Source organism: Panthera uncia, assembly GCF_023721935.1.
Source record: "Panthera uncia isolate 11264 chromosome A3 unlocalized genomic scaffold, Puncia_PCG_1.0 HiC_scaffold_12, whole genome shotgun sequence".
NCBI lineage: Eukaryota > Metazoa > Chordata > Mammalia > Carnivora > Felidae > Panthera > Panthera uncia.
In genome coordinates this window covers 9,818,677-10,026,532 of record NW_026057579.1, presented here as the reverse complement: position 1 = coordinate 10,026,532, position 207,856 = coordinate 9,818,677, and the positions used below count along the sequence as shown (strand labels likewise).

Genomic DNA, 207,856 nt, shown 5'->3' with positions numbered 1-207,856 from the left:
ATAAATTTAAATATTATATTTAAATATTTATAATAAATATAAATAAAAATTTTATATATAGATTGATAGTCTTGAAAGGCATATAACTGAAGTTTCCTAATGGCAAAGGAAGGGCTTGTGCAAGGAAGAGAGATTGGACTGCGCGTCTCCAAAAGGCATCTCCAGCACTAAGGGGAGATAGGGTAGCAGAGAGTTCTGCCTCTCAACCAGCAAGTTCCAGAGACAGATAGTTGCCCTAGGAGGCAACAGGCTTGCTGCCACTGAAAGTTTTGAGCCAGAAGCAAGATGGCAAGATGTTGGGGGCACAAAGAGGGATCCAAATATCAGGTGAGAATTGCTCTCGGTGACTTTTAACTTTTCGTCATTTGGTTCGTCCCCAATAACCCAGTTATTGGGGGGTAGCTAAGGGTCAAGTAGCAATTTTACATAGAAGTAGTATTTGTAAGAAGGAAATGCTTAAGTTTTTAAATCTTGCCCTTATATTTAATTTTCTGACTCCTGATTACTTTTTTTTTTTTTTTTTTTTTTTTTTTTTTTTTTTTTTTAGCAGCAAGTAACATTTTAAAACAGTATAGCTTGTTCCCACTCTGACTCCAAAGTCTGGTTTTTATCTCAGGCCCACTGCCATGTTGGAGGACTTGACGTGCCTTTTGCGTTCTGTAATGTCTTCATCTGAACAACAGGCCTGGAAAGGTCGATCCCCAGGCGCTGATGCCAAATGTTGACTGGATAGAAGTTGATGAATGTACAGAGGAACTGAGTGATTCCAATCTGTTTTCTTTTTCTATGTATGCAATTCCCCGTCTGCATTCCAACCTTGGTAGAGAAGTCCTGGTCGGCTGCCCCAGTTTATCTGCTGGGTGCAGAGATCAGGTGGCAGGCATTGAGCTCAGAGTGGGGGCCGTGTTGACTTGCTTCTTTCCAAACTGCTCTAAGGGCTACACAGGTACACACGCCCACAAAATGTGTTTTGGAAAGTTACTTTGCAAAACTGAATCTAACGGAAGGAACTGCACACGTTTCTAAGCTAAAAGTCAAGATGCTTTTGCTTGCATTCAACTTGACCTTCTTTTGTCCGAATCCAAACCCTACATTGCTCCATATGTCACAGGTTTCCTGAGTGACCCAGGCACCATTAGTAGCTGGCACTTTTTTTTTAAATGGGAAAAGCAACTTCTGTCCGTCTGCAAAACACCATAATGGATAGGTCTGCAGATTACATGCTTCAGTTTCTGAATCTGTCGTCGACTTAGTGTGCAAAGAGTGGTGTGTGTGTGTGTGTGTGTGTGTGCGTGTGCGTGATATGGTGAGAATAGAGAATGGGGGACATAAGAAGCTGCAAAAATAAAAAAAAATCTTAGTGCTTTGTTGACCTTCTAGCAACCACCACCCCAAATAACAAAAATTACGTGGCGTATTTATAGGCATTTTTTTTTCTTCCTTTATTCTTGGAAAGCATTCCTTCTGGGTTGCTTTGTTTCAGCCCTGAACAGCTATGCTGCCCCAGAACAGAGGGAATCTTCATGAGCAGGTGTTGCAATCAAATACAATTTACAACAAAAGACACTCTGGCAGATATTCACCATATAGATAATGCTTGCCTGCACAGTGATTAGCTAGAAATGCTAAGCAGCGATTCTCATAAATGACTGTAATTAGTAATCTTTTAACACAGCTAAACCGACTCACGCTGTCTCTTCTTACAAGGTCTCTAGAATCTATAAATAAAATATACGAAGTGTTCTTTCGATATTATGGGCAGCCTGATTCTCCCTCATAGAGCCCCCTTCCTTTTTTCTTTTTCTCCCTCTCCCCATTCCCTTTCTCTCTCCTTCCTCCACCCATCCTTGTCCTGCAGGCAATCCATCCCCGACACTACTTTCACTATCATTTTCTCTCTTTCTCATTAAAAGAGGAAAATTCTGCATCTCACTCTCCCCGCCCCCCCCCCCCCCCAACCATCACGGACATTCCGTATGTCTGTGTCCTTGTAAGAGAAAAAAAAAAAAAACCCGTTTTTTCCTTCCGTGTAGGGAAAAACCCAGTTCTTCCCTTCTAGTGTTTCCTCCCTTTGTGTCTCCTTGACTTAAACACATGAGAGCACTACATTTCTGGTCACCAAGCGTGTGAAGGTTTCTCCCCACACCAAGCAATTTGTGACATCAGCTGGATGTCCTACAATGCAACTCGATTCTGACAGTCTCTACCTAGAAATGTATTTCTAACCACATCAGGCTAGACTGGCATGCTTTTGCTTTAGGAGTGAGGGGAGGGGGAGCGGGCCAGAAGAGGGGCCAGGAGCATCCATCACCAAAAGAAAGAGTGGTAACAACCGGACTATTTAATCTTTACGATTGCCAACACTTTCAATATAGTACGTGATACTCAACCAACACATATTAATGGAAGGCCACCTCTGCGGAGTCACTGTGCTGGACTCCTGGGGTACAGGGGGAACGGGCAAAGTCCCCGACCTAGTGAAGCTTCTATTCTAGTAGAGGAGATAGGCAATAGACACATAAACATACGGTAGCAAGCCAGCTAATGCAGTAGACATTTATCATCCTTTTGTTGGTGCCTAGAATCTGAAACTCCATCTCATACCTGGGAGTCTGTACTTATGGGGATGCAGAGCCCATGGCCCACTACATAGAAATAGAAATCACCAGACAGTTTGATCAGTCTCCCTTGCAGAACGGGCCAAGACCTATGGTCAAGTCTTGGCCGATCAGACATACGAGCACATACTTTGGGACAGGAACCGGTGATTCAAGGACACAGGACCTGCAGAAGATCCTCCCTGCTGGTGGTGGCATGTGCAGGGGGGATGAAGATTGCAGTGGGTACAGCAGAGCCAGCATCCGGGACAGTAGCACCGGTGACGCACCCTCTGGCAGAAGGGCAGCAGAATTCTTACCCACTGGCATGATTTATGCATTGCTCTTGGCTAGGAACCGCTGAGCCTCCCCAACCATTCCTCCAGCTTCTGTCTCTTCTCAAATCCCTCTTCTACTTAAACTAGCCAGGGTTTCTCACGCTTTCGCCTAAGGATAGGTTACTCCTAGCACAGGTAGTCAGAAGTACAATGACAAAAAGACAGATGAGGGAATGGAGAGTGATGGGAAGCTATTTTACTTAAGTGGCCCAATGAGGCCGTCTCTGCACTTCTGAGAACACAGCCATGCAAAGAACTGGGGACAGAGAACTCCAGAGAGAGAACACCGGTGCAAATGTGAGGCAGGAACAAGCTTGTGAGTCTGGGGAATGCCAAGAAGTTCCGCGTGGCTGGAGCAGAGATACAGGCTGAAGTCAGAGGATACGCGGGGACCAGAGCCAGCGAAGCGGGCTAGACATTTGCACGGAGTTTGAATTTTATTCCGTGTGTGAGAGAAGCCCTGATAGTTTCGAGCAGGTACTTAAAAAAAAAATCAGTCTGGGGGCACCTGGGTGGCTCAGTCGGTTAAGCGGCCGACTTCGGCTCAGGTCATGATCTTGCAGTCCGTGAGTTCGAGCCCCGCGTCGGGCTCTGTGCTGACAGCTCAGAGCCTGGAGCCTGTTTCAGATTCTGTGTCTCCCTCTTTCTCTGACCCTCCCCCATTCATGCTTTGTCTCTCTCTGTCTCAAAAATAAATAAACATTAAAAAAAAATCAGTCTGCCTGCTGTATAGAGAATTGCCTATAGCAGGGCAAGAGTGGGGAGCAGAGAGACAGAGACTGCCGAGGTGGTCCAGGGGGGAGGTACTGTGGCTTCTTCTCCATCAAGCCTAGCGTGTCTCAGGGTGGTGGGAAGAGGTCAAACAAGGGATGCATTTTGAAGGTAGAGCCTCCAGGCCCATGGATTAGATGCAGACTGGGAAGGAAAGAGAGAAGTCAAGGATGACTGCAAGGTTTTGGGACTGAGCCACTAACTGAGGTGGGGAAGGTTAAGACCAAGGCCAGCGGGAGCACCGGAAGGGTGGGAACAAGAGTTCAGCTTTATGGTCTCTTTAATTTTGAGGGACCCAGTTTATTTCACCAGTCCCCTATTGTTCATCATTTGGGTTGTTGCCAGAATTTTCCCCTTATCAAAATTCTGTTGTAGCAAAGGTTTTTATGATGAGTATGATTATATTCCTAGAAGTGAAATTTCTGGTCAAAGCATGCCTTAATGCTTTTGATACATATTATCATGTTGCCCTCAGGAAAATCACAGCCAGTTAAATGCCACCAGCAACATAGAAGTATGCCAGTTTCTTCACATCTTATCAAAGCTAACAATATTGTAGAAAAAGGTTATAATCTGACAAGGCATGAATACAATTTTACAGTTTTAATTTGTACTTCTTTGGCTGCTAATGAGGCCAAACACTTTTAAAAGACTTACTATTTCTTCTTTTTGTGAATCACTTTCCCTTTGCAATTTTTAATTGGGATTCTATCTTCTTGTTCTTTATTTATAAGAACTATTTATATATTAGGGATAGGAAAATTTTGATTTGTCATTTACTGGGAAGTTGTTTTCCTGATTTGTCACTTGCTTTTAAATGTAGTTTATGTTTGGGGCATCCGGGTGGCTTAGTCAATTAAGCGTCTAACTTTGGCTTGGGTCATGATCTTGCCGTTTGCGGGTTCAAGCCCCACTTTGGGCTCTGTGCTGACGGTTCAGAGCCTGGAGCCTGCTTCAGATTCTGTGTCTTTCTCTCTTCCCGCCCCCCCCCCCCCTTCTTTCCCTCTCCCTCTTTCTTTCTCAAAACTAAATAAACATTAGGGGCACCTGGGTGGCTCAGTCGGTTAAGCATCCAACTTCAGCTCAGGTCATGATCTCGTGGTTCATGAGTTCGAGCCCCACTTTGGGCTCTGTGCTGACAGCTCAGAGCCTGGAGACTGCTTTGGATTCTGTGTCTCCCTCTTTCTCTGACCCTCCCAGTTCACACTCTGTCTCTGTCTGTCTCAAAAATAAATAAGCATTAAAAAATTAAAAAAAAAACATGAAAAAAATTACATGTAGTTTACATTAAATTTTCCAAAATGGACATGTTACGCCTCTTTGAGAAGTTGGTTCTGAGATATTTTATATATTTTTTAAAAACTTCTGCCATATACAGCACCTTTTTCATTATATTTTGAATTTGTTAGAGCTAGTATAAAAGGTATTAATATATGCACATTTATTTTCTAACTGACTGTTACCTGATTGATCTCTCTTTTATATTATTTTCTTTTAGATTCTCTTTGGTTTGCAGTGTTGACAGTCATGTCATCTGCAAATAATAATTTTCATCCTCCTTTCTTCTATCCTCTCCCCTCATTTTATTTAATTGACTAGAAGCTCCTGATCATTGTTTATTTTTGTTTTTAACGTTTATTTATTTTTGAGACAGAGAGAGACAGAGCATGAACGAGGGAGGGTCAGAGAGAGGGAGACACAGAATCCGGAACAGGCTCCAGGCTCTGAGCTGTCAGCACAGAGCCTGACGCGGGGCTCGAACTCACGGACCGCGAGACCATGACCTGAGCCGAAGTCGGCCGCTTAACCGACTGAACCACCCAGGCGTCCCTCCTGATCATTGTTTAAATAGCATCAAGATGGCTACCTCTTTCCATTCTTCCTGACCTTTAACATGAAGGCCCCTATTTTTTCATTATTGCACACGGTATCAACTATTGGGTCTACATGGATGTTCTGTCGCTCGTTAAAAATAGTCTTCTGAAAAAGAGAGAGAGAGCGTTCAGCTTTAGATCTGGTTAGTGTGAAACACCCATTAGACCCCCCAGTGGGGGGGTAGAGTCCGCAGCTAGCTATAAAAATCTGGAGTCAGGGACAAAGCAAGAGCTAGAACTAAGCATGACAGATTCCTCAGGGCACAGAGGGAATTTATGGCCATGAAACTCAGTGTGTTCATCCCAAAGTGAACGTGGCTAGGGGAGAGAGGCCTCAGGACAGAGGTCTGGGGCACCCACAGTGCAGAGATTACAAAGCGGAAGCGGATTCGGCAAGGAGACTTCGAGAAAACAGGAGGAAAACCCAGATTGCTGTTATCCTGGAAGTCAAGAAAAGAAAAAGATTCACAAGGACCCTAGGGGATTCCGGGGGATGCTTGTAACCAACAGGTAAAGGGAGCTCAGAGAGCCTGGGCCACTGAGTGTTGAGGTTCGTTTCAGAGGCCCTGACTCCAGAATGTGCTTCAATCTGCACAGGGCAGACAGCAGTGTGGCCCACACACCATGCCCGCCCCCTTTCTCTCTGAAAAGAGCCCTTTGTAACTTCTTTAAGAAGGAAACACCTCCATCAGGGGAGGAACATTATTTGCTTCCTGTTAGAACAGACTCTTACTTAGGATCAGTTTCCATGCCAGCCCCATGCCCGCAGGGAGCAATGATGGAAAGAGGAGGAAGGGGCCCTCTGGGGGGTGAGTGGTTTAGCAGGAAAGGTTCTGGAGAGCTTAGAGCATGGGGGCTGGATGTCTACAAATCCGGCCTTTTTCAACCAAAAACTCTCCCCTGTCTTCCACCAGTCTGTCCTCTTGAAATGCCTAAGAAGTGGCATAAAGGTGGTCAGTCTGGGCGCTTAGTGGTTGGGTCAGTTTGACCCTTAGATGCCTGCCAGCCTTTCCCAGGGTAGGTTAAAGTCAATCACTCTTTCACTCATTCAGCGGTCCTTCACCAAGCACCTACTTTCTGCTGGGCCCTGTGCCAGGCACGAGGACACAGCAGGACAAGAGACAGACTTGTGTCACATCCCCCAGAACGTAGAGTCTAGGGGGAGGAGATGAACTACCATGGAAACAGCTCTCTAATCACAAATGTGGGAAGGCTATAAGGGAATATTTCCTCCAGGGTGGGGAATACGATGGAGGCCAGGCAAGGAGTCCTGCCTGAGGAAGTGACCGAATCTGTTAAAGCAAGAAAAAGGGCAGAGTACAGGAATCTGACCCCCCTCCGCACCCCCCGGATTTTAGAATCCAGCCAGACACTGTTTGGCCTTGGCCTGGATGCTTTATGTCCCCAAAGCCCAGATTAAATAGTGGAGCATGGAGACGGGTCACTTATTTCTGGCAGGAATTGAGAAGCTGGAACTAGCAGCCTAAGGTCCCTGGTGTAGAAGGTACTCCCCTCTAGGGGACAGCAGCTTGAGGCCCAGGAACCAGTGCCATGAGACGCCCAGGATTCCTAAAGCAGAGATGACAATATATCTACCCTCACCCACAAATATTTGTGAATCTTTTGTTAAAAGAAGAACAGAGGGTACTATGGTAATTTTATTTTTAATGTTTTGAGGAACCTCCATGCTGTTTTCCATAACGGCTGCACTAATTTACGTTCCTGCCAGCTGTGCACAAGGGTTCCCTTTTCTCCACATCCTTGACAACCCTTGTTATCTTTTCTCTTTTTGATAATAGCTACCTTGACAGGTGTGAGAGGATATCTCCTTGTGGTTTTTATTTGCATGTCTCTGATGATTAAAGATGCTGAGAAGCTATTAGCTATTTGAATTTCTTCTTTTGAGACACGTCTATTTTTTTTTACATGTCAAAAATATTTCAATAAGCTATTAAAAAAGAAAAAAAAAAGGACGTCGTGCCTCTTGTAAAAATCAAGGGAGAAATTCCACGTAGGCTCCTGCAGACCTATGACTGTCACTGCAGTGGAAATGCGCTTAGGTAGCCCGCTTCACCTGCACCCCACAAACGCGTGCCCCACAGACACACACACAGCACCTCCACACGCGGGTACACACGCTCCTACAGAGGAAAAGACAGTTGAAAGTGAGAAGGAGAGCGCAGGCTACCTCAATAAACTGATATCCTTTGGAGTCAAGGGTTCTTTTATTTAATTCTCTGGATAGCTGAATATTAACCTAAACGTTCCTTTTATGGTTGAAAACACCTTGGTCCCGGGTCTTCCATGAATCTAGTACACCAAAGGCCATTACATTGTTCATGGACAGATGAGCAAATTGAACACTCGAGTCTTTTATTCTGAATTTCAGTGTGCCTTAGAGGAGGTTGAGTTGAATGTGTGGAAAGGATAAAAGAAGGCTCCTCTGGATATGGGACATGATCGCTCTCAAGGCATTTATACTACGTTACTGCCTTTGATCTATGCAACCATCCTGTGAATTAGGCAACAAACATTTCAGCTTTAAAGAGGAGGAAACTTATGTTCCAAGATGTTAACTTACCCAAAAGTCATATAATTAAGTTGTTTTGTTTTGTTTTTCATCTTGACCACTGTATTCTTCTGTACTGTCTTCAACACTCTGGAAGATATATATACGTAACTTAGAATATATATTTATAAATAAAACATATAATATACATTATATTTTGTATATTTTATATATTAGTATATATGTATATTATATATATTTTTAATTGCATTCTTAGTTGTCTTAATATTCATCTCTTCCTAAAATTATGGTGCAGAAAATAAAATCTGACAAGTAACTCCAAATTTATTGTTTGTCGGGATAATTACATTTTACTATATTTTGTTTTAATCCTGTTAATGAAATTTTGCAAGGAGCCCAGAAGATCTTCCCTAGAGTCCTAAATTAAACACACATGGATCACATATGCATCCAGCTCAATTACACGGCAGTTCCAAATTCTTAATTTCAACCTTTCATTTGAATGAAAGTCTTTACTTTCTTTTCACTGTTTTTTTGTTTGTTTTTTATTTTGTTGTAATGGCCAAGGAAAGGAGTAGGGGGTGGGGTGTTTGGCCGCATCTTGTCTCTTTCGACGATCGTCAGCGCCATCTACTGTCAAGAAATAAAATCGCGAAGCATTGTAATAACTTGTCAATGAAATAAGGGGTTATGTAGTGCAGGAAAGAAATTTTGCATCCCCGGGGACTTAACTAATAAATTCGTGCACACATATTTTTTACTTTAGATCATGAATTCCTTAAGCAACTTGCAGAAAGAACCAGATGAAATAAAAATAGAATTATCTTTGTTGAGGACTAACTTTGGAAGAGGAAAATACGGGCTCCCAGCTAAACCACTTAGTAGATACCTTTACCCTCAGATTTTCACCTGTAAAATATGAATAATTATAAGATCCTTCTGCTGATTAAATGATAGATGTAAATTTTACCCCAAAGCTAGCAGAACAAGGTAGCTTTGTTCTATGACATTTACTGAGCACCTGTTAAGTATCAGATTGTGCTAGGAATTTTCTTCATAGCAATTCTGTGAGATGGCCAGCTTCTGAGATAGGAGAGACCACACACAAGATTATACACAGCTAAGTGAGAACCAGGTTTAAACCCAATTTTTCAACTGATTCCAAAGTTGTTCTCATTCCTGAAAACTCACAAAACATGGCTTTGCATTCCCTTCTGATATCTTTCTGTGGACGTTCATTTTGGGGGCAGTCAGGTATTGATACGGACCCCATCCTTTGTGGTCTGGTGCATATATCTCTTTGCATAGAAGAGCCAAGTTTGCCTAACCATGCTATGCATATGTATATTTAAGAAAGTAATTTCAGGAAGAAGTTTAGAGAGTTTGGCATGTAACCTTGACCGTAACCAAGAATGAAAAGGACGATAAGCGTTTAGGCCCACGTGTCCTCATAGCATTTTACACAGACCTCTCTTTTACTATTATCTCACTGTGTTCTCAAAGTTTTTTACAAATGGATGAGTGAAAAATGGCTACATACTATTTCTCCCAGGACAAAGACATGGTATCTCTATAAGGTCTTTGAGGACAAAGACCTTAAATTCTACCCTGCCAGCAATGGTGGTCATCATTCATTTAAGATTTATTGGCTTGATTGCCAAGTAGTATTCCATTGTATATATAAACCACATATTCTTTGTCCATTCATCACTCGATGGACATTTGGGCTCCAAATTGTCCTTAGACACAAACCACTGTAAAATGCCATCCTTCCCCCTTTTTGATAACTAAATTTAGAGAGAATTTCTTTTAATTCGGATGTCTTCTATATGGAATATGAAAGGATTTTACTAAGATCCAAAACCCCCCCCCCAACAATTGGAAACTGATAAAATGCTTATATGAATCACAAAATTGTATTGCTAAAGTTGCTATAACCTAAGGGTGTTCGGCCACCCAGCTGTCAAAGAACAAACCTGTCATCTGGAAGGGCTCTGAGTACTGAGTGAAATGACGTATACAGAGCATCTGGTCCAGTGCTTACCAGCTTCATTCTTTCACCTACAAGCACATTTCTCAACACTTGAGCAAAGAGCTGATGAAGTGAGAGACTGCGCCATGATGATATCTGGGGTAAAGCATTTCAGACGGAGAGGACAGGAAAGATAAAAGGACAGGAGAGATAAGGGCTCCCTAAGATGCAAATATGCCTGGCTCAGCAAATGCCAGAAGGTGTTCCTTTACACCTTTGCTCCTACAGCTCAGCAGAGGTTTTCCTGATGTGGCTCCCACGATCACATTGATTTAAGGTATGTAAGTATTGGCCGTGACTGTGTAGAGACACCATTGACAAAGTCCTGGCCCTTGCAGTGTGCCTCAAAGGTTATAAAGAAAAGGAGCCAAGGTGAAGTTCTCTGTGGCAAGACCATTCCCGCTTTATGACTATTTCATTTACCATGTTGTAAAGGATGACTGGGTTTCCAGGCTAGACCACAGGACCCTACTTAACATCTAAAGTAGGTGGAATGTGGGGCATTTGTAATAGAACACACTGTAAAACAACTCTGTCGGCAATGTATAACACAATGGTCTAAGTTCCATTTCAGCCCTGACATTCTGTAATTCTATGATCTATATAAAAGGAACAAAGGGAAAACTCATTACCTGTACTAGGGGTGGAATGAGTCTTTGTGGGTTGACCTGGAGACCCAACAAACACTTAAAACATCCTCTCTACAGAAAAATGAGTTCTGGGTTTCAAATGCTAGGCTTATAGACATGCCAAACAGACCATTCGTGAACCGGAGACTTCCCAGGGTGGGTGAGAGCGTCCCCAGTGGCAATGGGCAAGAAAAGATGAAAGAACAAAGCCCAGAGCTCCTGAAGCTGGAATCTTACGGGGGAAACACTTATGACAGAGAACCCAAATATAGAGCCCTCGGAGAGCCTCAAGCTTCAGCATTACACAGCTGGTAGTGTCACAACACAAGGCCAGCAAACCACGATCTGTAGAGAAGACTGCAAAATGTCTGTGGCCAACTGATGGGGCTCTGTAAAGAACTCCAGAAATGTCAACATGCTTTTCTCTCTACATTTTTTGGACTACATGTCTTTTTCCCTTGGCAGCCTGAAATATCACCTGTCTCTAGGATTAAGATTGTTACAGCAGGAGCACAAACTGGATAAAAAAAAAAAAAAAAGTTTGATATTTTGGATCATAGCTTTAGTTATTCAAAACAGGATTTTGTAGTAAAACACCATGAGTAAAACTCAAGCTTAATTCAGAGAGAGAGAAAGTTGTTCCAACATTCTGTTATTTCCTTCTTTGACATATGAAAACCCCCATTGACCATAAAAGTCCATATAGGAAATAAAAAAGGGGAGAGGATGGGGCACCTGGGTGACTCAGTCGGTTGAGCGTCTGACTTCGGCTCAGGTCATGATCTCACAGCTCGTGAGTTCGAGCCCCGCAGCTGGCTCTGTGCTAACAGCTCAGAGCCTGGAGCCTGCTTCCGATTCTGTGTCTCCCTCTCTCTCTCTGCCCCTAACCCACTCGCATTCTGTCTCTCTCAAAAATAAATAAACGTTCAAAAATTTTTTTAAAAAAGAGGGGAGAGGAAAGTGTTGGTCTCTAGACCCAGGCACCGGTTAGGAAGGAGAAAGAAGCTGACTGCTTAGGTTAGACAAGCTTCTGCATACTGATTTGGTACCAAGAAGCTTACACCAGTGAATGTGAATCAACTCACTGCTTTATTCAGCAAGAAAATCTTATTAACCATCCTTTAAAAGTTGGCTGAACTATGAAATGTACTTACTGATACAGTAAAAAAAGTGGAATGACATCCTGGCTGATAAGTCCAACTCAAATCATTCTCTTTATTATGTGTTAATATGGATGCTGATCCATAAAAAAACAATAGTTTATTGATGAGGCATGATGGCTATGGAGGGGCAAAGCTCTAGCGACTCAGGGATGTTTGAACTGTGAGATGAGCTCAAAGTGTTTCTGCAAGGTAAGAAACCACTTTAGTCCCAGCTTCTGTAGATGTGAACGAGACAGCCAGACTTGCCTATGCGTTTGACGTCTTTGGTGTTTTTAACAATCATGACGCTGCCATGCAAGGAAGGAAGGCACCATGGTCTTCAATGTGAGATAAGATCAATAGGCAAACACACAAGTTAGGAGCTTGGAGTCACGGTTTCTACATATGGTGGCAACAATAATTATACGTGAGGCAGATGATGATCTTATTATGGAACACTGGAGAAAAGTTAACACACTTTATGTGTTTGGTAGAACATCTTGAGTCTTTCCACCAAAGAAGATCCACACATAGGAAAACCATGGATATAGAATCCATTTCCGTCATCAAAGATCATGTAAATATCTCACTGTTATGAAGAAAGAACGTTTGTAATTAAATTTTGCTAATGTTTAATATTTAAAACATTTGCTAATGTTTAATATTTAATGTTTAACATTTGCTTAATGTTTAATATTTAAAATGTTGGTACAAGGTATATGTAATTCGTAAATAAATATACATACACCAGAGGCTCTTTGGTCCTCTGAAGGTCCTGTAAAATCTAGTCCATTCTACACAGTAGCTGCTTAATAAAGTTATGGTGATGTAAATTACTGATGAAGGAACCAGAGGAAGCGTTAGGAAATCAAACCAAAGGTGCCAGTAACAAGAGTTTAATAGATTAAATAAAGGGTTGTGCCAGCATTGCGGCTGGTTTCTGGTTGCCATGGAAACCAGGCACCCTTCAGTCCTCCTATTTTGAAGGCCAGATTACTGAGGACAATTGGCCGGAGAGAATGGGGCAAAGAGGCCATTGCTGGAAAAGTGACCTGGCCCAATTACTCAACTTCCTCATTGGTGAAGCCAGAGGGACAGACCGGATGACGTCTCAATCCTTGGGCTGGTATTTGGCCTGTGTGTTCCTACAAGAACATTCCAGGTCTTAATGTGTTGAAACACTTTCCTACTGGTGGCTATGAGGCTGCTAGCACACTTCCCTTAAGGGCTCCCCTATGACCTCCCTACCCTCACTATGCAAACCCTTCTGTCCTTTCTTGTTCCCCCTGGATCTCCACCCCCCCCCCCCCCCCCCCCCCCCCCCCCCAAACCCCCCCCCCTCCCTTTTTCCCCCCCCGGGTCCCCCCCCCCCCCCCTCCCCCAGATCTGGCAACAAAGGGCTAACGCCTTGGCTCAACAGCGGACTTCCAGACCCAACCCAGCGCTGTCGCCTTGGTAAGTCACTGTCACGCCCTTCCTGGTCAGGCCCCTGCCGTATCTCACAATCCAGCCTCCTCGAGTATACAATGGAATATGGGGGTGGCCCTCCTCGGAGGGTTTGGCTGGACGGGGAGGTGAAGATGTGACCAGGATTGAGTTACCCAGCTCAGCTGCCCAGACTGTGTCTCAGTCTCTGCACTGGTGTCCTGCTCAGACAAGGCCCGGGAAAGCAGGAAACGAAAAATCCACAGGGATGGGCTTGGCGTATCCAGCCATGGAGAGGTGAGCAAATCAGTGCCGGACTGTCCATGGCTCAGTGGGACGCTTCTTCGTGAGGGCTAAATTTAAGCTGCTTGTTTAGACGTTTTCAGTCTCCAAGCTGTGGCCGATGCATCACGCACTCAAGACTACTACTGAAGGTAAAGAAAAAGTTTGTACAAACACTTGAGCTGCGGGAAGGGATTTGAAGCTCAGGTCCTCAGAAACGTACCTGAAGACTCCGAGAATTAACTGATTCCTTCCTCCGACATCCTATTTGGTGCTTCTGTTGGTGGCTAAACTCCGGCTTGATTTCTCAATATTGTAAAACGTTTTGTGGGCTGCACAGGACTCTAACATGCATGATTGTATCTGCTTCTCACAACAACCCCATGCTGGGCAGTAATTATTATTACTCATTTTACAAACAAGCAAACCAAAGAATCTCAGAGAGGTTCGATAACCTGCCCGCGCTGTTTCTGAAGTCAGGCCCTCAGGCTTTAAATCCAATGTTTCCCATTACGTCATGTTGTTTCTTAAAGTCCTGTGAATAAAAACAGGGCCCTCTTTTGTTTGACTTAGCAGGAAGCAGCCCAGTGAAGCTTAGTGGTGTATGTTCATTTCTGAAGCAAGTTGGTGGCAGCTAGATTAGGTAGAGTTTGAAAAGAAGTACAAGACAGGGTCCCAGGAACTTGCTGCCCTGTCAGTAAAACAATACACATACCCCTGGGAGTCATCATGAAAAATACAAGAACCCACTCTTTTTCGGTCGTAAGAACTTAACTGATTTCTCTACTGATAAGTACAGTTCATTGCCACGTTGCCTCTTCAGCAAGTGAAATAAACAGAAAACTTAGCCGTAGAAAGTTGACTTCTTGGATGCGTACCCATAACCAAGGAGGTAGAATAGGATGACAGATTCAATGAATGAGGAAGATTTCCCCAGGATTTGGAAAGAATGCAGAAGAAAGAAGAACAGTCTGCTCTGATTGTAGCATTGGGAGAGGGGAAAACTTCAGGCAGTGCATGTTTTCTGAACCTGCTAATGGAAGGAGTTCTAGAGAGAAGCCTGTAGACATTCTGTCACTTGTCCTCGCCTGTCTGAGTTTTTTGTGTGGATTTTCTTCTGTGGAGGAAGAGACTGAGTAGCTCTTCATGTACTTTCATGGTTTTATGATTGTTTTGCCTGCCATATATGTAAGGAGATGAAGACATTTTTGTTCTTCCAGCAGCTGGTAGGTGAATTCCTTTTCACAGGAGTCCCATTCTTATTGGGGAAATACTCAATAGGCCCACTCAGAGGAGATTCATCTGGGGAGTGGGGAGGAGGGTGGGGACTGGTGACAAGGCCATGTGGGAAGGGCAGACAGTGCAAGGAGATGGAATTGTCTGCTTTCTATGGAGGGAGGGAGGTGGTGTTAGGAAGAGGAAGAGGAAGAAGAGAAGAAGGGAAGACATGGGAGATGTCAGAATGTGGGGTGTGGCATCAGATGACCCCTCTGACTCCTCTCTTACACCATCAACTTCTAGAGATGATTGAGTAGAATGGCCAGGTACATAAGTTTCCAAGGCTCTGAGTTGCCAGGTTGAGGGAGAGACAAAACAGAAAAACATTTGTGAATGTAGGAGCTCAGCCCAAGTTCCATTAGAAAGTTTCCTAAATCTCCAATGGGCAAGGTGGTCTTAGATGAATTCTAGGTTCCATACTTAATCCCTTTAAGGCGTTTTGTACAATATGGAAACCAGGGCAAGTTGCGTGCTTTGCCAGTTTTCAAATTTGGGGTGAGCTTGTACCAGGTACCTTTTTGGTCCTCCTCAACTCAAGGCACCATAATTCTTTTTTTGTTCTAAATTGTAGTTTCTGGAAATCTGGTCTTTGAAGGCCCTCCAGGTGGTCTGCGGTTGCCCAAATGCAATGAGTAGGTTTTGTTCGAAGAGTGTTTTTTGCTAGAGATTTGAATTCTCCATAAAAAGGGTACAAAAATAGATATTTGACAATTGTAACCACAAAGATGGTCACACGCTAGGCAGACACTTCAAATGGTGTGGTTGTGGTGGGGTGTGTGTGTGTGTCTCTGTGTGTTCCATGGTTGCAAGCAGAAGCTTTGAGGTAGGTGGTCCAAGGGATTCTTTCAATGTGGTTCATAGTCTGAAATCTCACTTGGGATGAAGTGAAGCCAAGCATTTACAGGACACTAGGAAATCAAACCGCTTTGTTTGAGAATCTTGAAAATAGGTATTTGAAACTGATGCTTCAACTGAGAAAATATCCTGACCCCAAACCTTCGCAATTCCATTTCTGACCATAATGGGAGGATATCTTAGCCACATAACTCTCTATCTAATTTTATTTCTAGTAGTGTAAGTAGCTACCCAGCTTTGAAGTTTAGTGCTGAGTCATATTTTAGGGGATGGTTTGGGAAGAGATTGGCTAGGAAATCCATTCTCAGAAAAGGTCTTTTGAAAACCTTCATTAATCTTTATCATGATACCTATTTTCTAACTTCACTTAAAAAAATAATACCTGTCCATGACTTCAAAACCATGGCAAGAGTGCAGACCATTCAGATAGCAAGAACTTGTGGCAACAGAGTTTTATTTAAACTCCCCAAATCATAAAAAACAGACATAGCTACAAGGGTGATTAAAAGGAAAACACTAAGGACACCTTCTACATAACTAGGTGAAAAAGAATTCTCATAGCTTCAGAGTATGGGAGGGTGTGCCAAAACGTGAGACTGAAGCAAAGCCTGAGAGAGAGAAGAAAGTCTAAAAAGATCTCAACAAGCCAGAGGATCCATAGATTATCAGCCAAACTCACCCCTGACAAAAATGAGCCATACTCTGTGTGAGAACCTAGGTGAGCAAGTTGAAAATGATCTGATAAAAAAGGCTCCAGTTGGTGCGAAGATGGCTGGGCTGTGTCACTGTGGTGGTCCGAATCACAAACCCCCAAACATGGTCACGTTCTAATCCCTGGAACCCGTGAATGTGTCTCCTTACATGGCAAGAGGGATTGGGGCACCTGGGTGGCCCGGACGGTTAAGCGTCCGATGTCAGCTCAGGTCATGATGTCAGGGCTCATGAGTTCAAGCCCCATGTTGGACTGTGCTGAGCTCAGAGCCTGGAACCTGCTTCAGATTCTGTGTCTCCCTCTCTCTCTGCCCCTCCCCCACTTATGCTCTGTCTCTCTCTCAAAAATAAATAAACATTGACAAAAAAATTTTTGATAACCAAAAAGAGGGATTTAGCAGATGTAATTAAGTTAAAGATATTGAGATGGGGAGCTTATCCTAGACTATCCAGGTGGGCACAATATAATCACAAGGGTCCTTATAGGAGGAAGTCAGGGGGATCACAATCAGAAAGGAGATGTGGCAACAGAAGCAGAGGCTGGAGTGACACGTTTTGAAGATGGAGGAAGGGGCCACAAGCCAAGAGTGTAGGTAGCTTCTGGAGGCTGGAGAAGGCAAGGAAGTGGACTCCCCCACGGAGTCTCCAGAGGGAGTGGGGCACCACCAATGCCTTGATTTTAAGTAAGTGGAACATGTTTTGGACTTCTGACCTCAAGAATTGCAAGCTCAGTTTACATCGTGTTAGCCACTGAGGTTCTGGTGATTTGTTACAGCGGTAATAGGAAACAAATACCCTGGAAACCATGTCTCCCAGAATCCCCTTTCCTGTATGTCCTGGTTAGAGTTGGCCAAAAGACAAACTTGGACAAGATTTGGGAAGTGAGGATGAGTGAAGCAGGAACTGTTTCTCTCAGACAGTCTTCATGATTAGGTACCCTGCAGAGGCCATCCAGGTTGGCCTCATTCTCCTTGGCTACATGTCTAGCTCTTCCAGACTATAGGCCATGCTGAGCCATGACAACCCTGGGCCTCCCATCAGATGCTTGGCCGTGAACCCACAGAGGCCACAGCTACACCAAGGCGAGAGCTTCCTATAGACCCTCTTATGAGTTCCCCTTCATAGCCCCACATCAGAGCTAGACATGTGGCTTTTCAGATGCCATCGCATTCTCCAACTTATCCTATAAGACCAGAGCTTTGAGAGGACTAGTTAGATAATGTTGGTGTTTCTCGAAGTAATTATACCATTTACTCTGCAGTGAGTGGATTTTTCTATTGTCCCGTAACCTCGACAACACTTAATATTGGCTGATTCATCTTGACCAATCCACAAGCTATGTGCTGATATCTCTTTGTGGCTTCACTTCACAGTTCTCTGATAACTAATGACATTGGACATAATATTTTTTTAAATTTTTTTTAATGTTTATTTATTTTTGAGAGAGACAGAGACAGAATGCGAGTGGGTTAGGGGCAGAGAGAGGGGGAGACACAGAATCCAAAGCAGGCTCCAGGCTCCAAGCTGTCAGCACAGAGCCTGACGCGGGGCTTGAACTCACGAGCTGTGAGATCATGACCTGAGCCGAAGTCAGACGCTCAACTGACTGAGCCACCTAGCGGCCCCTGGACATAATATTTTTAATGGCCTTCTACATTTCCTTGTTTCTGAAGCATGTGTGACTTTTGCCCATTTTTCTTCTAGGTTGTCTCCCTTTTCCTTATGGATTCATGATTGTTCGTATACTCTGAATATTAGTCCTTTATCAATATTCTATTGCAAACATCTTATCCCAGGACATGGCTTGCCTTTTCACTACCTTTAAATATTGATGTGATCAAATGTATCAGTCTCTTTTATGGATAGTGCTTATTATGCATACACTAAAACTCAGCAATTCTTCTTCTAGATGTATGCTCCAGAAAAACTCTTGAGAAATTCTCCAGGCACAGGAATATTCACAGAAACGTGGAGGGAGAAACCCAGAAGCTCTGTAAATGTCCATTGAGAAAGGAGATGAGGGGTGCCTGGCTGACTCAGTCAGTAGAGTATATGACCCTTGATCTTAGAGTGGTAAGTTCAAGCCCCACATTATGGGTAAAATTTACTTTAAAAGAGAGAGAGAGAGAGGGAGAGAGAGAGGAGATAAATCCATGTAGGCATGTACATGGTAGTGAACTACAAACACATGTGTCCATATGGATTTTTCTCAAAAGCCTACTGTTCATTGAAAAAAATAATTCCTTTTGTTAAAAATTCAAAATCAGCCCAAGTTAAATAATCTATTATTTAGGGATAAACAAAAAAACAAAACAAAACAAAACAAAACAGAACGAAAACCAGAGGTGGTAAGCTCTAAAGACAAGGAAGGAGGTGATCTGTACAAACCTCAGGATTATGGTCACCTCCTGAGTGAAGGAAAAGTTGTGAGGTGAGAGACACACGGGGGCTTCGAAGGTGCAGACGACATTCTACTTTTCAACCTACCAGGTGTCGGCAAAGCTCTTCCCTTTATTACTATACTTTGAAATGAGCATATGTTTTAGATATACATTGTTGCGTGATTTCTTTTCTCAATAAAACATTTTAGCACATCATTCTCCTAACAATTGCTTTCGTCGTCCTGGGTTAAGGGAGCTCAAGATAATAGAAGATTCAGAGTACTTTAGGATACTGTGGATCTGTTGCCCAGTTAAGACTACAGACCGCTGGCCCCCACCCAGGCTACTGAGTCAGAACGTCCAGGGTGAGGCCAAGGAATCAAGTCAGTTGATTCCCAGGTTTGGGGGCACCTAGTCCCCCACAGTACGGCCACCTAAGGGTGTCAGTGGCTCCCTACCGCCCTCTCGTGGCCAAATTTTCCCATCCAAACTGAGCACAGTAGCCAGCCAAGATGAGCAAGTGCAGACGGACTGTCTTGGGATCCGTGGTCTTGTCCAGGTTTGGTGGCAGCTCTGAGAACTTCTACCATTGAACTTCTACCAGGACACAGTAGAGAGGACCCACTAGGCTTGTCTAGCATTTCTGTTTGAAGTCTTAGGCGCTCTAGCCTGGCTTACTCGCCTGAAACTTTATCTGTGCTCTTCCTGACAGAGATGATCTCATGGAGCCAAAGACCTCTCTCACCTGCTCCAGACCCTCCTGCTGCTTGGTCCTCCCTCCCACAGAGATGCCCTGACTCTGTATCCTGCCCCCACCCCCCCTCCTCCCCCCGCGGACTGGCCATCTGCACACAAGTGCCCTACATTACCTGGTCTCCTTTTCTGCCTGAACAAACAGCTGTCTGACTAGACCCCTGGTCCTGGCCTCTCTACAAGAGCCTATCCTGTCCTTTGGCTTCCAGAAGATGAGAGCTATTAAGAGGCCAAGAATCAGGGCACCCGGGTGGCTCAGTTGGTCAGGTGTCTCACTTTAGCTCAGGTCATGATCTCACAGTTTGTGAATTTGAGCCCGTGGGTTGGGCTCTGTGCTGACAGCTCGGAGCCAGGAACCTGCTTCAGATTCTGTGTCTCCCTCTCTCTGCTCCTCTCTCTCTCTCTCTCTCTCAAAAATAAGTAAAGCTTAAAAAAAATTTTTTTAAGAGACTAAGAATCAAAAGCCACAGAGAAATGCAGGCCGGATGCACGCTCTTAGGCTCCATGAACACACTGCTTCTCCACCCCAATCCACCACCCTCCTCCTTTCTCTCTCTCTCTTTTTTAAATGTTTATTTATTTTTGAGAGAGAGAGACAGACTGTGAGTGGGGGACGGGCAGAGAGAGAAGGAGACACAGAATCCGAAGCAGGCTCCAGGCTCCGAGCTCCGAGCTGTCAGCACAGAGCCCAACGTGGGGCTCGAACCCAGGAGCTATGAAATCAGGACCTGAGCCAAAGCTGGACGTTTAACCAACTGAGCCACCCAGGCGCCCCTCCTTTTTCTCTTTCTCTTCCTTAATCAGTCAGTTTCTGATTCCTGACATGGAGCTTGGAATGGGCAGGTTACGTCAGAAAAACCAGAATTGGTATATCTCAAAGAAGAGTCTGGACCAGACCCCAGGGGCAGAGCCCAAGTGTGGAGAGTCCCCACTTACTTTGCCCCATCTCTGTCCCCCTATTGGACCCTGCTAGAGTCCTAAAGTTATTATACATGCTCATTGATCCCTCTCAAGTGAATAAGCTCTTACTTCATCCCCAGGAGCCAATAACCTGCCCAATGGAAGGTGGTGTGATGTAATGATTAAAAATGAGTTTGGAGGGGCGCCTGGGTGGCTCAGTTGGACTTTGGCTTGGACTTTGGCTCAGGTCATGAACTCGCAGTTGATGAGTTTGAGCCCCGCGTGGAGCTCTGTGCTGACAGCTTGGAGCCTGGAGCCTGCTTCCGATTCTGTCTCTCCCTCTCTCTCTGTCCCTCCAGTGCTCATGCTCTCTCTGTCTCAAAAATAAAGACAAACATAAAAAAAAAAATTTTTTTGTAAATAAAAAAAAATGAATTTGAAGTAAGAGCTGGATTGGAATCTCTGCCCTCTTATATGCCGAGTAGTCTTGGGACGTTACTTTACATCTCTAAACCTCAATTTCCTCCCCTGCAAAGTGAGGATAACAATGTTTAACTCGAAGTCTGTTGTGATTATTGAATGAGACAGAGCATGGAGAAATGCTTATCACATTTCATACACGTGGAAGTACATAACGATGGGGTTTTTGGAGATGAGAGTGGGGTTCGCAGAGTCCAGAGCCGACAAGCAAGAAAGAATTCTTGGAGAAGCCTTTGGTGCAAAAAGGTGATTTTATTGAAGCACGGGGACAGAGGACCCGTGGGCCGGAAGAGCTGCCCGGGACTGTGAGGAGAGACTGGTTGTGTACTATGGGGTTGGGGGAGGTGAAGTCCAGGGGAAGTTTCCAGTGAGATTTTCATATGCTAAAGTCTTCTTTAGAGAGTGGAGGGCCAGCTATTGTCAAGCTAAGGTGGTGTTTCCCTCTAGCAAAGCATTAGCATTCAGACAGTAAAGAGTTCCTGGACAAACGTTTTACTCTGCCAGCCTCAAGTATTCGTCAAAGGGCTGCATGTTGTAAGGAAATTTAGTTCTCTCTGCCATTTCCTTCTGCCTTTGTTTCCCATATCACTATGGAGGGGTGATGGAGACTTAGGTCCTGCAAGACTATGATCTCTATCACGCCATTTAAGTTAGGAAGAAGTTTTCCATGGATGTAAATCTACCAAGAATCTTTTCTGGTTACTCTGTCAGTTAACCATTTGTTTTTCCCCTATCCTTTGTTCTTGGGCAGCCAGGAGTGTCCGAGGAATATCACACATATCCCACTTGGTTTGCGGGGGGGGGGGGGGGGGGGGAGGCGGGGGGGGGGGGGTTGGGGGGGGGGGGGGGGGGGGGGAGGGAGTGTTTGTGGCCTGTCAGCTTGCCTTATGCTCCCTCATGATTTAATACATATTGCTTATTACTTATTATCAAGTCCAGACCTTTTAGGGTTCCAAGGGCTGTATCTTAGAGGCGGAGTCGTTTGGAGCCCGATGGAAGCATCCATTGCCCAAAGGCTCCATTTGGAACAGCCAGCTACTCAGAGACTCTCTAGAAAATGCTCCAGTGTGACTCCATCCTGCCTGTTTCCTCCAAACCCTATCAGGGCACTGGCCCAGAAGCTGGCATTGCACCCTCTAGCCCAGGGATCACCTACCCTTCCCGTCTGTCAGGTGGGCGAGAGCCCTGCTCCATTAGAAGAGGGAGGACCCTTTCTGTCTGCTCTCTCCTCGGCTTGCTTTTCCCCTTCTTTCCCTCCCTTCCTTTCCCCTCCCCTCCCCTTCCCCCTGGCCTACATTCTCACCAGATACTGTTTTCCCAATACCTGTTGGCTGTCACTCAGAGTCTGGACACCCAAGCTCCCAGTTCCAGAGAACATGGCTTCCTAATCAGGTATCACATTGTTACTACACGCTTCAGATCTAACAGTTGAATCCCTCAAAGCAACTCTTCAGAGCACCCCCAGGAAAACAAAACAAACACAAACACAAACAAAAAATCAACACACATGCGATGCCTGGATAACCTCAGCTGTGAGGTGTTCTGTGCCCAGGGGCAGCCTACCTCTGCTCCTACCCTGCAGCCTGCCTTGCTTACTCAGTGCTTTCTTCCTCCTGCCTTCCCTAGTCAAATCTCTGGTGTGAGGAACACAAAGAACTCCTGAAAGGGCGGGCCTACACCGGCCGACTCCATCTTGTTTAGTGTCCTTCACCTTGACCACACCTCCTCCCCTTGAGTAACCCCCCCCCCCCACCTGCCTAACAAGACTCGGACCCTTCCCCAGGACCCTTCCCCCGCCAATCGTCTGAGGTCATAGCCATTACCTCACCAACTGCCCCTAGGCCCCAATAAAACCTTTGTCCTTTTGAAACTCGTTCTCTTTCCCTGGTATCTCACCGCTGTGTCGGTGCAGGTAGGGGATTGAGCTCGAGCTAGCTCGAATAAAGGCTCTTTGCTTTTGCATCGGACTCGGCTCCCTAGTGGTCTTTGGGGATCACGAATTCTGGGCATAACACTCCTTGGGCTGCTTCTCCTTGAAGGTGAAGCCTGAGAGATGGCCCATTGCTAGGGAGGCCAGCATGGACCAGAAGCACTGCCTGGCTCACTGGGGGTGTTTCCTCAAGGCATGTTTTCTAGGACACGGAGCCTGGTGTGTCCTTGAGAGCACCGTGAGCACACTCGCCCTGCTTCGAACCGTAAAATAAACTCTTTATTCCTGACTAGACATGGAAGACGCTGGAACCCCGACGGCAACCGTGAAACCCGAGTTATGGATCCAGTCCCGCGCTCGTTGGCTACGTGACCCTGCTAAGTTATTTTCCCCTCTCTGGCTTCCTCATCTGTCAGATAAGGGGGCTGGGCTGGGTGGCCTCAGAAGCCTCTTCCAGCTCTGATGGGTCCCCATCAGGTTCACCAGGGCACGAGAAAGTCACACCTCTTCATTTGGCGGCACTGCCCCTCCGAGAAGCTCCAGTCATTCAGACGGACAAGTCTGTCTGCTTTGGTCCTCAGTACAACTTCCAGGCTAGGTCCTTGACTCATCCGTGACAAAGATCCTTTCAGGTGGCTTGCCTGAAGTCACAAGGCAAATGGACTTCAGAGGTCAACACAGCATCCCAGCTCTCCCTCCCAGCTTTATTCAGCCAAAACAGCCCAAGACGAAACAACCCTGGTGACCACCGCCCCCAGAACGATTCTTGATAGATTTACATCCATGCAAAACTTCTTCCTAACTTAAATGTTAACCTTTAACATGTATGTACTTAAACACACAGACCGTCATCATTCAAAACTCTTCCTGTAACTCGTATGAAAGAATATTTAGAAATTATGAAACTATATCCGTCAGCTTTTTCTTTCCATGTTTTGTTTTTAATTTTTTTTCCTTAAGTCTATCCATTTATTTTGAGAGAGAGAGTGCACAAGCGGGGTAGGAGCAGAGAGAGAGGGAGAGAGAGAATCGCATCCCATGAACTGTGAGATCATGACCTGAGCCGAAATCAAGAGTCAGAAGCACAACCGACAGAGTCACACAGGAGCCCCCTCTGTGTTTTAGTTCCAGTACACAGGTCCCAGGGCACCCAGAGCCTGGTGGTGCTGATTCAATGTGGGGGTACATAGTATTCGGCAGCTCTTCATTTCACAATGCTGAGTGCTTTTTTTAAATTTATTTTGGGGACACCTGGGTGGCTCAGTCGGTTGAGCGGCCGGCTTCGGCTCAGGTCATGATCTCGCGGCCCATGAGTTCGAGCCCCGCGTCGGGCTCTGTGCTGACAGCTCAGAGCTTGGAGCCTGTTTCAGATTCTGTGTCTCCCTCTCTCTGACCCTCCCCCGTTCATGCTCTGTCTCTCCCTGTCTCAAAAATAAATAAACATTTAAAAAAAATTTAAATTTATTTTGAGAGAGGGAGAGAGAGAGAGGGCAAGGGGGAGAGGGGCAGAGAGTAAGGGAAAGAGACAGAATCCCAACCAGGCTCCACATGGTCATTGCAAAGCCCAACGTGGGGCTTGAACCCACGAACAGTGAGATCATGACCTGAGCCAAACCAAGGCTCTGACGGTTAACCAACTGAGCCACCCAGGCCCCCCAAAACTGAATGCTTTAGGTGCACAGCTCACCGGCACAGAAACCCACACTGACTCAGCTCTGAGTATTGAATCCCCACAGACTAATCGGGCTCCCAGGAGGAAAACCACTGAAAGGAAACATTTTTTTCCCAAGGCAACATTATCTTATCTCTGACTTTGTTCCCTTATCTAAGAAGAGAGGATCAAATTCTTCCTGCTTTTCCCAGACCCGTGCTTGTGGTGTTGGAAGCAAGGCTGATTTCTAATTTTCCTCTGTGATAAATCTCCACATGCACACAACTGTATAAAAGGAAAGTGAGGATTTGGAAAATCTCGAGGTCGGGAGTCTTTCGTTAGATTGCTGTGCTTAATTGTGTCACCATTTTTTTTTTTTTTTTTTAAATTAACGGGCCAGTTTGCCTCAGAAAGTTCTGTTACCCCACCCAGGTAAGAAAGCCGGGCAAGAGTTTCTAAAACCCCTAAGGATGGAGGGGGCAGGGGGCATGCAGAGTGCTGGGAGGGCCAGAGAGCAGAAAAAGCTTGCAGTTGTGATGCAAAAGAAAACAAAACGCTAGACCTTGAAATCAAAGGCCTCCATGGACCCCAGCTCCTGAAGCCAGAGTATGAGCCCAAGGACAGAGTGGAGGGAGGGTTTGGGGGGTGGAGGCAGAAACAAGTTCCCTGGCATGAGAAGTGAATGGGAACAGAGCATGGCCACACTAGTGAGGTGCCAGGATGATACATGAGCCTCCCTAAGAGCTTAGCTCACCCTCAGGGAGAAGGAGAGAGGGTGAATTGGAGTGGAAGATTCCCAGATTTAAAATCTAGAAGCAACCGAGTTCCCCTGAATCGGTGATATTAATCTCTGCTGTTGCATTGCTAGCCAGGATTAAAAGATCCAGCATGGAGTTCAGGTACAGATTAATAAAGAAAGTGACATTTCTGCATATTTGAATCTTCTGACTGAAAGGCTTATCTACTCTACTAGCGATATTTTGTTTTACTGAAGATACCTTGGTGGGATCTCTGTAAGGATCCACTAACTCCCTGACTCCCACACTGTGAATGTAAAAGCCAGAATCCTTTTTTTTTTTTTTTTAAGTGTCATTAGACACGGGGCGCCTCCACAAATCTTTCATGGCCAATTGGAAATTTGTTTGTATGTGTACAAAAGGAAAAGCAGTGAAAGCTGTTTTTGCATGAATACAAATGTGATCTCTACAAAACAAAACTCTTTCTTGACCTCCCGTATTTTTGGACCTCTGTTCACTGTGTTTCTGGCAACCATAATATGTCGGAACACATTCTCCTTTTTCACACAGACATTGCTCCTTCAAGTGCAAAAAAACGTGTTAGTGGGAGAGCAAGCTCATAACCAACACCCTGTTCTCTCAAGTGAGTTAATGGGCTGGAATTACTCTCAGGAGATAGGAAATATCTGGGCCTGAGCTATTCTAATATGAAGCCAGGTTTAGAAATCTGACTCACTTGTATTGAAACACCTAGGCAGAAACACTATATCTGCTCATGAAACAATTTTGTTTGCTCGCCCACAAGTTGCTCTGCCCAATAGCCAGTCTCCTTCCTATTCTTCCTGTTTGACAAAGTCTGCCTCCTACAACAGAGGTGCAAAGGACAGTTGTTTGTTGTTCTGAAACAGCTCCCTTATGGTGATGGCGTGGGTATGATCAGTTACAACCACTGAGACATAAGGAACACCCGGGGAAATTGTCCTTAGTCATAAAAAAAAAAAAAAAAAAAAGAGAGATGGCCTCCTTCTTCCCTCCCGCTCTTTGAAGCAATGGTGAAAGGGCCTGATTCCTGGAGCTGGGGCAGCCATTTTCCAACCATGAGGACGCAGGCCTAAGGCAAAAGTCAACACGCAGTGGGTTGCAGCTCGGAAATATGGTAAGTGTCTGGCTCCTAATGATACTGTTGAGATGCTGAATCAATCTGATCTCCAGACTTTTTGAGATATGAGATGATAAAAACCTTAAGTGTTTAAGACATGTCAAGTTGGTTTTCTGTTACTTGCAGGCAAGCAATACATTAAAAGTCATAGGAAAGAGAACTAATTTCCATACACTGTGAAAATGGAATAAAAATATTTTAGGTTGTGTTCTAATTGTCCTGGATTTAAAGGGAGGGAGTCCCCTTCCCTTTCACCTCCATTTTATTCTCCAGAGCTAAATGCTTCATTCTCTCTGGAGGTCCACCCTACTCCCAGCCCCTCTGTCCTCTCAGGACCACCCCTCTCAGAGCTTTTCCTCCTAGTCTGGATCTGTTCCCCATAGGGGTTTCTCTGGCACTCCATGGTGCTTTTTCAATGGCTCTTGCATAGTACCATGACAGACCAAATAGATGATTTCCTTATCATCCTGGGTATTCAGATATTGCAAACATACATGAGCACAGAGTGGAGAGCTTCTGTATGATTTTTCGTGACTGCGTGCATCTAGATTTTCATTCTTTACAGTTTTCTTCTTCCCACCACAACTCTTAAAGAAACCCCCTGTGTATTCCCTTCAACGATCTGATTGATGATCTCAGGAAGTGAGTCTAATAAGTGCCTAAGCCATAGTGTACAAGATAAATGAAAAGTACCAAGAGTTGGAATCTTGAGAATGGATCCTCGTGGGCCTTTCTTACCCTTCCTTATCTTTGCACTTGTTCACCTGTTCGTCCCTGTGCACAGGAAAAATTGCAAGAAGGACCCCTGAAGAGGTACGCAGATTCCCAAACCTGAATTTCATTTGGTTTGTTTTTTCAACACGGTCTTTGAACCTCTGTTTTTGCACAAAACACCAAAAATGAATAAAGAACAGACTTAACAGTGGTTCCTCCAGTATAATGCTGCCTTACCTCATTTTTACTTTAGAAATACTGTTACAGTGCAAAGTTTCTTCAAAGGGTGGCCCATGCGACATCAAGTCAGAATAATATTTTGCTTAATTGTTTTTTAATGTCTTATTTATTCTTAAGAGAGACAGAGAGCAGGAACAGATGAGCAGCAGAGCAAGAGAGGGACACAGAATCCGAAGCAGGCTCCAGGCTCTGAGCCGTCAGCACAGATCCCGACACGGGGCTTGAACTCATAGGGTGCGAGACCATGACCTGAGCCGAAGTTGGATGCTCAACCGACTGAGCCACTCAGGGGCCCCCAGAATAATATTTTGAAATGCAAGTTCCTGGGCCCCATCTCAAAGCTAAGAATCTGAAGTCTTGGTGGTCAGAGAGTCTACAAAATAAGCAAGCAGTCTAGTTGATATGAATATGCACATAAATGTCCTAATCATTCACTTTGCTATTTTAGTTACAAACGCTACCTACAAGATTTAATGGGCCTTGCAAAGCAGAAACCAGTGACACTAAACCTTTCTGAAGTATACATATTTAGAAAGAATTCAAACACAGGATAGTATAATCCTGATGAGAAAAAGTGGTTTGATAACCAGAGCTAGCTTCAGGCAAAATTTAGGTCTTTGAGGTAAAGTCAAATATTCCATTTAATTTTGGATAGTTGAGTTGTCCTTTCTCCGTTTCCCCACAAATTCCATATTCCATGACCAATGGTCCTTTCTCCTCCATAACGTACCTTACCTGGCATTAACCGTTTACGAAAAAACATTTTTTAAAGCAATCACGTAGGCTGGCTACGTAGGTGCAAACTTGCCAAACTTCAGGTTGAGAATTCAGGTTAAAGAATATAGATGCTGAGGTATTTGAATTTATCCATCAGTCTTTTTATTCATTCAAGATGTATATTAGTAAATGTCAAGTACTGAGGGTAGAAAAATGAATCAGACCTGGGCCCATGTTTTAAGAAAAATAATCTAACCTTAGAAATTCAGAACTCACATCACATTCTTTCAATGTTGCAGCATTGCTTAACAAGCTTGCCCAGGGGGTATTTAATTCTTTAGAAGAATGCACGAGTGTTTGGGCTATTCACTGTTAAGTAAGGGCTGAGATTCCATGAAGTTACATGTCAATTTATAGGTCTACAGGTTAACTAGAGGGTGGAGGCCACGGATGCTGTTAAACATCCCACAACAGGGAATTCTCCCTACAACGAACAATTCTCTAGTCCCCAAAGTCGGTAGGACTGAGGTTGAAAAACCCTGTTCCAAAGAGATCAAAAGCCACTAATTTGGGAAATCAGGAGACTCTGTCGCCTTAGTGAGAGTAGTGTTAGTGGTTTCCTGTATTGGGCTGGTAAATGGTTGGGGGATCAAGAAGCGAAGTCTGTGAATGGAAAGTTTTCTCTCACAGCTTTTGGTAGTTCCCCATGTGAGATAAGGTATAAACACCAAAGGCAAAGCAGGGTTAAGAAGCTTTTTGCGGAAGGATAGTTGGTGGTAGCAAAGTATTTAAAAATATTTGGATCAACTGAAATTTTCATTTTTCCTTTAGATATTTGATGCTGTTGAAGCTCTAACCTGAGCCAGAGTGGCAATTACATCATCTTTTTTTTTTTTAATGTTTACTTATTTTTGAGAGAGACAGACACAGAATGCGAGTGGGTTGGGGCAGAGAGAGAGGGAGGCACAGAATGCGAAGCAGGCCCCAGGCTCTGAGCTGTCAGCACAGAGCCTGACACCAGGCTCGAACTCACGAGCTGTGAGATCATGACCTGAACCGAAGTCGGACGCTCAACCGACTGAGCCACCCAGGCACCCTGGCAATTATATCATCTTGTTGAAAGATCTTTACCGCTTTTACCCCTTAAAAGGAGGAGAAAATACTACTACTTACTTTTGGTCGTGCCTTCACAATCACAAGTATTTAGCAAACCATAATGATAGAAGTGCCTTTATGTCGAAAGTTGGGTTCTCACAATTAAATATACTTTTTTAAACTACTGTCACTCTGGAAAGTTGCATTGCATTTTTCTATGTGAATATCTCAATGATTAAAATTAGTTTAAGAGTCTTTCATTTATTAAATACAGACACCCCTTGAGTTATACTTCCTGTACCATGAGTGGACTACCCTGTGGCTGAATGGATAGTTCTTTTCTTGCTAGAAAACTCAGCAGATCCTGTGGTTGGAGGTAGGAAGAATTTTTTTTTTTTTTTAATTAGCAGGTAAGCAGATGCAATAGTTACAATATGGGGTCTCTCTTTTCATCGGACAGTTATTAGCTGCTGCAGCTGGCCGGGACAAGTCCCTTTTTTCTTTTTTTTTCCTAAGTGGAAACAGTGAAGGCCATAGCTACAGATTGGTGATAGCCTGACATCAGCAGTTCTGAGTGAGAATTCAACTGAAACCATATAGTATGTTATTGTGTAGATTACAAAGGATTTTATGGGGTTACTTAGAAAACAAAGCACAATTATGGCATGATTTTTTGTAAGATATGTTCTAAGTTCCAAACAAACCACAATTATTTTGGATCATAATGCCTATAGGTTAGTCACCTGCTTTATGAAGCAAGTTTTCTTCTAAAATCATTACGGGAATGAATTCCAATCTTCATCTGTTTTTAGATTCACTTTTCTGAATGAGAGTCTACTCGTCTTAATTATAATGATGGGACTACAATCTTTATAAAATGGAAAAAGTTTTAACAATGGTTGGTTAATTAATGAGTCTCTCTTGTGGCATAGAATGAATTCTTCCTACAGATTTATTTGCATACCAAGAGGCTGTGTCTACTGAATAATTTTTTGAAAGAGATCTGCGTCTAAGGAGAAAATGACTTCTGTTTGTATAGTCTGAGGAGAGTAGGTCTGGGAAACTGCTAACCTAAATTTTCCCCAGCAGAACCTCCTGCAAAATTTGCCTATCACCCAGGTTCAAAATGAAATCTTTTGTTCTCCTTATGTATAATTAAAACTATCCAGTTATTTTAACTACTTTGTACATACATGTATTGCAACAGTGTTTTGCCTAACTGATGAACATTTGACTTTGTTTTGAATCTGCCACAAAGAAACTGACCTTGCCCTGTGAAGCTGACATATAAATCAGAAAATGTCCCTGAACATTTTCTCTCAAGATGAAGAAAAAAGGCAGAGGGGAGGGGCAAAATTACTCTGTACTCTGAATACGTTGAGTTCCATTTTCAAGTGGATCCAAGGCTGTGCTTTGAACTTTGAACAGGCCGACAAAAAAAAAAAAAAAAAAAAAAAAAAAAAAAAAAAATTCAGTGTAAGAATGTGACTTAAAAAGCCTTCTGCAATTTCTGAAGAAATTTCATTCCTCTCTTCAAGTGTGCCGGAAAAACTGATCATCGTCGAACAAGGTTAGTATCAATCAGGCAAAGTATATGCCTTTCTGCAGATGACTTTCTTCACTGAACAAAAACTTAATTTTTTTAGCCAGAAAGAAAGTTTTTAAAATGAACTCCATATTTCAATGAGGTAACCATATTTAATAAATTGTTTCAACATTGAATTGCTAACTAGTATTACATAAATATTGTTGCTAATTTTTCTTTCATACATACTTTTCTAAAATACCTGTTAAGATTTATTCAGCACAGGAATATTGGGTCAACTATTTTATTGTATTTAAGTGATGAATACGTAGTTTATTACACTAATTACTTAGGCTTGTGGAAACAGTTAATAAAATTATTCTTATGCCTTTTTCAAAAAAAAACATTTTTCCCTTGGAAGGTCCAATTTAGTCATAGGAATCTCATCACTTGGGGGGAATAACTTTCTTGTGTTTCTTGTGTCAGGGGTCCCCCAAAAGGAAAAATGCCCCCAAAACACCTTGCTTGCATTAGACACAGCATTATTTTTCCTCTTTTCCCCAAGTCTATTCCTAGCCTAACCTGAACACTATAGACCCACCATAATTCTGTATGCATCCTGTGGCTTAGAGATAATGGTAAACCCCTAGAGAGAAGCTCCCCATAGGATAAAGTCCTCTGATCTGGAGATTCAGTCCCTCTTGTAAGAGGCAGTGAGGGTTGAATCCCAAATAACTGGGGTGGGAGATTCTGACAGGACAGTATCACGTAAGAAATGCTGTAACGTGCTTAGGAAAGCTGTTTTGTTGAGCCTCCTTGGTCAAGTGGTCCATCAGGCATGGAGGCCTGCAGTCCAGGCTGGGCTCACAGGGTGTGGTCAAGAGGAAAGGCTCTCAGACAAAGCTAGGTTTGATTATTGCTGCTAAAGTTTATTTATTTATTTAGAGACAGAGAGACAGAGAGAGAGAGAGAGAGAGAGAGAGAGAGAGAGAAGGCAAGGGGCAGAGAGAGGGAAAGAGACAGAATCCAAGCAGGCTCCATGCTGACAGCACAGAGCCTGATGCAGGGCTCCAACTCTGGAACCATGAGACCACGACCGGAGCTGAAGTCGGGCACTTAACGGACTGAGCCACCCAAGGGCCCCTGATTATTGCCTCTAAAAGTGACTGTGTGGCCGGGGCCAAGTGTCTTCACCTCTCCAAGCCTTGGTTACCTCGCCTGCAATGTTGTTTATCTCACTGCATTGCTGGGAAAATGGAATAAGATAATTCGTATGATGAAGGAAGCAGGAAGTGTAACACGTGATCACCAGTATTTTTGCTGTGGCTGTTGGCTCTGCCTCCAGTTTCCAGGTCTGACTTGGGAAACTTGGAGCTTCAGTTATCCTCCACCGCGGCTCTTTGAACGTGTAGTTTTTATTTGGCAGTTTGTTTTCATTATACAAACCACAGAACGTGAAACTGGGTAAAATCTCGAATGTTAGGCATCTGAGAAGACACTGGTTTTCACATAAAGGCAACTCAGGATGGTGGGGGTACGAAGAGGATGGGGATTTTCTCCATTAAAATGGAACGTGAGCTAAAGTCAGGAAAACGTGGTTGCGGACACGATTACTAAGTAGTGTAAGACGTCTGAGCTACCCTGTATTGCAGATCAAAGTTCAAGGTTGTGCCCCGAAGGGGGAACTAAGAAGGGTATGGGGAAGGGGGCGGCGCCGGAAGGGGGCCAGCGGGGGCCAGCGGGTTCGGGGAGCTGCAGAGATGGGATGGAACGCGCTGAGCCAGGCACGGGTGGCCCGGAGCCAGGGCAGGTGGCCCCGGGGGAGACGGGCCTGGAGGGGAGGCGACATCCCGGCAACAATGTGCGGTGCGGGCCAAGGCGCCCGGGGAGCGCACTCTCCTTCTGGGAAAGGTGCTCTCGGCGCCCGCCCGGCTAAGTCAAACCCCACGCGGGAAGAGGCGGGAGCCGTAGGGCTAGCGGCCGCGGGCTCCTCCCCCGGCGCCTCCGCTATCTGGGTCAGGACGCGGCGGCCGCGGGGCCGGACTAGGGGACCCGCGGGCTCTGGACTGCTGTTCGCCCGCCGCTCCTCTCCGCTCCCGTCCGCTCGGCCGCAGGTCCCCGGCCCCGGTTCTCCGACGGCGGAGAGGCCCGTGCGGCGAACTCAGGTGCGTGCCGAGGTGGGCAGCGGGCGGCTCGGCGGGCGGGGGCCGGACGCGGCCGGGGTGCGGAGGGCTGAGGCGGCACTTCCGGCGTCGGCCGCGGCACTTCCGGGTACTGCGCGAGTGCTCCGCGCCACCGGTTCCCTGCGAGGCGTCCTCCCGCTGGCCGGCGCCGCGGTGCGTCAGACTAGGCTTGGGGCGGCTTCCTCCCCGGCGCGGCCCCGCCGAGCCGGCGTTTGGAAGCTTCAGCCCTGGAGCTCGCCGGTGTTTCCACGCAGGCCGCCCGTCGTGGGTGCGTGGAAAGCTGGCGGTGTGCTGCCGCGGCCCCGGCGGGTCCCTGCAGACCCGGGGAGTTTCAGCCGGAGACTCTGGGTCGCCTTTAGCCTTCGCCCCTGGGTCTGACCTTTCAGCCTCTGGCAAACATTTGTGTTGTGTTGTGTTTTGCTGAGACTCCGATTCTTTGTTTTACACGAAAAGAAGGCCAGATTTTCAGTGCCACAAACATTTGCAAATAAGCCAAACGTCAGCGACCCCTAAATTTAAAAGAAATTACAGGAAAAACAGTGAAAACCTAGATAAAATAGGAGTATTAGAATTCATTTAGAAAGTATCAGGTTATCCAGGTCGCTGTGGGGAATCTGATTGCCAAGTCAAGGTCTCGGAGACAATCCCTTGGGAAATAAACCTCAGGCCTGCGTGTAACCCATGATGTTCCTGTATCCTTGCAAAATTTTTCATACATCTCATGTACCAGAATTAACATATTTTATGTACTTCCCCCTGAGATTCCGCTGATGAGTTAAACGAAGATATGTGCTGGATATTGCTGAAAACATTCTAAGTAACTGGGTAAAGCATAATTTACATATCTAAAAATTTTACATGTCTAAAATTTCTTCAGTGTTAACATTTTGATGATTTATTACTTCAGTAAGATTCTTGGTTCTCATCTGCAGATAATTATGTATTGCCCATTAATTTTAGATGCCAATAATTTTTATTAAAATAATGCCTATCATTTTCCACCATTATTACTAGCACCTTACAAATCGAAATTCGTAACAGGAATAATGATAAGCATTTGATTATCTAGTCAATAGATTTTTTTCAATGTGTTTTTATACTAAAGTGTGAGTGTGTGCTAATTTGATAATTAAACATAAAAGTTGCGTAAATAACATAACCTTTGAAATTATACTGCAGGCAAGCAAGTATTCTGATTTATTACTTTGCTAGTTACTGTTTTTAACGTGTGGCATTTTTCAAATTCGTGGCTTGGAAGCACATTTATTTTATGCTGATAAAAAACTCCAACATATCGTGCGCTGTTAGGCTCTAATTGTGGTTATTTAAAAGCAATACCTGCTCCATTGATTCTAGTTTCCCCTCCCCCCAGTTGATTTTAATAGTTCTGAAGTCATATTTCCACTCTGAACATCTCTGCCCAGCCAGCATTCTCCTTCATGTCCTTACTGATGCTTTCGGAATCTTCCTCATGCCCCAGTACATCCAGGAATTCCCCGGGTGACAGTTTTCCTGTCCTAGTTGGATGGGCCCCAGGTAAATGACTTGACAGCTGTATGCCTCAGTTTGCTCATCTGCAAAATAGAGGTAATAGTAGGACCTGCCTCAAAGAGGTAATTTGGAATTGGTGTAATCCCTAAAGAAAAGCTCAAACAAAATTGATACTCTTTGCCATCTCCTTAAACTGGTACAATCTCAGGGAAAAGATCGCCTTCCTGGGTAGATTTTGACTTCCGTTTATTTACTTATTAAATGAAAAAAATTTTCAAAGTAGGCTACGTTTTTTCACGTAAAAGTCAAGGAAGGCCGGGCAGGAATGAGCCAAGAAACAATCGGAATAGGAAGATTTCTTTTAATAGACTTCAAGATCAGCATATGAACATTCTGCATTAATCTTTTTATTGACAAAAAGCCAAGATGTCCAAGCTCTACACATGGTCATTAGAGAACGATGCAAATGGAAGCCATGAGCATGTAGGGCCTTTTCTTGTATCTGTTGCCTTTTTGCAATAGTCTTTCAAAATAATTTAGTTTGGTGATACATTATTTTGTGGAAATAAAAGAGTACGGCTAATAATAATTACCTACAACTTCAGCTGAAGTTACAATTGATCCCAATCTATTGCTGGCATGTCTCCTGGATGGGGTAGGTGTGGGCAAATGGTTAGACTTACTGTTCAGTTTCTACCAACTAGGTAAAAATGCTTTTTGCTTAAAAAAATCAATTCTAGGCAAACTACGCTGAGGTCAGGCAGGCCAGGTTAAGCATACGGGCTTTCTACTGGAATCCTTGGCTTTAAGAGAAGGGATTCTTAATTCCCTTGGGTATAATATTCACCAACATCTGAGGTAATTTCTGGAAAGTTATTATTTAAAATTTTTTTAACGTTTTATTTTTTTAAGAGACACAGAGGGACAGAGTGTGAGCAGGGGAGGGGCAGAGAGAGAGGGAGACACAGAATCCAAAGCAGGCTCCAGGCTCTGAGCCGTGAGCACAGAACCCGATGCGGGGCTTGAACCTACAAAAGCAAGATCGTGACCTGAGCCGAAGTCGGATGCTCAACCAACTGAGCCTTCCAGGTGCCCCATAGAAAATTTTTTTAAAATCATTACTCCTTCTCTTTTACACTTAGACCTGTAATGAAATAGAACATCCAGATAGGATACTCCGTGTGTTCATGTGTATCACCTAATGTATTATTTAGGAATCTAAAGAGACATTCTTTTAGGCAGACTTCTTGGAAATATTCTTATTCGCTCTCCCATAGGGCATCATTTGAAACACCACATTTAGTTGGTCATTTAGAGTCTAAGAAACAATGCCTTGGGCCACCCCGGTGGCTCAGTCCGTTGAGCATCCGACTTCAGCTCAGGTCACCATCTCACAGCTTGTGAGTTTGAGCCTCAGGTCGGGCTCTGTGCTGACAGCTCGGAGCCTGGAGCCTGCTTCAGATTGTGTCTCCCTCTCTCTCTGCCCCTACCCCTCTCATGCTCTGTCTCTCTCTCTCTCTCTCTCTCAAAGATAAACGTTAAAAAAATAAAAAAAGAAATTAAAAAAACCTCAAAACAATACATTGCTTAAGTATGTGAGATCATGGGATATAGACCATAGGAATTCATATGTTTCCAGTGTGCCTTCCCCTGTTTTCACTCTCGGCTGTTTATTTTGTTTCCTATTTCACTTAGAACAATGAAGCCACCACAAAGGACTTTCATAAGCTCCCACTGTCACATCCACCCACCTTCAATCTGTTCACATAATCTGCCTTTTCTTTCATTACTATGAATGAATGGTTTGTGTTTCCATCAAAGGTCAATGTTTGTACTTGGGCACTGCAGTCCCTCCAACCCTCTGCCTTCTCAAGTTCACTGCTGCTGTGATTCTCTGATCTTTCTTCTACTTCATCATTTTATCTTCCTTTTAGAAAAAAATTGGATTTCGTCCATTCCCAAACAGAAATACTGTTATTTCTCCATCTTTTTTTGGCACCATTTTTCCTGTAGAGTCATGACATGATTTCTTCTCTCTTTCCTGGCTTTCTGTTTGCCCATTTGTTTTTTTCCCCCCTTCCCTGGCTTCTTTTGGACTAATTGAATATCTTTAGTATTGCATGTTTATCTCCACTCTTGACTTACTATTTATACCTTTGTAGAGGTTTTTTGTTTTTTTTTTTACTGTTATTGTTTGTTTGTTTACTGTTTGCCCTTGGATTTACAAATGTACATCTTTTAACTTATTATTATGACACTGCATTATAATCCAAGACCCTTGCAACAGTATATCCTACTTGTCCCTTCCCATACTTTGGGCTACAGTTGTCCTAATTTTTTACTTCTATGTAATAGTTTACTATTATTTTTGCTGTAATAAGCCAATATTTTATAAAGAAATATATATATATTTTTTTACCTTCTAGTGTTTTTATTTATTTTTGAGAGAGAAAGAGAGAAAGAGAGAGCATGCGCACACACGGGGGAGGGGCAGAGAGGGGGAAGCAGAGGATTCAGGCGGGCTGTGCACTGACAACAGAGAACCTGATGTGTCACTTGAACCCACGAATGCTTAACTGACTGAGCCACCCAGGCACCCTTATAAAGAAATCTTAAAGTGAGAAAAATGACTTTTGTATTTACCCACGTATTTGCCACTGCTGGTGTAATTCACTGCTGGTGAATTACATCTCTTGTATAGATCAAGTTTCTGTCTGTTATCATTTTCCTCCTGCCTGAAGAAACTTTGTTAGGATTTCTTGCAGTGCTTGTCTCATGGCATGGATTCTCTCAACTTTTGCCCAAAACAGTCTTTGTTTTACCCTCGTTTTTGGAAAATATTTCACTGGATATGAAAATGTAAGTTGACCATTTCTTTCAGTACTTTCAAGATGTCACTTCATTGGTTTTTTTGCTTGAATAGTTTCTAAGGCTATGTCTCTGAGACAATATCTGCTGTAATCTTATCCCTTTTTCCCTGTACACAATATGTCATTTTTTTCCCCACTGAGTACTTTTGTAAAAAATTTTTTAAATGTTTATTTATTTTTGAGAGAGAGAGAAACAGAGTGCAAGTGAGGGAGGGACAGAGAGACAGGGAGGCCCAAAATCTGAAGCAGACTCCAGGCTCTGAGCTGTCAGCACAGAGCCCCATGCGGGGCTTGAACTCTTGAGTTGTGAGATCATGACCTAAGTAGAAGTCAGACGCTTAACCAACTGAGCCACCCAGGCACCCCTCCCACTGACTACTTCTAAGATTTCTTCTTTATCACTGGTCTCAGTGTTTTAATAACATTGTGCCTGGGTTTACTTTTGCTTACTTAATTCTGCTTGGATTATGTTTACCTTTGTGGATCTCTGGGTTTATAGATTTTGTTTAATTTAGAAAATTTTTGGCTATTTTTCCTTCAAATATTTTTTTATGCCCCTTTTTCCTCCCTGTAACTTTATATGTGTGTTAGACTACTTGATATTGCCCATAGGCTGTGCTTGTTTTTGTTTTTGTTTGTTTCTTATCTTAGGCATATATTTTATATATAAAATATATGCTTTCTGGAAATTGTTCTTTTGACTAGTCTGATGGGGTTTCACTCTGTGCATATGCAGACTGGTATTCATTTAAAGACTTAAGAGACCCCTATGCATATTTCTAGAGCTCTTTGTCTACATACTCCCCTTCATCTTCAGGACTGTGTGACACAAATTCTAGGTGCTTCGGTTTCTCTGAACTCTGATCTCTGTTCAACTCAGTAAACTACCAGCCTTTGTTTGGATTTCCCCTTCTGTGCCATAGTCCAGAAGTTGCCTCCAATTAATAATAACCTGGGAGATCATAGGACTTAACTTCATTTGTTTCCTCTTTCTTGGGAATCAAAGTGATTAATCTCCTGGAGAAAGTGTCAAGAAAAACAAACCAAAAATTTCGTGAATTTAAATACCTGTAATGGACAGTTTACCATTATTTGTAACATTTTCCCCAAGTTGCTACCAACATTTAATATAGATGTTTACCTGTTTACACAATAGTGGAAATTGATGGGAAAATAATTTTGAGAACTTCAAAGTCCATAAAAAGCCTCAGTGTATTTTGCTCTAATCACAGAAGTTTATCACAGTACTAATATATTTACTGCCATTTTAAAGTCTGGGAAGAAAAGGGAGCTTTATATTTTTTTGCCTTTAATGGTCTTCTGATTTTAAAACCAGAGATGAGCAATAAAACTAGGGAAGATGGGGTACACCAAAGAAATATTATGATGCATTTAGTCAAAGTAGCTGAGTTTATGTGGAATTAGGCAAGCTAAGGCTTGAGCCTTACATGCAAACAGTGAAAGTTCAGATGGAGAAAAGACTCTAAGAAATGACATTCTTGTTACTTTAAAAAATAGGAAATTTAAAGAAAATAACAACATTAAGACTTCAGACAGAAATAGACATGTAAGGAGCAGAGGAATTCCGGGTAAAAAGAAGACCAGAGATAACGCCTGTACATGTTAGCATTTTTGCTCTCCATGTTGAATAAAACAGAGATGAGGTGCGTTACAAACTTGCCAGAGCTTTCTATGTTTTATATTCTAAATCCTTGGGCTTTTAAAATGTTGTTTATTATTCTAAGTATACATGTGAACTGGGTGCTAAGAAAAAGCTCCTTGGACTTCCTTACAGATAAGACCCAGAAATCAGCACACTTGTTTTATAAGGGGTTCAAACACAGTTAAGCACAGTTTGAATTGTTAAGTCATTTTTTTTTTCAGAAATGTATAATGATGCTTTTCTTTTATCATTATCATACTCTTTAAAAATACATGATACAGTACGTTTCAAATCAGTCATGTAGAATACAGATTCTGAATTAGAATTGCTACTTTAGACTGCACTTCAGTGATATCCTTAAAGCAAATATTTCTATTGGGCCACTACAGTTTAGAGGTAAACATATTCCCATTTATGATTTATTGTGTGTGTGTGTGTATGTGTGTGTGTTGTTTATCATGTAGACTTGGCTTTTGTTGATTGAGAAAGCCTTCATATTTTTGTCTTGGGCAAAGACAGAAACAGCATTCATTTACCTTTATGCTTTCAATTTTAGAAACAAAACCCAAGAAATGCCTCATTCCACAAATAAAGAACTGATATTTGGCATCATGGCGGGAACTACTGGAATCAGCTTGCTTCTCTTATGGTACCACAAGGCTCGTAAATCAAGGACAGCACTGAATTTACCCAAATTTCTTTCTCTGGGTAGTAAGTTTGATGCGATGACTTTTCAAGATGAAACGTATAATGGCCGTGGAACAGTCGCAATCTTTCAAGGAAGGCAGCTTCAGATACTGGAGAAGTTAAATGAATTACTGACAAATATGGAAGAACTCAAAGAGGAAATCAGAGTCCTTAAAGAAATCGTTCCAAAGCTGGAGGAATGTATACAAGGTGAACTTGGAGGGAAAATAACTGTTCATAGGATAAGTCCTCAACACAGAGCTAGAAAAAGAAGGCTTGCCACCGTTCAAAGTCCCACAACAGGTAATAGTTCAGAGGAAGCAGAAAGTGAAGGAGGGTAAGTTTCTTGACGATGTTTCCCATGTTGAATTGATGATTTCATTATTGCTATTATTTAGGTACTTTCATTATGCACGTCCAGTTATATATCCTGCTATCAATAAGATATAAAAAGGAATGAGTATTTTGGCTTACATCATACTTAAAACTACACTCAATCGTGGTCTGTATTTAAGATAGTTTAGACTCCTTTGACGAGAGGAATGTAAGTAACTTACTAGGACGAGGTGACATCATGTGAGTAATGAAAAAGCCAGTAATTATTTGTAAAATGTGTAACCTGTTTTTGTATGTGGCCATGGTATGACCCCTTATATAAGAACTTTCTGTGATGATGGAAATGGTCTAAATCGATATTGCCGTTATGGTAGCCACTAGCCACATATATCTGTTAAGCACCTGATATGTAGCTAGTGCAACTGAGAAACTGAATTTTTAATCCTGTTTCATTGTAATTAATTTAAATGTAAATAGCCACAGGACTAGTGGCTTACCGAATTGGGTAGTGCAGACCTAGAAAGATTTGAAAGTGTTAGCGTGATTCATTGTCATTTTCGCTGTCCTCAGTGGTCATCCTTTGAGTTCTAAAGCCAAGAACATAAATAATATTCTTTTAGAAGAAAAACAAATGATTTATGGGTAAAGAAATCGTGCCTAACTAGTGTTTGTGAGGGAGTAAAATAGGCAGATAAATAAGTAATCGCTGGAAATTCTTTAGGGCAGGGACACTCTGTTTCCTTTGCCATGTTCTTAACACCTTATTCTTGTACATAGCAGAGTAGATGCCAATAAATATTTCTTGAACGAGTGAGTATTCTGCTAAATCACCATGGAATTGAGAGAAGGGATCTGGCGAGAAGGGACAACCAGGAGGGATAAAAGTGTGATTTCATAGATAAAGAAATGTAAATGGTTGATCAGGTCTTTGACATCATGCCAGGACTGGAATTACTTAGCATTTTTATACATAAACCGGACACATAACTACATGAAAATATCTTTCAGATACTGGAAGATACATGATAGATCCAGATAACAAGAAGGCCTTAGACACTTGTGTTCCTGAGCAGCAACAAATCGTGGACTGATTTTGAAAATTGGCAATGGAGTGTTTAAAAGGAACCGAAAATAGTTCTAAATCATCCAGAACTGTAACTTCCAAAAGACATCAGTTAATCGTTAAGGGTATAGAGAATAGCAGCTCAGTAGTCTCATGAAGACAGAAATCCCACTACAACATTAGACATCGATGAGAGTTTTTGAAGAGCAGCAGCGGTTATCCAACCTTTATCTACATACTCTGTAGCATTTCCTCCTGAGGAGTCCCTTTGGCAATCACATCTCAGGAAGGATATAATGGAACTAAGGACCAGCCAGAGAAGATCCGCTAGACTGGGAGGGGGGATGGCAGTCCTGGTGAAGGAGTGGAGATCAAGAGGCCGAGTGGCTCTTAATCTAAAAAGACCGTGGTAGAGCGCAGTCTTGTTCAAGAAATTCTAAAATTCTAGAAAGAGAGGCAACCTTTGATAAAGTTTGAGATAAGTTTGGAACAAATGAAAAGAAGGTCATTGTGGGACTTGAGTAACTTCAAGTAGCAGTGTAGGCATAAATTGTTTATGTGAGTTCAAAAGGATTTGTGAAATTTCTGAATAACAGTCACAGACAGCTGATAAGAAAAACTTTAAGACTGATGTCAAGATTGAGCTTGGGTGCCTTTGTTAGCAACAGAGCACTAGAATAGAGATAAGGACCAGGACTAGATTACAGTGAATGGCTCTTGATAAAGTAGAGGAAAACTCATTCCTATTTAGCAGTGCTTCAATAAAATAAAGAAAACAACCAAACACTTAATTTGGATTTTTTTTTTTGAGAGAGAGGAATAAGATAAAGATTTTTAACACATCTTTCTAGAGTCAAACGTTTTAAGTGAATAAAGTACTTTTTAAAAACGCCTGGGTGACTAAGTTGGTTGAGCGTCCGACTTCGGCTCAGGTCATGATCTCACAGTTTGTGAGTTCGAGCCCCGTGTCGGGCTCTGTGCTGACAGCTCAGAGCCTGGAGCTTGCTTCATGTTCTGTGTCTACCTCTCTCCGTGCCCCTTCCTCACTCATGTTGTCTGTCTGTCTCTCAAAAATAAATAAACATTAAACATTTTTTAAAATAAGATAAAATAAAAACAAAGTCCTATAAAGTATACTTGTGTAAAGTTTAGATTGCCTGTCCTTATAAACCTTGCATGGGACAGAAATGACTGGTCATGGTCAGATTCTGCCCTAGTCCCATCACCACATTTAAGTTGGGGTGTGTCCTTGACAGCAAAATTAAAACATCAAATGACAATTGCATGTTCCATATGTAAAGTTTATCTTTTGCTAAAGGTTCCCAGAGATTTTGACTTCTTTTAGTGAAAGAGATGCCGGTCACAATTTGCTGACACTGTTTTACACAAGGAAAGGAAAAAAACCTAATTGTATGCTTCGGGGGCGTCAACAACTTGAGTGGGTAGGTCAGTAGAACGTGTTTTCTGCAAATATTATTAGCGTTTTCTGCATGATGTCTTAGTTCACAGCATCATCACAGACTTAGGGATTTATGCCTTTTTTGGATTTAGCTGATTTCATCTACTTTGTTGTAGATCCGATCATGCCTGAGGCTCAAATTCTCATAACGGGGCCGTCGGAGGGCCCGTCAGGGTTCTTCTTTTTCCTTCTTAGCACCAGCACGAACATCTTGGAAAGCATCTGTGCTTCTCGGTAATATTATGTCTCGCTGATTTTGTTTCTGTCCCTGCTCCAAGGCTTGGAGTCAGTCACTGCCTTGGCAGCATCGGTTCCTTTCAGTGACAAGTAGCACTAGAAAGCAGCATCTGGGTGTAAAGACACGCACTGTTTGTAGGCAGGATGATACCGGAGCTTGTTTGGGCCCATTTCGGGTCAGGGTGAAGAAAAGTCATTGTCAATATTTTTCAGGTCGCAAGTTCATGTTGGTGTTTTTCAGCGTAAACTGAAGTCCTGCCTTATTTCTGAAACCTTTTTAGCTCATCTTTTTCAGGCTGCTCAGTGTTCTTTTCTCGGTCAACCATTATCTATATTGCTCTGTTGAACCATGAGTTTAAAAAGCTCTTGATTTGTTTGTAATGGTTATTTATTTTTGAGAGGCAGAGCACGAGCAGGGGAGGGGCAGAGAGAGAGGCAGACACAGAATCCGAAGCAGGCTCCAGGCTCCGAGCTGTCAGCACAGAGCCCGACGTGGGGCTTGAACTCACGGACCGGGAGATCATGACCTGAGCCGAAACAGGACACCCGCGCGCTCCTAAAAGGTTATTTAAATCACAGTGTTATGTAAAGCTTTAGAAACCTCTCTTACAACAGTTCCATCTTTTAACAGTTTGGATTAAAGTAATATCCCATATTAAACTCATAATTCTTCATTTCAACTGGGCTTTACAAAGAATACATGTGTTTCAAAATGAGACAATTCTGTTAGGTAAATCAGGGTTGTATAGTGACCCTATGGGCCTTCTTTCTTTTTTTCTTGTCTTAGGCATTTTCCATCATGTGATAGCTTCAACAGACACAATTCTGATTATTTGAAAAGAAAAACCCCACAAATCTACCCCCAAAAGAACACCGGGCCATGATACAAGCCGTAATACCTAGTACTTCTGCAAATACAGGGGATGGTGATGCGCCCCAGAAACAGACTTTTGAGATTTTATTGAAAACTCATTACATTTTCATTTCATGAGTCAAAATACAATGTTTGCTTTTAGTTCATTTACATTTTTTATTCTTACTACTTTTTACTTTTGCTAAGTCCGTTTTAAGGTTGGACTTCCATTTCTCTAGGCCTTGAGAGAAAGACAAATTCAGATACTCATGATGGGGTGCTTCTGTATTCTTTTTTTTTTTTTTTTTAATTTTTTGTTAACATTTATTCATTTTTGAGAGAGAGAGACAGAGCATGAGCAGGGGAGGGGCAGAGAGAGAGGGAGACACAGAATCGGAAGCAGGCTCCAGGCTCTGAGCTGTCAGCACAGAGCCCAACGCGGGGCTCGAACTCATGGACTGTGAGATCATGACCTGAGCCGAAGTCGGACGCCCAACCGACTGAGCCACCCAGGCGCCCTGGGTGCTTCTGTATTCTTTCATGTTGTAGAAGTACACATTTGCACACAAAAATTGGTTTTTGTATCGGATTTTTGAAAATAAAAAACTACACGTAATTGAAATCCTTTTTGCAGTCCTTTCTCTCAGAGGTAACTATTGTCTTATAGTTAGTGCAGATTCTTCCTTTGAAAGTCTGAATGTTTCCCCTAGGTGTGCATGTTTGCGTTAACAATGAATAAATGGTGTTTGGGTCTTAAGATTTACATAAATGGCATTATATGGTATAGAGCATTTTGTTACTCACTTTTGCATCAAATGTTTTTATTTGAGATTTTTTCCATGCTGATGTATGTAAATTTATCTCATTCTTTTCGGTTGCTATGTTGCATTTCATCGTAGGTATATGCCTTAATTTCTCTCTCCCTGGATAGATGTTTATTTAGGTCACCATTTTTTTGTTCCCTTAACCAATGCTTTATTGAACACCTTCATATTCCCTTAGGTACATGTAGAATGATTTGAAAGTATATACTTAGAATTGGATGCTGAATTGTAAACCAAATATATTGTTATTCTGTATAACTAAACTATTCTTTAGAGTGTGCCAGTTTGTGAGAACTCTTATTTTCCCATACAAATTCTTATAGTTAGGCTTTTTAATTTTAGGCAACCCGATGGTTGTAGTAACTAATCATTATTTCAGTTTGCATTTCCCTGAACACTAATAAGATTGAGCATCTTTTCATAGTTTATTTGTATTTTGGTCTTCTCATCTGTGAATCTCTTTCATTCTTTTTTTTATTAAAAAAATTTTTTTATGTTTATTTTTGAGAGAGAGAGAGAGACAGAGCATGAGCGGGGGAGGGGCAGAGAGAGAGGGAGACACAGAATCCGAAGCAGGCTCCAGGCTCTGAGCTGTTAGCACAGAGCCCAACGTGGGGCTCGAACCCACAAGCCGTGAGATCATGACCTGAGCTGAAGTCGGACGCTTAACCGACTCAGCCACCCAGGCGCCCCTGTGAATTTCTTTTAAAAATGAGGGGCGCCTAGGCGGCTCAGTCCATTAAGTGTCTGACTCTTGATTTCGGCTCAGGTAGTGATCTCACAGTTTGTGAGTTCGAGCCCTGCCTTCAGCTCTGTGCTGACAGTGCAGAGCCTGCTTGGGATTCTCTTTCTCTCCGTCTCTCTCTCTCTCTGCCCCTCCCCCACTTGTATTTCCTCTCTCTCTCTCTCTTCCCTTCTCTCAAAATAAATAAACTTTATAAAAAATAAAAATGAAACAACAAAGGAAGGTAAAACTTGGCGTTCCTTTTATTCATTCAATGAGAGTGTCTACTCTGTGCTAGGCACTGGGTTCACACTCAAGATCCATTAGGAAATAAAACAAAGCCTCACAAGTCAAACAGAATTAACAAAAAAAAATGTAAGAGAATGTTAAAGAGAGACACTGTATTCCAGTTTTAGCCGGAGCCCCAAAGGCCAACAACAGCAACAAGGGCCAAGTCTTCCCTTGCATCGTAGAGCCAGTTGTTAGACCCTCTGGGCAGGACTTGGCAATAGATGGAAGTCACTGCCAGCTTGGGCATTCACCCGCCTGAGGCCTGTGAAAGGAAGCAGCCGAGGGGCTGCGAGAAGCATGTCTTCGGGGAAAGATGCTCCTGTTCCAGGCATCCCTCCAGAATGTGTACGAAGCTGATGCTCTAGGAACGGCTGACATTGCTCGGGCAGAATGTGTCACATGGGAAGAGCGAAGAGGTGGAGTACAGAGCCTTTTGGAACCAGTACCGACCGGAACGGGCAGAAGTGGGTGAGCCTGCCAAAGAAGGACTGAAGACTGATCCAGGAAGTGGGAGCAGACCTTTGGTGTTCCATCTAAAAAGTCATTGCCACACCCAAATTTATCTAGGTTTTTTTTTCTCCCGTGGTATCTTCTGGGAGTTTCACAGTTTTGCATTTTATACTGAGGTCTGTGTTCCGTCTTGAGCTAATTTTTGGGAAGGGTGTAAGGTCTGCCTGACCACTGTATATCGAGGCCAAATCTCAGGATTGTGGTGAGAAACCCTGAGGAATGAGGTCACGTTTCCCTCCAGGGCCAACTGCGTGTTTCTTAGCAGATTTGCTCACTGTCTGTGGTGAAAGTGGTGGATTCCCTAAACTGAGCGATCCTTTCTTTGTCACGCAAATCAGTGACGCAAATGCCCCTGTGGGACCTGGGGTCTGGGAGAACCAGCACGTGGATGCCGGTGATCATACTGCTTGATTTGCTGTGCGCCAAAGAAAGTCCTGTCTCTCTGACCCAAGAACCACATATGAAACATTAATGGTAATGAACGTATTAGCTCATATGGAGGGTAAAATCAGATTACCAAACTGACAGTTGTATGATGAAAATTAGAGAGGCCTAGGCCTTTTGAAAAATATTTTGTCCAAAGGTTTCCCAAAGAAGACTGTGAGGAAGGGAACAGAAACAAGAGGTAGTAACAGGGTATTTAAGATATTGAGGAGTAGAAATGTTTTTGAGGCAGTTTTTTATGTCATCTGTGACTTCACACACACACCTGTTATACAGCTAATGCTCCAGGTTGGTTTGGAAAAGGAGAGGACAGTATTTCTTTTCTGAAAACTGTGTTAACCTTGTCTTGAAATGAGTATAAGCTGTTTCCCGGGGTCAGAAACAGTCGCACACAGATCTCCGTAATCTGCGCATGTGGCCCACACTTTTCAGATGGCAGCCTTTGCTGCCAATGTAGATAAGGTTTGTTGCATTTTGGGGGGAATGATGTTTGTTATTTATGTTTCTGTTTTCCTTCTCAATACATCTTTTGACCAAAGTCTGTAATGGTCACTTTTCCATATCACCGGAGGGTGTAAAGCCTTTAGGAGTGTTCGTGTGAAAGTAGAAAGAATTAGTAGGCCAAGGGCAGCTAGTGAGAGAGACAGTCCTGGGCAAAGGATTGTGCAGATATTATATACATTGCTGCCTTTATCCTACTGTTTTCTCGTCCTTGATTTGTTGGCTGACTCCTTGAACACGATGGAATTAGAGAATACATTCCCCAGTCACATGAATTGCAGCTTTTCAGAAAGGCGAGCCACAGAACAATTTTATCCTGACCTGATGTCATTAGATTCTAGAGTCTGCTGTCATCACATTCTGTGTTATTGCCATGTTAATTCCACGTGGAGCTTAAACATTCAGTCTTCTGACCTGTTCCACCTACACAGGGCATTTTATGGCTTAAGGATGATGGCTTAGAAAGGAAGGGAGAGATTTACTTTGGATTAAATTCAACATGGGAAAATGCTTAAGGTAAGCCTTTATAAAGAAAAAGAAAACCCACTGTTACATATGTTTCATGTGCTAAAGAACACTGAAGCATTCATAAACCAAGCTTTATCGCTTCCTTTGGTTTCCCATAGTAACTGAATCTCTGGAATATGTGGATATTTATCTACAGTATTCTCTCTAGAGAGGTCCCACTTCATCCATCATGGTTAATATTTTAAAATGTAGTAGTCAACAGGGCATAAATTTATTCTACTTAACTCCTTTAAATATAGTAGTTCAAGAGTCTCAAACAGATATTATGATTTGAAACAGGAAGACCTACCCTTTCCTTCAGGGGAGACTTTTGTTCTCCAGCCCTCTTGTATATTTCCCCTGATCTTTCTTTTTGCCTGTTTCCCTGAGTCTTTCAACTTATCTTCCCCCAATTTAGTAGATTGGGCAGGTATTGTGTTGGTAGAGATAATCTTTTAGACTAGGGCATTCCGTGGGGGTACATCTGGGTGACCATGAATTCAGACGCCATTATTTTCTCATTCCCCATTGTTTCCATATTGATAAAGTGGATATTATTCTTCAGGAGCCTTGGCAGGTTTTCACCTCTGCTCCCTACTTTTTTGCCTCATTTGACACTTTTCTCACTCTAGCCACTGCAAAGACGACCAGAGCTTGCTACCAAATTATCCTGCAGATCAAGTTACTTCAGACCACCGGCACCTTGGATTCTCTTCCATTACTCATCGAACTATATCTCTTGATCCTAAAAGAACCCGTCTATCTGCAGTATGTAAAGTCAGTTCACGCAGAGGAAGTAAAAATTTATCTTCTTCATCAAGTGCATCTACTCACTCATCTTTCTCTGGAAGAAAATATTCTTTATTTGTGAAATTTCAGAAAAGCGGTATTTTCCCCGACTGTCAACAAAGTAGAGCCAATTTTGATTCTCAAGAAAAAAGCAGCTTCAGTGATGTAAAATTCTCCTCAAACCATTTTGGCCTTAGATCCCAAAGACTTTTCTCTGCCCCTAGACTTAGTATAATTTCCTGTTACGAGAGCACTAGTTTTTTTGATCTTCAATCAAGATGTCATAAAATCTTTAATCCAGATGAAGTTGAAACCGTTTCTAAAAGCTCAACTATGACTAGTGCTGAAAAATATATAAGCTCTTGTTCTCCCAAATATAACATTAGGTGTTCTATGAATTTTGAAGCAAAAGCTAACTCTTCAACCCATCAGAACACTGTTGATGGAAGCATCTACCAACACAGCACGGCCACCTTACTTTCTCTTCCCACTATTTTCTATTCCTGTCAACAAGGCAAGATTGCTACTGATACCGAAGGAAGAGGCCAATCAAGGAAAGTTTCCTTTCATCCTGGTTCTCAAAGTCACTGTATCTTTCATTTTCCACCTAGGATTCAATAGCATCCCTCTCAAAGAGTAACTTCCCCTGTTTCTCTGTCATGTTGGATTTTCTTCACTTTGTAAAAATGCCACCAGCTTTATCCCACCTCAGAATGACATTGCTTCAGATTCCGTGGAAGATGAAAACATTGCTATTTCATCTCAAGATGAAGACACATCTTCATCTATTACAGTTCCTAAAATAAGGTCGCCTCAGACTTTGCCTTTTCTTCGAAGGGTAGCTCAAAGCAGAAATTTTACCACCAGGCATGCTCCATAGTCCATGGTATTCGTTGCTCAAGTTCTCACAGAAATCTGTCTTCCTAAATTTCACTGCATTTTTGGGGGAAAAAAGACCTTCATGTTGCATTCTAAATTTAACTGTAACTGCTGTCATTTTTTTGAAAGATAGTTTATTGACATTATTGGAGTTTGGAAGTCAAAGGTTATTAATCTGTTTCTGGCTTTTAACAAATTGCTTACAAATTGACTAGTCTCAAATTTCTGGGTGATGATTGTAATTATTTCTGTGATCTGAAAATAATATCAAACATTGATATATAGATCTTCTAAATGTATGACATTCTTTGAGAGTTTTAACATTTTCTTTTATCCTACTCTAATCATGAGGGACAGTATTCCTACCATGTCATCTCTAGAGCTATATTCCGTAATTCGCAAATTTTCATTTATATTAGCCTTGTTAGCTGCATTTCTCATGCCAGACATCCCCCTGACAGATGATATTTTTACTAATATAAGGATCAAATTATAAATAAACATATTATAATGGAAACATGTAGAATATTTCAATATTGAAACCAGTTATTTTGACTAAATACTTTTCATATACATTTGTGTGTGCATGTCTGGGACTTCAGAGAACTCGATATCAGAGGTAATAGATTCATAGATTAGTCGGTTTTTTTTTTTTTAATTTTTTTTTTTAATGTTTATTTATTTTTGACCGAGAAAGAGAGACAGAGCATGAGCGGGAGAGGGGCAGAGAGAGAGACACAGAATCCGAAGCAGGCTCCAGGCTCTGAGCTGTCAGCACAGAGCCAGACGCGGGGCTCGAACTCACAGACCGCGAGATCATGACCTGAGCCGAAGTCGGCCGCCCAACAGACTGAGCCACCCAGGCGCCCCAGTCGTTATTTTTAAAAGTGAATATTTTTCAGACTTTTTCCAAAATTTTTATTAAAAAATTTTTTTAAATAAAATTTTTATTTTAAAAAATGTCTCCCGAAATTTTATTTTTGAGTAAATATTTTTCAATTTTTTCACACTGTATTAAAGTTTATAAATGTTTATCAGAATAAGTAATGAATGGAAAACGCATATAGGCCATTAAAAATACTTAAGTTAGAATATAGCTGGTCTTTGTAGAGGAAAGGAATTGGCATTATTTTCAATTGTATGTCATGATAAAATGCCCCCTAAACCTATATCATTGGGCTAAGATGTTACTTTTACTTTTGCGTTTTTCTCCTCCTTTTAGCGTGTATCTTAAAAAAGTTTTTTTTCTACTTCAGTTTTTTATTTGTGGTGAAATACACATCACATAAAATTTACTGTCTTAACCATTTTTAAGTTTCGTGGCATTAAATACATTCATATGGTTATGCAACCATTATCACCATTTATCTCCAGAATTTTTTTCATCTTCCTAACGGAAATTCTGGACCCAATAAACAATCATCTCCCACTCTCCCATCCCGCAACCACCCTTCTACTTTCTGTCTCTGTGAATTTGTGGTATTACTTTGAATGTATATACCACATTTTACTTATCTCTTGATCTGTTGATGGACACTTTTGTTGTTGCTTCTACCTTTTGGCTGTGATGAATAATGCCGCTATGAGCGTGGGTGTACAAAGATCTCTTCAAGGCTCTGCTTTCAGTTCTTTTGATTATATATCCAGAAATGGAATTACTGGGATTGTATGGTAATTCTGTTTTTAATTTTTTGACGTACTACCGTATTTTTTCCATAGCACAGAGGCACCATTTTATGGTCCTCCAAGAGCTCACAAGGATTTCAGTTTCTCACATCCACACCAACACTTGTTCTTTTCTAGTTTTTGACAGTAACCATCCTAGCAAGGTGGCATCCTATTGTGGTTTGCATTTCCCTAATGCGTAGTGACATTGAGCATTCTTTCATGTGCCTTTCATGGCCTTTTGTATATCTTCTTTGGAAAAATATTCCTTCGAACCCTTTGCCCATTTTTTAATTGGGTTCTTTGCTTTTTGTTGTTGAGTTGTAGGAGTTCTTTATATATCCTGGATATTAATCCTTTATCAGATATATGATTTACAAATACTTTCTCCCATTATGTGGGTTGCCTTTCACTCTGTTGATTATGTCCTTTGATGGACAGAATTTAATTTTAATTTTGATGTCTAATTTATTTTAATTTTGATGTCCAGTTTATCTATTTTGCTTCTGTTGTCTGTGCTTTTGTTGCCATATGCAAGAAATCATTACCAAATACAATGTCATGAAGTTTTCCCCTATGTTTTCTTCTAAGAGTTTCATAGTTTGGATTTTACATTTACTAAATGATCCATTTTGAGTTAATTTTTAATTTTTGCATATAGAGGGTCTAATGTCATTCTTTTGCATGTGAATATCCAGCTTTCCCAGCACCATTTGCTGAAGAGACTTCCCTTTCTCCATTGAATAGTCTTGCCACCCCTGTCAAAAATCATTTGACCATATATGTAAGAGTTTATTTCTGGGCTTTCTGTTCTATTGATGTATATGTCTAACTTTATGTCAGCCCACATTATTTTGATTACTGTAGCTTTGTAATAAGTTTTAAAATCAGGAAGTATGATATCTCCACCTTTATTCTTTTTCAAGGTTGTTTTGGCTATTCGCAGTCCCTTGAGATTCCATATGATTTGTAGGATGGATTTTTCAACCTTTACAAAAAACATTGTTGGAATTTTGGGAGGGATTGCACTGAATCTATAAATTGTTTGGGTAGTATTGACATCTTAACAATATTAAGTCTCCAAATCCATGGCATGAGATTTCCAATTGAGTCGTCTTTAACTTTTTTCAGCAATGTTTTATAGTTTTAAGTGTACAAATCTCTCATTCCTTTGTTAAGTTCACTCCTAGGTATTTTATTCTTTTTGATGTTATTACAGAGTCATTTTCTTTATTTCCTTTTCAGATTGCTTCTTGTTAATGTATAGAAACAACTGGTGTTTGCAAATTGATTTACATTCTGAAACTTGGCTGAGTTTGCTTATTAATTGTGTGTGTGTGTGTGTGTGTGTGTGTGTGCATGTGTGAAATCTTTAGGATTTTCTACATATAAGATCATGTCATCTGCTAAGAGATCATTTTGTTTCTTCCTTTCTGATGTAGGTATCTTATTTCTTTTTCTTGCCTAATTGATCTGGCTAGGACTCCTAGTACTGTACTGAATAGAAGTGGCAAAAGCAGTCACTCTTGTCTTGTTTCTGTGGTTAGAGGAAAAGCTTTCAGTCTTTCACCATTGAGTATAATATTAGCTATGGGCGTTTCATAAATGGCCTATAATATGTTGAGGTAGTTTCCTTCTGTTGCTGGTTTGCTACACATTTTTATCATGACTGGGTGTTGAATATTGTCTGGTGCTTTTTTCTGCACCAATTGAAATGCTCACATGTTCCCCCCCTCCCTTAATTCTGTTAATGTGGTATATCACATTGGTTTTCATATGGTGAACTGCCCTTGCATTCCTACTTGGTCATGGTGTATAACCATTTTAATGTGCTTTCAAATTCTGTTTGCTGTTATTTCTTTGAGGATTTTTGCATCAGTATTCATCAGAGCTGTTGGTCTGGTTTTCTTATAGCATATTTGTATGGCTTTGGGATCGTGGTAATGATGACCTCCTCATAGAATGAGCTAGGAAATATTCCTTTCTCTTCAACTTTTTGGGGAGTTTGAGGAACTAGTTAATTCTTTAGAAACTAGTTAATGTTTTGGGGAGTTTTAGGAACTAGTTCATGTTTGGTGGAATTCACCAGTGAAGCCATGTGATCCTGGGCTTTCATTTGTTAGGAAGTTTTTGATTACTAATTCAATCTCCTTATTAGTTATAGATCTGTTCGGATTTTCTGTTTCTTCCTGATTCAGTCTTAGTAGGTGGTATGTTTCTAGGGATTTGTCAGTTTCATCTAGGTTATCCAGTTTGTTGGCACGCTATCCTTGATGGTACTCTCTTATAACCCTTTTTATTTCTGTAAAATTGATAGTGATATTCCTCTTTCATTTCTGATTTCAGTGATGTGATTTTCTATCCTTTTTTTCTTAGTTCAGCTAAAGGTTTGTCAATTTTGTTGATCTTTCTGAAGAACCAATTCTTGGTTCCGTTGATTTTTCTCTTTAAAAGAAATTCTCTATTATGTTAATTTCTGCTCTCATCTTTTTATTTCCTTTCTTTTGCTAACTTGGGATTTAGTTTACTCTTCTTTTTCTAGTCTCTTGAGCTATAAATTTAGATTGTTGATTTTATATCTTTCTTTTTAATGAAAGCATTTATAACTATAGATTCCCCCCTTACCACTGCTTTCACTTCATCCTGCACACTTTGGTATGTTGTGTTTTTTGCTTTCTTTTGACTCCAGATATTCTCTAATTTCCCTTGTGATTTCTTCTTTGACTCATTTGTTGTTTAAGAGTGTATTGTTTAATTTCCACTTATTTGTGGATTTTCTAGTTTTCCTTCTGCTGTTGACTTACACTTTCATTTTATTGCAATCAATACATATGCTTTGTATGATTTTAAATCTTTTAAAATTCATTAAGACTTGTTTTGTGTAATATATGATGTACGCTGGGGAATGTTCCATGTTCACTTGAGAACAATGTATTCTTCTGTTGTTGAGTGGACTATTCTGTATTTGTCTGTTAGGTCAAATTGTTCTATAATGATATTCAAATCCTCTGTTTCCTTATTGATCTTCTATCTGGTTGTTCTATCCATTATTGAAAGTGACATATCAAAGTCTTCTACTGTTATTATGTTGCTGTATATTTCTCCTTTTAATTCTGTCAATGTTTGCTTCATATATTTAGGACCTCTAATGTAAATATATGAAGAATATTACATATTCCTTGTCAATTGAGTCTTTTATTGAGATATAATGTCCTTCTTTGTCTCTTGTAAAGTTTTGACATAAAGTCATTTTTGTTTGATATAGCCAACCCTGTTCTCTTTTGGTTATTATTTACATGAAGCATCTATTTCATCTTTTTACTTTCAACCCATATGTGTCTTTAGTTCTAAAGTGAGTCTTTTATAGACAGCATATACTTGATCCTGGTTTTTAAAATCTTTTCTACCAGGGCACCTGGGTGGCTCAGTCGATTGAGCATCTGACTTCAGCTCAGGTCGTGATTTCACAGTTCGTGAGTTCAAGCCCCACATCAGGCTCTGTCCTGACAGCTCAGAGCCTGGAGTCTGCTTTGGATTCTGTGTCTCCCTCTCTCTCTCTCTCTGCCCCTCCCCAGCTGGTGCTCTTTCTCTCTCAAAAAAACAAACAAACAAACAAACAAACAAAAAAAAACAAACAAACTTAAAAAAAAAGAAAAAATCTTTTCTACCAACCTGTGTTTTTTGATTGGAGAATTTAATCCATTTACATTTAAGTTAATTACTAATTAATTGGTAATTTAAATTAATGACCAAATAATTACTAATTTAAATTGATTAATAGAGATTAACTTACTATTGCCATTTTATTATTTGTTTTCTATATGTCTTATAGCTTTTTTAATCCTTCATTTCTTCTGTTACTACTGCCTTACTTTGCATTTACTTGAGTTTTTGCAATGACACATTTTGATTCGCTTCCCATTTCCTTTCATGTGTATTCTGTAGATATTTTCTTTGTGTTTACCATGGGCACTGCATATAATATCCTAAAGTTATAACAATCTATTTTAAACTGATACCAATGGAACTTCAATTGCATTCAAAAGCTCTTCCCCTTGGGGTGCCTGGATGGCTCAGTCGGTTAAGCCTCTAACTTCGGCTCAGGTCATCTCATGGCTCCTGAGTTTGAGCCCTGCATTGGGCTCTGTGCTGACAGCCCGGACCCTGGAGCCTGTTTCAGCTTCTGTGTCTCCCTCTCTCTCTCTCTCCCCCCACTCCCACTCACGCTCTGTCTCTCTCTCAAAAATAAATAAAAACATTAAAAAAAAAAACTCTTCTCCTTTGATAGCTCCACCCCTCATTTAGTTATTGATATCACAGATTATATCTTTATATATAATGTAGCCATACAGATTTATCATTATTTTATGCTTTTTTTCTTTTAAATACTGTAAAAGAATAAAAAAGGAGTTATGAGCCAAAATTATAATAAAACCAAAATTATAATAAAAAGCCAAAATTATAATAAATTTATCCATGTATTTACCTTCATCAAAAACTTCATGTTTTCATATGGCTTCAAGTTGCTGCTAATGTCCTTTCATTTCAACTCGAAGGACTCACTTTAGCATTTCTTGTAGTACAGTTCTAGAGGTAAAGAACTCAGCTTTTGTTTATCTGGGAATGTCTTAATTTCTCTCTTATTTTTTGAAGGTCAGTTTTGCTGGATATAGAAGTTTTGGGTGACAGTTTGTTTTTTCTTTCAGCACTTTAAATATATTATCCCACTGCCTTCAGGCCAGAAGGTTTCTGCTGAGAAATCCATTCATAATCTTATTGGAGATCCTTTATATGTGATAAGTATTTTCTTTTGCTGCTTTCAAGATTTTTAAAATTTGTCTTTAATTTTCCACAGTTTGAGGGTTTGTCTTGGTGTGGATTTCTTTGGATTTATCCTACTTGGAATTCACTGAGCTTCTTATATTTGTATATCTATATCTTTCTTTAAATTTGGGGAGTTTTTGGCCATTATTCCACAAAATAAGCTCTGTGTCCCTTTCTCTCTTCTTCTGGTATTCTAATAATATGTATATTGGTCTGGTTTATGTTATTCTGCAGAGTTTCTTAGGCTCTGTTCACTTTTCTTTATTTCATTTTTTTTTTTGACTTTTCAGATTCATCAATTTAAAATAATCCCTCTTCATGTTTGCTGATACTTTATTCTGCTTGTTTGAGTATGTTGTTGATCCTCTCTAGTGAATTTTTTAAGTTACTTATTTTATTTTTTCAGCTCCAAAATTTGTTTGATTAAAAAAAAAATAATTTCTAGCTCTTTGTTGATATTCTCATTTTGTTTATATATTGTTTTCCTGATTTTCTTGTGTTCTCTCTCCGTGTTTTCCTTTGGCTCTTAGAGCATACTCACCACCATTGTTTTTAAAATTGTTGTCTTGTAAGTCTAAAGCCTGTATTTCTTTAGAGTCAAGTTCTGGAAATTTATTTTGTTCATTGTTTTGTTCATTTATTTTGTCCATCTTTCCCTATTTCTTTCTATGGTTCATAATCTTTTGTTGAAAATTACAAATTTGAAAAACAGCCACCTAGCCTGGCCTTTGTAGATTGACTCCATGCAGCGGAAGACCCTCGCTAATTAGCCCAGTGCAAGGGCTTAAGGACTGTCAGGTCTTTTCTAGTCATTAGTTTTCCTTGGGCCTGTTTGTGTGTATTTTCCTCCTAATTATCCTATATACATGACTTTTTACATATCTATTTAATTTAATTAATTTTAATTTTATTCAATTTTGTTTAATTTTATTTTTTGAGTGGGGGCAGAAAGAGAGAGAGAATCCCAAGCAGGCTCCATACCCATTGTGGAGCCCAACATGTGGCTTAATCTCACAACCATGAGATCATGACCTGAGCTGAAATCAAGAGTTGGACACTTAACCGACTGAGTCACCCAGGCATCCCTAAATATCTTAATTTCGGTGAGCCTTACCCCTGTTTTTAGATCTCATTGTGTTCCTCTCCCTATAATCTCTCACAAATGCACCCATGAGTTTGCAGACTCCTATAGTTCTCACATGCCACGGTGCCTGCCACTGCTTTTAGCAATCTCCAGTCTGATATCCAATGATGTCTTCATTTCTGTCTAAGCTCTAAGGCAAGCAAAACAGAAACCAGTCTCTCAGGAAGCCATCAGACATGCCAGGACATTGCAAACAAAATCCACTCTTTTTCTCCTTTCCCAAGGGAGGAGCTGGGAATTGGACAACTTCTTCCCGTCTATGCTGTATGATGCCAGGGAGGGGTGAGGCAAGGGTGAACAAAAATGCCAGGAAGTTTCCTACCACTGCGAGTATGGCTTTTTCTTGATTTGACATTCACTTTGTTGTTCCAAATCTTTGACTAGCTTCTAAATCTCCCACAAAGCCGTTTCATTCTGCCTGTTGTTCATCTAGTGTTTCCATGTCAGAATGAGAGCCTAGAGCTTCCTATCCACCATCTTGCTGACATCAGTCTCTCTTGGTGTGTATCTTTTGGAAAAAAAATGTTGGAGGGAATGAGGTGTTAGGTAAGGCTGAACAAAAGGAACTGATCAGGGTGCCTATGTGGGGGATGACACGGTGCTATAGCCAGGCATGTTTTTGCCTGTTCTGATGCCGCTCACTACTGATATACTTTTATAAACACACTACTTTCTTTTCCTAGAAAATAATGTCATTTTCTCTTTAAATAGTGCAGTGATACCTTTAGAGATGCTATTGTTGCTATCGAAGCAAGTAATTGTGCAGAAGAAATGAAGGCGTAGGGGAAAAGGCATAGTTCTTATTCAAATTGGGAGCAATAAATAGGGCCAGAAAAGTACATGAAATGACAAATGTTTGTAAGTAAATTTGACATTTTAAGGTGGGACTCTCCAGACCTGCTAAAAGAAAATTCTGACATCCGATAATCTATGAACTGCCTTTCCCCGGCCTAGTCCAGATCTGAGCTCTAACCCAAAATTAACACATGTTCGAGTTTTCCCAGACCTGTTTAGATATGCCCTGTTTTTAAAATTTGCTTTTAAAACTTTTTGGTAATTTTTGATAAATGCCCAGTTAGAAGATTACTGTCCAAAGTAGGAAAACAGTTTCCCCACACTTGAGTGTTTCTAAATGTGGGGAAGAGACTAGCCTAGATGTTCTCTTTTGTTTTATTGGCCAGTTTGTCTATTGCTATGCCATTACCACGTTGACTTCTTGTAGTTTTATCCTTTATACTACAGCACTGATGGCTGTTATTTAAAAGTGTCTTTGCTCTTCTTGTACTTGCCCTTCCATATTGATTTTAGAGTCAGGTAAGTTCCATAGGAAAAAAAAAAAAACATTGTGGTTTTGACTGGAATTGCATTAAAGTGTAGTTAAATTTGGGGCTATATGAAATTGGTTCAATGTTAAGTTTTCCTATCCATGGTATCTTTTTCTAATTATTTAGATATTCTTAATGTCACCAAATAGTATTTTTATAATTTTCTATCGAAAAGTAAAAACAAAAACCAATGTGGAATTTTACCCTAGGTACCATGTATTTTTCCTGCTATTGTAAACATTATAATTTATGAAGTTACATTCTCTAACTTGTTTTATAGATATAAGAACATGATTGGTTTTCAAAAATTGATCATAAATGTTGATTAGCTTTGTGTAATTTTTCTTCTAGAGTTTTTTCTATTGAATAAACTCCAAACTTCTGTTTCTTCTTTCCCAATGCTTATAATTTTTATTTGTTTCCTTTTAATGTGCTAATGGGACCTGCAGTACATTGATGATTAGAAGCAACAGTATTGAACGTCCTTTTCTATTTCTTATTTTAAGGAGAATGCTTCTAATGTTTCATCATTAAGTGTGAAATGTATTATAGTTATTGGCATATAACCTTTACTGTGTTCAGAAGACCCCTTCTATTCCTTATTTATGGGTTTGGTATTCCTTTGTCCTAACATGGTATTATTGCATTTATTGAAAAAAAAGTTTCGGTAACCGCTGAAATGATCATGCAGTTTTTCTAATTCTACTTGTTGTGCTAGAGAAATGTTCTAATATTAAGCCACGCTTGTAATTCCTGGGAGAAATCCAGTTTGGTTATGATGCATTCTTTCACGTTTGTTGCAGTTTTTGGTTGATATTTGTGATGTCTCTGATACCTTTGGTTGATATTTTTACATCTGTATTTATGTGTGGAATTGGTGTATAATTTTCATTTCTTACACTATGTTTGTTTGATTTTGGTGTCAGTTTCATCAGCTTCAAAAAAGGAGCTAAGAGGTTTTCCCTCTTTTTGAATTCCTTGCAAGAATTTGAATAAATCTAATTCTTTGGATATTTGATAGAATTCCCCTTAAGGGAAATTGATTCTCTCTCTCCCTGTCTCTCTTTCTCTCTCAATCTGTGGTGTGTGTGTGTTGAAATAGATTTTGGTTTAATTTATTTAATGGCTATAGGACTATTCACGTTTTTGTTTTTTCTTATAAAAATAAAGTCCTTATTGAGTATATTACTCATATACTATAAAATTCACTCTTTTAAAGTGTATAATTTGGTGGGAGTTAGTTTATTCACAGAGTTATATAGCCATCACCACTCTCTAATTTCCAAACAGTTTCATTATTCAAAAGAAAACCCTGTACTGTGTATCCATTCATTCTCTCCTCATCCTCAGGCCTTCTCAACCATTATTCTACCTTCTGTTTCCGTGGTTTTGCTTATCTTGTACATTTCATAAAATGGAATCATAATAATACGTGGCCTTTCACTAAGTAATGTGTTCAAGGGCTGTTATGTCATATCATACAATAGTACTTCATTCCTTTGTATTACCAAATAATATTTCATCGTTTATTCATTTTGTTTACCCTTTCATCTGATGATGGGTATTTGGGTTGTTTTCATTTTTTGGCCATTACGAATTAAGTTTCTATGCACATTCCTATACAGGTTTTTGTGTGGACATATGTTTTCAGCTCTCTTGGATGTGTACTTAGGAGTGTAATTGCTGAGTCATATGATAACTCCGTGTTAAACATTTTGAGGAACTACTGAATTGTTTTTCCAAACTTGATGCGTGTGCATTTTACAGCCCCATTGGCAGTGTAGGAGAGTTCCAGTTTTTCCATATTCTTATCAACAGTTGTGATTGTCTTTTTTATTTTAGCCATCCTAGAAGCTATGAAGTGATATTTCACTGTGGTTTCGATTTTCGTTTCCCTAGTGACTAAAGATGTTGAGCATCTCTGTGTGTTCATTGGCCATTTGTTATCATCTTTTGATGAAATATCTGTTAAATCCTTTTTCCATTTTTAAGTTCAGTTATTTTTTTTTATACAACTCTTTTTATTATTGAGTTGTAAGGTTTCTTTATATATTCTCTATGTAGGTCCCTTATCAGATATATGATTTGTAAATATTTTCTTCCATTTTGTGAATTATCTTTTCATTTTCTTGGTGAAAAAAATTGCTTTGAAGCACAAATTTTAAGTTTTTTTTTTAATTTTTTTTTAACATTTATTTATTTTTGATACAGAGAGCATGAACAGGGGAGGGTCAGAGAAAGAGGGAGACACAGAATCTGAAACAGGCTCCAGGCTCTGAGCTGTCAGCACAGAGCCCGATGCGGGGCTCGAACCCACGGACCGCGAGATCATGACCTGAGCCAAAGTCGGACGCCCAACCGACTGAGCCACCCAGGCGCCCCACAAATTTTAAGTTTTGATAAAATCTATCTTGTTTATTTTTTCTTTTGTCACCTGTGCTTATAATGTCATATCTATGAAATCATTGCCTAGTCTATGGTCACAACTATTTACTCCTGTGTTTTCTTCTAAGTGTTTTACAGTTTTAGCTCTTACATTTAGACTTTTGATCCATTTTCAGTTAATGTTTATATATGGTGCGAGGTATAGGTTCAACTTCATTCTTCTGTATATGGATATCTATTTGTCCCAGTACTATTTGTTGAAAATAAAATTATTTCCTCCACTGAGTTGTCTTGGTACTCTTGTCAAAACAAATTGCTCATAATAAACATAAGGGTTTATTTCTGGACCCTTAATTCTTTTTAAAAAAAAAATTTTTTTTTTGATGTTTATTTATTTTTGAGACAGAGAGAGACAGAGCATGAATGGGGGAGGGGCAGAGAGAGAGGGAGACACAGAATCGGAAGCAGGCTCCAGGCTCTGAGCCATCAGCCCAGAGCCTGACGCGGGGCTCGAACTCACAAACCGCGAGATCGTGACCTGAGCTGAAGTCGGACGCTCAACCGACTGAGCCACCCAGGTGCCCCTGGACCCTTCATTCTTAATAGGCCCTTAATCTCTATTCCATGTCTATCAGCCTTCTGACAGTACTATCTTGATTACTATGACTTGATAGTAAATTTTGAAAATTGCAAGTGTGAATTCTCTGACTGCTCTTATTTTACAAAATTCTTTTGGCTATATTAGGTCCCTTGCATTTCCATATGAAATTTAGGATCAGCTTACTCATTTCTGGGGGAAAATGTTACCAGCTGAGATTTAATAGAAACTGCTTTGAATCTGTAGGTAAATCTGGGGAGTGCTGCCATCATCATAATACTAGATCTTCTGATTCATGAGCATGAGATTTCTTTTCATACATTTAGATCATATTCTTTAATTTCAACAATGTTTTATAGTTTACAATGTACAAGTCTTGCACATTTTATGTTAAATGCAATCCTAAGAATTTTATTCTTTTTAATAATATTGTAAGTGAAATTGTTTTCATTTTTGGATTGTTCATTGCTAGATTTACAGAAATACAATTGACTTTTATAAGTTAATCTTCTATCTTGTAACCTTACTGAACTCGTTTATTAGTTCTAATAACTTTTTGTGGATTCATTAGGATTTTATATGAATGAGATGATGATTGGAGCTGTGAACTGTTTTAATTAAAAAAAAAATTTAATGTTTATTTTTGAGAGAGAGAGAGAGAGAGAGAGAGAGAGAGAGAGAACGCACGAGTGGGGAAGGGGCAGAGAGGGGGAGACACAGAATCTGAAGCAGGCTCCAAGCTCCGAGTTGTCAGCACAGAGCCTGACGCGGGGCTCGAACCCACAAGCTCATGTGAGCCAAAGTCTGACGCTTAACTGACTGAGCCACATCAATTATTTTTAAATATTGGGGTTTTCTCTCCTACCTTTTAGTGGTGATGTCTAACTTAGTTGCATTGTGAACAGGGAATGTGGTCTACACAATAGATTATTATCATTTGTCGCTTGCTTCATGGCCCTCTGTACGTGGCTGTTTTCATAAATATTCCATATATACTGGAAGAGACATTGTTTTCCAGGGGTTCTGTGTCTAGTTCCAGTATCTTGATTGTATTTAAGCTAGTTCATACGGTGTTTAAATCGTATCCTTACTTTCTCTCACACTTTATCAATTACTTAGAATCTTACGTTACAAATCTCCCATTCTGATAGTGGATTCAGTTTCTCCTTGTGTGTGTTAATTTGTGTTTTCTATATATCTGAGACTCGTGTTTGTAGATGCATAGAAGTCTAAAACTGCTCTTTCTTTATCATAAATTGAACCATTTTTAGTGTGTTGTGTCCCTCTTTAGATTTAAAGCTTTTTGCTCTAAAGAGTATTATGCCCGATGTTCAGCTAATTACACCTTTTGGTTATTATTTTCTTATTATACCTCAGGTGCATAGAATTGGACTAAAACTACTTTTAGCTCTTACAAACTCTCATGACTGGTCCATGCATGTGCCACTTTTATTCATTTAGTTAGTTATTATAAATAATGTGAAAGCATCCATGAAACCACGTCCTAAAACAAAAGATAGGATGTAGACAGTAGTCCTCATCAAACATTTGGCTCCCCTGCCTCCCCTCACCTGAAGATAACTATAATCGTGAATCTATAATGTATATTGTTCATTCCTTCTTTTTAATGCATCATTTTATTGCATCCATGTGTATATTAAAACACATTTAATTTTGATTGTTTTTATGGAAAGGGGATTGTGTTGTATATAATTTTAAGAGCTTTTTTTCCCACTTAATATAAGTTTGTTAAGATTCCTTCATATTGGGGCACCTGATGGCTCAGTTAGTTAAGTGTTTAACTCTTGATTTTGGCTCAGGTCACGATCTCATGGTTTGCGAGATCGAGCCCTGCATTGGGTTCTGGGTTGATAGCACAGAGCCTGCTTGGGATTCTCTGTCTCCTTCTCTCTCTGCTCCTCACTGCGTGTGCATGCACACACTCTTTCTCTCTCTCTTTCCAAATAAATAAATAAACATTAAAAAAAAGATTTCTTCATAATTTTGCACATCACTGTGTTTCTTTCATTTTGACTGTTGTGTAATATTCATCCACTCTTTGATGGGCATTTAGTTAGTTTCCTGGTGTTTGCTATTTGAAAGTACTGCTCTTTTTATTATACATCTCTTTCTGCACATAGGCAAGAGACCTGGGTTACTGGGTCCTAGCGTATGTGAAAGTTCAGTATTAAAAGATAATTCCAAAGTGTTTTCCTGAGGGTTTCACCAATTTACACTTCATCAGATCCTGTGGATTGACTTCCTCCCCAGCATTTGGTATTGTCAGATTTTTTACCTTTTATCAACAAAATGAGCTGAAAGCAATATCTCTTTGTGGTCTTTGCTAGTATTTCTCTAATTGGCTGAACACTGAACATCTTTTCTTATGTTTATTGACTATATGTATTTTCTCATTTGGGAAAGCCTATTTATATCTCTCAAGCATATTTCTGTTGAGTTCACTGAGTTTTTATTATTGAATTTTAGGAAAGTATTTATGTGTTCTTGATATCTGTGTTCTCCAGTTGTGTTGCAAAACTATCCATTCCTGGTTTTTATTTTGCATTTTTATATTTTTTAAAGTGTCTTTTGATTAGCAACAGTTTTTCATTTTAATATAGTCAAGCTGATTAATCATGTGTAATTAATAATCATTTATAATTAATGCTTTCATATTTTGGTGAAGAAAATTTTTTGCTCCAAAGACTAAAGGGTATTCACCTATACTCTCTACTTAGAGTTTAAAAAATTATTTTTAACATTTAATTCCTTATATCATCCAGACTTGTTTTTATATTATATGATAGAAATTCAATTTCATTGGTTTTTTTTATAGGAGTAGCCATTCTCCCCCCTCCGTCAATCCCTTAATTTCCCCCTGATCTCACCTGCCAACTCTATCATGTACCACATTTCCATATATGTATGGATCCACTTCTGGCCTTTGTTTTATTCCATCAGTCACTCATCTGTTCCTGTACTAATAGCATATTGTCTTGCATTTTAAAAGGATCACTCTGGCTATTATAACTTTCAAGAGAGTTGATCATTATTTATTATTTCTGCAATTTTAGGTATATTACAGCTAATACTGACACAGAAGAACAGAGTTTTCCTGTCCCTAAGGCATTTAACACACACATAGAGGAATTACATTTAGATGTCCTTCTTCAGAAGGTTGATAATTTACGTATGAATGAATCTAGCAAGATGGAGAGTTTTGAACTACTTTGTGACCACAAAGAAAAGGTAAGAGATGTGAGATAATAGCATCTGTATGATTTTAATTTTTATTTAATCTGCTATCCCATTTATGTTATGACCGTAACAATTGGGTTAGTTTACCCAAGCCAAATTGGTTGATGCAAAATTTTTCTATAATCTAAACTAAACTTTAAAAAAGTAAATCTAAGAGTTTATTATGCTCTAAGACCATGAATATGAGAACCAGAGATATGACTATACAGTTTTCTTTTTATTTGATATTTATTAATTTGTTGTATTTAATACATACTCTGTAAGATAAAGAATAAGACATACTCCTCTTGGGGCAGGAAAAACTACATTTTAAGTTTTCTGCCTTGTAGTTATTAATGTAACAGCTATCAGTACAGTATTTCAGTCCATTTCTACTAATGGTCGTTTTTCAATGTTTAACATTGGGCTGAATTGGGAAAGCCCATCCTTCCCACTACAACCACCAACAAAAAGAAAAAGAAAAAGAGAAAAAGAAAGAAGGAGAAAGACAGAGAAAGAGAGGAAGGAAGGAAGGAAGGAAGGAAGGAAGGAAGGAAGGAAAAAAGAAAGGACAGATGTAAGAAGAGGTTCTCAATAGCCCAGTGAGCAATGAATCTTTCTTTCCCATGAGCAATTTAAATCCTTTGTCTGAGGCTTCAGCAACTCTAAACAGATTGTTTAAAAGTTTTTAAATCTCCAGCATTATGACTATATTTTTAGGTAATATAGGTTAAAAATGTGACTGCTCTTTCCAGTATATGTGATCTCTAATGCTCACTGAGACATCATATTGAAGGTAGGTAACTTAGAAATAAGAAGAAGATACTACCACCAGGGAAAACTTACAAATTCTGGTACCTATCGATTCTCTCTTCCATGTTGGTGTAGAGGTAGAGTCTGGATAACATTCATTATTTTTGAGATCCAAATGTAACCCTATTAAATCACTTTTTGTAGCCTGAATATTTGAATTTAAAATTCAAATTTTATGCACAAATTCATTGTATGCACATGACTAGATTCAGTCATCTATAAATACCAGTTCATCTGCCTAATTTTTTAAAAGTTACAGTGGAAAACATTTATAGTTTCATCAAGTGACTGAGTCAATCTAATGTATAGTGCTATTTTTTCTTTTCAGTTTAGAGATGAAATAGAGTTTATTTGGAGGTTTGCTCGCGCTTATGGAGACATGTATGAGCTATCTACTAATGCACAAGAAAAGAAACATTATGCTAATATTGGTAAGTATTTTATAAAGATTGATTATTCTCAAGTGACAATTGTTATCTATAATAACCCATCAATGAATTTTAATTAAAGCCAAATTATCTTAGCTAAAACCAATATATTTAATCTATTTTATATATCCTAGTACTGGAAAATACATGTAGTCTAAGGCCAGAAATTTTTTTCAGGACTAAGGTATATATTCTTTAAAAATATTTGAGTATAATAGAATAGACAGCTTAAAAACTCGAATTTCAGATACTAAGTTTATGACAGAAAGACAATTAGGTAATATTTGAGGAACAGTAAGAGGCAGAGGATAGGTATCTCCAGCACAATTAAAATAACCTTCCTTGACTCCTATAAGGGAGAACTTCAGGTGCCACAAAGAAATAACTACTTAAACTTCAATGTCTTTTTTTTTCTCTCTTTTTTTTAAATGTTTTATTTATTTTTGAGACCGAGAGAGACAGAGCATGAGCAGGGGAGGGGCAGAGAAAGAGGGAGACACAGAATCTAAAGCAGGCTCCAGGCTCCGAGCTGTCAGCACAGAGCCCTGCGCGGGTCTCAAACTCACAACCGCGAGATCATGACCTGAGCTGAGGTTGGTCGCTTAACCGACTGAGCCACCCAGGAGCCCCGTGTTTTGTTTTGTTTTTTTCAAAATTTATCTCAATAAAACAAGATTAGTCTTGAGTTGATCATTGTTTAAGCTGACTGATCCAGTACATGATGGTTCATGATACTGTCCTCTACCATTTTATGCATATTTTTTGAAATTTTCCCTAGTAACAACAGCGTATAACAACATAGTAATAGCCAGAATGTCAAAGCTTTTATACATATCTATTTCTGTCACTTAATATCAAAACTCTTTCTTGCAAAAAGCCCGTTAGCTGCCAATTCTCTGAGCTTCGGGGCAATAATCTGACATCAGACTTCTTTAATTTCTTCTTTTATTCTAAACTTTCTCTTCTCCAAGCTTTCTTTCTTTAAGTTAGCATGAGGAAGAAACAGCATGAAAATAATGATACTACACATCTCATTCCACGGTAGTTCCCTGTCTTTTTTATTTCCAAGAAGGAAATATTTCCAAACTCCTTGTAATTATATTCCTTCCACTTGTAGATTTCCTTGCCACATTATTCATCATCAGCTTTGTGGGGCAGTTTTTCTGTAGTGATCCATCTTGCAGGCCATACACAAAATCGAATTCTGGAGAAGAGGTTTGTTAACTCTAGGGTAAATAAAAATTTAACCAAAGAGAAAAAACTGATTTATTTTCGTATCTCCTGAGAAAATCACAGTCTAGCTATGTAAACTGCTAACGTAGGAAAGACTTTTTATTGCCTGTAAGCTCCTGCCCTACCCTGGGCATCAGGGGTCGTCCTGTGTGTGATAGGAGGTAGAAATGAGAGCAAAATCACATGTTCTCAGACTGTAGACAAGCTTATGGCTTTGGGGGGGGGGGCAGTATCATTGAAATAACCATATATTATAAAGAAACAAACGGAAATACGTTGTGTAGAGGAGAATGCAAGGTGTTAAAAGAGTAATCACAGAAAGAATATGACGGCAGCGGCTGGGGGTTGATGCAGGGAAGTCTTTACTGTGAAAGTAAGAGTTTCACTTAGGTGAAATCACTTGGAATCTGTATTTTAAACAGAGTAGAAGTTTAATTGAGTTCATGGAAGAGGTGGTAAAAATGGAAAAAGAAATAGGCGGGAAGAAATCTGGGGACAAAAATGGAGATTGGAATAGGATGTATCTTAAAAAATGAGAAACCTTTATAGTGTCAAGACAAATGAGTAAAAGCCTACGATGTATTCTACTCATTCACATATTGAAATATATTAAAAATAGTTCTTTTTTTTTTCTATCCATTTAGGAAATATTTATTTGAAATTACTGTGTCCGGGAGTGATGTTAAAATGAGGGGTTGAGGGAGGGAGAGAAGGAAGAGAGGAGGGAGGTAAATGTGATTAAGTTGGTGCCATGCTAAGGAACTTGCTAGATACATCAACATGGAGACAGCCCAATATACTTCAGTGTTTGGGTAGTGAGTGCTTAGGAAAGGTGATGACAGAGTGTGCTAGAGCTGAGACCAGCGTTGAGGGACACTGGAACTCAGTGTGCGGGAGGAGGACGTGCTGACTCGTTTTCCCCATAATAGCATATTTAAAATTGTTACCCCAAGGCATGATTTGATCACTGGAGAGCACAGAATTCCTTCATAAAACTCAGGATGGGGTATAGCATTACACAGTGTGTCTTACAAGCACTCTGATCATAATTTGTATTCCAAGTAAACTATGAATCTTATATCTAAAGGAACATTGTTATAATTTCCAGAATTAAGTGATCGATACATGTGCCTCAAATAGATCACAAAGTACCATTTTGTAAGTGAAACAGCTTTCCTTTCAGACTTCAGCTACATACACCAGCCTAAAATAGAGGAGAGTCCATAACCCTGAGAATACAAAAGGAAGCTGGGTCGGTCATATGCAGGCTGGTGGTTGTACATTAAAAGCTATTTTTGTTCATTTGGCAAAGTAGCTACATGCTGATTTCATTTTTAACGTTTGTACATTTAAAGCTATGTTTTTCAATTGTTTATTTAAAAATCGCTCTTTGAATATAGGTCTACAATGTAATGTCAGTATTAAAACACTTCACTTTTTAATTTTTTCCACTTTAGGTAGATTTATACATGAGATATTTCCCTTAATGGATAGAGCTATAAAATATAGAAGTGTCCCACCTTAACACATTAACAGAATGGTTTTAGAATTAAGGATCCTTATTTATAAAGATTACATCATCCACTTAACTTAGAAGAGCATTTTGCAGATCCCTGGATATTCTCTTCAAGGCAACAAAAACAACAAAATGGAGCAGGGTAAAGGGAGATGGTATAAAACAAAGCAGCCCCTTTTGGAGAAGGATTTTCAGAATGTTGTCCAGTTTCATTGCAAGCATTTTGGTTTTTCAGGCCGCTAGACAAACCTCTATCCAAAGTAATTATGACATTACGAAAAGTTACTTCTAAAACTAAGTGGAATGATTTGGCAGGGTGATTTATGTGTCGAGCCTGTTCATTTTTGTGCACGATTAGGTAAGCACTTCTCTGGGAAGCCTTCCCTTTGGATGAAGTTCTCTAACATGCTCTCTGTTTTTCATCTCACTTTTGGTTTTTACACGCAATTTGTTTGCTTATATACCTGCTTTCTACTGAAATGTGAACCCTTGGAAGTCAAAAACTGTGTCTTAATTTGACTTTTTATTCCCAGAGATTATGATATGACACTCAGAAGGCATACAGTAAATGTCGGTCAATTATAGAACGATTTTTATTAATGCTTTTAAATAATGATTGGATGACTTTTCTTGCACTTGGTTACATCGCTTAGTCCAGTGAGCTTAAAACCTGAGCATTCATCAGAATCTCTACAGGCTAGTTAAAACAGATTGCTGAGCCCCAGACTTTGTTATAGGGTAAGTCTCTCTTTTAGCCAAAAATCTGCTTTTCTGTAAGTGATGCTTCTGGTCTTAGGAGCATATTTTAGGAACCACTGACTTAATTCAGTAATCTACCCCTCCCCCCCACCGACTCATGTGAAGGTACTAAATGCAAGTACATTTTTCTTTCAGGGAAGACATTGGGGGAAAAAGCTATTACTAGAGCACCCATGAATGGGCATTGTCATCTGTGGTAAGTACATAGAACTTACGCAGTCTTTTAGAATTCTCATATGCCTCTATATAAGTTACGATCGATTTTTAAGATATTATTGACCCTTTAACCTGTCAGTCACATTCACTGAAAAATATATTTAATAGATAGCAGAGTAACTATTCTTAGTCTCATGTATTTTACAATATGTATATTTTAAATATACATATTCAAGGTAAACTTTTATCGAAGATTTCATAAGTGAATGTACCAAGTGCAGCCCCTTCGAACATGATAAATTCTAATTAAGTGTGATTTAACATTTTATTTGAAAACAAATATTAAAGTGATATCATGCTTCTAAATGAAATGTGAAAAGAATGCTTCACAGGATAAAAGCATATCGCTCATTTTTTATACCTTAATGAGCTTGTGTATACTAATACTACAGGTCAAAGAGAAGTCGTGTATAATATAAGAAAGCTCAAACAAAGGGAATTTAATTCGTTGCATGGGTGTAGCTGACTACCCTTGGGGAAACAAATATATTCGTGAATATGTTTTATTTTGGATCCTTTGTTTGTTTAGAATTATAAAACACAAATAAGAAGACATATATTGTTTTTAACTAACACTTTGTAGTTGCATTTTTACAACATTTTTTAGTTCCTTGCGGCAATACAGGTAGTTCAGGTGCTAGAAAGATGACAGTAATAAATTAATTTATGACCCTTCTCTCAGACCTCGGCTTCCAGAAATCCACCCCTCTTTGGAATTATTTTATTCTCCTGGAGCACTTTGAGGCAGAAATGGCTCCCTTTCTGCAGGTCTGCATTTGCCCCACAGGGAATTGGTTTCACTCCACCAACTCTCAAGTGCAAACCTGTTTATTTACTCTGCCACCAGCAGGGGGAGCTCCACTCACACCGTCCTCTTCAAGCCTCTCTGGTTAGGAGTCAAGGACATTTTCTATGTCCCTGGAGGGACACAGGCCAAAATAAAAATAGATCTTTTGACCTGCTCTCACTTTGCCTAAGACGAGGTGCAAGCTTGCCCCGGCCCCCTCCACGAGGGGAAAGCCACAGGACTGTGGAAGCCACAGTCCCCAGAACAGTTCTATCCACAGGAGCCCTCACTCCTCCACCTCCCGCCAGGAGAAAGGTACTTTTGCAGTTAGCGTCTTGGTACATATCTTTAGGGTCATTTTCCCAATGTATAAGGGTATTATTTCTATAACCAAATTTACCTTCTCATCTAATTTGCACATTAATATCAATAAATTAACATATGTATGCCTTAAAGTACTTCCTTTCTTCCACTTTTAGTGGTAACTATAATGAATTTGTACTGATCAAGCCACACTCTCTTCATGTCCTCTGATATTGGGAGTGTTTGGAAGCTAATTGGCCAGATTTAGAGGCAGAAAAAGGACCCAAGCCCTCCTCTTAACTCTGATCTGCTCCTCCCCCCATAAGTTTGTCATAAATGACAAACTTTGGCCAGGCCAACCGCCTATTTTTATAAATAGTTTTACTGGCTCACAGCCCCGTCCGTGCATTTGTGCACAGCTGTGAGGTTCAGTAGTTGCAACCTTGACTCTCTGACCCGAAGCCTAAAATGTTTGCTACCTGGCCCTGCAGCACAACTTTGCACATCCATGACTGAAAGGACTATGTGATGGCTTATAAGTTTCAGTTTGAAATACAAGATGCAATCTTCAGGAATAATTATCAGAAAGGATTCACACTGAGGGGATCATTGAAAAACAAATAGCATCTTAAGACTTGTTTTCCATCTTCATTTCTTCCTGAAAGCTTCAAAACTTTAAGTCTTCATAAAGCTGTCCACAAAAATGTTGTTATTTTTGTTGAACCAGCCCAAAATACTTCTAGGATCAAGAGAGTAAAGTCGCTGTGGCTTTGTAGTTTGTCAGCCCCATGGGCTTGGCCGTAATTACAAATAATATCTTACATATTTGTTGTGCTCTACTGTTCACAAATTGTATCCACATGACTTACAGCACGTGATTTACAGAACAACCTGTTTCCGTTTTAGGGGTTAGGGTGAGCAAGGTAGTGTATGGGGGAGGTGTGGGGGGGGATAGGTTGTTAGTGAGCAAGGGTCACACAGTAAGTAGAAAAGCAAACACCAGATCTTTTATTCGTATATACTCGGTATTCTATTACATTATTCTTCCTCTGCTTTCTCACGGCATAAATAGCATTTGTGCTGAATCAGAAGTACCACAGGGAAAGTAATGGAGTTATTTTAGTAGCTGTTGACACAGGAATGTTTGTCACTTATTAAAGGTATATTCCATATCAATGCCAAGAAAATACAGAATTTTTGTCAAAGCATGTATGGTGAGAATGACCTCTAGATGGAGGTAAAAGACCATTTTGCGAATTAACATTCTTCAGCCTTCCCATCAACATGAGATGGTTTGTGAAATAAGATTTTAAATTGCATTTTTAAAGATGAACAATATACAAGAACAACAACAACAACAGCACACACGCGCGCGCGCACACACACACACACACAGACATAGGTGGAACTGATCGCCAGAAAAGAAATGATGATCCTTTGGGAAAAAAGTGGTCAGGTGAACTTTGAATTTATGATATCTAGAAAGATAAATAATATTTTAGACTGTAAAGAAAAAAACTTCAAAACAGATTGGGAAATGCGTAAGACTGTAGGACAGATTATTATAAGGGAAATGTGCCTGTTTCATGCAATGGTATTCATAAGTCATAGTTTTTGTTTTTCCTTTTTCTCCTCACTCAGAGTCAGTTGGAGAGAATGTGCTGAGACAGCACTATTAATGCCTCGAGGTGTGCATTACATCAACCTGATGCTGATGTTCAGAAAATAGATGATTGATCCTAGATCAGTGAACACAGATTCTTTTCTTTTGCTTCCAGTACAAATGTTTCGTTCTATAAATCTCTGGTTGAGAAAGTTCATATAGATCCAACAGATTTTTCTAAAAATGTGACATGATTTGTTTTTTTAATTTTTCTGCCAGTGTAGAGAGTAGGGAAATTGAACTAGTATATGTGAATTTAAGCAAGGCAGTGAGGTCAGTTTACTTACCACATTCTTGTGGACAAGATATAGAAATGTGGGCAGGCCTCTGGGTTACCCATATTGAGAGAAGGGTTTAAGCCAGTTGTTCAACAGAGTAACTGTTGGCAACATCACTATCAACCTGGAGACGATTCCAGGATTCCACGTCTGTATCTTAGACACTAGTGTGTTCCATAATTTTGTCAGTGGGTGAAGATATAATAAGTATGTAATAAAAGTTGCAAGTAACACAAAATTATGAGGAACAGAGTGTATGATGGGTGACAAGAGTAATTCAAAAGACTTTCACATTAGAAACAAAAGATTTTCATATATGTGAATGAATAGAGATACACGTGGAAGGAGGGATGGAAAGAAAAGTGTCAAAATTTAATTTAGGGGAAAACATGAAAATTTGGATAACGTGGGGAGTTTAGTTAATAATAACATATTAATTTGGGTACATTGCAAAAATTACATATCAATCTTGTCTGACAGTGTTAGTACAGTTGTGATAAATGTACTGTAGTAACGTAAGATGTATACAGTGGAGAAAACTGAGTAATGGGTATATGGGAACTCTCTCTACCATCTTTGCAACTTTTCTATAAATTTCAAGCTATTTTAAGATAAAAGCTTATTGGGGCACCTGGGTGGCTCAGTCGATTAAGTGCCAGACTTTTGGTTTAGGTTGTGATCTCACAGTTCGTGAGTTCGAGTCCCACATCAGGCTCTGTGCTGACAGCTCAGAACCTGGAGCCTGCTTTGGATTCCGTGTCTCCCTCTCTCTCTACCCCTTGCCCACTCACACACACTCACTCTCTCTCTCTCTCTCTCTCTCTCTCTCTCTCAAAATTAAAGAAACATTAAAAAAATTTTTTTTAATAAATAAAAGCTTATTTTTTTAAATTAAGTGACCTAAGGTTTTAAATACAAATAATGCCCATAACAGAAATGGGGGAATTTGGGGATGTAGCTGTGTGGAATTTTGCTCCACTTTCTGGAACTCCCTGGGAGGAATGATAAAGCAGAACGACAGAGAGAATTTCAGAAGAACATGGTCAGACCGGAGGTGACAGTAACGGTTTTCCAGGGGAGCTCACGAGTCCAGTAATCTATTCCTACAAACTCAATCTCTGGTGGGTGGTGAGAGGTATGTGTCAGGCAATGTGATGGTAGAATTTGTGAATAGTAACATCTCCTAATCTGGTTAAGTTCTCAGGTCACTTTTGATAGGTTGATTTAGTCATCATTCTTGTTTCTACTGTTGCAGATTTGGTTGATTGTATAGAAACTGAAAATTAAGAGGTCAAAAAAGTCATAACTGAAAAGTGACCATTTTATTGTTTGTCATAAGTTGTGCAAATTGTGGGATCTTTTGTGCTCAGGAATGGTCTCACTGTTCCAAATTAAGAAAATTGTTCACTTCATTTTTGTACTTGAAAGTTCTGCTTATCCACAGAAATGATCAAGATAAATACCCAAAGTTACATCTTTCATTTCAGTTATGATAATGCAAGTAGCAATTAATACCTACTCTTCAAAGATTTAGGTAAATGAATATTTTGCACAGACAGAAACCCTCTGAATATGAAAAGTAATATATCCCCAGGTTTTGGAGTGAGCAAATTGCTAAACAAATATTGCACCCAACTTATTTCAAATAATTATTGATGTAACTTTTGTATTCCCAGTGGGAAAAAAAAGCAAACAATTCATGGGATGCCATATTCTCGTATGCAGTGTTTCCAAGGAAGGATTGAAGGTCATGGGGAATTTTTTGGAAAAGCGTATTCATGGGGCATCTAGGTGGCTCAGATGGCTGAGCGTCCAACTCTTGATTTTGGCTCAGGTCACGATCTCACGGTTTTTGTCATTGAGCCCCACGTCAGCCTCTGTGCTGATAGTGCAGAGCCTGCTTGGGATTCTGTCTCTCCTCCCTCTCTGCCCCTCCCCCTACTTTCACTCTCTTTCTCTCTCTCTTTCTCAAAATAAATAAACAATTTTTTTTAAAACTTTCAAGAAAAAGAAAAGTGGAGGTGCCTGGGTGGCTCAGTGGGTTGAGCATCTGACCCTTGATGACAACTCAGGTCATGATCTCATGGTCTGTGAGTTCGAGCCCTGTGTTGGGGTCTGTGCTGACAGTGCAGAGCCCGCTTGGGATTCTCTTTCTCCCTGTCTCTCTGCCCCTACACGCCCCCCCTCAAAAATACATAAATAAACTTTTTAAAAAAAGTGTATTTTGAAATTACCTTTGACTTTGTTTGTTTTAGTCATGATACTTATTTTTGTTTTCAAATGATATCAAGGGAGGCCGTGACATTTTTATTTTTAATTCTATTAAGGAAGAACAGGGATATGATGACACAATATATTTTTTCAATTTATCACTGTTATGACTAGACTTTTTCTGAGAGCCTCTTTGTGACTTTGATGCTGATGATGGTGATAGAAGCAGCTAATATTTCTTGAAACTCACTGTGTGCCACGTAGTATTCTAAGCAATTACACGTTTTAGGTATCTTGCCCTTGTGGCACACATACGAGGTAGACGGTGTGAGTATCCTCAGTAATAGCTGAGGAAACCAGCCTCATGTTAATGTCAAGTATTTATTATTTTTAGGGCCCTTGTATCTATCTGAATCCTTTCATCAAATATTAATGAATGCTTTAGAGATATTCTTAAAATGTTTACTTGGTATATTTGATTAAAAAGTTCATGCACTATCCACTGTTTTTATCCTTTTCAGGTATGCAGTCTTGTGTGGCTATGTGTCCGAGTTTGAGGGCTTACAAAATAAAATCAACTATGGACATCGCTTCAAGGTATTTCTTGATATTAAAGATATTTTAATGTAGCTATGTGTTCCATTAAAAGGCATAAATCAAATTATTTAATAAATGGATCTCTCACGGTGTGTGGGTGGCTCAGTCACTTAAGCGTCCAACTCTTGATTTTGGCTCAGGTCATGATCTATTGGTCATGGAATTGAGCCCATGACAGGCTCCATGCTGGGTATGGGGCCTGCTTCAGATTCTTTCTCTCCCTCTCCCTCTGCCCCTCCCCTGCTCATGTGCTCTCTCTCTCTCTCTCTCTCACTGTCTCTCAAAAAAAAAGTTATAAAACCCAAATTAATCTCAATCTCAAGAAGTTTATCTTTTTAATTTTTATTTTATTTTTTCAGTGTTTATATATTTATTTTGAGAGAGAGAGAGAGCATGTGCGAGAAGGGGAGAGGGGCAGAGCGAGAGGGAGAGAGAGAATCCCAAGCAGGCTCCACGCTGTCAGCAAAGAGTCCAAGGTGGGGCTCCAGCACACGAACTGTGAGATCATGACCTGAGTCAAAATCAAGAGTCAGATGCTTAACTGCGTGAGCCACTCAGGTGTCCCTATCTTTTTTATCTAAATGAAGTGACAGTCTTTAAATAGTACTGTGCCAAAAAAATGAAACCTATTTGAGTGATTGAAGATTATTATTCTAGATCCTGAAAGAACTTACATAGTGGATGAGTATTATTTTTTCAAAGACAGGATTAGTCTTTTGGTGATGAGTTCACCAACATCAGAAACATGATCGGGACTAATTAGTTAACATTACTTGCATATTGACTTGGTGGAAGGAATAGAATCCAATCTGGGACTTAAACTTACCATGATAAATGAATAAAATACTTGCGTATTGATTTGGTGGGGGGAATAGAATCCAATCTAGGACTTCAACATACCGTGATAAATGAATAAAATAAGTAGTATACGTGTAAATCATTTGTAATGTGCCTGTAGCTTTGATAGCTCAATAAATGAGCTAAGAAGTTTCTTTGTTTTCCAGCTCCCTATACCCATTTTGATAATGTCAGGGGAACAGCTTCCTCCACAACCCAGTTCTGCTATTCTGTCTTCCATTATATCCTAATCATTGGAAACTTGCAAGCATGCTGCTGAATGAGTATTAGCTAGGCAAGTCATGGGCAGACAAAAGCGTCACTTGGAGGTTTTCTACTTTTTATAGTGACGTTGGCTTTAAATTACCCATAGCTTAATGAAATCATCATCACAGTCAGGTTCTAGTTGTGAGCAATCATTTCTGATAATTGAATTATTGGTATGACGTCTTATGTTAATGGTAGGGATTAAGGAGGGGGACTAAACGACACCGTAAAGCCCCTTTGAATTTCGGCACAGCTGCATTCAACACCACCTGAACCCTGAGAGATGGTATTTGTTTTGGACTTTTCTTTTAGGAGCATCTGGATAAAGCAATCCAGTTTTTACCCGAAGAACCTTTTTTGTATTACCTCAAAGGAAGATACTGTTATACTGTAAGCCGAATGTTTTTATCCATAATTCTTATCTCAATATACTTTGATTACGTGATATATTTTTAGTGACTTATTCTTTCTTTAGTTGTCTCACCAGGTGGCTGCTGTAGGGAAAATGATAAAATCAGTACGTGTTTTATGAGTTTATGATTGATTGGTTTATATACCATGTTACATATGGCATGTGGTTTTATATGTATACATAGATGTCTGTGCTTTTCCACCTACCACCTCTCCATTTCCCCTCACAACAATCACACCGTCTCCTTTGTGCTCTCTCAATTGGCGATCAGCCACCTACCTGCGTGTGCCCTGTGTTGGTGTCCTACTCTTTGTTTCGTGAGAGGACTTTGTCACTTAACAGAGTGTCTTGAGCATTTATGTGCCTACTGTTCTTGCCTTGAAAGACCTGAATTTAGAAAAGGACATGAAATATATAGGAATAAATAAAGGCAGCTGGCGAGTCTAAGCCCCGGTGTGTTAAGTGACATTAGTTTATAGAAAATTAACATAATGTGAAAATACGTCTTCAGGGATGCATGAAAAAATTATGCTTAAGAGAAATGCTATTTCTGAATGAGAAGATTAGCATAAGCAAAAGAGGAAGCTTGTTAGTTGAGGTTTGAAGATTAGGAATGGAAAAGGAAGCTTTTTTGTTGAACACCTGCTATGTATCAAATGTGCAGTTTATACTTTATATTTCTTATCTCCTTTAATCCTTAAAACAGCCCTGTAAGCAGTTTTTATTATGCCAGTTTTTGATATTAAGAATCTGAGTCTTCATGAAGGTACAAGACTCCAAAGGCTTAAAACCCACCAACCCGACCTCACACGAGTCTGGGGCTTGAATGTACATTATATGTTTAGGCTTAAAAAACCCAAGAAGGAGGGGCGGCCAGGTGGTTCAGGTCACGATCTCACGGTCTGTGGGTTCGAGCCCCGCGTCGAACGGCTGATGGCTCAGAGCCTGGAGCCTGCTTTGGATTCTGTGTCTCCTTCTTTCTCTGCCCCTCCTCTGCCCACGCTCTGTCTCTCCCTGTCTCTCAAAAATAAATGACTGTTAAAAACAAACACCAGCCTGCAGCCTACCAGTGCGGAGCCCCCGCCACCCTCAGGGCCCTGGAGGTGCTGGTTGCGTGGTGGGCCTCTGGAAGACCCGACCCACGCTGTGCCCCAGGATGGCTCTGCGGCCGCCAGGTGAGGCCGGATCCAAGGGCAACATGTGCTACCTGCCTAGGGCGGCCCAGGACGCCCCCAACACCTGGACGCCTCCTGCACACCTTTCCCAGCCTGTGGCCGCTATGGGAACATGCTAACCGCTGCGGGGGAAAATGTTCAACTTTTCCCGCAGCTGGAGGCTGCCGTGCCTGCATCCCACGCTATGTCCCCCTTTGCCTTCCGGTGCGGTCCGCGCCTCCCTTGCTGAGCTCCAACCTGGCCCTGTGGAGGGAGTGGCTCTACGATCCGCCCTGGTACAGCAAGCCACCAGCGCGGTACCCAGTTCCCCAGCTCCCCAGAGAGGTGCCCCACTTCCTCAACAGCAGCCACGAGTATACAGGCGCCACCAGTGAAGGCTTGGGCCATACTGGTGGCCGACGCGACAGTGGCCAATGCCGTGGACCTGAAATTTTCATGCCGCCGCCGGCTGCGAACACTTCCCGGTGACCTGAGGGGGTGGAGGCCTCCCAGTTATTATCTTGCTCCCCCAGCAAGTGGTCTGAGGAGGGCTCCAAACTCCTGAACCAGCAAGGGAAGTCATTTTCCCGGGTTCCTGGTCCCCACAGACAGCTCTGGATCTGCTTCTTTTTGTCGAACTCTGGGTAAAGACTCCTTCAACTACCAGAAGGTCTCTGCCTCAAGCAGACGATGTTTGGTGAAGTGTGGCATTTTTGGTGCATTCTGCAGTAGCCTTGTTGCCAAAGGAGTCAGGTTTGGACCTTTTCAAGGTAAAGTGGTCAATGCCAGTGAAGTCAAGACCTATGCAGACAGTTCTCTGATGTGCGAGGCCGTCAAAGGTGGTCATTTGAGCCACTTTATAGATGGAAAAGGAGGTGCAGGGAACTGGATGTCCTCTGTCAACTGTGCCTGTTTCCCCAAGGAGCAGAGCCTGGTTGCAATGTCAAAGGCAGATATCTTACGAGAGCTGCAAGGATATCTGCCAGAACCAAGAGCTCCTTGTTTGGTATGGAGACTGCTATGGAAAGTTTTTGGACATTCCCGTGAGCCTTTAGCTCACAGAACAGAGGAAGCAGGTGCCTGGGCCCTCTGAAGAGTCTGCAGAAGGCTACAGGTGTGAAAGATGTGGAAAAGTATTTACCTACAAATATTACAGAGACAAGCAGCTCAAGTACACCCCTTGTGTGGATCAGGGTGATAGGAAATTTCCCTGCTCTGTCTGCAAACGATCCTTTGAGAAGTGGGACCAGCTCCGGATCCCTGTCCTGCACGTTCACGAGAAACACCAGCCTCACAAGTGTTCTACGTGTGGGAAATGCTTCTCTCAGTCTCCAGCCTAAACAAACACACGAGAATCCACTCTGGAGACAGACCATCCCAGTGTGTGTATTGCACAAAGAGGTTCACTGCCTCTAGCATCCTCTGCACATATATCAGGCAACACTCGGGAAAAGCCCTTCAAATGCAAGTACTCTGGTAAATCTTTTGCATCCCATGCTGCCCATGACAGCCGCATCCATCACTCACGCAAGGAGGATGATGGCTGCTTGGGCAGCATCTGTGGAAAATCCTTCCCGGATCAAGAAGCCTTCTACTCCCACACGAAGCTTCACGAAGGCTACTAGCCCTCAGAGAGTATGGGGACAATGTAAAAACTAAAAGCTAGGATTCTGTCTTTGTTTTCCTTGCTTGTGGGTGTGTCGTACGGACAGATGATAGTTATGCTAAGATGAGAAACAGAAAAATGGAACCGGCCAAAATGCTGAGTTTAACTGATTTCACCAGCTTTCACAGAAATATTATTCACAATTTTAAAAAAAATTAATGTTTGTTTATTTTTGACAGAGAGAGAGAGAGAGAGCATGAGCAGGAGAGGGGCAGAGAGAGAGGGAGACACAGAATCCAAAGCAGGCTCTAGGCTCCGAGCTGTCAGCACAGAGCCTGATGCGGGGCTCAAACTCACAGATCGCGAGATCATGACCTGAGCCGAAGTCGGACACTTAACCGACTGAACCACCCAGGCGCCCCATTATTATTCACAATTTTTAACAAGAACGGAATTTTGGTGAATTTACCTAAAAGTAGTGAAAGCTGGCTCTTAATAGAGCTTAAGGGTCTGGAAACTCAACACAAACCCTGAGAGAAGGACACTAGGGGTAGAGTTTGATTTTTGTGATGAAAAAGACCTTTTCTCTGTTTTGGACCCCAATTGTCATGCCTGTGGCCATCACCTGGTCTCTTCTTCATAGAATAAATTCTTTAAAAGTTCAAAAAAATAAAAATAAAAATAAAAACAAACAAGCAAACAAAAACCCAAGAAGGAAATTCTGATTTAAAGTGGATCCTGATCTTCATGGCATAAACAAATGGCAGAAGCTAATGTTGATCTTCCCTGGAAGAATATACATGCACACAGGCCTTATAAAACTGCAGAGTAGCCCAAGGATGATGAGGTCACAGTCAAAAATAATAGAATATACAAAGAAATAAGCCATCAAGTATGACAGTCAACAGAAACCAAAATCAGGAATAGATCTAAAAGGACTTCAGATCTTGGACCCGTGGAATATACAATGTTAAATAGCTACTTATACAGTGTGGTTTTTTCTTTTTTTTCAAATAAAAGTAATCGGGGAGAGGGGAATAGATGAGGAGCATGAGACTACAAAACTGACCAGGTAGATTAGAAAAAAGATAAGATAAATTTTGGTATAAAAGTCTATTATTTCACATTAAAAGAAAACTCAGTGGAAAGATTTAGCAGTTGATAGGCACCACTAAAGAGAAAATTAGTGAACTTTAAGGTAAATCTGAAAAGGTTGCCTGGAGTGCAGCACAGAGGAACAAAGAGATAGAAAATATGAAGGAAAGATAAAAAGACATAGAAGGGAAGAAAGGATATTGCACAGTGCTAAATTTTCATGTGCTCTTGGTAATTAATAAAACAAGAAGGCAAAAAAAAACCATATTAAGCATGTAAAACATTGGAGCTTCCCATTTAATAACCTTGATCTAATACACATATAAAAATAATGTACCATTGGAGGATACACATTTTTCCAGTATATGTAGAGTGTTCACAACATTGATCAATATGAGGTCATGAAGCAAGTCTTAATAAATTTCAAAGAATCGATATCAAACAGGTTTCCTGATCATAATGCAATTAAATTCAAATTATGAAATAAAACAACTTAAGAAACATAAGTCTTGAAATAAGAAATTATAATTAAAAAACAACAAGGAGATGCCATTTATTCTTACTCATTTGATAAAATTTATAAATATCCGTGTAAGATGTTGCAAAGATATGGAGCAACAGGAACTTTTGCATTGTTGTAGGAGATGCTGCTTTGGGAATAATTGGATACTAGCTTTTAAATCTGATTACTTGCCTACCATATGACCCACAGTGGTGCCTACCCTAGAGAAAGTCTTGCAAATGTACTCTGGAAGGCATGTACAAGAATGCCTGCAGCAGCCTTGTTCCTAAGAGCAAGAAAATGAAAAAGATCCAAATGTCCATTTACAAAAGAGTGGATGAAAACTCACTGACATATGTTTAAATGATGGAATGTTTCACAGCTATTTAAACGACAGAACTTCAGTCACACTCAGCAACCTGGATAAAATCTTAAAACTATAATAAGTGAAAAAAATAAGTCATAGAAAGAAATAAACAACATGGTATCATTTTTTTTAAAGTAAAAAAAAAGCAAAAATAAACAGAGCAATAAATAACACTATGTAGGAAAGCAAGGGAATAATTTTGTTTAATAGAGGTTAATGGCTACTAGAAACCTAGAAGATGATACTGGAAAGGAAGGCACTTGATGGGGTTGAGAGAGTATCAGTACCCTCTTAAGTATTCATTTCTGAATCCTTTTAATCTTTTATGATAAACCTCTAATATTCATATTTGGGAAAAAAGAAAAGTTTTTAAAAGGAAGCAAAAAATACTGTGCATCCCCTGTAGAAGAGGACTGACGCACACAACTTGCAAGCACCGTGCCCCTGCCCACATGTGCTTTGCAGAGTGGCCCAGCTGGCCCCTGTCTTGGCAGCAGCTGCACATCTCCTGTGGAAAAGGACCAGCACCACCTTGTTAAGGGTACACACCCTGCCCACTATGTTCAAGGGCAGGAGATTTATCTGCCTTTCCTAACACAGAGAAACAGGCACAGAGAGTTAGGCAAAATGAGGAGACAGAGGAATATATCCCAGATGAAACAACAGGACAAAATCACAGCAAGAGACCTAAGGGAAACATAGGTAAGTAATAGGCCTGATAGAGAATTTAGAGTAATGATCACAAAGCTACTCACTGGACTTGAGAAGAGAGTGGAGGACATCAGCAAGACCCTTAACGCAGAAATAGCAAAGAACCAATCAGAGTTGAAGAACTCAATAATTGAAATTAAAAGTGCACTGGATGGAATAAATAGCAGGCTAGGAGAAACAGAAGGACGAATCAGTGATCTGGAGGACAGAGTAATAGAAAGGAATCAAGCTGAGCAAGTGAGAGAAAAGAAATTATGCAAGATGAGAATAGACTTAGGGAGCTCAGTGACTCCATCAAATGTAATAACAATTGCATTATAGGGATCCCAGAAGAAGAATAAGAGGAAAAAGAGGGCAGAATATTTGAAGAAACAATGACTGAAAACTTCTTGATTTTGGAGAAGGAAACAGAAATTTAGATCCAGGAGGTACAGAGATCCCCCAACAAGATCAACCCAGGGAGGTCCACACCAAGATATATAGTAATTAAAATGGCAAAAAGCAGTGGTAAAGAATTTTAAAAGCAGCAAGAGAAAATAAAACAGTTACATATGAGGGAAACCCCATAAGGCTAGAGACAGGTTCTTCAACAGAAACTTTGCAGGCCAGAAGGGAGTGGCATGATATATTCAAAGTGCTGAAAAGAAAAAATCTATAGCCAAGAATACCCTATCTGGCAAGGCTATCATTCGGAATAGAAGGAAAGATAAAGAGTTTCCCAGACAAACAAAAATTAAAGGAATTCAGGACTACTAAACCAGCCCTATAAGAAATGTTAAAGGGGACTCTGTGAGTGGAAAGGAAAAACCATCAATAAGAGTAAGAAAGGTAGAAAGTACAAAAGCGATAAAAATAAGTATATCTTTTCAAATGCCCATGGAACATTCTCCAGAATAGATCACATGTTAGGCCATGAAACAAGTCTCAACAAATTCAAAAAGTCATACCATGCATCTTTTCTGATCACAATGCTGTAAAACTAGAAATCAACTGCAAGAAAAAATCTGGAAAGAACACAAATACATGGAGGTTAAATAATATGCTACTAATCAATGGATGAGTCAACCAAAAAATTAAAGAGGAAATAAAAAAAATACATGGAGGCAAATGAAAATGAAAACACAATAATCCAAAATCTTTGGGGTCCAGCAAAAGTGGTTCTAAGAGAGAAGTTTATAGCAATACAGGTCTACCTCAAGAAGCAAGAAAAATCTCAAATAACCTAACATGACACCTAAAACAGCTAGAAAAAGAAGAACAAACAAAACCCAAATCCAGCAGAAGGAAGGAAATAATAAAGATTAGAGCAGAAATAAATGATACAGAAAAAGAAGGGAAGGAAGGAAGGGAAGGCAGGAAGGAAGGAAGGAAGGAAGGAAGGAAGGAAGGACGGAAGGACAGATCAGTGAAACTAGGAGTTGGTTCCTTAAAAAGAGCAACAAAATTGATAAACCTCTAGCCAGACTCATCAAAAAAACAAAAACAAAAACAAAAAGAGGACTCAAATAGAAACAAAAGAGGAGAAATAACTGACCCCACAGAAATACAAAGGATTATAAGAGAATATTATGCAAATTTATCCCAACAAACTGGACAACCTAGAAGAGATAGATAAATTCCTAGAAACTATATAACCTACCAAAACTGAAACAGGAAGAAATGCAAGATTTGAGCAGATTGATTACCAGCAGTGAAATTAAATAGTAATTTAAAAACTCCCAACAAATAAAAGTCCAGATGGTTTCACAGGTGAATTCTACCATATATTTAAAGAAGAGTTAATACTTATTCTTGTCAAACTTTTCTTAAAAATAGAAGAGGAAGGAAAACTTCCAAATGCATTCTAATAGGCCAGCATTACCCTGATTCCAAAACCAGATAAAGACACACTACAAAAAATAACTACAAGCCAATATCTCTGATGAACATACATGCAAAAATCCTCAACAAAATAATAGCAAACCAAATCTAACAATAGATTCAAAAAATCATTTACCATGATCAAGTGGGATTTATTTCTGGCATGCAAGAGTGGTTCATTGTTTGCAAATCAGTCAGTGTGATACATCACATTATTAAGAGAAAGGATAAAAAACATATGAACATTTCAATAGATGCAGAAAAAGCATTTGACAGAGTAAATATCCATTCATGATAAACATGCTCAACAAAGTTGGTTTAGAGGAAACCTACCTCAACATCATAAAGGCCTTATGTGGAAAAACAGCTAACTGAGAGCTTTTCCCCTAAGGTCAGGAACAATGCAATGATGTCCACTCTCACCACTTTTATTTAACATAGTACTGGAAGTCCTAGCCACAGCAATCAGACAAAAAGAAGGAGAAGGGAAAGGGGAAGAAGAAGGGGAAGAAGAAGAAATACAAGGCATTCAAATTGGTAGGGAAGAAGTAAAACTTTCACTATTTGCAGTTGGGAGAATCTATATGTAGAAAAAATAAAAGACTTCCTCGAAAAACTACTAGAACTAATAAATGAATTCATTCAGGTCACAGGATAAGAAATCCCCATGTACAGAAATCTGTTGAATTTCTAAAAGCAGCAGAAAGAAAAATTAAGAAAATGATCCCAGGGCACCTGGGTGACTCAACTGGCTGAACGTCTGACTTTGGTTTAGGGCATGATCTCGCAGTCCGTGAGTTCGTGCCCCATGTTGGGCTCTGTGCTGTCAGCTCAGAGGCTGGAGCCTGCTTCAGATTCTGTGTCTCCCTCTCTCTCTGCCCCTCCCCCACTCACACTCTGTCTCTCTCTGTCTCTCAAAAATGAATAAAATGTTTAAAAATTAAAAAAAGAATCCCATTTACTATTGTAGCAAAAATAATAAAATACCTAGGAATAAACTTAAAGAGGTGAAAGACCAGTACTCAGAAAACTATAAAACATTAATGAAAGGAACTGAAGATAACACAAAGAAATGGGAAGACATCGATACTCATGTATTGGAACAACAAATATTGTCAGAATGTCTATACTCTCCAAAGCAATCTTTAGATTTGATGCAATCCCTATCAAAATACCAACAGCATTTTTCACAGAACTAGAACAAGCAATCCTAAAATTTGTATGGAACCACAGAAGACCCTGAATAGCCAAAGCATTCTTGAAAAGCGAAAGTGGCAGTATCAGAATTCCAGACTTCAAGTTATATTACAAAGCTGTAGCAATCAAAACAGTTTGTACTAGCACAGAAATAGACATGTAATCAATAGAACAGAATAGGAAGCCCAGAAGTAAATCCACAATTACATGGTCAATTGATCGTTGACAAAGGAGGCAAGAATATGCTATGGGAAAAAGACAGTCTCTTCAACAAATGGTGTTGGGAAAACTGGACAGCAACATGAAACCGGATCACTTTCTTTCACCATACACAAAGTCAAAATGGAATAAAGATCTAAATGTGAGCCCTGAAACCATAAAAATCCTAGAAGAGAGCACAGGCAGTAATTTCTCTGATATTGGCCATAACAACATCTTTCTCGATGATTCTCCTGAGGCAAGGGAAACAGAAGCAAAAATAAACTATTGGGACTGCCTCAAAATAAAAATTTTCTACACAGCAAAGGAAACAACCAAAAAAACTAAAAGACAACCTACTGAATGGGAGAATATATTTGCCAATAACATATCTGATAAAGGGTTAGTACCCAAAATATATAAAGAACATATACAACTCAATACCCAAAAAACAAATAATCCAACTAAAACATGAGAAGACATGAACAGACATTTCTCCAAAGAAGATATACAGATGGACAACAGACACATGAATAAGTGTTCAACATCACTCATCATCAGGGAAATGGAAATCTAAACCACAATGAGATATCACCTCACATCTATTGGAATGACTAAAATCAAAAACACAAGAAATAACAAGTGTTGGTGAGGATGTAGAGAAATAGGAACCCTTATGCACTGTTGGTGGGAATGCAAACTGGTGCAGACACTGTGGAAGGTAGTATGGAGGTTCCTTGAAAAATTATAAATAGAACTACTCTATGATCCAGTAATCACACTACTGGATATTTACCAAAGGATACAAAAACATTAATTCCAAGGAATACATGCGCCCCTATGTTTATTGCAACATTATTTATAATAGTCAAATTATAGAAGCAACCTAAGTATCCATTGATACATGAATAGATAAAGAAGTGGTATTTATACACAGAAGAATATTATTCAGCCATAAAAAGAATGGAATCTTGCCATTTGCAACAACATGACAGATCTAGTGGGTTTAACACTAAGTGAAATAAGTTAGAGAAAGACAAATATTTTATGATTTCACTCATGTGGAATTCAAGAAACAAACAAGGGAAATAAGAAAAGAGATAAACCAAAAAACAAACACTTGACTAAGAGAACGAACAGATGGTTAGCAGAGGGGCAGTGGCAGGTGGATGGGGGAAATAGGTAAAGGGGATTAAGAGTACACTTATCTTGTAGAGTACTGAGTGATATATGAAAGTGTTGAATTACTATATTGTACACCTGAAGCTAACATAACACTGTATGTTAACTCAACTGGAATTAAAATAAAATGATGGGAGAAGGAAGCAAAAAATAAACGATAACAGGAAATTTAATTTTGGTGGTTATTGGTTAAAAAATTTTTCTCCTGGATTGTAAATATGTATACTAAGACCTCGCTCTACACTCCCCCTGGGTTGAGGATCCTTGTTCTATTTACATTTCTGTGATGCTGTATTCTGGATCAGGTTGGCAGCGGGAAGTAGGCTGTAAGAAAGAAAAGGTGGGGTCTGGTAGCTCCTATACTCCATGCAAAGAAATACTGTATGGCCATCTCAGACTCTTGAATCACATGAACAAACAGGATCAGCATTATTCCCCATCCCCACCCCTGACTCTGATTTTTATTATTTTTTTATTTATTTTTGAGACAGAGAGAGACAGAGCATGAACGGGGGAGGGGCGAGAGAGAGGGAGACACAGAATCGGAAGCAGGCTCCAGGCTCTGAGCCATCAGCCCAGAGCCCGATGCGGGGCTCAAACTCACGGAGTGCGAGATCGTGACCTGAGCTGAAGTCGGATGCTTAACCGACTGAGCCACCCAGGCGCCCCTCATCATGAGTATTTTAAATTGGTTTGGTAACCAGTGCTTTTTAGAGCTCATAGTTTGTTAGAATTATAAAAAAGGGAATGTACAATATTAATATCATTAAGTTGATCTCTGTTGTATATGTTATTTAGGAATATGTCCATATTTATGTATTATATGCATACACACACATATACACCTACACGCGCGCGCACACACACACACACACACATCTAACTGAGGAGAGATTCTTCATTCAAAAAGTGAAAACTCTCTAAGAATGATGTTGCTTCATATTTGCAGGTCTCGAAACTGAGCTGGATTGAGAAAAAAATGGCTGCTACTTTGTTTGGAAAAATACCATCCTCAACTGTAGAAGAAGCTTTGCAAAATTTCCTTAAGGTATATTTTGTGTATCCATTATTTTAGTATCGAACTGGCTATGAGCTGCATTAGTCCCCCCTACCCTTCTTCATGTAGATCTCCAATGGAAGCCTGGGGTGGAGTCCTAGTTTTAGCATGTCCAAACTGCTTCCCAGAGCAGCTAGTTATTCCCTAGGTCCTAGGTACAGCCCTTACTACCAAATCCAAGAGCAGCTCTCCAGGTTGTGTGGGCATGTGCAAAAGCATTCATGCCCTGATTATTAGACTTGGTTCCAAATTCTCGTAATGAGCCTAATATAGAACCAGTTTAATCTTAAAGAACTAAAAGATGCCGAAAGGGAGAGCTATTTCAAAAGCCATTCTACAGGTTGCAGACAGTTCTCTAGAACATTCTTAGGGTATCAGACCAAACCAGTATTTTCATTCCTGTTTAAAATGTATAATAAAACTCTAAACAGTAATATATGTGTGTGCATATAATCAACTTTCTGGTAGGCTAATCCCTTTATCTTTCTCTGGAACCAGTTATAGAATCTTATAGAGACTAAGATGTTTCATCTTTTTCGGCTACCTATTTCAGATTTGTAACAATATAGACAAAATCAGACTCTAAATTGTATTGTCCAACATTTTGTACCTTCTCATATTTTTTTGTTGTATCTTAGGGATCAATTTTGTAGAACTGAAAGGGATTTAGAGAACACATATTCTAAGATCACAAGTACATTTCATTGTACTTTCCATTTATGAATGAATGCTTAGTGCCTACCTACTGTGCTCTGTGGAAAAAAATAAATGTTCTGAGCTTAAGCATGAGTCCAGTGGGAAAAAGTACAGGGAATAAAAGTACAAGGGCCAGATGTTTCTTATTTTTTATTTAATGTCATCTTTTTTGTTTTATAAAAAGGAAATCAAGGGGCACCTGGGTGGCTCAGTCAGTTGAGCATCCAACTCTTGATTTTGGCTCAGGTCATGATCCCAGGGTCATGGGATCGAGCCCCACATCGGGCTCTGCACTGAGCATGGAACCTGCTTAAGATTCTGTCTCTCTCTGCCCCTCTCCCTTACCTGTGGTCTCTCTCTCTAAATTAAATTAAAATTAAATTAAATTAAAACTTAAAAAAAGGAAATCAAGACCTCAGGAGCTTAATTTTTTCTAGTGTCACACAATGGCAGACCAAAGACATGAATGTAGTTTAAAACTGTATCATCCTTATTTCTTCACCTTTTATCCACCACTGGTAATTTGTTATTTCATTTTAAATTTATAAGAATACAGATCATAGTAGGGGCACCTGGGTGGCTTAGTCGGTCACGTGACCAACTCTTGATTTCTGCTCAGGTCATGATCTCACAGTCGTAGGATCAAGCCCCGAGTTGGACTTCATGCTGTGTGTGGAGTCTGTTGGGGATTCTCTCTCTCTTTCTTACTCTCTGCCCCTCCCCCATTCTCACACACACACACACTCTCTCTCTCTCTCTCTCTCTCTCTCTCTCTGTCTCTCAAAATAAATAAATAAACATTTAAAAAAATATATAGATCATGGGTATATTTAAGCTAAATGGTTCATAGAAGGTGCTAAGCTAATTAGGAAAAATGTTGTTGGGGCTTGAAACTCATTTCTCCATAGTAGCAGTTATAAATGGGGGATCAGATCTTTAGGACACTGCCCCCAAATTCTTAAGGTGCTAATGTACCTGAAATATTACACAGATAAAATCAAATGTGATCAGAGGCCCAGCGATATAGAGGTAAGGATTGCAACCTCTAGAACTAGACCACCTGGTTAAATCTCAGTTCTGCCACTTACCGGCTGATTAACATTAGACGAGTTTCTTAACCTTTCTCTCAAATTCATCAATAACATGGAGAGAATAGTACCTGACTCAGAGTGTTGTTGTGAACATTAAATAAGTTAATACAAGTAAATTACTTAGCGATTTCCTAGCTCCTAGGAAGTGCTCCATATCAGCTCAGAAAATGTTAATGTTATTAAAATGTAAACACCTTGGCAAATCATCTTGGGGACCTCCCCATTCAGTCTTGACTTAGATTCTATCTGAAAATGCATTTGGTGGTGTTTGTTCAGAGTCAGAAGGCATCAGGAAAGCTCCCTTCTACATTGACTGCAACATCTGGGGGTACCTAGGAGCCCAGAGTGCTAAGGGCAAAGGCTGGGGAGGAAATGAGAAATCTGGGAGGTGTGGGGAGGAGAAGGAACTTGGATCCCATGCCCTAGGAGAGTCTGCAACCCCTAGTCCCAGTAGGAAGTCGTGTTTTTGGACCCTAGACTGTAGGACTCCTGTCCCCAGCTCTGTGTCTCCAAAGAGGATTCATAGGGGCCAGGAATGTGTCCCTAGACCATCCATCTCAGTTCTGGAGAGATGTAGAGCATTAGCTTTAGAATCAGTTTGAGATCTGGGCCTCTCCCTGTCCCTGTGACCTGACTGTGTTTCTTTATTTCTCCTAATCTTACATTCTTCATCTGTGAAGCAGATGAATACCTACTTTATATGATTTGTGATACAATTCATCAAATAATGCTTGTAATTTTCTTGGCCCAGAACCTCGCACATTAACTACTCTAACTACAAATAAACATTCACTGCTATTATTTTGCTCTTATAACTGGTGAAATCTTATCCCCCACAGCATCACAGCAATCCAGGGAGGTGATTTTAGATCAGGAGTCATCTGTGAATCCTCTGTGGGAATTCTTTCAAACTATAGCATGCTTCCCACCTCATCCAAAATTCTGGCATAATTCCCTCGGGCAGTGGTTTCACCCTTGGCTGTACATTAGAATCATCTGGAGAGCTGAGACTGAGCCTTGCATGGAGTCCACACTGTCAGCACAGAGCCTGTTTGGGATTCTCTCTCTCCCTCTCTCTCTGCCCCTCCCCAACTTGCTTACTCTCTCTCTTTCTCTCTCTCAAATAATAAGTGGGTGAACTTTGAAAAAAAAATGCCAGCCCAGACCATGACCCAGACTAATTATTTCAGAATCTTTGAATATATTAAGATATAGTTTATATTCAATAAAATGCACCCATTTTAAGTATGCAGTTCATTGAAGCTTGGCAAATTAATACACTCAAGTAACCACCACCATTTTAAGATTTAGAACATTTCCACCACTTTCAAGAGTTCTCTTTGCCCCTCTGCTGTCAATTTCCCTCAGCCCCTGCCCCAGGCAACCACTGATCTGCTTTTCTGTTTTTTTGACCTATTCTAAAAGTTTATATAAATGGAATCATTGAGCTTTTACTTTGTGTATCTGGCTTCCTTTGCTCAGCATAATGTTTTGAGATTCATTCATTTCATCGGTGTATCCATAGTTCCTTTTTACTGCCTTGTAATATTCCATTTTGTGGATATACCACAGTCTGCTTATGCATTTGTCCATTGGTGGACATTTGCGTTGTGTCCAATTTGGGGCTATTATTAATAAAGCTTCAATGAACATTCATATGCAAGCTTTTGTGTAGACATGTTTTTAATTTTCTTTGGTAAGTACCTAGGAATGGAATTATTGGGTCACAACAAAGTGTTTTTAAAACCTGATCAGTGTTTTTAAAGCTCTCAGAGCTATTCCTGTGCAGCCCATGGCGAGGTTGAGAGCCTGAAATCAGTGCCTGGGTGTGTGTAGTAGATAACAGGTGTGGCAGTGTTGGGGGATAGACGGACGGCCCTGATCTCACTCACTGTTTGCAACATAAGACCTCTGGATCTCCCTGAGTGGTTTTACCACCTGCAGAGCCTTCTTCTATGCCCTGATATGGTGGAGGGCTATGGCTTGAGTTTCTGAGATGTTTTTAAAACAATGCTAGCTTATTCAGTAATGTTTATTAAGCACATACCTAGTACCAGCATGGCAAATGTAGGGAATGCAGAAATGACCAATGCAGCTCCTGTCTCCAGGGAACTTGTACAGTCAAGACCAAGTAAACAGCTACAATATTCTCTGCCAGGTATTATTATAGGGTGTTCTAAGAGCCTAGCTAGGAACTGCTTCTTAACTAGAACATTCTACTGAACATTAGGTACTTACCTAAATAACTACCTTCCGTGTTATTTAGGCAAGCCCTTTGGTAAAAAGTTAGAATCTGCTCCATTTTAGGAAGTTGGTGTTGTTAGTAGCCTATGTACCTTTGGTGGCTTCTTTTTTTTTTTTTTTTTTTTAACCATGAGCACAAAAAGAAAGAGATGTTCTGATTTATAATCAGGATGGCTAATTAAACATAAGTGCTAAGGTATATATGCAGGATTAAAATGCCAATATTAAAGAAATAAGCAATCCCTATCAAAATAACACCAGCATTCTTCACAGAGCTAGAGCAAACAATCCTAAAATTTGTATGGAACCACAAAAGACCCCAAATAGCCAAAGCAATCTTGAAAAAGAAAACCGAAGCTGGAGGCATCACACCCCCGGACTTCAAGCTTTATTACGAAGCTGTAATCATCAAGACAGTATGGTACTGGCACAAAAACAGACACTGAGATCAATGGAACAGAATAGAAAACCCAGAAATGGACCCACAAACATATGGCCAACTACTCTTTGACAAAGTAGGAAAGACTATCCAATGGAATAAGGACAGTCTCTTCAACAAATCATGTTGGGAAAACTGGACAGCGACATGCAGAAGATTGAACCTGGACCACTTTCTTACACCATATACAAAAATAAACTCAAAATAGATGAAAGACCTAAATGTAAGAGAGGAAGCCATCAAAATCCTAGAGGAGAGAGCAGGCAAAAACCTCTTTAACCTCGGCAGCAGCAATTTCTTACTCAGCACGTCTCCGGAGGCAAGGGAAACAAAAGCAAAATTGAACTATTGGGACCTCATCAAAATAAAAAGCTTCTGCACGGCGAAGGAAACAGTCAGCAAAACTAAAAGGCAACCAATGGAATGGAAGAAGGTATTTGCAAATGACATAGTAGATAAAGGGTTAGTATACAAAATCTATAAAGAACTTATCAAACTCAACACCGCCCCCCCCAAAAAAAAAATCCAGTGAAGAAATGGGCAAAAGACATGAATAGACACTTCTCCAAAGAAGACATCCAGATGGCAGACAGACACATAAAAAAAAATGTTCAACATCACTCATCATCCTGGAAATACAAATCAAAACCATAATGAGATACCACCTCACACCTGTCAGAATGGCTAACATTAACAACTCGGGCAACAACAGATGCGGAGAAAGAGGATCTCTTTTGCACTGCTGGTAGGAATGCAAACTGGTACACCCACTTGGGAAAACAGTATGGAGGTTCCTCAAAAAATTAAAAATAGAATTACTCTATGATCCACCAATTGCACTACTAGGTATCTATCCAAGGGATACAGGTGTGCTGTTTCGAAGGGGCACATGCACCCCTATATATGTAGCAGCACTATCAACAATAGCCAAAGTATGGAAAGAGCCCAAATGTCCATTGACAGATGAATGGATAAAGAAGATGTGGTGTGTATATATATATATATATATATATATATATATATATATATATATATATAATGGAGTATTACTCGGCAATCAAAAAGAATGATCTTTCCATTTGCAACTATGTGGATGGAACTAGAGAGTATTATGCTAAGCAAAATTAGTCAGAGAAAGACAAATATCATATGACTTCACTCATATGAGGACTTTAAGACACAGAACAGATGAACATAAGGGAAGGGAAGCAAAAATAATATAAAAACAGGGAGGGGACAAAACATAAGAGACTCTTAAATATAGATAACAAGCAGAGGGTTGTGGGAGGGGGAAATGGGCTAAATGGGTAAGGGGCATTAAGGAATCTACTCCTGAAATCATTGTTGTGCTATAGCCTAACTTTTATGTAAATTTAAAAAATAATTAATTAACTAAAAAAAGAAATAAGCTGCTTATTCTCATATGTTGAAGCAAGTTTTATGAACAGGTTTTGGACAGAGCTGGGCAACTACTGGACATAGAAGAAGGTGCAACTGAACAAAGTTTAATCAAAGTCTTCCTTTTAGAGAGACTTAAAAAATGCACTTAGTAGACTTGAAGAGTAGAGATGGAAATGATTGGACAAGAGAGAACCAGCAGAACCAGAACTCATCAATACCATGGGTGGCTCTCTAGGCTTTTCCAGGCTCTGGCTAGGATTGAACTTGACAGTGTCCTCCCATCTGTTGGCAGCCTTGCTGTTTCACTAGCAAGTTCTTGGCCAGATCCACACACTGTTCATCTACTCGGTCCTAAAGAATAAACACCCAGTTTGACTCTCTAGTCCAAGACACTTTATCCTAGGATCCTTCCCTTTTGGGTTTTGTAGAGTATATGCCCTTTACCAAAGATGTGAACTCCTCAGCCCCCTAAGTCTTAGATCCACCCAATAGTATCCATCTTTAAAATGCATGTATCCTTTGACTCAGCAGTTCAACTTCCAGGAATCTCTTCTACAGACATAATCACACTTGTACACAAGTATACAGGAGAAAGTATTTCACTGATCATTATTGGTAACAGTAAAAAAATGTCTAAATGTGTCATAAAGAATGCTTAATTTAATTACGGCATATGCGTAATATGAAATACACCTCTTAGGAACGAGGTAGATCTGTGTATGCAAACACAGAAATGTGTCTGTGATATGTTGTGGGAAAAAAAGTTTTGGACCAATATACAGAAATGGTCCCATATTCATTTTTTTCCAAAGTGAATTTTTTTTTTTTTTACTTGTGTATGCTTGATAAAGGGTCTGGTAAGATTCGTGTCAAACTGTTTATAGTGGTTACCCCTGGGAGATGAGATTGAAATTGAAAATAAAGTCAGAACAAAGAAGCACTCACTTTTTAGTTTTGGAAATGTTCGTATCACTTGTATCTTGTAAAACATGCATATCTTTGTACGTTTTTTAAAGTAACCTTCTTGGGGCTCCTGGAGGAAGTTAAGCATCCAACTCTTGGTTTCGGCTCAGGTTGTGATCTCACAGTTCGTGGGTTCAAGCCTTACATTGGGCTTTGCACTGACAGCACGGAGTCTGCTTGCGATTCTCTCTCTCCCTCTCTCTCTCTGCCCCTCCCCCTGCTCTCTCTCTCTCTCAAAATTATAAACATTAAAAAAAAAAAAAGTAACCTTCGCTTGGGTTCTACGTCTCTCTGGGTTGGGTTCCAAGGTCAGATTGGGAGCTTATTTGCATTGGCCCTTAATACAGCAGCAGCTGACCAAAGATTGACTTAGGTTCTAAGAAGTGCTCTCTAGTAACAATGTCAGGCACCTGCAAGAATTCTTATTCACCAGAGATAGAGAAAGGGAACTGATGCATAAAAGTTTAGTAATGTGTGGGGTGCCTGGGTGACTCAGTCGGTGAAGCATCCGACTTCAGCTCAGGTCATGATCTTGTGGTTTGTGAGTTCAAACCCCCGCACTGGGCTCTGTGCTGACAGCTCAGAGCCTGGAGCCTGCTTTGGATTCTGCGTCTCCCTCTCTCTCTTGCTCCTCCCCTGCTCACACTCTCTCTCTCTGTCTCTCTCTCTCTCCCTCTCAAAAACAAATAAACATTAAAAAAAAGTTTAGTAGATGTGCATAAGAGTTTAGTAAAGTGCCTTCATAATACCCACTTATTAAAATTTGTAAGTAGGTCTGCTACTTGGACTAGTTGTTTCCCAGGTCTGTCTTTTCTTCAAAAATACTTGACGCGATGGACTTTAGATATTATTCAGCCCGTGGGATGTGTTGAAATCATAAGAAATCAAATACTAACGTGGTGGAGGATGTTTGTCATGGGATACCTATCATCCTCTAATCGTCTTCTAAATAGACTAAATTGTATAGGACTTGTCTTGGGAGCATGTATCGCCAATTGTTTCTGTCCTCGAAAAGAAAAAAAGAGAAAGGATAGGTTATACAAAGGAATCCTGAAATCTTAAAGGATCTCATTGTTTCATAAGCTCTATGAGCATAATAATAATAATCTCATTTTTTTAATGTTTATTTATTTCTGAGACAGAGAGAGAACATGAGTGTGGGAGGGGCAGAGAAAGAGGGAGACACAGAATCCGAAGCAGGCTCCAGGCTCCGAGCTGTCAGCACAGAGCCCGACGTGGGGCTCGAACCCACAAACTGTGAGATCATGACCTGAGCCGAAGTCGGACGCTTAACCGACTGAGTCACCCAGGCGCCCCAATAATAATCTCATTTTAATGGATAATCTCAAAAGCTGTATTTCCACCATACTTGAATTGATCAAACCAGTCAGATGTAATACAACCAATCTAAATTTTTCAGACAACTTGGTTAATATCTGATTCTTTACTGGTTGTTATAATATTGCCCCATTTATTCTTTTTTCTGTTCTCTCTTAAAATCAGGTTGAAGAACTACACCCTGGTTTTTCTAAGTCCAATTACTTGTTCTTGGCCAAGGTAAGGAAGACCACTTGTTTTAAGATCACTTTGAATGCATTACATGAAAATGGGATTCCCTTTCACATTGTCGACTTTTCATTTCTAGTGTTACATTGATCTTGAACAAACAGATGATGCTGTGAAGTTTTGTAATTTGGCAGTATTGCTCCCTTGTGTTACCAAAGAGGTAAGTCCCAACAGGGACGGCGAAGGCTGTTATTGTCACCAGTACTTTTCTAGCTCCAGATAGGAACAGCTGGCTTAGGTGCGTCTGGATTTTTCTTCCATACTAAAACATTTGGGATTTCACTGGGATTGAACATGTGCTGTGAGGTTTTTAGAATTGCTGTGGGTAACCCTTCACCAGCAGACTCCCTGTCTCTTTAAGGGACACACAAATCATGGGCTAGCAGTTAAAATATACTGATGCTTGTTAAGCATTAGACCGCAAGAAGACCGTCCAGGGGTCTGCCGTCTTCAGTCTTCTGCTCACAGTAGGGTGTGATTATCCTCTACCGTGAAGAAGCTTAAAAATGATGCCTTGACATTTTCTTGGTCTTTGAATGCCTACCGCTAACGAAGAAGAAACTATCCCGTTGCTTCTTGCCCTTTTATTCACTAATTCAGGATTCTGGATGTGCTCTGTTTTAGGAATTTCAGAGTTAATGGCCCAGTCTGTGTTGCTGTGAGCCGTATATTGGTATTGTAGGAATACAAGGAAGTAGATCAGTGTTTTCCTGCTCCCTTCTCGTACCGCCGCACATTACCGTCCTCTGAATCACAGCGGAAAGAAATGCCTCAGAAAGGAGCATCCCTTGTCTTCTCTGTGGAAGCAAAACCGGCTCCGATGGTTGTTGTGAGCCTCAAATATAGACACACCCACAGCTCTCTAGCAGCTCACAGCCTGGGAGAGAATATAAGCCATATACCCAAGTAACTGTAGTCCAGGGTGGAAAGCCTGAAGTGCTCGGAGAGGGGCAAATAACTGGTGATGGAAATAGTGGAAAGGGAGAAATTATTTTCACCTGGAAGAGATCCGGTAGCATCAGAGGTGGACTTCGAGAGTGTACGTAAGGTGGAGGTGAGAGTGAAGTGCCTCGCAGGCGGTGAACAAAGGCACAGAGGTGGAAAAGCGGAGATTTGTTTGCCTGGAGGGGGAGGGGCAGGGGTGTTCAGCGCAGTCCTGGGAAACAAGGAAGAAAGGGGGGAGCGTAATAAGACCTGCCGGGAACTTCAGGGTTCAGGGATGCCTCCGTCTTTAAACAGGGCTGCTCAGGCCTCACTGCGCCTTGCTGGCAACCACCCGCGCAAGGTCTCGGACGGCTTACGTTTGGGCTTTCCTGCGGGGTTGATTGTCCTTCTCACTCCGATCCCTCACTTGGTCGAGGCGCACAACAGCCTAGGCTCAGGAGCGGCACTTCTCCAGAAGACACTTTGTGCAATTGTTTGGGCAGAAAACAGATTTTGTCCCTCTGGTTGCTTGCTCCATAGAGGTGGTGGGGACCCTACCAACTTTTCCATCTGTCCTGAATGATGTTTCAGGTTATATGCAGTCATTTAAAACTGAGGGCCTGTGCGTTCTTTTTAGAATTTGAGATTAGCATACAGTATGATAGTGAGGCATAATACCTGGTTTGACGTGCAAATAGTTGTGCACGATATCCAGAGGTGTCACACAAGGGCTAAATATCAATGACTCCCCCCCCAGGGTTTGGTCCTTGGTCCCTAAGTCTCCCCTCTCCTCGCCTCCCCTCCGCTCTCCTTCCCTCCTCTCCTTTCCTCTCCTCTCTCCTCCTTCCTGCCCCACAAACCTATGGTCCATGGCTTTGGATGCTATCTCCCTGCCAGGAGTCCTCAAATTCGTATCTCTAGACCTCCCTCCTGAGCCCTAAGACCTGAGTATCCAACTTCCTACTTGACATCTGTACCGAGATGTTTCACAGACATCTCAAACTCAACTCGTCATTGGGCCTTTGGATCTCGTCTTTTCCAACTTCCTCTCTAGTAAATGGCACATCCGTCCATCAGTTGGGAATCATCTCCCTCAGCCCCCGACACAGACATCCACCCACTCACCAAGTCTCAGTCTTCCTCTTCTAAAGCATGCCTTGAGTTAGCCAACTGCCCTCTCACTCGACTGCTACCACTCCAAGCAGGAAACCACCCGAGTTCACTGGAACTACAACGTGCGAGCCTCCCATTGGTCTTTGGCTTTCTTCCTTCCACCAGGCCATTCTTGGCTCTCAGTAGCAGCAAAGGAACAGATTGAGTAAACCTCAATATGTCACTTCTTACTTGAAACCCTTTGGTTTGGGGATAAAGTCCTAAATGTTTAGCATGTCCTTCAAGGCTCTGATCTCTGTTGCCCACTCCCCCCACCTCTGCACTATGCCTTTCCCTGCTTCACACCCTCGGGACCTGTTCTTGCCTCTTCCTGAAACACTCCCACCTAAGCCCTCCACTCCCTTCCCCTGCTTTATTCCTACTCACCCTTCAGGCCTCACCATAAATGTTATTTCTTTAGGAAAGACCTCCTTGCCACTCCCAGGCAAGAAAGTACCTCGTACTTTTCCTTCACATCGTCTAGCACGGTTTGTGGTTGTATAATTGTTTGTGTGATTCTTCCAGGAAAGTCACGGCTAAGTGTGTTTCATTCACCCCTCTATTCCCAGTGCCAACTATCATGCCTGGCATGTAATAAGCACCCATAAGTACGGATAGGAAAAATCAGAAGACTCATAGCATAAAAATAAAAAGCTGGGCACTGTGGAAATATTTAGGTAATAAGCAAAATAGCATTAATAAGTATTTCCTACGTTACTTATTTTTCCAATGATGTTTCCATTTATATTTTCTAGGAGGTTTTGTTTTGTTTTGTTGTTTTGTTTTGTTTTGAGTAGTAAATGTAATGTCAGGAATATCAATTTTTTTTCAATTAGAAAATAGACTGAGGAGAGTTATCTGTAGTCCCCCTATCTCTGTAAGTTTTTCCAGATTGAAATATATCCACCCCATTAGTGATTCTGCTGACAAGTCTGTTCATTTCCAAAATGTCCAGCAGAGCCACTAATAACAGTGAAGGCAACCTAGCCATCAGTTTTCCCTCTGTCATGTGAACCTGCCTGACATACCTGCTTTCTCGTGGCACTTGTAACCTCTTTCTGACATTGGGGTCGTTTGTGATGTCTTCTGCCCCTTCCAGGGAGCTCTGAGCTCACCACACTGCACTTGACATTGGGAATGTCAGCCCTTGGGCTCTAGGGCCCAGATTCCTGCATGTGAGCAACTTTACATCCCCAGAACTTGAAACTACAGTATTTTATTATTCACGTGGCCTTTTCTTGACTCTAGGAAGGTCATCTCGGGTCCTGAGAAACGTTCCACTTAAAAATTTTTTTTTTAAGTTTATTTACTTATTTTGAGAGAGACAGAGACAGCACAAATGGGGGAGGGGCAGACAGAGAGAGGGAGAGAGAGAAACCCAAGCAGGCTCTATGCTGTCAGCTTAGAGCCCGACGTGGGGCTCGAACCCACAAAACATGAGATCATGACCTGAGCCGAAAATGGGAGTCAGACGCTCAACCGACTGAGCCACCCAGGAGCCCCAGAAACGTTCCACTTTTAAACTGAAAAAGGATTCCTGTGTCGAAGGCAGTGTGAGAATGCTTGATGAAGGAAATCATGACCACTCTGGCAGCCTGGGAGTTGTTTGCCTGGACAAAGTATCCAAGTTACTGACCTGGGGCAGGCTGCCAAAGTTCGGTGCAGGAAGCATTATGTAATCTTTTGTTTTACGGAGAGGGATGTGCGAGGGATGTGCTAATTTGGTAAAGAAAAAAACTGTTTTGAAATTGTTGTCACATTTTGAAGTGACATTAATTGGTCTTCTAAGACAAACTCTTGTAGGATAGGAAATAAACTATACCGGGAACAGTGTCAGGAAGAGAAGGACTCCGGGAGTGTTCAATGTAAAGAACACGTCTTCCTGGCTAACAAGTTGTGTAGTTGGCTTTAAAGTTAACCTGTTGTTTAAAATCCTGGGCTGTTATTTCCATCCTGTTATATAAATGGAGAATCATCCCTCTCATTAGTAACCACTCTTAGTAATAAAATCCTAATCGTGCTTTTAATTTTCTGTCTTAATTAAGACCTCATATTTGATTTTTTTTTTAACATTTATTGTTGAAAGACAAAGACAGAGCATGAGCGGGGGAGGGGCAGAGAGAGGGAGACACAGAATCCAAAGCAGGCTCCAGGGTCTGAGCTGTCAGCACAGAGCCCGACACGGGGATCAAACCCACAGACCACAGATCATGACCTGAGCCGAAGTCAGAGGCTCAACCGACTGAGCCACCCAGGCATCCCTCATATTTGATTTTTTTTTTAATTAAGACATTGGTTTCTCAGATAAGTTTATAAGCTACAATTAGTCCACAGATGTGCAGCCTGCCTTCCAGCTGAGGGAATGCTACAGCTCAGAGTATGAGTAGGGTCAGTTACTGAAACCCAGCAATATTGCCCACGGTCTCATTTGTTAGAAATTCTTATTTGCCTGTTTATTTCTGGTTTGAACTTATTTTCTGGGCCTGGAGAATTCATTCTTCCTGGTACATTTTAAAAGAAATTAGGGGTGCCTGGATGGCTCAGCTGGTTAAGCGTCCAACTTTGGCTTAGGTCATGATCTCACAGTTCATGGGTTCAAGCCCCACATCGGGCTCTCTGCTATCAGTGTGGAGCCCGCTTTGGATCCTGTCTCCCTCTCTCTCTGTCCCTCCCCTGCTTGAGCTCTCTCTCTCTCTCAAAAATAAATATTTTGGGGAGCTCTTGGGTGATTCAGTCGGTTAAGCGTCCAACTTCGGCTCAGGTCATGATCTCACGGTTCATGAGTTTGAGCCCTGCGTCAGGGTCTGTGCTGACGGCTCAGAGCCTGGAGCCTGCTTTAGATTCTGCCTCTGTCTCTCTGCCCCTCCCCTACTTGCTCTCTGTCTCTCTGTCTCTCTCTCAAATATAAAAAAATAAAACATAAAAAAATAAATATTTTTTAAAAAGGAAATGAATAAGGCCACTAAAGAAGGGACACACTATTCCTACTCTCTGAAGAGACATTTTCATGAGTTGCAGGCGGGGACTGTTACTCTGTTTACAACCCCCTATTTCCACTCTTTGGGTTCTAACCTTTTATTGGCAGTCCAAAATATATTACTTGTTAAGCTTTCTTGATATATAATGGCCTTGCTTATATTTCTTAGGTTGATCTTAAAAGCACCTTAAAGAAGTTTCTTAGACCTCTTTTTTTTTGATGTTTATTTTATTTATTTTGATAGAGAGAGAAAGAGAGAATCCAAAGCAAGCTCCATGTTCTTGCAGAGCCCTACATGGGGCTCAATCTCACAACTGTGAGATCATGACCTGAGCCCAAATCAGGAGTTGGATGCTTAACCAACTGAGCTATCCAGGCGTCGCTCTTAGACCTCCTTTAATAATATTCTTAAAATATCTGGTGACACGGCATCAGTCTGGGATCAGTCATTCTTACCCAGCCCTCAGTCTAGTCAGGTTGATGTTTGATAATCATCACGCACATGCCAGGAGTGTAACCATTTAATATAAGTAAGTCTCTCTCTTACTTATCCAAAGCCTTTGGTGGAGAGTATTGATGTATTTTCCCTCATGTGCCTCTTTCTTGTGGCACTTGTAACCTCTTCCTGGCATGATAGTTACTTGTGACACGTCTTATGTCCCTTCCAGGGAGCCCTAAGCTCGTCACACTGCACTTGGTATTGAGAGTGTCAGCCCTTGGGCTCCAGGGCCTAAATTCATGCATGTGAGCAGCCTTGTATCCCCGGAATTTGAAACTGCAGTGTTCTCAATGGAGAGAAAGTGTGCTGCTTCAGCAGAAAGGTTTGGATAGTGTGAATCTGGAGAAGGAAGGAATACCCTGAATTCAAAACCATAACCTGAGTCCTTAGAAGATGACATTTGAGCAAATGTGGACAATATATCGAGTACTTGAAACATAGTGAAGCCCTCAGAGTTGATCAGATGCCTGTGCAGTTGACATGCTATGAAGAAAAACGCTTACACGGAGGAGAGTATCACACCATGTGAGTGTAACCAATGCGGCAGAGACTTTATTTGGAGACCATCGTTGAAGGATCAGCATAGAATTCGTATGTAGAAAAATGAAGAGACGAGTGGATGCAGGCACGCCTTTCACATCCTCTCCTGTCCCCGTTAGTAGCAGAGATTTCACACTGGAGAGGAGCTCTTTGAGAATGGGGAAATACCCACAGCTCAACTGATTCAGCATGTGTTAACTGGAAAGAAACCCTACCGATGTAACGAACGTGGCACACACTTCAGCCCGAGAGCTAACTTCTGTTCACAGCAGAGAATTCACACAGGAGGAAAACCCTTTGCCTATAATCAGAGCAGAAATGCCTCCAGTAACGACTCATCCTTGAAACAGCCTGAGTGAATTCACACGGCAGAGAAACTACACGAATGTCATCTATGTGGTAAAGCCCTTAGCTGATGTTCTAACCTTAGCCATCATGAGGATACACGCCGGAGCGAAACCCTATAAATGTAATGAATGGAGAAGAACCTTCAGCCTCAGCTTTAACCTTTATAGACACAAGAGTTCCCACAGGGGAGAAACTCTGTCACCTTCAGCCAAAGCTCAAGGCTTCAAATGCACAGAACACTGAGCAAACCAAGCAGGAAGGGAGCAAGTCTTTACCAGGAGGAGGAAGCCATTTGGGAAATACTAGATGATTCATGTTAGAGAAGCAATTCAATGAAATGAACATGAGAACCCCTTTCCTCGTAGAGCAACATTACAGGACATGAGAGGATTGTCACTGTATAGGACACTCTCAGTATCATGATGGAAGGAAAGACTTCCGTGATCACATATACCTTAGTCAGCCTTAAAATGCTCACACCGGGAAGTCTCCCAGGCTTCAAGTCAAAGTAGAAATGCCTTTATCTACAATTTATATAAGAAAACTCATATTGGAAAACGAAACTATCAACAACCCTTTAGAACACAATTCAGTCTATAATTTAGACTTTTGGCAAATGACCTATCACTGAAAATAAACGTAGTAGAAAGATGTACCGTGATGCATTCTTGGAAATGTTGAATGCAGAATTTGTAAGCTGTAATAGGCAATAAGATAACTTCTCCTCAGTAGATTAATAAAAGCTGTTGGTAAAAAATCTAACGCATTGGTATTTGTCTTTAAAAAAAATAATGAAATGTTATGCTGAGTAATGGGGCCATTTTTCCTTTATTACATCACTGTCGAAAGCTGATCAGCTTCTATTCTTTTTGCAGCTCTCAACATATTTCCAAAAACTTTGTTCAATCAGAAAACAACTTTTAATGTAACTGAAAAAAAAATGTAGAACACAAAATAGTGTGTTCTAATGATGATATTAGTGTTGAAATATGTTATCTACATGGCAAGGGCGAATGGAGACCTGGACAATTAAACACACACTTTGCAAGTAATTCACATGATCTCAGGTGATACTGATGCAGGTGGCAGACATGCCCTATTTTATGAAACACTAAAAACAGACAAAGGCTTGGAATGGAAAAATAGGCCTAAAAGCGTCGAATCAAATAACAATATGGCTGAAATGTTGGGCACGAGAGGGAAAGAAGAGATGAGAGCCTTGTGTCTTTTTCTTAAAGGCAGGGAAAAACCATTACAGGGTCTTAAGCAACAAGTGACAAATGAGATTTTGGGGCGGGCACAACTGGCTACCCTGTGGGGACTGACTTGGCTTGGAGGGAAGCAAAACTAGAAGAAGGAGTAGCATTTGATTAACTACAGCAAGTAGCACAGACCTGAGCCGCTGATGCCGACTAAGATGACGGCAGTGAGCAGTGAACGGAGATACACAGACTTAACGGATTTGTGGCTGGTGTTCTCTACAAGACTTACAAATTGAATATCTAGAAGTTGGAGGACTCAAGAATGAGATTGGGGTTCCTGGCTTTAGAAACGGACCAGGGTAGATGTAGGTACCCTTTAAGGACCCGGGGAGCATTGGAGAGCCAGATTTGGTAGAGAAGGTGAGCTCAGGTATAGACATTCTGAGTTTGTGAGATTTTCAAATCCATAAACTGATTTTATATTTGCCACATAAATGATGTCTGAAGCCACAAGGTGGCAGAGGTCACCCAGTGAAGTTATGTAGTGTTTGAAAGGCAGCAGGCAGAGGATCAGCTTTGAGAAACAGCATAATGGAAGGGGAGGAGGAAAAGGAAGCTACAAGGGAGACCAGCAGAAGTGACCCCACGAGACAGGGTCTCAGAAGCCAAAGGATGGTGGAAGTGGTCACCTCTGTCAGAAACCCTGGAGAAGTCAGGACTGGAATGAGCTGAGTTCAATGATGTCTGTGTCACTGGTGATCTTAACCCAGACTGTTGTCAGTGGAACGATAGCCGCAGAGACCGTGCAGAGCACTGAGACACGCGGTCGGTGCTGGTAGATGCACTTCCAACAATTTGATGGGGAAGAGAGGAGAAGTGGTGCCAGAGGTGAGAAATCGTTGTGTTTTTTTAGATGGGAAATAGGGGAGCACATTTAAATGACGAGAAGGTCCGCAAAGAAGGAAGGATTCAAGAACGACCAAGGAGCGAGGAGATAATTGGTAGAATAAGGGAGGCCCTGAGGAGGTCAGAAAGGCATCCAGAGCGCATCAGGGTTCTCTTTTTTTGTTGCCAACACAATAGAAAAGTTGATGGATTTGTGGACTTGGGGGTTTGTAGAGACCCAGGGCAGGTGCCACAGAGGGGGAAAGGGCTTTTGTCTTTTAGTTCAAAGGTCGCTGGATATAGAGTCTAAAGTGGGTAGAAAACAAGTCAAGGCAAAACAAACAAACAAAAAAATAAGTCAAAGCAGGAGAAAGCTGGCAGAGAACAAGAGGGAAAGAAAATCTCTTAATAAATCTGTGGAAGTTGAAAAATTATTGTAATTGAGAGTAATTGGATAAATGACACGAAAAGACGGGCAGTTGTGTTCAGAGGGCAGGACGCCTATTTCAGAGGTAGGGCAGTTGTAGGTCATGACAAAGCCCAGGGTCCACTCACCGGGGTGATGGGGGAGGGCATCGGAGGTGAGGAGGCTAACTCCAGGAAGGTGGGGTCCACGGTCCATGGGAACTAGGATGTCTCCAACAGTGATGGCAGGCCTTGGCGTGGAGAGTGACCCAGGTGCCAAAGTCATAAAAAACAAATGTAAAAGGAGAGTGACCAGGAGATTAACAGCTATAAGAAATGGCAGAGGACAATTATCCTCTTCCCCCAAAATATATTCTCAGTAAATGCATTGCTGGTTATACAAAAATGACTTCAAAACAAGTCCCCTAACAGGAGTGCCAGGGAGCTCTGTAGACATGTGTGAGAAAAAGAGGAAAAGTGGGAGGTTGACTCAAGGAGGGTGGTATTGGGGGGAGTACCCAATGAGGGTTGATGGTGGGAAGGGCAGACATTTGGGGCAATAACAGAGGAAAGCGTGTTTGGGGGTAGCGGCGTTAGCTGGCGTTTTGGGCTAAAAAACCTGCACATAACAAATAAATAAATAAAATGCTTGGATGGAAGCCCCGGGAACAAGGTACAACGGGAGGGGTGTTGTGTGTGCGGGTGTGGCTGTGGGTGTGCGGTGAGCGAATTCGCTGCCAGTTGAATTGGGGTGGGGGAGTGGGGGTGCGCGAGGACACATATTGCCAAGCTGTGATCTTAATTTTAAATCTTTCCTTCTGGTTTCTGCACGTTCTTTCCTTTAGGCATCTAGTTGAAATGATTCTCTTGCTTATGTCATTATTCTGCAAGAAATTGATCCCTAAACATCGATTAATGGGAAATGTTACTGCTAATAGGTATCCCATTGAGGGACTTATCGGTGCCAGGCACTGAACTATCCCCAGGGTTACCAAGATAAACATGAATTACCAAGATAAATGTATTTTTTATACGTTATTTTAAATAATGCATTAATCCCCTAAATTCATTAATCATAGTTTCTCACAACCTTGAAAAAATACTGATTTGCTAGTAGGTAGACATCTGATCGACCAGACACTACGTTATGATTAAAACTATTGAAGAACTTCCAGGTTTGTTTGTTTGTTTGTTTGTTTAATCTAACAGCCACTTCCAAATATTATGTTGTTCATTTGTTCTCATCTATTTGTTTTAATTTGTTACATCCTTTAAATTCTTTCTAATTAGGTACTCAATAAATGTTAAATGCAAAAGTGCATAGGAGTACCCTGCCATCTAAATTTATTGCCACTGTTTCTAACCTCCACTCTTGTTTTAAAGAAATAACAAGTGGAATATATTAGACCATGTAGAAAACATATTATATGGTTTTTCACCTTTAATATAAACTACTTGATGACGTCAGTGATGAAATGTATAGCTAGCCTGGATCTTGCAGTGGAATCTCCAATTTCTTCCAATCCTGCTGCTGAGGCTAGGACTTCTTCCACATCATACAGCTGAAGAAAAAAAAAAACCAATGTTACCATTAACACCGTGGCGAGGGCCAATATGTCAGCTTACACCGAAGGATCTCTTCTTCCGGTATCCCACCCCTCCAGACCTGGCGGGGGAACAGCCTGGGAGTAGCTCTCTGCACTACACGTGGTCTCGGAGATCTGAATCATGCCTGGATCTCAGAAATCTGTAGTTTCCTTGTAATGGTCCCGCACAAAGTATCCCCTCGCTCAACCGAAGATTGTTTCAAAGTAGCTAGAGGAGCAGGATAAATGTGTGAAATTTCATTGTGTATTTGTATTTTCTTTATAGGATAAAGACGCACAGAAAGAAGTGAAAAAAATAAGCACTTCCTTGAAGAGGTAAATAAAAGAACTCACTCTTCAACAAATCAGATGTGGTCTACTAAACTTTGAACTAATGCGAGTGGCGTTTTTTATTATCCCTTTTTCTTTTCTGATGTAAGGGTAATGTGCTCAGATTTGAAGGTAAAACCATGTTTCTGCAGCATGCATTCCACTAGTATCACTGCGAAACTAATAATGTTACTTGGAGAAGTCGATTTCGCATAATGTCAGTACAAAATGATCTTTAAACACGTATGATTTCTATTTTTCCTACCAATAAACTATATAGTCTTCAGAATATTTCTTTAAATAAAATATTTAAGTCAATTCAATAAAATGACCTCTAGTGAGTGTCTGATTAATGCTTCAGTGGAGACTTGGCAAAACAAAATTTCATTAATGCGAATGAAAAACGGAAAAAAATAGGCAGAGGTCATGAACACTTTGTTGACAGAAGAGGAAAAACAAAAGAGTAAATATATTGTAACCGGTAATCAGAAATGTGAATGAAATTACAGTAGGGTAATGTTTTAATATTAAATTAGCAAGGATTTTTTTTCTTTCAAGAAATATGCGGGGTGCCTGGGTGGCTCAGTCGGTTAAGCATCTGACTCTTGATTTCGCCTCAGGTCATGATCTCAACGGTTTGTGGGTTCAAGCCCTGCATTGGGCTCTGTGCTGACAGTGCAGAGCCTGCTTGGGATTCTCTCTCTCCCTCTGTCTGCCCCTTCCCTGATTGTGCTCTGGCTCTCTCTCTCTCTCTCTCTCTCAAAATAAATAAATAAAACATGAAAAATACTTTAAAAATATTCAATGCTGATAATGATGGCACGAGTTGGAACATTCCCATACACAGCCGGTAGAAGGGTATTTTGACACAGACACTTTACCAAATGTTTGTGTCAAAATACCCTTAAAAATGTCCTGAGCCTTCAAGATGTATTGATTCTTTAATCTTGTAATGTCATTTCCGGGAAATAGTCCTAAGGAGAAAAGGTATAATGATTTATGCACAAATGTTTATGACAGCATTATTTATTACAGTAGAACACTATGGCCAACAATAAGGAAGTGGTTAACCATATTGGAATATAACTACAGTAGGATATTATTTTGACGTTGAAAAAATTACAAAAATAGTGAATGCATAGAGCATCTTAAGTGCAAGTAAGAGGCAAAATAGTGTATACATCTGATCTCAACTATATGAAAATGTGCACAGAAAAGCATCTATTGGAAATACAATCAACTGGTAGTTCATATTTCTGTGGAGTTGTGTTTTATTTCTTATATTTCCCAAGTTTTAATAAACTAAAAGGATATTTTTTCCCATGGTACTTAGCAGTGATCTATAAAGATTCCTCACTACGCTTTAACCAGCCTCATCTTGGACATCAGGTCAAAATTTGAGTTTCCCGTTTGCTATCCCAAATATATGGGCACACACATACCTTTATACACTCAAAATTTCAAGCCCTGACCTAGATGCCCTTTAATCAAACTAAGCCAGTTCCTGCTTCTGGTCTTTTACAATGACCCATCGAGATACCTGAATCAGTTCAACTGCTCTTGCCCAATCTCTGAAACTACTAGCTAGAAGGGACAGGAGTCTGGCAGGTACCCCAACAGATTACACAGTGTCCATAAGGCTACCGATACCCCCGGCTTTCTCAAAACAGCTACAACAATGTGCCAGTTGAGGCGGGTGAATGTCACTAGCAGCAAATGACAGAATGAACCACGTTGTGGGAGCAGAGATCAGTGCAAAGACTTCTGCTAGGAATTATAAGGAACATCAAAAATCCTCTCCGTGGGACTGGGGACTCATAATTAAACGACATAAGGGCTAATCAATCTCCATTTGTTTTAATAAAATCCCTGTTTGGTCCCTGTAGTCAGTATGTCTTGAGTGGACAGGTTGAGTGATTCCGTTTCTGGATAAGGACCTGACCCGATGGGAGTATAACACTCCTAAAAGTTACTTGAATCGTTAAAGTGTGAGGAATTGCTCACACACTTGACCACTACTGCAGGAGGATGTTAACAGAGGAAATTTCCCTCCTCATCGTGGCTTTACTGTATCCCCTTCAAAGTAACATTACAACCCTGCTGTCTGGCTCACCACTGAAGACGGTCTCCACATGAAATCTGCCCCCTTTTAAAAGCCGAGAGCTTGTCTTGGATGGCAGCATCATAGGTAGGTTGTTTCACTTATTGTTACACTTAGTCCGGTGAATTTCCCGTGAAGGAAGCCATGTGAACTGACTAGCTTTCCTTTCTATGGTTACTTCACTCACCGCTCCTGCTGCCACCCTGGGAGAAGACAGAATAGCTCCAGGGCACTTCTGAAATGATTTCTCCTGGGGGCGTGGGGGTCACTAAGGCCAAGCCAGTGGTGGACCGTCCACCACAGGCAAAGTACACAAACTCTTAAACTTTCAAGAGATTCATGCATAGCTTTGAGAAGGGGGAGTTCCCATCCAGAACTTCGCATGGGTCCCATTTCAGAAGACGATAAACTGCGTGTTAAAATTTCTCATGAAACATTGAAGAAGTCACTTGGTGTTCTGCTAGAGTTTTATCAGTTGTTCCGTCCATATAATTGGCAAGGTTACTTGTCTTTCTTACTAAATAATGAATGACCTACGTTGTAACATGAAAATCTCCATTGTACCTAACAGTTGTCAAAAAGCTTTTCATTTGATAATATTTATGTAACTTTGAATGATAAAAAGCAGTGCTAACACCGGGATGGGACCATGGTGACCATCCTGTAGACCAGCCTTCTCGTTTCCCCAGTAAACAGTTTAAGCTCTGATGCATCAATAGTAGCACAGATGGGGGCAGGGAGCTGGGGACTGGCCAAGCCAGCACTGGGTTCCAGCTCCTGGAATCTCATGCCCTCTGCCGTCTTCTCCGAGCCCAGGGCTTTTTACATTTAACTGATTGGAGTCCAACATGTCTGTCATAGATTAGGGGCCCCGAGAACGGCAACACTTGCATGCTGTTAACCCGTGGTTCTGCCTGTTTTAAGTGCTTTACCTATATCAAATCATTTAATCCTCAGCAGTCCAGAGAGAAGGAACTTTTGGTATTACCCTATTTACAGACGGGGGGGGGGGGGGGGGGCTAAAGCATGAGGTATTAAATACCATACTGAGTACAGGAGTACAGCATGAGGTTTGAACTTGGACAGTCTGTTCCAGTTCGTGCTATAGTCTGAACTTCTGGGCAACCCTGCCAGCAAAGGTGGGGTGGGATGTGGGGGTAAGAGGCAGGAGGTGGAAGGAAAGAAAGGGAAAAAGGACAGGAAAGGAAGAAAGGGTATATAAAAAAATGGTAAAGGTGAAGAAAAATCTTTCCTTGTATTTATTTTTTGGATACTGATACCCATTTTCTGGCTTCAAATAACTTTCCAACAACCTGTTGTATATCTTGCCTTATATTAAATCTGTTTTCATATCCCCACCTTCTCCTTTCCCAAGATAAGGAAAGAGAAAAAAAGGAGGTGGTGAAACCCATTTGAAATGACTTGTTACCGATCAAGTGATCGGTGTGTGTCTTGAGAACCTCAGTATAGACTTTATGACCTATTTTGGGGTGTTTAACAAGAATGTGTTATTTCACAGTTAAAGACAATGTCACATTTTAGAACCAAGCATAGTTTAATATCTTGATTGTTCCATGACTTTTGCAGCTCTCAAACCAGTATCTTGCTCTAGGTGCCTGAAGCCAAATCATAAGTTTTAAAAATAGCTTTATTGAGGTACAACTGACATACCAGAATATGCATATTTAAAGTGTATAGTTTGATGTCCTTTGACATATGTATCCCTGAAACCATCGCAAGATAGCAGACATTTCCATCACCCCAAAAGTTTCTTCCCACCTTTCTGCAGCCCCTCTCTCCTGACTCTCCCTGCACCTCCCGTCCCCAAACAACCACTGTCCTGCTTTCTGTCACGATAGATTGTGTTTTCTGGACTTTTATAAAACTGGACTTGTACATTATGTTCTCTCTTTTGCTGCCTGATTTCTTTCTCTCAACTAAATTATTTTGAGATCCGTCCATGTTGTAGTGTGTTCTGATAGTTCATTCCTTTTTTGCTGAGTGGCATTTTACTGCATGGATAGACCACAGTTCTTTCTCTCCACTCAACTGTTGATGAGCCTTTGGGGAGCGCCCAGTATTTGATTATCACAAACAAGTCTCTGAATATTCATATGAATTCTTTAAATGGACCTCTGCTTTCATTTCTCTTGGATAAATAGGACTAGAATGGCTGAATTATGTGGTGGATCTGTGTTTAGCATTAAAAAAAAAAGCTGTCAAGCTGTTTTCCAAACTGGTTAGCCCATTTTACATTCCCACCAGCAATGAATGAGCTTTCTACCTCCTCCACCTTCTCAGCAGCACTTGGGATGGTCACTCTTCATAATCTGAGCTACTGCTCTAGATGTGTAGTGCTATCTAATTGGGGTTTTTATTACCCTAGTGACAAATTACACTGAGCATGTTTTCACGTGCGTATTTGCCATTCGTGTATCTTTTTTGGTGAAATGGCCCTTCCAATTGTTGGCCCATTGTTTTACTTGAGATCCTTGTTTTCTTCTTTATTGACTTTTAAGAGTTCTTCATATATTCTGTAAGATACAAGTCCTTTATTAGATACGTAATTTGCCAATGTTTTCTCTCTCTCTGTGGCAGAGAGAATTCCCTTCATGTTAATTCCCTTAACGTGTCTTTGACAGGACAAAAGTTGTTCCTCTTGGTGAATCAATTTCTACTTTCACATATGTTGTTTTTGGTCTTGTATCTAAATATCTGTGTTAGTCCAAGGTTATAAAATTTTCCCCCTATATTTTCTTCTAAAAATTGTATATTTGGGGTTTTGCACTGAAGTGTGTGATCCATTCTGGGTTAATTTTTGTATATGGCGTGAGGTATGGATTGAGGTTCACTTGTGTATATGGACAGACAATTGTTCTAGCACCATCTGCTGAAAAGACTATTGTTTCCCTACTGAATTGCCTTTGCACCTTTGTCAAAAATCAGTCTTCCATATATGTGTAGGTCTACGTATGTACTTTCTAGTTTGTTCCATTGAACTATTTATCAGTATTAATGATTAGAATCAGCTTTTTAATTTCTAAAAAAAAAAGTCTAGCTAGGATTTTGGGATTTTGTGCACCAATTTGTCTCCTCAACTCAAGGAGGCTGTGGGACTCCTTCAGGGCTCCCTCTCTGTGTGTTGTCTGGAAACTCTCGCAAGGCAGTAATCTGGGGCAATCGTAGGGCTTTCCTCGTTTGTTACAATCTCTCAGGGATTATTGTCCTTTCTTTCCCGCCGTCCAATAGCTTGAAAGACACTGATTTCTATATTTTGTCCACGTTTTGGATTTTGAAAAACAGACATTGTAACTTCAGGGACTTGCCATTCTAGAGCACTTTCCAGGCCTCTAAACCATTATTTCTTATATGGCAAGCTCAAACATATTAAATTGCTTTTTAAAACAAGTTCCTATCGTGTTCAAATGTATGCATTCTATAATATAAAACAAGTTGAGCAATTGTACTATGAAAATCATTATTTCCTGAGACTTGGGTTAGAAGCCAGATAATTTTTTTTGTTTGTTTTTAAATAGCATTCTTAAACTTTGGCAAATTAAATTAACAGATGAAGAATTAAATTATACCTTTCCTCCTTCTTGAATACTTCATATTTATACAGCCTGACTAATTTTAAATTGGGAAACCTGACTGGAAAAATAAGCTGATGAAAGTTACGAGTAGAAAGAACATTCGAAATTATTGTGACATAACTATGTTGCTGGCCGAGTCCTAAGTGGTCAGCCACTTCGAGTCAGGTAGGCATGGTGTGTGTGGAATTCATCTGGAGCCCAACATTGGCTGTCCCAATAGTTTCCCTTTTTGAGAGAGAGAGCACACGCAAGCAAGCAGGGGAGGGGCAGAGGGAGAAGAAGAAAGAGAATCTTAAGCTGCCTCCACGCTTAGCGTGAAGTCCGACACAGGGCTCTATCCCACAACCATAGATCAGGACCTGAGCTGAAATTAAGAGACAGACGCCACCCAGGCTCCCTGGCTGTCGTAAGTTTCAAAAGGTTTCAGTCATGAAGACAGTGACTTTCCAGCCAAGCTACCATTTCAGTTATTTATTTAGTCTTTTCATTTGAAATGTACTTTACTTCCCTAGGGTTCTTCAGTCCTAGGAGCTCCATGTACATAACAGTAGTAATTACTCAAATATTTATTGAGCTAATATTATGGAATCATCCAAGGGCTGACCCAAGCTTGTGAGGCCTCAAGGTTATTCAATTTGGAGAATCGTTAAGAAAAAGAATACAAAAATTCCAACACAAAATTAGGTATGAAAGCAACTTTATTTAGAATAAAAAAGACAGGGGTGCCTGGGTGGCTCAGTCGGTTAAGCATCTGACTTCAGCTCAGGTCATGATTTCACAGTTCGTGAGTTCGAGCCCCGCATCAGGCTCTGAGCTGTCAGCTGGAGCCTGCTTCGGATTCTGTGTCTCCCTCTCTCTCTGCCCCTCCCCTGCTCACACTCTGTCTCTCTCTCTCTCTCTCTCTCTCTCAAAAATAAACATTAAAAAAAAAACTAAAAAAGACATCACAATAAGTTACAAAATTTTAAAAGCTGACAAATGTCACAGATACTACAAAATCCAGAAAAATAATGTATCATTATGTGCTAAGGGTGCGGCACACCTCTAAGCCACTTTTTCCCTCTTCATTTTGCCATGTACTGTTTGTTCATCACATAATATTAACTTAACATCATTTTCTATAGAGAGGATAGAGTATAGAAAAACTGGTCTTTCCTCTAGCATGATTGATGTTTATTCTTTATTGCTGATGGTTTAGAAAAGCTCCTCTCAGCCTCACTTCTTGTTGGTAGTGCCCGTGGTGACTTGCTCCGCAGCACTGCTTGCCCAGGGTGAGCGGCCCGGAGGACTCCAGCCCTTCCAGCACACTGGGCTGGGCCCGGATGGTCTGTTCAATGGGTCCAGTTCTGCTCCGCCTTGGCACCTCTGATGCCCAGCCCCATCTCACCCCCAGCCATGAGGAGGTCCCGGTGAGCCTCGAGGCCTGGGTCATAGGGGGCCCTGAGTAGGGAGCCAAGCAGTACCTTGTTCATATCCCTCTCCTTGGAGTCAAAGTCAAGGTCAGAAGCTTGATACAGGCCCCAGAAACGAGCTGTCCCTAGGGCCGGCTGATGTGGAGGTTGGAAGCCACCCACTGACCATCCCTGCTACCAAATCCTCCATAGGGTATGTAGTGGACCCTCTCACCAACGCTCCCCAACCCTTCTTCCTGGGGCTGGGGATGCTCCTGTGTGGGGAGGGGACAAGGATCAGGAGGGGGTGGGCACAACCCATGCAGGTGAGGTCCCCCGATTAGGAGCAGACTTGAACCAATATTTCTCCATCTTCTTCCGACTGCCGTCAGCATAAAGGCCAACGTCTTCAGCAGGGCTTTGAAGACAGCCTCCATTCCCGTCCTCCTACCCAGTCTGTTTTCCAAGGGGGCGCCCTATACGCCCCCGCACTGCGCATGCGCCTGCGCCCACACACGCCCTGTCTGCATTTCCAGACCGAACTGGTTGTCGTGATTCTCTTCTGCCCCCTGGCTTGGGTGTTGCCATCCTACGGGGCCACCTTCCCTCCCCCGTGCCCACTGTCTCCCCACTCCAGGCCTGGCTCGAGTGACAGAAGCGCTACCACAAAGCCCTCCTGATGCGCATGAGCAGAGGTGCTCTCTCCTTAGAATAGCAAGACACGCTGTATGTCCTTTTTCAGCCTGACTGGCCCTCAGCTCTTCAGCAGGGTGAGGGCAGGGACCATGTATTATTCACCTTCGTATTATTCACCTGTGTAGCACGACGTACTCAATGAACATGTGTTCAGCTAGATAACTCAAAAAACAGGAAAGCACTTCAAAAGTTTCCTAGGGTTCCTAAAAGAGAAAATTAAGGGTCATTCCACCCTCGGGTGCGACGCGACAGGGAGAGAGCAGACGGAAGGAGGGGAGAGCAGGGCTGGAAATGGAGAAGCCCTACAGCTCATATTCTATTTCCAGGCCTCGGTTTGCAGTCTGTTGGCTTAGTAATAAAGTAACGGCAATGTGGAACGTAAAACGATTTAGAGCGGTCCGTTCCTGGCAACCTCGTGAGACTGAGCGTTGGTTTTGGAGGACACTTAGCCCTTCTGCTTGTTGCTAACAGATTGGGAAATTTTGTAACGAGATGATTTTTATTGCTTTAGGGACGGATCCCACAGCACGTACATATAGTGATAGCACATGTATTATGTTTAGAACATTTTAAAAGTTTTCTTTTAAATGCAAAAGAAACGCTGCTTTATCGTCATGTCCAACTTTTTAACTTTTCGAAGTGTTAGCACTAGATGTAAAACTTCAGTGAAAGCTCTTTGCTGGCTGACGTGGCTGACATCGGTAAGGACGGCGCCCATCCTAATTCGACCTTGAGGAAACCGAAACAAGATCAGGCTGGCTGGAGGTCACGGACAGACTTGCTGGAGACTGGACCCAGATGCCCTGACCCCCAGCCCCGGCCTGTGCCGTGAGGGCAGAAAGCAAATTCAGAGCCATATAATCAGCTTTAAACCATTTCAGATTTAGCGCACTTAGGAACTCTTAGTTTCTTTTTCCTTTGTTTTTATTTACCTAAAAAGCGCTTATGGCAGCTACAAAAGAGTCTTCTAAAAACAAAGATAGACTTCTTGAAATTCGTGTAACTGTTAACTTAGCCAACAGCACACAAGTATCTCCCACGGTGGGGGAAATGGTTCATTGGAAGGGAAAACAGTAATTAAGATGGGCTTTAGATAGGGAGGTCAGTGTCCATATAATATAAATTCATGGGAATGTCCTGGAAGGTTGCCTTATTCTACTTAGGGAACAATTTGCATACATCTGGTTGTGGTAATTTCTCTACAAGATGTTGTTCACACTCATGCTTTCCCTTTTAAATTTGATATAATTATGTGATTCTTCACAGTTCCATAGCTATAATTTACATTTCCGGCCATACATGGTTGAGATTATGATCTCTCTCGTGGTCGCAAATCTTCCCTGCCCAAATCTAGACTGTTTCAATTTGGCCCACTGAGTTGGCCGAGAAATTTGGGGGGGAAGGGGAGGTTTCTTCGGATTTTCCCCAACTCAGCCATGCATTATTAACACCCAGTTTCTCTACAAAGAGGGTAGCTTGCGGGGGGTGCAGAGGCTATAGCTGCATTCTGATTCCCCACCTTATCCCGCACTGGAAATGCTCTCAGGGCAGGGACCCTCTTCAGCATGCACAGAGCCCATGAGAAATGCCCTTCCGAACCACAGTTAGCTAGACCCCAACTCAAGTCTCTCGCTCAACGGAGGAGCTAGTGAACTGAGTTGGGTCTCAAAAGAAGCGTCCACACAAGCAGACTGTGCAGATCGCAGATGCCAGCCTATGGCTCAGCCTCCACCCTTGTGCAGCGCGGTAGCCGACTTGGAGCTCACTGTTCCATCACCCCCCACCCCGCCCCAGGCATTTCTCAGAAGTGATGCTGTCTCTCCCTGGCTCAGCGTCCTGAGACCCATTCATGAGAAGAGGGGCCTCCTCCTTCTCTTCCTACATCAGCTTTAGTGAAGCATACATTATATACAACCAAATGCGTTCATGTTAAGTGACCAGTTTGATGAGTTTGGACGAATTTATACACCAGTTTAACCTCCACCGCAATATCAAGGTATAAAATTTGTGCATCACCCCAGAAAGTTCCCTTGTGTCCCCTCCCACTCAACCTCCAACCTGCACTTCAGCCTCAGGCAACCAGAAATCTGCTTTTTTGGCACTATAGGTTGTCTTTTAGAATATCACATAAATGGGATCATTCTTTCTCTGAGCACATTTTTTGAGATGTGCCCATGTTATTGGGTATATCGATAGTTCATTCCATTTTGTTGCTGTATAATATTGTATCACGTTGGTATGTCATAAATAGTTCATCAACTCACCTATTTGGGGTTGTTTCCAGTTTGGGGTTATTATGAATGAAGCTGATAGGAACATTCATATGCTAGTCTTTCAAAGACATGTTTTTATTTGGAAGGTGGAGGCAAAAACGTAGGCGTGGAGTTGTCACATGGTAAGTGTTAGCTTTACAAGAAACTTTTTACAAGAAACAAGAAGCTTTACAAGAAAACATACTGCTTTTCAGATGACTGTACCATTCTGCATTCCCATCAGAATGGATGGAATGAGAGTTCCAGTTGTTATACATCCTCACCAACACTTGGCATGGTCAGCCTGTCTTTAATTTCAGCCACTCTAACCTAGGTGTGGCGGCATCGCATTGTGGTTTTAATTTGCTCTTCCCTAATGACTTGAGCATCTTTTCATGTGCCCATTGGGTATCTTCTTCCTTGACTCAATCGCTCTGACTAACCTGATGGCACGAAATTCGATAATCCTACAGCCAAAAACATCCTTGCCGGTTTCTAGTAGGTTGTTACCCTTTCTTCCTTGCCTTAACCCTGCCAGGACATAAGAAAACTGACAGAAGCTCTGATTTGCCTCCTGTCCCAGGGTGAGGTCATCAAAACAGACCTTCAGAAACTCCATATATAGAAAGTTGAGCAGGTAGATTGAACCTGTGGCATTGGAACACTGCCGGGAGAAAGAAGATATAAAATCATATGTCTCTCTTTCTCCCTTGCTCTGCTATACTTACAGGAACCCCCCCCCCCCCACACAGAGAGAGAGAGAGAGAGAGAGAGAGACAGAGACAGAGAAAGAGAAGAAAGGGAGAGAGGAGGGGAGGGAGGAGAAGGACACAGAGGGAAGTAAAGAGGCTGAGATTGAATTTACTCTAGATTGTAGAGTAGTCATTCCATGTGGACCCAAACTTTTCATTTCCAGGATTTTACAAGATTCCTCCTCTGACTCCCTACTCTTGTTGACAATGTAAAACAAACCCACAGTTAGCCTGGGAATTATCTTTATGGAATAAATCAGCATATTGTTTTGAGTTTTTGCACTGCATGTATTAATTTAAAAAGAACACATGTCTTGGTTCAGTAAAAATTTGCAAAAAGCCAGACATCCCATAAAAAGAATTTGTTGGTTGAGATGTTTATCCCTCTAGCCATCTTTTCCCTTTTATGACTACAAAGAATACTTGTGTTTCTTTACTTGTCAGAATCATCTACTCGGGAAGACTTCTGGCAGTGGGCCCAACAGGAAGTCCCACTGCGCTGAAGCAGGGTCTTTATGAGGTCTGCTTCCTTCCCATCCTTTGACTGGTCTGCACATAGGTGTGTTACCACCTTGCCTTTGCCAGAGAGAGCATCTTTCAGCCAGGACGCTCTCCTTGTCCAAGGCACGACTCAGAGAGGCCGGGCCCAGGCTACGCAGGCTCACAGTCTACGCCTCCTCTGTCTTGTTGTGGTGCCTCCGCAGTTGTGGGTGTGCCTGGGGAAACCTGGCATGTTACTGCTTCACCAGAACACTGTCTGATGTGGAGGAAGAGACTTAGAGGGCCACAGAAATCAGAAGTTTCCAGAGGTAAACTAAGACCTTCCAGTGATCAATGCTTCGTTAACCAATCTCCCATCAACTGTGAAGATAATCAATATCCATAATGATGAGCCTAAAGCATTCAAGATCCCCAAGTGCTTTCTGCATTAAAAAAAAAAAAAGCTAAATTGCATGTGGTTAACATTAAAACTTTAAGTAATTTTGCTATAATCTTGTAAACCCATTGGTCTCCAAGCTTTTGTGATTTCATTGATTTTATCAGCTTTTAAAACATCTTCTGAACGTCCTGCTCACTGGTACACCAGGGCTTGGAAAAACCATGCTAGGCAAAGAACTTGCATCAAGCTTGGGACTGAAATACATTAATGTGGGTGATTGAGCTCAAGAAGTCTGATCAACGGACATCATGGAGTCTGGCGAGAGGGCTTGTCCCAAGAGCATGCCTGAAGATCCACGGATGATGGCACAAATCCTGAAGGATAAGAGCATTACAGAATATGAGCCAAGAGTTGTAAGTCAGATGTTGGAGTTTGCCTTCTGATACGTGACCACAATTCTAGATGATGCAAACATTTACTCAAGCCATGCTAAGAAAGCTACTGTTGATGCAGATGGTGTGCGATTGGCGATCCAGTGCCGTGCTGATCAGTCTTTTGCCTCTCCTCCCCCAAGAGATTTTTTATTAGACATGGCAAGGCAAAGAAATCAAAGTCCTTTGCCATTAATCAAGCCATAGTCAGGCCCCAGGTTGCCACCTGATATTGCTTGACTGTTCCAAACTATAGACTTAAGTCTTTACAAAGAAAGGCATCTACTTCTGCGGGAAGAATAACAGTTCTGTGGTTATTACTAGCGGACCAAGTACTCCCACGCTTGGCACACCAACCCCACACACCATGTCTGTGTCAACGAAAGTAGGGACTCCAATGTCCCTCACAGGGCAAAGGTTTACAGTACAGAGACCCACTTCACAGCCCCCAACTGCAAAAGCATCAATTCCTGCAACATCCGCGGTTCAGAATGTTCTGATTAATCCATCATTAATCGGGTCCAAGAACATTCTTATTACCACTAACATGGTGTCGTCGCAAAATACCGCCAATGAATCAGCACATGCACTGAAAAGAAAACAAGAAGATGATGACGATGATGATTGTGATAAACTGTGATAATGTGTAATCTGGCCTTGATGCTTGTAACATGTATACTTGGTCTTGAATCCATTGCACTGAGATTAAACATGCATGCTGGGTGTTCTCAAGTTGTGTTGTAGGAAATGTAAATGGCATTTAATGAGTAAATACAGTTATCCTTTCTGATTGAGATGTGGGATTTTCTTTAGCAGGATTAGTAATGGTTTTTCATCAGGCTTTCAGTATAAAAAATAAAGTCGTTCACCAAATAAATAAATAAATAAATAAATAAATAAAAGTTGGTATCCCCTCCACATATTTATGTTCATGTATTTATAAGCAACAAATGCTAATTACTAAAATATTCATGATAAAACATACACACAGAACATTTCACAGTATAGAATTGCCTCCTTTCTTGATTAAATAAGAAACTCTTGGGGCGCCTGGGTGGCTCAGTGGGTTAAGCGTCAGACTTCAGCTCAGGTCATGATCTCACAATCCATGAGTTCGAGCCCCACGTCGGGCTCTGTGCTGACAGCTCAGAGCCTGGAGCCTGCTTCGGATTCTGTCTCCCTCTGTCTCTTCCCCTCCCCTGCTCATGCTCTGTCTTTCTCTGTCTCAAAAATAAATAAAAACATTTTAAAAATACAATACAATACAATACAATAAATAAAAAAGAAACTCTTAACAAAATAGAAATAAAAAGATACTTTCTTAAAATGATAAAAGATATTTATCTGAGTCCATCATGCTATTAACACAGAATTTATTTTATTTTTTTTTAATTTTTTTTAACATTTATTTATTTTTGAGACAGAGAGAGACAGAGCATGAACAGGGGAGGGGCAGAGAGAGAGGGAGACACAGAATCTGAAACAGGCTCCAGGCTCTGAGCTGTCAGCACAGAGTCTGACGCGGGGCTCGAACTCACATACTGCGAGATCGTGACCTGAGCCGAAGTCGGACGCTTAACCGACTGAGCCACCCAGGCGCCCCTATTAACACAGAATTTAGAAATATTTGTACTGAAGTCAGGAGCAAGACAAGGATGACATTAATCACTACTATTATTTAATATTGTTCTGGAAGTAGCAGCTCTAATTTAAAAAGACAAATAAATGACAGTATCTATTTAGAAGTAATATATTAACAGAGTGTAATAAATATCGTTATTTATGTAGGTAAATTAATCTGTACGCACGAAAAAAACAGAGAAGTAACTGAAGAACTATTTTCAAAAATAAGAGAGTTTGCTAAGACAGTGTAATAATAAATCAGTGTGTAGCAAGCAATAGCTGAATAGATGTAATGGAAGGTAATGCCTTATTTACCATAACCACAATATAGAATCAAATTTCTAGGAATAAATCTAAGAACTGCTTGATAGACAAGCAGAAATCTCAGGGCCCCAACAAGTAGAAACACATACTGTATTTTGACTAAGAAGACAGCATCCTAAAGTTATCAAAGTTTCCTCAATCTACAAATGTAGTGTAATTCTCATTAAAACACCAACAAGATTCTTTTTGTGTCCTAAAATTCAAATGGAAAAACAACAGCAAGAGTAGTTCTGGAGATTCCGAAGAAGTCAAGTAATGAAGGGCAACCATACCTACCAGACAGGAAAAAAAAAAAAAAAAAAAGTATTATGAAGCTCTAAGAAGTCAACCAGTACTGTGAATGAACGGATGAACTGATCAGTGAAACAGAACGGAATGGCCCTAAGTGCACCCAAATACACATGTAAATTTGGTATACGATAAAGAGGGCACGTAAAATGGATTATACAGTACGTGGGCCCTTAGAAGAAAAGGAGAGTGGGAAAAAAATGGACCAGCCTGTAAAATTATTAGCCAGCAGGAGGCAGCAGCCTCCTGAGATCGAGCCTCCCGAGGCACCATTGTCCACAACCCCGCGTCCAGGCATCGCCCGCGATCCGGGATCATTCCATTCCAAGTGTGCCCCACTGTGTCTGCAGCCATACACAGTAACTGCTCACTGGGAGCCCTTGCTCTTTAGCCCAGAATAGCACAGCAGGGAAAGGCATGCCAACCAGGAAGGCATTCAAGGCTTAGAGGAAAAGACAAGGAGAAAGAGGAAGAAGGAGAAAGCGAAGAGCCTAATGGAAGAGCCTTGTTGACGGGCCCAACTTGGGGATAAAGAAAGAGGTGCCTATGATAGAGAATCCTGGAGATCTCATCACAGAGAGATCTGAGGTGTCATCTAGGAACATCCATCACCTGCAGGACAGTCTCGCCAGGAGCCCAGAGGCACGGCTCGGCGTGATCTCAGCAAGCCGAGTACGTGTTGTTGGGAATACTTCTTCCAGCTGTGCCAGCTCACAGGCTCCGGGTGGGAAGGGCGCGAGATGACAAACGTGGGTACACTTAGCAGACTCCGATCCGAGGCGATCGTTTGCTTTGAGTTGAGCACGCACTCACCTCGCCGTTGTTAACCTTTTGTTTCCAGAGGAGCCACGGACTATGCAGACCCAGCAAGAATCCAGATACCCTCCCCCGAAGGAAGTTAAGGTTGGGAGCCACAGAGTAATCGACACCCTGTCCAAAGTCAGGTCCCCGGGAGGAGCGTTGACCCTGTGAGTGTCCTGCTTTGTTTGCCTTCATCCTGGCAGGCGGCGAGGCGTCTTGCGGGACTTGATGAAAGACACAGAGCTCCAGCCAGAGCAGGGCAGCAGCGAGGCTTTCCTAGATGCGGGGCCAACGTCAAAGCTCTCCTGTTCCGCGCTGACATGTGCAACTCTTGAGCAGGTCTGATAACACATGCAGAGACAGACTCTTGAGTTCCTGAGGGGAGAGATCAGACCCAGAGATGTTCCATACTGAGCTGGCAGAGACGCAAAAGCCTGATTGGGAAAGCCATGAGGCCCCCAAATCCACTGTGCGGATGGATGGGCCACGGCTGCCTTGGGGGGTCCTGGTGGCTTCGTTATCTATTTCCAGAGAAAGATTAGGAAGGCGTGCAGAGCACAGGGGAAAATGTGCTGCTTTCTCCCTGGGGTTCATTTGTTTTCCATAAATTGAGGCTTCCAGGGAAAGATGGCAGGATATAAAATAAAACAAGTACTGCGCCCAGAATCGGATTCAGATCCAGACCCGGCACTTGCTGCGTGGACAAAGTTGCACGAGGGACTTAAACTCTGTGGGCCTTAGTTCCCTCATTCATAAAATGGCGCTAAAAGTTCCCGCCATGCAAGATTCTGTTAGATTAAATAAATGTACATAGGGGCGCCCGGGGGGCTCAGTGGGGTTAAGCACCCGACTCTTGACTTCGGCTCAGGTCATGATCTCACAGTACGTTGAGTTCGAGCCCTGCATCGGGCTCTGCACTGACAGTGCAGTCTGCTTGGGATTCTCTGTCCCTCCCTCTCTCTCTCTCTCTCTGTCCCTCCCCTGCTTGCTCTCACTCTCTGAAACTAAACTAAACTAACTAAAATAACCACAAAATAATTGGCCTGTAGAAATGGGACTTTTTAGCCGCTTCCCTTCTGAGGGGATAGAGATTCTTCTGGCTATTTACATCTTCCCTAGATGTTTCCACATTGCTTTTTATCCCCATAACCCTGTAGTGACACAAAAGTTGCCCACACAAGTGCCTGTTGACTATTCCTCTCGATTCTGGTGGTTGAATAAATATCCACAGAGACAGGCACAGCAATGAGCCCACCGGCCGGAAGCCCAGGGGAAGGGCGCGGTGGCATCCAAGGACTCTCCACAAGTCCTTGCACAGAGGACATCGTCTTGCCCCGTATCCCGTGCGGCACACACACTAGTTGGGGAATCCGTGTCTGTTTTTTGGACCTAATTGGGTCTCGAAAATAGTTCAGAATCCTGGTGAGTCTTTCCTGAATTCACATAGTTTGTTTGACAGCATTTTCCGTTTCCCGTTGGCTCCTGAGAGCCCGAAAGCAAGTCAAGGCAGGAAACCCACAAACTGCTCGTGCAAGATGCCGTGTGAAACACTTTCACACTTTGGCTCTTCGAATTCTCCCCACAAGGTCATTATGGCCATTTTACAGGTGATAAAACACAAGCTCCCTGAGGCGAAATCGCTCGGGCAGTGATAGCCTGAGCTGGGGGTCGCATCTGGCGCTTCCAGAAAGAGAAGAGGAGGGAATGAGAATTTTACGGAGAGATTAAATGCCATACTTTGGAGCGTTTTGTAAGCCTGTAGAAGCCTCTGGAGCCTGGCAGTTTTGGCTTCGCTTGCAAGTCTGGCATCCAGGGCGCTGGCTACTTTCCTTCGTTTGCCTCTTCTCTGTTCTCCCTCATCCTCTTCTTTGTTTTCCATTTCTTCCCCCAGTTAGACCTTAGAAGGCATTTACTGGCTCCATTTAGCCAGCAGAAATCTCCCACGCCCAGAGGGAGGCCTTCGGGTACTTTCTGCTGGAGGGCCTCAGCCTGGACTCAAGGGGAGCCCTTCACAGTGGCGTGCCTTGCATCCAGGGGTGCAAGGAACATCTGGGCTGGGCTGCCGCGATCTGCCAGTCCCTTTCCAAGGCACTTTGGCCTTCCTTCCCTCGGGGTGTTTTTGGTTTTTCCCAACAATCAAATAAACGGAGTGTTCTGTGTTACTGGTTCGGTTATCTTGGTACATGGGGGAAGGAGCCAAGGAGAAAACTGATACTCCGTGTTATGCAAGCTGTTTTCTGGGAAATTCAGAACCGTCTCCTGCGTGGCTCAAGGCTACGGCCCGCTGTCTGCATCCTGCACTGGGGAGCCACCCAGGCGGGCAGGGCAAGGACCACCGCGTTGGGGGGCATGGTCTGTGGCTTCCTTTCATCTTCCTGAGCTGTGGTGCAGCCCACAGAAACCAACATCTTCAGCCTTTGTACACACAGCCACCTAGCAGGCGCTCGGTAAAAGAATCAAAAGGGAAAGGGGCTTGATTGCACCGGGGGCTTCCAAGAAACCCACGGGGTTGAGACTGACAGGTAGACCTTGGACAGGTGGAAGCAGACACTTCGATCTCGCCAGAGCCCCCTCTGGAGTCCCTACCGGAAGACCACCTGTCATTTCTTGGCATCTCCTGTGCCAGCCATGCCCTGAGAGGTTCTGCCCCTCTCAGCGCTAAGGGGTGCTCAGGCCCGTGTCCCCTGGGAGCCAAGGATTTTTGCACCCAACCTTGATTTGAAATTTTTAAGTGATAATGAAAATACAGTAATGATTTTTTCAAGCAACAATGAAAAGCCAGATGCTATTCAACACCATATATATTTAATTGTAATGCACGTGATTGTCCTGGAAAGGTCAATCTTCATTTTAGGATTGTCCTTTGGGGTTTTAGTCGTTTGGAATTGTTCTCATTTTACAAGCGCAAAGACTATTGTCCAGAGAGGCTAACTAACTTGTCCGAGGTCATACAACGAGTGAGCCACAAAAACGCGATTCTAACTCAGAACTGTCCGGTTCCTACGTCCACAGATGGGCCACGGCGGGAAGTGTGTGAAGCTTTTCCTGAGCATCCCTGGGCATTCCTGTTTTTTCACTGCTTCTCAGAAGCCCTGACTTCCTTTACTTAAGGGGCACGGTCCTTCCTTCCTACGCTCCCTGCTCCTCTGATACATCATTTCTGTGTTGATGGAAACATTCACCTTCCCTTTCACCCCTATTGTTAACCAGAAGGCCCTGCCTCCATTCACAGAGGAATTAGGTTTGCAGATGGATGAGAAAGACCCCTCTTCCTCCCTCGCCACAAAATCATCCTTTTTCTGAGGCTGAACCATGTGTTTCCTGAGGAGTCAGGCGGGACAGATAGCAGGGAAGGCTGCTGGGCTAGCCCTGCCCTCTCAAGGCCCTAATGTCTCCTGTTCCACCATCCGCCCCTGGATGCCAAGGACCAGGCCTTGCTGTGAGAATTAGAGGAGGCAAGGAATATAAACATGACCAGCACCGTGTCTGACAAGCACGCAGCGATCCCGACTCGCCCCTTCCCCCACTTCCTAGTATCCCCTCCTCTCCTCCGGCTGTCCTGCCATCCTGCCCTCCCAGCCGGCTCCCCGCTGTCCCCGCACAATCTTGTCCCAGGCGGGTAAAGACCCAGCAGACCAGCATCAAGGAGCAGTTGCCAGTTGGGGGAAGGCCAATGAGGGTTGGGAGGACAGAGAATGACAGAAGGCAAGTTGTGGAAAGATTGAGGACCTAATCTTTCATCACATATGGGTGACTCATGTGCAAGCATGCGTGCGTGTCTGTGCGTGCACGTGTGTGTGTGTGTGTGTGTGTGTGTGTGTGACTCAGGGTAGGGATTTGAATTTGAGACCTTATTCCCTCCATTTTGCATATAAGGGGATGATCACTTCGAGACGTTAACTTGCACAAATTCACACATTTCTACAAACTGGCAGAGATAAGATTTGAACCCCCCAAGTTTTTTAAATGTTTATGTGTTTATTTGGAGAGAGAGAGAGAGAGAGAGTAAGCATGAGTGGGAGGGACAGACAGAAAGGGAGAGAGAGAATCCCAAGCAGGCTCTGGGCAGTCATCGAACCCTAGAATTGATGAAGGCCCTTAGCCCCACATGACACGAACTCCGTGATCCTGGCACAGCATACCCACGTGCCACACACCCCATGACCCGCTGTCTCCTCAGACTTCACTCCTACAACTGGCTCCTTCTGTCCTGCCTCCCCCTCTCCTCCCTCCGTTTTGGACCACTGTGGCCAGCAGAGACAATGCCTAAGGATTACCTACTTTGAAAAAAGATTTCCCTTGACCACATAGCTCCTTGCACACATCCCCTCAGAGAGCCCCAATTTCTCTGATTCTCCTCTCACATCCCTGAAAAAGCAAGCCGTGTAACCAGTCCACTACATTGTTTTCAGATCTCAGATGTTCTCATGGAGTCTTCAAAAGTCCATAGGGCCTCTGCCCTGCCTGACGGGGATGCAATCTCGTTTTTAATTGGGTGGCTATCCCACCATGGTTCAATGTCTAATAGGGCTTCTGGTCACCTCATGATGAACTTGAAACCGAGAAAAAACATGACTCTACATGAACTCCACATACATTTCTTTTTTTTTTAATGTTTATTTATTTCTGAGAGAGAGAGAGACAGAGCATGAGCAGGGGAGGGGCAGAGAGAGAGGGAGACTCAGAATCTGAAACAGGCTCTGGGCTCTGAGCTGTCAGCACAGAGCCCTATGCGGGGCTCGAACTCACAAACCATGAGATGATGACTTGAACCGAAGTTGGTTGCTCAACCGACTGAGCCACCTAGGCTCCCCCACATACATTTCTTAAAGTAAGATCAAAGGACCATTTCTCTACATGGCTCTGAGTGATTATTGTCACCTCCTCACCTACTGTATTGGTATAATAACATGTTGTTCTATTGAATTATTGTGATTTATGTTGTTATCCATAGGATCTACATAAATAAAAAAAAAAATCAGGCAATTACTATAAAAAGACCTTAAAAGTCAGGAGCCTTCTGAAAGCAAGCTGCTATTTAAAAGACATGAGTTCAAGAAACTGAAATGTAGGGGCACCTGGGTGGCCTAGTTTGTTGAGCATCTGACTTCTGCTCAGGTCATGATCTCACAGTTTGTGAGTTCGAGCCCCGTGTCGGGCTGTGCACTGAGAGCATGGAGCCTGCTCGGATCCCCTGTCTCCCTCTCTCTCTGACCCTCTCCTACTCCTCCCCCCCCCCCCCCTCCCCCTCCCTCCCTCGTAGGCCTGAGCCTGCATAGGTGCTCTCTCTCAAAAATAAATAAACGTTAAAAAAAAGAAAGTGAAATGTATTCTTTCAACGTTTTTTTTTTTTTTTTTTTAATTTATTTTTGGGACAGAGAGAGACAGAGCATGAACGGGGGAGGGGCAGAGAGAGAGGCAGACACAGAATCGGAAACAGGCTCCAGGCTCCGAGCCATCAGCCCAGAGCCTGACGCGGGGCTGGAACTCACGGACCGCGAGATCGTGACCTGGCTGAAGTCGGACGCTTAACCGACTGCGCCACCCAGGCGCCCCGAAAGTGAAATGTATTCTTAATTAATCCTTGGAGATTATGCCTAAAATCATTATTTAGGGTCTCCTCCCCATGTGCCCCAACAGGAGCATTACAATTTGAAATTGAACCGAAATTCTTAACCTGAGTCTAGCTTCCTGGCCATGAGAGAGATTCACCAAACTTCACAACTCAAGGTGGACAACTCCCAGGGGCCGATGCCTAAGTAGCAGAAGGGAACGAGAGAGAGGAGCAGCATCCAAAGAAGGCTCATGGGTAATCCTGTGCTTTTGTGAATCTTCCACCTGGAAGAATAACCTGGAAAGTGTCACGGGCACGTTATTTTTAAGTGCCAAGATCGGAGATGCAGAGAGGAGGAGCATGTTGCAACGCAGCCTCGTGGGGCTGGCTGAGCCCCGGGGAGTGAGCCTCTTCAGGAAAGACATCCCCAGCCCCGGTGACGGTGACAAGGATTAAGACTTCCTTTAGGGCATGAAACCTCATTAGCTCAGGCTTCATCAATCTGGAATTCATGCAATTAGACCAAGTCTGGTTTGATGTTTATCTTTGATTTGCCAACTCTTTCTTCAGGGTCACGCAGATTCACAGCAAAAACAAATTGCCAAGGGAGTGTTGAGGGATATGGCTGACCCTTCACAGTCAGGTGGGATGTGTCTGGAGGTGTTTGTGAATGGCAGCAGAGTTTCACATGCCCTCTGTACAATGCAGTCGAGTGGAAATGAAAATTTTGAGTGACCTTTGTATTCTTAATGATTCTCCGTAGGCATTTATGAACCTGCCTCAGGATCCTTCTTTGTCTGACGGCTTCTCTGTCTTAATGTCATCACCAGCAGCTGCTGTTTTTCCTGGGGCCATTTTCTACAAACTTTTGCTCTCAATCAGTTCCCAAGGATCACAGGGACTCTGAAGTCAAGTAGAAAATGTTAATGCTACGTGGACACCAGCAGGTGGGCAGTGGGCCAGGTTCACTAGCTGATGGAGGCACTCCCATCCTGTGGCCTCCCTGGCCATGGGATTCAAATTTGTGCTTCAGAAAAATCACCATACGGAATGGATCCTCAGTCACTAAGTCCATGACTGCCAAGTCTATAAATGTCAAGGGTTTTTGTAATACAAAGTAGTGGCTCATAAACCCAGTTGTTAGATATTTTTGAATGTTTATTTTTGAGAGAGAGAGAGAGAGAGAGGGCTCGCATGCTCACAAGTGGGGGAGAGGCAGAGAGACAGGGAGGCGCAGAATCCGAAGCAGGTTCCAGACTCTGAGCCGTTGGCTCAGAGCCCGACAGGGGGCTCGAACCCACGAACACTGAGATAATGACCTGACCCAGAGTCAGATGCTCAACCAACGGGGTCAGCCAGGCGCCTACAGTTGTTATATCTCAATTCACTGGGAGATTGAAAGTAATTTGCTCATAAAAATAAAGTTCCAACAAGCACAAATAAGGTCCCTTAAAAATAAGGGACCTTGCTCACTCGAATTTCAACGTTTTTTTTTTTTTTTTTTTTTTAATTTATTTTTGGGACAGAGAGAGACAGAGCATGAACGGGGGAGGGGCAGAGAGAGAGGCAGACACAGAATCGGAAACAGGCTCCAGGCTCCGAGCCATCAGCCCAGAGCCTGACGCGGGGCTGGAACTCACGGACCGCGAGATCGTGACCTGGCTGAAGTCGGACGCTTAACCGACTGCGCCACCCAGGCGCCCTGCTCACTCGAATTTCGATACGCTTTTTTGAGCGAGAGAAACGATAGTGCCTTCCAAATACAACAGTCCTAAGACCACACAGCCCACAGGTGGCTGTTACTGACATGTCATTAACAGCTGGGCATCTCAGTACTATTAGCCGAATGCCCTGGGCCATTTTGGAGGTGTCACGGGAACGTCAAACACGCGCACGACGTCTACCACATGTGCCAGAGCAGGAGAAAGCTTCAGACATGCCGCTGAAGAACCAGCACAAGCTGTTTCCAGGGGTTCCACGACGAGATATTTATTTATCCACAGACACGTGAAATAGCATGTTAAACGTCAGCCCCATGCCGTCCCTACGATGGTTCCCCAATAGCATCCACATACCCACGCCCACTCCATCTGGATTAGCACCACCCCTAAGCACATCACCCTCATTCATCCCACAGGTATTTGTTGCACACACATGAGACGCCAGCCCCGTCCCCAGCCCTGGAGACCCAGCAGGGAACGAGACAGGCCCTTCCATACCTCAGGGCCTCATCCAGAATCTTCTCATCCCCCTTCCCCAGTACCGTGTCTTTCTGGTCAACCCAAAGCATCTTTCTGGGCCCAGTGCAGGTGGCACCTCCTCTGCGGAGCCGTTTCTAACCCTCATCTCCCCCACATTCCCTGGGAGAACTAGGTAGTTTCTAACCTTTATTCCAGGAGTGCTTCGTGCGAAACTGCTGTCGCATCCAGCCCACTGTGTTTGGGGTGCTTGAGTGTGTTTCCTCGAGCAGAGAGAATGAACACCGCTGAATCAGGAAATGTGTTTGTTTTTACAATAGTTTTCTTTTATTACAAAATCTAACAGCGCTTAACAATGCTTTAGAAGCATCAGTCGGATGTGAATAAATGATGGCCTGGCTGATCTAAATGTGTATACCATTACGCAGGATTTACTATGCTCGGCCTATAAGAACGTAAGAGAATTGCCCCAAAACGCACTTCAGAGAGTCTCCTGTGACTATATAAGAGGAAGAATTTCATTTATTTCATTCGTTGCATTGTCCTAGGCTCTGTGTCATAATTGTGAAGGGCCCCCTCTCAAATGATATAAACTTACAGAAACCAAATGGTTTGGGAAGAGGGAAATCATTGCTTTTCGATTCTGTTTTAGTGATGCTGGTGCACTGCATGGGTCTGAATTTTGCCTGAACGTGGCTGTTGTGAAAAATGCCTTTGACCTGTTTCTGTTCCCTAATGACCTCATTTGGGGAGTTGGCTTCGTGGGTTCATGTCTGTCTGTGAAAGCAGCATCAGCCTGCCGGGGCTCTGGCAGAGCCCAGGACAATTCAAGACACAGGTGAAAATGGTGCCCGGGGAAGTGTTTTGTCAACCACAAAGAGCTTGAGAAGCAAGAGAAGGTTATTATCAATATTCGTCGGTGCCTCGAGATGTTGATGGTCCGGACCAGGATCGGCAACCTTTTTCTGTAAAGGGCCACAGAGTAAATATTTCAGGCTTTGCAGGCCACCTGGTCACACTGTGTCACTTCTGCCACTGTAGCAGGAAAACGTAGAAAGTAAATACATGAATGCGGTTGTATTCCAGCATAACTCTGTTTACGGATATGGAAATGAGTTTCATAAAAATGTTCATGTGTCGCTAAATATTATTCTTCTTTTGATAGTTGCCAACGTTTAAAAGTGTAGAAACCAGCCGTGGTTCACAAGCTGGAGGAAAGAAGCCATGGGCCAGATTTGGTCCGTGGGCCATGGTCTGCTGACCTCTGGTGTAAAACACAGAAGACTCATCTATCTAGATGGCTGGTGGCCGGGGTGGGCGGCCCATTGTGGCTAGCTGAACGATAGCCGATGAAGCACTGCAGAAATATTCAAACTGAATTAGTGGCACGACAGAACTACACCAGCTCTTAGAAATGTCATTGTTTTCTGTGGAAATAACTGTTCTCCCCATATGCCTTGTTCCTTTGACCTGGGTTTATTTTCCACTAGGAGTATTGGGTTCTGCACCTGTGAGCGAAGGCCACGTTGGTCATGAGTCAGCACCTATGGGCTCAGGGGAGGGGGTAAACGAGCCCAGGTGGAGAATCTCAGATACCCGAAAAATCACATCCAATCACTCATCATCCTACAATATAGCTCTCTAGGTCAAGACTTCTTCATTCCACAGAAGGAAGCAGCATCAGAAGATTCTCCAGGGACTGCAATTCCCACACAGAGGTGGAGAATGAGAGAAACGGCTATTCAAGTGCTGTTAGTTTCCACCTGCTCTTCTCAGCTCTGTGTAAGCAGAGGACATCAGGACCAGAAGTCTTTGTTTCTGCAGGTGGAAGACTCATCCCGAGGCCAAGGTGAGGGAGAAGTAAAGGCAGAACTCCAAAGCCATGGGAACTATCGTTGTTAATGTCCTTGTTGGGAATTAACTTTCCCACCAGGTTATTTCCTTATACAGGTCGTCTCCTCTAGTTATCTCAAGGCGTTGAGTGTTCTGAGCTTCTGAAGTGCAGAAATGGGCAGTTTTCTGTTTCAGACCCACCTCCTCCAAGAAGTCTTCCTTGATTTCCTACCCTGAACTGAAAAATATAAATCTCTCCTTCCTTTGAATTCCCGCAGTACTTTATCTGTATCTGTCTCAAGGCTTTTGACCCATATCTTTTCATGCTGTATTTATCTTCAGACCCACTTGCTGAAAGAGGCACGTTCTCTGAATCCTCCTTGCGCGACACATTTTTCTTATCATGGTACCTTACTCCGAGTAGACACTAAGTAGACAGCTATCGCTTGAATTAAAAAAAATCCAATATACTGACAAACTGATTCATCTATAGCAGCACTGTCCAATAGAACTTTCTGCTAGGACAGAAGTGTTTTATACCTGTACTGTCCATAAGAGTAGCCACTAGCCACTCGTGGCTATGGAACACCCAAAATATGGCCGGTATGACTGAGGAGATGACCTTTAATTTTTTCAATCTTAATCACTTTAAATTTATTTATTTATTTATTTGAGGTTGGGGGGCGGGCAGAGGGAGACAGAGAGGATCTTAAGAAGGCTCCACACCCAGCATGGCGCCTGTTGTGGGGCTCGATCTCACAACCATAAGAGCATGACCTGAGCCCAAATCAAGAGTCAGACACTTAACCCACTGAGCCACCCAGGTGCCCCTTAATTACTTCAATTCTAAATAGCCATGTGTGACTAATGGCTATCTTATTAGACAGCACAGGCCTATAGGACAATAATTAACTCATTTTGTGTGTGTGTGAATGGATTGTTTATTTAGGCAATAATCAGATCACACAAACGTTGTGTAGAAAACCTTAGCGGGATGATTGGATATTCCGTTTTCCGAGCAACATAAAGATGCCCGTTCTTATATTCTGTGGAGCGAGGTCCATTAGAGACAGACAAGAAACCACAAACAAGATGGAAAGGTTAAACTTACATTATATTAACAGGAGTTAATGTTTCTATGTGCTATGAAAAAGAAAAAAAGAAACAGAAAAAACGGAGTAAGAGAAAGTGAGCTGAGAGTGTCTGGGAGGAGGTCAAGGTAGGCTTCATTTAGAAGGTGAGGTCTGAGCTCAGGCTAGAGGGAGGGACAGGGGGCAGGCTGGGCAAAGAAAATGGCAAAGGAGCTGAACTCTGCAGGGCCAAGTAACAGCTCGAGATCATGGGCTGAACCCCTTACGACACGGTCACAAAGAAAATGAGGCTGTGGGGGGCACTGAGGAGGGAGAACGGTTTTTATCGTGTTTTGTTAACAAAGCCTTGATAGATGTTTCCAGAACAATCTCTTGAAGTTAAAAATTAAAACTAAGTGGCAAACTGGCTCCCTCCACTTTTAAGCACAATGAGTTTCTGGAAACCACACTGGAAAACACAACAGTGAAAAAATCAACTTTATTCTTCCCCCTCTTTGTCCAGCTTGTGTTTCCCCACTTTTTTCCTCAATGTCCATGCCAAGCGCTAAGAAAGCAGAGTGCCAACTGGATTTGCTCAGAGGCTGTGGAAATGGCAGAAGCAGAGTCTTAAAATGATGATTGCTGGGAAGGGCAGTGGGAAGAACCGAAGTGCACTCCTGGCCCACTGACGAGGCAGTGAAAAGTGGAGGGGGCGGGGGGAGGGGGGTGGTGAGTACCAGAGGAGGCATCAGAAGGGCCAGCACAGAACCTGCCAGACTCAAGGCAACACTAGCAGCTTTCTCTAAGTGTAGGGACGGAACTGTGTGACACTGTCAAAGCTGGGTGTGACCTGAACTAGCGAGTCACAAAAGAAAGCAATGCCAGAGGGCGCCTGGGTGGCTCAGTCGGTTGAGCGTCCGACTTCGGCTCAGGTCGCGATCTCGCAGTCCGTGAGTTCGAGCCCCGCGTCGGGCTCTGGGCTGATGGCTCGGAGCCTGGAGCCTGCTTCCGATTCTGTGTCTCCCTCTCTCTCTGCCCCTCCCCCGTTCATGCTGTGTCTCTCTCTGTCTCAAAAATAAATAAATGTTAAAAAAAAAAAACAAACAATGCCAGACACGCAATACAATTCCAGGGATGCGAGGCCCTGGACACCGTAACCCCAGGCTGCTCCGTCTTCCAAGGAAACACACTGATGTTAGAGTGGCAATCCTTTTCAGCCACAGATAGTAAACATTTCACTTGAGGGCCAGCGGGAGAGTCTGCGAAATATTCCAGAAGAAGATCCATTAAGTGCTCCAAAGAATTCATCTGAAATCTTTTGCTGCCTGCGAAGTTAAAAAATCCACAGGCTATTTTAACTTGTATTTTTCAAAGCATCGTTGTCAAGAATGTTAGCGCCAACATAACTTACGTACGTAGAGAGCCTGCTTGCTGGTAATTCTCCAGGAATTGGAATTGTTTCAGCGCTCCCAGGGGAATATGATCACGCATGAACTGGGAGTCAAAGGCAGGAAACCGTCTGGACCATAGTGATACCATGCGACAAAACCAAAAGCCAAAGCTAATTAAGGGCTTGCCAGCAACATCTGTCATTGGGTGTATTAAAATTATTTTATTTCAGACTGTGGGCTATGACTCATTAGTGACCATAGAGTTGTAACCAGCTTTTTTTTTTTTTTTAATTAATTTATTGTCTGAAAACTCAGTGCTGGCTATTTCCTTCACATAAGGTGGGAGGAAGAGGATGCTTGTCCTTAATTCTCCTCCCTCATGCCACCTCCTTCAGAAAAGCTTCCCTGACTGCTCATTCTAGATTCCCCCGCTACACACGCACACACACACACACACACACACCACCTGTTTATTTTCTTTACAGCACGACAGCACTTACTATTAACTGGAATCTTCTTTCTTTTCTTAATTTATACAGAAATTTATAAATATTTTATTTATTTAAAATACAATGTTATTTTATTTCTTTCTCCACACCCACTCCACTAGAACATCAGCTCCAAGAGCTCAGAGCCAGGTATCTTTCTCACTGTTATATCCCCAGTGCCCAGAACAGTGCCTGCCACCTAGTAGGTGCTCAATTAACACTTAAGGCATTGAATTTAAATTGCGCCGAGTGGCAGGTTCCAACCCACGGCTGTTAGCTGCTCTTGTTCATTCCGGATGCTGGTGTACTACCTCCCTGTTCTGCTCTGAGAACCTGGTACCACCCTTTTTCCTCAGCCTACAAGGACTCAACACAGGCCATGACCCTGGTTCACACACCTGGACTTGACCTTCTTCATTCAGTGCTTCTATGTCTGCCAGCAGCCGCTGTGCTATCTGCCAACCTCGATTCAGCTTCATTTAAGCTCATTTGGACCAACTCTCCTTTACAAATATTCTTCAGTCTATTGTAATGTACAGTTTTATAAACTTTAACACACCGATGGATCTGTATAACTATTGCCCACAATCAGAAACCACTCCGCAAAATTCCATCGAGGCTCTGTAGTCACAGCCTCCCTTCACGATCTGCAACCATGATCTGCTCGCCAACACTTTAATTTTGCCTTTTGGAGACTGTCCCATCCCTGGATTCATGCAGTATACAATCATTTGAGGATGGCTTCTTTTACTCAGTGGTATGCCCTTGAAATTCATCCAAGAGGCTGCACAGAGCAGTTGAGTTCACAGCTTTTTATTGCTGAGGGTCAAGTCCTTTGTACGGAGGAACCAAGGTTTGTTTAGCCAACACCTGACACAACACACTTAGGTCATCTCCAGTCTTTGGTGATTATGAATAAAGCTGCTGTAAATATTAATGTAAAGCTTTTATGTGCACAAATTTTCACTTCTCTAGCATAAATACCTAGCTGTGAGATTGCTGAATCACACTGTACCGTTTTGGACTCCCCACCAGCAATGTTTGAAAGTTCTAGTAGCTTTACATTATCTCTAGCACTTGCTATCATTAGGTGTTTGGATTTTAATTTAGCCTCTATCATAGGTGTGTGGAGGTATCTTATTACGGTGCTTTTTTTTTTTAATTTTTTTTTTAACGTTTATTTATTTTTGAGACAGAGAGAGACAGAGCATGAACGGGGGAGGGTCAGAGAGAGAGGGAGACACAGAATCTGAAACAGGCTCCAGGCTCTGAGCGGTCAGCACAGAGCCCGACGCGGGGCTCGAACTCACGGACCGTGAGATTGTGACCTGAGCCGAAGTCGGACGCTCAACCGACTGAGCCACCCAGGCACCCCACGGTGCATTTTTAATGAAAACTAATGAAACAGATTTGGAAATAGATGTCGTCTATTTCCAAAACAATGGCAAAAATACTATTTTTCTATAAGTATGTAAGCTCATAATTACATACATAGGTACGTACTAAGTCATAATGCAAAATAGACCTACTGTGGATTATGGTAAAAAATGTTTGAAAGCCATTGTTCACTCCACAGGATGAAGACCCAGCGTTGGCATTTCTGTTTGTTTCAGAGTGAGTTAGAACCTAAAAACCTTAAATAAGCTTAACACTGAAGCAAGGAGAAGAAACTGAGATCAGATTTCAAGGGCACCGACTGAAAATGGAGTCTGAAGAAAGATGAAGGTATAGTGCTGAGAAGCAGATTTAACAGAATTCACTCCTTTGTTCATTCATAATTTGTATGAAAACTATTCAAAAACAAAGTTGTTGACTCCTGGTACCTGCTTTTAATGAATGTAACACCTGAGAGAGGAGATGTGGCTATAAATGCAAATATATCTACAGGACATATTGAAAAATGAGTGCAGACATCTCTTAAAAAAATCGATTTAATGCATTATACCTCCCTAAATGGTATATTTCGTGTAAAAAAGAACGAGGTCATTCCATGTGTTGGTGGGGACGTAGGTTTAAGAGGACCATCATGCACAGCTGACGGGAGTGTGGCTCGTTGGCATTCTGGAGAGTGTGCTTACAATCCTTAAATTACGTAGACACAGACTTGCTGACCTAACAATTCCAATCATGGGCGTAATGGGTATTGCACATTTTTCACAGGTCCGCAAGGGGACATATACGAAAATGTTCCTTGCAGCATTATTTGGGGACACATGAAGTTGGAGGCCATTTGGGTGCCCATCCCCAAGACTTGGATAGAAAAAATGTGATGGATGAATCCCTAGGGGCAGTAGGCAGTGGTTAGAAGCCATGGGATTAGACAATATTGAAAATATTGTACTTAGAAGACTAAGCAACAGAATGAGATCTAGAGAGCACCCACACAAATTAAAACCACATGTATATAAAACAATAATCCAAATTTTGCTGGAACACATGCAAACAAAAAGTACCCATCCAGCGCCAAGAGGGGGAGACAAACAAAAGTAAGCAGATGGGAATAAAAAACAGAATTAAGAATTTTTTAAAGAGCCTGGAAGATTTTTCAGGCTGGTGGAGTCCAGGTTGGACTCCAACCTGAAGGGCTCTCAGTGGCTGTTGGGTTTGTGCTATTATATTGTGCAATTTGTGTAATACTGTGTTGTTTATTTAGTATAATATTTATTTAGTTAGTGACTTTATTTAACCTCTCTATCACCTAAAGGAATCTTAAGCGGTCCAATGCCAGTCCCAGGAGCTCCAGGAAGTGATTTTCAAAGGCGGGCTTTCCGTCAACATGCCTGTCTCATTCATGCCTTGGTTTTGCACTCCCTCTGGCTAATTTTCTGTGTTTACCCTACCCAAGTTAGCCGAGAGCAGGAGAGGTTCCGATTGGTCACATGAACCAATATCCAGGGTGGTGCACCCCAATCAAAGAGAGTTCTTGAATCAGGCCACTTCATGGGCAACTGGTCCAACCTACAGATGGCCTTTGGTTCAGGCAAGGATCCCTGGCCCGAACAGATTATAGGACTGAGGTTTTAGGCTTATAAAACAAAGCATGAGCTTCCTTCCTTCCTCCCTCCCTTCCTCCCTCTCTCCCTCCCTCCCTTCTTTCTTTCTTGTTTGTAAGGAACAGTTTGAGGATGCTATTCTCAGAAGAGTATTGGGAAACTTCCTGACAGTTCACAATGCCAGTTCCACCCTGACTATAGTGTGGAATGTGCCCTAGATGAAGGATGTGTGCCGCTGTGAAACCCGAGCATCACAGGACTGAAAAACAGACTAGACTGTCCACCCAAGCACAGCCACACAGGGAGGTGACACCTTACAGCATGAAGACAACAGGCTTTGGAGTCAGTTCATCTCTGGGGGGCATCCAGACCCTGCCACTCCTGAAGATATACTTTTGACAAGTTACATGACTGCCTCTTGCAGAGAACTATTGCGCGATAATGCTTAGCATGGTGATTCGAAGATAGTACGTGCTTGGCATGTCCTAGTTCCGTTTCTTCCCCTCGTACCTGACACATGTTGAGAAGTGTTCCTGAAGACCACACAGCCTGTGTAAGTATATTGGGAGCCGCAGACATAAGCTGGTGTTTGCTGATAGCTTGCCTGTATCTATTTAAACTACATTTTCTCCAATCTTCCCCATTAAAAATAATTGCTTCAGAATGTGTTCTTTTTTTTTTTTCTTCCCTTCTCTGTGGATCATAACTAGCAGGTCAAAGCTGGAAAGCAGAGAGCATGTGAGTCACTGAGGTGAGGTAAGAGATTGTTAACAGCCAAATTTCTGTAGTGCTTGTGCAAAAAAAAAAAAAAAAAAAAAATGGTCTGGCTTCAAGGCTATAGAAATAACCTCTATGAATTTGCAACCATCAGGCCTGTCTTATGTCTAAAGCCAAATGCATTTCCCACCCCGCACTCCAGTCTTTTAGTTTAGTGGATTGGCTGGAGAGAATTCAAGTCTGCTGGACACTTTTGCAAACACCTGACCCCAATTACAATTTTGTTAAGATTTCACTTGGGGGAAAATTCAGTTCATTTGTCCTAAACCTTTATGACCATTTTGAAGATACTGCGTTAGCACATCTGGAAAGCAAGTGAGTTTTCTCCTAAACCAATGTATACCTTTCAGCTGCTGAAGCGATACTGTTAAGCCAAAGTATCAATGACATTGTGTGTGGTTTCGCTTCACGATTTCTTTTCCTGTGTTCACAGTAATGGGAGCTTAGGTCTGGGAGAAATAAGAGGCCTTGGTACTGCACACCCTGCCGTCTTGTGAGGGTTCACAGCAGAGGCCCTGTGACGTCACATCTTATACCCGGTAAAAAGGGCAGCAGAAAATATTTCCACGTAGTATGTGACACAATGCTCTCATCCACCCTATTTTTACTGGACCTGAGATGTATTTGTTAGTGAAGGCACATGTGCCTTCAAAATGAATGAATGAATGTGTATCAACCGAATTAAAAAGAAAACCCTTCGGGGCACCTGGGTGTCCCGGTCGGTTGAGCGTCGACTTTAGCTCAGGTCATGATCTCACATTTGTGGGTTCAAGCCCTGTGACAGGCTCTGCGCTGACAGCTTGGGAGCCTGGAGCCTGCTTTGGACTCTGTGTCTCCCTCCCTCTCCGCCCCTCCCCTGCCCGTGCTTTCTCTGTCTCTCAAAAAATAAAATAAAACGTTAAAAAAAATTTTTTTAGTTAAAAATTAACTCCCACTTTGCTAGGTGTTTGCTGTTGAATTGAATTTTAACTTCTGTGTTGGGTCTCATAAATTCAGAAACATAGAGATCAGGAATTTGGTAGGAAACTGAACGCTGAAAGCCTATTTAAAAAAAAAAAAAGCAAGCAGCCTATTACGTAATATGGGCAGATAAAATGTTCACAATGCAACACTTTAATTCAAACACAAGTAGTAGTTGGAATGGATACATTAGGCTATATTTGCTACAACATAAAGTAAAACTTCATAACAAGATTATGAAAGTGATTTTTATTATTGGACAATGGTGTCCTGTTATAGACAGTTACAGGTACAGAATGCTTTTAATTGGGCATATCAAACAGCAAAAGATACATATGAATGCTGTGTCCCCAAAATGGATTTCACTTACAACTATGTGTTATAGTTGCTCTGTACATATTAAAAGCATAAGTGATGAAATAGAAAAATAAGAAATGGTTAAAAAGCTATCATAGAGTTATAAACATCTACTAAAGTATCACACTGTGTATCATAGCTAAGAACATACAAATTAATATAAATGCTATGCAACTATTTGATCTAATATAGATCTAATAAGGAAATGTTAAGGCCATAATAACACTTCACAGGTGAAGGCTAAGTTCTGAGACATGAGAGCTTTCAGGAAAAAAAAAAAAAAAAAAAAAAAAGTTTTCCGATAACCCACAAGACAAACCTGAGACATCTTTCTGTTTGGAGAAAAAGCAATTTTCTTACAACGTCAAAGCTTCATATATAAAGGAAGCATTTAATAAACAATATACTTTATTACAATAACCTGGAGCAGATATTCTGACTACAATAGCGACCAGCAAATAGATTCTTTCTCCGGAAGAAATAAAATAAGGTTTTCTGATTAAGCCAGTAGCCTCATTATCGTAGTCTCCAACCAAGTGTGGTTATTTTTGCTTATTTTTGGTTTTGCTTTCCTTCCTTTAACGAGGTTATAAAATATACAATCAACTAGGCTGTATTAAATAAGCCAGGTAACCTCCAAGAGCCCACCTTACTTCCTCGTATATAAGCTGAGCTTTTCCCTTGCCAAAATTGTTGGATGAACTGAGCCTACACACACAAAACAAGATCACAGCACATCTGTATTTGGTTGACTTAATGAGGCGTCCAGATCAGCACACGATTGCTTTTGCTACCATACGTCTCAGAGTCAGCGGGCTAGGGCATGGTCTCAGCCTTGCTTAGGGCAAGGGGGGTGATGACGTTTTGGAATAGCTGGTGACAAAAAAAACCTTAAACACATTGGGTAAGCCTGACCTCTACAGTTGAATTTAGTTGCCTTTAAAAATAACTGGCACAGTTCTCCATATTCAAGAGGCAGCACTATGAGATTTGATTCCATGAAATTTTTGTTAACAAAATAATTCCAAATCACAAAACAGATCTTCTGTGTTGTAGATTTTTCTTAAAAGTCTACTTGGGATTTAACGTTGGCCCACAAAGTATCTTATTTCTAAATGTTCGTATTTCAACTTTTGTGCCGCAGATTAATTAATGTGGAACGCGTGGGGAAATGCGTAACCATTTTTCTTCCTTTTCATTTCTCACTCGTTTTTCTCACCACCCCTCCACACGACCGCCAAACACTCTTTTACAATTTTGATGAAAAGATTCCAAAGATCTTCATACAATGTAGGAAAAGCAAGCTTTCAGGACACTGCATGTCTCCTCTGAAGTCCACATGCAATGAAAGTTAAAGCTCTAACCTTCACTTTGTACTCCTCCGATCTTCCAGCACTTTTTTTTTTTTTTTCCGTTTTTAGGATCCTTACATAAACAGAACCTATACATTTCGTTCAGGCTTTATGTTTTCACAGTTTCCAAAGTGACCACTCACTGGGTTGACTATCCTGAACAGCCCACCTGATCTGATCAGCTCCATGGGAACATAATGGAATCTTCAAAACAGCCTCCCAAGACTACCTTCGGATTCTGACTTTCCAAACACAGACATGAATGCTATTACAAAAAAAAAAAACAAACAAAAAGAAAAAACATCATTTAAAAGAAAAACTAGGTCTGTTATGATGGGAAGTTTCTCCCTTGGTCTCTAATAAAGAGAACATCCAGATAAGTCACTGCATTTTTCACTATTCATCAGGCAGACACTGGTTAAATTTCTCTGCCTTGCACAGGCTAATAATGGCCGTATTTCCAGTAACTTCGACTGGAACTCAACAATCAGAATGGCTTTACGATTAAATTCAAATTGAAGCATGCCAAGAGTTTAGAATTATGGCATATTCACTACGTCAGTTTCACAAGGCGATTCTGGATTGCGGATATAATTTTAGAAAATATGTTGTAAAATAATAAGGAACACATCGTACAGACCCAATCTTGAAATTATTCAGTTCTCATTCAAGTTGTGGATCAGAGAACAGACTTTGCTTCAACTTGGTTTTCATGATGTCGAAACAGGCTTGTTTCCCGTATCTGAGCCAAAATTGGTTGAATCGAACTTTTTGATTGGTCTTTCTTTTGGAAAGACAAACATTATTCAAACTTTACTTAACAAAAATAATACTATTTAATGATACGATAACACACATATTGCTTATGAATAATTATATATGTATTGAATAGTATTTGGTGACTTTATTTTTAAAGTACGAGACTGAATGACATCAGTGCATTATAATCACATCATTTAAAGCTTAGCTGGGCTGGTAAATCTTTTGTTGTTGATTTGTTTTTTGTTTTTGTTTGTTTGTTGGTTGGTTGGTTTTTTGTTTGTTTTGCTCATAACTGAAATTCTGTACTTTGGCCACCAACAGAGGTATGACTTCGGCTTGGAATTTTTTACAGCTGAACAACTTACACTTTAAAATTCATCATAAATCACTGAAACTTACTATAATCACTAAATCAGCCACTATTAAATTTCTCTGTAAGCAAATGAGTTTATGACTTTTGCAAAAAAGAAAGCATATCGGTAGGCAAAAAGATAAATCCATCCATAGACGCTAGAGCTTAACTAAACTATTTTTTATTGAAAAGGTGAAGAAAGGAATTTCTGGTCTTTACTTTTCCCTTATCACCTTCAATCACATGGCTTATACTGAAATTATCTGCCTTTGTGTATTCAACAATATATTTTGAAACTTTGCTTAATGTGATTTTCTAAGGACCAGATCTCAGCACACAGAACATCAATCTTGGATCTCACCCACAAAGGCATTTTTACTGAAACACTTCTTCATCAGGTCATTTGTGTCTATGCTTACGTGTGTTTAAATCCAAAGGATGCTCCCTCAAGAAATTATTGTTACCAGCCCTTGATTTATGCATAAAAATTCTTTGGACCCTTTAATTCTTTGATTCAAAAAACTCTTCTAGAAGCTCCTGCGTAGCCCAGTGCTCGTCTGAGCACACATGTGTGAAGCACATCATCTGGGGGTCAGCTGGTCTACGCTCACTTTAGAGGCTAACCGAGAAAGTGACACAGAGGAGCTAGAAAATTCTACTCTCTATCCCCCCAAACCTGAGTACTTCTAACATTCCAGCTTGCTTCTGGCCTCACACTGGCAGTCCTCCTCAGCTTGTAACTTTTGGACAGCACCATCGAGGAGCTCCATGGACTCTCTGAGAGTGACGTTGATTTTAAATGACTTGGGTTTAATGGTCAGACCGTAATCAAAATCCATTTTCGGGAGTTCGTCTGGATCGGCCTTGAAATTGCACTCGTGAGCCAGGATGGAAATGAAAAGAAAGAGCTGCATCTTGGAAAGCTCTTCCCCAATGCACCGCCGTTTGCCTACTGAAAAAATCATCACGCTGCTGGCCAGGTCCTTGTCGATGAAGCCGTCCTTGTCCAAGAACCGGGCTGGATCAAAGTCCTCTGGGTTAGGCCACTTCTCCGGGTCATGATTCACGGACCACTGGTTAACAAAAACCACTGTGTCCTTGGGAATGTGGTAGCCCAGGACGGAGGCACTGGTGGCGGTGGCGTGAGGAATGGTGACGGGCACAAAGCTGGAGAAGCGCATGGCTTCGTAAAGAAAGGCCATGACGTAGGGCAGGTTGGGCTGGTCTTGCAGGCAGGGTAGGCGGTCTCTACCCACGACTTGATCCAGTTCTGCCTGGACCCGAGCCTGCACTTCAGGATACCTGTTTGGTTGTTAATGCAGAAGGAGAAAATGAGTGGGGAAAAGTAATTCTTCTTTCATCTACAAAGCACATGACAATTTAATTCCACTTTCTTTGTCTGAATCAGTGGCCGAATTAACATTTCCAGACAAACAAACACACAAAAACTAAAATGGTTTCCTAATTTCTCACTAAATTACGGGATGGATGAATTAATAGCTCTATTTCCCATAATAAGCCTCACATGGCTAATGCTCTTTCCTACTGTAAGTCGAAAAAAGTCTAAGTTTTCTCAGCCTGAAAAAGCTCCAAACAGACAAGGCCAACTTCTCCATGAGGCACAGCAGACCATGCCAAGGACCCACAATACTTTTCAGGAGCCCATGGAAATGTTTTCCTTTCTTTTAAAATCATTAAAAAAAAAAAAAAAAAAAAACGTTTAGGTCAAAGAGAATATTTTAATATATAATTTTAATATATTTATCTTTAAACAAATAGTAATAAAATATCATTAAAAAGTTTTCATGGGGTAATAAATCTACAGTGGCAAAACCACCCAGGACCCATACAAATAAAAAAGCAGCCCCCCAAACGGGTCCTTCCCCCGCCCAACACACACATCTTCCTTTTAATTCCAGCAGACACACTGCCGTCACTTCATACAAACTGGTATCCCAACAGACGAAGGTACAGATCGTCTAAATTTAAAAGAAAATTCCCAGTGTTCAAGAGATTATGGTACAAGCTGTAATGCTTATTCACTGTCAGCGATACAAATAGTACTGTCCTTTTGGAAAACAAAATCTTAGCACTAAGCAAGATGCATAGGAGTTAACTCCTCCCCACTCCTTTTTTAAACCCAGTAATCCATGTCCAGAAATGTATGTGCAGGAAACGACAGGTGCAAACATATCTGACTACAACAACAGTCAAAATTTTTAAAAGGCAGTCAACAATGTTAAAAGAAGCGATTATATATAATGGTGTTATTACGGCAAAAATATTAGGTAACCATCAAAAGTCACTACAATAAAGTTTAAAAGATGGGGAAATGTCCATTACAATAAGTGAAAATGCCAGAAGTTAAAAAATAAAGTAAATAATTATTGCATCTCTGAAAAATAATTCAAGCATGTATGGGATGAAATTATGGGTGATTTAAAAAACTGCTTCATGAATAGCATACTTCAGGAGTCTGGAAACTTTTTCATAGAGGGCCAGATAGTAAATACTTTAGGCTTTGCAGACCAAACCCTCTGTCACAACCAGCCAGCTCTGCCTTGCGCTATGAAGGCGGCCATAGACAATACATAAATGAGTGGGCATGGTTGTATTTTGATAAAAAACTTACACCCAAAAATGAGCAGTGTAATTTTTGCCAACCCCTGTCCTACTGTCTTCGCTAAAATGAAGAAAAACGTATTCACCAGCTACATTGAACTGAAAGTGACTCCAAAATTGTTTTATTTACTTTTGCTGCCCAATTCAATCTCTAATGGAAAAAAAAAAAAAAAGGCAGTTTCTAAAGATAATGTTTATGGCGGGTGCAAACGACCCATTGCTCTCATTTTGGGATGTCTTCTTCCTGATCTGTTATGGACTTCTTTTTGATTTTTGCTCATTGCTCATAGCGTTTCTGGGGCCTTAATGCTGAAAAGAAATTTTAAATATACAAAAACTTCAATTTATAAAAGCAGTTGCACAGTCTAAGGACACACAGGTTGCAGGATTCTAATAAGAAAAGAAGTGCTCCTTGCCTTCCAATTTCTGGGTTACCAACAAATTCAGCAACCCCCCACCACCACCACTTCCTTGCACACCAAGAAATGGCACAACCAGGATTTCTGCTCTCTCAAGGCAACCAAAATTTGCCTTTAGTGAGACATCTGCCTCTGGAGCAGAGATGCCCACAAAACCTGGCTGCTCTGTTAAATCTAAATTTCAGATAAACAATGGCTAATCTTTTAGTAGAAGTATGTCCAATGTGGAATTTATTTTTAGTTTTTACGTCTGGCAACACCCTATGCCAGCAACCTGTTTGCTTCCTGCGTGCAGGGCTTCCTTCCCAGAGGTCGGCGACCTTAATCAAGGTGGGCACTGCCGACCGGCTCGCAAACCAAGCCTGGCCCAGGGACCAGAAAAGTCCGTCCGCGGGAGCCTCCTGGATACCGTGTTTGCCTTTCGAGACGCTGCTCTGCGCTCGGTAAAAGTGACTGCTTCTCCGGTTTTTTACCCAGACACTTCTCACACTGCTAGCGCGGCGTTTTCGTTAACCCAGCGCAACCCGCTAGTTTCTGGCCGCCTTCCTAAAGCTTCCGTGCGGGTTCACGGTTGGCGGGGCCGGCCTCCGAGCACTTCCTCTGCCCGGGAACAAAGCCCGGACGCGCGGCTGGCTTGCAGCGCCGGGGCTGGGCGGCCTCGGATCTGCGCCGGTGACAGGCTGAGCCCATCAGGCTCGTGTGTTTATTGAACATATTTACCCGTTACCCTTTCTTTCGGAAGCGTGCCAATTTTGCCTCTGCTGTGTCAGGGAGGCAGACATCGGCGCTGATCTGCAGACACTTAAAAGATCTTGCCTTTCGGGGCTCTCACAAATGTGTCCCCACTTGGAGAGGCAGCGGGCGACAAGATCAAAGATGCGGGCCGCGCGCGCGGTCTCAGCCCGCACCTTGCCTTCCCGAGCTGCGCTTTCCGGCCGCGATCTCTGCTTCGAGAGACGGGGACCTGTAGCGAAACCCCAAACCCTGCCCAAACCCTGGGCGTCCGTCGCGGCCTCAGCACATTCTAGCCTTTTCCAGGGGAGGAAAGGAAGGCCCGGCCCACGCCTCCTGGAGGTGTTACCTGGTGAAAAGGATGAGCAGCCACTGCAGCGCGGTGGAGAGCGTGTCCTGGCTGGCGCCGAAGATGTCGGTGACAGTGGCCGGCACGTACTCCATGTCCAGCCGCGCGCCGCCGTCGTCCGAGCCCTCGGCCGCCTCCGCCTTCCCCGCGGAGAGGATGAAGGCGTCCATCATGTCGCGGGGGGCGGCCCCGTGCTGCAGGCTTTCTCGGTGCTTCAGGAACTTGTTGAGGACGAAGTTGCTGAAGTTGTGGTTGAGCTGCTCGAACTCGCGGAAGGCGGTGCGCACGGGGTTGGGGAAGCGCTGCAGCCAGGGCAGCACGTCCACCAAGCTGCCCGCGCCCACCGTGCGCCCGAATTTGTCGTTGTGGCTGAGCAGCTCGCGGAACTCCGCGTCGTCGTGGCTGTAGCGGCAGCCGAAGCACACGGCGCTCATGACGTTGGCCACCGCCACCACGGTCAGCTGCCGCGGGTCGACGTAGGCGCCGCCCGCGCTGCCGCGCACCAGCAGCTCCACCAGCTCGCGCGCCTCGCCCAGCACGTGGCCCTCGAGGACGCGCCGGCTGCGCGGCTGGCGCGTGCAGAAGGCTCGCATGGTGCTCTGCGCCGCGCGCCGCTGCGTCTTCCAGCTCTGGGAGTACTGGCCGAAAGCCAGGCTGCGGCCGCCCGACACCACTCGAAAGGAGGCGAAGCGCGGCCGGTCGGCGAAGGCGGCGCCCTGCTGCACCAGCGCCTGGCGGATGGCGCGCTCGCCGTTCAGCACCACCACCGGGCAGTTGCCCAGGCGGATCTGGAAGACGTCGCCGTAGCGCCGCGCGAGGCGCGCGAACGAGAGGTGCGGCGCCGGGCCCATCGCCGCCGCGTTTCCGATCAGCGGCCAGGCGAAGGGGCCGGGCGGCGCGGACCCCGGCTGCCGCCGCCGCTGCCTCAGCAGCCACTGGCCCACGTGCACCGCGGCCAGCACCGACAGGAGCAGCAGAAGCGTGGTCTGCTGGGTGGACAGCGCGCTCGGCTGCAGGGGAGCGTCGGGACCGAGGCCGGTGACCATACTGGAGAGAGAAGGGCGAAGGCGTGACACTCAGGTGTGCAGAGAAAGGAGCGGGCGCCCCACGCCCCTACCCGCTAGGCGTCGGGTTCCCTCGCGCTGTTGGGAAGAGAGGAGGTCCGGCGTGGGGCAGGTCAGGGAGGGCTCACTGGGGAAGCAGCAGAGGACGCGCCTTTCCCGAATCCCAAACCCATTCCCCAAAGGAGAAGGGAAGGAGCGCGTCCTCTCAGTGACCCGGACTGTCCGTCCCCACCCCAACCCCTTCCTCGTAGCGGTTCCGGCAATTCGGGGACAACCCGAAGGGCATCAAGGCGGAGGCGCTCAGTTCCCTTCTCAGTTCCCCCTGAGGCCGGGGGAAGGCGGCTCCGTGGATAGACTGACCTGCGAGGTGGCGCGGTTTCCAGCGGCGCGGGATGGACGGGTCCGAAATAGGGCTGGAGCCTTCGTGGAGAGCAAGACGTCTCCAGGAAGTCCGAGGCCTCGCCTGGACACCTGCTGCTCTGGGAGCTTGAACACCCACTCTGGAGCCTCTAGGTGTCGTCCGAGCCAGGGGCGCTGGGATTGGGATGAGGACCGAGAAGGGTGCCCAGCCCTTTGCCCAGCCCTGCTACACCTGGGGCCTCGGCAGAGCTGGGGTTTTCTCACAGCATGCGCACTTGAGACTGGGGTCGACGAGTGGAGTCAACTCCTAGCCTTCACGCCCCCCGCTCGTCTCTGACAGCTGGGGTCGCAGAGGTGTGGCCCGTTTGCACACAGTCAAGCCAGAGGATCCGAACGCGCCACCCCTCCCATCTGGCTGCTAAGGTCTGTGTGTAGCGGAGTAGAACCTGGTGGGGGGCGGGGCTTGCGGGGGGCGGGGCGCCGGGATGGGCCAAGTCCTGGGTCGCCGCGCTCGGGAGGTCACGCGAGGCGCTCGCTGCGCTCCCCGACGGCCCTGGCTTTACGAACTTCCCGTCCGCCAGAACACCAGTCTTAATCAGTCCCTCCCGATCGAAGGTGCAGTTTCCCGGAAGCGCGCTGGGGACAGAACCTGCCGGTCGCGCGGCATTTTCCATGGGGAGCAGGCCTCCCTCCCGGAGCGCACGACCTTCACCCCCACCCCCACCCCCCTCTCGGTGACTGAGCTTGGTTCTCGAGACAAACCCGCTCGGAATCCTCGGGCCCCCGGGCCGGGAGAGGGAACCTGTCAGCTTGGGAACATGGAAAACCGGGTTGTGGTGGCGGCTGGCCTTACAGCCTCCCTAGTTATTTTATTTTAACGTTCTTGCAAACAAATCGGCCCCTCGGATGAGGCCCTTTGGCACGCAAAGTTCTCCTTCCACCCCGGGCGGCGAGATCAAGAATCCCTGAAAGACGCGGGGCTGTGGCCCCGGGGCCCCGACCGTCCTTAGCACACAAAGGCCAGCGCTGGCGGGGCGCAGCTGGCCGCGAGGTTTCCCGCGCAGCAAGCCACCACCCCCACCCCAGGTGGCGCCGCCCACTGCCAGGCTCGGGGCCCCGCTGGCGGAGTCCGAGCGCCGCCGCCGAGCCAAGCCGGGCGAACAGGGGGGCGAGGAGCAGAGAGAGGGGGGAGGGAGAAGGGGGAGGAGGAGCGGGAGGCAGATCGCGCGCCTGCGAACTTTATGGGGTTGAAAAGTTTCCTCTGCAGTCGCCTCCCCCTTGCGTGCGGAGCTTTGCCTCGCGTGCGCGGCTCCTGGAAAGTCGTCTCCGGTCATATCCCTCGGCGCTTCTCACGGCACCTGCCCCGCCGAGGCGGCGGCGGGGGCGGCGGCCCAGGGATGGGTGGAGGCCGCCACCACCCAGCGCGGCGCACGCACCCCGGCGGGTCAGGCAGGCGGACCAGTGCCCCGAGCGCATGTGAGTGCGAGATGGGGATGCTTGCTTCAAAGGGGAAGCCGCAGGCGTTGGGGCCGCGGTAGCTTCCCCGGCCCGAGGCGTCCTTGCTTACTGGCTGGTACCGAGCATTTTCAAGACCCTGGAGAGAAAAGGTCTTCTCTGCCAGGCTGGGGAAGGGTGGGACGGCTGGTGGTTAACCAGGTGGGAATTGTATCTCCGGGCCTCCGGGATCTTCAAGTGGCCGCGTCAAAGCTGAGTGCTTACCACGTGACACCCCCAGAGCTTTGAGTTTTACGGGTGCTGGGAATCTTTATCGTTCTATTGTGTCTCCGTTTACACATGCGGGGTTCAGAGAGGTTATGTGACTTAACCAAGATCTCACACACGCTGTAAAAATACGATTACAGCCATACAGTATAATCTTAAATGATTCCTGTTTTCAAGAAAGTGATTGAAATGCTTGCATGACCCGTGGGATGGTTTTCTCCCCTCCCCACCTCTTACCTGCTATCAAGAGGTGAAACCAGAATGTGAAGCCACCGAGTCCTTTTCCAGATCCATCAATACAAGTTTATGTGATAGGAAATCCTTAGATATAACAAAAAAAAAAAAAAAAAAAAAAAAAAAAAAAAGGCTTCCTGCCTGCCTTTAAAACAAAAAATCAGCCTGGATGGCTCAGTCGGTTGGGCCTCCGACTTTGGCTCAGGTCATGATCTCACCCTTGTGGGTTCCAGCCGGGCATGGGGCTCTGTGCTGGCAGCTCAGAGCCTGGAGCCTGCTTCAGACTGTGTCTCCCTGTCTCTCTTCCCCTCCCCTGCTTGCACTCTGTGTGTGTGTCTCTCTCTCTCAAAAATAAATAAACACTAAAAAAAAATCAGCTGGAAGAGTTGTTTTAAATGGTTGTTTTTGTTTACAAAGTGAGGATTCTGAGGACCACAAAGAAGAAATAGTGTGGTCACCTTTTGCAATTAAATGGATTTTGAATGAGGGAGGCCTAGGGACTATGCCTCATAGCTGCCCTTGAAATAAGTGGTTAAATTTTAAAGAAGCATAAAGAGGTGTCTGAAAATCAAGCTTTGTGAGAGACTGAAACCCAACAATAAACTATCTGACCTCATAAGAAAACACTTTTTTGTAAAAGTCTCCATTCAGTAGTTTTTGAGAGGTCCTCTGAAAAGGACTTCATGCCTATACTGGAGTACTCAGATCCCTGATGAGGTGGTTTTTGAGCAACTGGGTAAGTAAGCATTGGTTTCTCAGAGCTGTGTTGGCCTACACATCCTTGGAAATGAGTTTCATAACCTTATGATGTTCAGCTTTAGCAAGACCCTTGCCTAATAATTCAGTTCTAGACTGCTGACCACATCAATCTCTCAGTAGGCTTTAATTTAGTAGACGGGAATTGTCTATGGGCTAATGCCAATTCTGAGCTATCAACATTCCCGAAAGCCTCTAGCACAGTATCTCTATGGGAAGCAGAGCAAATGCAGGTTGCCTTTAAGCCAAGTAAATTACTGTTTTCAAAAGTAGAACGCAAGGCTGTCCTGGAGACCGGTTAATAATTCCTGAATAATGCCGTACAGTTTTTAGATACACTGGATGCGTGCCTTCTTTTTTAATTTTTTTAATGTTTATTTATTTTTAAGAGAAAGACAGAGTGCAAGCAGGGATGGGGCAGAGAGAGAGGGAGCCACAGAATCCGAAGCAGGCTCCAGGCTCTGAGCTGTCAGCACAGAGCCCGACGCGGGGGCTTGAACCCACAGACCGTGAGATCATGCTCTGGGCGGAAGTCGTACACTTAACCAACTGAGCTACCCAGGTGCCCCTAGATGCATGCCTTCTTGCCATAGCACATAGTTTAAGCATAGCCTCCAAGCTGTGGTGCCTTGGGCTCAGCTCTTGTTCTAGCACATGCTTTAAAAAAGCAGAAGAACCAGGGTGCCTGGGTGGCTCAGTGAGTTAAGCGTCCCACTCTTGATCTCAGCTCAGATCTTGATCTCAGTGTTGTGAGTTCAACCACCACATTGGGCTCTGCACTGGGTGGGAAGTACTCACGTACTAAATAAATAAATAAATAAATAAATAAATAACAGAGGAACCAGCTGAGCCAATGCTGTCAAAAAGACAGGTCCTTATCGATCATGACAAACCAGAATGACTGGCTCTACTAACACCTTCAGAATTTGCAGGCCTCAGTTTCTCTCTGACTTTGTGGTATAGAGACCTCTGTTAGAGGACCCAGCTGGTACCTGACAGAGACCTAGGGTAAATCCAAAGTGGCCAGCCCAAGGTAGGGCCCACCCTCTAGTGAGAATCCCCAGCAGGCTCTTTAGTTATCCACGAAACTTCTCAACCAAAGCCGGTAGGATTTAAGGCCTGGTATCTCCTTTCAGTCAACAACCAGGGTATGGGAATAGCCCCCGCCCAAATCTCAAACTTGAATTGTTTTGGTGCAAATAACTTTCAAAAAGAACAGCTCAGCTAGAGAGAGAGTTTAAAGCAGATTGTATTGTATTGATTCCAAAGAACAGAAATCCCGCTTAAGCTTGTTTAAACAGAACAGGAATGTACTGTCTCATGCACAGGGAAGGGTGACCGTGGTACCTTACAGGATGGAAGGACGTGGGGCTGCTCTCCCCAATCCCTATTTTGCTGGTGTCCCGTTGGGTTATGTTCTGGAGACTCTTTATGTGCTAGGAAAGCTGGCCATGAGCAGTCCTGGAAGGACTCCAACATGTCCACCTTTGTGGCCAATGGTCTGGGTCGGGTATCAGGAGAAGAGGGATGGGGGAAGAGGGAACATGCTAGGAAGCCAGAGATAAAAGCCCCCCTCAGTCCTCATGTGTCTCGCTTCTGTCCATTACTCCCTTATGGGTTGAGGGATACCCCAAACCTATTACCACCACTACCACCATCATCATCATCATCATTTTAAATCAGCAAATCAGATAGATGCATTACACCTGGAGCCAATAGCCAGGAAATGACCCTTATGTCATCAGGCTAGAAGTTGGTTTTCTATTTTTTTTTTTAATTTTTTTTTAATGTTTATTGGTAGAGAGGGGGGTGAAGGGGCAGAGAGAGAGAGAGGGAGACACAGAACCCGAAGCAGGCTCCACACTCTGAGCTGTCAGCACAGAGCCCAGCGCGGGGCTTGAACTCACAAACCCCGAGATCATGACCTGAGCCGAAGTCGGACGCTCAACCGACTGAGCCACCCAGGCGCCCCAGAGGTTGGTTTTCTTGATGAGCTTTTTTCCCTTTAGCAGAATCCCCGTGTCAATTTCGTGGCTGAACCCTGTGCTCTTCCAAGCCCCTCCAAGCACACATATACACAGGCCCTGAGAGGAGAGTGGAGTAGAAGAAACAGTCTCTGGCAAGCCTTTGACATGGGGGATGCGCAAGAATCAGTAATCAGACCCGTGCTAGTAGGCAGAGAAACAGAGATCGGGAGATGTACCAGGTGTCCGAGGCAACTGAGAATATGGCAGAGGGAGCAGCAGTAGGAAGCTGACATCACGTGCTGGGAATTGAGAGCATTCTTAGGAGTTCACACCCAAATCCTGTGCCCCACCTGACTTCCTTCTATTCCCTTCTTCCTGGTAATACACAGGCTAAGAAGCATAGAGCTAAAAAAAAGGAAAAAAATCGATCTCATTTCATCAAATCTCAGAAGCTATCATTGGTGGGATGCACTGTTATTTTATGCATTAATATAAAGGCGGGGGTGGGGGCTGCCATTTGTAATGATGCCACTGATTAATAAGACATATTCTAATTTCACAGACGTTAAAAAAAATTAAGTGTGTTTTAGGATCAACAAAGCCCTGTGCATGCTGGCAATGATTGTCCGGATCCTCTGCCTTTGTATTAAGTAGTAGTGGTCCTCGGAGCTCTTAGAATGAGACAGTGGGGCCAGGAGCGTTACCTACCAAAACCATCTCCCCTTTCATTTTTTTAAAATTTGATGTGAACAACTAATGTTTTCTCAATTCCATGTCAAGCGTGGGAAGAAACTGCTTTGGAAGATTTTGCTGATTTTATTGGCCTAAACAAACCGAAGAAAACAGTGCAGCTTAAGGCAAGTTTCTTAGCCCTCCTCCCCTTCCAAATGGAGTGCCCCACTAAGCTCTTTCCCTATAGTCTGGTATCAGTGACAGCCACAAAGCTACCCTGTATTGTTCCGGGTTCCCACCCAAATACTTTCATGTGTGTTTAGAAGTAAATGGGCATCAGTGTTTGCAACTTAGTCTCAAACAATTCAAGGCAAAAAGATGGGCGGGGGATGGTGTGGGGGGGGAGAGAGAGAGAGAGAGAGAGAGAGAGAATGGAAAATGATAAAGCAAACATGGTAAAATGTCCCTAATTGGAGAATTTGGGTAAATGAGAGTTCCTTGTGATGTTCTTGCCACATGTCTGTAAATTTGAAATAGTATCAAAATTAAAAGACACTCAAGAAAAAGTTAAAAGTTACTAAGAATAAAAACTAGGAGCATGGGAAAGAAATATCTTTGTAACCTTACGATCTTACATGTCTTCTCAGTTTTTATTGAGAGTCTCTTATAAGAAAGGACAGTGAAAATAACCCGGGACTGATGAGTCCTGCAGAGTCCTTCATCTGATACGGTTTTCTTGGAGTCCAGGGGCTAAGAAAAAATCTGTGCTCCACGGGAATGGTTTTCCTCAGCGCTATCTGATTTGACCCTTCCCATCTTTGCTGCCCTCACTCTTTGAATGCTCTAAGTGTATCTGGGCCTATGATCTCCTCCAATTCTTTTTGAAGATAAAAGGAACATAATATGTAAACAGCTCCTGCCCTTGGTTTCACTGTGTTCTTGTTTTCAGGAGACAATCCACTTAAAATTTCCTGCGCTGCATGAAAGTAGCCAGGGGTGCAGTTCTCAGATTGCTTCTTCATGCTTCCTATGGTTTCTTTCCTTCTCCGCCATCTTTGTTCCCCTTGCTCTTCATTTTTCCTTCTTTATTCTCACCCGTTCTCCTTCCTTCCCCCTTTCCTTGGCTCCGCTCTTATCCCACTTCTCCTGCATTCCCTCCGAGACCTCCATTCTTCCCTCAAGCTACCACCATCTCCTTCATCCCCCTCTCTCCCCACCTCCTACTGCTCTTTTCTCTCTCACGGGACAATAAAGAGTGAAAGGCAGAGGAGAGAAGAGGAGTGAAGAGAGCAAGAAAAGGGGTCAGAGAGATAGAACAACTAAGAAAAGACAAAGGAGCAAAATATCCAATGCCGGAGCTAACAGATAACCTCGGCAATCAGTATGGGCTCCCACCCAACGGGACTTTCCTGCTCAGTGTTTGTGGGGTGAAGCAGCCTCTAACTCAGGACAGTGATGACTTCAGAGGAAGGGAAGGGACGCCAAGGTCTGGGGTTGCTTCTGTACATTTGTACCCTGAGTTTTGACTATCACCCCATCCAGTTCCTGAAACTCACCCTTTTGACAGTAGAACTAAGCCTGCTGTCCACTACCTTCCTTGGTCAACAGAAAACAACTTAAAATTTCCTAACCCTTTGATCGGGCAGAGAAAATCATTAGGCAGATGAAGGATATGGTTTTTCATCTTTGTTTCCTAAAAAATGAATATTTACCAGGTTACCAAGAAAATGCATAAGGCAACAGCAAGTAAAGTACAACAAACAAACAGGCAAACAGAAATGTGCAGTGGGGTTCAGCTAACTGACAACATCTAGCCATAGGCATGCTGATTGGTACAGCTTCCCAATCTGGAATAGATTCTTGGTTGAGGATCCAGATCCCAGTCTTCTTTTACTCCATTCACCTCTTAGTTTTTAGGGTTAGATCTGTATTCCCTCACATGTTCTCTTCTCTTTCCACAAAGGAACAAAAATTCAGGTCAAGAACTGTAGTCACATCCAGGCTGAAGAAAATAATTGGTAGATAAATAACTCAAGTGGTTATTCCTCCCCTACACATTGCCGAAAGGGAACACGAGGGTTGGATAATTGTACGTTGGCTTGTTGACCATTGACCCCCAACAGGATTTTCCCATTCTACCAAGGAAGTGGTCATTTCTCAGCTGTCGCCTGTTCCTGTGGTTGGACTGCTCTGGTTAGAAAGCTCTCGATGTTGAAAGTTTCTTCCCAGTGTTACGAAAGAATGTGGAGTGAACATTGTTGTCTTCTGCTGAACTTAGAGCTACCCTTTGGAGAGACATAAACCAAAACTAATTTCCCTTTCACACGACAGCCCTTCACATGTTTGAAGATGGCTATTGTGCTGCCACTGAAACATCCCTCCACCAACTATGAAACACCCCAGTCGCCTCCATCATCCTTGGAATAACTTGGTTTCCAGAACTTTATCCAGCTTATCTCTGCCTTCTAGACAATGCAGTTTTTCAATATGCCTAGGTATGTCCCTGCAGCTGAACACGATACTGCCAAAGGTGACAGCCTGTCTAGCACAAGGGGACACAGTTACTTCCCACCAGACACACAGTGTTTCTTTCAATACAAACTAAGGTTTGGGGACTATTTTAAAAATCTGCATCCCACTGTTATGCCCATACTAAGACTTATGATCAAGCAAAGTCTTCATCTTTTATTTTAAGATTTGATTCTATTCTGAGTCTTTAATTGCATTTATGCAATTGATTTTTTAAAAAACTAAAAGTGAGATTTGCATTTATTCCTATTAAATGCATCTTAGGGCTTTCAGACAGTGTTCCAGTTCATGGAGGCCATGCTGAACTCTCACTGACCCTGGGGGCCAGAGACTAGGAGCAGATATAGGGATCTATATGCTATATTTTTATTTGATATGTATATATATGTAAAGTATATTTTCTGTTTTGGTCAGATAGAAGTTCTTAAAACACACACACGTAGTACATAAATACATTCTTGCTGCAAATGATTTAATCAGAATATAAGAACGTGCAGGAAGATGGGAAAGCCCACACTCCCACCCCTTCTCAGATGGAACCACGGGAACCGTGCACCTTCTGTTTCTGTATGTGCATGTGTTTGTACCTATGTGTGAATTTGAATACAAAGGAAATCATAGAATTACTGTTCTGTGGCTTTTTTTCCCCACCTAATATTGTCTTGGTGGCCACAACAGCCAGTCTAGATCTACCTGATGCTTTTAAACTATTGTATAGTATTGGGGCCCCTGGGTGGCTCGGTCGGTTAAGTATCTGACTTCTGCTCAGGTCATGATCTCACGGTTCGTGGGTTTGAGCACTGGTTCGTGGGTTCGAGCCCCGTGTCGGGTTCTGTGCTGACAGCTCAGAGCCTGGAGCCTGCTTCAGATTCTGTGTCTCCCTCTCTCTCTGCCCCTCCCCCACTCACGCTGTGTCTGTCTCTGTCTCTCTCTCAAAAATAAATCAATGTTAAATAAATAAATAAAATAAAAATATGAAGCCCTATTGTTTTAATTTAGCTTTGCAAATGTAGGAAGAGAACAAAACAAAACTACTACTTGTCTTTCAGCCCTATTCCTGATTTTAAAGCATACGCATGCTTGCATGCAGATGTCACCTCTTCTTGACCGATGAGGGAAATCCCCAGATTAAAGTCCGTGAAACGTCAGAGGTGGGGAACATTCTGGATCTCCACATCCCTACGGAAGACATCACAGAAGCCAGGGTGGGAGAGCGACCTCGGTGTGCCTTGATGTCCCCTCTGAGATGATGACAATTCTTCACAGGCCCCTGGGCACAGGCCCAAATGCCTGCCGGGTTTGTCTAATCCTCCCAAGGAGATTAAAAGCAGTAAAGCCTGGGGCGCCTGGGTGGCTCAGTCGGTTGGGTGTCCGACTTTGGCTCAGGTCATGATCTCATGATTCATGGGTTCCAGCCCCGCATGGGGCCCTGTGCTGACAACTCAGAGCCTGGAGCCTGCTTTGGAGTCTGTGTCTCCCCCTCTCTCTGCCCCTTCCCTGCTCATGCTCTGCCTCTGTCTCAGAAATTAATAAACATTAAAAATATATATATTATATATTTATTTACTATATTATTATATTTATTATATTTTATATTTTATATATTATTTATATATTATATATATTATATATTTATATATATTTATATATAAAAGCAGTAAAGCCTGCATGCCACCACTATTAGGAGTTCGACTCCTGGGGCCAGGCACTCTTGGGTGTGAGGCCAGGCTTTCTTATCTATAAGCAGTGACCTCGGCCAGGTTATTTAACTCTTCGGAGCCCACGTCTCCACGTTTGCGCAAGAGAGAGAACACTATCCCAGCCACAGAGGGTACTTGTGAAGAGTCAAGGAGATATTGTGAGGACACCAGTCAGCGTGGCTGATGGTACAGTGAACTGTCAAGAGCCATTACTATTACTGCTGCTGTTGTCGTTTACTCCCAGTCCTAGCAAGCCGTTACCCCTTTCCAGTAAAATCTGAGTCACGCAAGGACTTGGAGCTCGCAGGGATAAAGATGTGGTTTTTTTTTTTAATTTTTTTTCTACATTTTATTTATTTTTGAGAGACAGAGAGAGACAGAGCGCAAGTGGGGGAGGGGCAGAGAAAGAAGGAGACACGGAATCCAAAGCAGGCTCCAGGCTCTGAGCTGTCAGAACAGAGCCCGGCGCGGGGCTCGAACCCACGAAACGACCTGAGCCAAAGTAGGACGCTCAACCGACTGAGCCACCCAGGCGCCCCAAGACGTGGTCTTCTTGGTTCAGTGTGATGGCTCCCAGGGCGACATGCCCTTAGCTACCTGCAAGCCTCTGAAAGCCTAGGGTGACGTGAGTCACCTGCTCCTTGTGTTTCTGAGGCAGCTTGTTGAGTGGCTACCGGCACCTTCCCAGAGCCGGCCAGCGTCAGAATCTGGCTCCGGTTGCTGCAGATCACTGCTCTGGGCCCAGGTGACGCTCAGGGAAAACTGGAAATGATGCCAGTACCTCGTTCACAGAGTTGTGGCGAGGACTCAAGGAGCTGACACTGTCTGAGCCCCTGCAGGGGCTCAGGTGTCCTTTTTCTGTCGGAGGCCATTCGCTGCGGCCTCTAGAAGGCCTTTGGAAGGCTGACCTCAGAGCCATCTGTTTTTGGCAGAAAGGCTCAGCACCAATAGCCAGTTGGCATTTTCCTCCAGCTCACGGATGGCAGCCGAGCAGTAGTCTCTCCCTCACCTCGTGTCACCCCACCTTGGACGTGCTCCACTTCAGGACCCCAGTGCAGAGGCAGGTCTTTATGCAGGCAGAGGCCACGTTCCCAAAAGATTCTGGGCAAGGCCATGCTAGGTTTTTTTGTTTTTTTTTTTTCCCTCTAAGCTCGGCTTTGGGCCAGTCCCACCATGGCTTCTGTGAATATTTTGCAGCCCTGCGGTGATGAGGCTCCGGGACGACACTCACGCAATTCCCTGCCAAGGGAAGTTGAGAAAGCACCAGTCCATGTGGTCCAAGTGGGAGAGAACTCCAGGGACCTCCCAGCGATTTGTGCAAATGAGACCATGCCATCTAGCTTCCCAGAAGCTCCGGCCCTCTTTTCCGACGTTACAGGTGTGGCTCAAAGCGGGCCCCAGACCCTGGCCCCAGACCTGCAGCCCCGGGCACAGCTAACAACTACACTGAAGAGGCTGAGGCCACTCCAGGAGCCAGAACCAGAAGGCAGGGCGGGGAGGCTCTCAGCATCCCCCTTTTTAAAGGCCAGGGGGTGGAAAATTGTCCAGAATGCTCCCCCATCCAGATTGCAAAGTTAAAGTCAATAGTGTGTACTTTAGTGGTGACTAACCTCCAATTTTCCTCTTCCCATTGCGCTGAGTCAGTCCCTGGCGACCTGTTCACTTTAAGGGTTTGGATGCAGAAGGAAGGAGGGGCCCATCCGTTTCTGGGCTTTGAAAGCATGGCATTCTAGTTTGTTCAGGTGTGGCCGGGGCTTCTCATCACTGACTGTGCTGTCTGGGTCCTTGCTGTCTGTTCATTATTTCAGGGACTTGACGCTGTAAGAATGTGACCGAGCCCTGAGTTTCCAGGCTCCCCCCCTCGCCCCCCGCCAAAGGAATACCTGGGGCTATGGAGTAAGATAGAAACCTACCTCCCCAGCCAGCACACATGAGGCATCCAGACTACCAGGAGCTCTCATTTCTGTTCTCTTTCACTGCTGGGCCCTGAGCACCATACCCGAGGCAGAGCAGAGAGGTAGAAACCCAATTACACATATCATTTAGTCGAACAAGGAATAAACACACCAACTGGGAGTGCCACTGTGTCCGGCTCAGGAGGATGATCTTCTTCTCTGTTTCAGTCATAAAGTGAGAGTCTGTGGTTTATGCCCCTCTATTCTCTCAGGGTGCCTAACACCACAGAGCGAGTTGGGACAGAGAAAGAAAGGGAGCTAATCTCCCCCCCCCTGCCGGTGCCAGGAACTTTTTTCTATGCTTTACATCTACTGTTTCATTTACTTCTCCTCATCCTCCTGAAAGTATTGCTGCTTTTAGCTTACATTACATATCAGGTGATTAAGGTTCAGAGGCAGTGAACTGTTTGCCCGCCGTCACACAGATTGCAAGAGAGGGAGCAGAGATTTGAACTCAGGGCCGCAGGCTGCAAAGCTCATCCATACCCCAGCAGTAAAGATGCACTAACTTTCGCCTATCTTCCGGAATCTTATAGAAGCCCCTCCCTCCTAACTGTATGCTGAGTACAGACTTTTCTGCCCTATTATGGCTGCTGAGGGCCTGGGTGATGCCAAGCCTCTCCACCCACCCCCATCCTGCCAGGAGAGCTGACTCCCTTCAGGAGGCCAGACCCCCAGCAGGCAAACTATCTTGGTTCCAGTGAGGGATGCGATTCAAACCCTGTCCCTCCCCTCCCAGTGGAGACTACCCCTGGTGTCTGCCCTGCACAATTTAACCTCTGTAATTTACAGTCTGGTCTTGGGAGAGCCTAGAAACTCTTCCTTTAAAACAGTGGCTGGAACATGCAGAGATGAACATCCCAGGATGAAGATTCCACATGGGTTTCATGACTAGATCTACTACACTCGAAGCCATTATATTGAAATTACCATAAAATTCACACTATTCCAAATCCCCAGAAATGATGGTTTTATTTAGAAGTCAGTGAGCAAAGGGATGATTTCATAGATCCCAGTGCCAAAATCTGAGCTCAGTGCCTCTCAAATGTTTTGTTTTCAGGACCTCTTCATACTCTAAAAAATTACTGTAGAAACCAAAGAGCTATTGTTCGATCTAAGTTGCATCTACCAATATTTACAATTTTAGAAATGAAAATGCAACAAAACTTAAAATATTTATTCACTGGAAAAGAATAAACCCAATACATTTATGTTAACATAAATAACATTTTTAGGGAAAATAACTTTATTTTCCAAAAGCAAAAAGATTAGCAAGGGTGGCATTGTTTTACATTTTTACAAATTTCCTTTATTTCTGACTTAACAGAAGATAGATGAATACTCCTATCTGATTCTGCCTTCAGTCTGTTGTGATCCCAAATGTGATGCAGCCCCTGAAAGGACCGTGACAGAAGGAGAGGGAAAAAAAGGCAAAGAGTATCCTATGACCATAGTTGTAAACTTGTGGATCCTCAGACGGGGTCTCAGGGACCACCCACCCTCCCAAGGAGTCCCAGGACCACACTCTGAGAACCACTGTCTAAGCTTAAAAGTGTGCTTTTCTTTACTTTGTTCTTTAAATTTTTTAATGTTTGTTTATTTTTGAGAGAGAGAGACAGAGCATGAGTGGGGGAGGGACAGAGAGAGAGGGAGAACAGAATCCAAAGCAGGCTCCAGGCTCTGAGCCGTCAGCACAGAGCCCGACGCGGGGCTCGAACTCACGGACTGCGAGATCATGACCTGAGCTGAAGTCGGATGCTTAACTCACTGAGCCACCCAGGTGCCCCAAAAGTGTGATTCTTCTTTTGAGTGTCTCCCCACCCAAGCAATATCGAAGCGACTATGGCCTTGATAGAGGAAGTTGGTGGGAATAGGGGTCAATTTCAGAGGTAGCAATGACCCAGCTACTGGTTTGAGGAGGAAAATCTTGGAGACAACAACCGTGTTCAGCCAGGCTGGGCTATCCCGGAAGTACCATCCATCCCCAGGGGTCTGGCTGCGACGATGCACCTTAACCACCAAGTGGGGACAGGAAGAAGAGATAGAGTGATCCCCCAATCTCTGCTGCCAGAGCCCAGGTGATGTCTGAATGAGGCATTAGGAGATCATGGCAGAAGTGGGGGGGCGGGGTACGGATCCTGCTCGGTTGTGGGACCGCGAGGGCCTCAGAGCCACAACCTGAAATGCAGCAGCTATTTGGATAGTGGATCTGCCAATCATAACAATGGCAACAATAATAATATACTACTAATAATGTAGAGCTACCATTTATTGAGCACTTTGAGCCAGGCAGTATGCCAAGGACTTGACAGAAATCATTTCATTAATCCCTCACAACCAACCCTTTCAGGTAACTATTAACCATAATCCCTTTTCGACAGACAAACAAAGCAAGGCCGGAGGAGTTAGAGTTATCAGCCAAAGGTCACACAGCTCCTGCGGTAGCTGAGCCAAAATTTGAATTCAGGTCTACCAGACCAGAAACTCTCTCCCACCACCCAGCCACACCAAGTGGGCAACCTCTTGATTGAGAAAAATCAAAGTTTGAGGGCAGGAAACATGAACGTTACTGCTTTTCAGTGGATGATGCATGGGGACAGGATAGACACCCTTTCCAGCTCTAACCACCCTCTCGGAGACCCCAGAGCCGAACTGTATTGGGGTCATCAAAGACTGAGGAAGGTGACGAGCCAAGGTGACAGCTCTGGGCGTATGGCCCCTTGCTTTCAGGGCCCTCCAATGACCCTCCTCCAACCCAACTCTGCCCCCCCGCCCCCATAAGCCATCTTGCCATTGTTGCCGCCAGCGGGGCAAGTGTGGGAATTGGCACTCCCACCGGAACCCTCCTCCGGAAGGTCTATGAAAACTAAACCCCTTCAAAGCTCTGCCTTGCAGTCCTTCAGAGCCCTGCTCCCCAGCAGACATCTGGCACGAGGCCACCTCCACAGCCCGCCCCTTCTGAGTTCAGCCTCCCAGAGGTGTGAACTTCTCATAAACAAGCTCTATCTCCTATTCCCTGCAAAAATAAACAGGAAGATTGTATGAGAATTCTCTTCCAAGGCATCCTCCCTTCTCCCTAATCAGAGGCTCCGAGGAATTCTGCTTTGCACGAACTTTTAATACTTTTAATTTGCGTGCAGACAAGCACAAAAGACCCAACCGGATATACCTGTTATTTCCCAATGACCTGAGAGCCCAAGTTTATATTAAGCCTTGGGTTATGGCTTAGCTTGCACGCAAGGTTCCAGGACTCCTGCAGGCAATCGAGAGGTGGTGGTGGAGAGGACAGGAACAACTCTGAAGTGACAGCACATAATTTAATTCCCCCTAAGCTTTCCAGGCATGCAGACTGTTCCTTTTTTGTCAGCATATAACCTAAGTGATTTGTTTTACTCAGGCAAGAAATGTCTAATTTAAACCATATTGCAGCTAAGCCTTCGGTGAAGAAAGAGAGCTCCCTGCAGCTTGGCGTGTGTGTGTGGAGAAGCCGCACGGGCGGCTGAGGCAAAGCAAACCCCTTACAGCCCCTGCATTTCTTACCCGGGTCATGATTGGAGAAGCATGCATTCTTGGGCTCTAATCGCCATGCTCACTCTTCGTTCTCGTGCTTTGTCCCTCGTGAATGGGTTTAATTTCAGTAAGAATGTTTATAGGAGCATGTTGACTCATTGTCCTCAACGTCCTAGCTTTTGGTTCCATCTGAGCCACCGGGGGCTGTGGGACTTCAGGCAAACCTCTTAAACTCCCATTACTGATTTTTCTTCTCTGAAATACAGCCGGGAGCGGCGCAGATTGACACATTTTGGTGGCGAGTAAGCTGGTTTAAGAAGGAAGAGATCTGTGCCCCAACCCTCCTTTACCCCTTACTAGCTGTGGATCAGAGACAAGAAATTTTCTCTGGGCGTCAATTTCCTCCTCTGTAAAATAAGTGAGTTGGATGAGTTGGTCTTTAAAGTTCCTTCAGCTCTAAAAGACTATATATGCCCTAAATCACTTCCAGTTTGATAAAATATCAGTAGCTATTATTACTATATTATTATTATCTGTGATTCCCTTCTATAATTCCAAAGAAGTCACTAGCCAGACAAATCTCCTTTTGAAGTTCTTTTCAAAAAATACTTTTATATGCCTAACTTCCATGAAACAAGGAGGATACTAGCCCCCCAAGCCCTCCATGGTGGGATTTGATGTGAAAGTTCGGTGTCCAACTCATTCTCATCAAATTATTGAATTTCCCCTGTAGCCTCGCCAGGAGGCTAAAAAGGGTCTATAAATACAGCCTACATTTCAAGGCTGTTCCCTCAGCCAAAATTGCCCCCTCCCTTTCTCTGCTGTGGAAAGCCTCATTCCCTTTGGCTCCTTTCCCCATTATGGAATGAATTGTTTTCTCCTCTTGATCCCTTGAGCACTTTGCACTATTATTTCATTGACTTCATTCGATCTGGTGTTATTTTTGGTTTCATATCCAATAGATCGCTACTCAACTAGACCTGGGGAGCAGGGACTTCGTCCTCTGTACAACCCAGACTCGCTGCCTTCCTTCCCTCTCCCTCCCTCCCCCAGGACCTGGTATACATTCAGTGTTCGTGGAAGAATTAAACTGTTGAGCCCCCGTGGATTTTATCACAATGGGATAAGAATGCTCCGAGGGTTAGAAGTTCACAGCCTGGGCTGAGCTGCACTGATCCCCACCCCCTCAAGGATCACCGATTAGGCTGGGGATCAGAAGGAGGCTGTGGGCTTGGGAGTGAGTGGGTGGTTGGGATCCGAGGAGCATGTGTTGTGGGGTGCAGGAGAAAACTGGCTTTCTGGGGGTGAGCAAAGGTTGGCTTAGCCTCACGTGATAAGAGGGGCTACATATTGCCTTCTCCATAGCCAGGCTTAGAACCAGCTGGTCGGCCCTCCTGTTCAGAATGCTTTGTAAATAGCACCCAACTCAGATTACAGGAGAGCTTTTCTGAAATTTAAAGAACAATTGCTATTCAGTTTTACTTGCCCCAGGCCCTTCCTTCTTGTAGTATATGGTGACTCTCTTATGCACATTTCCCTTTGCCCTACTCTTTGTCCAAGGTGGAGTCTTGAATGCATTGATGCCTTCCTCGCCTTTGGTGTAAAGACATGTTTGGAGGCATAAAGCCCTGTGTGGGCTTCTCTTTTTCTTGCTGAATGTAAATTCTAATTTAAAACAATTTTTTTGATTTTGACTAGGCAGAGATTTTGCAAGAAATCTGATTCTCATTTTAAAATGAACAAGGGTGGCACCTGGGTGGCTGTCGGTTAAGCATCCGACTTTGGCTCAGGTCATGATCTTGTGGTTTGTGGGTTGGAGCCCCACATGGGGCTCTGTGCTGACCGCTCAGAGCCTGGGGCCTGCTTCAGATTCTGTGTCTCTCTCTCTCTCTCTGCCCCTGCCTGGTGCTCTGTCTCTCTCTCTCTCTCTCTTTTAAAAATAAAAATAAACATTACAAAAAATAAAAATAAAAAAATAAAATGAACAAGGATTTGAGGTTAGCCTAGTTAAGATGAGTTTAGACAAGGTGCTTGTTTAAACACAGTGTAGAGAGATAAGGAAGAGCTGTGTTATTGGAAAGGCGAATTACATTCAGCAAAGCCTTTTTCCAATGAGAATGAACAAACAAAAATTTTGTAACGAAGAGTAGCAACCACCCCCAAAAAGGTTCTGCCGTCCACCCTTAATTGTTGCCCTCTTGTGGAAGGAGTCATGGGTGCTGCAAACTTTGAATAGTTTCTTCAGAGAAAGAGCACTCTACTTGAAAAGCTGAATATCTTGGTAAAAATATTGTAGGTAGTGAAAGAATTAAGAGCCAAGATGACTGTGTCCTTGGAGTCACCTTTTTCTTAAAATATATGGATTATGTCATGAAGCAGAATCCGTGTGGCTGTTGCATGTAAGTAGCTAACAGCAAAGAAAGTCGGAATTTCATTTCTCCCGGGCTCAAGAAAAGCCAGAGGAGGAACAGAGGTCATTCGTGGTGACCGGGAGAGCACTGGGTTGGGGCTTCAATGGATGTCAGGTTAGTGTCCTTGTGCTTTAATAATTGGGAGGGACGTGACAGCCGCAACTTTATAAAACATTCCCAGAGAGTGGGAGAGCCAGAGAAGGCTGAGACAACTTCCATAAAAGCTTGGGAAGCAGAGCAGATAAAACCTGTGTGCTCCTGCAAGAGCAGATGGGGAAGCAACATTCCAGAAATGGAGGGGAAATGAATGAAATCTCAGGTCCCAGAGGACAAAGGCAACTAAAGGCTGACCTTTCCCCTCCCAGCTGGCCTGGAATGCTGGCTCAGAAGAAAAGGAAGGGTCGGGGGTTTCATTTCTTAAGCCGATGTCTCAGCAATGATAGTGAAGACGGCCCAGCTGGCTTTTGAAGATGAGGAGGGGGGTGAGAAAGGTAACAGTGGCCTGTGGGGAGTGTTGAGGGGGGGTGGGAGGGAAATGGACTTCTGAACCAGCATCTGGCAGCTTGGGTGGAAGGACTCTAAGCGTTGAGGTCCACAGACCAAGCAGAGGTCTGGAAGGGCAACAAACACAACTTTGGGGGAAAGGCAGCAGAGTGGGGAGGGGTTCTCCCTTCTGAATCTGAAGAGGGGATTTCACCCTGAGGACAGCTGAGCAGGAGGGCCAGGATGGCCACCAGCAATGCCAGGAAATGCGTGTGGTATCCACCTGACTTCCAGCAACAATTTCTGCAAAGATTGTGACAGCGTGAGCATGTGTCCCTTCACCTCTGCTCTAAAAATGCCATTAGATAAATGTCTGTTTTATCAGCACTATGTGAGATTGGCTTTGTTTGTGGAATTCTGCAAGACAACTTGCAGTCATGGGAACGTCTATGTGACCCAAGGAGAAGCAGGCCCTTCTCTAGGCCCCAGGGCCCTGGGGTTTGGAACATTTCCTTGGAGATTTTGTGAAGGGTGAAATGGGAGAGAATGTTTACCTTAGAGTAAGGTCGGGCAGCAAGAATACCTGTCCTCGCAAAGGTCCTTCCAGCTGGACTAAGCATCAAACTGACATGGATGGACCAATAGGAGAAAATCAAATTTAATAGCATACATACAGGGAATCCACACAGACATGGAAATTCCAAAGACAGTCAGGCCAAATGAGGTCTGTATGCCATCCTGAGGTGAGGAGAAGGGGTAGGAGTCTGGGACTTTGAAGGGAAAAAATGCAGTTGACAGGGCAGTAAGAAAAGGAGCAGGTGTTTGGTACTTAGATGTCTGCCCTGCCCTACAGATGGGTCATGCAGATAAATGTATCTGTGGTAATAACCATTATTCTGGGAAAGATTTCCAATCTAGATTCTCCTATGCAGCTCAGGGAGGAGCAAGGAGTTCCTCTTGACCTAGAGGGTCTCGACTGCTTTCAGCTCAAAACAGTCTTCACACCAAAGTGGCCCATCTTGGGACAGCCTGTCTTTGGCCCTCACAGTTCAGTCCCCTGAAACTTCCTGATGGTTCACACATTAAAAGTTGAGCTGGTAGATTGTTTTGTCTCACCGAACCACTCCCCCCGAGTCTTGATGATAGGTCAGCTTAGTTGAACTCATTTCAGAAGGTGGCGTTTCTCCAAGCTAGGCCTATGGTTCAAGTAATCAGGTATTAGATAAGAGGCCTTTCTACGGAAATAAAAGAAATAAAAGAAAAGCAGCGGTTAATGATTAGATCAGATTATAAACCTGTCTCTGAGTTCTGAGCCAGCCAGCTGACAAGACTTCTAGATGTCAGGCTCCGAGCATCTTCAGACAGAGTGAAGGCAGGCCGTGGCAATGCGACAGATTCTCCTGGTTTGTAGCTCACATGTCTCTAGCAATCTGTTGAGTGGCCCACAGTGCAGTAGGTACAAAGATTGTCTAGACATGAGCCATTGTGGCAATTTCTCTGAAGTTTACACCAAGCCATTTTATATTAAGTTTGCAGGGCTTCAAGGAAGAGGGAAGTTTTAGTTCTCAAATGATTCCAAGTCAGAAAGGTGGGAGAACATTCAAAAACATTAGTTTGGAGAGTTGTAGCCTGGCACTGGAGAACACTAGAAGAAATCAGGATTTAGGCCAGCTAATAATAAATAGTGTTAAAATTTACTATTTACAAAGGTGTGTTATCGAAACATATTTTCTCTATAATCACCCTCATTTTTACCAACGGTAGCCAGATTAACACTAGTTTGCAAAATAAGTCTAGTTTCCAAAAAAAAAAAAAAAAAGTGGCCTGATTATTTACACAAGTGTAGCAAGAGTAGTGGTTGACCATATAGGCTTTTAAAACTCTGCTTTGCTGGAACTTTTCATAAGGAATCTCTAGAATGAACTTTAAAAAAAAAATTTTTTTTTTTTAATGTTTATTTATTTTTGAGACAGAGAGAGACAGAGTATGAACGGGGGAGGGTCAGAGGGAGAGGGAGACACAGAATCCGAAACAGGCTCCAGGCTCCGAGCCATCAGCACAGAGCCCGACGCGGGGCTCGAACTCACAGACCGTGAGATCGTGACCTGAGCCGAAGTCGGACGCTTAACCGACTGAGCCACCCAGGCGCCCCTAGAATGAACTTTGAATAGCCTCTTAAGGCCAGAAGTCAAGCCAAATACTTGCCATCTGATTTAATCTGCAATACTTACAGACTTGGGTGAATTCCTCTCTTCTCGAGGTCCCCAGAACATCCTGCGCTTCCTGCACCTGCCAGGGAGTGACCTTCTTTATTCACCTGGTGAGGCTGCTGGGACCTATGTAAGCAATGCACCAGGCTGATATTTTCCAAGGGGTTTTATTGGCTCCATAAAGTCAGTCTTAGTTCCTTAAAGCTGTCTGTTCATATCTGAGTCTATGCACGCCTCTCTCAAATACGACATTCCAGCCAAAGCCTTTGTAATATAACTAAGGCTTCCAATCATGTCCTGTCATAAAGACAACAGGTTCTTGTTGAACTTAGGCAAATAAATATATTGCCATAAAAATATAAGAATATTCACTGAGAATTTCTGAATTCTGGGGCGTTCGGGTAGGGAGAAAAGATAAATGTTACAATTTATTCACAAAGGTATATTTTATCAAATTGCTATCAACTAGTTAGCCTAAGAGAAGTTTTCTTTAATCTAGAAAAAAATGTATTTTTAAAAACTCAGCAAGGTTTCAAACAAAAAGTCATAAAAATTATAATTAACCTCCTTAGTTTATGCAGTTCCCATGTTATTATTAATTCTTATTCTGCTTGAATCCAGTTTTTTCACTAGTTCTGGATTTTTTTTTTTTTTTTTTTTTTTTTTACTTAGTTCAGTTTGATGTTCTTGAGCATATCAGGAACCTGTACTCAGAGTTCTTTCCATGAATCTCCCTGAAGATGAAGCATGTTTGCAGGAAGCTTTTATAAAATCACCTGAGTAAAAGTATAATTGCCAGTAAATAATAGAAGAATTAAAAATGGCACAGTTAACGATCTGATTAGACTCATTACAATGCAGTTGACATGGAAATTTGGTTAGCTTTGGGGCCCACAACACGTCAAGATAATAACATGCCAGGACGTCAGATTTTTAGGACTTTCGTAAAAGTCCTAAACTTTTTAGAACGCAGATTTAATAATAATGATAAAAAGAACACTGATTTTCATAGTTTACCTGCATAAATATCACCTAAGAGGCTTTAATATCACTGATTGGACAATGCTACCCATGTAATTTAGCACACCATATAAGCCTAATTAGTTTAATTTCTTGCAAACCTTTTTTGGAAATGTTCTAAGGGCCCCCTGTTCAGTTAGACTGTGGTCAAAAACTTGATTTTAGAATTTGATTTTGGGAAGTATATAAAAATTGATTAAATAGGATCACAAATCATTAGGAAAGAATACCTAATGATACAAATAGCCAAAATGACAATATAAGTTTTCACAGGCAAGGTTACACAGTGGTAAGCAAAACATAGCTCTTTTAACAAAGACTCCGTTTTCTTAATTAATCAAAGGCCTGATAAGCATAGGAAATTATTTTGGCAAAAGAGAATTATTGTTTTTTAGGCAGATAACTTAAAATCTAAAGAAAAACTTTTGTTTACAGTTTCTCATTAAGAGCAGACCAATAGTTTAAGGAAATTTAGTCCTTTTCACAAAGAGAAAACAAAATTTTAATTTTGCCTCAGTGTGTTTTTGATATTAAAATAAATTTACTTACTTAATTTATCTTGATCTTAGCCAGGACTGACCACACATAAAATTTCTTTCCAAAGATTCTTTGTCCAAAAACCTTCTGCAACTTTCTTTTTTGCATTCAGCTGTTGCCCCAAGCTTTCCAGCTTTAAATAACTAAGTCTCACTTTAGGACAAAATTATTTTGTTTTCCCTCAACAAAGATGTGTTCTTTTTCCTCAGACTTTTTCTTACCAAAAACACATATCTTACTTTCCTTGCATACAGGGTTGTTTCCCTTAATTCCAGTCATCTTAATTACATTCATCAGAATTCTTCATGCTTAGAAACCTTAATTTTTAGTGAAAACTAAATAAGAAGTTGCAAATTGTCTGCTGTACCATAATTCTTTAGATTGGCAAATGTATGAATATATTTCATAATTTCTAAAAAAACATGTGTTTTTCCATAGTATTATCTTTCAATAAAGCATAAAGCATGTTTATTAACAGATCCAAATTTATTATTAGTTTTTCTGTAATAAAACAAAAGCAGATAAGTTACATTCAGTATAAAATGTTCATTATGTTATCTTATTTGGAGATGATCTAGATAATAGATGAATTTAAACTTACGGTTCAACCTAGCAAAATTTTAAAGTTTTAGGTTACCAAAGATTTTGGAAGCTATTTAAAAGTTTATATACAAACTTTTTTGTTTATCTTACTGACATCTATTTAATTTACTTGCTCCTAAGGATTATGCCTAGACTACCCACAAAACTTCATGAAGCATTAGACAAAGTCAGCCATTATTCTAAGGTTTTGTTTTGTTTTGTTTTTTTCCCCTGACAAATTTGGCAAGAGAGAGATAACCTGACCGTCTCTGACTTTTAGTCAACACACGCAGAATACAAGTTTTCTATTTAATGCTGATAACTCTAAAGATCTATTTTAATTAAACCAACAACCTTCAACCTGCTTTCTTTTCAGATATTTTCCCAAATCATATGAACCTGAAAAACATTTAGGTTAGTTTCTAACTTTCTGAGTTTTAGAATGTTCAATCCTTACAAGTACTTGCCTTCAAACCAGCTAAAATACACCTCTTTTACAAATTAATTTTAGCAATACCACCCAGAGATAGAGAAAATATTTCACCTTTACAACATATGTGGATGCAAAAATACAAAGACAAGGTACAAACAAAATCTTTCCCAGTTTTTGCTTTTTTTTTTTTTTTTTTTTTACTAATATTTGTGTAGCCGACATTATAGAATCAATTTCTAAATACTTCTCCCCTCCCTCCCACGAGAAACTTCTTGAAGTTTGCATTTCAAGGAATGGCTCTTAGGTTCTAGAGAAGAAGGGGTAGAAGGGAGGGAGTTTACATCACAAAGACACAGAGAAAACACCCAAATTTTTTTCCAAGGTGGATATTTAGAACCTATCTGCCTGTTCTCAGATGTGATAGTTGGGACATTAGGATCCTTTTAGCAGTTTGGATTTTAAAAGGGCCTCTTCCCTGCCACCACCCTGCCTTTTTTCCTTCAATCTCAGGAGACTGTGGGCTGTATTTATATTTCAAAGGTATGATAAGATTTATCATTTCAAGGGATAGAGAAAGAATGTAAAAAAAATGTTTTTCCCTTGAGTTTCAGGGTGATTTCTATTTAAAAATTACATTTTTTCGCCTTAAAATACAGGACCATTTTGTTTCAGTATCTTGGTCTTTTATAATATTCACAAACATTCTGAGAGGAATAGGTGAGTTTTGGAGATGGGTAAAGATAGGTGGACTTTGACTTGTTTCTAAATTTCATTTCTGGTTTTGTAGAGATTTGTAAAATAAAAACAGTTGTCCCTAATTCCCCAAAGACCTAGATCACAGCCTGAATATCAAAGGACTGACCTACCTTTTAAACTAAATTTGTTTCTATCAGTGAGATTTTTAACCAAAATGGGAACCAAAAGATTTATGCCTTTGTAAAGTCTGTATAAAGCATTTTAACAAAGGCCTTTTTTCTGGGTAAGCCTTTTTTCTGGCTTCTATTAGCCCTTGATTAGTGACTTTTTGCAGATTATTTCTAGAAGGGCTTGTGAGAAATTTTGGTCCTCTGTTTCCTCTGTGAAGAGAAGGTTGTGAACATAGTCAAATAGTCTTTGTGATTTCCCTCTAAATTTGGTTGTCTTCGGAAAGTAGAGGGAAAGGGCTTTACAGTTTAAAAAATCTCCCGCTGTTCAGGGAACATGAATTCTTTTGCAGTAGGCCCTCTCAGATATAACAGCAAAGGACATTGTATAGGAATGCCCAAAGCAGGTAGAGCCTGACTCCAGAGTCCTGGAAGGTAGGGAGCCTCACTGCCAGTCTCACGGGCTTTTGCTAAATTTGTTTTTCTAGCTTTCAACATTTACATGAGCAACCTGTGTTTTTAGAACCTAGAGGTGAGGGTGGAGTGTTCTCTGTAGATCTTATAGGGACAGGGAAATTAAAATAGGCAGATGAACCTGGATTTTAAGAAGAGAAATATATGTTGGATATGGACATTTATCTTTAAGTCTTATTCTAATTTCTACTTTTTTATTTTGTCAAAGGAGTCCTTCAGACTAGTTATTGTACTAATAAGACAATTGAGAGACCTTCATTTTATATACGTATACACACACACACACACACACACACACAGGTATATATATAATTTAAATCTAGCCAATTTAAAGGATCCATTGTCTGGCCATTGATGAGTAGGATCTATTAAAAGTTACTCAAACCAATAAGCTTTCTAATGGCTTCACCGAAGATGCAGGAAGTGTCCGCAGAGGGCATAGATGGTGCAGCCCCCATGATTCAAAAAGTTTACTCCTGCAATTAGTCTAGGAAAGCAAAAGCTTTTGTTGCATAGGCGGGAAGGATGGTGTAGTAATAACAGTGTCTCCAGTCTCCCACAAAGTCGTGGGATGCCTCCAGCCATCGACCTGCTCATCTGTGACACTGATGATTCCAGGCGCTACTGGAATTGGGCTTTCCAGCAAGAACAAGCAATGAAGGTTGAGGTGACAAAGGTTCCTACAGGCTGGGGCTGCTCATGACAAAGTCCCCTGAGAGCTGGAATGGCTGGACAAAGAGAGAGAGAGAGAGACTTAGATCCCCAGTCTATTTGACAGGCCGCCAAGGTGCCCCTCCACCATTCTCTGGATGGCGAAGACCAAAGAGAATGTTCTCACTGGCCACAAAGCCAAACTCGTGGGACATAAAACAAGACGAAAGGAAAAGTCTTATCCAGTATGTGCCCATTAACAGCTTCTTCTGAGCCCTGGAGCCAAACTAATACTTACTTAAGGAGGGATGTGCCACAGGGTTGGGGGTTTTGTGACATTTCACAGTGTACCTCACTGCATGGAAGTTTTCTTGAGGTTCAGCACTGTGGCTATTTAGGGAATAAAATAATTTATACATATATAAGCGTATTATTTTTTCTACGTGTTTAGTCCAAATGTTTGTTAAGCTAACCTGTTCCAGGGTCAACTTATCCTAACACAGAAGTCTTCTTCAGGTGGTGATTGCTCTAACAGTGTTTCCATGCTCGACCCCTGCCCGCTATTTTGTGGCTTTGTGGCTTTGGCTGAGATGTCTCACAGCAAAGTTTGTATGACAAATAATGTAAAAGACACAGGGACAGGAAAACAAAGACCATGTCTGGGAGGGAATGGATCAGCAACCAAAGAGTATTCTATCAAATTTAACCAAAGAGTCACTTAGCCCAAGGAACTAGTTTTGCAAACATATTCTCCTGTTAATCTAAATTTACAAAGAGAGAAAAAGGACTCTCATCTTGTCATTCTCACTTCATCAGACTCTGCAGATAGAGATTCCGGCAGGCTGACGTGGTAAGAGATCTTACCTTCTGCCAGCTGTGTGTCAGATGTCCCAGGAGATTTCAGCTCCAGCAGCGTCAGAGCGACTGGTGTCCAGTGACTTAAAACATCCTTTTGACTATGCCAACTGTCAAGGAGCCAGAATTCCTGTCCCCTCAAAGGCCCTTCTAGCTGGACTAAGAATCAAATCGACATGAGACAGATTACAGGGAGAAAATCAAGTTTAATAGTGTACAAATGGGGAATCCACGTAGTCACAGAAATTCCAAAAACAGTCAGGCAAAAGGAGGTATATATGTCATCCTGAACTCGGGGGAATGGAATAGGGGTCTGGGACTTCAAAGGGAAAAAATGCCATTGACAGGGCAGTAAGAAAAAAAGCAGATGTTTGGTAGTTAGATTTTTGCCCTGGTATACAGATGGGTCACTCAAATAAACTTTAACTCTGGTAATAACCATTATTCTGGGAAAGATCTCCTCTAATTTAGATTCTTCCATGTAGTTAAGGGAAGGGCAAAACGTTTCTTTGGAGTTCACAGGATCTTGATTACTTTCAGCTCAAAATAGTCTTAATGCCAAAGTGGCCCATATTGGGGTACCCTCTCCTTGACCCCCTAGCCAAACTCTTGGGACATAAAACAAGACGAAAGGAAAAATCTTACCCAGTATATGCCCATTAACAGTCACAACAGCACCAACCAGTGCCCCAGTGTCCAACAGGCTTAAATCTGCTGGGATAATTAGTCTAGAAAATTCATGAGTCAAGATATCCACACAGTGGACCCCACAAAGTCTGAAGAGGATGGAAAGATAAAGCCAGAAAGCTAGTAGACTAAGTGAGTGTACTGCAGAGACTTTCATCACTATGGCTATTTAGGGAATATAATAATTGATACATATATAAATGTATTATGCTTTCTATGTATTTGGTCCAAATGTTGGTTAAGATGTCTGAAAACAAATCCAGGCCAACCCCTGCCCCACCTCATTTTTATCCTAAAGGCAGTGTTATGGGATATTCGAATGTTCAGAGAGGAAGATCTTAAATACACAAGGATTTCCCAATTTATCACTACATGCACGATGTAAATAAATCCCTACAGTGCTGATTTGGGTAATGTCCTCTTAACTCTGAATTATAATTTAATTCAGGATGGGGGCCTTAGATTTCAGACATTAGTTGCAGCAAATTGTAGAGAAAAAGCTATGATTCATGATCTAGAAAGAGCAGCAACAGCTTCTAATTTCCACTCATCCTTGGTGTCATGTGATATGTTTCAGAAACTCATTTAAAATTGAGAAAATAAGCCATTTCTAATTGTACTTAAGTAAGGAAATAGTTCACTTCTGACTCTAAGAAGATTAGAGAATCTTTAGAGTGTTTGTTTAGAAACTATGCCAACATTTTTTTCAGAGGTACAAACCTGGCTTTCCCTTTTCCTTAAAAGAAAAAAAAAAGGACAAAAAAAAAAAAACAACCTTTAATAAAGCCAAATATTAAAAAAAAAAACCAAAAAACAGCCTTCACATGTAATTATACCATTTAAGGATCACTTCTGCTTTGAGTGTGAGATTTTGCACGTTATGGTATGTAACTTTGGAACAGAGACTTCTTATCTCTTTCACCATAGTCTTCCCTCAATGCTCAGCACAAAGTAGGTGTTCAATAAATATGTATTGAATGAGTGAATATATGATATGCCATTGATCTGTATTTATTTCTTTTTGAGCTGTCTTTGTCAATTTTTAGTATTGATTTTATGTGATGATTATTGAGACAGGGAAGGGGGTGGGGATACCAGAGGAAGGGTCTCCAGGGCCAAGGACTGAGCCCTGAGGTGCTCCAATCTTCAGAGTTCATGTGGAGGGGGAGATGCCAGCAAAACAATCTAAGCAGGAGAAATGTGTAAGTTAGAAGAGGAACCAGTGGAGTGTATTATCCTAGAAGTTGGGGTGGTTGGGTTTTTCAGGAGAGTGGTTCCCTCTAGACACTGCCTCTGCCACTGGGAATCAGTCAAGACAAGGACCAAAATGTGTCCCTTAGATGTGGCAACATAAAAGGAATCAGTTGGATAAGAACAGGTGGGGTGAGTGGTAGGGCTCACTGGGAGAGTGTGGAGAGTGGATGGACAGTGAGGAATTTGTGGCACAGAGTGTAGACAACTTGTTCCAGAGGTTTTGCTGGGAAGGGAACTGAAGAGAAATGGGGTGAAGGCTAGAGGGACCATGAAAGGAGTTTTGTCTTATTTTGTTATTTTTGGTTTTTCATTTGTCTGTATTTTGAGATGGGGGATGAGAGAGTTCATTTTATGCCATTGGCAATCATCCAGGAGAGAGAAGACAGAGATGATGAGGATGATGATGATGATGATGATGGATGGTGATGATGATGTAAGAAGGAAAGGGGATATCGCAGGACAGAAGTCCTTGAGCAGTTGGACAAATGTGGTTCAAGTGAGGTGTTAACCATGGCTAGCCACGTGGACACTGCTACAGTGAAAGAGGAAGGCAGAGACAATGGGGTTCTGGTACATAGTGCATGTGGCAGGGTTGGGGGTGTATTGATTTGAGGGTGGACAGGTAAGAGTGTTGCCCTCTATGCCTTCAATTTTTTTGCGGGGGGGACAGGTATGAAACCAGGATATCAGCTGGGCATGTGGGAGGGGAAGGGATACAGTAGGGTTAAGAAGAAATGAAACCAATTTAAAGGAATATCTTGAAAAGTAGGAAAGCAAACTATGGAGGAATGTGTGGTAGGATTGCAGTGCTGAGGGTCCATTTGAGTTTTATCGTCATGAATCTGAATGGAGACAGACAGATTTGGGGATTTTCCCAGTACTTGTGGTGGGAATAGAAATTGTTAGCACTCTTATGGAGAGCAGTATCTTTTGACCCATCAATCAGCCTCTAGGAATTCATCCTAAAGACAGTTGGACAAATTTATGAAGATGTATATACAAAGATGTTCAACAAAGTATAATTGATAGAAAATAGTTGGAAAGTACCTAAATATTCAACAATAAGGAATGGGATAAGTGAATTATGAGATATCCATGGGATGTTTTGCAGCTGTTGAAGACTATATGTCTACAGTCTTAGGGATGATATGGATGGAGAGCCAAGATATGAGATACTGAGAAAAAAATTGTGGTTTTCAAAGAGGCACATAGAGTAAAAACCCTATTTGTTGAACTCTGATGCAGTTGCTACAGCGTTTCAGCTGATCCTACAGGGTGTACAGGAGCTGGGATGGCCCTTTCCACATGTCTGGAATCAAAGCAAGGGCCCAGAGAAGGAGTGAAACGTTGGTTGAGGCAGAGCCCTTCAATGGAGAGCAGTTCCCAGTGGGGGGGGGGGGGGGGGGACTCAGCAGTGGACACTCCTACAGCTAGGGGGATGAGTTTCTCTGTCCTGAGGTAACATCTGCATAGGACACCATAGCATCCGTTAGAGACCCGCAATTCTAAGTCTATAGTTGTGGAGATAATGGTAATGTCTGTGGTGTATTCCTCTTCGGACTATTGTGAGGAGCTAATGAGATAATGGATATGGAATTGATCTTTAAACTGTGAAACTATCAACTGTGATGTGTTCTTTTTTTTAAGTTTATTTATTGTGAGAGAGAGAGAGAGAGAGAGCGAGTGGGAGAGGGGCAGAGAGAGAGGGTGACAGAGGATCCAAAGCAGGCTCTGTGCTGACACAACAAGCCTGATGCAAGGCTTGAACTCACGAACTATGAGATCATGACCTGAGCGGAAGTCAGATGCTTAACCGACTGAGCCACCCAGCTGCCCCCGTGATGTTTAGTTATTCATTATTATCTGTGGCTCTAGCCTGCCTTTCCTCACCTTCCCTAGGCCTGACCAATCACATTTTCCCTTTCTCCTTAGTTTTATTCTTGGGTCACTGACACAGAGAAAAAATAAGAAGAAGAAACAGGGTATAATTCTGAAAAAGAAAAGTCTTGTGCTTTTCTGCCCAGTTTATGTACAGTCCTTAGTGGTCCTGTCAGGAGCCTGGGCCTTCCCGCTTGTCCAGAGGCAGACCCCCTCTTCCAGGGCGGGACTGAGTAGGGTCAGGAGAATAACCCTGTGAAGGTCTTCTTACTTCGCCTCCGGAGACACGGCCTGTGGATTATCTTGCAAAGATGGGAAAGAAAGGAAAAGTCACTTGAGCCAACCACATTTCACAATAGCAAGAGGAAGTTGTGAGGGAAAACCAAAGCCGAAGTGAAAATCTGAAGCACGCTTGAAGAGAGGCTACAAATACCTCTCGTGTGGAGAGTCATACAAGGGGAAAGCAGAGAAAATGGAGAATATTTTCTTCAATTTTTTTTTATGGCGAATTTTGTTTTCCTGCGAAGCTAGTAAATATCTCTTAAAAGAATGTGTGTGGTCACACAAGTTGAAGGGCTGAACGAGTTTCCTCCCTGCCTCCAGATGGTTTTAAATGGTAGCAGAGAGGAGGAGGAGTGGTTAAGGCTCCCCACCCATACCACAGGCCTACTGTCCTGGTCCAGCTCTAGAAGGGTGAGCGCTGCTTGTTAGACCCTGTTGGTCAGCCTGCAGGCATTCAAGAATCAGAGGTTTGTGTTTCCCAAAGTGCTCCCCACCCCGCTACCCCCAGCCAGTCAGAAATGCTAACACACAGACATGGGGATTCATGGAAAACAATAGACAACAAGTGAGCAGAGAGAGAGAAAAATCCCATCCAGTCACAGGAGGGAAGAAAAAGGTCTCTCTCCTCAGATACACACACAAGAAAGAGAACACAGCTGCCAGTGAAATGCTGGTGTCATAGGACTCTGGGGGTCATAGAGCCAAGCACAGAACTAATCATCTTTACTTATGCCTTGAGCCAAGGTTATGAGTAAATGTGCTTATCCCGATTGTAGTTAAAGTATCTGGCTGGGTGCATCCAGGTGTGGACTACTAGACCAGCATTGAAGATATCATGGGTTGGGGCACCTGGGGGACTCAGTTGGTTAAATGTCTAATTCTTGTTTTCCACTCAGGTCGTGATCTCACAGCCATGAGACTGAACCCGATCTTGGGCTCTGCACTGAGCATGGAGCCCACTTGGGATTTTCTCTCTCTCCTTCTCTCTCTCTGTCTCTTCCCTACTCGCGCGCACACACAGTCTCTCTCTCTCTCTCTCAAAATAAATAAATAAACACTTAAAAAAATAAATTATGGGAACATGGGGGAACATTCACCATACACCCTTAACTTAAAATGGGTTAATAGTACATCGTTAACATAAACAAACCAGTACGTTGAGTAAGATCCCAATTTCGGAAAACTAAATGAAGAACTCTCCATCTGCCACGTGAAAAGACGAGAGTGCCAGATACAAAATGTTTAAATGTTTCTCTTGGTGATGGGATTGTTTTCTTCTCTGTGCTTTTCTGGGTTTTTGGATTTTTTTTTTTCCTCCAATGATCATGTTTTTACTGTCACCCGAGAAAGAGAGCACGAGTATAGTTTGGGGAGATTCCGTGATTGTGAACGCTTCCCAAACATACATTCACATCACGCACAGTATAATATGTGGGGTGTGGGCATGCATATGTGTGCAAGGCACTCACACGGGTGCCCCAAAGCTCTGGGCTACTCCCTTCCATCTCAACCACAATTCTTTTTGTTTCTGGTGAACTCTCAAACCCCACGTAACCTCAGACCACACGTCTGGAAAGATGATCTCCTAGAACTGAACCCCCAGCCTTCTACCAAGGGTTCCTGGCAGGTGGCCATTCCTAGTTGAACGGTCGTGGGGCCACCAGGGACCCTGCCTTTGGTCTCCACCGTCACACTCTGGGATGGGGGAAGGAGGAAGAGGAGAGGACCACGATTCGCTGGCCCTCAAGTTTGCTCCTATGCCCTTTAGCAGGAGCGCTCACAGGTGGTGCTGCATTCTGTAGGATTAGAGAGAACACCTCCAGGGAGCAGAACCCTCAAATAGCCGAGCTCCAGGGATCTGAGGGAGACTCTGCCAGACGAGCACCCACAGGCTGTTGGCTCAGCTGAAGGAGGAAAGAGACGAACTGCCTGATGCTCCAGCTTTATGTTCCCATCCTCACTTTCACACGTTCTGGATTTCTTCTGACAGTGACTGCTTCCCGTCCTCACAGGCTAGTGCCGCCTCTTCTAAGCATCTTAAAAGGCAGTTTAAACCGAACAAGGTATTAGGTGAAGGTTCATATTCGCCTGTGCCCTCTTCCTTTTGTGCCCCGTTGGCCCTTCTCCCATCCTATTGTTCTCTTGTCAAAGCCCATAAATCCTTAGCAGCCAGGGCATTGTCTTTGGGGGTTTAACTCTACCACCATCACATACCTGTAAATGATTAATAAGCAGTGTTTGGTTAATAAGTAACATTTGGCTCTGATATTAATAGCAGATTTGAAAAGCTAGACACAGCTGGTGATGATTTAGTGACACCGAGTCACCTTAGTTTTTTATCCATTAACTTGGAGGAGGGACTAAACACTGCCAGATGTCACCAAGCTAAAAAACAAAACAACACACACACACACACACACACACACACACACACACATACAACTGGGTCCTAAGAGAGGACCTTGGAGGTTGCGTGTGTGTGTGCATACGTGCACAAAAGATTCCTGCTCTTCCCAAATGCCACCCCTGTTGTCATTTCCTGAGACCCGTGGGTCCATCTCATTGATAATGACTCTCCGCAGCTCTTCACATCCCTAAAGCAAGTACATTCTCCTGTCAGGGTTCACTGGTCGGCCATGAGTCAGAAATTAAGAATGCCCTAGGAAAGTTGGGGAGAATTGGTTGTTCAATAGTGAAGCATCAAGCAGCATTCCCAACAGGCCATATTTGTTCAGCCATATTGAAGAGCTTACTCAATGCTAAGTATTTCCAGGGACTGGGGTTACAAGAAAACTCCTGTCTTCCTAGGGCTTTGCTTGTGTGTGAGGGTGCCCTGAACAGGAACTCCATTCTGGTCCGTACAAGATGTTTGACCTTGCTCAGCTGTGGCAGATGGCTCCCCTGTTCAAGCCCTTCCTGGCACAAAGAAAAACATCTTTTTCCTAACTCTTACCCAGTAGGGACTAGAGTTCTTGCTTCAGTCAGAGAAAGGAGGTCCTTTTGTTGGCTTTTTCCAGACCGTAGTCTTGAGTTCAGTCCAACAGGATATCTCTCCTGTCCTCACTGTTTACATAGGAGCTTCTTTGGGTCAGGCCAAATTTTCCTTTTCCATCCCTAAACCTGGCTCTTCACACACTCATGGACTGGCTGCTTCTTGAGAAACTCATCTTCTACTTGTCCTGGTGTGATATTGGCTTTGCATCCATCTTTCAAGTTTCTCCCATCATACCCTCCTTATCATAAATGAAGATCCAGAAATGTCTTCATGTGTATTAAATATGTAACATATAGAGAGGGACTCCTTTCTTCTCAACAAAAATGAAAAGCTATAGGGACAATGTATCTAGTCCATTTTGACTACAAATGCTGACCTTACTGGGGAGTAGGGATGGGGGGGGGGAAGATCTCAGCCCACACCCACTACCTCTTAGGGGGTCCATAGTTTTTCTGTTTGCAATTCAAAGCTCCTGCAAAATGATGACAGTGAATTACTTTCCTCTTTTGAAGACAGAAAGAGACTCCTCTTTAGCAAGTCAGAGTGTTCACAAATTCTTGCCCCAATTCCCCTTTTTCCCCATCTGGACCCATCTCAGCATCTCTAAGGGCGGCTAATCTGCTGCCAGTCGGGCAGCCACTGCCAGGAAAAAACGCCTTCCCTTTTCTCACTCCACCGCTTTCTTCATAGATCAGCCCCCGTCTTCCCTTTCCACATGCTCTCCCTTCCTTCTCTTAGGAAAGAATGTGATATGTGATGGCACGTTGTCAGGCATGGGAGTTCTAATTATAGCTCCATCAGTCTGTGCGTGTTGGGGAACAGAACTCTAGTCAGTAAGAGATGACAACTTTCGCTGTGTAATTTAGTTCTTCATATCACTTCGTCATTCTGACTCCTTCCTATTTAACCAGATGTTTTGTCAGAAACTGCAACTTAACCATTTGAAGGGCTAAAAATAAAGGATTAGCAAAACCTTTTGGCATGAACATTTGCCTTTTGATTAACTTTCTCACTCTACTTACCTGAAAACCTGATAAAAGAAAGTAAAAATGGCCCTGATCGGTAAACTGTATCCAGACTGGGACAATTGTAAATACAGATTGGAAGCCATACCTTTGGGTGTCCCTTAGTGGGGTGACTCGTGTAACTGGCAAGATCTCACAGGGACTACAGAAGCTATGCCCATGGAGTATGGGGCTTCTAATCCAGGGTGACTTCCACACCTTTCTGACATAAGTCTCATTTCTTCACACCTGAGTCATCGCCTGGGGGCCAAAGACCTGGGTGGGGATGGCTTTGTGGTCCCGCAGAAGAGCAGAGTCGGTGCCCTGCATTCTGGCCTGTGCCTCCTTCTGAGTCTACTGGTGTCTGTGTGGCAAGGCAGTTTCGTAAGTCTGCGTATTTAGTGGAGACTTAGAAGACCTCCTGGTGGGCATTACAGGTGAGGTCTTGACTTTCACGGGTTTGAACGAGAGCATTTGCTTGTGAAGCTGTCTGCACGAATCAAGAGCCAAGTCATCTGTTTTTTTTTTTTTTTTTTTTAACAATTGCCAATTTTTCTTTACAAATTAAAAGATAATATTGATGGGGCACCTGAGTGGCTCAGTTTGGCTAAGTATCCGACTCTTGGTTTGGGCTCAGGTCATGATCTCATGGTTTGTGAGTTCGAGCCCTGTGATGGGCTCTGCGCTGACAGCTCTCCCTCTCTCTCTCTGCTTCTCCCCCAAGCCCCATCTCTCAAAATAAATAAGTAAATATTGGGAAAAAAATATAATACTTTTGTAAACATTGATACATTCCTCTTGAGGACATTACACTAAATGAAAGAAGCCAATCACAAAAGACTAATACTGTAAGGTTCCACTTATATGAATTTCAGAGTAGTTAAATTCATAGATACAGAAAGCAGAAGGTGGTTGTGGAGGGGTGCTGGGGGAGGGGAGAATGGGGACCTGTTTAACGGGTATAGAGTTTTGGTTCTGCAAGATGAAAAGAGCTCTGGAGGCTGGTTGCACAACAATGTGAATGTACTTCAAACTCCTGAACTGTACGCTTACACATGGTCAAGATGGTAAATGTTATGTCACGTGCGTTTCACCATTAAAAGAAAAACTTGACCGCATCCTCAGAATATCACACTTAAATCATACTTTCAATGACTGGGCCAATGCTAAATGTTTCCAGATTTTACTATAAGTAGTATAAGAAAAGTTTCGGGTCATTTTCCCAATACTGTCTTCTAATTGAAGTGACATACTTATCATTTGACCCCCTGACAGTTTCAGTGATCAGTCACCACCTCCCAGGTAAATGGTTACCATGCCCCTTGCTAACAGGACACCATCTAGGGGTCAGTTGTGGAACTACAGGCAACCAGGCAGAAGAGGAGTAAGGCCTGCCTACATCTCCCCACCCCGCCAGACTCCACTCCTGGAAGTACCTGGAAAAGGAGCCAGACCTAAGTGCCACCCTTTCCCCATCCTCCTTCCAGTCAGTATAGTTTCCAAGATCTTGCTGCTATGAAAAAGAAGATCTCCCAATATTTACAGTACTTGAGGTTAGAATAAATAATCTTTTATGGATAGAGTACTAATATCTTGCTAATAAAAGCTTCAGCTCCTAATCCTTTGTTATTCTCTTAAAACAATACAACATCTCCAGTGCAAATAAAGCTAAAAGTTCCTGCATAAATTCTTGTACCTACTTAGGAATGAAACAAAGTAGTTTGGGAGAATGGCCAAATGATTTTGTGTTTGGTAAATTTGCTACAAGCCAGTATTTTATTATGGAATCCCAGGGTCACAGACTTTTAGACCTTAAACAGCTTTAGAGACCAGCTGGGTTAGAGACCCTCTAGAGACCAGTGATTCTCAACCATTTTAGTGTCACAGACCCCTTTGACACTCTGATACAAAATGAGAGGCTTTTGTCCCATGAGAGGCTATTTTACACAGAACTTTGAATATAACTTTAAAGTGTTTGTGGATGCCCAACCTCCACCCCAAAGTTCATGACAGATTGAGAATTCCTGCTGTCGTGCTATCCCATCGTTTGGAAGTAGGTTTTCTGAGAAATACTACATGTGAAGAAGCAGCCTAGCAGAGCGGCATTCTGCAATGGAGATGTGGCCCCACACAGAGTGGTGCTGTGTCACAGCCAGTCCTGGTAAAACCCATTCCATTCCAGGAGGGCACATGTCTTCTGTAGAACAGCAGGCTAAGAGGGTGAAGTCCAAATGGGGGAACCCATTCAGATTCCACAGCCAGGAAAAACAAACGTTGTCTTATTGACTGAAGAGGAAGAAGGACAGGAGTAGGTGGCCATCCAGGACGGTTACATGGAGCATGAACAACGAATGACCCATGGGCTGAACAGAGATGACATGTGGGGGAATTTGGCAGCAGCATGGACTGTGAAGACAATCAAAATACAGGAATAGGGGACAAATAATAGTTAAAGTGGCAGAAGGGTACCAAGAGGAGCAGACCAAGAGCAGAGCAGGTGCTCCAGAGAACTGCAGGAAGAAGTCTGGATTACTTGCCAGACCTCTCCCCAGGGACTTCTACAAAAAAAATCACTAGGAAGAACTGGAAGAAGACCGGACTTCCAATGAGGTGGGTAGGAATGTTACATCTTGGGTTCTTGCTACAAATGGGATACTTTGATTTACCAGGAAATACATGGTGGGGAAAGAGCCAATGATGATCCATTTTGGCTTAAGTTCCCTGTTGAAATGTGGCAGGAGTCACAATGGCTCCCAGGTGAGCGCTCAGCTGGCATGGACTTTGTAGCATATTACCATAAATCTTTCTGAAGCTCAGTTTCCTCCTCTACAAAGCAGGATCGGGACTTGGTGAACACCAAGTTTCCTTCCAATGTGGAAAATCTTCTGATTCTATTGGAATCGGAATTGGAAGGCCAGGGTTGGGCTGTTTCAGTTCAGCAGATCTAAGTGAGTCATTTCTGAATTGTTTACGTGAGCACTAGCCTCTTCACTCAAATATTCCCTTGAGGCATAATTTCTTGGATATTTGGGAAAGGGAGGATATAAGAGGCTGGAAGGAAACCTATAAGAGACTAAAAAACATTTCCTGTAACTAAGAGAGAAAGTAAAACTGATGATGGTCAGAACTGGAGTTATATCACGTTGATGGATTCCAAGAGAATAGGCCACCAGGCGTGGGTCTCACTGGATAACAGAGGTGGGACAAGCTTCCAGGGTGACTGATCCAATGGCTCCAGTCCCTCTTCCACATGATGCACAGCTCTGTGGATGGGGTCATATGGCTGTTGCAGCAGTATGGCCAAGCTTGATGTTTGCATATTTCAGTGTCCAGAGAGAGACTCTTCCTTCCTATGACTCTCTCAAGAGTGGGGAATTTGCCAGAAGCCCCAGCCAACTTCTCCTTGAATCTCATGAAACCACACTGGTTCACATGCCATTCCTGAACCTATCGCTGGCAGGGTTGAGGAGATTACACTCAGACAATTTAGGCGTCCCCTAAAGGAACAAGGACTACAGTGGGGGAGGGGTGAATACCTGACCAAAAAAACAAGATTTGTCGGAATGACACAGAACAACGCTGAGCAGGCAAACATCAGGTTGTGCCTGCCACATGCTGTATTTCAAAAGTCTTACTGTATTCTCCTCTGCAGAATCACTTTTTGAAATACAGTGGGGGCGTGACCATGTTCCCCATTTTACAGATGGAGCAATTAAACTCAAGGTCACGCAGTTGGTTCGAGCTCGGGACAAAAACATCCCTACTCAGAAACCAGAGCTCCTTTATGTACATTCCAAAAAGGTTTAAATTTTTGGTGTATCTTTTCACCCAGAAACTGTACTTCTGGAGATTATTATAAGGAAATTATTATAATTCACCATATGATGAATGGGAATAAAGAGTTAAGAGATAAAGAATATCTATCTATCTATCTATCTATATTTGTGATAAAGTGGAAACAACCTGAGAGTCCAATAATATGCAATTAGATAAATCAATGACAGTGCATATGTAACAACAGAATATCATGCTGGCTGTTACAATTAAATTGTAGGAGAAAAAGCAGTCGCAATGACCTGGGGAAACATTCACAATATGTTATTACTTAAAAAGCAGGCTACAAAACTGTTGTAAAAGAGAATCGTGTCTAGAAAAGTGAAGAGATGTAATCGCCAACATTTTTTAAAGATTATTTATTAATTTTGAGAAAGAGAAGGAGCAGAGGAGGGGCAGAGAGAGGGGGAGCAAGCGAGAATCCCAAGCAGGCTCTGCACCATCAGCTTGGAGCCCAATGTGGGGCTCAAACCCATGAACCAGGGGGTCATGACCCAAGCCTTAACCAGCTGAGTCACCCAGGCACCTCTGTAATTGCCAGCATTTTATCCATACTTATCTTTGCACAGTGAATAATAATAGATCATTAATTTCCTGCTTTGTGCTTACCTCTGTTTTCCAAATTTCTTTGGTAAGGATCTATAACAAAGGATTTCTTCTGTGGGAATATTATAATTAGAAAAAAATGTCTGTTAAGTTTAAAATTTTTTTAAGTGAAATAATTTTCTTTTCACTAGAACACTGATTTTCACTCATTGCTGCCAGGTATCAGAGGGTTCCACAAGGGATTTCTAGAAATTAAGTTGGGGACTAATGACAAGAGCCCTCACAGTAGCCTGTGCAACAATCCCCACAGACCTCTACTCAGTGTCAATGAAATCTTAGGCTAAGAAACATCATTCGGGAGGATTCTAAAATCTCTTGCCCTCAACTGCCTTCAAAATCACTGTATCCATGGCTGATGAGCAAAGCATAATATGTGCTTTGGGGACCATAAGGAGAACAAAAAGGTACAGATTCTTCTTAAGACAACACTTATGATAATAATTATTTCTGCAGTCCTTGGCACACGTTGAATGCCTAATAAATATTGCGTAAATGAAGAGATGCTAGGCCAGGAAAAATTATTTGAAAATATTAAGCAGTGAAATCACTAATTTCTAAATGCTCAGCACAATCCCTTCTTCCAATTATATTTAGTAGAGGACAGAATGAGTCTCATGCACTCTGCTTTTTCTGGCCTCATTCCTGGGTCTCCTGACCACCCAAGTATGCAGAGTTCTCCCACATTTATCCCAGTTGTCACAGATGAGAAGCACTTTCTTTTCTGTTGACCTTCTAGCCCCTGGTGATTCTGTCTCCTGATTATGGAAAGTACCCAGGAAACAGCATCACCAAAAAATTCACATTTTCAGCCTAAAAGCAGAACCCCATAGGAAAAACAACAACAACAACAACAACAACAACAACAACAACAAAAGCCTGAAGGAATTTCAGGTCCAAAGTTACTCAGGTCAGAAGCTAAAATGAACTGGCCCACCCCACATTCTTCAAATAGGTAAAGACTAGAGTCTGCCAAATCCTGAGCAAGTATCTTTAAAAAAGAGCCCATCCAAGGGTACCCCGGTGTCCGTTCTGCTTTGAAGACAAACAGCCCCCCCATAATTAGAAACAGCCTTAATTACATGCCAGATGTCCATGCGTCCCTTCCAATTATTTTCAGAAACATCATAAAGATCCATTAATGACAGTGTGAAATGCCCTTAAAAAAATCTGTTCATCCTTATGAGTTAAGTCCTATAGGAAAATTGCAATCTGCTTATTCCTGCGAGTTGGGTTTTGTTTTTTGAGTTTTATGATGAGCATGTGTTTGACTTGAACTTTTATCACCAGAAATACTATCACATATTTGGTTCAGTCACAAAGAGCAGTCTTACAAAAATTTTAACCAACTGTCTTCTATCACACAGACACACACACACACACCTGAGTATACCCTGAGCACTTCCTAAAAATAATATGAACAATCAAAAGCTCTTGGAAGCACAGGGTCCATATCACGAAGTGGTAGTTCTTCTGAACTCTGCCCTGCTCAAATCACTTGGGAATATACTGCCAAGTTCTAGAAACCACACTTGGCCCATTCAGGAAACCCCAGAAATTGGAATAAACAGCACAACCAGTACGGACTTCAGACTTCTTCAGGGCAGGGTCTGTGTCATGTCCCGTCTGGTACCCAGGGCCACTGGCACAGTGCCTTATACATAGAACATGATCAAAAATGTTTGTTGAGGGACACCTGGCTGGCTCAGCTGGTGGAGCATGCGACTCTCGATCTCAGGGTTGTGAGTTCAAGCCCCACATTGGGCGTAGAGCTTACTTATAAATAAATAAATAAATAAATAAATGTATATTTGTAGAGTGATGTATAAGTAATGAATCCATATTTTAAGCATAACCGTCAAGAAGCACATATATTTAAGCTGGAAAATAAAAGATACAGAGGATGTGACAGCTCATTTCAAATACTTGAAGGGTTCTCGTAGAGTACAGAGGAGGGACTTCCTCTCTTTTGTTCTTTGGACCAGAACAAGGGCTACTTAGTGCAAACCACAGGTAGGCAGCATTGGTCCATGTCGTCAATGTTTTGTGTATCTACCTTGGACAACTGTGGGGTGCTCGGGTACTTGAGTTTAGTGTGAGTATCACAGAGATTTGGAAGAAGACATTTGGGCTTGTGGACGAATTAATAATTTGTTCAAGAGACCTTTAGGGTGCGTGGTGCCAGATGATCCCGAGAGCAAGGTGTGTAGCTAACAAAAAGAGGCAGGGCTTCTTTCGTTTCAAAGCCTGCTGTCTATTCAGGAATGCAGATGAATAAACAGGTAATCATAGTACCCTGGGGGGGGGGGGGAGGGGGGGGGGGGCTGTGAAGGAGAAGTCCAGGCACCTATGATGGCCCTTGGATGCTCAGGAAACCCTGCAGGCTTAGATCAGGTGATAACGCAGTGGAGTGGAGGGCAGAGGGGCGATGATTCAGCATGTGTAAATGCCGCAGGTCCCAGAGAAAGGACACCACGGAGAGCCCTCCACCACCTAAACCCTGAGTCTTGAAACCAACCACACTCGCCACCTTCCAGTTCTGTTCACTCTTGGCCTCCGGGAACCTTTTCAACCTTCTCCTATGTTAATCCCGCAGCTCAGCCCTGATGGCTGAGTTTTTCTTTTCAGGTTCTGATTCTCATTGCTAAGGCTTATTTTGAGACTCAATGTCTATCTCGTTCCTGGTCTATCTCAGAGGGAATCAGGCCTCGGGCAGATACACAGCTCTCCAAGTTGAGAGGGAACTTGGGATATCTGATCTCAGCCAAGATGATCACTACACTAGGGCTGGATGTAATATGCTGAAACCAAGAGCCAAGCTTCAAGGGAAGCTACACTCAACCCCACTAGACTGACATCTGAAAAGCAGCAGAGCAATGAAAATGTTCTGGAATTAGATCCTGGTGATGGTTACACAGTCTTGGGAATGTACTAAAAATCACAGAAGCGTACACCTTAAATTGGTGAATTTTATGGCATGTGAATTGTATCTCAATGATAACGATTTTTTAAAAAGCAACAAGAGATGGCCACTGTAGGAGACTGAGCTTAACCTCTAATTAAACTTGTATTTACTGGAAGGGGAAGTATTTGTCTTTAGATGTACTTTTGCCACCTTTAGAAATTCCTGACAACCTATAGCCCTTTTAAGGCATGAAAAAAAATGGATTAGTGCTGACTCTATACACAGTGTATTAATTAATAACTAAATAATTATATGTTGTCAGATTCATGACTTACCCTTTTAAACAAGCTTTCATATTTGTCATCATGGGCGGCACTGAATTGTAGAAAATCACCTGGGGAGGATCTGAAGCTTCGTGCTGACTTCGCCATTCACCAAGACCTGGCGGGGGGCCAGGTGTCACAGAACCTCTGGGTCTCTTTTTCCTCAGCTCTGACATGAGGGGTTAGACTCAGTAGGCCCAGTTTGGCCCCAGGGTCCTGTGTCTCTCCAACTTGCAAAATCTTCAGAACAACCCTGAAAGGTAAGTAAGCAAAGGGTTTTTGTCCATTTAAAAAACTAAGGACCAGGACTGATTAGTGTTGGAATCAGGACCTGAAGTGAGTTCACCTAAGTTCTAGTCCAATATTTCTTCCAGTGCAAGAGAAATGTGGGCCCTCCATCCCAAGAATTTTCCATCTAAGGTTATTCAGCTGGTGAGGGTTGGAGACAAGATCATAGGCTCTGGAGAGAGAAATCAGGGGAGGCAGAAACATCTGGAAGGGCCAGTGGGACCTGGGTCGTGGCCACTGTGGAGGAGGTAAGTCAGGAGAGGTTGTTGGCTGAGGAATTTCATCCCCAAGAGCACCAGGAAAGTGAGAGTTGCCGGGAAACCCTGAGTTTTCCAACTTGGCAATCAGTACACAACTGAGTTTTTATAGGAAATTGCTCAGTTCTTTGGAAATTTTGTGTGGTATAAAGATGGACTTGAATTCTATATATGTGCTTAGCAAGAGGCAGAAACATTTTGGAACCCCTGCCTTTGGGAGGTTTGCTTGCATTATTATTATAATTACTTTCAGTAGAACTGTATAATATGAAATTCTATTGCTAAAAGCAGTTTAATTTTCTGATCTTTGTGACTTCTTAATCACAAGTAAAACCCAAGCAGAGGGAAAGTGGAATGCAAAAAGCAGTTTATTCTGAATCAAAAAAATTAGGTCATGGGCTAGCATCCAGCTAACTGGCTGTGTCCTTAGACAATTCACTTGGTCTCTCAGATCTGCAGCTTCCTCACCTGCAAATAAAGGAATTTGAGGAGATTATCTTTTAAGCCCAGTTCAGCTCTAGAATGCTATGATCAGATACCATATATCTGGTACCTTGACCACATCCTTCCTCCTAAATCTTGGGGATCAGTCTCCTCCAGCCTGTACGTATCACCCTTATTCCTCTTTGCCTTGGGAGGAGAAAGGCCAGCACTGTCTGGTGCCACTTCTAAGAAACAGCTATAACAGGTGACACCCAGTGTCTCTCCCATGACGGTCTGCACTGCCGAGGCAAGTTACCTTGGAGCAACATATTGAGGTGGACCTTGGCTAGAAAGCCAGTATAGTGCATAGGCTCTGGAGTCAGACCTGGGTTGAATCCTGAATTTGCCACATACTAGTGACCGTGGGCAAGCAAGTTCCTCCCCTGGTATCTAGTGAGCACTGCGTGAAGGTAAGCTGTGTAGGCCTCTGTTACGGAGGGACAGAACAACCGTATACAACCATAGCGAGATGGGAAAGGTCACACAGGCCGGATTTCTAAGAGGAAATGCCATCCCTCTTTTCTCCAACATCTCTGGCAAAGTTGTCACCCAAAGGTAACAGGCCCAGCCAGTTGTGGAGGGGAGGGAAGTGATCTCCATCCAAAAGGAAGAACGTTTGACTTGACATTTGAATGAGTTACTTTAATTCTTATGAAGGAGTGGTGCAAGAGAAAGGCAAAGAAAGCGAGGGGGTAGATAAGAATCGAAGGAACAAGAAACAATAAGTGGTGAATGAGGTTGATGCTGATAATTTCTGTTTTATGATAAAAGGCATTTCTGCGGAGGGGCCTGACGGACTGTGTTCCGACAGCAAGCGCGACTTAGCGTCGGGGAGGTCATAAGTTAACAGCTCTGCTCGGGAAGCGGGAAGGCTGGAGGACAAAGGGAGGGAGAGCTGCTGAGCCCCCGGACGACAGAGCTCAGCTTGGCGGGGAACAAAGGCGCCAGCGCCATCTCCCCCGCCCATCCCCCAGCCAAAATCCCAAAGGGAACCAGTTCCTGCCAGGGAACTTGCTCGCTCCGCGCAAACACCCAACTCTGTGCTTCTGCGGAGCCAAACCTCCGGCAGCGGATCTGACTCCCTCCCGCTGCCACAGGGCCCCTCCTGAAGTGGATCACCTAAGGAGAAGCGAGCTAAGCCTGCCCCTCCTGCCCCCGTGCACCTTGCCTACCCACCCCAGCTAATACGCCAGATCCCCAGCACCACAAGCCTGGCAGTGTGCAAGTAGCCCAGACGGGCCACGCCACCCCACAGTGAATCCCGCCCCTAGGAGAGGGGAAGAGAAGGCACACACCAGTCTGACTGTGGCCCCAGCGGTGGGCTGGGGGCAGACATCGGGTCGGACTGCGGCCCCACCCACCAACTCCAGTTATACACCACAGCACAGGGGAAGTGCCCTGCAGGTCCTCACCACTCCAGGGACTATCCAAAATGACCAAACGGAAGAATTCCCCTCAGAAGAATCTCCAGGAAATAACAACAGCTAATGAACTGATCAAAAAGGATTTAAATAATATAACAGAAAGTGAATTTAGAATAATAGTCATAAAATTAATCGCTGGGCTTGAAAACAGTATACAGGACAGCAGAGAATCTCTTGCCACAGAGATCAAGGGACTAAGGAACAGTCACCAGGAGCTGAAAAGCGCTTTAAACGAAATGCAAAACAAAATGGAAACGACGACAGCTCGGATTGAAGAGGCAGAGGAGAGAATAGGTGAACTAGAAGATAAAGTTATGGAAAAAGAGGAAGCTGAGAAAAAGAGAGATAAAAAAATCCAGGAGTATGAGGGGAAAATTAGAGAACTAAGTGATACACTAAAAAGAAATAACATACGCATAATTGGTATCCCAGAGGAGGAAGAGAGAGGGAAAGGTGCTGAAGGGGTACTTGAAGAAATTATAGCTGAGAACTTCCCTGAACTGGGGAAGGAAAAAGGCATTGAAATCCAAGAGGCACAGAGAACTCCCTTCAGACGTAACTTGAATCGATCTTCTGCACGACATATCATAGTGAAACTGGCAAAATACAAGGATAAAGAGAAAATTCTGAAAGCAAGGGATAAACGTGCCCTCACATATAAAGGGAGACCTATAAGACTCGCGACTGATCTCTCTTTTGAAACTTGGCAGGCCAGAAAGGATTGGCACGATATCTTCAGTGTGCTAAACAGAAAAAATATGCAGCCGAGAATCCTTTATCCAGCAAGTCTGTCATTGAGAATAGAAGGAGAGATAAAGGTCTTCCCAAACAAACAAAAACTGAAGGAATCTGTCACCACTAAACCAGCCCTACAAGAGATCCTAAGGGGGATCCTGTGAGACAAAGTACCAGAGACATCACGACAAGCATAAAACATACAGACATCACAATGACTCTAAACCCCGTATCTTTCTATAATAACACTGAATGTAAATGGATTAAATGCGCCAACCAAAAGACATAGGCTATCAGAATGGATAAAAAAACAAGACCCATCTATTTGCTGTCTACAAGAGACTCATTTTAGATCTGAGGACACCTTTAGATTGAGAGTGAGGGGATGGAGAACTATTTATCATGCTACTGGAAGCCAAAAGAAAGCTGGAGTAGCCATACTTATATCAGACAAATTAGACTTTAAATTAAAGGCTGTAACAAGAGATGAAGAAGGACATTATATAATAATTACAGGGTCTATCCATCAGGAAGAGCTAACAATTATAAGTGTCTATGCGCCGAATACCGGAGCCCCCAGATATATAAAACAATTACTCACAAACATAAGCAACCTTATTGATAAGAATGTGGTCATTGCAGGGGACTTTAACACCCCACTTACAGAAATGGATAGATCATCTAGACACACAGTCAATAAAGAAACAAGGGCCCTGAATGATACATTGGATCAGATGGACTTGACAGATATATTTAGAACTCTGCATCCCAAAGCAACAGAATATACTTTCTTCTCGAGTGCACATGGAACATTCTCCAAGATAGATCATATACTGGGTCACAAAACAGCCCTTCATAAGTTTACAAGAATTGAAATTATACCATGCATACTTTCAGACCACAATGCTATGAAGCTTGAAATCAACCACAGGAAAAAGTCTGGAAAACCTCCAAAAGCATGGAGGTTAAAGAACACCCTACTAACGAATGAGTGGGTCAACCAGGCAATCAGAGAAGAAATTAAAAAATATATGGAAACAAACGAAAATGAATACAATCCAAATGCTTTGGGACGCAGCGAAGGCAGTCCTGAGAGGAAAATACATTGCAATCCAGGCCTATCTCAAGAAACAAGAAAAATCTCAAATACAAAATCTAAGAGCACACCTAAAGGAAATAGAAGCAGAATAGCAAAGGCAGCCTAAACCCAGCAGAAGAAGAGAAATAATAAAGATCAGAGCAGATATAAACAATATAGAATCTAAAAAAACTGTAGAGCAGATCAACGAAACCAAGAGTTGGTTTTTTGAAAAAATAAACAAAATTGACAAACCTCTAGCCAGGCTTCTCAAAAAGAAAAGGGAGATGACCCAAATAGATAAAATCATGAATGAAAATGGAATGATTACAACCAATCCCTCAGAGATACAAACAATTATCAGGGAATACTATGAAAAATTATATGCCAACAAATTGGACAACCTGGAAGAAATGGACAAATTCCTAAACACCCACACTCTTCCAAAACTCAATCAGGAGGAAATAGAAAGCTTGAACAGACCCATAACCAGCGAAGAAATTGAATCGGTTATCAAAAATCTCCCAACAAATAAAGAGTCCAGGACCAGATGGCTTCCCAGGGGAGTTCTACCAGACGTTTAAAGCAGAGATAATACCTATCCTTCTCAAGCTATTCCAAGAAATAGAAAGGGAAGGAAAACTTCCAGACTCATTCTATGAAGCCAGTATTACTTTGATTCCTAAACCAGACAGAGACCCAGTAAAAAAAGAGAACTACAGGCCAATATCCCTGGTGAATATGGATGCAAAAATTCTCAATAAGATACTAGCAAATCGAATTCAACAGCATATAAAAAGAATTATTCACCATGATCAAGTGGGATTCATTCCTGGGATGCAGGGCTGGTTCAACATTCGCAAATCAATCAACGTGATACATCACATTGACAAAAAAAAAAAGAGAAGAACCATATGATCCTGTCAATCGATGCAGAAAAGGCCTTTGACAAAATCCAGCACCCTTTCTTAATAAAAACCCTTGAGAAAGTCGGGATAGAAGGAACATACTTAAAGATCATAAAAGCCATTTATGAAAAGCCCACAGCTAACATCATCCTCAACGGGGAAAAACTGAGAGCTTTTTCCCTGAGATCAGGAACACGACAGGGATGCCCGCTTTCACCGCTGTTGTTTAACATAGTGCTGGAAGTTCTAGCATCAGCAATCAGACAACAAAAGGAAATCAAAGGCATCAAAATTGGCAAAGATGAAGTCAAGCTTTCGCTTTTTGCAGATGACATGATATTATACATGGAAAATCCGGTAGACTCCACCAAAAGTCTGCTAGAACTGATACATGAAGTCAGCAAAGTTGCAGGATACAAAATCAATGTACAGAAATCAGTTGCATTCTTATACACTAACAATGAAGCAACAGAAAGACAAATAAAGAAACTGATCCCATTCACAATTGCACCAAGAAGCATAAAATACCTAGGAATAAATCTAACCAAAGATGTAAAAGATCTGTATGCTGAAAACTATAGAAAGCTTATGAAGGTAATTGAAGAAGATATAAAGAAATGGAAAGACATTCCCTGCTCATGGATTGGAAGAATAAATATTGTCAAAATGTCAATACTACCCAAAGCTATCTACACATTCAATGCAATCCCAATCAAAATTGTACCAGCATTCTTCTCAAAACTAGAACAAGCAATCCTAAAATTCATATGGAACCACAAAAGGCCCCGAATAGCCAAAGTAATTTTGAAGAAGAAGACCAAAGCAGGAGGCATCACAATCCCAGACTTTAGCCTCTACTACAAAGCTGTCATCATCAAGACAGCATGGTATTGGCACAAAAACAGACACATAGACCAATGGAATAGAATAGAAACCCCAGAACTAGACCCACAAACGTATGGCCAACTCATCTTTGACAAAGCAGGAAAGAGCATCCAATGGAAAAAAGACAGTCTCTTTAACAAATGGTGCTGGGAGAACTGGACAGCAACATGCAGAAGGTTGAAACTAGACCACTTTCTCACACCATTCACAAAAATAAACTCAAAATGGATAAAGGACCTGAATGTGAGACAGGAAACCATCAAAACCCTGGAGGAGAAAGCAGGAAGAAACATCTCTGACCTCAGCCGCAGCAATTTCTTACTTGACACATCCCCAAAGGCAAGGGAATTAAAAGCAAAAATGAACTATTGGGACCTCATGAAGATAAAAAGCTTCTGCACAGCAAAGGAAACAACCAACAAAACTAAAAGGCAACCAACGGAATGGGAAAAGATATTTGCAAATAACATATCGCACAAAGGGCTAGTATCCAAAATCTATAAAGAGCTCACCAAACTCCACACCCGAAAAACAAATAATCCCGTGAAGAAATGGGCAGAAAACATGAATAGACACTTCTCTAAAGAAGACATCCAGATGGCCAACAGGCACATGAAAAGATGCTCAACGTCGCTCCTCATCAGGGAAATACAAATCAAAACCACATTCAGATATCACCTCACGCCAGTCAGAGTGGCCAAAATGAAGAAATCAGGAGACTATAGATGCTGGAGAGGATGTGGAGACATGGGAACCCTCTTGCACTGTTGGTGGGAACGCAAATTGGTGCAGCCACTCTGGAAAGCAGTGTGGAGGTTCCTCAGAAAATTAAAAATAGACCTACCCTATGACCCAGCAATAGCACTGCTAGGAATTTATCCAAGGGATACAGGAGTACTGATGCATAGGGGCACTTGTACCCCAATGTTTATAGCAGCACTCTCAACAATAGCCAAATTATGGAAAGAGCCTAAATGTCCATCAACTGATGAATGGATAAAGAAATTGTGGTTTATATACACATTGGAATACTACGTGGCAATGAGAAAGAATGAAATACGGCCTTTTGTAGCAACGTGGATGGAACTGGAGAGTGTGATGCTAAGTGAAATAAGCCATACAGAGAAAGACAGATACCATATGGTTTCACTCTTATGTGGATCCTGAGAAACGTAACAGAAACCCATGGGGGAGGGGAAGGAAAAAAAAAAAAAAGAGGTTAGAGTGGGAGAGAGCCAAAGCATAAGAGACTGTTAAAAACTGAGAACAAACTGGGGCGCCTGGGTGGTGCAGTCGGTTGAGCATCCGACTTCAGCCAGGTCACGATCTCGCGGTCCGTGAGTTCGAGCCCCGCGTCAGGCTCTGGGCTGATGGCTCGGAGCCTGGAGCCTGTTTCCGATTCTGTGTCTCCCTCTCTCTCTGCCCCTCCCCCGTTCATACTCTGTCTCTCTCTGTCCCAAAAATAAATAAAAAACGTTGAAAAAAAATTTTTTTAAAAACTGAAAACAAACTGAGGGTTGATGGGGGGTGGGAGGGAGGGGAGGGTGGGTGATGGGTATTGAGGAGGGCACCTTTTGGGATGAGCACTGGGTGTTGTATGGAAACCAATTTGACAGTAAATTTCATATATTAAAAAAATAAATTTAAAAAAAAAGGCATTTCTAAGCAACTTCTAACCATTTTTATCAAGAAGAAGGAATGAATTAGCTAACTTATGTTCCACTTAGAAATGCATGTGTATTTTCTCTGCATGTGGAATTTGTTTAAAAATTAGGCATTGCACGTTTTAAAATATATGGATATATTCTGGACACACACAATCCATCTGATATCATCTTTCTTCTTCTCTTCCACGTACCATTGCTTTTCCTGCCAGCTTCGGACTCAGAGCAGATACTGCACCTGGTAGTTTGACACCTGCTAGTTTGTCAACCGTTGTGGAATAGCCTAGCAACTCAGAGTCTAAGACGAGTCCAGGCAGGCCTGCAGCTGCCACACTGTGATGCATTAAAACTACAACAAGTGGCTAAAACATGAGCTCTGGATCCAGATGTCCTTGGCTCAGAGTTTTACTCCATCATTTCCTAGACGTGTGACTACGGCAATGACTTACTTTTTTAAGACTCAGTTTCTACATCTGTAAAGTGAGGCTAATAATAATACTCGTCTTAAAGGGCTGCAGATTGAATGAGACGGTACATGAAAAGCATTAGCCCAATACACACCAATAATGTTCAATACATAGCTAATTACTAGGTTTTTTTTCTTTTTCTGGGAACCCTGAGATATAGACCTTTATGATCGGTCCCAAGTTCAAGGATATGGGTAAATGTAAATGTAAGATTGTGGAGGAGGTGGGTTTATATACTTTATATCCATTTAATACCTACTTTCCACTGGAATCCTAGAAGACAAAAAAAAATTTTTTTTTGTAACAATCAGGAACATGATAGCACTATCAAAAGTATATTCATTTAGTCAGGCACATTGTAAAATCACAAGTAATAATTTTATTTGGCCACAATTTAAGAGAGGAAATTTCCTGTAAGAGGAAGTAAATAAAAGCAAACAAAACAAAACAAAACAAAACAAAAAACAAAAAAACCAACCCAACATTGAATGACATCTATGGAAGAACCACTAATCCAATTTTTTTCAAAACTTTTTCATTGGGGTAAAATCTATAATAACGTAAAAGTTACCATTTTAACCGTTTAAGCATACAGTTCAGTGGGATTAAGTACATCCCTATTGTCACACAACCATCATCACCATCCATCTCCAGAACTCTTCATCTTACAAAACTGAAACCCTATGCCCATTAAATAATAACCCCCTATAACCCTTCCCCCACCAGCCCCTGGCAACCACCATTCTACGTTCTGTCTCTGTGATTTTGACTAATTTTAGTACCTCATATATGTGGAATTATACACTATTTGTGTTCTTGTGATTGGCTTATTTCATTCAATGTCCTAAAGTTTCAGCCATGTTGTAGCATGCATCAGAATGTCTTTCCTTTGTAAGGCTGAGTAGTATTCCATTATGTGTATATACTACATTTTGCTTACTCACTCGTCCATCGGTGGACACTTGGGTTGCTTCCCATGCAGCTATGAACATGGGTGTACAAATATCTCTTCAAGACTCTACTTCCAATTCTTTTGAGTACGTACCCAGAAGGGGAAATTGCTGGATCGCATGGTAATTCTATTTTTAACTTTTTGAGGAGCCACCATAATGTTTTCTACAGTGGCCAATCCAATTACTATTACCCTGTCCATTTTCACCATGTTTTCACAACACGCTCATGAAAAATTAGAGGGATGCCTGGGTGGCTCAGTTGGTTAAGCACCTGACTCTTGATTTCAGCTCAGGTCATGATCTCATGGTTGGTGAGATGGAGCCCCGTGTTGGGCTCTGCACTGACGGTGCAGAGCCTGCTTGGGATTCTCGCTCCCCCTCTCTCTCACTCTGCCCCTCCCTCACTTGTGCTCTCTCTTTCTCCCCCAGAATAAATAAATAAACTTAAAAAAGCAATCATTAAAAAAAATTAAAAATTAGAGTCACCATTTATTATCCCAAACAGCGTGCTAACCAAGACGTATCTGAAATAATGGTGCACTGTTTAGACTCGAGTCTTCTTAAGCAGCTTGATACTTCATGGAGTCAAGTGTTCTCTGGGCCAAATCACTTCCCCCCAAACATTGCAATATGCCTAGCCTTCTCATCATATGAGGTTCCCATATGATTTCTCCACCGTTTCTCTAAGATGCAGAATGTTTTTACATATAAGCCTTCATGATCTGACCAAATCACCTGAGAAATAGGCAACAGACAGGTAGTATTATTTTCACATTATGGACTGAGAAACTGAGATCTACAGAAAGAAATAAAGCGGCCACGTTTGGAAAACCGTCTGCAATGCTGTAAAAATGTCTCACCAGACTCTTGACCACATAGATCATGACTTTTATTGCCCTCTCCCTAGATGAGACACGGATTAGTTGGAGAGAGTTGTTTATAGTTTGGCAAGCTACTAAGTAAAAGAACCTAATTTCGATTCTCCATTCTGGTGGGTGGTAGCAATAAAGGGAATTTAGGGAAGAGGAAATGCTAAGCATTGGGAGGAAATGTTAGACCTGAAAGTTTTGTTTAGAATCCTACCAGATGGTCCACAGATTTAATTTAGCCAAGCATGGGTGTGGGGTCAGGTGGAGTTGGTTGAATTCCCAAGTCACCATTATGACCCTCAGTTAATGTTACTACTTACAACCTCCTTTCCACAGTAACAGCTCAGTGAGTTAATGCGTGACTAGGGTGTCACAAAGGAGAAGTCCAGAGGCAGAGGACAGAAAAATAGCTCATTTCTTCCATCTTTCTCAGTGTTTTTTCCTCCCTCTATGTTGTTCTCATCCATTTTTCACTCCATCCCATTTCCTCTTTCTTCCCTTTCATTTCCTCATTTGGGGACAGTTAGAAGTCACAGTCTTGCTGCCAACAGTTGCAACACTCTCAGGAGTCATGGCAGCCACAAAGCCCGGGTTGGACCCTGCCTAGCAGCCTTGAAGGAGTGTCTGTCTGGAAGAGTGTGGGGGAGGAGGTGGGGGGGAGGAGGTGGGGGGGGAGGGCCCTCAGCTGTCATGTAGATCCCTCATTTTAATTTGGCTCACAATGTCTTTTGCCAAAGAATATTTAAAATTTAAGGGTGGAAAAGTCTAATCAGTCAATCTTTTCTTTATTGTTTCCAGGTCTGTGTCTTTCTTAGGAAGACCTTGTCAATACTAAGATTATGTATTTAAATAGATATATCATATTTCTCCCAACAGAAATTTGGGCAAACTGACACACTGGAAACAGGGTTATCTCATAACATTTGCTTGTGTGGATATTGTGCATGTACTTGCACTCTAAGATTTAGTCTCTCCAAAATGTGCCCCGAGTTGTCTTTCCTCGTGGCTCCTTCACTCACTCCCTGCCCTGAACCCCCATCCCAACCATTTCATCTTAGGGTAGGGGAGCATTCAGTTGCTGTGACCAGAAACCCACTGAGACTAACATAAGTAAATGGGAATTTCTTATACATTTGTAAGGGAATATTATGCAACCTGATTTTGAGAATTCTTCCTGTGGCACTGAAGAGACAGCATCCCCAGGTATCTACTCTTCCTTCTCCTTTCCTCTCAATTTTCTTTGTCTCTGAACATCTGTTCTGTTCTTCCCTCGAGTCCAGCTTCCTTCATTTATGCATGAGTGAAGATGGCTGCCTGCCTCACACGGGGAGCCACAGTGTCTCATGGGTTCAGCACCTACAGACAACTAACAGTTTCAAGGCTCTTGGTGTCCCAACTCCAAGTTCTACATCAAGAGATCTGATAGGCTCAAGGTGGGTCAGATGTCCATATATGGTTCAATCACTGATGGCCAGGGGTGTCAGCCATGTGGTTGTCCCTGAGGTAAGTCTAGGTAAGCTAGGTAAGCTTCTAGAAGAAGGGAATATGGCAGCGAGGAAATGACTGGTGTAACTAGTCCAGATCCCACATCCATATTACTCTGTGACTTCTGTTCCCTTCAAGTTTGCCCTTGATGTTGTCTCTGATTGGATTTCCTTTCCACCCATGATAGGATTTATACTAGATCCAGGACCTTTTCAGGACAGATTTTAGTCCCATTGACCCGGGACACTCTGACCTACCATTACATCCTCCTGAAAGTTAGGGAGAGGGGGGAAACTCCTGGGATATAGATGGAGGAAGATGAGTAATTCCAGCGGTTCTGGCCATGGGCACCTCTGGTGACTGTCTCACCACCATGCCGGCCACCAATGGGGGTGGGTGTAGGAAGAACGGCTGTTTTAGTCCATTTCTGTTTTTTCTTTCTTCTGCATGCTACTCTTGTCACATGGCTGGTGGAGTATGGTGGTGGCAATGAGCAGAAAAAGATGAACTAAGAGTTGCTTCCAGAATTCTCTTCATAGAGTCAATATAGCCTAAATAAATTTTCCTCTGAAAAACCTTTTCCATTTTTTGCAACCAGACTAAGGATTTGGTTGCAAATCCAAAAGGAAGGAGAGGATATGGTGGACCCTTAATCAGGCACACAGCTTCCATAATGCTCTGTTTCCTTATCTATAAAAGCCTGGTGATAGAGGCTCTTTTGAGATACCACTAACTTCAAAGTAACATTGTTGTATTAGTATAATTTATAACATAAAAATGATTGAATCAATATGCCACTTTTTAGCGCACCAAAAAATATTCACTGCTGAGATGCTCTTTGGAAAAAAAATCTGGGGGCTACATGTTGAGACGACATACATATGGAAACTTTGTTAAAATGTGTGTCTCCAGTTTGCCTGTTTTTAACCAACCACCTTCCTCCAGAACATTCCTCCAGAGTATAAAATGCTTCATCAGCATGAGAGAAAAGCAAACGTTTGTAGTGATTCTCCATATGGAGGCTGTTACATAATCACCACAAAGGCACAGTTGGGTTTGAAAACCTCTTCGCACACCAGTTTTAAGCATTGACCCAGATTCTGTTGCTTACACAGGAATTGGCAGATGACTTTGGAAAAATCAATCATCCTCTGTTAACACATGATTCTTTTGGGAAACTCTGATACGACAATGGCAGTTACCTGCATTTGGATTTGGATTTAGAACCTCAAGGTGTGAGTGTGGTGAATATTCAGGAGCTCAGCAGGGTGTAAGGTTATCTGGTATCTTCTGAGCCAAGGTAGGTGGAAAGGGTTTGCAGTTCTGTCGTTTGGGCTACCTCTGACTGAAGGCACAGGCCTGGTTTGTGGAAGTTCTGAATCACATATGCCCAAACGTAATCTCCACGTCAAACGTCACGTCAAAGTGATTGTAATAGGCTTAAGTGGATTCATGGCATGTGAAACACAATCATGAAATGCTTATTCTTTTTCTTTTTATGTGAGTGGGCCCCAAAGAGTCAAGATTCCCTACTGTGCGAAACTTTTGTTCTTTTTTTTAAAATTTAACTTTATTTTTTATTTTTTAAAATTTACATCCAAATTAGTTAGTATATAGTGAAGCAATGATTTCAGTAGATTCCTTGATGCCCCTTACCATTTAACCCATCCCCCTTCCCACAACCCCTCCAGTAACCTTCAGTTTGTTCTCCATATTTATGAGTCTCTTTGTTTTGTCCCCCTCCCTGTTTTTATATTAGTTTTGCTTCCCTTCCGTTAGGTTCATCTGTTTTGTCTCTTAAAGTCCTCATATGAGTGAAGTCATACAATATTTGTCTTTCTCTGACTTTCACTTAGCATAATACCCTCCAGTTCCATCCATGTAGTTGCAAATGGCAAGATTTCATTCTTTTTGATTGCCGAGTAATACTCCATTCAATATATATACCACATCTTCTTTATCCATTCATCCGTCAATGGACATCTGGGCTCTTTCCATACTTTGGCTATTGTTGATAGTGCTGCTATAAACATGGGGGTGCATGTGTCCCTTCGAAACAGCACACCTGTATCCCTTGGATAAATGCCTAGTAGTGCCATTGCTGAGTCGTAGGGTAGTTCTATTTTTAGTTTTTTGAGGAACCTCCATTCTGTTTACCAGAGTGGCTGCCCTAGCTTGCATTGCCACCAGCAATGCAAAAGAGATCCTCTTTCTCCGCATCCTCGCCAACATCTGTTGTTGCCTGAGTTGTTAATGTTAGCCATTCTGACAGGTGTAAGGTGGTATCTCATTGTGTTTTGATTTGTATTTCCCAGATGATGAGTGATGTTGAGCATTTTTTTATGTGTTGGTTGGCCACCTGGATGTCTTCTTTGGAGAAGTGTCTATTCATGTCTTTTGCCCATTTCTTCACTGGATTATTTGTTTTTTTGGGTGTTGAGTTTGATAAGTTCTTTATAGATTTTGGATACTAACCCTTTATCTAATATGTCATTTGCAAATATCTTCTCCCATTCTGTCGGTTGCCTTTTAGTTTTGCTGATTGTTTCCTTCGCTGTGCAGAAGCATTTTATTTTGATGAGGTCCCAGTAGTTCATTTTTGCTTTTGTTTCCCTTGCCTCTGGAGACGTGTTGAGTAAGAAGTTGCTACGGCCAAGATTAAAGAGGTTTTTGCCTGCTTTCTCCTCGAGGATTTTGATGGCTTCCTGTATTACATTGAGGTATTTCATCCACTTTGAGTTTATTTTTGTGTATAGTGTAAGAAAGTTGTCCAGGTTCATTCTTCTGCATGTCGCTGTCCAGTTTTCCCAGCACCACTTGCTGAAGAGACTGTCTTTATTCCATTGGATATTCTTTCCTGCTTTGTCAAAGATTAGTTGGCCATACGTTTGTGGGTCCATTTCTGGGTTCTCTATTCTATTCCATTGATCTGAGTGTCTGTTCTTGTGCCAGTACCATACTGTCTTGATGATTACAGCTTTGTAGTATAGCTTGAAGTCTGGGATTGTGATGCCTCCTGCTTTGGTTTTCTTTTTCAAGATTGCTTTGGCTATTCGGGGTCTTTTCTGGTTCCATACAAATGTTAGGATTATTTGTTCTAGCTCTGTGAAGAATGCTGGTGTTACTTTGATAGGGATCGTGTTGAATATGTAGATTGCTTTGGGTAGTATCGACATTTTAACAATATTTGTTCTTCCTATCCAGGAGCGTGGAACCTTTTTCCATCTCTTTGTGTCTTATTCAATTTCTTTCATCAGCTTTCTATAGTTTTCAGTGAGAACCTTCTGTTCTAACTGCATGGAATGAGCAAGATGAAGAGCCCAAATCAGTAAAGGCTTGTGACATCTCAGTCGACCACCCTGGTTGTGCTCACCAGAATCCACTGGAGAGATGGCCTACCTTTCCCACCCACCCCTACCAGGAGCATTGGCTGAAAGCAAAGAGAATCCCGGACCGCCAGAAAAAAACTGGTCTTTCTCTAAAGCAGGGGCCACCAAATGGTCTCTGTAAAGGGCCAGATACTAAGTAGTTTTGCCTTTGTGAGCCTTCCAGTCTCTGTTACTCAACCTTGCCATTTGCAAGCAGTTATTAGACAAAATATTTATATGAATGAGCATGATCAGAGCTGACCTGTGACCCACAGCCTGTAGTTTGCCAGCCCCTACAAGAGACGAACCCTTTAGGAACTACAGCGTTCTACGTGTGAAAAATTGGGTGCGGAAAATAAGGGAAGGCAAACTTCACACAGCTGATGTCATGTGCCTCCTAAATAACCTGTGTCACTGTTGGTCCCCAGGAAGGTCTTGGGCACCAGCCACGTGTTGGCCTTGGGAAGAAAGGGCTATTGGAGTAGGAGTCAGAGGATGAGTACCTTGTCTCCCCACCCCGCCCAGAGCCTCACTCTCCAGACTGGCACAATAGACCATAGTCTCCTAAGTTCTCTGACTTGAAGTGTAGGAAACACAGAAGTATAGGAAACCCCTGCCAGGCGGGGGCCCCCGGCTCTGGGGTGGGGCTGACAGCAGCAGTGAGAGTTGGGCGCGCACTGTGGATGCTTAGCTTGGGTCTAGTACAGGGGAAAGAGTGCTGAGCGGCACTCAGTCAACAACTTTCAAGTATCACGTCTCTTAATTGTGTTACCGGATGTGTATCATCATCCTTTTTAAAAAGAGAAACAATATGAGCCTCTTCCTGCCAGCTCAGACTGTATCAGACAGCAGTCTTCAGAGTAGGATCTTGACACGACCACAGGCCAGCAGCTTTCCGCTTTTGTGTCTCTCCTTCAAACTGCCTGCCTCCGGCTCTGTCCTGCAGGGACCTATGCTCTCCTGACCACTTGTATGGAAGCATATCACCTGTCCACCTGGCCCCACCAAGGATCCAGGTTGCCTGTCTTTGTTCCTACATGGGTTGGGGGAGCACCCCCTATTTGGGACCTCTCTCCTGGGGCTCACATTCCCACTCAGTTCAGAAAAGCAACAAAGTAGCAAGCGTATGGGCCGGCTTCACATATATCCTTTCAAAGAATGTCCTGGGAGCTTCCACTTTTCAAAACATTTTCAGAAACGTTTTACTGAATCTTTTACATTATTGCCACAGGGAAGCCCCTAAAACTAAGCCTAGGGTTACAAGGAACTTAGAGGCTTCTCTCAATGTGTTTCCTTTTCACAACAGGCTGAAGGAACAGATCCAGGAAGGTATCACATGAATGATGCCCAGAGATGCAATAAAAAGAGTGAATATCTATAGTATTATGGAGAGATTAAAGAGGTTGGGAATTACCCTCTAAGTTCATGTTTTAAAAGCTCATTATTTACTTTGCAAGTACTGTTTGCGCAGAACCCAAGGACAGGAACGCACTGAGCCATCCTTCCTCTGGCTGGCTGCCTTCCTGATGACCGTAAATATAAACCCCAGCAGCAGGGTAGTCCTAAACCGCCCAGTGGAAGCACAAATTGGAAAGTATAAAAAACGAGCTTCTTCAAGCCTCTGACTTCGCCAGGATCATGAATATGTAAGACGCAATGGTTCATTAGCAGACTCCAAGACATCGCAGATGCTGGGCGTGGGCGAGCGCCACTGACGCAAAAGTCAGGGTGTGTGGGACTCTTTGCCAAACTCTGGGGCCCTGTCTTGTTTGTGGCACACATGCTGGGGTCTCCATTAGGGCTGGGCAGAGGCCAGGGAGAACTCAGTGGCTGGGGTTGGGGAGAACAAGACAAAACGGAACGGATGCCTCAGAGTTCAGGATGCAGAGTCGTGTGTTTGAGAAATGTGTCTGCCCAGAGTCCTCTCCAGCTGAGGTCCTAGGGTCCCCAAAGAAGCAGGATGATGTCAGCAAAGAGGGGCCAGGAAGGCCAACCTGCCTACAAAACTTAACAGGTTCTCATAGGCCAAAGATCTCAAGGTTTCAGGCAGTGGGGCTAAAGGAAATGCAGTTCAAGACAGCACTGAGTTCAGGTGCCTTGTTCCAGGACCAACGTGGGATTTCCCTGAGGTCCTTCAAAAGAGTGCAGTTGACAGGCCTCTTGTGAAGACCTGCCTTTTTTTTTTTTAAGTTACCTTTTTATTTTTGAGAGAGAGAGAAAACAGAAGTAGAGGAGGGGCAGAGAGAGACAGAGAGAGAGAGAGAATCCCAAACAGGCTCCACACTGTCAGCACAGAGCACGATGCGGGGCTTGAACTCGCAAACTGTGACATTATGACCTGAGCTGAAGTCTGACGCTTAACTGACTGAGCCACCCAAGTGTCCCAAAGATCCGCCTTTTCATGCATTCTCCGTTCCATTCTCTTCGTTTTTTTTTTAAATTTTTTTTAACATTTATTTATTTTTGAGAGACAGAGAGCACAAGCAGGGGAGGGGCAGGGAGAGAGGGAGACACAGAATCAGAAGCAGGCTCCAGGCTCTCAGGTGTCAGCACAGAGCCCCATGCAGGTCTCGAACCCATGAACTGCGAGATCATGACCTGAGCCGAAGTCAGACACTTAACCGACTGAGCCACCCAAGTGCCCCACTGTCTTTGTTTTCAAGGCAGCATAGGTTTATAGGTGAACTTGTTTAGAAGCACAGCATTTATGCAAGGGAATGTTCATATTCTCTTAGTGTAATATCATCAAGAAGCTAGTAGAAATCAGAGATTACTGGATGGGGATGGTGGTGGTGGTGGTGGTGGTGGTTCAGAATATGCCCTTAAAGCTGCCACAGATCTCATACCCAAGAAACATTTGGGAGGCAAAAGGGATCTAGATTCCATAGCTCAGGCTATGCGGTCTTCTTACTGGAAGTCCTATAGCCTTTCCTCTTCTACTCCCCAAGTTGTGGTACAAGAGCCCCCTCTGCATTGCCCCGGTCCGAATGTAATTTGCGATTAACCACAGTGCGATGCCATGGCAGCGGGGCTATCAGAAACCCAGGATATGCTTCTCTCTCATCATGCTGCAGACTTTTGCAGACTGTTGTTACTGGCAGGGATTCCAGAGAGCTCTTCGGCTGGCCTTTCCGATTCTCCAACGAGATCCCTTACTTGGTGGGTCTGAGAAGCAGGTGTCTTCTTTCGGGAATCTTCATTTCTTCAGAGTTGATGGACTAAACTCTCCCATGGAGTTAGTTACAGGCAAATTCACCATGGCACTCACTGTTGTGAATGCCTGTACAGGCAAGTAGCGCAAAAGTAGCCACTCCTCTGGGCTATAGGCTGTTGAAGGACAGAGGTGATGAAGACAAACAATGGACTACCTACCATAAAGTAGCAAAGAGACTCTGCCTTGGGGTCAAACACATTTATACTTCAAGCTTGGTACCGTTTCTTTGGAAGTCAACCAGTACTAATGAACATCTCTGCTTCTCAGTTTGCGCATGGATACAAATAACGCCTCCTTCTGAAGTGAAGCATGACGTCTTACTGTAATGTGGCCCAGCAGGCACTGACATAGGAGGTGATCAGTGCAAGGCAGCTGCTGTCCATTTTCTTAAGTTTTCATTCGATTTAAGCACATTAGCGGGTCTATTCAGCTGTTCCGTGAGCAAAAGATAAGTTGTTTTTCAGGATCGTTTAATTTTCTAAATGAAACACTTGGTGTGTGGGAGCCTACCACTTGGGTTTAATTTTCTTGTTTGGGACGAAGCTAAAAACTAAAAAATCAGCTCCCTTTGTTTGTGGCAGAATTTCATTTCCAAATTTGTTTTTAAAATGCTCTTTGTGACATGGAAATGGCTAAATAAGTTTTCCTTGTGTTTTTTTTTTTCTTAAAAATGAATAAAAATAAAAAACCCCTTTTGGGTTTGAGACGAATCACACTGGAACTTTGGGGAATGTAAGTTATTTTTTCAGAAATGTGGCTTTAGGGTGGGAGAAAGGAAGGGAAAGAAAGGGCTCAGTGAAAATCTATTTGTCCCCTGGTGGTTCCCGGCATGTTGGTGGCTCAGTAACTCACTGACTTATCTCTTCTTAGCTTTTGTGATTCACAGGAGGGAGTCATCCTAAATTATTCTTTACTAGGATTCTGGAGTCCCTTCCTCCCTCCCTCCCTTCCT

At 42.5% G+C, this 207,856-nt stretch overlaps 2 protein-coding genes, 1 long non-coding RNA gene and 1 pseudogene across 11 annotated transcripts; 2 read left to right on the top strand and 2 right to left on the bottom strand.

Moving 5' to 3' along the window:
* Positions 1-30,237: 30,237 nt before the first annotated feature.
* Positions 30,238-107,574, top strand: RMDN2 (regulator of microtubule dynamics 2). 7 transcript variants are annotated; one of them, XM_049652280.1, is made up of 11 exons: positions 30,238-30,791; positions 39,510-39,977; positions 64,073-64,247; positions 65,377-65,479; positions 69,120-69,180; positions 74,964-75,039; positions 76,456-76,533; positions 87,377-87,475; positions 95,822-95,875; positions 95,964-96,044; positions 106,689-107,573. In XM_049652280.1, exons 2-11 carry the CDS (start codon positions 39,526-39,528, stop codon positions 106,740-106,742), a joined length of 1,233 nt encoding a protein of 410 aa, XP_049508237.1. In that variant the 5' UTR covers positions 30,238-30,791; positions 39,510-39,525; the 3' UTR covers positions 106,743-107,573. The 7 variants fall into 7 exon arrangements, with proteins under 7 accessions (XP_049508237.1, XP_049508238.1, XP_049508240.1 ...); XM_049652281.1 differs by lacking the exons at positions 30,238-30,791; positions 106,689-107,573 and adding exons at positions 32,795-32,911; positions 101,606-106,682; XM_049652279.1 differs by lacking the exon at positions 30,238-30,791 and adding an exon at positions 32,804-32,911.
* LOC125937528 (uncharacterized) lies at positions 60,771-152,301 on the bottom strand. 2 transcript variants are annotated; one of them, XR_007462416.1, is made up of 2 exons: positions 152,135-152,301; positions 60,771-60,938 (listed from the first exon to the last, which is right to left on the bottom strand). It is a non-coding gene; the product is annotated as an uncharacterized LOC125937528 (long non-coding RNA). The 2 variants fall into 2 exon arrangements; XR_007462417.1 differs by lacking the exon at positions 152,135-152,301 and adding an exon at positions 135,727-136,058.
* Positions 117,527-119,742, top strand: LOC125937525 (transcription initiation factor TFIID subunit 9-like; annotated as a pseudogene).
* Positions 139,266-147,571, bottom strand: LOC125937522 (cytochrome P450 1B1). Of its 2 annotated transcripts, none has more exons than XM_049652278.1 (3): positions 147,498-147,571; positions 146,074-147,120; positions 139,266-143,253 (listed from the first exon to the last, which is right to left on the bottom strand). In XM_049652278.1, exons 2-3 carry the CDS (start codon positions 147,117-147,119, stop codon positions 142,638-142,640), a joined length of 1,662 nt encoding a protein of 553 aa, XP_049508235.1. In that variant the 5' UTR covers position 147,120; positions 147,498-147,571; the 3' UTR covers positions 139,266-142,637. The 2 variants fall into 2 exon arrangements, with proteins under 2 accessions (XP_049508235.1, XP_049508234.1); XM_049652277.1 differs by having other exon boundaries at positions 146,074-147,215; positions 147,498-147,564.
* Positions 152,302-207,856: the final 55,555 nt, after the last annotated feature.

What these genes read in the sequence shown, in the direction of transcription:
- LOC125937522 (XM_049652278.1), bottom strand. Translation starts at nt 147,119, where the DNA reads ATGGTCACCGGCCTCGGTCCCGACGCTCCCCTGCAGCCGAGCGCGCTG. An exon ending in CTGCTCATCCTTTTCACCAG is followed by an intron (nt 143,254 to 146,073) that starts GTAACACCTCCA and finishes ACAACCAAACAG; the next exon opens with GTATCCTGAAGTGCAGGCTC.
- RMDN2 (XM_049652280.1), top strand. Translation starts at nt 39,526, where the DNA reads ATGCCTCATTCCACAAATAAAGAACTGATATTTGGCATCATGGCGGGA. An exon ending in AAGGAAGATACTGTTATACT is followed by an intron (nt 76,534 to 87,376) that starts GTAAGCCGAATG and finishes TCATATTTGCAG; the next exon opens with GTCTCGAAACTGAGCTGGAT. An exon ending in TCCCTTGTGTTACCAAAGAG is followed by an intron (nt 96,045 to 106,688) that starts GTAAGTCCCAAC and finishes TTTTCTTTATAG; the next exon opens with GATAAAGACGCACAGAAAGA.